The sequence below is a fragment of the Haemorhous mexicanus genome, chromosome 2 (genome assembly GCF_027477595.1).
Source record: "Haemorhous mexicanus isolate bHaeMex1 chromosome 2, bHaeMex1.pri, whole genome shotgun sequence".
In the NCBI taxonomy this organism is placed as follows: domain Eukaryota; kingdom Metazoa; phylum Chordata; class Aves; order Passeriformes; family Fringillidae; genus Haemorhous; species Haemorhous mexicanus.
Window position 1 is genome coordinate 19,123,035 of NC_082342.1, and position 288,358 is coordinate 19,411,392.

General features: G+C 39.0%; 4 protein-coding genes and 1 long non-coding RNA gene across 19 annotated transcripts; 2 read left to right on the forward strand and 3 right to left on the reverse strand.

Annotated features, from left to right (window-relative positions):
* Window positions 1-17,778: 17,778 nt before the first annotated feature.
* LOC132322792 (T-cell receptor-associated transmembrane adapter 1) lies at window positions 17,779-31,514 on the forward strand. 2 transcript variants are annotated; one of them, XM_059837514.1, is made up of 7 exons: window positions 17,779-18,020; window positions 22,012-22,127; window positions 23,270-23,380; window positions 24,931-24,967; window positions 26,319-26,380; window positions 27,657-27,715; window positions 28,855-31,514. In XM_059837514.1, the coding sequence occupies exons 2-7, from the start codon at window positions 22,103-22,105 to the stop codon at window positions 29,113-29,115; spliced, it is 555 nt and encodes a 184-aa protein (XP_059693497.1). In that variant the 5' UTR covers window positions 17,779-18,020; window positions 22,012-22,102; the 3' UTR covers window positions 29,116-31,514. The 2 variants fall into 2 exon arrangements, with proteins under 2 accessions (XP_059693497.1, XP_059693499.1); XM_059837516.1 differs by lacking the exon at window positions 22,012-22,127 and having other exon boundaries at window positions 17,787-18,020.
* A 706-nt stretch (window positions 31,515-32,220) lies between these two features.
* On the reverse strand, window positions 32,221-86,434 carry LOC132322721 (uncharacterized). Of its 14 annotated transcripts, none has more exons than XM_059837436.1 (34): window positions 86,262-86,433; window positions 85,356-85,422; window positions 83,221-83,282; window positions 82,219-82,243; window positions 78,428-78,474; window positions 77,808-77,847; window positions 75,185-75,243; window positions 73,928-74,026; window positions 73,102-73,162; window positions 71,558-71,619; window positions 70,556-70,583; window positions 66,765-66,811; window positions 66,145-66,184; window positions 63,522-63,580; window positions 62,265-62,363; window positions 61,439-61,499; window positions 59,895-59,956; window positions 58,893-58,920; window positions 55,102-55,148; window positions 54,482-54,521; window positions 51,859-51,917; window positions 50,602-50,700; window positions 49,776-49,836; window positions 48,232-48,293; window positions 47,246-47,273; window positions 43,468-43,514; window positions 42,848-42,887; window positions 40,226-40,284; window positions 38,969-39,067; window positions 38,143-38,203; window positions 35,908-37,259; window positions 35,350-35,413; window positions 35,094-35,181; window positions 32,221-33,010 (listed from the first exon to the last, which is right to left on the reverse strand). In XM_059837436.1, the coding sequence occupies exons 1-34, from the start codon at window positions 86,343-86,345 to the stop codon at window positions 32,965-32,967; spliced, it is 3,282 nt and encodes a 1,093-aa protein (XP_059693419.1). In that variant the 5' UTR covers window positions 86,346-86,433; the 3' UTR covers window positions 32,221-32,964. The 14 variants fall into 14 exon arrangements, with proteins under 14 accessions (XP_059693419.1, XP_059693424.1, XP_059693438.1 ...); XM_059837441.1 differs by having other exon boundaries at window positions 70,556-70,580; window positions 82,219-82,246; XM_059837455.1 differs by having other exon boundaries at window positions 58,893-58,917; window positions 82,219-82,246.
* Window positions 86,435-100,187: 13,753 nt separating this feature from the next.
* On the reverse strand, window positions 100,188-142,048 carry GUCA1C (guanylate cyclase activator 1C). Its single transcript, XM_059840341.1, has 4 exons — window positions 141,770-142,048; window positions 108,195-108,344; window positions 105,455-105,542; window positions 100,188-102,400 (listed from the first exon to the last, which is right to left on the reverse strand). The coding sequence occupies exons 1-4, from the start codon at window positions 141,971-141,973 to the stop codon at window positions 102,270-102,272; spliced, it is 573 nt and encodes a 190-aa protein (XP_059696324.1). The 5' UTR covers window positions 141,974-142,048; the 3' UTR covers window positions 100,188-102,269.
* A 1,917-nt stretch (window positions 142,049-143,965) lies between these two features.
* On the reverse strand, window positions 143,966-153,918 carry LOC132324248 (uncharacterized). The gene is made up of 3 exons (XR_009485552.1): window positions 153,776-153,918; window positions 152,606-152,716; window positions 143,966-144,424 (listed from the first exon to the last, which is right to left on the reverse strand). It is a non-coding gene; the product is annotated as an uncharacterized LOC132324248 (long non-coding RNA).
* Window positions 153,919-212,993: 59,075 nt separating this feature from the next.
* Window positions 212,994-224,991, forward strand: C2H3orf85 (chromosome 2 C3orf85 homolog). The gene is made up of 4 exons (XM_059840342.1): window positions 212,994-213,081; window positions 221,945-222,093; window positions 222,291-222,376; window positions 224,132-224,991. Exons 1-4 carry the CDS (start codon window positions 213,033-213,035, stop codon window positions 224,229-224,231), a joined length of 384 nt encoding a protein of 127 aa, XP_059696325.1. The 5' UTR covers window positions 212,994-213,032; the 3' UTR covers window positions 224,232-224,991.
* The last annotated feature ends 63,367 nt before the right edge of the window (window positions 224,992-288,358 follow it).

A 288,358-nucleotide genomic window follows, 5' to 3' on the forward strand; every position in this document is an offset into this window, starting at 1 on the left:
ACCTGTCTGGCTTGTAAGCTAATTTCTGTTTTAAGGTAGGTTTTTAAGCTACTTGTGTGATGAAGTAGCTTCCAAAAACTAGATGTTAAAAAAAATTAGGATTTTTGCATAGTGAGTAGTAATCCAGGTTTTCAATTGTTCTTTGGACAGCCTTGCATGAAGAGGAATAAAAGAAGACACAGGAGGAAATTGGTTGGGTTACCTACTTATATTCCCACTTACAAGATGGCTATTTCTTGCAAAGGAAAAAGGGAGCAGAGTAGATAAACCCACCATTTCCTTCTGCCAGAGAATTTCCAGACTTTGTCACTACTTGAGGAATGAATTTGTGCAGACCCTAGGATTTAGCTGGGTTTGTAGTATTCATGGGATTTTTATACATCCCCCATCCCATTTGTATGTATCCATGGGCTTCAGACAAACTCTAGCAGCAAGCCCAAGGGTTCTCCAAATGCAGCAGCGTTTCAGGTTCACTTAGCAACAAAAGCAAGTTTTTTCTTTGTGCTCCCTCTTACAGCAGCACAGTAATGAGGCAAGTGCTAGAGCCAAGAAGAGCAGGGCTGGAATGTAGCTACAAAGATCATACAGAACTATTTTAAGAATATTTGTCCTGTGTTACCAGTACTGACCACATGATGAGATATCATAATGGCTGAGTTCTTCTTAATATATACCACCTGCCCTGAATTCAATATTTAGTATTTCAGGAGATCACATCCCACCATCCTGAATTCAAAATAGCTCACTGCAGGGGCAAATTGTTTGCTCTGCTGTACCCTCCTCTAGCCATTTGGGGTATTCTGTCACCAGACCTCCTAGAGCTTGCTCTCTTTACCACAAGCCAGTTTATTCCCTCATTACAAACATTGAAAATAAAAGTGTGGGTGAACGATGAAGCAGGATTTGCTTGTTCTCAGAATCCCAGTAGTGAAGGACTTGTGAATTAGATCTATTTTTTAGCCTAGAATTGCCATTATAACCCTCCTCTGTATAGTTGTTGCTGGTATTTTCTCCAGCAGTTAGTTTATGAACCCACCAAGCAAAATCCAACATATTTTGTGTAGCTGCTGCTAAATGAGTTTGATCTGGATTTACTTAGAACTCTTTCTTCCTGACCTTCAGAAGGGAGCCGATTTCTCACTATCTTCCTTGACCTAAATTACTCAGGAATTAAAAGGAGAAGCACCAACGTCCAGGACACTGGCTGAGAGATATTTATATGGAGGAACCTTGCTGCAAAGACACTCCCAAGGAAATTAATTTTCCAGGATACCACATCTTCAGCCACACACTGCTTTCACTATCAAAAGGACAGCTCACCTACTACTACAAGAAGTCTGCACAGTATTGCCATCTAGCCTTTAATTTGTGCATGAAAATTAAATATAGGCTTTAGCTTCACTTATTTCTTATGTAACTGAAATAGGGGATAGGAGTTGGGGACAGAATTAACATTTAAAGAGGGTTTAGTGAATTGTATTGGATTGAATTGCAAAGGTTCAAATGGGCTTATCAGCCAGTCAGGCAAGTGACCTGAGAAATGATAATTCACTGTGCAGCAGTGCTGCTAACAAGGGCTGCATATCATGAAAGGTCAATAACCTTTTGTCATACCTTTGTCATTCATCTGCTAAACCACTCTGTAATTCCTCTAATTTGCCAGTTCTTGTTCACAGAGAGTCCCAGAGCTTTTCTCTAGGAGCTAAATGCTCTGCACGTTACTTTATGTCCCCATAAAGGCATTTTCCATTAGGGGACCCTCAGGCTTGTTGAGGTTTATTGGCATGCAGCGGTGGGCAGCATCTTGAGCAGTGGAGAGGCAGCAGACACCAGTTGACTGAAGTCCTCAGCAAGTCACTTCACATCTCATAGGTACTAATCACCTACCCTACATGCTTGCTGCAGTAAGGGATGGAAATGTTTCAGCCCCTGAGGATCAAGATTCAACCTTTCTAAAGCATCAACAGAAAATTTTCCCTTTCTTCCTCCACTGACCTTCCTTTCCTTATGAATTCACCACAGTTCTTTCTCCCTACATCTCTTCACATCTCATTTCAACAGTGATGAAAAAATCTTTCTTGCCTTTTGCTTTCTGTCTCTTCAGTCCTTGTTTCATTTAGTGTTCTCATTTTCCTCTGTAGACCCAGTCAAAGTTGTTTTGATAATAAACTCAGAAGAACATGTTACACTGTGGTGACACATTAGTCTGACTAGTCATAGCTATTTTGTCCTTTGAAGGAGTCCAAGGTTTCAAATAGTTTTGACCCCAAAGGGAACAAAAAGTCAACCATTTAAAATGAGTTTCTGAAAACTATGTACTAGATATCCACAATTTTTAAGGGAAGAAACATATGGTGACCTGGTTAGGAATCAGGAGATTCAAGAAGGTGTTCAAGAAATACTTGCTCACACAATTACAAAATGAAACATTATAACAATTTTAATGACAATTGTAGAGCTCATTTAAGGTGAGGTTTTGGAGGGAAACTCATACCGTGAATGTTACCACCTCCAGTTGTGAGCTTTCTAGATGAGCTACTCAAACAGAAGAAGGTGCATATTGCCATTTTTATTGTCATTGCATAAGTGTAAGTTGGCTAATGTGGAGTTTGATACCACCAGAGAATGGCTTTGTCGCGGGGACACACATCTGTGAAGGTCATTAGTGCTAGACATGAGATGCAAATGGCACCATGGACTCACCTCTGGCAGAGCCCTGCTGTGTCCCCTGCAGCACCCGTGCTTCCAGCGTGCCTTGGGCTGGGCTCACTGGGGCTGTGCCACTTCAGGCCCCCATGGGAAAGCCTAACTGTCCCCACAGAGCCCACATAAGGCAAAAGTCAGAGCTGTGTCCCCACAGTGGCTCAGGAAGTGGTGGCAGGTTTGAATGCTCAGTGGATTATATGGGCTAAGTAAGGTACCAGTGCTGATGCAACCCCTGGGCAGGCACTGGGGACCTGCCCCCCATGCTGCCAGTGATCAGCTATTAGATCAGTTATTAACTCCAGATGCTGACTTGCCTCCCTCGGCACCCACTGTTCTCCCTCCTACCTTTGTGCCTGAATAGACAGCACAGCGAGCCTTCCTCAAACTTAATGTGTTCATGTGCAGCTGGGAATTCCTTGAGCTAGGGCTCTTTTTATCTAGACATTTTTGGCTCTAGATACAAAGAAAAATATCCATCCAAGCATTAGAATTACTATTAAACAAACAAGCAACATCAAAACCAAGACAACATGTATGGTCTCACTATCCTACTTGTTCCCCAAACTTCCCAAGAGTAGATTACAACAAAAGAAAAGTAATTCCAAGAAAAAGTTTAAATTTTAAGACAAAATTTTAAGTTTTGCGAGCCATTGGAATGGAACAAATGACAAATACACAGCTAGAACTGTTTTGTATTTCTGTTTAGCCTTACTTTGTTGGAGTGTTAAATTTTACAGGTAAAAATCTTTCCTTGTAGTTTAAGACCAAACCCTTGAATTTTACAGAAGAGAAGTATCATGAAGTAAATTATTTCACACTGCTGTTCCTGAAACATAATCTTTGCTGCAAGATCTGCCTGAGCTTCAAACCTGAAGAAAGAGATACAAAGTAAAAAAGCCTGACAAAAATGTGCCTTTTTTTTTTACCTACACACATTTTTTAAGATAATGAAACAGTTCTAAAAATTGAACTCTATCATTAGTTTTTTCTAGTCAATATGCAAAGATACAATAGCTGCACTACTCATTGCAAAAAAAATATGGATCACAAAACCTTCTATCCAATCTGGAGATCAGTTTCTGGTCCTAATTATATTTTGTTGTGAAATATTAAATTCTTTTAGCTGTGGATATTGTCACCAATTGTCCATTTGATTTTCTTAACTAGAAAAATCAGTTACTAACAGCAAATTATTTAGCGCAGAAAAAAGAAGCAACAAAGTCTTCTTTCAGTTCACTTGCTGAGTGAACAAGAATCTACAATGAAGTCTTACAATAAAATAAGAAAATGTCCTTAATTAAGCATAGAGCAAATAAATTATTCTTTTTTCCTGACAGGTTTTGCCAGATAACTATGACAAACTTAGAAATTTTAGACTGGTGTATCTCCACACTTCCCCACTCTTGTATGAAAAACAGAGGGTATGTGATAGTCAAAACCAGATGTAAATAAATATATATTAGGATAAGGGCTGTTCCATTGTAAGTTATTCAGTATTTTTGAACATATTTCCCTTCACAATGAAATAAGAGCCAGTACTTTCCTCAGCTTGATGCATTTTCATGCCAGATGAAGGTACTTAGACTCTAGTCCCTCTCTGATGCATGAATGCTGGGCACATTACATGAAAGGAGTCTCCTTTTCCTCTGTGCCCTGATCCCAAAGATCTTGTTGTCCTTCTGCAGCTGTCACCTCTGTACTTTGTTGTTTTCTGCAACACATAGGTACCAGGCCAAGGAGGGTTTTGGGGAGGACAGTGGAGATTATTGGCACTCGCAAAACTGCCATCAAAACACCGGGATATTATTCTTGTCCAAACATTTAGAACCTGGTGTGCCACAACCAACAATTTCTGCTGCCTATTCTGTAGAGAAGCTCTGCTCGGGTGTTCTGTGCTCCCTCTCCCAGATTGCCTTAGGCACTACTGTTTGCAAACAAGCATTAGCTGGCATTTTCTTGTTCAGAAAGAGACCACCAAATGCTCTCTGTGGCAATGAAAGAAATAATTTGCTATGACACATCTCAAGCCTGTATTCAAAGTGTCACATTTAAATATGTGTAAGGTGCCAGAAGTGTCATTTGGTATAAGCCTATGATGCATAAAGTCTTACATATTTCTTTTTGCTCATTTTTGTTTATATCTCGGAGAGTAGCTTGATCCAAGTCTTACATTCCTCTGACATTAGGAAGAATGTGTTCAGAAGACTTGAATGGTTCAGTGGCTTACTTGTCCCTTTCCCTCCTAGGAAATGAGATGCTACTATGGTTCCAGACATGTTTTTTTATTCAGTTCAGAGGTAACGGACACAAGCAAGTAAAAAGATCCTTTCCCCTCTCTGTAATCATCTGCACTAAACTAAACACACCAAATTGTTCAGCTTCTGGAAAACAAGGTAAGAAGAAAATCCCTCTACTAAATCAGCTGATTAATGGATGTCAAAATAAAACAAACTCGAAGCTGGTAGCTTGGAAGATCTGAAGATCACTTTTGTGTTTTTTTCACCAAACAGAATAACTAGTTCTAAGATTCTGTCTCCCTTGTTAATATTCTGACTTTATTAAGTCTGTTCATATCTACTAGATTTCACAAAACGTAGAGATGCAGAATGCTCAGAATCTTCAAATTTCTAACTGCAACAGTTTATGGATCTATAATTTTAGAACTTACTGGCTGATGGCTGGGAAGGGGTGGCCCATAACATGAGCTATACCCTAGACTCCAGTATATAAGCTGTGTACTTGCAAATATACTGTTCCAGTAGGAAAAGATGCTATAATTTCTATGAAATGGAGGTAGACGGGTGAGAAAAAGCACAGACAGAGCAAAAATTAATTAAGTGCTAATACAAAGCCTCACAAATGAGGGCTTCACTTAGAAATTGAATATAATCCTATAGAAACATGTTTGCCATTAGTGACCTCTGGAACATCTCAGCACTAAGTGGTGCTGGTGTATAACAAAAGAGGGAGCCTTGTGCTTCTGTAAAAAAGGGAGCAAGGCTGTGCTCCCTCTTCATACATCATCAGGCAGTGACAGGATAGAAAGATTACAACATCTGACACAGATATCTGCAGGTTTAATCGTTCCTGTCAGAGCTCCCTTAAAGCAAACTTAAATTAACTAACTTGAGATTCTGAATGATGCAACTTTATGCCCAATCTAACACTGAAAAAGAGGCCCTGATGATGGAGCACTGGTCAGTGATGAGGAAACAAGATTAAATATAGAGTTAGTCCTCCCTAGCAGAGAGGGGCAGGTCAGGCTGACTGAGATGCAGAGGAACAAATAGTGCATTTTTATTTTAAGATGGTTTCTCAGGTGAACACACCATGGTCTGCCTAGGAGCTGACAGCAAGAGGACCTTCATGATCCACTCCCATGCACAACAAACCGTGATGGTGTCAAGTGCATACAGGTTGTGCAATGTTCCAAGCATGGAGCACATAAAACTGTCAGGTAAGGTTGTCACAAATCATTCAGCTCTTAGCTAGGAAGCTGAGGGGAGTTGGCACTGGAAAGAGACCACTTTGGCAGTTGGCACTGGAAGAGATGATCTATGGCAGCTCAGCATGCTTTTCTAAGCTGATACTGAAAGCAACTGCCATGACAATAAGGATTAGGCAGGCAGCTGATATATTTGGCGTATCTATACATATCAAGGGTGCTAACGAGGCCCCTTCTTTGCCGGGATTGCTGAGGGTCAGAACAGACCATGTACAAACAGCCTCTTTATCAGCACCATTAGGAAGGGGAGTCAATAGTTAAAATATCTTGCTAGTGACAATCAAAATCCACATTAAAGTCTGCATTCAGAAAACCACCAACAACTTGTCTAAGGAGAAGGAAAAGAAAAAAAAAGTCTTTGTATACAAATGGTTCATTTTCTTCTGCATCAGTAGATGGTGCTCTTCATGTTCTCTCAGAGGTTATTTCTAAGCACAGTGCTTTTATGCTCGGGGCTGAAATCTCTAAGTGCTTTTTCCACACACTCTTCTTCATCTCCTTAAACTGCCAGATCTTCCTCCCTCTAAGGTGGCTGGACAATAATCATATTAGTGCTCAATGGGTTCAGTCAGGAACTTTGGGATTATCTGTCATGGTAAATAACCAAAGGAGGCAGAGAACATGTGGGATTTCTGTGCCTTTCTGGAAGGCTACTACTTGGTAAATACTAATGTGATTCTTCTTTTGTAAGTGCTTCTGAAGGCATCTCACCATGCTTCTGTCCATGGCTGTCCTGAGCAGCAGAGTGACACCACCTCTCACAAGTGCTTGTGGGTGCACAGTGTTTACAGCCAGCATTTAAATTTAACACATTGGAGGCACATGAAAACCATCCTGCACACCTCTGTTACACCACTTATTCCTATTTGGCTTCTCAGAATCATAAACACTGCAATCAGTCACATTCAGATAAAATTTCCAAGTGCAGAATGAGGGAGGACACATCCTAAGAAAGCAGCACAAACACCATCCCATTTTCTGGTACCCAAAACAGAGACATGCATGATCTATCCAGCAGCAAATCCAGCTGTCCTCATCTCCACAGGCAGGCACAAATGCCCTTTCCATGCTCTGGAAATGGAGCATCTGGGCATTTGTTCCACTGTTTTCACTGTAACTCAGGCAGATGATGGAATATCATGTGGGCTGTAAATAGGCTCAGAGGCATGACGAAAGAGAATCAATTTCTGGGATAATAGGAAGAAAATAACTCCAAATATACATACACATAAATCAAGGAAGATGGCACACTTGCATGAAAGTGCTCTAAATGATGCACTCTGAAAAAGAACTCTGTCATTTCTCAGTTGCCTTTAAAGTCTATAGACTTCTATAAACAGCATTCTCTCTTCATGGCTTCCTTCTGAGTCTGGCTCTAGAAATTGCTCTAAAGACAATGCGTTGTATAAAATATGTAAATTTGTTAAGAGCTGTGGAAAATGCAGCTAGTCCACAACAACAGTAGTAAGACCACAAACCACAAAAAGTGGCACTGACACCACGGAGGTAGCAATACTCTGCAGTACTTGTCCATGAGTTTCCCCACCAGAAGGGAAACCAACTAATAAACAACTTGAGTCAAAATTTCACCCCCACCCAAAAAAATCTCCAAATATCTGTAATCTGTACTGCTGCCTTAATTCCATAGCACACCTGGCCAGGAGGTATTATTCCTCAGAGGCCTGAGATTGAGTCTTTAAATCTCTGGCACTGAACGACCCACAGCAATGAACTCCTCCTCAGCTGCTCCCTTTTTAAACCCAGAAAAGGCCCTGGGATTTTTTTTTTGGTTTTTTTGGTTGGGGTTTTTTTGGTTGTTGGGCTTTTGTGTGTTTGTTATTCTCTTTTGCCTTTGTTTAGAGCCTGCGCTGTGTCCTTGGCAGGAGGCACAGTATTTCCTTAGAGTAGGTGAGGGGAAGAAAGATGTAGTGGCAGGATTCAACACTCCCTCAGGCTTTTTTCACATAAATGGATAAGGTTGATATCTCCATTACCTGTTGCCCCTGACCTGGCACAGTCCTTATGTAAGGGTTCAGTTTTGCTCTTGCAGCAGGGCTTCCAAAGATTTCCAGAAGGATGCTGTCCAAGAGCTCCACCACAGAGCTTAGCATCATCATCTGAGGCTCAATGCCTCTGGCTACTTTAATGAAGTGTGGCACACATCATGGGGACTTTGTTATCTATCCTGTATTGAAATCAGTAGAGTCCTGCTCTGTGTTTTCCACCCACATATCTTTCTTTATTTTTTGCCTTTTTCTCATCTTGAATCTTGCCCTTCTTTTCCCTGCAGTATTGCCCAGCTGTTCTTTCCAGTAAGACTCATGATCCAATTCAACCTTTGATGTAACAGTCATTGTTAAACTCACGTATCCATAACCTGAGGAATTTCCTGAGAGCAAAGGAATTCAGCTTCAAAATGTGCTGCTGAAAAGCATGCACAGTGACTTTGGAACTTGCTGTCTCAGTCTGCATTTTCATTGATTCTTTCTGTGTTAGAATATTTGCCTTGAGAAAGCTTTAAATATGGGATGAAGATAAATACAGCTTTGGCACTCAGTGCAGTCTGCTTTTTCATTTGTTATTCTAATGAAGCAACACAAACCCCAGTATTATTTTTTTTCCCAACAGAAGCCATGTATCTGATAACCCAAAAAATCCCTTTCTGTACCTTAAACACCTCTCTCAGAAATGACACCCTGCTGTGGTAAACTGAATTATGTGTCTTAACCCGATGTCTACTGAACATATAAATTGGTTTGTTTTCGCTCCATGCTCTGGCCTCTCTAGATAAGACACACTTTGGACAGAGAAGGGAAGAGGAAATGGTAACAAAAGAGTATGAGAATTTACTGGCACTGGGAAGATTCTAGTTCCTGCTGAGGGCATGGGACGCATTCTAAAAGGCAGAAAGATGAGTACAGAGCTGAGAATAGAGCTGACCTGAAAGAAAGGAGCTTGACAAGCTCTCCAAATTAACACAGATGTCTGCTGGTAGGATCTGATGCTCTGGCTGCTCAGCTTATAATCATAAGAAAGTCTTTGCACAGAACAGATAGATGTATTTACCATTTTAAAATCCCCTAATTAAAACTTAGTTGGGGTTAAGCTAGCAGAAAAGTCATTATGCTTGCCAGAATTCACAGGCATTGGATATAAAAGCAACACAGGTATTGATTCCACTCCAGGATAACAAACATCTTCATCTGAACTGCAGCAAGGCAGCTGCCAATTAATTGGCATCCTCAGTTTGCTGGTGAGGGAAGGGAAGGGAAGGACATGGCCAATCTGTACAAAATAACCCTGAAGTGAGATAGGATCTCTTTGACCACTCACGAAACTAGTTGCCTCTAAGAAATGCCAGTTTCACAGGTGACACCTCACAGCCTGGTCAGCATTCTCTAAGTTTAAAAGATTTGCTTGCAGTCCCCTCTGCCTTGTATTAGGAGACATCAGTGACAGGCTGTGAAAGGCTCATGCATGCAGCCAAGCCTCTGTTCTTTTTCCTGTTAAGGTTGTCAGGTCTTTCATCTGAGGTAAGACAACCTCAGACAACCCAATTGTCTCCCATCACATGCTTCACTGTCATCAGAGCTTTCCTTTGGGAATCAGTGCAGGAGAGACACTCCAGCTCTGCTCTACAGCTAGGGAAGCAAGTCATGTCAAAAAAGACAGTGCTCAAAATGTACCCTTCCCATAGCAAACTGCCAGCTGTTCAGCCTAGGGGGAGTCCCTCACCCACCACAGGACCAGGATGCTCAAAGCAGCAGGTATCCCAGCAGAGAAGCAGAGACACAAAAGAATGGTACTCTAAGAACTGCCAGCCACACATTAGCGAGATGTCTGATAGTGCTCAGCTCCCTCCTTTGTCTCCAAAGCTGAAATTTAACCATTTAAATCATCTATATGACATTATTAAAAACACTAGCATCAAAGTGAAAAGTACAGATAGTATTTCATAATTACTTTGTCAGGCTCTCTACAGCCACTGGGAAACATTGCTGAGTTGATACAATAAGTCATGTTATAAACCACAAGTCTGTTAGGTAGCGTAGGAACTGCCTCACTCCAGGAATTGTAGAAGCACTAGCACAATGCCCTTCCTGAAAACCTGCGCACATTTATCTATAAATGCATTTAATCTTCAGATTTCTCTAGTGCTAAATTAGACATGAATTAATGCTCTCAGCAAATCATTGGAGACCTGATCTTCCAAATACAGGGATGCTCAAATGAAATGCAGAGCCAAGACTTTGCATATATACCATAGATCAATTTGCAAAGAGAAAAAAGTTACTCCAGTGTGTGAAGGAAACTGTAATTACCTGCACTCAGGAGAAGGCAATCTGCCTTTACTGGGTATTACCCTTCCATCATGGCTGTGAACAACCTCACAGAGCTGCTGCTCGGTGAGGGGTGCATTCTAATTCAAGGCTGGGTGAATGATCATGCTCTGTATGGTGCACAGTATTTATTGGTTTCCCTTTATGAAGAGTTTTGATACGTTTCCAAGACAGACAGTCCTGTAATAATACCTGGTTTTTAAAAGCACCTCAGTACAGATTCTTTTTGGTAAGGCTTGTCTCTGGATTGCCTAAAATAAGCAGGCACATTAAAATACAGAACTCCATTATATAGTAGCAGGGAAAATAATTAGCTTCAAGTCACAGCATTAGCCTAAGAATCATGCACCCAATTGCACATTTAACCAGTGACAGAGAAAACTTAGTGAGGTCTCAGAGCTTTTTCCTCCCAATTAAAAAAAAAGAGAAGCTATCAACATTTTCTTTAAAAGAATCCCCTTAGCCTTCAGTTATGGAGAAAGAAACTCTGGGTTTTGATGTCAAAATTGCATGTTTCTTCAACAGTTTTATGAGTGCAAATTTTTGATGTACTCTGGAAGTTTACAATGGTTAAAAGAAAACCAGTCATGTACATACAGAGAAGATTCCAGCTTTTCTTTTCATGCCACAGTTTTGCTATTGGTACTGAGCTGAGCACAACTCCAGGAAAACTAGTGCAAAGGACATCAGAACCTTACATCTCTGTGTGATCCAGTGACCCTCTGTGAACTGTCTGTCCCATGATGTAAAGTCATGATGTGCATGGTTTTAAACACAGAATAAAAGCATTCAGCAGGAGAAAGCTGCAAACCAGAATAGTCAGCCTTTACCACTTTTATTTTTTCCCAAGTAGCTGAAAAGCCCAGCCTGTGACTGTTCAGCTAAAATGGATAACTGTTTTCAAAACTGACAGAAAATTATTTACACTCTTCTCTCAATTTTAGTATGGTGCTCTAACTCCTAAAAATTTTTCACTTCAAGTAAATGGCAGAGCAAAATTTGAAACCAATGCTTTATCCAGGATGCTTGAGTCACAGCAACGATGAAGAGTTTTAAGCATGCATTTATTTATGTACTGAGAAGAAAATAAAGCTCAGTGCACAAAGATCAAATACTAACACTAACGCTAATCTCTTGCTTGTTTCCCTTTGCTTTCAAGCTTCAGGCATGCTGGTACTTTTTTTGTTCCCTCACTGAGGTGTGGGTACAGCAGTTTATCCAGCTCTCTTTTCCTCTCTATCCCCCTATAGTAATTAAAACCATGCTACCTCTTTATTAGGGAGGTGTAGGAAAGGTTGGAAAATGGCTTGATCTACCTGCCTCCTCTGCTTGAAGGGATTGCCATCCTGAGCTCCACAGAGAAGAACCTTTCTTTTCAGCAGCTGCAGAGCATGACCTAAGGAGTATTCTATGAACTACACAGCTACAGCACACTTTCTGATAAATGACAGCCTGTTTTCAAGATGGAAATGCCATCTATTTCTGTAGAGCTGACATAGAGGGACAGCACTGCTGGCTGCTTTGAAGTCATTCAACTCCCATCTCAGCCACAATGTCTTTGCTCTCCCTGGCCGTACCTGACATGAACAACTGAACCTACACACACGTGTACGTCAGTGGTGATGTAGAAGGATGTACATCTTATTTTATGCATCAGTTACCTCAGTATCTGAACAGAAATCTCTAAATAGCAAATCACACAATTGGCTATCACCTTTAAATATTAAGTAATTTTGTTCTTTAGATTATAAAAAGAGAAAATCCACTCATGCAAATATAGTGCTACAAATAAAACACTGACTAAGCAATCCAGCAATAATTTATTGGCACCAATAACAGCACACAGAGCAACTCTTTCCTAGTCATCAACTATGGAAGTGGGAGCTGCACACACACAAAAAAGAAGACAGAAAATACTCCTGAGGAGCACATTTCATAAAAGAGAAAAACACCTTTCTTAACCAAACTCAAAATAAGAGTTATGAAGGCCAGAACATGAATAAAAAACTTTAGTAGCCTAGATTATAAACAAAACAAAAATTGGAGTCACGTGATTATTTTGTTAGTTCAAGGAAGCCACAACAGAGCTTGTTTAGAGCCTATCAGTGTTTTGGCAATGCCAGAGTTTTGAAAGAATATGGTCTTGTTAACCCGTAAGTTTAGTGAAATGAGCCATGACATTTCTCTTGGGAAAATTCTCTTGGAAAAATTTGTCATAGAATCATGGAATGGTTTGGTTTGGAAGGAACATTAAAGATTATCTAGTTCCAAACCAAAGTCCTCCCTTTGCAGCTGTAGCATTTGTGCATGACAGAGTAAGGTCACCCACAATACCTAAAGGCGTCCATGACTGCATTTTTCATCTCTCACACAGAGACAGAAGTTCTGCCTATGCCCTGCCTCCTTCACACAGACACTTTAGTCCAAGACTCTCATGCTCAAAGAAAATTCCTGGAACAGCACCTACTTTGGCCTCTGAGAAACGCCAAAATGTACATGCCAATGTAGGACAGTCACTTCATAGGCTTTCCACATTGTGTAGGACAAGACAACCATTTTCCATGCACCTGTGTTCATTTTTTCTGTGAATGTTAACAGGCATCTGACAGTTTAAACTACAAGAGAAGCAGCACAAGCTTTGCTGTACCCAAACGTGCTGCTCAACAGGAAGTAGTAAGAAAACAATGTTTTAACAGCCTTGAATGTGGCAAGATGAGCACTTTGATCTGCTTACCAGAAACTTCTTTAAATAGAGATGCAGCTACAACACTGTTAAGCTGAAAGGTTCAGTAGTTAGGTGATTCACTTCAAAATCATTACTCCAATGCATTACTGACCACTTTTTAAGGCTTAGTTTAGCTTCACAGTTTTTATTTCAAATCTTTCTCTTAACCTACACACACATTAATTAGATCTAAGCAGTCATTAAGCTGCACTGCAGAGATGCCTTGGCTTACTGGTAAATATCTACGATCACAGATTAAGCTGAGGCAGGCTCATACATTTTTTCATTTCCTTGTCACTGTTTCCGACTTGTCAGACCTGCATGACCCGCACTTCCACTTCAGTGGTTCTCCTACTGCCCCCTAGCAACTGTGTCATGAGGGAAATAGTGCCCCTCTGGAAAAAATTCAGGAAGTATTACAGAGGAGATTTCAGAGAAATGTAGTTCAAATGCTTTCACCTGCAATGCCATGGTAAAAGTGAGGTGGGAGCATTCACATAAACACCAGAGTCTGACTTCTAACAAGAACCCTCAACAAAACAGCCTAGACTAGGTCTCCATCAGATTTTAAAGAGCTCAGAGTTTTATTTGTGCCCAGAAGAACAGGCTAACATGAACCATGCTGTGATATTACAGGCTCCAAAAAGTGGTGGAAGAGACAGTATTCAAATGCACAGATGGCATCCTGAGTTACAAGAACTCATTCCCTGCAATACCAGTCACTCAGTAGAGCACAGGAGTTGTTTCGCCCAAAGTAAGGGCTATTTTCATTCAGAATTGTGGCTGGGAACGCTTCATTCAAGGTAGAATAAGTTTAACCCATTGGAAACAGAGGACAAGCTTCTGACATTCTCTTAACCATGTTGAGAAAGTCCACTATGAAGGCTAAGCTGGTTAAGGACACACTGCAGAGCAGGAGTCAGCTTCATCACTTCAGCAATGAGGACCCATGAGGAGTCAGTTTCTCAGCTCAGGCCATAGCAAGGTACTTAGACTGTTCAGGGTGATTCTCCACGAGGTTTCAGGCCACATGGACAGTCTGAGTTTTCTACACTGGGTCCAGCAGAGCCACATGAACATGCCCGTGGTAGTCACAAGGAACTTTTAAAAGAACAAGCTCAGTGTTCTAGAGTTGCTGTCTTGCTCACAAATTCTTCTTGCACCTTGGTCAAAGTTGATAAAGTTGTAAGCTTGCTACCAAGCATAGAGTGGAGCCTGCTGGCTTCACAAGGATGTCTGACACGAGAAATAGTTGCAGCGCCAGGCCTTTGGCTGCCCAGGGGAAAGTATTTGCCCACGCTCTTGTATAAGTGTGTCAAGAGGGAACTAAAGAAAACCCTAAAACCAGGTGAATGGATGATAGCACTTTAATAGGAAATTCATTCTTCTTGAAGCTATTGAAAGAAAAATCACTAGAGATTACAGCTCTCTCAGGATACAGTGTCTCTCTGAACAGAAAATAAAATCTAGTGAAGTCAAGGGAAAAGCCACACTTTATCTCTGCAGGCTTTGAATGAAGTGGCATCTGTCTACTTTCTCTTTCCTAAGTACACAGGTACGGCTCTGCTATCTCAAAACGTGCAGCACAGAAAACCCCACCTAAAGCTGCACAAGTATGCAGTGTTAGATTTCAATGGAAATTTTTCAGTGCAGAGTTATCAAGATAAGAAATTTTCTCTTGATAGTCCTTGATAATAAGGTTTTGTAACATTCAGAAAAAAACATCCAGTGGTTTCCCCACAGGAAACCCATGCTACTGCTTTTAATAGGAGCCACAATTTCAGAGGCAGTTAATGAGATAGCATTCTGCTTTAACACTGGTTTTAAATAAAGCGGTGATTAAGGACAGGCTTGTCTACAATGCACAAAGGACCCTGATTAGTTTTTTTAATTTTGTCATTAAGTACAAAATTCACTGCGAGAGATAGAAGAGATCTCTGCAGCATTTGAAGTGCACTTGAAAGCCTGACTCTTTCTGCCAGCTATTTTAAACCAACCTCTCTCCTGTAGCACTGTTGCTCATTTGTGCTCACAGCACAAGGAGCACCAGGTCTGCACTCAACATCAAAGTAGAGTCACATGCTCAGCTTGAAAGAACAGTTCTATTTCTCCAGTATGTTTGTGAAACTAGAACCAGAGCAGACTGCACTTCAGCATAAACCCAATTAAAAACATTTCTGCTGTACTTTGCCCAGAAAATTCTGAAATTTTATTATTAAAAATAGATTTCCATTTCAAACAGAAATATAACTTACATCTTGGAGGAATACCTATTCTTTTCAAGACTGCTACTACAAAGAGTGTCTCTTACATTCTTTGCAAGGGGATTTCCACTACAGCACTTAGAATAGAAAATAATACGATTTTTCAAAGAAAGGTTGCAATTTGAGTAGTAATAGATAAAGTAGGCATTTGAGGCCTGATGGTGTTGTCAGTTGTGCAACTTATTTCACCTTCAGGAAGCCAGAATAAACATGCATTCTGCAGTTTTAGAAAAGCACAACTTGCTGGCAACTCGCAAACACCACAAGATGTACTTTTGTACTGTTTGTTTGACTCCATTTCAGCACAGACTCACTCCTTCATGTACATCTGTGCACATCAATATTTAATTGTGGTCCGTTTACCTTCTCCAAGAACTTCATTAGCAAGAGCTATTCCCAGCCAAGGCAGATGTCCACTTGAGACAGACTCTCTTCTCGAGATACCAGCATCATATGTTTACCAAAGATCACATAAGTAATTAAGCAGGCAGAGACATTTTGCTGGGATATGCACCGAGGAATTTATAGCTCGGGGACTTAAAACAGAGGAGGAAATGCCTTTGTATGCAATTGATGGGGATGAAGTAGCATTGCCTTATGTCCTCTCTTTCTAAATATAGTAATGATTTGTCCTTGTCTGTATTGTCCTGAATAACAGCACTTTACCCAGACTACTGGCTCTCTTAATTTTTTAAATGTAGCACTGATACACAGGAAAGGGGAAAAAAAAGAAACCTCATATTCCCAATGGATTTTACTGCCTGAAGCGAATATTTTCTTGCTATCTAACAGAGCCTTCTGTCTCTTGCATGTTGCCCAAAACAGCATACCAAGTTCACATTATTCCAATAGACTTTGCTTTTGCAGCCATTCGAAGCTGATACAGTACAGGAATGATTTGCTCTTGGAGAGCAGGTTTATTAACACACCAGTAGGACTACAGACTCAGAAATCCCCTGCTGCCTTCTCAATGTTCACCTTTCCATTATGCTCCTAATTATCTCCAAAGGAGTTTATTTCTTGTAAGCTTCTTGGTCAGGCTGATAAGCAGTTTATTTGGAATCTTCTGCCGATCTCAGATTTACTCCACGTGCTCCTAGCTGAGAAACGAAGCAACTGTCTTTGTTTTCACAATGTACATCTTCCACCCTCTCCAGTTCCTCTCTCAGTTCAGTTTCCTTTGATAAGAATTGCCACCATTCTAAGTATTTTCAGCTTAATTCCTCCTGCTCTATTCACTTCATTATGATAAAGCTCTGAGCAGTTAAGAGTCTATACCACCCTTAGACTTGAATGGGATATATTATATTAATCAAGACTAATCTGTTCCTTCATGTTCAAATAAGATGCTAATCCAGTAAATTATTTCTTAAGCATTGAATCCAAGGCAGTTAATACAGAAATAATAATCCAAAGTAAACAAAGATTGCAGAGGACATTTTCTCACATTAGAGAAAGAGCAGAGCTTTACATTGCTCATTAGACTACACTGAGGGCTATTTCAGTTTATGTATTCCAAAAAGACAAACACAATCATGTGATTCACATGCTTTTCATAAGAACCCCCTCCCACTTCTACATCATTCTTTGTAGGAAATAAAACTGTTTGCTCTGAAGAAAAACCCCAAAAGCCAAACTAAAACATCAGAAGCTAACAGAAGGTTTCTATGACAGTGCTCAGCATTCAAACTTCCTTTGGAAGAAGCTACTCTGATTCTGAGAATAAAATGGCTTCTCTACCTAAACACAGACACGTTTCATTAAATTCTAAAGACAAATATATATAGTAAGCCACATACTGGTTTATCCTTTCTTTCTACAATTGTACTGGACTGTGGCCCCAGATTCATAAACTCTAAAGAATGGAGGAATGACATTATATTATTCTAACCTGACTTTCAAGAGCTGGCAGTGTTATAATTCCTTCATCATGCCTCTGAATCCTATTGTTGCTAAACTGTAAGCTCTCAGCAATGATTTTCTGCCTTGGTTTAGAAACTACAAGAGAGGAAGGGTCACATAGCACTCCTAGGTAAAATAGTTCTGTAATTTACTTTAAGAAGTATCTAAATACTTTTGTTGAATTCAATATAACATTAAACCCAAGAAGACTTAGAACGTGAATATGAATATTTCAAAAGTAGGTTTGTATCACATAACTGAAACTAATTGTCCTGTACATGTCTTTCTGAGACAAGACAGGTGGACAGTAAATACAAGAGTACACATAAATACTTTAATTCTCTCTTGGAGGCAAACACTGAAGGAGAATGTGTGTTTGCGTGTAAAAGCTGAACCACATTTCCTGTTTGTAAGAAAGAAGGCGAAAAAAAAGACTGGAGGGATTTGAGATTAACAGCAACTCTAAAGACAGGTTCATGCTGCCAGGCTCAAAACAAGAGTATCCAACTTCTGCCAACGTAACTTGATTTCCTTTTGGATAAAGAAGAGGAGAGTATTCCTGGAAGCAGCAGAACCAGGTAAGCCTTATCTTTTAAATTAGTAAGCATAGGAGCAGTACAATGCTATGGTAGATTTGCAGGCTCCTAAAAAGGTGGCTCAGGGTGCTAAACCTTCATTAACTAAGGCATTAGTTTTATTCTGAAAATACTGTGCTGTGGGCTTTCTTATTTTACAATGTACTGTTTCCCTTCTGAAGTATGAAGCTGATATCTTACAAAGCAATTAGTTGTGCACTAATTAATTGCAGTTTAAGGAATCTTTTTCAGAGAATTAATCCTGTATTAAATGCTCACACAGGTGGAAGCATTTTTAATGCTAATTTAACATTCATCAGTCTCTTAATGAGTTTCTTTTTCTAAGGGCCATTAGAACAAAATATTATTTATATCAATGTTTAATTGGAAGGGGGGTGGAAAGACAGTTTTATGTAATCTTTAACAAATTTGTAGACAAAAATAAGAGGAAAGAAAAGAAAGAAACCATTCTGTGCTCCAGATCATCAGCATAAATCTGGTAGCAATTAATCTGCCTCTGTGGATAACACGTTGATACCACAGATGGCATGTCCAGCTAGATGGTATCTGTGTTCCTCACCTCACGTTTTTTTCAGTACAAAAACCTGGTAGAGGTAGCCTATCTCCCTTGTGATGGATTATCTAAACAAAATATATTAAAGCAAGGAGGAACAAAACATAGCACTTCTGCTACCTATTCTTATGTTGTTAATAGGACAAATATCCAACATGAATTGTTAAATCTGGCTCCACTCCCTACAGGTAAGTACAGGATTATATCCACTCCTTTGAGTTGCAATAAAAGGAATAGCAGAAATTCACCCAGGAAAGATTAGAATGTTTTGGAGGCTTTTGTTTTTTTGGTTGGGTTTTATTTTTGCTTCTTTTCCCTCACAGCATTCCAGTGACAATATAATGAACCCTGTAAAGAGAAAATCTAAGAACAAATAACCAAAACTCTATCTATTCCCATGTTTCTGTTGGTGGAGAAAGTTGTCAATAGACTTTTAAAGAGAAAAAGCTCAATTAACTACGTATTTAGAAGGTCTGTTGTTTGTCTGTATTTTGTGGCATGAATTTAGTACATTCAGTTTATAACACTGGAATGTATACTAAGAGGTGGTGAGTAACCCATTCCTGAAGTCAGAAAAATAAAAACATTATCCAAATGAAGCAACTTACCTAAGACAGACATTCTACTTGGAGGCTACTCCAAGTTTAACCTGGTTTTCAAAGATAAATATAAGAACAGCAACATAAGAATGTGTCAATAATACTAGAGAGAGTCTGATATTAGTTAATCAAAATACTGTCATCTTTATAATTATTAAATATAATATTTCTCCACTCACACATCCCAAAATCTTTTAACAATATAAAAAGAATTGTTGTCCCTCTCATGAAACCTTGGGTATGTAATGAACATCTTCCTTTTACAGAGGAGCACATTACTTTAAGAAGACTTCAGTATTATTTCTTGTAACAAACTACCACCACCCTGAAGTTTTCCTATCACAGATAGACTGTCACAGAAAACCCTGATGGAATTTGAGCTTATCCTTTTAGAATCATAGTGTCCTATTCCTAAGTGGCCTAATTATTCCATATGACTTTTTTCAAAAGATACAACATTCTTTTTTTTAAATATTCAATTTGATGGCTGAATGAGAATGCCCCTGAATACAGTGTCATGGTTCTTTGGACTAATTATATGTTACGTAAAAAAAGATTATTATCGTTTTGCTCCATTTGAGAATAGATGATCTGCATGAGAATTAAAATTAGACAATAGAATAAAAGACAACATTTCAGAATGTAATAGAATTAGTCTAATAGACTTGCTGTTTATTTCTCACTCACCATCTACAGTCTCCTTATCTTATTTTTGTCTTTAGCACAACCTGTTAAGTGTGAGAGGTTGCATCTGCTCTTGTACATTTAAGGAGGGCAGTGTAGTTACCCATGGAGACAAATTGTTCTTCACACAGTTGGTCAGCTTTCCTTCTAATGCTGCTGTTGTCAAAGTAGTTAATATTGAAATAATGCAGTTACAAATGTGAGCAGTGTATCAGAAACACCTGTAAGAACAAGAAGACATAGGAAGATCTGGGAGTTGCATATCTGTAAAGCTGGGATATAAAATCAGATTTTCTCATATTTTAAATCTGGGTATTATGATTAGCTTGAAACTAATGTTAGAATGGCGTGGAGCTCTCAGAAGAGCACCAGTACATCTCCGATCAAGGTGTTCACTATGGTTTTACAGGCTAAGTATTGTTTCTCCCATATAAGTAGTGTTGTCTGACAAACAAATAGCTAGTATTACAAAAACAAACAAAAAAAAAAGCTGAAGTCACACATATGTTTGTATACATTCTACTGAAACACAAGCAGATGTTTAAGTCAGTGTTATGGAAAATAAATTTTAAAATAAACGAAGTAGTGTTCATCCAGGAAGAAATTTAAATGTTCTTTTCCTAATCTACCCAAACCCATGAAACTTCCTAAATCATGCTTAAGAACTATAGATTGTGAGATTTAAAACATTGGTACATTTTATGAGAAATCCAAGTTGTATATCTTTTTATCCGTAAAACGTTTTTTAAATTCTTGAGAAGTAGGATGGCTCAAATACTATTGAATTTAAACTTGAAAACTAAAAAGAAAATAATTTTATGCAGCCTTTACTATTTTCCAGATAATAATTTCAATTTAAATCAAAAACTGAAACAGGAAAATAATACTTGTCAACAAAAAGTGGGCCAGTTAAGGACTGAAAATGGTCAAATTGAAGCTAAGAGTTTTCCTTCTACACTGGAAGCACCAAGCAACAATTGGATTCCTGAATCAGAGAGATAAATGACAACCTTCTATAAGAAGAAAAAGGACACTGTTAGATCATTATTGTACTTTTGGTACCTGCTTACTCTTTTTGTTCTAATGAGTCTCAGTGTTGTGGCTTGTGGAATGGGCTGCCCAGGGAGCTGGTAGAGTCCCTGTCACTGAGGTGATTCAGGAGAAATGATCATGGCACTGAGTGCCATGGTGCAGTTGGCAAGGTGTTGTTCAGTCACAGGCTGGACTCGATGATCTCAGAGGACTTTTCCAACGTGGTTGATTCTGTGATTCTATCACAGTTACACGTGCTTCCTTTCTCATAGGCCACAATGCTGCTTCTGCTCCCTGGGAAAAGTGTTTGTAGGAAAAGAAATATGAAATGAACATGAGAAGAATGGAAACCAATCACATCAGAAAAGATAAAAAAGACAGGAGAAGAATGAGAGGATTCTGATTATTTAGGCACAACAGTGAATCCTGAAATTTCTTGTTCTGGACAGACTTGTAGTTTTGGACAGGTTGCACGAGATGCAATAATATCACTAATTGCAAAGTAACCAGGTTCCAAAGACTGGTGATTCTTGATGCACCCTGATAACATCTTCTCAGTGTAGGATCTCCCATTCTTTTAATTCCTTCCCTGAAAAACTGGAATGATGTATAGCTGCTCCATGGGGATGTTGTCTCTCCTCATAAATGTCTGTATCTCATTGCATAAAAGTGCCTTTCAACATGAAAAGAAGTACTGCAGTAATAAAAAACTCTCAAACACCTTTGGGAGAACTCAAGTAGTAGAAAAGAAGGGCAATAAGATGTTTAGTTTAAAAAGAAAAATAAATGGTCACTGAAAGTACCATGTGCAAAAAAAGTGTTAAAAGTCTGTCAGAAAATTACAGCTTATTTGCTTTGTGTTGTTCCTTTTAAAAGAGCACTCTGATCAGGAAAGAAACCTGCATCCCAGAAGCCCAGGTGATTTGTGATTTTTTACTGCCAGGGCTTATCTCATCTTGTTTTGTCATTTTAAGAACACCTGGAGGTTGGAGTACAACAAAACAAAAAGAGCTTTGGCAACACCAGCACAATAAGGCGGCAAAACCTGTTAGAAGGTTTTGAGCTGGAGCCCAGTCAGTCAAGGAACAAAGCTCTGTTTTCTCAGCAGGAGCAAATGCATTGCCACCCTCCCTTGGCCAGCAACATGGAAAAGTGCATTCCTGTACTCCTTTAACTTGGCTTAGGAAGCAAACAAAATGTGGGCTTCCCGAGGGAATCCAGGTATGTCAAAAACCAACAAAGTGCTTTAAGGATCAGTATTGTCCTGATGACAGCCCCTTGACTGCTCTGCTTCAGCTACATGTTTCTTTTTATGCACTATTAGAGGGCATTAGTTTTAGGCACCAGGCTTTATTTCAAACACTCCAAATCTCAGAGAACATGAAATATGCCTCTGGGGAAAGTTAAGAATAAAGCTTCAAGCTCCTTTCACTCATTTATTTGGCTCAGTGTTTCCTCTGTCACAGAAGGCTTTCGCAGGCCATTCGTAGCAACGCTGATAATTTTGGCCACTAGACAGCCACAAATAGGCTATTTTCTTCTGCATGGTTTGTGATGGAAAATTTGTATAAACTAGGTTAATCAAAGAATTAATTAAATGAAAAAACACATTTTGTGCAGGGGGGTTCTTTCCTGTCTTTCTTATTGCAAGGAGTGGCAAGTTTAGAGAAAAAGATTTTGTTCAGATAAGTGGAGCCACCTTTTACCAAGTGATTTTCCAGGAGCTGTTTGAAATTTTTCTTGGGGCTTCACTGGTTCCCAGCTGATGCCATCACTTTCTCTGGTTTCTCAGGCAAGAAAATAAGAACAAGTAAGTGGTTTTAATAGCTGGAAAACAATGCAAGAAAACATAACCAAATTTTGACTTTTTTTCAGGAATTGTTAAAATGTTACAGTCTTAGCTATTATTCTGAGACACATCCAGCAAACTTGTTTTGGCTAAACTCGGAACTACTTTCATGAACTCTAGAATTTAGCTAAGAATTTACTTAATTTACTGCAAATACTAACTTAAAGACAGCTGCAAAAATAATTTCAAAGCTATCCAGTAAAATGACTTTTTTGTTTATGAATTTCTGATTTTTACTGCATCTTACAGGCAAACCAATAGCTTAATCTTTGGCTGAATTCCTATGAAACAGTATTTCTGCTAAAAGTTTATTAAAGTTGCTTTCTTAATATTTAGCAACTGGTCTTGATATTAATTATTTAGCTTGTATAGCAATACAAGCTAAATAATTAATATACTCTTAGTCAGAGAGTAAACAATGAAATAGCAGCTTTGATTACAGAAACCAAAAACCAGCCAAGCACAAAGAATACAGTAATATGTTTGACAACACAAATAGTATATTTTCTTTCAGTTACAGGAATGGACTGCCATTTTTCTGTCTGGGGAGTTTTGGCCTTACTGAGTTTGGCTCTGCTTGTTTCAATGACACTGAATATTGTACACTGTATGAAAAAGAAGCAAGGTAAGTAATGTCTCTTAGTAAGGAATCAAATTTCAATGTTTAAAGCCATCCTTGCTCAGAGCTATCAAGTCGACAAATTGATGCTTCTGAATCTTAAAGTTATATTTTGGCACGGATTTATCTTTTGAAAATTTTTAGGAGAGATGGTTCAGTTATGGTTACCGAGCGATTGCTAACTGACCAATCCACTGCTAAAAACAACTACCTAAATCCATTCTTTGAAGGTAAATCAGCAAAACAAGAAGAATTTAGCTCTGACTAAATTTTTATTTTTTAAGTCTATTTTTAATACCTGCAATTTCCTTTCCTAGGAAGTATACCTTTCCTAAAACTGATTATTATTTATATTTCCATTTAGAAATTATTTTAAGTAGATGCACTGATAGAAAATACATTTGAGAAAATTTTCTCCTCCCCAAATTCCAGAATGCTTGTTTGAATTTCAGATTTCATACAGATTTTATGCCTTATCAGTGTATTTTGGAAAAACATTGTAATTGCTTTTCATAACGGAATTCTAATGTATTTCTTAAACCAGTGTGTCTCTCATATGGCTGCAGTCATACTCTGGTTTTGGTTGAAATTAACTTTTACTTTTTGACAGATTGTGCCAGTGAAACCTCTCTTATGCATGTGATTCTATGGTTAGGAAGTTGAACAGTTCTCACCATTCCCTTTACACCGGGAAAACATCCCCTGTGCTGTACATGTAGGGGTGGGCAGGCAAACTCTGGTGACTTCAACAAGGCTAGATACACCTGTGTATGTAATCTACATAAAGAGAAGGCCTGTGCTTACAGACTGAGCTCACCAAGTATTAGAGTCAGATATTCACAGGATATTAAGAGAGTTGCTGGAGGTCTTTCCGGATGGGTGTCAGTTGAGCTTTTTGGTTTGTGTTTTAGGGCTACTAGGCAGATATCTCTATGAGGAAGAATCACAATCATTTACAAAACTAACCTGACTAAGATTGAGGTCAGAGTGGCTGATGCTGCATTAGTCATCGAGTTGGAGCTTACTGTGGTAAATTCTGGAGTCGTGGAGCAGAGTTTAGAAAGTCAGGCATCCCTGAATTATTCATCAAGCTCTAGCATGAAATCTCTTTGTAGCCATTGCCTCTCTGCTTCAGTTTCTTCATCTGTGTGGATCACAGGATCTCTTTTTCAGCCATACCAGAACTAGTGAAATAAATAAACCCATCACTTTGTACAATTGACACAATTCACCTCCCCAGAGAAAGTCTGAGAGAAAAAAATGAGGGAGAAGGAGAATGTGGAGGAAATAAATAATGAATCACATATGTTATAATATGGTTTTTGGGTATTGTAAACTAATGTAGACTTTGTAGACACAGCACAAGGCCATAACACAAATATTTTTTGTATTTGACAAAATATTTGAGAAAAGTAGAGGGACAAATGAAGATCCTGAGACCCAGAGCTTTCAACTGTATTCTCTAAAACAAAACCAAAACCATGCCTGTTGAGACTGAAGTGTTCTAAAATAACATTTCATTTTCTCTTAACTTCTTTTTTTTTTTAAATTTCTAGCTAAAATGCTTAAAGACTATGAAGAGAATGACCCACGGTAAGTTGCATAAAAAAGTTTTTTTCTGGCAAGGCTAAAATATGCAATGCAATAAATAATGACAGATTGCTTTGGAGGGATGGCATAGAGGAAAATTCAATATCTCATGCAGTCTGCCTGGAAATGTTGGTAGTGGAAAAAAAAATTTCAAAAAACCTAGGGAAAAAATATTCACATCTGAGATACACCCTCCAGTCATTTTATCAACAATGAAATAATTGCATGCTAATACTATTTTATCTGAAAGTGCAAGGTATTGAGTTAAACCACCTTTACCTATCACTTAAAGTCAATAATTCCATAATAATTTAAAAGAACTCTCAGCTCTCACAAAGCAGTGACAAATTATAGTCTGATAGTTAATACTTGTGGAGCAATAATTTACATGTATTTACATTTCATAACCATCTTTTACACACAGCATCTAAAAGCAATAAAAAAGTCTGTTTACAGCTGTAGGATATCTCATGATCTGTTACGCAAATCTGTTTCAAGTCTCTCTCTCTTATGCCACACAGAAGAATACCCCAAACCAAGCCCAAACTTTAGAAAACAGAGATGGATAGTCTCATCTCAATACAAATACAAAAGGCCCTTGAAACAAAAATACAAAAGCCTGCACCTGTTACCCAAAACCAATTCTCAATTACAAATTTTCTTGAAATTAGAAAGTCTATATTTGTCTATTACTTCCTGTTCAAGTGAAAAAGACCACTGAATGTGGTGTTAGAGCACGACTTCACCCCCTTGATGAGATGCAATATAGGAGTGCAGTAGGAAGGTTACAAAGTGCTTCCCACTAACAATTCCCATTTTACAAATCCACTTAAAAACATTTTCAACCACCAGGTAATGAAACACAACATGCAATTTAAAATGCAAAGCAGATAGTCTTCTCTGTTTGTGTTGACAGAAGTATTTTAGTTGAATCAAGAGGGGACCTTTTAAGAACATTGTCCCAAAAGACACATACGGTGCTTTAGTTTGTATTGCAGAGTGGTCTCAGAGGACATGAATTGGGTTCCTTTCAGTGATCATCAATATTTCTTACCCTACCTCAAACTGTAGCTTAATAAATAGCCTTGAGATTAGCTTTGTGCTTAATGAAGTTACAGGAAAGGAGAGTTCAGTTTTGGGCTAGGTAACAAATCTCTCTTTAGAATATCCATACTGCCATTTCTACCCCCTCTGATATTTTTGATTTTGTTTATAAGATAACAAACAATCTGCTATATATAGATATACACACACAATCTGCATATGTCCATAAAACATTTACTAAAATATAGTATTGGGGTGCTAAATAAAGCATATTCTGTGAATTAAAAGTATTTTTTCATTCCCCTTGTAGCTATGATGGCTATCACACAGAAGATTATCCTGTTTACGGCAATCTCAATCAAGATATTTTAGGTAAGCTTCATTTTAGGAACACGTGTCTATTCAGTAGCTATAAAAATGTATGATTAAAAAATGACTGACTGACATATTTTGCATTTCTCAAACAGCAAACTTGAGAATCTACATATTTTCAACTACTGATATAATTGAAATTGTTAAAAAGATACTTGGGATAGAAATGCAAACCTTCATACTACACTACTATTTATAAGAGCAGATCTCATACTGAATTTGATTTTTTACAGTCCATACGTTCCTGTTCAGCCAAGTATCTCAAAATAAAGAGCTTGTCTAAATGTAAAGCTACATTATCTCAAACAGCAGCTTGATCCACGCCTATTAAAGCAATCTAAACCACATATTACTTACAGTCCAAGGTCAGTGCTCCCACAGAAGCAGGCAGAAACAAACACATACCAGCTCTCTGCTGTGGCTATCCACATATCACCAGCAACACTGTCAAATGTGCTGAAGCCCAGCAGCTGAATGGTGGGCAGACAGCTTGGCAGGCACATTAAAGGCTGTAACATCATGTAACTGCAGTGAAAGCTGGATGTGCAGAGGGTTTCAAAGCCCTTACAGAGTTAAAGCAGTATTTAAGTAATGAGAACGACTTTTTCTGCAAGCCTTAATTGGAGCTAAGCAAAACTAAAGCACTTCAACTGCAGGGGAAAAAAAGCCCAAACAAACCCAACTTTTTCATACAGTTTGCATAAATTGAATCAAGTCAATGCTCAAATGCAGTGACATTGTAAAAGTCTGAAAACTGTCAGGAAGTAATCTCTTTTACTGGCCGCTAAAATGAGATATAACATGAGAAAATAACTAGAACCAAATTTACAGAAAACTGAAGTAGACTCAGGAACAGAATTTAATCACTAGCTTCTGCAACTCACAACCTCTTTCTCAGTCAAAGAAATGGCTGCCTGTGCTGAAAAATTAATCACTACATTGCTACCTCTTAATTGCAAGAAGTCCTCCTACCACTCTGAAATGACACTCATATAAGTAAATAATAAGAAACCTCTCCTTCATATGAACACAATTATTTCCATTTTCACAGTACGTGTCTGAATTTCTTAGTTATTTACCTCTCTATAATTAGAGGGAGAGAACTGTGTGTGATTTCAAAACAAACATCCTACCAAAGCAAACTGGGGGGGAGTTTAGAGCATCAATTTAATATAATGTTAGAGCATTCTCTAACAGAGAAAATCTGTTGGTCTGATTATTTAAGACTTAGTAGCTTGTCTTAATAAAAAGATTTTTCTACTTTGATAAATTACAGAAGAATGTTGTTACGAGCAGATGAAGTCCCAGCCTCAAAGACCAGTTAACCCGCTACAGGTATCTTTAATTTTAGTTATAGATTTCTGAATTAGAGTAACATGGTCTGTCTCAGAGTTCCTTTATTTATCCTATAAGAGTATATAACAAAAATCTTCACACTCTCACAAAAATTACCATGCATTAGTATCTCAGTTCATCAAAGTATTTCAGTACAAACTTGACCCTCCATTCAATCTGAGTCATTAATAAGGAAGCATAACTATAGATGGTTCAGATCCATGCAATACAGCATAATAAAGCTCAGCCACAGGCACACAGATCATGTGGAGTTAAATTTGCATCCATGGCTAATGTAAAGAATTAATTTTATTTGGTTTAGTTATCAACCAAGTGAAAACCGAGAATGAAAACCATGCATCACGTGATACTCATAGGTTTGACTGGCTCTCTCCTGTCCAGTGCAAAATCTATATGCCTTAAAGAGGGAAAGATTATTTTCTATTGGTTTGTACTTTGTTGAGATACCTGTATGCCTAAAAGCATGAAAGCTTCAAATGAAATTTGCCTGTAATTGAAGCATTCCTAGCATCAATTTCCTAAGTTGATTGCCGCATATTTCATAGGAATGGATTTTCAGGCTGTCTCACAGGGTATTTCCAGGAGGTAAAGAACAACTTCTTAAATCTAGACATTCCGATGTCAACAGTCATTGATGATCTGGCTTGAAAAGCACAAAAATCAGGGAAAAGACACAAAAAGCATACATTTTGCACTGAAAATGAGATCATATATATAGACAACAATCATCCATCTTTGGATTTCTGCACAAAGAAAGCCTGTTAATAACGGGATTCCAGCTAAAAAATAAAAAAGAATAAAACCAGATCAAATAATGTCTTGCATCCTAAAGAACCTAGACTTATTACATGAGCTTCCCTCTTTCCCACAGAGAATTTTTCCAGTGATACCTTGAGCAATTTTTCCACATTGCCACTGTCAGTCATTTACCATTAGCTTATATTGAACCATTTTCCATTCTCCCACAGTTTAATAATTTGTACTTTTAATGAGCTGTTTTACAGCTAGTTTAGGCAAATTGCAGGCAGGATTATGATTAAAGCATAGACATAGTTGAAGACTTAGATATTAATTTAAAGCAAGGATAACTACTGAGCATAAAGTGAATTTTCTTTCAGGTGGAGTCTGCCAGTCAAATGTGCTATGCATCACTTGATCACAGTGTCAAGGGAAAATGCAGAAAACCAAGGAGAAAGAATGATCCTTCATTAGAGGAAGATGAAGAAGAAAGATCATCTAACCCCATGGTGGCTTCCAAAGTTAGCATTTACCTCAACAGTGAGCAGCTGGCTGCCAAAAACACAGTGAAAGTAGAAGCCATTCACGATGATCCCATCAGATTAATGGGCTTGATTCATAATACAAAAGGGGAGGACTGAATATGCAATGAACCAAATATGTAACCATAAAGTGAGATTTGCTTTTTTATTCTGGAGGATCAATGATTGCCCAGAGAAAATATTCTGGAAAGCTGACATACTAAACAGTGGTATGAAATGGGTAAGTGTTCCAAACTGTCTGCCAAACATATTTATAGACTAAGCAAGACATAGGTCCAGACTGCTACTCAGATGGATCTGCCCTTCTGAAGACAATTTGAAAGAGTTTCAGAAGCTGATAGCTCAGCATTCACATGGTAGTGATTCCAGTATGAACTGATCCTCTATTAAACAATTATCACTTTCAAGCAGTCCTAAAAGACCCCGTTATTGTCTATATAGCTCTAGCAGAGTACAACTATTTATTCCATATTAACTCCAATACTTTTGAAATGAGATTGTGTTTCGTACTTGCACACTTGGTGATTAGTTGTTTTATCAAATAAGAACTAATCTGCTGTTCCACACTGTGAACGTCCTGACTGTGATTGGTCTATGGCAATGATTGGAGAATAATTTAACAGCTGATTTAAAGCAGTAATTGTACATTTCGCAAGACTTAGCAGAATCTTTGTGTATCTTTAGTTTCCTCTAACCACACTAGAATACATCTCAAATCTCAACTCCTCTACTAGTCTAATATTGTATACACCTGTATTCAATGGTCCATCTGTATTTGCATTCCTATTGGGTTTTCCATTGCCATCCTTAACTGTTTTACAAAAACAACAAGAGCTTTTTATTTCCCCAAACCCCTCACTTACTGTATGCACATTTATTTGAAGACTAAACTCTTTTAAGTTTTATAGAGTGGGTATCTGTTTTATATTATATTTTGTATTCTGGGAGTCATTAAGTAGTTGCAGCAGGAAGCAATAAAGCAAGTTGATGTAATGTGTTTGCCTCCAGGTGTCAGACACTTCTGCCTTCTCAAAAAACCAGGATATTGTGGCCTTTAAAATCCACAATCAGTGCCAAGGAAAACTCAGAAGCGCACAGAGCCCTAGAACTGTGTCAGGTCCTGAGAGATAAACCTGGAAACAAAAGGCCCATAGCACAGAGAGCCAACACCTTCTAACAGCAGAAATGCATGGACACATCAAGGGATGAGATAAATCTATGGAAAAAAAAAACCCAACCAAACAAACAAACAAAAAAAAACCAGAAAAAAAAACCCCAAAACCCCAAACAATGGTTAAATTCTACCTGTCATTTCAATCTGGTAACTAATTTAATGGAAATGAGGTACCCACTTCTCTCAATGAGTGTACATGTAACATAAGGTTCACTTCACGGGATTTAACTACATTTAGTTTCCTTTCTGTTCTCGGTCTTCGTTGTTTAGTCCAGCTATGTTTATGCTAATTTTCATCAGGTGCTTTCCCTTGTAACATAGTTTGTTCAAGGAGCATTTTTGTAAATATTGTCCATATATATCTATATGCATTTCCTTTTCACATTTAATCATTGCCACCAATAAATTATTGATTATGGCTCTCAGGATGATCTTTAATAGCCTATCAACTATTTCCAAGGCATTTGTAATGCTGCCACATTACAATTTCGCTTTATTCTTTTGGCTCTTTACCCTCCATCTGCTTAAATAAGCAATCAAACAACCTATTTTTTTTTAAACAAGTTTTGGGGTAGTTTTCAAATGACTACTGAATCCTTACATAAAAAAGCATGTTCAATATTGTTCCATCTTCAAGACATTAGAGAAAGACTACATAAACTATGATATACTAGTTAAATTCTTTACATATAGAGCAAGTTTGAACTAATTACAACGTAAGAAGAGGGGCTAGGTTCTAGGTTTACACTGTCTCAGTAACCTCATCTGTTTTTCCACAGTTCCTTAAAATTTTTTTTTATAGCAAAGAGAAGCAGTGTAAAGGTTTTTTTTATTAACAGCAAGCTTAGCATTCAAGTACCAGTTCAATGTAACAGTAAAGAATGAGTAAAAAAGAGGAAATATGGTGGAAAAAGCAATACCGTTTGGAAGGGAAGAATGGAACTCAAAACACAAGAGATCAGGTAGCACACTGACATCTTTATCAGTTGAGGCAGATGTATTCCAGCAGTAATTATAGCATTTGATAATCGCTGCAGATGTACCTGGCTAAACATACCTGGTCTAGCAGTTAGTATCATTAGGAGAAACAACAGATTTTTGCTTGTATTGTACTTCTAAGAGTCTGCTGGCTCACATGGTGTAGGAGGATCAACTCTAAAAATAGAAACTTTCTCCCTTTTTTGCTACTGCTAGCACCTAAACCATGGCATTGGTATGATCTTCCAACACTTAAAAGGTTTTCCAAGAATAACGTCGTTAAATTATTTCAAAGTAATCTTCACAAAGACAATTTTGCTATGTTGAATAAACCAACTTAACTTCCTTTCCTGTCTGAGCTGCATTGAAGTTGCTGTGTAGAAGTCATAACTACATTCAGAACGGGTCCAAACCACAATTCCAGTTGACTTCTAAATTACTTTAGAACAGAAAAAAATGAATTATGCAATCTCTCAATACTAGTGTATAAAGAAATACTGGGAAATAATTATCTCAACAAATCCAAGAGGAAGATAGTTCATAAAATATATTCCCTACAGTGCATCCATGTCTGGAAAAGGAAGAAAAAAGAGCCCCAAGAGCATTTCTAAAGACAGTATTTTGCTACTGTCATGGAAAGACACATAATATCCAAATTATGAAGGATGGGATGTGTGTGCAGAAGTTCGTATTGCAGAGAAAACTTCACTAGAGCTGGCTTCTTGTCCTATTCAAGAACAATACTTAAGATAACAAAATTTTGGTTTTAAGAGCTAAAATAAAACCCTCCTGTGTGTCTGGAAATAAAGTAAAGCCAAAGAAAACCAATTTCTTCCTTTTTTGAAGCTCAGAAAGCTAACAAGGGGCAGTGCTGATAAAACAGCAAGTACCTGATCTGACACCACTAAAACGATCCCCCCCCTCGCCAAGAAAGGACACAGCAGTGAAAAACTGTGGGACCCTCATAACTCATTCTCATGGACTTGCTTGTGCAGGTATACAAACTCCTCCTGAGAATTCACATAGGAGAAAAAAAATGTTGAAGGAAGGTATTTGTTCAGAACAGTTTTTTATTTAGAACATATACTGTGTCGGGTACAATTTTGTCAAAACACAGAGTGCATTTATCAAACCTATTAAACAGTATAAAATTTTATTGAACAATCAACTCTGGAAAATTTTAACATTACCATTGCATAGCAGACTCAAGTCATAGCATATAGCAGTGATTTTTGGGTCTGTACTGATGCATCCAAAAAGCATGAATAGGCAGCAATTTAGGTAAATAAGCTTGTTCCTTATTACTAACACAGTAAGAATCAAATCTTATTATATGAACTTTGGTGATATACTGAGAAAATGTTAACATTAACATAGCACATAGCAGTGAATTTGGATCTGTACTGAGACACTCAAAAACCTGAATAAGCAGCAATTCAGGTAAATGAGCTTGTTCCTTATTATTAATACAGTAAGAATCAAAGCTTATCAGCAAATAAAAAGAATACAGATCACACTCAGTTATTAGAAATACTGTAAAATACAAAAATCCAACTTAGCCATAAATGGAGTAAGAAGTGCCCTGTTAAAAGGGATGAACCTTTTCCCAAAGATTTGAACTACAAAAAAGTGTAAATCAGAACTATTTGTATATTGCTTACATGTAATTATACATCCTAGATTCTTGGAAGAAGGAACAACACTGAATAAAACCCAACCTATACAAAACTTTTTAAACTGCAACAGATGCATTAATGCTTCTTGGTGAGCTTTAACCAGAGTCATCCAAGGGATTCCTACAATTGGTCTTTCCCATCAGTGTAGCTTAGTTTTCTGGATATTCTAAGGAAAAAAAAAAACCCAAAAAACCTCTGGTTAGATAATAGAGTACATTACACAAAAATACTGTATTTGCTGAAACTCAAGTGAACAGGATGAAATTGAAACAAATTGTCAAAGCAAGGTATCTGAACACCTTGACTGTCAACAGCAGCAGGGCTCCTTGTCTGCTTTCCTATGTGCTTTCACATGGAAAGGAAGCTTTTCATGCTATGTCATTTTAAAGCCTCAGTAGTGCTACTAGATCTAAGTTATGTATATCTATTAAACTTTGAGATGCAATCTTGGAATGCATTCAGAACTAGATAAAAGTAAAGACACAAGTGAAAACATCTTGCATATTACTTAAGAAATTGCATATATTTTCTCTCCTATTTTGAATTTACATCTGACAATTAAGTATAGCAGTAAAGCTGTAGGACAGCGTTCACAAAGAGCTGTTATGAACATTAGTTATGGACATTTATGTTATGTTATTAGTTATGAACATTTCCTTTTCAGAAATCTCTTTTCACAACCATTCATTAGAAAATAGAGCATTTTTCCACATGGCTAGGCATTAAACGTCTGAGGGATCTGAAGCCATTAAAAAGCTTAATGGCTGGGAACCATAGAAAGCTAAAGATATCACACCACAGGCTTCAGGAAGCTTTCCAGCTGACAGTCCGTTTTGGCTACAAATCAGCAAATATGTCTTTGTGTAATTAAAGAAGAAAGAAATAGATTTTATTCCAGATGACTTGGAAGAAAACTCTGAAATCTTAATTTCTCCACTTAGAGGCATTAAATAAAGAAAACCCATTTCCTTTAAAACAATAACCAATCTAACAGGAATGGCTGTTTTGTATGGGGAGACAGGATAATGTATTGAGGAAAAACAAAAGGGAATCAAAGAACTGAGAAGAACTTTGCTCAGTTAAGTGGACATACTCAACATCACAGAAACATCCTTGCATACTCATCAGCTTGTCTCCAATCTTTCATTATATACGAAATAATCAAAATATAATCTTTATCAATATTGTATGCAACTGTAAGCCTCTAAATTTCAATTTCATTATATACGAAATAATCAAAATATAATCTTTATCAATATTGTATGCAACTGTAAGCCTCTAAATTTCAATTTCATCTTTGCTTAAACTGAAACTTTATTTCTTTACATCATTAAACTTCTTTTCTGGTTAAATTCTCCATACAAGTAGTTTAAAAAGTGCTTTCAGCCTTCCTTTGACCTTCCAATTCAAATATTGTCAGTTAATATTGATATCAGCCGTATGATAATCTCAAGCATAGTGAAAATATGTCTTGAATGAGCTTCGGAAGCCAGCATAATGTCTGGTGACAAATTACACTCATGGCAAAAAAGCATGTATAAAATGTTTTGGTAAATAAAATCAGGAATTTTTAGAGAGCATTTAATGATTTAAAAATCCTTAGAATATTAAATGTTTGTAATTAAAAATTGAAGAGATCTGAAGATTGATAATCCTTTAAAACTTACTTATTTTCTATGAAAACCAGACATTTTGGGCCAGTATTCAGGGAACTGAAAAGAGTGTCCTGCTTCCAGAGATCTAAATACACTGCCAGTGATAATAGCAGCAGGAGAGGATCTCTGATATGTTCCAAACAGCCACTGCTTGTTCACACAGAGCCAAAATGCAGCTAATGATGCCCATCTGCACAGAGGCCAACTTCTGCACGTCCTTTTAAATAAATTTATGCTGCACTCCTCTCTGAGAGGACTTGTCAGCTTAAACACAGAGCCACAATCAAAACAACTCCACAGCATATCTAAAACAATAAATGCCTCTAAAATGAACACCAGATAAGGATTACAGTAGGTATTCAGTCAGGTCATCTTACTGTCTTGTGCTCAGCAGCTCTCCTTGCTGGAGTCTGGCTAGTTTTGACCACAGACACTTGCCTCTCAGTGTTCAAGTCTGCAGCTATGATTAGCTTGGACTCTCCCACACTCATTTTCATTCCACAAAAGCATGCATGTCACCTCCATATCTTTAATGCAGGCATAGAGGAGTAAGAATTCATTCTGAAATATCTTTTAAAAAGAGGCTATTATTACCTTGGGTGACGCTTGCTTACATTTCTGAGAGAGCTGCAATTCTCCATTGTCCCAGGCCAACCAGAGTGTGCACCTGCAGTCCCAGATTCTGGTGATTAGAAACAGTGGATGAAAAGGGCAGGAACAATGTTGAGTAGCATGAACATTACAGAATGTTGTTTAAGTATTAGCCTATTTAAACATTGGAAGTACTTTGATGAGCAAATTTCCTTAAGAAAATACCTTTGCATGAATTAATAAAGTGTCTGAAACTAACCTTGCAGGGAAGTACCAGGAGTATCAAGAAAACTTTGATGTGAAGAATCATGAGATCCAGAGCCCTGAAAATAAAGCAGCAACATCTAACATTCATTAAAAGATGTACTATTTCACAGCTTGCCTCAGAAGAAATAACTGTGAACTTGGAAATAAGTGTCTGATTTAAATCAAAAAGTTCAGTGATTCCTGTGAAATCCTATAAAGATTAATTTGTTTCACCTTGTCCATCTATAAAATTAATGTCATTATTTCAGAAGGACAACACTATAACTGAGTCACTATCTGAGACCATTCTTTCCAGTGACATGGTCTATTAAAATGGAGTAAAAACTTTCATTTAGAACCATTTAAAATTTATTAGAGAGCTTCATCACATGGATTCAGGAGACCTGATATCCCCAAGCCCCCAGAGCTGTAAAATATCCCTACTGGCCAAAAAGCACCGTAAGTATGCTATCCCTAGTTAAAACCGCTTGCAGCTCTAATAAATTCTGAAGCCCTTCTTCAAATATCTAAAGATGCACAGGTTTTTTTTTCCCCCAAGGTCCTTAAATACCTGACAATGACAGATGTGATCAGCAAAAAAGCTGGGCTTGCTACAGTTGTACGTGCTCAAAAAATCCATGCCACCTGTCTGAAGATTACCCTCTTTACTGTGGGAAATCTGACATTTGCTTGAAGAAAAACAATGTCCTGGTATAAATTTCAGTCGCTTTACTGGTGAACAAAGAGGATGGTTTTGAAAATTTCCTGCTCTTTTAACACTGGAAATTGCAGAATAAGTTCTGACAGGAGAATTAACAAGAGCATTTACAGTTTCAGGAATCTGTATTTCTTCATATTTCCTGAAATTTGAAGCTGTCTGAAGCCCAGGAGATCTTGGAATAGACTTCCCAGACAGTTTCTCAAATTCTATATCACACTGTTTAAGGGACCTCTCAGAATCACTTTGATTACTCTTCACTAATGTTCCTTTCTCTTTAAGGTTCTGTGAGTTTATAAGAGGTCTTGTCAATGTCAAAGGCTTTAGGTATTCTCCAGAAATCACTCTGTAGTAGAGTTCGTCAAATGCAGCATCTATTTCTTTGTCTGTCTTTGAAGAATTCTGCTTCCGGGAGGAAAATGACTCTTTGTGCTGGAAAGAAGTTGTTTTTTGAGGATATATGAACATAGTATTTGATGATCTTGCAGGAGAACAATTTGTGGTAGGTATAGAATTGTTTCTATTGCCATGGGAACTGCAAGCAGATGAACACAACTCTGAGGTACCAACATGAAAGTCAGTTTTCTGAGTCTTCTTCTCTTTTACAAGATGAAATGCTCTTGAATCTGAACTGGCAGTAGATGTTTTAAAACTGGGTTCTGAAAAGTGTTTGTAAGTAAATTTTTCATCTTTTGTGTATTCTAAATTTTTTGGTGAGTCAGTAGTCTGTAATTTATCTTCAACTAGAAATGTCTCTCCTATTCTATCCATAACATCAGGAAAAGCACTGTGTTTGCAGACTCCTTGGCTTTTTCCAGATGCCTTTCCGAACCCTCTCATTTTGTCTACAGTGACATTGAGCTTTGGTCTTCTAGAATGCCGTCTCTTGGACCTTAAGTGTCCAAACATGTACTTCAACGCTTTTCTCTGAGAACGCTTTGTCATGAACTTTGTAAATAACGCTACCATTGCTGGATACAAGCCTAAAAGGGTTGTACTGCTCAAGGAGCATTCCTCATCTGCAGATTGGTATTCTCCAAGGATACTATCACATGAAGTCGTGCTCAGTTCTGGACGAGGTCGATGCCTGGGTGAGGCTACTGTATTTGATGAAATGGGAACAGCAGAATGTTGTAACTGTGGATATCTGGATGAAGAACATTCATTTGAAAACTCTAGCCTCTTTCTGCAAATAGATCGATTGCCTATTCAAAAAAAAAAAAAAAAGGCAAACCAAAAAACTACAATGAGTCAAAAAAACAAAAAAAGAAGACAGAAAAAAATCCCAACCTATTAAGGCACTTGCAATAATATATTGTATAACTTAAAACCAACTGCATCTGATTTAGATAATCTTACTGATTAGTAAAAAAAATAAATTAATACACTTCTAAGCATATGGACTTCACATATTATAGAAGAAAGAAATTACATGTTGGAAAAACCACACTATTGAAATAGCATAATATGCAGATATTAACTGCAGAGGAAGACATTGCAATTTTCTGACTCCTGGTGAGAAGTAATAGCTTTATCCAAAAAGTTTTGCCACTTCTTTACTGTCTACCTTAAAAGCTTTGTACTTGGCTAGAAAAAATGCAGCTTTTATTTTCATAAACCATGAAGAAAATAATGATTTCAGTAGTTGTTAAGCCTAAAATATTTATACTCAAAGTCTTAGGCTTGCACCAAGCCTGGAAAGCTTCTGAACAAAGTCTGCTACCAGTTACCAGCAGACCCCAAGCTACTATATTACATTTCTTGAGTTCAAAGTAAGTGGAACTAAAAACCACTGCTTACAGTGAACTGAATGCTGCTGAATTTTTTACCTATGCATATTGGTTCCTGAGGCTGCATAAGAAAAGCCGGATTTATATAGACAAGCTATTTGCTTTCAGTTTTCCAAATACATTTAGCCATAAGAAAAATCATGTCTGACTTCCCTTTGAAATTCAGCCTATCAAAATTATCAGTTGGATAAATAAAGCCTTTGTTTACAAGAAATGAAATATTTCTCCTGATGATTTTTATAAAATCCACATTTTTAAACAAGTACACTTGACCAACAGACAAAAGACTTAATTGTACCAAGCTGTTCTTGCCCTGGCGAAGTTGAATGACGACTTTTTGATGAACGTGGAGTTGTAATCTGAAAAACAAAGAAAGAAAAAAACAATCAAACCACCTGAGTTTTTTGCATGTTAAAAGACATCATCAAAACCTTAGTTGTGACCTCCTTGCCTCTTGCTGTTCGGGGTCATGTACAGTTATGGTCTTTAAGGGCTCAGCCAAGTTCAGACAACGTGGAAAACATCTAGTCTAAGGCTTCAGTACGAAGGTTTAGAAAGTAGGAAGATTTTAGTTTTTATTCTTGGAAAGCTATTCATAATTTTTTCAACTTATACATCGTATGTCATGTATTAATCCCTACTCCAAATATAAGAATTTATCCAGGGATATATATCTACACACACGCACTTCAGTAATCTACACATCTCTGGCAGCTCCAGCAGAAAAGAGAAGCTGTATCCCGACACTTCACCACTGAACTTCCTCGCCCCCGAAATAAAACCAGAGCTAATTCTTTTTCTTTGAGCCTCTACAAAACTCAGATTTAGACTGTTAGGAAAACTGGCAGCTCAAAAGATCAACCGGCACATCAGGGTTCCAAGAACTACATATAAAAGTAAAAGAAAAAAACGAAAAAATGAAATTTAAAAACATTTGCCCCTTTTCTTACATATCATAGCTGTAAAAACGCCAAGATCCTACAATATCTACACAGACATCAAGTAGAAGAACAATGGGAGAACCACAGAGAAGCTGTGTTAGAATTCATTTAACTGCTACCCAGTTAAAGAGCTTTCATTTTATTCTAACTAGCTAATAACTTAGAATAGGAGAAATATCTTACCGTTATCCATTTGGGATAATTTCTCTCATCACCTTGTAATATCACATCCACTGGAACTATTTTTTTCTCTAGGATTTGTCCATCATCTACATTCAGATTCTTAGAGGAAAACAAAATTATTAAAACACTTAGAAATTATTGGCACAGGCAACTCCAAACTGATTATTCTGATTTATAACTGATTTACTGCCAACTAGTGTTCTTCAGATCAGGATCTGCAACCTGCATACACTTATTTTTAATGTATACATTTTAGGCAAAAATCTGCCTCCCCACCTCCCCCGCCCCCATAAATCCCAAGAAGGAACTACATGTGAAGATAAATAATAAGGGATAATAAACAAGACTATTCAGGGAACAGCACACACTGCCTTAAAGATCCTCTGATAGAAACCAACAAACCAACATACACCCACACAAATAAAGAAAAGCGAAAAAATGAAAAATGGTTACAAAGCTCTGATAATTACAGCTGCAAATCTCTACTCGTACTCTTAACATCCCATGAGAAGTCATATACAAATTAAGGCCTACTCTGCAACGACCCTCAATGTCAAACCTAAGAGAGTTTTGTAAGTAAAGGCAATCCATTAGTCAAACTGTCACTTTCTGAAGCAGACTGTGTTAGCTGCTGTCAGAGAGAGGACACCAGCACAGTGCTAGACAAGTAAGGAAAGTAAATCCCATTTTTGGCAATGCTATTGGAGCAAGCAGAACACAGGATTAAAATGGCTGCACACACAAAGTGCGTGTCGTATTTTTCCTCAACCCTGGAAAGAGTCTGGCTAGTCCTGACCATAGTCTAGTCTGGGAAGTAACAGCAGAAGATTCCAGCCTGCTTTTGTGATAGCAGCCATTATTGCACATTTACCATTTGCTTCAAATCATGTTACCTATTTATGCTAGACTCTCAGGTGAATGACCATTCTTTTTTCTAGGTGCTTTCACCTTATGATCCATCTGGTTCCTCTTTTTCCTTACCTATAAAAAAGCCTTTCTCAGGGCTGCCTGTTGATGCAGCACATTGTAAGGCTTCCTCTGGCCCACTGGTATTCTAGCAAGACAATAACATCACTTGTCACTGGTCTCTGGGACGCTTTTTATTGAACCACTCACTTGCCAAAAATGTGCACTAAGAGGCAGACGATAGCAAGTCTTCCGCTGACTGCATCAGCTCATCAGGCATGCGTAAACCATTCAAAGAGTTAATAGTTTCTGTTGAATCGTTACCTTCTATTAGACACCCAAAATTCTTACCTTGAGACAAATTCCTCCAAATTTTCTTCCTACTGAGGCTACGGCACCACTTTCTCCACCTGCAATTTGAAGGCAAATATTAAGTAAAACACAGCTGAACTCAAACCAGAAATGCTTTTAAACACACACTGTGCAAGTTATCAACTACACTGTTTTCATTCTAGAAAAGAGTTTCCTACGCCATGACTTTAACTGTATTACGTTTGCATTTCAATTCCAATTGAAAAGCATGGTTTGTGGCTCCATCGATGACTTCAGTGGAGCAAAGAGGGGTAAAGAAAACCTGTTTGCCATCCGTTCTTCACGATTTATATTCAACATTTCAGAGAGTAAAACATTTTTAAAGCTCTTTCTTTTGTGGCTCTCTAAGATTCATTAATCATTAATGCACAATCCCCGCTATATTCCTAAATATCCCAACAAAGATAGCAAGGACTTTCTCTCATGCTTCCTCCTGGTAGCTTCCTGTTGTCAAGACCGCCTTAGGATTGACAAAGTGAGAAATAAGGCAGACTTGAGAATATGAAACAACAAGACAGAATCTTTTACCTCGGTTTTAGTTATTCTGTGGGTGGTTTTGTGAATGAAATGCAACAAAATATTTTTTCTCTTGATGTAGCCAGACCTTCCAATTCATCTTTAGCTAAAATCAGTCATCCATGAGCATAAAATATATGGTGCATTTTCAGCCCTGATTTCTAAACTTCCCTGCACTCACCAGAGGGGAAGGAAAAAGGAGAGGAGAAATCGCGAGTGAAAAAAAATCTTGGCTATGATGCTACCACATCACTGCCTCGTCATGCTACTCTTAATTTGTTATTACCCTTCCTGCCATACAATCTTCTTCCTCCAGCACAACTGGGCACAAACCGGTCAGACTGCTTCCCAAATGTTCACCAAGATGAACAGACTGGACTGCTACACAAATGGGCAGTTCTTGAGATAAAGGGAACAACTCCTGTGTCATGGAGGCGTTGACTCCATCACACCAACTATAAATTATTTAAAAACAGCTTGCATCAAAGCATGAGTTGATCTGTACACAAGTGGAAAATTCTTCTAATTGTCAGTCCTCAAAAATCGAATTTCAGTATACCTTCAACGTGTGCTGGCAATCATACTTTCAAATCACTGGAACTTCAGTAATTAGCAGTGGGCACCAGCACAGAAGGGAAAAAGAAAAGTATTTTCTCCAGGGAATCTAAAAGTTTGGTCCTAAAGGCCAAAAGGGAAATTCAGTAACACCTTTGCACCTCAAAGGCAGAACAGAGAGGAAAAAAGAAAACTTCCACCTTTCTCTCTTAAAAATATGACCTTTATTACAGAAAGCCACTTCACAGGAGGTGCATCCAAAACACTATCATTCCCTAAGCTATAACTTATTTATCCCTTTCTCCAAGTTAATTCAGTCTTCTGGGATAGGATCCTGCTAGATACAAGTAACTGTTAGATATACTCTGCCATGCCACTTTCTGAGAAAGCAAGAGGGCAACCCTAGTAACTTTCCCTATTAAGGACAGAATCACACTTGCAGGCCCAGGTGAGAGCCGCTCCACTTGACTTTTACCTGCTGTAGACAAGCTTTGCACACTTTCAACACAAAACCAGTGGCTAACACCAGGAAGAAACTCTGCCTTCCCTGAAAAGTGTGACGTATTCTGTACGGATACTAAAAATGGAAAACGCCTGCCAAAACTAAAGATGTAGCTAAAACAGCTAAAGACAGATTGCTTTCCTTAAGTTAGCGCGCCCTATCGGCAAGCTTTTATACCTCAAAAAAACCACCAAATGCCAACCAAGAAAAAAAGCCCTGGAAACACCCACCCAAATTACCACAAGCCAAAACACCCCACATCCCAAGCACCACAGTGCACTCAATTTTTATGTGAGGAATCCAATCCCATATCCCTAAGAATCTAATTTCTACATCTTACAGGATTTGGAGATAGCTGGAACTCACAGAGGTTTCTACAAATCCTCACCAGCCTCTTCGCAGACCATTCGTAAGAGGAGGCAGAGAAGCGCATGATCATTTTACTGCATGCTGCTATGAAAATACCAGAGTCTGAAGCACTTCACTCATTTATCCCACAAGTGCAAAAGGCAAAGGAACTTACAGAAGCCGAGCTACAGGTGCCTCTGAAATAGTGATCCTAGCTTTCATCGAGCAGTTTGAGAAAAATGGCGTGCTTTCTAAATTGGCAGAAATTACTTTATCATTCAAATGCTTATTTGAAGCTATCCTCTCCAATGACAGTAGGAAACATTCCCCTCAACAGGGAAGTAATTGCCAGCCTTAGAGGCAGCTATGTAGATGAACAAGCTAATTTCATACCAGAATGAAATACCTATATACTTTACTGCAACTGCTCTTTCAGCCATTACTGCTGGCTACTTCCAAGCCATAGCTGAATCTCTGAAAAACACTGGAAGTTTGCATTTGCTCAGGATCAAAAATGCTGAACAGTACTAGTTATAAATATGAAAAAAAGTCAAAGGCAGCTCCCACTAATTAAGACAATCAAATAATTACTCGGGAATACAAGGTCAAAACCTCGCTATCTTCCCTTTTCTCAACCAAGTTAAATAAAGGTTAGATAAGTAGGAAATAAAAAAACCCACCTGTATCAGATGTATCTGCCCCAGAGTTCTCAGAAGACTCCTTAAAAGCACATGAAAAGAATTTTAAAGCCTGGTAGCTTAAGCTATATTAATTAGCCCATAGAATTTTTTGCTTTCACTACTTGCTCAGTTCTTTGCAGAGTGGTGGGAGTGAAACAAATGCAGTTGTATTCCACAAATTCTGACCAAATCACACCATTTTTATTAACAAGTCTAGTCACAAACTTACTTTGAGTCAAAAGAAGCTGTTCTAGACTACACAGATTTTACAAACAGTAATTTAAAAAGTTAGGCCCACATATATGCCTAACTAGAAAGGCACTTGCCGGTGAAAGAGCCTATATCCAACTGCTCTCTCCCCCCCTTCAAAAAAACCCTAATAATACAGCCGCAATCCAGTACAGATATCGTGGTACAGCACCACCTGCTCATAAACGATTTCTTAGCTTTTGACTACATAAATACATTTCCCCAAAGAGGCCGAGGTAGGATGGTTGGGGTCGGAAGGGACCTCAAAAACCATCTAGTACCAACCCCTCTGTGATGGCCACGTTGCTCAAAGCCTCACCCAGCCTGGCCTGGAACCCTCCATGAAAACAGATGCAAGGTGGCACCCATACCTGGTGTGCTGCTGAGTGCTTATCTTCAAAATCACGGCTCTGCTTCTCTGATATTTCGTAGCATGATGGGAGGGGAAAAAAAGTTCTATTACTTTCATAATATTTAGCCTCTCTTGCTATTTTTGTTTTCAATTTCTTTTCTTTTCCCCCTCTATTTACATCCTATCACCAGTGGCTCTAGTAATTGGGTTTTTTTTCTGACTCACTCTGGCCAATCACACCATAATGAAACACAAACCGAAGTACTCCAGCACACTTTTTATCACTGTTGAACAGCGCAGAAAACCTGTTTTGTGTGCTTCACGTTCAAGGCACTTGTGCATACCTTCACGCATTGTGTGTGCTGTTTTTACAGCGGGGTGTGATACCCTTGGTTGGCTCAAGCAGCTTTCAAAAATTATCTCTTCAGCATTTGAGTATTCCAAAATAAGTCTATTACTTTCAACTTCTTGGCATGAAATTGAAGAAATTTTACTTTAACTTTTAGCCCAAATTTGTCAGACACCTTTCTCAGTGGCCAACCCTACCTGCTGTCATCTGAGTGTTAACAAAGGGTATTCCCTCTTCTGTTATTTACTTAAATCAAGTATATAACCATAAAAGTGCACAGGACAAGTCCTGTAAAAAACCTGCCATGATCCCCCCAGAGCACTGATAATTAGTTAAAGCACAATTTTCCAACCGGTGGCTATAGAACCATTCTCTCATAAAATTCAACAAGCATATAACTAGAAGGCTCTGGATTAAGGCTGTAACCGTCTCTGGAAATTAATCCTCATTATTTTGCAAAACACTACTGTAATGCTTCCTTAACAACAAATTCTTTTAGAAGCCGAAGAGTGCCTCTTCCAAACCTATCTGGATTGGGAACAGAGGGCCTTAGAAGAACAAAGTAGCGTCCAGTTGAAATCCCTTACTGAGCAAGGCCTATGAAACACCACACAAAGCACATTTTGTTCCCAAAAGACTCTCAAGGAAAAAAAAAGCCAATTTAAGCAGTCAATATATGACAAAAATTTCACTTCTGTGGGAGGCTGAAATTTAACATACCTGGTCCTCCCTCACTGAGACCTGCCATATATGGGAAAAAAAACCAACAAAAACAAAAACCAAAAACAAAAACCAAAAAAAAAAAAAAAAAAAAAGCCCAGCACTCAAAGGACTGTCACTTGAATCAGCAAAACTTGATGAGGGTGCTGGACATGCCACCCAAATAGGAAAACTCAAATCTAGCAAAATGCAGAATTGCGAGTTGGAATAAACAACACTAGTTATATTCTAAGGGGAGGGGTCCATTGATAGGTGTTTGTTTAATGTTTAATGTCTAGACTTAATAGCACAAACCTTTATGTATCCTAATTTAAAACACTTCAGCCTACTTAAGAGTGAGTGAGTAAGTAAAATCCGTCCACAAGCTTTAATAATCCACAGACAGATGGATCTTTTTTGGGTTGAGGGTTTAAGGTGTATGGCTTTTTTTAAGGCTAACAATAACCACAACCAGACAGTTCAAATGGCTTCGTGGGTCCTTGTGTTTCAATTGAACAAAGCCAGAGCAAAGCATGGTTTTCTTAAGCTGGAAAAAATCTGTGAGATTCTGTGAGATTTATATGTAAATATACATATAAAAACACAAATCTATGGAAGGCTTACGTTTTTTTCTAAGAAAGCTGTTCACCCAACTTTAATACTTAGTTAGAAATTTCTTCCCTAGGATGACTTGAAATAAAGTAATACTTTTTTTTTCTCAGGTAACATTAGAAGCTGCAAAAACACATATTATCCATTGTTCTGCCTTCCATGGTCATCTGAAATGGAGCACACTAAACTTAAAATTGATAAGATCAAGACTTTCTAGCATTTAAGACAACAACGTAAACTCTACTTCTTAAGAGCTTCTAGGATATTCAGACCATGAAGTAGATTTGCAAAGATTAGCAAAATATTTATTCTAAATAATTTTAAATACTGTTTCCTTGAAAGAAACCTTAACCTTCTTTCCCTGTTTTATCAGAGACTAATAGCCACAGCTTTGTACTACTTTGCCCCATTAGCCAAATGGAACAAGAGGTAAAGGTCAGGACCATCTGAAACCTTTTGTACCAGACCCTTATTTTCCAGCTCTACATTTAGATTTCTTAGGGTGATTCAAAGCCTGTATCTGACCACCGTAAAGCTTTTGGCAGTGCTGTGGAGGAAGACCGGTGCGAGGCAGTGCTTTGTCCTCTGGTGCTCCAAAAAAAAGTTTCTCAGACGAATGTCACTTGTAACACCAAAAAACCCCAACTACACAACGTTGAGAGAACAGAGCCCAACATACCTTCGTTTTGTGAAGGTGGCACGGTGGCATTTTGGCCACAATAACCCCCTGCAACGCTACAGGCTGGGGACAGAGTGGCTGGACAGTGCCCAGGCAGAAAGGCACCTGGGGGTACTGGAGAACATGAACACGAGCCAGCAGTGCGCCCTGGAGACCAAGAAGGCCAAAAGCATCCTGGCCTGTGTCAGAAACAGTGTGGCCAGCAGGAGCAGGGAGGTCATTCTTCCCCTGTACTTGGCACTGGTTGAGGCCACACCTCGAGTGCTGTGTCCAGTTCTGGGCCCCTCAGTTTGGGAAGGACCTGGAGACACTGGAGCGCATCCAGAGGAGGCAACGAGGCTGCTGAGGGGCTTGGAACACAAACCCTGTGAGGAGTGACTGAGGGAGCTGGGGGTGTTTAGCCTGGAGAAAAGGAGACTCAGGGGTGACCTTATCACTCTCTACAACTTCCTGAAAGGTGGCTGGAGCCAGGTGGGGGTTGGTCTCTCTCTCCAGGCAGCAAAGGACAGAACCAGAGGACCCGGTCTCAAGCTACATCAAGGGAAATACAGGTGGGATATCAGGAAAGAGATTTTTACGGGAAGAGTGGCAAAGTACTGGAATGGTCTGCTCAGGGAGGTGGTGGAGTCACCATCCCTGGATGTGTTTAAAAAAGACTGGACGTGGCACTCGGTGCCACAACTTAGCTGAGGTGTTGGACCCAATGAGCTTGAAGGTCTCTCCCAGTCTAGCGATTCTGTGTGATCCACTCTACTACACTGGAAAATTTTCTCCCCCATCATTTATCCCACTGGAGAGATATATTTTACTGGAACATATAGCTCCTTTTCAGAAAAATGTCCAGATGTCACACATCCCGTCCAAGTAGTATCATATCTACACTCTGACTTACAGACATGCTTTGATTTCTATTCTGCAAGCGATTCCCAATAAAGTAACTGTATGCTACTTTTTCCTGGAGACATGCTGATTCATTGACTACGCTGAATAATCTGCTAAATTATGGACAGCCCATTATGCAACTTCATGAGATTAATTTAGTACCTATTTTTTAACATGCCCACTTACCTAGTAATTTTCAAAAAGCTAACAACATTCATATTTCACCACTATGTCCACGCAAGTCAGGCTTGGAATCTTTAAGATTCAATGATTACCTGGCAAAACTGACAATGCAACAAAAAACTCTTTGATTAATTGATAAGGGGTGCCTATCAATTGATCAGCTGGTTTTGATAGCAGCATGAAATATAATGTATTTCATCTTGAACACTTTAGATGACATTTCTGAATCCTTATGAACGTAAGTGCTGATGACTTATTAGACGGTTTCTCACACAAAAACCAATGAGTATCCTAAAGGCTTTAGCATGAACCTGAACACCATCCTTAAAGTCAAGACTCTTGGCTTAAGATAATTTGCAATAGATATTTAATAAAAAAACAAAAAACCCCTACCTGTGCTCCTTGGCCTTGGACTAATCTGCTGCAATTAAAAAAAAAAAAAAAAAAAAGTCAGAATGATTAAAAGAACAGCAAAATAATTATAGCCATCGTCTTTAGTTACTTTGGCATAGCCCACATCTACAAGGCCATTCAATTTTCTCAGGTTTCCCCTGGCCTAACCAGAAAAGCCACAAGTACCTAGTAAAACTTACCTGATCATTCACTTTTTCCCTTACTCTTGCTGCTAAAGTCCCTGCAAGAACATACCTGGGCCCACAGAAGAGGCCAAGACAGAGAATTTCCCTCACAGTCTTTTATGGATTAGGCTGGGAAACTTGGGCAGCAGTAGACTGTGCACGAGGCATTACCAGGAGTGGAAAGGGAACCCTAAATACAGCCTCTTTTTGGTCTCAATTAAATCCACTCATGTTGCCTCAGAGTGAATTTCATTCCTCATGCTCCCACTCTGTGGGGTTCAGAACGGCTTCTGTGTTACTGCCAGGGCATGCCATACAGGCCATGGGTTTACCTGACACACTGACTGGTGAGACTGCAAAGATTCTTTAATTAATCTGGCATTATTTCACAGGGAAAGAAAAAGAAACTAAAGATGAAACCAGAAACCTCTGCAGAATCAAAGAGCTGACTGCCTGAACAAAGATAAATTGATTCAATGCATTAACTGCACGGAACACATTCTGACGAGTTCCAAAAATACACATTCCCAACAGACAGCAACTGAAAAAAAAAAAAAAAAAATCTCTCCAGGTTTACAAGTGGTGCTAGCCACTGATAAATGGTCATCTATTTTAGCCTAATGCATCGGAAACATATTAAACTATCCTAAAACTCTATTGTAAAGCAGATGTTGACCTCTTCAATACCTCTGAAAATATTCTGTAGCACGGCAAGATTAGAATATAATCTATCTATCTATACATCCATAAAGAAATATTGCTGCATTTGGCTGCACTATGTAGGACTGCACTATTAAATACCGTCAATTTTCTCCTCCATTTTTTAATGTCTTTCCTCGACATCGTGTCCCATTTTTTAGGTCCTAGAAAAAACCAAAAAGTAATAATATTACCACTTATCATAGTACCATCTATACTGAGTATCGCTCTAACAAACATTTAGGAACAACATATTACAGATTAAGAAAGCATTAGCAAATCTGAACTGTCTACCACCACATCTGCTGAAATAAAAATTTTGAGAAAGACAAACCAGGAGAATATGGCAATTCAAGTCGAGAAGTCAGGCAAGACAAAAAACATAATCACATGCTGAGTCGAACAAGACTGAGCTAAAATCCAAAGAGTAAAATCCAAAGAGCACTACAGCCCCATATTCTACCAAGAGGAGAAAAGAGGCAAAAGATTTTAGGTTCTGGATTTTAGTTGATGAATGCAGACTCCATGGTACCTGAGGTTAGTTAAAGCCACAATTAAGGCTCGTCGGGGCTGAGATCCATATTCCTTCCATAGTGAACACAGATCACTAACCCAAAAGCATCGCCAAACCCTTACAAATGCAAAGCTGTCTATTGCAGTACTCTGTGAATGCTTCCTTCCTCTCCCACTGGATAATGCACATGAAATGTAAGCCTGCCAGTCTGTAAAAATCCTTGGTGCACAGCTGGTACTTCCCCGATCTCTCCAGTAAGTTACAGAAACTGACACGGCAGTTCATGAATGTGGTAGTTTTCATAGGGCTTGATTTTTGGTGAAGAGGGAGAAGGCCAGTCACGGAAGTGATTTTCTGGGAAGAGCTGCTGAAAGCTTCTCCCGTGCCTGGCAAAACTAACCGCTGGCTGGCTCTGAGAAGAGGCATGCTGCTAAGCCAATTAGAGAAGCTGGTAATGCCTCTATGACAATGTATTTAAGGACCAGAAAAACTGCGAGAAGCTCTCTCTCTCTGTGGTCTCCGAGGAGTGGCGCTGCTCCATTTACTGGTGGAGCCTGCAGGGCCATGCTGCGGGCCCGTGCGGCGCGGCAAGGAACCACGGGGCCGAGAAATAACTTTCCTGGCTTTCACTGAGCAGGTCAAGAAAAATGGCGTGCTTTCTAAATTGGCAGAAATTACTTTATCATTCAAATGCTTATTTGAATTTATGCTCTCCAATGACAGTAGGAATCATTTCCCCCTCAACAGGGAAGTAATTGCCAGCCTTAGAGGCAGCTCTGTAGATGAACAAGCTAATTTCATACCAGAATACTTAAACCCCAAGCTAACTATATACATTCCTCCAAATTCTCTTTCAGCCATTAATGCTAGCTACTTCCAAGCCATAGCTGAATCTATGAAAAACACTGGAAGTTTTCATTTGCTCAGGAAGCAAAAATGCTGAATAGTACCAGATCAAAATACTACAAAACACCACTGAAAATCTGTGCCGGCTCATTAAAGCAGTCAAGTAATTATATGGGGATACAAAGCCAAAACCTCCCCAAAAATGAAATATTTTTTCTAAAAAATTTTAATAAATCCACATTTTAAACAAGTACACTTGACCAACAGACAAAAGACTTAATTGTACCAAGCTGTTCTTGCCCTGGCGAAGTTGAATGACGACTTTTTGATGAACGTGGAGTTGTAATCTGAAAAACAAAGAAAGAAAAAAACAATCAAACCACCTGAGTTTTTTGCATGTTAAAAGACATCATCAAAACCTTAGTTGTGACCTCCTTGCCTCTTGCTGTTCGGGGTCATGTACAGTTATGGTCTTTAAGGGCTCAGCCAAGTTCAGACAACGTGGAAAACATCTAGTCTAAGGCTTCAGTACGAAGGTTTAGAAAGTAGGAAGATTTTAGTTTTTATTCTTGGAAAGCTATTCATAATTTTTTCAACTTATACATCGTATGTCATGTATTAATCCCTACTCCAAATATAAGAATTTATCCAGGGATATATATCTACACACACGCACTTCAGTAATCTACACATCTCTGGCAGCTCCAGCAGAAAAGAGAAGCTGTATCCCGACACTTCACCACTGAACTTCCTCGCCCCCGAAATAAAACCAGAGCTAATTCTTTTTCTTTGAGCCTCTACAAAACTCAGATTTAGACTGTTAGGAAAACTGGCAGCTCAAAAGATCAACCGGCACATCAGGGTTCCAAGAACTACATATAAAAGTAAAAGAAAAAAACGAAAAAATGAAATTTAAAAACATTTGCCCCTTTTCTTACATATCATAGCTGTAAAAACGCCAAGATCCTACAATATCTACACAGACATCAAGTAGAAGAACAATGGGAGAACCACAGAGAAGCTGTGTTAGAATTCATTTAACTGCTACCCAGTTAAAGAGCTTTCATTTTATTCTAACTAGCTAATAACTTAGAATAGGAGAAATATCTTACCGTTATCCATTTGGGATAATTTCTCTCATCACCTTGTAATATCACATCCACTGGAACTATTTTTTTCTCTAGGATTTGTCCATCATCTACATTCAGATTCTTAGAGGAAAACAAAATTATTAAAACACTTAGAAATTATTGGCACAGGCAACTCCAAACTGATTATTCTGATTTATAACTGATTTACTGCCAACTAGTGTTCTTCAGATCAGGATCTGCAACCTGCATACACTTATTTTTAATGTATACATTTTAGGCAAAAATCTGCCTCCCCACCTCCCCCGCCCCCATAAATCCCAAGAAGGAACTACATGTGAAGATAAATAATAAGGGATAATAAACAAGACTATTCAGGGAACAGCACACACTGCCTTAAAGATCCTCTGATAGAAACCAACAAACCAACATACACCCACACAAATAAAGAAAAGCGAAAAAATGAAAAATGGTTACAAAGCTCTGATAATTACAGCTGCAAATCTCTACTCGTATTCTTAACATCCCATGAGAAGTCATATACAAATTAAGGCCTACTCTGCAACGACCCTCAATGTCAAACCTAAGAGAGTTTTGTAAGTAAAGGCAATCCATTAGTCAAACTGTCACTTTCTGAAGCAGACTGTGTTAGCTGCTGTCAGAGAGAGGACACCAGCACAGTGCTAGACAAGTAAGGAAAGTAAATCCCATTTTTGGCAATGCTATTGGAGCAAGCAGAACACAGGATTAAAATGGCTGCACACACAAAGTGCGTGTCGTATTTTTCCTCAACCCTGGAAAGAGTCTGGCTAGTCCTGACCATAGTCTAGTCTGGGAAGTAACAGCAGAAGATTCCAGCCTGCTTTTGTGATAGCAGCCATTATTGCACATTTACCATTTGCTTCAAATCATGTTACCTATTTATGCTAGACTCTCAGGTGAATGACCATTCTTTTTTCTAGGTGCTTTCACCTTATGATCCATCTGGTTCCTCTTTTTCCTTACCTATAAAAAAGCCTTTCTCAGGGCTGCCTGTTGATGCAGCACATTGTAAGGCTTCCTCTGGCCCACTGGTATTCTAGCAAGACAATAACATCACTTGTCACTGGTCTCTGGGACGCTTTTTATTGAACCACTCACTTGCCAAAAATGTGCACTAAGAGGCAGACGATAGCAAGTCTTCCGCTGACTGCATCAGCTCATCAGGCATGCGTAAACCATTCAAAGAGTTAATAGTTTCTGTTGAATCGTTACCTTCTATTAGACACCCAAAATTCTTACCTTGAGACAAATTCCTCCAAATTTTCTTCCTACTGAGGCTACGGCACCACTTTCTCCACCTGCAATTTGAAGGCAAATATTAAGTAAAACACAGCTGAACTCAAACCAGAAATGCTTTTAAACACACACTGTGCAAGTTATCAACTACACTGTTTTCATTCTAGAAAAGAGTTTCCTACGCCATGACTTTAACTGTATTACGTTTGCATTTCAATTCCAATTGAAAAGCATGGTTTGTGGCTCCATCGATGACTTCAGTGGAGCAAAGAGGGGTAAAGAAAACCTGTTTGCCATCCGTTCTTCACGATTTATATTCAACATTTCAGAGAGTAAAATATTTTTAAAGCTCTTTCTTTTGTGGCTCTCTAAGATTCATTAATCATTAATGCACAATCCCCGCTATATTCCTAAATATCCCAACAAAGATAGCAAGGACTTTCTCTCATGCTTCCTCCTGGTAGCTTCCTGTTGTCAAGACCGCCTTAGGATTGACAAAGTGAGAAATAAGGCAGACTTGAGAATATGAAACAACAAGACAGAATCTTTTACCTCGGTTTTAGTTATTCTGTGGGTGGTTTTGTGAATGAAATGCAACAAAATATTTTTTCTCTTGATGTAGCCAGACCTTCCAATTCATCTTTAGCTAAAATCAGTCATCCATGAGCATAAAATATATGGTGCATTTTCAGCCCTGATTTCTAAACTTCCCTGCACTCACCAGAGGGGAAGGAAAAAGGAGAGGAGAAATCGCGAGTGAAAAAAAATCTTGGCTATGATGCTACCACATCACTGCCTCGTCATGCTACTCTTAATTTGTTATTACCCTTCCTGCCATACAATCTTCTTCCTCCAGCACAACTGGGCACAAACCGGTCAGACTGCTTCCCAAATGTTCACCAAGATGAACAGACTGGACTGCTACACAAATGGGCAGTTCTTGAGATAAAGGGAACAACTCCTGTGTCATGGAGGCGTTGACTCCATCACACCAACTAATAAATTATTTAAAAACAGCTTGCATCAAAGCATGAGTTGATCTGTACACAAGTGGAAAATTCTTCTAATTGTCAGTCCTCAAAAATCGAATTTCAGTATACCTTCAACGTGTGCTGGCAATCATACTTTCAAATCACTGGAACTTCAGTAATTAGCAGTGGGCACCAGCACAGAAGGGAAAAAGAAAAGTATTTTCTCCAGGGAATCTAAAAGTTTGGTCCTAAAGGCCAAAAGGGAAATTCAGTAACACCTTTGCACCTCAAAGGCAGAACAGAGAGGAAAAAAGAAAACTTCCACCTTTCTCTCTTAAAAATATGACCTTTATTACAGAAAGCCACTTCACAGGAGGTGCATCCAAAACACTATCATTCCCTAAGCTATAACTTATTTATCCCTTTCTCCAAGTTAATTCAGTCTTCTGGGATAGGATCCTGCTAGATACAAGTAACTGTTAGATATACTCTGCCATGCCACTTTCTGAGAAAGCAAGAGGGCAACCCTAGTAACTTTCCCTATTAAGGACAGAATCACACTTGCAGGCCCAGGTGAGAGCCGCTCCACTTGACTTTTACCTGCTGTAGACAAGCTTTGCACACTTTCAACACAAAACCAGTGGCTAACACCAGGAAGAAACTCTGCCTTCCCTGAAAAGTGTGACGTATTCTGTATGGATACTAAAAATGGAAAACGCCTGCCAAAACTAAAGATGTAGCTAAAACAGCTAAAGACAGATTGCTTTCCTTAAGTTAGCGCGCCCTATCGGCAAGCTTTTATACCTCAAAAAAACCACCAAATGCCAACCAAGAAAAAAAGCCCTGGAAACACCCACCCAAATTACCACAAGCCAAAACACCCCACATCCCAAGCACCACAGTGCACTCAATTTTTATGTGAGGAATCCAATCCCATATCCCTAAGAATCTAATTTCTACATCTTACAGGATTTGGAGATAGCTGGAACTCACAGAGGTTTCTACAAATCCTCACCAGCCTCTTCGCAGACCATTCGTAAGAGGAGGCAGAGAAGCGCATGATCATTTTACTGCATGCTGCTATGAAAATACCAGAGTCTGAAGCACTTCACTCATTTATCCCACAAGTGCAAAAGGCAAAGGAACTTACAGAAGCCGAGCTACAGGTGCCTCTGAAATAGTGATCCTAGCTTTCATCGAGCAGTTTGAGAAAAATGGCGTGCTTTCTAAATTGGCAGAAATTACTTTATCATTCAAATGCTTATTTGAAGCTATCCTCTCCAATGACAGTAGGAAACATTCCCCTCAACAGGGAAGTAATTGCCAGCCTTAGAGGCAGCTATGTAGATGAACAAGCTAATTTCATACCAGAATGAAATACCTATATACTTTACTGCAACTGCTCTTTCAGCCATTACTGCTGGCTACTTCCAAGCCATAGCTGAATCTCTGAAAAACACTGGAAGTTTGCATTTGCTCAGGATCAAAAATGCTGAACAGTACTAGTTATAAATATGAAAAAAAGTCAAAGGCAGCTCCCACTAATTAAGACAATCAAATAATTACTCGGGAATACAAGGTCAAAACCTCGCTATCTTCCCTTTTCTCAACCAAGTTAAATAAAGGTTAGATAAGTAGGAAATAAAAAAACCCACCTGTATCAGATGTATCTGCCCCAGAGTTCTCAGAAGACTCCTTAAAAGCACATGAAAAGAATTTTAAAGCCTGGTAGCTTAAGCTATATTAATTAGCCCATAGAATTTTTTGCTTTCACTACTTGCTCAGTTCTTTGCAGAGTGGTGGGAGTGAAACAAACGCAGTTGTATTCCACAAATTCTGACCAAATCACACCATTTTTATTAACAAGTCTAGTCACAAACTTACTTTGAGTCAAAAGAAGCTGTTCTAGACTACACAGATTTTACAAACAGTAATTTAAAAAGTTAGGCCCACATATATGCCTAACTAGAAAGGCACTTGCCGGTGAAAGAGCCTATATCCAACTGCTCTCTCCCCCCCTTCAAAAAAACCCTAATAATACAGCCGCAATCCAGTACAGATATCGTGGTACAGCACCACCTGCTCATAAACGATTTCTTAGCTTTTGACTACATAAATACATTTCCCCAAAGAGGCCGAGGTAGGATGGTTGGGGTCGGAAGGGACCTCAAAAACCATCTAGTACCAACCCCTCTGTGATGGCCACGTTGCTCAAAGCCTCACCCAGCCTGGCCTGGAACCCTCCATGAAAACAGATGCAAGGTGGCACCCATACCTGGTGTGCTGCTGAGTGCTTATCTTCAAAATCACGGCTCTGCTTCTCTGATATTTCGTAGCATGATGGGAGGGGAAAAAAAGTTCTATTACTTTCATAATATTTAGCCTCTCTTGCTATTTTTGTTTTCAATTTCTTTTCTTTTCCCCCTCTATTTACATCCTATCACCAGTGGCTCTAGTAATTGGGTTTTTTTTCTGACTCACTCTGGCCAATCACACCATAATGAAACACAAACCGAAGTACTCCAGCACACTTTTTATCACTGTTGAACAGCGCAGAAAACCTGTTTTGTGTGCTTCACGTTCAAGGCACTTGTGCATACCTTCACGCATTGTGTGTGCTGTTTTTACAGCGGGGTGTGATACCCTTGGTTGGCTCAAGCAGCTTTCAAAAATTATCTCTTCAGCATTTGAGTATTCCAAAATAAGTCTATTACTTTCAACTTCTTGGCATGAAATTGAAGAAATTTTACTTTAACTTTTAGCCCAAATTTGTCAGACACCTTTCTCAGTGGCCAACCCTACCTGCTGTCATCTGAGTGTTAACAAAGGGTATTCCCTCTTCTGTTATTTACTTAAATCAAGTATATAACCATAAAAGTGCACAGGACAAGTCCTGTAAAAAACCTGCCATGATCCCCCCAAGTTTGGACACAGAGCACTGATAATTAGTTAAAGCACAATTTTCCAACCGGTGGCTATAGAACCATTCTCTCATAAAATTCAACAAGCATATAACTAGAAGGCTCTGGATTAAGGCTGTAACCGTCTCTGGAAATTAATCCTCATTATTTTGCAAAACACTACTGTAATGCTTCCTTAACAACAAATTCTTTTAGAAGCCGAAGAGTGCCTCTTCCAAACCTATCTGGATTGGGAACAGAGGGCCTTAGAAGAACAAAGTAGCGTCCAGTTGAAATCCCTTACTGAGCAAGGCCTATGAAACACCACACAAAGCACATTTTGTTCCCAAAAGACTCTCAAGGAAAAAAAAAGCCAATTTAAGCAGTCAATATATGACAAAAATTTCACTTCTGTGGGAGGCTGAAATTTAACATACCTGGTCCTCCCTCACTGAGACCTGCCATATATGGGAAAAAAAACCAACAAAAACAAAAACCAAAAACAAAAACCAAAAAAAAAAAAAAAAAAAAAGCCCAGCACTCAAAGGACTGTCACTTGAATCAGCAAAACTTGATGAGGGTGCTGGACATGCCACCCAAATAGGAAAACTCAAATCTAGCAAAATGCAGAATTGCGAGTTGGAATAAACAACACTAGTTATATTCTAAGGGGAGGGGTCCATTGATAGGTGTTTGTTTAATGTTTAATGTCTAGACTTAATAGCACAAACCTTTATGTATCCTAATTTAAAACACTTCAGCCTACTTAAGAGTGAGTGAGTAAGTAAAATCCGTCCACAAGCTTTAATAATCCACAGACAGATGGATCTTTTTTGGGTTGAGGGTTTAAGGTGTATGGCTTTTTTTAAGGCTAACAATAACCACAACCAGACAGTTCAAATGGCTTCGTGGGTCCTTGTGTTTCAATTGAACAAAGCCAGAGCAAAGCATGGTTTTCTTAAGCTGGAAAAAATCTGTGAGATTCTGTGAGATTTATATGTAAATATACATATAAAAACACAAATCTATGGAAGGCTTACGTTTTTTTCTAAGAAAGCTGTTCACCCAACTTTAATACTTAGTTAGAAATTTCTTCCCTAGGATGACTTGAAATAAAGTAATACTTTTTTTTTCTCAGGTAACATTAGAAGCTGCAAAAACACATATTATCCATTGTTCTGCCTTCCATGGTCATCTGAAATGGAGCACACTAAACTTAAAATTGATAAGATCAAGACTTTCTAGCATTTAAGACAACAACGTAAACTCTACTTCTTAAGAGCTTCTAGGATATTCAGACCATGAAGTAGATTTGCAAAGATTAGCAAAATATTTATTCTAAATAATTTTAAATACTGTTTCCTTGAAAGAAACCTTAACCTTCTTTCCCTGTTTTATCAGAGACTAATAGCCACAGCTTTGTACTACTTTGCCCCATTAGCCAAATGGAACAAGAGGTAAAGGTCAGGACCATCTGAAACCTTTTGTACCAGACCCTTATTTTCCAGCTCTACATTTAGATTTCTTAGGGTGATTCAAAGCCTGTATCTGACCACCGTAAAGCTTTTGGCAGTGCTGTGGAGGAAGACCGGTGCGAGGCAGTGCTTTGTCCTCTGGTGCTCCAAAAAAAAGTTTCTCAGACGAATGTCACTTGTAACACCAAAAAAACCCAACTACACAACGTTGAGAGAACAGAGCCCAACATACCTTCGTTTTGTGAAGGTGGCACGGTGGCATTTTGGCCACAATAACCCCCTGCAACGCTACAGGCTGGGGACAGAGTGGCTGGACAGTGCCCAGGCAGAAAGGCACCTGGGGGTACTGGAGAACATGAACACGAGCCAGCAGTGCGCCCTGGAGACCAAGAAGGCCAAAAGCATCCTGGCCTGTGTCAGAAACAGTGTGGCCAGCAGGAGCAGGGAGGTCATTCTTCCCCTGTACTTGGCACTGGTTGAGGCCACACCTCGAGTGCTGTGTCCAGTTCTGGGCCCCTCAGTTTGGGAAGGACCTGGAGACACTGGAGCGCATCCAGAGGAGGCAACGAGGCTGCTGAGGGGCTTGGAACACAAACCCTGTGAGGAGTGACTGAGGGAGCTGGGGGTGTTTAGCCTGGAGAAAAGGAGACTCAGGGGTGACCTTATCACTCTCTACAACTTCCTGAAAGGTGGCTGGAGCCAGGTGGGGGTTGGTCTCTCTCTCCAGGCAGCAAAGGACAGAACCAGAGGACCCGGTCTCAAGCTACATCAAGGGAAATACAGGTGGGATATCAGGAAAGAGATTTTTACGGGAAGAGTGGCAAAGTACTGGAATGGTCTGCTCAGGGAGGTGGTGGAGTCACCATCCCTGGATGTGTTTAAAAAAGACTGGACGTGGCACTCGGTGCCACAACTTAGCTGAGGTGTTGGACCCAATGAGCTTGAAGGTCTCTCCCAGTCTAGCGATTCTGTGTGATCCACTCTACTACACTGGAAAATTTTCTCCCCCATCATTTATCCCACTGGAGAGATATATTTTACTGGAACATATAGCTCCTTTTCAGAAAAATGTCCAGATGTCACACATCCCGTCCAAGTAGTATCATATCTACACTCTGACTTACAGACATGCTTTGATTTCTATTCTGCAAGCGATTCCCAATAAAGTAACTGTATGCTACTTTTTCCTGGAGACATGCTGATTCATTGACTACGCTGAATAATCTGCTAAATTATGGACAGCCCATTATGCAACTTCATGAGATTAATTTAGTACCTATTTTTTAACATGCCCACTTACCTAGTAATTTTCAAAAAGCTAACAACATTCATATTTCACCACTATGTCCACGCAAGTCAGGCTTGGAATCTTTAAGATTCAATGATTACCTGGCAAAACTGACAATGCAACAAAAAACTCTTTGATTAATTGATAAGGGGTGCCTATCAATTGATCAGCTGGTTTTGATAGCAGCATGAAATATAATGTATTTCATCTTGAACACTTTAGATGACATTTCTGAATCCTTATGAACGTAAGTGCTGATGACTTATTAGACGGTTTCTCACACAAAAACCAATGAGTATCCTAAAGGCTTTAGCATGAACCTGAACACCATCCTTAAAGTCAAGACTCTTGGCTTAAGATAATTTGCAATAGATATTTAAAAAAAAAAACAAAAAACCCCTACCTGTGCTCCTTGGCCTTGGACTAATCTGCTGCAATTAAAAAAAAAAAAAAAAAAAAAAAAAAAAAAAAAAAAGTCAGAATGATTAAAAGAACAGCAAAATAATTATAGCCATCGTCTTTAGTTACTTTGGCATAGCCCACATCTACAAGGCCATTCAATTTTCTCAGGTTTCCCCTGGCCTAACCAGAAAAGCCACAAGTACCTAGTAAAACTTACCTGATCATTCACTTTTTCCCTTACTCTTGCTGCTAAAGTCCCTGCAAGAACATACCTGGGCCCACAGAAGAGGCCAAGACAGAGAATTTCCCTCACAGTCTTTTATGGATTAGGCTGGGAAACTTGGGCAGCAGCAGACTGTGCACGAGGCATTACCAGGAGTGGAAAGGGAACCCTAAATACAGCCTCTTTTTGGTCTCCATTAAATCCACTCATGTTGCCTCAGAGTGAATTTCATTCCTCATGCTCCCACTCTGTGGGGTTCAGAACGGCTTCTGTGTTACTGCCAGGGCACGCCATACAGGCCATGGGTTTACCTGACACACTGACTGGTGAGACTGCAAAGATTCTTTAATTAATCTGGCATTATTTCACAGGGAAAGAAAAAGAAACTAAAGATGAAACCAGAAACCTCTGCAGAATCAAAGAGCTGACTGCCTGAACAAAGATAAATTGATTCAATGCATTAACTGCACGGAACACATTCTGACGAGTTCCAAAAATACACATTCCCAACAGACAGCAACTGAAAAAAAAAAAAAAAAAATCTCTCCAGGTTTACAAGTGGTGCTAGCCACTGATAAATGGTCATCTATTTTAGCCTAATGCATCGGAAACATATTAAACTATCCTAAAACTCTATTGTAAAGCAGATGTTGACCTCTTCAATACCTCTGAAAATATTCTGTAGCACGGCAAGATTAGAATATAATCTATCTATCTATACATCCATAAAGAAATATTGCTGCATTTGGCTGCACTATGTAGGACTGCACTATTAAATACCGTCAATTTTCTCCTCCATTTTTTAATGTCTTTCCTCGACATCGTGTCCCATTTTTTAGGTCCTAGAAAAAACCAAAAAGTAATAATATTACCACTTATCATAGTACCATCTATACTGAGTATCGCTCTAACAAACATTTAGGAACAACATATTACAGATTAAGAAAGCATTAGCAAATCTGAACTGTCTACCACCACATCTGCTGAAATAAAAATTTTGAGAAAGACAAACCAGGAGAATATGGCAATTCAAGTCGAGAAGTCAGGCAAGACAAAAAACATAATCACATGCTGAGTCGAACAAGACTGAGCTAAAATCCAAAGAGTAAAATCCAAAGAGCACTACAGCCCCATATTCTACCAAGAGGAGAAAAGAGGCAAAAGATTTTAGGTTCTGGATTTTAGTTGATGAATGCAGACTCCATGGTACCTGAGGTTAGTTAAAGCCACAATTAAGGCTCGTCGGGGCTGAGATCCATATTCCTTCCATAGTGAACACAGATCACTAACCCAAAAGCATCGCCAAACCCTTACAAATGCAAAGCTGTCTATTGCAGTACTCTGTGAATGCTTCCTTCCTCTCCCACTGGATAATGCACATGAAATGTAAGCCTGCCAGTCTGTAAAAATCCTTGGTGCACAGCTGGTACTTCCCCGATCTCTCCAGTAAGTTACAGAAACTGACACGGCAGTTCATGAATGTGGTAGTTTTCATAGGGCTTGATTTTTGGTGAAGAGGGAGAAGGCCAGTCACGGAAGTGATTTTCTGGGAAGAGCTGCTGAAAGCTTCTCCCGTGCCTGGCAAAACTAACCGCTGGCTGGCTCTGAGAAGAGGCATGCTGCTAAGCCAATTAGAGAAGCTGGTAATGCCTCTATGACAATGTATTTAAGGACCAGAAAAACTGCGAGAAGCTCTCTCTCTCTGTGGTCTCCGAGGAGTGGCGCTGCTCCATTTACTGGTGGAGCCTGCAGGGCCATGCTGCGGGCCCGTGCGGCGCGGCAAGGAACCACGGGGCCGAGAAATAACTTTCCTGGCTTTCACTGAGCAGGTCAAGAAAAATGGCGTGCTTTCTAAATTGGCAGAAATTACTTTATCATTCAAATGCTTATTTGAATTTATGCTCTCCAATGACAGTAGGAATCATTTCCCCCTCAACAGGGAAGTAATTGCCAGCCTTAGAGGCAGCTCTGTAGATGAACAAGCTAATTTCATACCAGAATACTTAAACCCCAAGCTAACTATATACATTCCTCCAAATTCTCTTTCAGCCATTAATGCTAGCTACTTCCAAGCCATAGCTGAATCTATGAAAAACACTGGAAGTTTTCATTTGCTCAGGAAGCAAAAATGCTGAATAGTACCAGATCAAAATACTACAAAACACCACTGAAAATCTGTGCCGGCTCATTAAAGCAGTCAAGTAATTATATGGGGATACAAAGCCAAAACCTCCCCAAAAATGAAATATTTTTTCTAAAAAATTTTAATAAATCCACATTTTAAACAAGTACACTTGACCAACAGACAAAAGACTTAATTGTACCAAGCTGTTCTTGCCCTGGCGAAGTTGAATGACGACTTTTTGATGAACGTGGAGTTGTAATCTGAAAAACAAAGAAAGAAAAAAACAATCAAACCACCTGAGTTTTTTGCATGTTAAAAGACATCATCAAAACCTTAGTTGTGACCTCCTTGCCTCTTGCTGTTCGGGGTCATGTACAGTTATGGTCTTTAAGGGCTCAGCCAAGTTCAGACAACGTGGAAAACATCTAGTCTAAGGCTTCAGTACGAAGGTTTAGAAAGTAGGAAGATTTTAGTTTTTATTCTTGGAAAGCTATTCATAATTTTTTCAACTTATACATCGTATGTCATGTATTAATCCCTACTCCAAATATAAGAATTTATCCAGGGATATATATCTACACACACGCACTTCAGTAATCTACACATCTCTGGCAGCTCCAGCAGAAAAGAGAAGCTGTATCCCGACACTTCACCACTGAACTTCCTCGCCCCCGAAATAAAACCAGAGCTAATTCTTTTTCTTTGAGCCTCTACAAAACTCAGATTTAGACTGTTAGGAAAACTGGCAGCTCAAAAGATCAACCGGCACATCAGGGTTCCAAGAACTACATATAAAAGTAAAAGAAAAAAACGAAAAAATGAAATTTAAAAACATTTGCCCCTTTTCTTACATATCATAGCTGTAAAAACGCCAAGATCCTACAATATCTACACAGACATCAAGTAGAAGAACAATGGGAGAACCACAGAGAAGCTGTGTTAGAATTCATTTAACTGCTACCCAGTTAAAGAGCTTTCATTTTATTCTAACTAGCTAATAACTTAGAATAGGAGAAATATCTTACCGTTATCCATTTGGGATAATTTCTCTCATCACCTTGTAATATCACATCCACTGGAACTATTTTTTTCTCTAGGATTTGTCCATCATCTACATTCAGATTCTTAGAGGAAAACAAAATTATTAAAACACTTAGAAATTATTGGCACAGGCAACTCCAAACTGATTATTCTGATTTATAACTGATTTACTGCCAACTAGTGTTCTTCAGATCAGGATCTGCAACCTGCATACACTTATTTTTAATGTATACATTTTAGGCAAAAATCTGCCTCCCCACCTCCCCCGCCCCCATAAATCCCAAGAAGGAACTACATGTGAAGATAAATAATAAGGGATAATAAACAAGACTATTCAGGGAACAGCACACACTGCCTTAAAGATCCTCTGATAGAAACCAACAAACCAACATACACCCACACAAATAAAGAAAAGCGAAAAAATGAAAAATGGTTACAAAGCTCTGATAATTACAGCTGCAAATCTCTACTCGTACTCTTAACATCCCATGAGAAGTCATATACAAATTAAGGCCTACTCTGCAACGACCCTCAATGTCAAACCTAAGAGAGTTTTGTAAGTAAAGGCAATCCATTAGTCAAACTGTCACTTTCTGAAGCAGACTGTGTTAGCTGCTGTCAGAGAGAGGACACCAGCACAGTGCTAGACAAGTAAGGAAAGTAAATCCCATTTTTGGCAATGCTATTGGAGCAAGCAGAACACAGGATTAAAATGGCTGCACACACAAAGTGCGTGTCGTATTTTTCCTCAACCCTGGAAAGAGTCTGGCTAGTCCTGACCATAGTCTAGTCTGGGAAGTAACAGCAGAAGATTCCAGCCTGCTTTTGTGATAGCAGCCATTATTGCACATTTACCATTTGCTTCAAATCATGTTACCTATTTATGCTAGACTCTCAGGTGAATGACCATTCTTTTTTCTAGGTGCTTTCACCTTATGATCCATCTGGTTCCTCTTTTTCCTTACCTATAAAAAAGCCTTTCTCAGGGCTGCCTGTTGATGCAGCACATTGTAAGGCTTCCTCTGGCCCACTGGTATTCTAGCAAGACAATAACATCACTTGTCACTGGTCTCTGGGACGCTTTTTATTGAACCACTCACTTGCCAAAAATGTGCACTAAGAGGCAGACGATAGCAAGTCTTCCGCTGACTGCATCAGCTCATCAGGCATGCGTAAACCATTCAAAGAGTTAATAGTTTCTGTTGAATCGTTACCTTCTATTAGACACCCAAAATTCTTACCTTGAGACAAATTCCTCCAAATTTTCTTCCTACTGAGGCTACGGCACCACTTTCTCCACCTGCAATTTGAAGGCAAATATTAAGTAAAACACAGCTGAACTCAAACCAGAAATGCTTTTAAACACACACTGTGCAAGTTATCAACTACACTGTTTTCATTCTAGAAAAGAGTTTCCTACGCCATGACTTTAACTGTATTACGTTTGCATTTCAATTCCAATTGAAAAGCATGGTTTGTGGCTCCATCGATGACTTCAGTGGAGCAAAGAGGGGTAAAGAAAACCTGTTTGCCATCCGTTCTTCACGATTTATATTCAACATTTCAGAGAGTAAAATATTTTTAAAGCTCTTTCTTTTGTGGCTCTCTAAGATTCATTAATCATTAATGCACAATCCCCGCTATATTCCTAAATATCCCAACAAAGATAGCAAGGACTTTCTCTCATGCTTCCTCCTGGTAGCTTCCTGTTGTCAAGACCGCCTTAGGATTGACAAAGTGAGAAATAAGGCAGACTTGAGAATATGAAACAACAAGACAGAATCTTTTACCTCGGTTTTAGTTATTCTGTGGGTGGTTTTGTGAATGAAATGCAACAAAATATTTTTTCTCTTGATGTAGCCAGACCTTCCAATTCATCTTTAGCTAAAATCAGTCATCCATGAGCATAAAATATATGGTGCATTTTCAGCCCTGATTTCTAAACTTCCCTGCACTCACCAGAGGGGAAGGAAAAAGGAGAGGAGAAATCGCGAGTGAAAAAAAATCTTGGCTATGATGCTACCACATCACTGCCTCGTCATGCTACTCTTAATTTGTTATTACCCTTCCTGCCATACAATCTTCTTCCTCCAGCACAACTGGGCACAAACCGGTCAGACTGCTTCCCAAATGTTCACCAAGATGAACAGACTGGACTGCTACACAAATGGGCAGTTCTTGAGATAAAGGGAACAACTCCTGTGTCATGGAGGCGTTGACTCCATCACACCAACTAATAAATTATTTAAAAACAGCTTGCATCAAAGCATGAGTTGATCTGTACACAAGTGGAAAATTCTTCTAATTGTCAGTCCTCAAAAATCGAATTTCAGTATACCTTCAACGTGTGCTGGCAATCATACTTTCAAATCACTGGAACTTCAGTAATTAGCAGTGGGCACCAGCACAGAAGGGAAAAAGAAAAGTATTTTCTCCAGGGAATCTAAAAGTTTGGTCCTAAAGGCCAAAAGGGAAATTCAGTAACACCTTTGCACCTCAAAGGCAGAACAGAGAGGAAAAAAGAAAACTTCCACCTTTCTCTCTTAAAAATATGACCTTTATTACAGAAAGCCACTTCACAGGAGGTGCATCCAAAACACTATCATTCCCTAAGCTATAACTTATTTATCCCTTTCTCCAAGTTAATTCAGTCTTCTGGGATAGGATCCTGCTAGATACAAGTAACTGTTAGATATACTCTGCCATGCCACTTTCTGAGAAAGCAAGAGGGCAACCCTAGTAACTTTCCCTATTAAGGACAGAATCACACTTGCAGGCCCAGGTGAGAGCCGCTCCACTTGACTTTTACCTGCTGTAGACAAGCTTTGCACACTTTCAACACAAAACCAGTGGCTAACACCAGGAAGAAACTCTGCCTTCCCTGAAAAGTGTGACGTATTCTGTATGGATACTAAAAATGGAAAACGCCTGCCAAAACTAAAGATGTAGCTAAAACAGCTAAAGACAGATTGCTTTCCTTAAGTTAGCGCGCCCTATCGGCAAGCTTTTATACCTCAAAAAAACCACCAAATGCCAACCAAGAAAAAAAGCCCTGGAAACACCCACCCAAATTACCACAAGCCAAAACACCCCACATCCCAAGCACCACAGTGCACTCAATTTTTATGTGAGGAATCCAATCCCATATCCCTAAGAATCTAATTTCTACATCTTACAGGATTTGGAGATAGCTGGAACTCACAGAGGTTTCTACAAATCCTCACCAGCCTCTTCGCAGACCATTCGTAAGAGGAGGCAGAGAAGCGCATGATCATTTTACTGCATGCTGCTATGAAAATACCAGAGTCTGAAGCACTTCACTCATTTATCCCACAAGTGCAAAAGGCAAAGGAACTTACAGAAGCCGAGCTACAGGTGCCTCTGAAATAGTGATCCTAGCTTTCATCGAGCAGTTTGAGAAAAATGGCGTGCTTTCTAAATTGGCAGAAATTACTTTATCATTCAAATGCTTATTTGAAGCTATCCTCTCCAATGACAGTAGGAAACATTCCCCTCAACAGGGAAGTAATTGCCAGCCTTAGAGGCAGCTATGTAGATGAACAAGCTAATTTCATACCAGAATGAAATACCTATATACTTTACTGCAACTGCTCTTTCAGCCATTACTGCTGGCTACTTCCAAGCCATAGCTGAATCTCTGAAAAACACTGGAAGTTTGCATTTGCTCAGGATCAAAAATGCTGAACAGTACTAGTTATAAATATGAAAAAAAGTCAAAGGCAGCTCCCACTAATTAAGACAATCAAATAATTACTCGGGAATACAAGGTCAAAACCTCGCTATCTTCCCTTTTCTCAACCAAGTTAAATAAAGGTTAGATAAGTAGGAAATAAAAAAACCCACCTGTATCAGATGTATCTGCCCCAGAGTTCTCAGAAGACTCCTTAAAAGCACATGAAAAGAATTTTAAAGCCTGGTAGCTTAAGCTATATTAATTAGCCCATAGAATTTTTTGCTTTCACTACTTGCTCAGTTCTTTGCAGAGTGGTGGGAGTGAAACAAACGCAGTTGTATTCCACAAATTCTGACCAAATCACACCATTTTTATTAACAAGTCTAGTCACAAACTTACTTTGAGTCAAAAGAAGCTGTTCTAGACTACACAGATTTTACAAACAGTAATTTAAAAAGTTAGGCCCACATATATGCCTAACTAGAAAGGCACTTGCCGGTGAAAGAGCCTATATCCAACTGCTCTCTCCCCCCCTTCAAAAAAACCCTAATAATACAGCCGCAATCCAGTACAGATATCGTGGTACAGCACCACCTGCTCATAAACGATTTCTTAGCTTTTGACTACATAAATACATTTCCCCAAAGAGGCCGAGGTAGGATGGTTGGGGTCGGAAGGGACCTCAAAAACCATCTAGTACCAACCCCTCTGTGATGGCCACGTTGCTCAAAGCCTCACCCAGCCTGGCCTGGAACCCTCCATGAAAACAGATGCAAGGTGGCACCCATACCTGGTGTGCTGCTGAGTGCTTATCTTCAAAATCACGGCTCTGCTTCTCTGATATTTCGTAGCATGATGGGAGGGGAAAAAAAGTTCTATTACTTTCATAATATTTAGCCTCTCTTGCTATTTTTGTTTTCAATTTCTTTTCTTTTCCCCCTCTATTTACATCCTATCACCAGTGGCTCTAGTAATTGGGTTTTTTTTCTGACTCACTCTGGCCAATCACACCATAATGAAACACAAACCGAAGTACTCCAGCACACTTTTTATCACTGTTGAACAGCGCAGAAAACCTGTTTTGTGTGCTTCACGTTCAAGGCACTTGTGCATACCTTCACGCATTGTGTGTGCTGTTTTTACAGCGGGGTGTGATACCCTTGGTTGGCTCAAGCAGCTTTCAAAAATTATCTCTTCAGCATTTGAGTATTCCAAAATAAGTCTATTACTTTCAACTTCTTGGCATGAAATTGAAGAAATTTTACTTTAACTTTTAGCCCAAATTTGTCAGACACCTTTCTCAGTGGCCAACCCTACCTGCTGTCATCTGAGTGTTAACAAAGGGTATTCCCTCTTCTGTTATTTACTTAAATCAAGTATATAACCATAAAAGTGCACAGGACAAGTCCTGTAAAAAACCTGCCATGATCCCCCCAAGTTTGGACACAGAGCACTGATAATTAGTTAAAGCACAATTTTCCAACCGGTGGCTATAGAACCATTCTCTCATAAAATTCAACAAGCATATAACTAGAAGGCTCTGGATTAAGGCTGTAACCGTCTCTGGAAATTAATCCTCATTATTTTGCAAAACACTACTGTAATGCTTCCTTAACAACAAATTCTTTTAGAAGCCGAAGAGTGCCTCTTCCAAACCTATCTGGATTGGGAACAGAGGGCCTTAGAAGAACAAAGTAGCGTCCAGTTGAAATCCCTTACTGAGCAAGGCCTATGAAACACCACACAAAGCACATTTTGTTCCCAAAAGACTCTCAAGGAAAAAAAAAGCCAATTTAAGCAGTCAATATATGACAAAAATTTCACTTCTGTGGGAGGCTGAAATTTAACATACCTGGTCCTCCCTCACTGAGACCTGCCATATATGGGAAAAAAAACCAACAAAAACAAAAACCAAAAACAAAAACCAAAAAAAAAAAAAAAAAAAAAGCCCAGCACTCAAAGGACTGTCACTTGAATCAGCAAAACTTGATGAGGGTGCTGGACATGCCACCCAAATAGGAAAACTCAAATCTAGCAAAATGCAGAATTGCGAGTTGGAATAAACAACACTAGTTATATTCTAAGGGGAGGGGTCCATTGATAGGTGTTTGTTTAATGTTTAATGTCTAGACTTAATAGCACAAACCTTTATGTATCCTAATTTAAAACACTTCAGCCTACTTAAGAGTGAGTGAGTAAGTAAAATCCGTCCACAAGCTTTAATAATCCACAGACAGATGGATCTTTTTTGGGTTGAGGGTTTAAGGTGTATGGCTTTTTTTAAGGCTAACAATAACCACAACCAGACAGTTCAAATGGCTTCGTGGGTCCTTGTGTTTCAATTGAACAAAGCCAGAGCAAAGCATGGTTTTCTTAAGCTGGAAAAAATCTGTGAGATTCTGTGAGATTTATATGTAAATATACATATAAAAACACAAATCTATGGAAGGCTTACGTTTTTTTCTAAGAAAGCTGTTCACCCAACTTTAATACTTAGTTAGAAATTTCTTCCCTAGGATGACTTGAAATAAAGTAATACTTTTTTTTTCTCAGGTAACATTAGAAGCTGCAAAAACACATATTATCCATTGTTCTGCCTTCCATGGTCATCTGAAATGGAGCACACTAAACTTAAAATTGATAAGATCAAGACTTTCTAGCATTTAAGACAACAACGTAAACTCTACTTCTTAAGAGCTTCTAGGATATTCAGACCATGAAGTAGATTTGCAAAGATTAGCAAAATATTTATTCTAAATAATTTTAAATACTGTTTCCTTGAAAGAAACCTTAACCTTCTTTCCCTGTTTTATCAGAGACTAATAGCCACAGCTTTGTACTACTTTGCCCCATTAGCCAAATGGAACAAGAGGTAAAGGTCAGGACCATCTGAAACCTTTTGTACCAGACCCTTATTTTCCAGCTCTACATTTAGATTTCTTAGGGTGATTCAAAGCCTGTATCTGACCACCGTAAAGCTTTTGGCAGTGCTGTGGAGGAAGACCGGTGCGAGGCAGTGCTTTGTCCTCTGGTGCTCCAAAAAAAAGTTTCTCAGACGAATGTCACTTGTAACACCAAAAAAACCCAACTACACAACGTTGAGAGAACAGAGCCCAACATACCTTCGTTTTGTGAAGGTGGCACGGTGGCATTTTGGCCACAATAACCCCCTGCAACGCTACAGGCTGGGGACAGAGTGGCTGGACAGTGCCCAGGCAGAAAGGCACCTGGGGGTACTGGAGAACATGAACACGAGCCAGCAGTGCGCCCTGGAGACCAAGAAGGCCAAAAGCATCCTGGCCTGTGTCAGAAACAGTGTGGCCAGCAGGAGCAGGGAGGTCATTCTTCCCCTGTACTTGGCACTGGTTGAGGCCACACCTCGAGTGCTGTGTCCAGTTCTGGGCCCCTCAGTTTGGGAAGGACCTGGAGACACTGGAGCGCATCCAGAGGAGGCAACGAGGCTGCTGAGGGGCTTGGAACACAAACCCTGTGAGGAGTGACTGAGGGAGCTGGGGGTGTTTAGCCTGGAGAAAAGGAGACTCAGGGGTGACCTTATCACTCTCTACAACTTCCTGAAAGGTGGCTGGAGCCAGGTGGGGGTTGGTCTCTCTCTCCAGGCAGCAAAGGACAGAACCAGAGGACCCGGTCTCAAGCTACATCAAGGGAAATACAGGTGGGATATCAGGAAAGAGATTTTTACGGGAAGAGTGGCAAAGTACTGGAATGGTCTGCTCAGGGAGGTGGTGGAGTCACCATCCCTGGATGTGTTTAAAAAAGACTGGACGTGGCACTCGGTGCCACAACTTAGCTGAGGTGTTGGACCCAATGAGCTTGAAGGTCTCTCCCAGTCTAGCGATTCTGTGTGATCCACTCTACTACACTGGAAAATTTTCTCCCCCATCATTTATCCCACTGGAGAGATATATTTTACTGGAACATATAGCTCCTTTTCAGAAAAATGTCCAGATGTCACACATCCCGTCCAAGTAGTATCATATCTACACTCTGACTTACAGACATGCTTTGATTTCTATTCTGCAAGCGATTCCCAATAAAGTAACTGTATGCTACTTTTTCCTGGAGACATGCTGATTCATTGACTACGCTGAATAATCTGCTAAATTATGGACAGCCCATTATGCAACTTCATGAGATTAATTTAGTACCTATTTTTTAACATGCCCACTTACCTAGTAATTTTCAAAAAGCTAACAACATTCATATTTCACCACTATGTCCACGCAAGTCAGGCTTGGAATCTTTAAGATTCAATGATTACCTGGCAAAACTGACAATGCAACAAAAAACTCTTTGATTAATTGATAAGGGGTGCCTATCAATTGATCAGCTGGTTTTGATAGCAGCATGAAATATAATGTATTTCATCTTGAACACTTTAGATGACATTTCTGAATCCTTATGAACGTAAGTGCTGATGACTTATTAGACGGTTTCTCACACAAAAACCAATGAGTATCCTAAAGGCTTTAGCATGAACCTGAACACCATCCTTAAAGTCAAGACTCTTGGCTTAAGATAATTTGCAATAGATATTTAAAAAAAAAAACAAAAAACCCCTACCTGTGCTCCTTGGCCTTGGACTAATCTGCTGCAATTAAAAAAAAAAAAAAAAAAAAAAAAAAAAAAAAAAAAGTCAGAATGATTAAAAGAACAGCAAAATAATTATAGCCATCGTCTTTAGTTACTTTGGCATAGCCCACATCTACAAGGCCATTCAATTTTCTCAGGTTTCCCCTGGCCTAACCAGAAAAGCCACAAGTACCTAGTAAAACTTACCTGATCATTCACTTTTTCCCTTACTCTTGCTGCTAAAGTCCCTGCAAGAACATACCTGGGCCCACAGAAGAGGCCAAGACAGAGAATTTCCCTCACAGTCTTTTATGGATTAGGCTGGGAAACTTGGGCAGCAGCAGACTGTGCACGAGGCATTACCAGGAGTGGAAAGGGAACCCTAAATACAGCCTCTTTTTGGTCTCCATTAAATCCACTCATGTTGCCTCAGAGTGAATTTCATTCCTCATGCTCCCACTCTGTGGGGTTCAGAACGGCTTCTGTGTTACTGCCAGGGCACGCCATACAGGCCATGGGTTTACCTGACACACTGACTGGTGAGACTGCAAAGATTCTTTAATTAATCTGGCATTATTTCACAGGGAAAGAAAAAGAAACTAAAGATGAAACCAGAAACCTCTGCAGAATCAAAGAGCTGACTGCCTGAACAAAGATAAATTGATTCAATGCATTAACTGCACGGAACACATTCTGACGAGTTCCAAAAATACACATTCCCAACAGACAGCAACTGAAAAAAAAAAAAAAAAAATCTCTCCAGGTTTACAAGTGGTGCTAGCCACTGATAAATGGTCATCTATTTTAGCCTAATGCATCGGAAACATATTAAACTATCCTAAAACTCTATTGTAAAGCAGATGTTGACCTCTTCAATACCTCTGAAAATATTCTGTAGCACGGCAAGATTAGAATATAATCTATCTATCTATACATCCATAAAGAAATATTGCTGCATTTGGCTGCACTATGTAGGACTGCACTATTAAATACCGTCAATTTTCTCCTCCATTTTTTAATGTCTTTCCTCGACATCGTGTCCCATTTTTTAGGTCCTAGAAAAAACCAAAAAGTAATAATATTACCACTTATCATAGTACCATCTATACTGAGTATCGCTCTAACAAACATTTAGGAACAACATATTACAGATTAAGAAAGCATTAGCAAATCTGAACTGTCTACCACCACATCTGCTGAAATAAAAATTTTGAGAAAGACAAACCAGGAGAATATGGCAATTCAAGTCGAGAAGTCAGGCAAGACAAAAAACATAATCACATGCTGAGTCGAACAAGACTGAGCTAAAATCCAAAGAGTAAAATCCAAAGAGCACTACAGCCCCATATTCTACCAAGAGGAGAAAAGAGGCAAAAGATTTTAGGTTCTGGATTTTAGTTGATGAATGCAGACTCCATGGTACCTGAGGTTAGTTAAAGCCACAATTAAGGCTCGTCGGGGCTGAGATCCATATTCCTTCCATAGTGAACACAGATCACTAACCCAAAAGCATCGCCAAACCCTTACAAATGCAAAGCTGTCTATTGCAGTACTCTGTGAATGCTTCCTTCCTCTCCCACTGGATAATGCACATGAAATGTAAGCCTGCCAGTCTGTAAAAATCCTTGGTGCACAGCTGGTACTTCCCCGATCTCTCCAGTAAGTTACAGAAACTGACACGGCAGTTCATGAATGTGGTAGTTTTCATAGGGCTTGATTTTTGGTGAAGAGGGAGAAGGCCAGTCACGGAAGTGATTTTCTGGGAAGAGCTGCTGAAAGCTTCTCCCGTGCCTGGCAAAACTAACCGCTGGCTGGCTCTGAGAAGAGGCATGCTGCTAAGCCAATTAGAGAAGCTGGTAATGCCTCTATGACAATGTATTTAAGGACCAGAAAAACTGCGAGAAGCTCTCTCTCTCTGTGGTCTCCGAGGAGTGGCGCTGCTCCATTTACTGGTGGAGCCTGCAGGGCCATGCTGCGGGCCCGTGCGGCGCGGCAAGGAACCACGGGGCCGAGAAATAACTTTCCTGGCTTTCACTGAGCAGGTCAAGAAAAATGGCGTGCTTTCTAAATTGGCAGAAATTACTTTATCATTCAAATGCTTATTTGAATTTATGCTCTCCAATGACAGTAGGAATCATTTCCCCCTCAACAGGGAAGTAATTGCCAGCCTTAGAGGCAGCTCTGTAGATGAACAAGCTAATTTCATACCAGAATACTTAAACCCCAAGCTAACTATATACATTCCTCCAAATTCTCTTTCAGCCATTAATGCTAGCTACTTCCAAGCCATAGCTGAATCTATGAAAAACACTGGAAGTTTTCATTTGCTCAGGAAGCAAAAATGCTGAATAGTACCAGATCAAAATACTACAAAACACCACTGAAAATCTGTGCCGGCTCATTAAAGCAGTCAAGTAATTATATGGGGATACAAAGCCAAAACCTCCCCAAAAATGAAATATTTTTTCTAAAAAATTTTAATAAATCCACATTTTAAACAAGTACACTTGACCAACAGACAAAAGACTTAATTGTACCAAGCTGTTCTTGCCCTGGCGAAGTTGAATGACGACTTTTTGATGAACGTGGAGTTGTAATCTGAAAAACAAAGAAAGAAAAAAACAATCAAACCACCTGAGTTTTTTGCATGTTAAAAGACATCATCAAAACCTTAGTTGTGACCTCCTTGCCTCTTGCTGTTCGGGGTCATGTACAGTTATGGTCTTTAAGGGCTCAGCCAAGTTCAGACAACGTGGAAAACATCTAGTCTAAGGCTTCAGTACGAAGGTTTAGAAAGTAGGAAGATTTTAGTTTTTATTCTTGGAAAGCTATTCATAATTTTTTCAACTTATACATCGTATGTCATGTATTAATCCCTACTCCAAATATAAGAATTTATCCAGGGATATATATCTACACACACGCACTTCAGTAATCTACACATCTCTGGCAGCTCCAGCAGAAAAGAGAAGCTGTATCCCGACACTTCACCACTGAACTTCCTCGCCCCCGAAATAAAACCAGAGCTAATTCTTTTTCTTTGAGCCTCTACAAAACTCAGATTTAGACTGTTAGGAAAACTGGCAGCTCAAAAGATCAACCGGCACATCAGGGTTCCAAGAACTACATATAAAAGTAAAAGAAAAAAACGAAAAAATGAAATTTAAAAACATTTGCCCCTTTTCTTACATATCATAGCTGTAAAAACGCCAAGATCCTACAATATCTACACAGACATCAAGTAGAAGAACAATGGGAGAACCACAGAGAAGCTGTGTTAGAATTCATTTAACTGCTACCCAGTTAAAGAGCTTTCATTTTATTCTAACTAGCTAATAACTTAGAATAGGAGAAATATCTTACCGTTATCCATTTGGGATAATTTCTCTCATCACCTTGTAATATCACATCCACTGGAACTATTTTTTTCTCTAGGATTTGTCCATCATCTACATTCAGATTCTTAGAGGAAAACAAAATTATTAAAACACTTAGAAATTATTGGCACAGGCAACTCCAAACTGATTATTCTGATTTATAACTGATTTACTGCCAACTAGTGTTCTTCAGATCAGGATCTGCAACCTGCATACACTTATTTTTAATGTATACATTTTAGGCAAAAATCTGCCTCCCCACCTCCCCCGCCCCCATAAATCCCAAGAAGGAACTACATGTGAAGATAAATAATAAGGGATAATAAACAAGACTATTCAGGGAACAGCACACACTGCCTTAAAGATCCTCTGATAGAAACCAACAAACCAACATACACCCACACAAATAAAGAAAAGCGAAAAAATGAAAAATGGTTACAAAGCTCTGATAATTACAGCTGCAAATCTCTACTCGTACTCTTAACATCCCATGAGAAGTCATATACAAATTAAGGCCTACTCTGCAACGACCCTCAATGTCAAACCTAAGAGAGTTTTGTAAGTAAAGGCAATCCATTAGTCAAACTGTCACTTTCTGAAGCAGACTGTGTTAGCTGCTGTCAGAGAGAGGACACCAGCACAGTGCTAGACAAGTAAGGAAAGTAAATCCCATTTTTGGCAATGCTATTGGAGCAAGCAGAACACAGGATTAAAATGGCTGCACACACAAAGTGCGTGTCGTATTTTTCCTCAACCCTGGAAAGAGTCTGGCTAGTCCTGACCATAGTCTAGTCTGGGAAGTAACAGCAGAAGATTCCAGCCTGCTTTTGTGATAGCAGCCATTATTGCACATTTACCATTTGCTTCAAATCATGTTACCTATTTATGCTAGACTCTCAGGTGAATGACCATTCTTTTTTCTAGGTGCTTTCACCTTATGATCCATCTGGTTCCTCTTTTTCCTTACCTATAAAAAAGCCTTTCTCAGGGCTGCCTGTTGATGCAGCACATTGTAAGGCTTCCTCTGGCCCACTGGTATTCTAGCAAGACAATAACATCACTTGTCACTGGTCTCTGGGACGCTTTTTATTGAACCACTCACTTGCCAAAAATGTGCACTAAGAGGCAGACGATAGCAAGTCTTCCGCTGACTGCATCAGCTCATCAGGCATGCGTAAACCATTCAAAGAGTTAATAGTTTCTGTTGAATCGTTACCTTCTATTAGACACCCAAAATTCTTACCTTGAGACAAATTCCTCCAAATTTTCTTCCTACTGAGGCTACGGCACCACTTTCTCCACCTGCAATTTGAAGGCAAATATTAAGTAAAACACAGCTGAACTCAAACCAGAAATGCTTTTAAACACACACTGTGCAAGTTATCAACTACACTGTTTTCATTCTAGAAAAGAGTTTCCTACGCCATGACTTTAACTGTATTACGTTTGCATTTCAATTCCAATTGAAAAGCATGGTTTGTGGCTCCATCGATGACTTCAGTGGAGCAAAGAGGGGTAAAGAAAACCTGTTTGCCATCCGTTCTTCACGATTTATATTCAACATTTCAGAGAGTAAAATATTTTTAAAGCTCTTTCTTTTGTGGCTCTCTAAGATTCATTAATCATTAATGCACAATCCCCGCTATATTCCTAAATATCCCAACAAAGATAGCAAGGACTTTCTCTCATGCTTCCTCCTGGTAGCTTCCTGTTGTCAAGACCGCCTTAGGATTGACAAAGTGAGAAATAAGGCAGACTTGAGAATATGAAACAACAAGACAGAATCTTTTACCTCGGTTTTAGTTATTCTGTGGGTGGTTTTGTGAATGAAATGCAACAAAATATTTTTTCTCTTGATGTAGCCAGACCTTCCAATTCATCTTTAGCTAAAATCAGTCATCCATGAGCATAAAATATATGGTGCATTTTCAGCCCTGATTTCTAAACTTCCCTGCACTCACCAGAGGGGAAGGAAAAAGGAGAGGAGAAATCGCGAGTGAAAAAAAATCTTGGCTATGATGCTACCACATCACTGCCTCGTCATGCTACTCTTAATTTGTTATTACCCTTCCTGCCATACAATCTTCTTCCTCCAGCACAACTGGGCCCAAACCGGTCAGACTGCTTCCCAAATGTTCACCAAGATGAACAGACTGGACTGCTACACAAATGGGCAGTTCTTGAGATAAAGGGAACAACTCCTGTGTCATGGAGGCGTTGACTCCATCACACCAACTAATAAATTATTTAAAAACAGCTTGCATCAAAGCATGAGTTGATCTGTACACAAGTGGAAAATTCTTCTAATTGTCAGTCCTCAAAAATCGAATTTCAGTATACCTTCAACGTGTGCTGGCAATCATACTTTCAAATCACTGGAACTTCAGTAATTAGCAGTGGGCACCAGCACAGAAGGGAAAAAGAAAAGTATTTTCTCCAGGGAATCTAAAAGTTTGGTCCTAAAGGCCAAAAGGGAAATTCAGTAACACCTTTGCACCTCAAAGGCAGAACAGAGAGGAAAAAAGAAAACTTCCACCTTTCTCTCTTAAAAATATGACCTTTATTACAGAAAGCCACTTCACAGGAGGTGCATCCAAAACACTATCATTCCCTAAGCTATAACTTATTTATCCCTTTCTCCAAGTTAATTCAGTCTTCTGGGATAGGATCCTGCTAGATACAAGTAACTGTTAGATATACTCTGCCATGCCACTTTCTGAGAAAGCAAGAGGGCAACCCTAGTAACTTTCCCTATTAAGGACAGAATCACACTTGCAGGCCCAGGTGAGAGCCGCTCCACTTGACTTTTACCTGCTGTAGACAAGCTTTGCACACTTTCAACACAAAACCAGTGGCTAACACCAGGAAGAAACTCTGCCTTCCCTGAAAAGTGTGACGTATTCTGTATGGATACTAAAAATGGAAAACGCCTGCCAAAACTAAAGATGTAGCTAAAACAGCTAAAGACAGATTGCTTTCCTTAAGTTAGCGCGCCCTATCGGCAAGCTTTTATACCTCAAAAAAACCACCAAATGCCAACCAAGAAAAAAAGCCCTGGAAACACCCACCCAAATTACCACAAGCCAAAACACCCCACATCCCAAGCACCACAGTGCACTCAATTTTTATGTGAGGAATCCAATCCCATATCCCTAAGAATCTAATTTCTACATCTTACAGGATTTGGAGATAGCTGGAACTCACAGAGGTTTCTACAAATCCTCACCAGCCTCTTCGCAGACCATTCGTAAGAGGAGGCAGAGAAGCGCATGATCATTTTACTGCATGCTGCTATGAAAATACCAGAGTCTGAAGCACTTCACTCATTTATCCCACAAGTGCAAAAGGCAAAGGAACTTACAGAAGCCGAGCTACAGGTGCCTCTGAAATAGTGATCCTAGCTTTCATCGAGCAGTTTGAGAAAAATGGCGTGCTTTCTAAATTGGCAGAAATTACTTTATCATTCAAATGCTTATTTGAAGCTATCCTCTCCAATGACAGTAGGAAACATTCCCCTCAACAGGGAAGTAATTGCCAGCCTTAGAGGCAGCTATGTAGATGAACAAGCTAATTTCATACCAGAATGAAATACCTATATACTTTACTGCAACTGCTCTTTCAGCCATTACTGCTGGCTACTTCCAAGCCATAGCTGAATCTCTGAAAAACACTGGAAGTTTGCATTTGCTCAGGATCAAAAATGCTGAACAGTACTAGTTATAAATATGAAAAAAAGTCAAAGGCAGCTCCCACTAATTAAGACAATCAAATAATTACTCGGGAATACAAGGTCAAAACCTCGCTATCTTCCCTTTTCTCAACCAAGTTAAATAAAGGTTAGATAAGTAGGAAATAAAAAAACCCACCTGTATCAGATGTATCTGCCCCAGAGTTCTCAGAAGACTCCTTAAAAGCACATGAAAAGAATTTTAAAGCCTGGTAGCTTAAGCTATATTAATTAGCCCATAGAATTTTTTGCTTTCACTACTTGCTCAGTTCTTTGCAGAGTGGTGGGAGTGAAACAAACGCAGTTGTATTCCACAAATTCTGACCAAATCACACCATTTTTATTAACAAGTCTAGTCACAAACTTACTTTGAGTCAAAAGAAGCTGTTCTAGACTACACAGATTTTACAAACAGTAATTTAAAAAGTTAGGCCCACATATATGCCTAACTAGAAAGGCACTTGCCGGTGAAAGAGCCTATATCCAACTGCTCTCTCCCCCCCTTCAAAAAAACCCTAATAATACAGCCGCAATCCAGTACAGATATCGTGGTACAGCACCACCTGCTCATAAACGATTTCTTAGCTTTTGACTACATAAATACATTTCCCCAAAGAGGCCGAGGTAGGATGGTTGGGGTCGGAAGGGACCTCAAAAACCATCTAGTACCAACCCCTCTGTGATGGCCACGTTGCTCAAAGCCTCACCCAGCCTGGCCTGGAACCCTCCATGAAAACAGATGCAAGGTGGCACCCATACCTGGTGTGCTGCTGAGTGCTTATCTTCAAAATCACGGCTCTGCTTCTCTGATATTTCGTAGCATGATGGGAGGGGAAAAAAAGTTCTATTACTTTCATAATATTTAGCCTCTCTTGCTATTTTTGTTTTCAATTTCTTTTCTTTTCCCCCTCTATTTACATCCTATCACCAGTGGCTCTAGTAATTGGGTTTTTTTTCTGACTCACTCTGGCCAATCACACCATAATGAAACACAAACCGAAGTACTCCAGCACACTTTTTATCACTGTTGAACAGCGCAGAAAACCTGTTTTGTGTGCTTCACGTTCAAGGCACTTGTGCATACCTTCACGCATTGTGTGTGCTGTTTTTACAGCGGGGTGTGATACCCTTGGTTGGCTCAAGCAGCTTTCAAAAATTATCTCTTCAGCATTTGAGTATTCCAAAATAAGTCTATTACTTTCAACTTCTTGGCATGAAATTGAAGAAATTTTACTTTAACTTTTAGCCCAAATTTGTCAGACACCTTTCTCAGTGGCCAACCCTACCTGCTGTCATCTGAGTGTTAACAAAGGGTATTCCCTCTTCTGTTATTTACTTAAATCAAGTATATAACCATAAAAGTGCACAGGACAAGTCCTGTAAAAAACCTGCCATGATCCCCCCAAGTTTGGACACAGAGCACTGATAATTAGTTAAAGCACAATTTTCCAACCGGTGGCTATAGAACCATTCTCTCATAAAATTCAACAAGCATATAACTAGAAGGCTCTGGATTAAGGCTGTAACCGTCTCTGGAAATTAATCCTCATTATTTTGCAAAACACTACTGTAATGCTTCCTTAACAACAAATTCTTTTAGAAGCCGAAGAGTGCCTCTTCCAAACCTATCTGGATTGGGAACAGAGGGCCTTAGAAGAACAAAGTAGCGTCCAGTTGAAATCCCTTACTGAGCAAGGCCTATGAAACACCACACAAAGCACATTTTGTTCCCAAAAGACTCTCAAGGAAAAAAAAAGCCAATTTAAGCAGTCAATATATGACAAAAATTTCACTTCTGTGGGAGGCTGAAATTTAACATACCTGGTCCTCCCTCACTGAGACCTGCCATATATGGGAAAAAAAACCAACAAAAACAAAAACCAAAAACAAAAACCAAAAAAAAAAAAAAAAAAAAAGCCCAGCACTCAAAGGACTGTCACTTGAATCAGCAAAACTTGATGAGGGTGCTGGACATGCCACCCAAATAGGAAAACTCAAATCTAGCAAAATGCAGAATTGCGAGTTGGAATAAACAACACTAGTTATATTCTAAGGGGAGGGGTCCATTGATAGGTGTTTGTTTAATGTTTAATGTCTAGACTTAATAGCACAAACCTTTATGTATCCTAATTTAAAACACTTCAGCCTACTTAAGAGTGAGTGAGTAAGTAAAATCCGTCCACAAGCTTTAATAATCCACAGACAGATGGATCTTTTTTGGGTTGAGGGTTTAAGGTGTATGGCTTTTTTTAAGGCTAACAATAACCACAACCAGACAGTTCAAATGGCTTCGTGGGTCCTTGTGTTTCAATTGAACAAAGCCAGAGCAAAGCATGGTTTTCTTAAGCTGGAAAAAATCTGTGAGATTCTGTGAGATTTATATGTAAATATACATATAAAAACACAAATCTATGGAAGGCTTACGTTTTTTTCTAAGAAAGCTGTTCACCCAACTTTAATACTTAGTTAGAAATTTCTTCCCTAGGATGACTTGAAATAAAGTAATACTTTTTTTTTCTCAGGTAACATTAGAAGCTGCAAAAACACATATTATCCATTGTTCTGCCTTCCATGGTCATCTGAAATGGAGCACACTAAACTTAAAATTGATAAGATCAAGACTTTCTAGCATTTAAGACAACAACGTAAACTCTACTTCTTAAGAGCTTCTAGGATATTCAGACCATGAAGTAGATTTGCAAAGATTAGCAAAATATTTATTCTAAATAATTTTAAATACTGTTTCCTTGAAAGAAACCTTAACCTTCTTTCCCTGTTTTATCAGAGACTAATAGCCACAGCTTTGTACTACTTTGCCCCATTAGCCAAATGGAACAAGAGGTAAAGGTCAGGACCATCTGAAACCTTTTGTACCAGACCCTTATTTTCCAGCTCTACATTTAGATTTCTTAGGGTGATTCAAAGCCTGTATCTGACCACCGTAAAGCTTTTGGCAGTGCTGTGGAGGAAGACCGGTGCGAGGCAGTGCTTTGTCCTCTGGTGCTCCAAAAAAAAGTTTCTCAGACGAATGTCACTTGTAACACCAAAAAAACCCAACTACACAACGTTGAGAGAACAGAGCCCAACATACCTTCGTTTTGTGAAGGTGGCACGGTGGCATTTTGGCCACAATAACCCCCTGCAACGCTACAGGCTGGGGACAGAGTGGCTGGACAGTGCCCAGGCAGAAAGGCACCTGGGGGTACTGGAGAACATGAACACGAGCCAGCAGTGCGCCCTGGAGACCAAGAAGGCCAAAAGCATCCTGGCCTGTGTCAGAAACAGTGTGGCCAGCAGGAGCAGGGAGGTCATTCTTCCCCTGTACTTGGCACTGGTTGAGGCCACACCTCGAGTGCTGTGTCCAGTTCTGGGCCCCTCAGTTTGGGAAGGACCTGGAGACACTGGAGCGCATCCAGAGGAGGCAACGAGGCTGCTGAGGGGCTTGGAACACAAACCCTGTGAGGAGTGACTGAGGGAGCTGGGGGTGTTTAGCCTGGAGAAAAGGAGACTCAGGGGTGACCTTATCACTCTCTACAACTTCCTGAAAGGTGGCTGGAGCCAGGTGGGGGTTGGTCTCTCTCTCCAGGCAGCAAAGGACAGAACCAGAGGACCCGGTCTCAAGCTACATCAAGGGAAATACAGGTGGGATATCAGGAAAGAGATTTTTACGGGAAGAGTGGCAAAGTACTGGAATGGTCTGCTCAGGGAGGTGGTGGAGTCACCATCCCTGGATGTGTTTAAAAAAGACTGGACGTGGCACTCGGTGCCACAACTTAGCTGAGGTGTTGGACCCAATGAGCTTGAAGGTCTCTCCCAGTCTAGCGATTCTGTGTGATCCACTCTACTACACTGGAAAATTTTCTCCCCCATCATTTATCCCACTGGAGAGATATATTTTACTGGAACATATAGCTCCTTTTCAGAAAAATGTCCAGATGTCACACATCCCGTCCAAGTAGTATCATATCTACACTCTGACTTACAGACATGCTTTGATTTCTATTCTGCAAGCGATTCCCAATAAAGTAACTGTATGCTACTTTTTCCTGGAGACATGCTGATTCATTGACTACGCTGAATAATCTGCTAAATTATGGACAGCCCATTATGCAACTTCATGAGATTAATTTAGTACCTATTTTTTAACATGCCCACTTACCTAGTAATTTTCAAAAAGCTAACAACATTCATATTTCACCACTATGTCCACGCAAGTCAGGCTTGGAATCTTTAAGATTCAATGATTACCTGGCAAAACTGACAATGCAACAAAAAACTCTTTGATTAATTGATAAGGGGTGCCTATCAATTGATCAGCTGGTTTTGATAGCAGCATGAAATATAATGTATTTCATCTTGAACACTTTAGATGACATTTCTGAATCCTTATGAACGTAAGTGCTGATGACTTATTAGACGGTTTCTCACACAAAAACCAATGAGTATCCTAAAGGCTTTAGCATGAACCTGAACACCATCCTTAAAGTCAAGACTCTTGGCTTAAGATAATTTGCAATAGATATTTAAAAAAAAAAACAAAAAACCCCTACCTGTGCTCCTTGGCCTTGGACTAATCTGCTGCAATTAAAAAAAAAAAAAAAAAAAAAAAAAAAAAAAAAAAAGTCAGAATGATTAAAAGAACAGCAAAATAATTATAGCCATCGTCTTTAGTTACTTTGGCATAGCCCACATCTACAAGGCCATTCAATTTTCTCAGGTTTCCCCTGGCCTAACCAGAAAAGCCACAAGTACCTAGTAAAACTTACCTGATCATTCACTTTTTCCCTTACTCTTGCTGCTAAAGTCCCTGCAAGAACATACCTGGGCCCACAGAAGAGGCCAAGACAGAGAATTTCCCTCACAGTCTTTTATGGATTAGGCTGGGAAACTTGGGCAGCAGCAGACTGTGCACGAGGCATTACCAGGAGTGGAAAGGGAACCCTAAATACAGCCTCTTTTTGGTCTCCATTAAATCCACTCATGTTGCCTCAGAGTGAATTTCATTCCTCATGCTCCCACTCTGTGGGGTTCAGAACGGCTTCTGTGTTACTGCCAGGGCACGCCATACAGGCCATGGGTTTACCTGACACACTGACTGGTGAGACTGCAAAGATTCTTTAATTAATCTGGCATTATTTCACAGGGAAAGAAAAAGAAACTAAAGATGAAACCAGAAACCTCTGCAGAATCAAAGAGCTGACTGCCTGAACAAAGATAAATTGATTCAATGCATTAACTGCACGGAACACATTCTGACGAGTTCCAAAAATACACATTCCCAACAGACAGCAACTGAAAAAAAAAAAAAAAAAATCTCTCCAGGTTTACAAGTGGTGCTAGCCACTGATAAATGGTCATCTATTTTAGCCTAATGCATCGGAAACATATTAAACTATCCTAAAACTCTATTGTAAAGCAGATGTTGACCTCTTCAATACCTCTGAAAATATTCTGTAGCACGGCAAGATTAGAATATAATCTATCTATCTATACATCCATAAAGAAATATTGCTGCATTTGGCTGCACTATGTAGGACTGCACTATTAAATACCGTCAATTTTCTCCTCCATTTTTTAATGTCTTTCCTCGACATCGTGTCCCATTTTTTAGGTCCTAGAAAAAACCAAAAAGTAATAATATTACCACTTATCATAGTACCATCTATACTGAGTATCGCTCTAACAAACATTTAGGAACAACATATTACAGATTAAGAAAGCATTAGCAAATCTGAACTGTCTACCACCACATCTGCTGAAATAAAAATTTTGAGAAAGACAAACCAGGAGAATATGGCAATTCAAGTCGAGAAGTCAGGCAAGACAAAAAACATAATCACATGCTGAGTCGAACAAGACTGAGCTAAAATCCAAAGAGTAAAATCCAAAGAGCACTACAGCCCCATATTCTACCAAGAGGAGAAAAGAGGCAAAAGATTTTAGGTTCTGGATTTTAGTTGATGAATGCAGACTCCATGGTACCTGAGGTTAGTTAAAGCCACAATTAAGGCTCGTCGGGGCTGAGATCCATATTCCTTCCATAGTGAACACAGATCACTAACCCAAAAGCATCGCCAAACCCTTACAAATGCAAAGCTGTCTATTGCAGTACTCTGTGAATGCTTCCTTCCTCTCCCACTGGATAATGCACATGAAATGTAAGCCTGCCAGTCTGTAAAAATCCTTGGTGCACAGCTGGTACTTCCCCGATCTCTCCAGTAAGTTACAGAAACTGACACGGCAGTTCATGAATGTGGTAGTTTTCATAGGGCTTGATTTTTGGTGAAGAGGGAGAAGGCCAGTCACGGAAGTGATTTTCTGGGAAGAGCTGCTGAAAGCTTCTCCCGTGCCTGGCAAAACTAACCGCTGGCTGGCTCTGAGAAGAGGCATGCTGCTAAGCCAATTAGAGAAGCTGGTAATGCCTCTATGACAATGTATTTAAGGACCAGAAAAACTGCGAGAAGCTCTCTCTCTCTGTGGTCTCCGAGGAGTGGCGCTGCTCCATTTACTGGTGGAGCCTGCAGGGCCATGCTGCGGGCCCGTGCGGCGCGGCAAGGAACCACGGGTCGAGAGCTGCGCTGGGAGCGGCCACGTGGCCAGGAACGCGCGGCTGGAACTTGCGAGGCCGCTGCTATCTTGGTAGGGCTGGCAAGGAACTCAGTTCCCTTGGCCGCTTCTAGGCAGCCCTGCTCCAGACAGAGGGGCAAGGGCGGTGGCTTTTTATTTTCAACATCCGGTATTCAAGCCAGCTCCATTTTGCGGCTTTTCTTTGGCATGAAGAAAAGTCGCCAATTGGAGCTGGTTTGAATACTGGCCTAGTGAATCTTCTCATTTATAACAGCTTTAGAAATAAACTTTAGGTTTGCTAATTAATGAAATTAGATATTTAAAGATGAAAGAAAGAATGGAGAAGAAAAACCTCAAATCAGAGAGTTTTGGGAAAGCTGCAAAAGGCAGGTCTCAGAGACAACAGAACTGTTATTAGAGCTGATCAGATAGGTCAACAGAAAAATTATTTAAAAAGTTGAAAAGCAAGGACAAATAGAGCAACTGTCTGTCAATTAACGCTTGTCTAGGATAACTTCCTAAGCTGCAGAAAAGTATGTCTAGGAAGATATTAGGAAGTTTGAAGCTTAATAATGGAGCTCTGTGCATTGTGTTTTAAGGCTTACAAGCAGGCATTGTATTCGAAATAAGCAAGCATTGTTTTAACCAAAGGTACGTGTTCTTATAGCAGTTGGATGGAACCACTGTGAATATGCCTCTGGCTTTGTGTGATTGGTCAAAACGTTTTTAAAGTAAGTTGTAACATTAAGTTCCTCGTCTGCTGCCTGGGATATGAGCTGATGCCATCTTCCCATTGTCATAACCATGTAATGGGACTGATACTGAAAAATAAAACAGCTCAAGGCACGTTCCACAGCAGTCGCGTCCTGTTCGTGATTTGTATATAGACCCCCGGCCGGGGATACCTCTTAATTCCATAAGAATTAAAAATTAAAAGAGAGGGTTATACATTACAGGGGAATCTCTGGTATATTCCAAAGTCTACATATTCTTTAAGATACCTTAGGGAACAAAATTCAGTATCTGTCACACTTAAATATTCTGCAGCTGCCAACACTTTCATGCTTTACTAAGTCTACACATACAGTATGTAAACACTGTAGTTTTAAGGAGTTCTTACCGTCAGGTGTTTCACATGTAAGAGAGGCCATAGAGATCAATATGTCATTCTCGAAAGGATGATTATACTAAAGAAAAAGAACCATTAAATATTAGAACAAACTATCAAAGTAATATCTGTAATGTCTGCTTTATGTATTGGTTTTAGGACAATTTTTTCTTTTACCCTAAACATGAAATTATCAGTAAGTTGTGTTATTGGCTAAAACTGTAAGTCAGCAATCTGGAAATATTAACTTCTAGAGGAAACCGGTGAATTTTAAGCATGTGTGCAAGTCACTCAACCTCAGGCATAAGCCAGCCAGTGCCAAAACAGTGCTCCAGAGAGTTTTAAAATGCAGTTAAATCGCTCTCTGACAGTTTCACCCAAATTTCTGTTGTTGAAACTAAAAGCAGCCTCCAGCTAAGACCAACAGCTCATGACATGTAAAAATATCCGATGCGGCACTAGCCGAGAAAATCCATCTAGAGCCAGATTTAGCCCGGCGGCGGCACAAAACATCTCCCGAACGGCAAAGGCCGCATGCCGGGATAAACTCGTAAGTCTGTGCACGGAGGAGGACCATGGCCCCACCTTAAACACAGAACGGCTCTCAAGCGAGGATTCACTGAGTCCCCCACTTTCTGTAGGTTCATTGAAAACCTCCCGTCTAACGCAAGCTAGTGGGGATTAAGGACACTTTGAAGTCAGTTCGCGCTTATGACTAAATCGCGTATGCAGCACGGGCAGTCTCAGGTGTCCTTTTTGTGGCTGTATCCCGGGACCTGGCTCTTGCCAGCCCTCTCCTGCCAAGGCACAGGAGTGCGTGGCCCAGCACAGACAGCACGGCTGCTCTGAGTCCCCGCTTCCCCGCCCGCCTCAGGACGGCGCCCGGAACCGGCGGCCACCTCGGTCCCCATAGCTCACCGTTTCGAAGATGCGGTTCATGGATGCCATGAAACGGGCGTTGCTGCGCCGCAGCCCCTCCTCTACCGTGGGATCGAAGTCCATGACGAAAAACCGTTACCGCCGCCGCCGCAGGCCACCTTCCACTCTGCACACGGCGGCCGGCCGCTGCCGCCCCAATTCAAACCGCCGCCGCTTCGCCGCGTCCGATTGGTTGTGCTAAAATCAGTTCTGGCGCTGTAGCCAATGAAAATCCGCGGTTAGCGGACTTTATATTCTGATTGGTTGGGAGCCCTGCTGTGTGCCCGATCACCCCGCCTCCAAGTCCTGGCTTTGGGCGCCAAGACTGGCGCGGCGCGGGGCGTTGTTTCAGCTGTCAACGAGGGCTGGCGGCGGGCTCCCATTGGCTGCGGCGCACGGCGCTGCCGGGGCGCGGGGCCGCCGCTGGCGGCGGGAGTCGCCGCCGCAGGGCAAGGAGGCGCCGTGGGCTGCTCCAGACAGAGACAGACAGAATGTTGTGTCTCTGTCGGATTCGGCACACACCGCCAGAGGAGTGGGGGCTGGGGAATTTGTTGTTCAGTGGCTGGCGGTCACGCCCTTCCCAGTCGCTGTCTAGCGGGTCCGCGAAGCCTGCAGGAGTTTGGGGAGAAGCAAAGCCAAAGCGTTACCTGTCTATTGGCATTGGTATTTTGGATACCATTCTGTTCCTTCCCAATATTCTTCAAGTAGGCATTGGTTTTCATAAATAAAGATTTTTTTAAAGTAAAATACCATCAAGCAAATCAATTTCCTTGGAACTTCCCATTAAAAAAAACATTTTCCATTTTGGTAATGTAAAGACAGATGCATTTTTCATAATCCCTTACTGTTTAAAGCTGACCTCTATTTACTTACTTATTATAAAGTTGTATTAAATTTTATTTTTTTAAGCGGTAGGGCTTCAGAAAAATACATATTTGATCCACATTTAAGCATTCTTATTAGTATGATTGTGAAGTTTTCACAGCTGACAAGATCTGCACTAAGGCTTTACCCTGTTTCTGGCAGGTCTTACCCTTTTCCTGGTTCTTCATTAAGGTCTTACCATATTTCAGGGTATGATTTTCTGCCAGCACTGCATTGAAATACTGCTCTCAGTGGTTAAATCACATGTGTATGCTGAGCAGGCCAGCCAGAAGAGTACTGAAGTGTTGATTTCAGCATGCAGGAAGAGATGAGCGTGGTAATTCCAAGGTAACACAACAGGTCCCACTCCTACATTTGTCACTGTATTTTGACCAGGATGACTGCATGACAAATCATCTTTAAAAACCCAGAATCTCACTGAGGAGCGCCTAATTCTATGTTCTTTATTTTCCTGATACATACCCAGGAATAGATTTGCAGAAGCTCTCAATACTTTGTCTTTACATTCACTTTGATGGAAGCTGTGCTTTGAATATATCAAAGCTTATATAAACTTCCTAAGATTTAAAAATAGGGGGGGGGGGAAGTGTAACTACCCTAAATAAATTAGAATCTCTGTATCGCAGATTGACAAAATTGATGAGCACTCAGTAGTTTGAAGCAAGTGCCTATAATCTTTCCCACTGGTAAAATATACTACTAATTTCACTCCCTTGAATAGATGAAATATAATTTCTCTGATACTTCCAACATGGTCAAATATCGGGTTAGTTTGGACTAGTAGTAGGAATTTTATTAGTAGACAAGTAAATCTATGCATACTGAGGGCCAGCTTTACATGATATGCAGAGAATGAGACCTGGAGCCCCACATTTAGAGAAGGATAAAAGGAAATAACAGGTAACTAACTATCCAATACTTCCAACTTTCAAAGTGCTAATCATATGAAAAAAAAATGCATCATTAAGTCACTTGGGGTTAAAAAAGAAGCATCAGACTATCTCTGTTTTTTCACTGGCAGGTTTAGGGTTGTCATGGCCTTCATCGTGGTGTTCTGTGGTCCCCTTGAGTGCTTTGATAACTTAAGGATGAAATACAGTGCACACACAGGCTGAGATTAAATACTTTCCTCTAACATTTTCTAGCTTAGGACTCACTGACTTCACAGCCTAAATAATAGAAGTAGCCCCTGACTTATTTAATATTTGAGGTAATCATCAACCTAGGAAAACATGGATGTGATCCAGTTATTTCAATTTTATCCAGAAGTTACTTTTGTCTATTTTGAATTCATGGTACACTTCAGTAGAGTGACAGGAGCACTCAAGTGCAAAAAATTTCTTCTATCACCCGTATGAGAAAATGAGATTGACATTCAGCAACTGTGCACGGAAACTATCCTAAGCCAGCAGTAACTGGTGTATTTGATAAGGTGTAACCAAAAAAATTTTAAACTGCATGACCTTAAGAACCACAAAGTCAACAAAGATTAGCTAATGCTTGGGTGAATTTATTTTGACTTCAAAGCAAGATTGTGGATCAAACTTTTGACAAACTAAAGAAAGTGGCACAATGTTCACTGTTTACATAGTAATAAGTAAACAGTGATCATTGTGCCATTTTTTGCTAGAAAAGAGGATGTATTAATATGATACAGAAAAAGACATTTCAAGAAGAAAAATTAGGTGCCTTTGTAACATCAGAACCTCATCCTCTGTTCTGTCCAAGCTCTAAATCTTCTGCCTTTCTGTTGAATAGATCTATTCAGAAATATATGGCAGAAGATTTAACTTCAACTTTGATTAGTTTGACTCCTAGAAGAATAATTTGTGGCTCTGAGTTGAGTGTGTCATTGTTTACCCTATGGTTTACTGCTGTGTGTTATTGTTTTATTCATGGTGTTTATTCATATTTGGAGAGGCCTGTATGTGTCCTCCGCAGCTCATCATTTACTCCAGCCTCAAGCTGTATTTTATCCCTTTAATCCACTTATCACTTAAAAAAAAAAAAAAAAGTCAAAACATCTTCACTGAGTGATCATTTTTACTATTCTGCTCTGAACTTTTTCCAGTCAGTCGCTATCCTTGACTACTTAGGCATCTGGAATAATAAATAATTTCCTGAAAGCAACCTCTGAAGAGCTATATAAAAGACAATTTACACATCTATTTTCTGTAAATGTTGATCTTCAGATACAGCCAAAACATCACATTGACTGTTGAAATTACAAACTCCTCTCTCTTCAGTGTATTTCTTTGGGATTGCATGCTACTCTCTCTCTTTGTACAAGGGAATAAAAAAGCATAAAAAACTGCTTTTTTCCAGAAAACCTTGCACAGCTCAGCTGGTGTCAAGCCAGTGAATATAGTTAGAAATTCAGAGACTGTAAAAAAAAAAAACCACTGAGGAGAGTGGAGGGCAGAGTAGTTGTAGGCGTGCAGGAGAGCTGTGGAGAAGGGAAGTGTGAGCATCCAAGGAAAACTCCACAGTAAAAGAGTCAGCACAGGCCAGGTGCTGCGGCAGGCACTTTTTATCATTCCCTCTGCAAAGGAGCTATGCCTTCCCGGCTCTCTGAGAGGTGGGAGAGAAAGAGCTATTTTACACCTCCTTACTTACAACTCCACCCAAAGTCATAAATTAGTTTCTTCACATAAGGCAGTCCCTGCATAAGTGTCTGTTACACAGAGAAATGTTTCCAAACCTTATAATAATTAAACACACCCAAGCACTCGTTAACTCTGCTTACATAAAGCATGAAAGAAAACAAAAAAAAAAAAACCACACTTGGCCATCAGGAAGGCATCAAAAGATCTTGCTTGTCAAGTCAAAAATGTTGCTGAGCTTCCAAACATAGCCCTGGGATTAATAACATTAGTTCTAAAATTTCCCTATTTCTGAAAATTGTGGGCAGTCCTGCTGGAAGCGCATTTGGAGCAGGCTCTAAGGCTGAGCTTACTGGATTCCTTGTTTTCTGAAGGCTTTGTACTGTCCCCTGTTGTCAAGAGCATGTGTAATTTTGTTTGGGAGTAATTTTATTAGTTCTAGTCTAATCATTCCTCTGCCAGAATGGGATTTCACTATTTTAATTTTTTGGTTCTGATCTACTGGATCTGGCCGTGATGAAGCTAGCTCTTCATAGCAGCCCTTTGGTTGCTAAATTTTGGGTTTGTGGTTAAAGAAGGTGGTGCTAGTAAGACAGTAATTGTGTAGCTATTGCTGAGCAGTGGTTGCAAACCCAAGGCTTTTGCTTTTTTCCCCACTGTGCTGCTCCTCCTCCACTCCAGTGAGGGTGAGTAGGTTGGACCTATGCAAGAAGTCAGGAGGAGACCAAATAAGACATCTAAACCTGAATTGAGCAAAGGGATGTTCCATGTTGTACAACGTTATGCTCAGCAATAAAACCTGGGGTAGAGGAAGAAGAAGATGAGAGGTTTTTTTCTTTCAGGTTGGCCATTACTTGGAGACTTCTCTTATGGGAAATAATGAGTCATTGCTTTTGCATCACTTAGTTCTCATAGGACTCTTTTGCATCACTAAGTTCTCAGTTCTCAAAGGGGGATGTTTTCCCCCTTCTGTCACCTACTTAAGTCTTTACCTTGACTTCTCTGTTTTCTTCTGTCCTGGGTTGCATGTGGATGCTTGGCTGCTGCAGGACTCAACCTACAGCAGGTTATTTCTGCTGTATAACCTGGTTATTTCTGAAGCCTTCTGATCACTGAAATATGTTTGACTGCCAGCTCATTTATAAAGACAGATCCCAAGTTCAACCACTCCATCTGTGGATAGAGGAATAAGCAATTACTAGGACAGCAATCACCAAGAAATGTCAATCCTTTTTCCATCACATGTGAGAATGCAGAAGAGAGAACAAAAGTAATTTTTAATCATTTAGGACTCAGGGTAAAAAGCTCAGAAATCTGATCTAATAGAATTGTATTACCATTGAAGCAAAGGATGAGAATTTCCTTGAAAAGGAATGAGTGATTCTTGTCCCTTTTACTACTCACCACTGTTCTCAGTTTTCAGCATCTGTTGAAGCTGTCTGGATTGACTTTTGCTCCAAACTCTTCACTCTCTCAGGCATTTTGTAGAAGTAGCTCTCTAGCTCCTGCTTGGGTTGGCAAAGAACTGTGTCACCAATGTGCTGAACAAATGCCACAACTTACCAGTCACATCGTGCCTCTCTTGCATAGGTATCAAACTGCTTCACAAAAGATGGCAAGAATTATTAACCTTGCCTTGCTAGACAGAAAACCCAAGGTGCAGAGTGAGGTGATTTGCCCAGGGTTGAGCACATGCTGTTGGCACATCAGTGAACAGGCTGTAAGCGCACCCTTAGTTCTGGTCTAGCTTCCCCCTTCTTGACAGTATTAACATTTAACTAATCATAGGCAATTCCCCTAGGTGCTCCCACACATGTCAGTATGGAAAGGTCAGGATCTCCCCCCTGGATGCTGGTCCTCTTGAGGCATGCGCGGCTACTTGTGGTGTCCCTTTCAATATGCCTTCGAAGGAAAGGAAGCAACCACGGCGTGTGACCCCATTCATTCCTGCCAGCTTGCACAAGTGGATGATTGCAGTTGGGTACATTGGAGGTGGTATAAAAGCACATTCATCTGTAACAGAGACCACTAAAAGATGTGCTGTAATCATCACTGCTACCTAACCTCTGTCCTGCATGAGCCGATTAAATTGTTTTAAAATATTTGAACACAGTACTCATTGTGATCAATGTATTCTGTTGCTCAGATCAGTGGGAATGAAGAGTAAAATCCCATTTACTGAACAACAAATATTGGCTGTGTTTCCAGAACAGGCTGAGGGCTTATTGAAAAGAATGTTGATTGTGCCAAGAAAACATTGAGCAGTTATAAAAGTTTAATCATATTCTCGTTCAAGCGTGCCTTCAGTGCCAGGAAGGAAAATTCTCCCATCTCCTGAGGACGGAAGATACATTTCCATAATGTTCTGTAAGCTTCCAATGCTTAGCATCTGTACTGAATGGTGGAATTGTTCATTGCAAGTGATTTAGCTGAGATTTATACACAGTGCTTTCTGAACCAAGTGTACAAATTACGCACAAACATGCTGTGAATGTTTCTCATTTGCAATTGTTTAACCATGGCTGGGCAAGCCAGTGTTAGCCCACAAGATACTTTTGAAGTGATCACAATAGTATTTGGTCTTCATGATTGAACAACATATGCCTGGTCCCTCAAATCAGAAGAAACTCCAATGATTCCTCAGCTAGAAAAGATTGTTTTCATTATAAGGATGTGTCTTTGTCTTAATTAGAAAACTGCTCATAAAAATTTACAGTTGGCTGAGCAAACTGTGTGCAGGGAGTGTGCAGGGAGTGAAAGGTCTTGTTCAGAATGGCACAAATGCTGTGGTAGTGTCTGGTTATAGAGGCTCTATGGGGTTAAAGAGCAGAAGTGTTTGCCAGGAGAAAACAGGAAATTGTCTTTCTGGGCTCTGGTTGTGAAGACTTACACTTATCTAAGCTAAGCTCACTGCTGTGGAGAACAAAACCAAAATAAGAGCTATGTCTGAGCTACTATTTCCCTTCCCCTTTCAAGAAGCAATCCTCAGCTTCTCTTTCATCTGTGGCACTCTTTGTGGAATTCAATTGTTGCTGGATCTGTCCTGCCAAGGGAGATGTGAATGTAGCCAGGGCAGAGGTATCTCAGTGGCTTCCAAATAACCGAGACTGCAGCATTAACAAGGATAGTAGTGTTACACAAGGCATGGGCACCTTTGCTACACACCAGGAAGTCCTCAAACATGGTGTGGTGTTCTTGGGTATTTTTGTATAGCAGGCTAAGTCAGAGTTACGTGGTATGTACACCTATGTGTTATAAATTGACTTATATCCTACCCAAAAAAGGGTGTGCTGTGAATCCTTCCCCCTTTGCAAAGCTCATAGGAATTTATGGCTAAAGGGTTGGTGGGTGGCATCACTTTTAAGACGTGTCCTGATTGTCTCCGTTCTCTGACTCCTGATGACTGTGAACTGCAAAATGAGCAGTTAAACGTGTCATAGACTTAAAGTTTCTTTGTCTGGCCTGTCACTTCTGAGATGCAAAGGACAGTTGCATTGATGCCTGGAGTTCTGAATTTCTCTCCTTCTCTTTCTGCCCCCACCCTTCAGTGGCCTTCTGTGAGATCTCTGCAAGGAAGTGGAAGGAAATGTGTTACAGGAAGAGTACTTTAAAATTAAGATTGTGTCTGTGTGAAGGTGGCTGAAAAATTGGAGTGTAAAAAAAAATCATAAGGGATAAAAGATCTGGAAACAAGTGCTAGGTAGCAAATAAAAACGTGTGATGTGTTGTTTGGGGTAGCTTGGGTGCAGGTAGATAGAATTAGGAGCAAGGTCAAGAGGAACAGGAAAAGCCTTGAAAGTCTTGAAGCACAGGGTTCTGCAGAGCTGTGGTGTCCTGAGGCACCTTGCCTACATTCACTAATCCAATCCTGCTTCTCACACTTATGGATTCATACAGCTCCCCTAGCTCCAGCCGTACACCCGCTACACAAGCCAGTACAGTGCTTCCTAATAGAACCTGTGCTTGGAAATGCCCCATTTGAGGACATGTTCCCAGTCTACCCTGTTACACCATGGTCCTTCCCATCATCCGGCACCCCTAGCGCCTGTTGTCTGACTCTGAGCTGCATGTCTGTTTATCGTGCTGCTTTAACAAGACGAATGTTGTGCTCCCTGTAACTTAACCCAATATGCTCAGTTAAAGATTCTGTTTGTTTTCTGGCACAATTAAATAATTCAGAAAGAAAACAAAATAATTGCTTTTTCTGCCTTACTCTTATGATGCCTGAGGTTAACATTTATTTGCTTAGACATTCCTCTGTGATTAGAGGATGTCTGGTAAGATCAAAACAGACTTACACTGTTAAGTGGGGGGTCTCAGCAAGGAGATGGGTGCTGGGAGGGAGCAAAGGAGCTGCCAGTGAAGGCCTTATACCTTTCGCTTGTGTGTTTTAAAGGATTACATGGATTACCAGCGTGTGGAGAAACAACAGCCGATCAGGAATCATTTACAGATATATAGTAGGATTATTTATAGAGGGAAGTTAGAACTGGATTTATACAGCTCACTGTATCTAGTCCCCAGATTACTATGGAGGTTGCAGTGATAGTGAGTCTCAACAAAATCTCCTTTAAGAAAAATTTTGCTTATTTGGGCTGCTCCATCTCTGCACTCTGTTCAGTATCACAGATATGATATGTGAAGACAGGCTTGTAGCCGAATACTAATCTCACAAACTTCACAGAAATTAACTAACACCATCTGCGGCAGTTTTTACTGCAAATTACCACAACATGTGAAATGTATTTCAGTGATTAGTAGAGCCTTGTGTCACAAGGCCTCCTTGCACCATGGCTCTCATTTCCAGATGTCTCTGGTTTAGATGTACAGGAAAGGATGCTTGATTATATCTCTTCAGTAAAAAGGAAGATTCTTCGTCTCAGTGTGCCTTGAATGTTAATGCAAAGCAGAAATGAAAGAAATTAAACCATGCAGCATGAGTAGCACATATGTAAGTAAAAAGTTTTCTCTATCACAAAGCTACTCCCCAGATGCCAAAAAGCTATTTTTATCTGTCCTCTCTTGCTTGTTCTCAGGGTTTGTTTCCCTCTCCCATGATCTTGCAGTAGTACTTTGGACAAGTAGAAGAAAGCAGAAAGGATTTGCAGGGGGAAAAACCCCACCTCAGCAACAAGCAGACCAAAACAGGAAAAAAGATGCAAACAATCAGTGAGTTCCATGGGAGAGTCACCAAGATCATTAAAGGGATGGAATCCCATCTTCCAGGGGAAAGGCTGAGGGAATTGAGATTGTTCAGCCTAGAGAAGAGAAGGCTTTGAGGTGACTTAATTGCAGCCTTCTGCTACCCGAAGGGTGCCTACAAGAAACATTGAGGGAGATTTTTTACAAGGGCAGGTAGTGACAGGACAAGGGGGAACAGCTTCACACTGAAAGAGGGCAGGTTTAGATTGGATATTAGGAAGAAATTTTTTTCTGTGAGGGTGGTGAGACTCTGGAACATGTCCAGAGAAGCTGTGAATGCCCTATCCCTGGAAGTGTTCAAGGCCAGGTTGGGTGGGATTATGTACAGCCTGGTCTGGTGGGAGGCATCCCTGCACATGGCGAAGGGCTGTAAGCAGATGATCTTTTTGGTCCCTTCCAATCTTGCCTATTGTGCACATTTAGCTTCTCTCCAAGTGTGTGGCAGCATTTGTCACTTGTCTATAGAGGAGGCTGTGAAGGGGACAGCAGAACACATCGTGAATCTGAGTGAGCACAAATGTACTTTCTACAACAATCAAAACCACCAGAAAATAGCAAATTAATATTTATAACTGTGTTCTCCAGAGGCATTTACTAACCCTGGCAGACAGAACACATTTCTGGGAGGTACCCTTTTCGGGGAGCAAGACTATGCATTTATTTTGCTTGTTTTTTTTTATAATTAAGCTTCTTACGATGATGGGTCTCATGTGCTGACCTACCACGACAAGAACTTCCTCTTTCCACTGATGATCTAAGAAAAAGCGATTCCTAATTTGTGTACTTGGGAATCTCACCATCTTAAATAACAAAAAAAAAAAAAAAAAAAAAAAAAATTGACTGATTGTTAAAAATCATGTTGGATTTTTTGTGTATTTTTGTGTATATTTTCATGACTTAGAAAATGACTAAATTATTATATTCTTCCGTAGAATCTGATTGCTAACTGACATGGCCATTAGAGGCTGAGGTGGTGAACAGCATATGAAAGGGAAGACTGACCTAATTAGAAAATAAATGAGGACAAGGGAAAAAATATTCTCTTTTGATATGAGCACCCTTAGTATAATAAGAACAATAAAAACATGTTTAATTGCAATGTTCAAATATTCCCTCTGTTAGCAGCTTTTTAATAGTGATCTGTATTTTAAATTGGAGGGGTTTGAAATCTTCCACATTAGAAGCAATTTGTCAAATATTTAAATAAAAATAGAAGAAAAGGTGCAAACTCTTCCAATATTGTCCAGAACCAGTAAAGCTAAGTGCTGGAGGTATGCTGCAAGTGTAAAAGAATAAAAGAAAACAACCCACATAGTTTTTATTGCTTTGGTAACAAAGATGGAAGGGCATGTGAATGGATGATAAGAATGAAAAGCTGTCCCTGAAGCCTGATGGGAGTTTAGTCTCTTTTGATGCCCTCAAAACTGTGTCAACCCTTTTCATTAATGTTTCATTGGCCTTTAAAAGGAAAATTATCATGATTCTAATACATCACCTGTTTTTAAAAAATGTTTCAAAATACTTCTTTCATTCCTTCCCTACAGCCTTCACCAGTAACCCACTGAAATACATAAAAGGTTAATAAAAGTTTAATGAGTGCAACACAAAAGGTTAATAAGAGTCTGAATAAATCAAGGATTTGATCTATTCTTTAAATGTTAGTGAAGAAATTCTGTTCTGGTTTGCAATCAATGGGATCATTGACTTACATGGGACCACAAATGGACAACAATTTCATATTCATTTATCATTCGGAGTGTACTTTGAGTTTTCCAGGAAAGGTGAAATTTAAGACATCTGTAATAGCTATGTATATGCAAGTGACTAGATGGCTCATGGGATAGGAGATCTAAAATACTACCATTTTCTCTTTATGTCAGTTGCTTACACTCAGCTACCAATTGCTATTCAGAAGGAACTTGTGAGGAAGAATTTACTGTGTTTCCTAAATAAATAGCAGTTTTCCACAGCATGGAAAACTCTCCATGCCAACACATCCGTTGCTACCTTACTAACTTGCACAGCTAATGAAAATAATCTAGAGAGGAGCAATGAAAGTACCTTTATTTTATTGAGCTGTTGAACATTCTCAGTGAATAAACAGAAAACGTCTTGAGTGATCAGTTCCCTTGGTACTGGAGAAATCAGGTGCAGTACCAGTGCAGAAGAAATGCTGGGCAGATTATCACTATTTCAGATTCTTTATTTGTGACAGTGCTAATCTGATTTTTTCTGAATGCTAGAAAATTTCAAAAGACTATTTATTTCTAGAAAATGTCAGAAGACTGTTACCTTTTGCACACGAGATGGTAAAGAGATACAGGCTAACGTGTTTGACCTCTTTTGAGCTTTACCTTCAGTGCATTGTTGGAAAAGATTTTGGTTCTGTTAGGGCAGCAAGGAAAGCCAAATTTCAGACAGACCTCAGATTAAGTACCATATATTTCTGGTTTTGTTGTGCACCTTTTGTCAGGTGTTGTCTGAGGTACAGAACATGAATGTGCCCTCCATTGACTCAGTCTCTTCTTCCTTTTCCTCTTTTCCCTACTTTGACATTTAGACTTACCTTTAGAATATGTCCTTAGGGACAGAGATTGTCACATCATGATATTCCTTTGCTGAGGCCTGATCTTTGCTACCTCCTTTCCCTTTTATAGTTTCTTGCCCTTTCTTTTCCTTTATGATTTTTGGGTGCTCTGTGACTCCATCCAGTCCTCCCAGCATCTCCACTATTCTGCACAGGACATGAGTTTCTGTAAACTGTGCAGCTTGAAATGTGACAAAAAATTCAGGCCTTAATTTCAAACTGGAGCTGGATGGTTCTTTGGAACTCAAAAGTTATTGTTTGAATACAGTGTTGTTTTTAAGCACAGTAAAAACTGCCTAGCTAGGTGTCTTGAATTGTCTTGCAGGTTGTGGACTCCTTGCCCTTGGAGGTGTCCAAGATCAGGCTGGATGAGGCTCTGAGTAAACTGGTTTAGTGGAAAGTTCCCTGCCCGTGGCAGGGGATTTGGAACTAGGTGATCTTTAATGTCCCTTTCAAGCCAAACACTTCTATGATTCTATTGCAGAGGAGGTGGAAATAAAAATTAAGCAGTGATACAGCAACACCTTTAGAATAACTAAGTTACCTTTAGTGGCTGACTCTTCTGTCACATGGCTGCTGTAAGGCAAAAATCAGTGCGGGCCCAAGCAGGAGATGTCACTTTTCAGGTCCATCCAACGATGAAGTCCAACTCCTGGCCCTGCACAGCACCATCCCTGGGACTCACACCCTGTGCCTGAGAGCATTGTCCAAACGCTTCTTGAGCTCTGGCAGCCTTGGGGCTGTGACCACTGCCCTGGGGAGCCTGATCCAGTGACCAACCAGTCTCTGGGTGAAGAACCTTTTCTCTCATGCAGGGCTTCTAAGCAAAAGCACCCTGTGGGCTCAAGCACCTTCAGGATCATCAGGTCAGCAATGCCCTGAACCACAGAAGTGTTTACTGAGGTGTGTATATAACATGCACTAACACTGGGCTTACTTTTTCCTTTTCTGCTGTCGATTCAACCAGCAACTCAATGAGGCATTCTGATGGTCAATTTACAGTATACCTTTGTGACTACAAATTGCCTCCAGAATGATGAGTTGCAGCATCATGTTGTTTCAGAACAAGATTTTGGGAGGAGGGGTCACACTTGACAAGTTTTCCATGTGTCACCTGATTTTACTGATACGCTTGATGGGCAGCTTACAAGTTTAGAGAGAAGTTATGGCCATAATGCATTTATCTCAAGCATCTGCTTGAGATCAAATTGTGTTTAACTAGTCAAAGGAAATGTATGTTAATGAACTTAGAAAAAAATTTGGGTAGAATCTTATGTATAGTTGCCAACATGTGGAGTTACTGTAGATAAATAATTTTTGTAATTATGTGCCACAGTCTTTACATTAAAATACATCTATGCTTGCATCTTAATTACACAGGTTTCTGCTAAATGATTTCAATATAGTGTAGGAAATGAGCATTTCAGCTACACCTTTGTAATTTAATCTAAAAACATATGACCAAGAATTTCCTTACATACATTGTTTTATAATGCAATACAGAACTCTCTCAGAATTGGTAATTCACATCATATAATTACAGTTATGCAGAAAAATTAGGCAAATTTAACTGGAAATACTCTTTAAAAAATCCACTTATGAAAAAAGAGTCAGTGTATATAGATAGTAGTGTGAAAACTGTGTATTTTATTATTGGCTTTTCGCAAATATTAAAATGAGTATTATACGTGTTGTGTTAGAAAGTAATGCTGTATTAATTCTCTTAAGTAGTGTGGTAAATATAGTTTTAGGTTATAACAAAATGTTAAAATAGAAGCTATGCTATGTAGAATACTTTTTTCCTAAACAAAGGCCGCACTGAGTTGGCAGCCACAGGAAAGCATCTTCCAGAGAAAGAGAATTTATTGTTCCATTATCAGGTAAAACGAACTTGCACAGCCAGGATGATGCTGTTAGGCTTATGAGGAAGAAGTTGACAATGACCAGAAAGAATCCTGTATTTGAATGGAATTTATGCATCATGTATGAGGTGTATGAATATGCAACAGGCTATTGTTTTTAAAGGTTAATCCTCTGTTAATGGGTGTCCTTTTCCGGGCTTGTGCTGCCCAGAAAAAGATGCCCGGACTTCTGTAACTCATTGTTTTTATTGTCTCGTAATGTCCTAATTCAAACTGTCCAAATTATTATTACTCTAATTGTATTACTATTTTTATAACCATTTTATTACTATTAAACTTTTAAAATTTTAAGAACAAGTGATTGGTGTTTTTTCCAGTATCTAATTTTGCAAGTCTATCACTTCATTAATTTAAAACAAAAAATCCCAAATACAGCTGTTTCCATACACCCAAGCTGCTTAGATTGGACCATTTTATTTTAAATATTGTAAAGCGAATTCTGAAAGACCCTCATAGGCTTTAAATACAAAAGCATCAGACTAAGAACAGTGATTTTCAGAAGTCTGGGTGTGAGAAAGCTGACAGTGACATATGTATGTGTCAAAGATGAATAAATACAAAAACATAAAATTCAAAACAGCAGCAATCTCATACACTTGTTTTTTTTTTTTATTAAGGATGTAAAAGATTCAAATGTCAGATCTATAATGTCGGAATTGTTTGTAATGTCAAGTGATGCATGTTGCATATTCTTTCTACATTTCATTGATCAACCAGAACCTGGGATAATAACTGTAGATGATGGAGTAGTACATTTCATGTGCAACTGAACATGGAGTTGAAGTGAATTTTGAAGAAAAACTTTTTTATATTGAAGTCTTAATAACTGCTTTGTTCAACTTGCACCAATCCTTCCACAAATTATTTTGCTTAATTCTGTTGTTTCTAACAGTATTTAATATTAGTGTAATTCCTGCAGGGCATTGTCACTCACGGAGAACTTAGTCCTATGATATAATATATTAATTTGATAAAACTTGTTACAGACTTGAGAGAATCAATACTGATAGAACCAGAAAGAGCTATAGTTTTCCCTTTGCGCACATTTAATGCCATTCCATTACAGTTCATAGAATTAGTCTTGTTATTTACAAAGTAAGGTTGTGCTTTGAGCCTGCTTTCCTAAAAACATGAAGAATATGTGATCATGCCACCTGCAGTTGCCTTCCCTGCAGTCCTGGCTACCACATTCAGAGACAATTGCAAGCCAGTTTGACAGGAGGTAGAAATCTCAGAAAGACTCCATTGCTAAAAGCTTTCACCGAGGTATTTGGACAGGGCAAAGATACCTATATTAGTCAGGGAAAGGCTGTCTGTTTTGCAGAAGTACAAGTGACCCTATATCTATTGCCTTTTGTTTCATACAGCCCTGGCAAAGAGCCCAGTAAAAACATTTTTTTTTGCAAAGAAGGACATAAAGTCAAAGGACACAAATCTCTGGGAGCGCTTCCAAAATGATTTGAGTTTTGCAATTCTTTGAACTTCTAATTTTGTTTTACAAAGACAAAAAAAAATTAATTCCAACACTTTTATAAAAGGTTAATTTAAAAGAACAGTGGCTGAGCCCTGGAAAAACCATCAAAATACCACAGTATTTTAATTAACAAATGTAATAAAATCAAGAGTAATAGAGAGCTTGTTAAGGAGGGTACACATCTTGGGAATATTAAGCTAGCTGAAGTGTTTCCCAGAGAACTTAATCCAATTTTGAGTACTGATTAGAGCAAATGTTAGGTTAATACAAAGCAGGCTTTGTTCTTAATTCATCTGGATATAACCCAGTCCTATCTAAAAGTTTGTGCCCACACTTTAGATAGTAGGTTAAAGAACACATTATTAAAAGAAAAAAAATATTAACTTTGTGTCTTCTAGAAAAGTTGCAGTTTACATAATTTTCATTATTGTATCCATTAGTCTGAGCAGAAGAGAATATGCTGTTTTCAGTATGGATAGTGGTAATTTTCTTCATAGTACCTGGTATGAGACTGTGCTTTTTATTTGTGACCAAAACTATATTGATAACACAAAGATGTTTTCATTACTGCTGAGAAGCACTTGCACAGTGACAAGTCCTTTTCTGCCTCTCACCCCACCCCACCACTGAGTGGACTGGGGGTGCACAAGGAGTTGCGAGGGGACAGAGCCAGGACAGCCAGCCCCAATCGACCACAGGGATGTCCCACACTATGTGGAGTCATGTTCTGCATATAAAGCTGGGTGAGAAGAAGGAGGGGAGAGGATGTTCAAAGTGGTGGCATTTGTCTTCTCAAGTCACCCTTATGCTGGATGGATCCATGCTTTCCATGGAGATGGCTGAACATCTTTCCTGCCTGTGGGAAATGCTGAATGAATTCCTTGCTTTGCTTTGCTTGTGCGCATTTTCTTTCCATAATAAACTGTTTTTTTCTCAGCCCACAAGTAATCTCACTTCTGCTCATCCAATTCTCTTTCCCATCCCACTAGAGTGGAGTGAGTGAGCAGCTAGCCAGCCAGGGTTTGACCACATGTTAATAGAGATCTAGATCATAGAGCCTTTTACTGCATCAAATATCTTTTCTATTATATGCAGGCAAAAGTTGTTGGGGTTTTTTTCAGTTCTTTTTTTTTTTTCCTGTGGCTGCCACAGTCATTAGCAAGGGAAAGAATAAAGAAAATAGAACGAGATATAGAAAGATTGAAAATTGTTACTCCTGGAGAAGGCTGCTCAGTATTGCCCAGGCAGGCTTTGACAACATCAGCCTCTCTGAATATAGCAAATATTATCTTCCTTGAAATTATGAGACAGACACCACCTCCATGACTGGATCCTTCAGACGCTGTTTCTCCTGCCGTTCTGTATGACTTTGAGTACGTTGGAAAGGTCAAAACTTTTAGTAATTAATTCCATTAGGTCCTCGTCTTTTTCCACACCATTGATAAACTCTTCTAAAGTCAGTTCCCCTAAAAGAAAGTCAGATAATCTTTAGAAGCTGAGAAACCCAGCAATCTCTCTAGTGAACAAATGACCATTCACGCCAGATTGAATCCCTAATGAAAGCTGCTGATAGGCAAATGCAGGTAGAGTATTTGCTAATGATTTCTCACTTTGCATCAATCAGATCCTCATTCACTTGTTTTTCTGTTAAAACAGGTCAAACATAGCTTTCAATGAAGTCTGAACAACTATAAGTGCTCATAAATGTGTGTTAAGGGGCTCTAATTAAGCCTGTATCAGGGCTGAATTTGGATGTACTGGCCAATTCTCACTGAGCTAACTGGAATTTATATTAGAGCTGATTTTAAAAGAGATTAGGGTGTGATTTGCTAAGGATTAGTGGTCATAGTCCCTGTGTTGACTACTAGGATTATTTAGAGCCATTATCAGATGTAGGGAAAACAAGATCAGCAAAGTGGTTTGATAGATAAATTCTTTCAAGGAACTGAAATGGCCATTTAGAGTGTGATTTTTTTGGGCTCATGTCAAAATCAGCTAATAACTTCGAAGTTTCAAGACAACAATAAAATCTCTTTTATTGAAGAGTAGGAATATTGTTTAATGTTCTTCCTCTTTTCCTGCTCTTTTCCCTGTCAACAAAGGCCAGTTCTAGGCATGTGTCTGTTTGCATAGTACACAGAAATGTCCACAGTTCTCTGTCTAGGGCTTATTCCAGTGATACTGTTTTACCTTAAGAGGAGAAATAAATCTTGGTTTAACAAGAAGAGCCAGATTGCTTCCTCTGACAATGGTTTAAAGTTTCTTGTTAAATTCACAACAATGAATGATTTCTCCGTAAAATTAGAAATGACAAGGGCCAGGCAAAGAGGAAAGTAGCTGGATGAGTTAAGGCCCCAGGGTGCAGGGGAGCAGCAGTTTCAGTCATGTGTATGTCTGGTGAATGCTTAGTGTGCTGACTTTTGGCTGTTTTCAGGTGTAAGTAGTCCCTGTAGGTTTGGGGTTTTTTTGGTTGGTTTTTTTGTTTGTTTGTTTACTTGTTTTGGTTTTTGATTTTTTGTTGTTGTTGTTTTGTTTTTGTTTTTGGTTTTTTGTGTCTTGTTTTTTTTGTCCATGGCAGCCTTGGAAACATCATTTGACATGAAAGAGGAAAACTATCAGCATTTGAAAAATGTGAAAACCCCTTTTTAGCAATAGTCAGTAAAGTTTGCTTTCTGTTTAGTCACATATGTCCTTGCTACACTGGTGAAAGGCTCATATAAAGAGGAAAGTCCTCATTGACAGAAGTCCTGGTTCTTAGGCTTCGATGAAAGTACTAAGACCCTCACCAAGAGCTGGCATGCAGAGCCCTGAGGAAGTTTGTTCTTCTTTTTTCGACAACAGCCTATATGATCATTCCACAAGCAGACTCAGAACAAGCCATCTCTGTACACTTGCATGCATCATCCTGCTTCATCACTAATCCACTCACTTTCTCTGAACTCTCCTCCTATCCCAGACACTCCTCTTGGCTCCCCTCTCCTTCAGTCTGTATTGCCTTGGACTCAGGTCTTTGGGTAGATGGGGTACCTGGACTCTTCACAGGGACATGCTGCCCCGTTTTCCTGCTTATTCAGGTCAATTGGTCTTGGATTCCCTCCTCTTGATCCCAAGCTGTGCATTTTGAGGTACCAATAGCAGGCATACAAACCACACTGCAGTTGCCAGATGAGGTTACACTGGCAGGCCCAGACTCACTCCTGCTGTGATGGGCCTCAGATTTCTGTGAGATAATGAAAACAAATTGCAAAACCAACAGGAGATGTGTTTTAAGAATTGTTCTTTACAATCCATGGGATTATTTATTGTATATTAATATAAGGAAGGACTTTGCAATTTTTTTGTCTATTTGCACTTTTCTTTAATAAGCTACAGGAGGTAGCATAATTGAAGCTAAATTTGGTAAAACCTGGCCTATTCCTCAGTGGAGCTAGTCCTGTTGCTTTCCAGCAATTTAAAAACTAAGAAACTATGGAAAACTGTTTGAAACGGAGCTGCTATGAAGATAATCCTCATGTTTTGGATTTTCCTTGCTAAAATGTATGACACTAAAGATGGTCTAGTTCAGATACAACTATTACTTGCCAGTAAACGTATGGTCAAAGCAGTGAATAATCCTAAAATAGAATTTGGGTTAGATTTTGACTGTGTTATTTGCACTCCTTTCATAATTTGTCTTCACCAAAGAATGGGCCAAGGAGGTGGGTCAAAAAAATCCTCCACTAAGGCATCCTCTACATGCATCACAGGACCACTGTTTATACTCTGAATTATGTATTGCAAACAACTCTTTAAAAGAGTAACTTCAATACACTAAATAAGACCATAAAAATGCCCCTCCCTTTGCCAAACTGCCCAAAATTACTGTCTGTGACCTGACTTTGCTTTTTTTAGCTTTCCTAATGTTCCTAATTTACTAATGATTGCAGCAATTGCTGTAAAACATAGTTGCCAGTGGAAGGATTATCTCCATGATTAGAAGTACAAGGAAGGACATTCATCCGTAATAAATTTTCAATTAGAAACAACTCTGAAGCAGTGATATGAAATTATAGTTTCCAACTGCAAGGCCAACTGGCTTAATTTAGTATCTTGAGGAAAAGCCATGAGCATATACCTTAGCATTCATTGACAGTCAGACTTCAAGGAACATCCAATCTGCTCACCAGTCTTTAGAATATGCTAGAGCATGTGCAACCATTCATCCTATTTGGTTTTTTTTAAAGGATTTAAAATAGATTATACCAACACAAATATATTACTCTCCCACTGCCAATCACACTTTCATTTTACTATGCAACCTGAGAACTGGCATTTTGGATGAACAGTGCAGGAGCTGTTCTTACTGCATGTAATTCCTTTGTCAGTTGACTTACACTCCACTGTGAAACTGAAGTAAAATAAGGGCAAAGAAGAGCAGATTTGGGCTTTCAGTTATCTAAACCAGTCATCCTTCAGCTGCATGTTCAAATCCCTTCTTGCAGAAGAGTCCCTGCCAATGCCAACAAAACCTAGATTCTTACCATCATTGTTCACATCTATCTTCTGAAATATCATGTTAGTGAACTCTTCAGCACTCATGTTGGTGTAACCATTAATAGCCTGGATTGCCTGAGGGCAGAAACACAGAAAGTTCTTTCAGAGTTTTTCCCATCAAGTTGTGAAAACAATACACTGTCAGAAGCAGTACTTGAAGTGCAACTCTTTAGTTCACAAACCCTTTCAAAAATCACTAAATAAATAGTTACTTCAAGTAAATCGTCAGTAATAAGGACTGGAAATTTAATTAACATAACACAGCCTAGAGATTACAGATGAATTTGCATATCTCTGAAGGTCTGAAGAACCCTGTGGTACCTCTGCTCTGTAATTCACTTTCGATTCCACATCAGCATTTTTATCTGGCCCTAGAGAGTTCCATGCCTTCAGAGAGTGCTCTTTGGTCTGTGTGATTTAAATGCAGTATTGTTTTTCCCATCTGAAAGGACATGCAGAGAAAGCCTAAGTCATTTTTCTACTAATATGTGTTTAATTTAGTAATCAGAAATAAAGTCAGAATTTAGTAATCAGAAATAAAGTCAGACTGGCTGTCCTGGAAGTTGGCAGTTTACTTGTCCTTCAGAGAAGATAAGAAAACCAGAAGAAACCCCTCTACTTTTTTCCTTTTTTTTTCTGGTTGGTTGGTTGGTTTGGTGTTGTTTGGTTTTGGGTTTTTTTTGTGGCAATAGGACTCAATATTTGGAGTAAAGGTATAAATGTATGTTTTTGCAAAATTGTGTCCCATTAACGGGGAAAATATGTGCATATATAAACATTCATATGCATTATATAATGGGCACAATCTAGAATTTGGTTTTCTGCACTTGAATTATCTTGAGGTGAACTGTGTTGTGTAAGATCAGTCACTATATGTGCCACTTGTTTCTTTTTGTGTCTCTTTCCAAATATTATTTTAGACCTCATATTTTAAAACAATTATTCATCTATTCACTGATAAAGAATTCTTGACGAAATAAAATCATAAAAATGCCACCTCCAAATGCCCCAACTTCCTGTCAGTTTCAAAAAGCAGCAATAATTTTACAAAAATAGTTTCATAAACTTGTTTCTATTACTAACTCATACTTTTGGTGTTTTATATGTCTGACCCTCCCGCAGTCTTAAGTAGAAAGTTGTATCCCTTTCACAGTTAAATTTATTGCAGTGCCAAGAGTGAAGCAGTGGTTCCTGAAGTGTTTGTGTCACTGACTACCACAGAAGCCCCTTAAATAGAAAATACTGGGCGTTGAAAGGGTGCATGGTTTTCTGGAAGGAATTTGGTAGTGGTATGTTGGTCCATAGTTTGCATAGCTGTAGAGACAGATTTAATTTTAATAGCACTTCTGTGTTTCTAAATTAATGTCTCAGATATTACACATCTTTTTGGACAAGCTGTTGTTTACTGATGCTTATTATAAGCTGGGCACACCATAATGGCTGTGAGCCTGTTTGTTCTTTTTTTCTTTTTGGGCCCACCATTTTAAATCTAGTCTAGGTCAATGATTTAGGCAGGTTTAAGTTAAAGTTCTTATACTACAAAAGAGATGGAAACACACAGAGGTATAAACTGGTATTAAAACCAGGTAAGTTAAAAAATAAACATTCTTTACATTGGAAGGATTTTGATTTTAATTCTCATTTTGGATAAAGCCCCAGATGAAACACCGTTGACTCATTGGCTCTGGGTGAAAATTAATGGAGAATATTTGTGAAAGAAAGATTTCATTAGTCTCAAAGGAGAAATCTGGAAGATTCAGCCTCCTTCTATCTTTAGAAAGCTGCTCTTTAGGTGATCAGCTTTATTTGTTTGACGTGGTAGCTCCATCTGGCTCCAGTTCCTTTCAGTTTTGGCAGAAGTCTCTAACAGCAACTGGCTTGGCACCAGCAGTAATGCAGAATCCAGGAAAAGTACATTCCTTGTTTGTTATGGCACTAAATCTCTATTTAGGTTTGATGCTCCCTGCAGCAAAACTTTGATCTGTAGTGAGTCCTGTACATTTAGGGAGCAGTACTGAGTCATATATATTTGTAAGGAGCCTTAACACAACTTTTGGATGACAGCAGCTAATGAAGAGGATAATGTTACTTCATTAGATCAAGTTGAAAACTGTGAAGATAATTTTAAAAAAATAATTGCACTTCTTTGGTTTTATGGGTTTGAAGTAGACCCATTTTCTGGAAAATTTTGGAAGTATTTTTATCCAAATATCACTGCACGATTTAAAATTATATTTCTGTGATTTAGTTTTAAAATGGTTTTTGTAGTAAACAAATCTAAAAGCCTTTCAAAAAATTAAAATATTGTAATATTTTATTGACATCTATATTTTTCTTGCTCTAAGATCAGTTTGAGAAGACAGTTTTCCACCATAGACTGGCGCATACACTTGTAACCATCTGTTTTGTTCATTATGCTGCTACTGTCTTACCCTGACTTGTAGTACAGTTTATCACAGTAATGTCTCTACTGTTTCTACAACATTTCACTTTCAGTAAAGTACTTTATCTGTAGAACTATGGTTTAAAGTAAAATGCTTCTGAGATGTGCTCAATAAGGAAGAAACTAATGTCAGGAGTGTCACTACTAGCCACTGTTAATTCTGATTTTACAAGCATAAAACATTGGATAAAGTACTGACAATCCATTTACAGCACATGATGAACCACTGTTTCAGGGCAATGCACTATATCAAATGCTCTTGCTATTGGTCATAACTTACTTACCCTGAATATGCTTAATAGTTCTTTTTTGTCAATGCATCCATTTCCATCAGCATCATATAGCTTGAAATACCACTTCAATTTTTGGTCAATTTTCCCTCGTATAACCAAATTTATCGCAGCTATGAACTCCAAGAAGTCTATAAATCCATCCTAAGAGAGAGAGAGGGAGAGAAAAAAAACCACACCTATTTAATAACACTGGTTTTCTGTTCTTTCTGGCAATTGCACAGAAACAGGTCATCAAAGTCCCTACAATACACATTGATTTATGAAGCATCTTAATATAGAAATTTTCTGTGGTATCAAAAAAGGATAAAAGGATGTGCTCAACTGGAAGAGCTACAGGAAAAGGTATTAGGAAGGACAGTTTTGTTCTCCCCTGAAATCCAGGTGTTGGGAGGTGAGGGGCAAATCTGTTCTGAGCAATTGTTATTGACAGTTTTTAAAAGGAAAAGAAACAGTTTTGTGACAGACTGACATGTGGAAAAGAGGAGTTTGGGATAGTCTGGTTTGGTACTAATGAGATATCTAGAGTGCAATTGTTTACATCTATACTACAGAACTATATATGATTTCCAGAGCTGTTCCAGGTGTTATTCATCTTAGGGATCCTGTAATAAGTGTTTTAAAATTGTAACCAATACTCTGGCATGAACCCTAAGTACTGTGGTTTATCCAAATAAAAATCAAGTCTCTCTAATAAACATTTTGCATGGGATACAAAGCCTTCAAGGCATAAACGCGACTCTAAATATTGAGGACTGGGGATATTTATAGGGAGACAGAATTTCAGATTGATTTCAGATTAATTTTCTTACTGCTTTGCTCAAGCTACTGATAGAAGCCTTTCAAGGACAGGCCTCCACAGTCAGGTTCTTCTGTTTCTGTAGACATGTTATTAGGATGGAAGAAACAGTTGCTGAATTTGGATCCTGCTTGGTCTAACTGTTTCTCATGTGCATACAAAAAGAATTAACAACTGGTAAATTTAGTCTTGTGATCAGAATCACAACCTTCTCATGAAAAGAGAAGGTTGGATGAGTATCCAGTAAGTTTAGCATGTTATTTAGTTTTATTGCCATATATCAACAGACATCTTGCCAGTTGAGGTTTACAGGCATTAATCAGGCAGGCATTAATCAGTCCTCAGTATTGTACTACAGGAAAAGAAGATCTGTAAGGATGCACGGCAACTCATTGCCAAAATCAGAATCCTAAAGTAATTTAGGTTGGAGAAGACCCTCAAGGTCACCAGGTCCAACAGTTAACCCACAGCTACCAAGTACATCACTAACCTGTGTCCCTAAGTGCCACACCTTACATGTCTTTTGAAGACCTCCTGTCAGTATATTTTTGTGACAAGGAACCAAACCTGTGAGCATGCAACGACTGACAACAAACAGGAATTTATAAGGGCTAGAATATACTAAAATTGAGAGCTCTTCTGACCAAACTTCCATTGAAAACAAACCAAAATGCCTAAACCATTGAGAGGAATAGTGGATTTGTCTTTACAAACAAGCTGTGGGTCTGCTGGTAGATAAAACTACCACTGGGAGATAAAAGAAAGAATGGGAAGGATTCCACTGACTGATGAATGGAAAAAGATACCTGTTTTACAAATAAACTTTAGGGTTGCTGATAAATTAAATTGGGCATTGAAAGATGAAAGAAACAATGGAGAAGAAAAATCCCTAAATTCCATAAGAATTAAAAACTAAAAAGGAGGGTTATACATTAGAGGGAAATCTCTGGTATCAGGCATTCTGGGAAGTCTGTGCCTCTCAAGTACCTCAGCCAATGGGGAAAGACAGAGGGAAATGCGGCTGGGAAATTTAGATAAAAAGGAGCCTGTGTCCCCCAAAAATCTGAGAGATCCCAGGGGAATGCCCCATGGCCTCTTCCTTTATTCAAATAAAGTAAAAGGACTCCTCTGTCTTCTTTTTGGACATAAACCTCTGATGTTTGTGGATTAATTTTCCTAGCAGCATCCCCACACATCTACCTGCCTAGATTCAATCACAATAGATTGTGGAAGTGAATGTAGGTTCTCAAATATTGGATATATTTTTTTAAATAGGAGTCCATCCTCTTTTTTCATTTCTTCATTCTCCTCTTGATTTGTGCCCTCATGATACCAATCAGGGTCAGACCTCCTGGGATACTCTTGTAGTGTTTGTTTTGATTTCTGTGCAAGGCTGATCAGCAAAGTGGCACCTAAGAGATAAATCCAGTGTATTCAAACACACTGGATTCAGCCTTCACGCAGAAATGGTGTGTGCATAAGCTGTGCAGACCGACCATTGCTTCACAGACCCTCTGGAGGCTCTAGTAGTTGCTTGTTTTACTGTAATTCCAATCACAAGCAAATGCAGCAAAGACACCATTCAACCACTGTTTAAGATTAAATAAAATTTGACAATAACTACATATAATTTTTAAACAAAATTGGGCCCAGTGTTAAAAACAGATGCTTAAGCAAGAATGTCATATCATGCACTACAAACTTAATCTTCTTTTTGGCACACTGGCTTTAATTTCTATTTTGCAAGTATTGTTTCAAGAAGGATCTCATAAAGTATTTTACTGGAGGTCAAAATGCATTTTGCTGATTCCATTTCCATAATCTGATTTGATATATCTATTAAGAATGTGGTTAACTGCATTTTACATTGGTGCTCTTTTACTGCATTTCATACAGCTTACTGCAACTACAGATTAATTTAAGGATTGCTGGATATCCATGAGCAGATTAATTTTCTTCTTACTCCCTTACATTTCACTTGGGATTTTGGAAAATATAATTTTGTTTGCTTTCTTTCTGCATCTTGGTGTCACTATTGTTGCTTTGACAAAACATCAGGAATCTGGACAGTGTAATAACCAGTCTAATGTGTTTGGGTATGTAATTCTGATCTGGTGGATTTTATGGCCTGTCCCAAATAGGAAGGGACTGAATGCCAGGATGAAAAAACTCCCACCTCTGAAAAACACCTGGGAGAAACTGTAGTTTCAGGAAAGCCCTTGCCACTTTCTGCAGTCATGGGAACACTACTGGTGACATGGAGTAGTATTGTCCACAAGGGTCCCAGGATGAGGGAAGAGACGAGAAAGTTGACTCCATGGATCAGAAGGCTTGATTTATTATTTTGTGATAGATAATATGTTAAAACTATGCTAAAAGAATAGAGGAAAGGATTTCATCAGAAGGCTAAGCTAAGAATAGAAAAGGAATGAATAACAAAGGTTTGTCTCTGACCAAGACAGTCTGCACAGGTGATCTGTGATTGGCCCTTAATTGGAAACAACCAGATGAGACCAATCACAGATTCGCCCTGTTACATTCCACAGCAGCAGATAAGAATTGTTTACAGTTTGTTCCTGAGGCCTCTCAGCTTCTCAGAAGGGAAAAATCCTAAGGAAAGGATTTTTCATAAAACATGTCGGTGACAACATGGTAGCTAGCAGACAGTTTCTATTTCTCAGGAACAGAAATACTGAGAAGACTTAGACATGTTTGTCTACTTGATGTGGAACCAGAAGCATTTCACAAAAGCATTGATGAGAAATGTAATGTTTTCCTTTCTACACCAAAAAACATACATTGTAGGTAAAAAAGAAAACATTTATGGGATAAAGAAGGCTACAGTGATCTTGTTGCACATATACAGAACTTTCTGAGATAAAGAGAAATATTACACTTTTTACAGTAGCATCTCAAAATACTACATTAAACAGTGAAAAACATCGTAACAATAACCTAAGATCATCCCGTGGTTCTGTGAGTACAACAAATAATGCAATAAATGTGTTATGATGTTATTAAAAGAATACTGCTGCACTGATTTACCCATCTGCTGTTCTACAATCATTCTCAATACAAGTATCTAGGTAGGTCCTTATGTGTCTCTGGGCTCTGTAAAATATCTCTCTGTAGCATGCACAGCAATGTATCTGTTGCCTGTTAGGAAGTCATTAATTCACAAACAAATGGCTACTGTAAGAATAATAAAATAAATTTTAAATAATACCCAACAACATAATAAGCAGAGATGATTAACAGTGGTGGAAGATACAAATTATTTACTTTTGGTGTTTAACTCTGTAATTGTCAAATACTTGTAATATTTCTATTAAATTAAATTAATGCTAGTGAAACCTGCTTATTCATCAGGTTAGTATAAAAGACAAATTTGGGTGTGTGAAGGTTTCTTTTCCATGTCTGCATGGTGCTGGCTCTGCCTTCCTTGCCTGCAGCACATTGCCGTGGGCACCTGTAGGGATGGTGAAGTCCTGCACCCTCCCTTGCCCAAATGAACAGAGAGGAGCAGGTGGAGTCAGTTCCCAGGGTACCCTTCTGGGTGTGGTGCAAAATAGAAGGACAGACTTCTCCTAATGTGGTTCTGTGGAGTGGGCTGGAGACATACTAAAAGAATGGGTTCAGAACTTCTTTTACATGCCTCAAAGTCTCCAGTATTTCTATACATAGTAGGCTTAATAAAAATGTAGACCTCTTTTTAGTCTTTTAACAGTTTGACTGGCTGAACGAGAAGTTTAAGGACACTTTAGGGTCATGCATGTGTTTGTGCCCTTTGATACTGTGCTTTTGTAACTTGTTTTGCTTTTGCTGATGAGTGATTTTTTTAAGCCTCTTGCAACAGATTGAGTCACACAACAAAGACAGAAAGAGGCTCCAAAAATGCAAGTAGAGCTTGCTGATGGTATGAAATTGGTCCTCAGGGCACTATCATTTGTGAGTGCCTAAGCCCCAGAGCCCGTTTCAGTTTTTCATTAGCTACTGGATCTCCTGAGGAAAAAGGAATTTAATTTTGTCCTTTTATGAGAGATTTTTGCTTCAGGCTGTCAGTTGAACCTTTACTGGAGGCTGCTCACCATTATTTGGTGAGGACACAGATGTGTGTCCCCAGGGGCAGAACTGGGCAGGGTGAGACTGCCACATTATACAAGGGCCATTAATACTCCAGCCCTGGAGCTGTAGGAGGGCATTATTGGCTTCCAGAACAGCCCTGGTAATCTTCACAGATCCTTAAAAAACTCTTAGGACTTCAAACTGTAGTAGAGATTAAAAATAATTGACTTGTCAGCTATGAATACACAGCTGACCTGAAACAGCATGGTTATCCAAGGCTGTGCCAGAGTGATCTGAACGTGGTGTTTTGGCTGCCTAGCTCTTCCCTGAGAGTGATTTTCTAGCAGTGACAAGGATCCCCTACAGGCATAGTCAGCCATCTCATACCACATGCTGTGGCCAGGCATGTCAAAAGGGACAATTTCTGTCCCTGAAAACCCTATGGTGAGTGAGCTTATCATTTTACTTGAACCACTGTGGGCTCCACCAAGAGTGGAGTGGCACAATAAGCAGTGCCTTATTTCCAAAATTTGTTCCTTAAAAATCTCTGAACTCAATCCAACAGCAGGAGAATAGCTCAAATTGTTTATCAGGATTAATAAGTGTGCAAACATAAATGGTGCAGGTATTTCAAACCTAGGGTTTAGGTCATTAAGCCACCTTCTTTGCCAACTGCCTGTCTTTCAGAATAGTCCTTAAACCTCTTGAGGGAGAGGGAGGAGGCATGGGTCAAACAGCTCAGAATGACTGTGAAATTTATAGCTAATCCTATGTGCTTCTTTCTTTCTGGATCCAATTCCAAATGTAGCACTGCTTTCTCTGCTCTCAGAAACCTAAAGGAGGATTCATTTCACTCCATTTCTTCTTCCCCGTTTCATGGCATCACAGAATTATAGAATCATGTTGGTTGGAAAAAACAAAGATCATTGAGTCCAACCATCCTTGGTTTGTTTTTGCTTCTGAGTACTTTCTTCTGTTCCTCAGAGGTTGCATGCAATTGTTGAAGAACTAAAGAGTTACTTGTAACTCTGTTACTTTGATACTTCCCTAAGATCTGATATCAGAATTTGGGCTTGGCTAGAATCACAAGTTTTGTAAGTAAACAGAGCTGGCATTTGTCATGGGGTGGGGGAGACCACAGCAAGCAAAGATTATGAAATAAGGATGAAGAACAAAGCCAGGAATTAGGAGCTGCAGATTGTTAAGCGGTTTTGTAATCATTGCACTCTCATGGTTATGTAAAGGGATGAGGCTGTATTGACCAGGCCGTTACACAAGGTTCTGCTTTGCCCAGATGAAGTGGACCTGCAAGGTTTGGGGACTTAAAAATTACCAGGACATTTGCATTGGAGAAGTTGGAAATGCAGAGCCAGCTATGTGTCCTGGCTCTCAGAATTGCAAGCTACCCTGGTAAAACCCAAAATGTTAAGATGACAAACAACTGTATTTCTTTAAAATGAACAACTACCCCCTAACTCCTTGCTGTCATAGACAATTTTCTTTTAATATTGCTGGAGAAGACGAAGTCACCAGGCTGGGGCCTCTCTCCAGGAAGGCTGTACTGTAAAGACCTAGCCCTCTGCCATCCTCTCCAGTATGCTGGGGTTTAGCTCTTTGCACTCCTAATTTTGAGCCTTTGCTTGTGCTTTCAGGAGCATCTTTCCCAAATTAAAGCAGTAGGCAAGAGAGGAAAAAACCAGAAAAACGCCACCGTGACATCTTAACACATTTCCCAGCAAATTCCTAGCAGATTTTTCTTGTTTGACAAATTCAAAAACGTAGCAGGACAAACCTCCAGGAAAAGTTGTCTTGGTTTGAAAGAATGATGTCTCCTAAGGAAAGTGGGAGGAAATATGACCACCTTCCCTCCTAATTACTATAACTTTGAAATTAAGGGGCTTTCAGGCAGAGATATGGGAAAAGGAGTAACAGTTCATTACTAGTATGTATAACGAGGCAAACAGCAACAAACAGAGCCAGAATCCCAACCACAGCCGCAGGCACTTTCCCCTTCAGTGCAGTTATACCCACAGCCGGCAGGGGTGCTGTTGGCTCCCCACGGGGCAGGGCAGGTGCAATGATTCCCCCACAGCTGCAGGGCGCGCTGTGGTGCAAGCACGGTCACATCTTCCTCACGTGGTCTAAAACGATTAGACCGTAACTCAAAACTCCTACAGTCAAGAATTCAACTATACTTGCATTAAGCAAGTGATGATTTTATGATAATGAAGGCTTTTAGTTGGTATTGACAAATTATTACAGCAGAAGTTTGTATTATCACAGAAGTGCTGGCTTCAGACCCTCTGTACCTTCGGCTCCAGAATCCCAGTGACCTGAATCTCCCCAGGCACCTTCTGCCAAAGGCTACAGGACAAGCCATTGTTCCCAGCTGCAGAGTAGAGCACCTTGGTTCTTCATCTCTGGTCCTGTGCTGACTGGGCCAAGAGTTACCACATGAGCGATCTCCTGCTTAATCTGGGCAAGGGCTTGTTGTTGCTCAGGGCCCCAGCGGAAATTGTTCTTCTTGCGGGTGACCGGGTAAAGAAGGCATCACAGTCTGGCCCTACTCGGGAATGTGGATTCTCCAAAAACCTAGGCGCCTAGGAAAACTTGTGTTTCCTTTTTGGTGGTCAGTGGAGACATTGGGGTGATCTTATTGATGACCTTGGTGGGAATCTGATGCCATCCATTTTGCCACTTTACTCCCAGGAACCAGAACTCTTGAGCAGGTCACTTAACTTTACTCTTTTTGGTGGCAAAGCTGGCTTCTAGCAGAATCTGGATATACTCTCTCCTTTCTCAAATACTTCCGTTGCGGTGTTCCCCCATACAATGATGCCATCAATGTACTGCAGTTGTTCTGGAACTTCACCCTTTTCCAGCGCAGCCTGGATCAGTCCATAGCAGATGGGACTTTGTTTCCACCCCTGGGGCAGTCGGTTCCAGGTGTACTGCACACCCCTCTAGGTGAAAGCAAACTGAGGCCTGCATTCTTCTGCCAGAGGAATGGAGAAAAACGTGTAGGCAATGTCAGTAGTGGCGTACCACTTTGCTGCCTTGGATTCCAGCTCATACTGGAGTTCCAGTGTGTCCAGCACAGCAGGGCTCAGCAGTGGAGTTGCTTCATTTAAGCCATGATAGTCCACAGTCAATCTCCATTCTCTGTCAGACTTGTGCACAGGCCAGATGGGGCTGTTGGAGGGTGAGTGGGTTTTCTGACCACCCCTTGGCTCTCCAGCTCACAGATCATTTTGTGGATAGGGAATCACAGGATCTCAATTCATCTGGTACTGACAGCACTGCACTGTCAAGGTGGCAATTGGTACTAGTTTTTCCTCCACTTTCAGAAGTCCAGCTGCAGAAGGATTCTCTGATAGTCCAAGCAAGGTGTTCAACTGCCTAATGTTCTCTGCCTCTACAGCAGTTATGCCAAAAGCCCCTTTGGGTCTTTGTAATAGTCATTCTGGAGGAAGTCTATGCCCAGAATACACAGGGCCTCTGGGCCAGTCACAATAGGATGTTTCTTCCACTCTTTCCCAGTCAGGCTCACCTTGGCTTCCAACAGGGTCAATTACTGTGTTCCCCCGTCAAAGGAAACAGGTTCCGCCCCCACATGTCCCAATGGTATTAGGGTACACTGCACACCAGTATCAACTAAGGCATCGTATTTTTGTGATTCCAGCGTGCCAGGCCATCAGATCCACACCATCCAGAAGATCCGGTTTTCCCATGCCTCTTCCTGGATAGATAACCCTCTAACCCTGGTTATTATTTTCTTCCTGGACATACATGGTAGAGGTACCTTCAAGGGGATCCAACAGATCATCCTTCCTTCTCTTATACCTGGTAGCTTGGTCATGGGAGACTGAGGCTGCCTTCACTTTAGTGGAACTCCCTCAGTAAGTGTTTTCCTCTTCAAATTCACACACCCATGCTGCCAGGACAGAAGTGGGTTTCCCATCCCACCTTCCCATGTCTTCCCCATGGTCACACAGGAAGAACCACAGCTCAGCTCAGGGGGAGTACTCCCTCTCCCTAGCTGGGGCACATCAGGCTCTGATACTGGGGACTATGACTCACACTGGTACCACACTGTTCTTCTTCACCTTCCTAATCTCTTTAAGGTCCTAAATCAAAACAGAGACATGAGCCTGCATTGGGCCATTGACTCTCTGATACCTGTGCCTGTTGGCAATGGAACCCACTGTCTCTTGGTTGTCCATGGCATTAATTGTTGCAATGAAGGTGCTGTATTGAGATGGCCTTAGCTCTTCCAGGGCCCACAACATTTGCACTGTGCACCTGACCTTGTCAGGATCATTACCATGCTGTCCATCCCTTCCATGAATTCCTCCACCTTGGCCGTTTCTCTTGTCTCTGTTAACAGCAGACCTTTCATTAGGGGTAGAAATGAGCCAAGATCCAGACTCTCATTTAACAATGGGAAAAGGGTCTCAGTTTATTCTTTATGTTTAGCCATCCTGACTCTGACTACAGCAAGTTCCTACTGTTGGCTTTTCTGACAGACTGACTGTTGGCTATATCCTACTGGAATATGACTGCAAGTATTTCCTTGCTGCCTCTGACTAGAGGCTTTTACTAGTTCAATTATGACTGCAGGCTCCAGCTCTATGAGACCCAGACTAACCTCAGAGCAAATCTTTTGCAGTAGGATCTCTCGTGCTTGTTTCATGCTTCTTCATGTCTCTCTGGCTCAATACTTCTTCCTCAGAGCTCCTCTATCTCCTCAAGGTCTTCTTCCTCTATGCTCCCCTTGACTGGGGACCGGCCCCCTTTATCACACTTATCTTTATTAGTCACAGCTGCAATCTATTAAGGGCAAGACTGTTCTTCTTCTGGTAATTAGTACAACTGTAACTTATCAGGGGCAAGAGCACTTGTAGTCCCTTCTTCTACACCTACAAGGTATCAGTCATTAGTCTGTCTCTTACCAACTAGAGGGACAAAATTCCATAAGAAAAAAAAACAAAAGGAAAAATCCTAATCCCCAACAAAGGTACATTGAAGACATACATATTTTCTAGTGGCAAAGATGTTCTATTGGGCAGATTTGGGTGATTCTATATAATGCTCTGTGAATCTCAAGGGATGTATGAAAGACAGCTCCTAGAAGTTACACGCATACACTATCATTGCCTAAGCTACTTGTATTATTATAGTAGACTGTTACTATAATAACTGGTTTACTCTTAATTAATGTATAAATAAATAGAAAAAAAAAGACAGTTATGCCTTAAAAGAAATCTTACCATTTCTTTGAATAATAGAAGCACCTTCCTAACTGTTTCCCATTAAAATTAATTTCCCCATTATCTTAAGAAAAATTTAAAAAGTAATGCTTAAAAATAATTATGATTAATAGTCCAAAGTCAATCTCCATTGCCTATTGACATAACATGACAAAATTACAGTGTTACCTGATAATGGCATGGTCCAAATGCTTCTTAAACTCAGTGACAGCTGCAGAATACATGCGAATTTATTTGCACTTAAATTAACATTTCAAAGAAACCCTGACCTAATCCAAACCAGTTACATATCAAGGCTGTATGATGCAAGGAAAATTCAATGGAGTATTAATCTGTAACACTTACCTACTTGAATATTTTAAAATTTGGATTTTAAAGAGAAACGTTTATTGGAAATTCAAATTACCCTTTTGAAAATGGAAAAAAAAAAAAAAACAAACAAAGAACAGAACAAAGAAGGCCACTGAATTCTGTAGTGTTATACCAGGCATTTCTTTAATGTCCCATGTAAAGAATTGGTCTCCCATGCTTGAGGGTGCTGTGTCACTACTGGGGAATTACCTCTAGTCTAAAACTTTTAGCTTATAACTCAAAACTCATAATGTTAAATCCTTTAGTCAAGAATTTAACTGTACTTGCATTAAGCAAGTGATGATTTTAATGATAATGTAGGCTTTTAGCTGGTAATGACACATTATTATAGGATAAGTTTGTACTATCACAGTAGTGTGCCCCATGACAAACCAACTGAAAACAAATTTAAGATTATGAAATTGCACCAATAACTGTGTGAAGTATTTATAATATTAGTGAATTTTTTTTTTTGAACCAATATATAAAATTGAATGTAAAAATTTTGGGAGACAGTTTAGAAGGAGAACACAGGCATTCTTTAGTATAGTCTGTAAATGAATAGAGTAGTATTTGGAAACCGGTGAAATATTCATAGAACATGGAGGTTTTTATCGAGGCTCTGCACTTTTCAAAGGCATTTAAGCATACTGAGAAAAATTAGGTAACTATAGTGTCTTTAACACAGCAAAGCGTAATTTAACCTCCTCATTTACAGTAATCAGGCTAGTTTACATTTGAGATAATTTTATGCAACATTACTCCAAATTAAGGAAAAGCAAATGATTTGGCTTTGTTGCTTTTGTTGGATTGTGTCTGAAACTAATGGGAACAGAATTTTTACATGTCACCTTCAAAAAGTCCAAATATATCAGGAAGGAAAAGCTGTAGATTTTTGTTACTTCTGAGAGAAGAATTCTTTCTAAGACCGACCTAGAGTCTTATTTTCTTCTAGCCCATGTTTTAGAAGCTGATTAATTTTTTCACATACAGGCTTTTATTGCTGACTACAGTGTGATAGCAATGACTGTCATAAAACAAAAATAAGCTTTCTAGTGTTTTCTTGTTGTGGAGACATTTATGAGAGTGACACAATCTTCAAAATCAGAAAAAGCAAGAGTTAGACTTCTCTGGGCAAAGTGGAAGTGCTGGGCCAATGCAAGAACCGTGGAAAAGGAATAACATAAAGCATCCTGCCTCAATGCAATATCAGTTTATATGGTTATTGACCCCATAGTGTCATGCAGATGTTGCTGCTGCAACCTTGTTGATTTACCTAAGCTGGCTGGTTAGAGTAGGCTAAGAAAAGGCATCAAGGAGTAATTTCAGGCTGAAGACATCCCTAAAGTTATGTGTGTTGCTGAACTTATGTTTGCTTAATTATTCAGAGATTCATGGCACAAAAGAGGAAAGTAGTTCAGGAAAGTTTGGGGAAATCTTCCTCTGATTATAATCCTTACTTTCTATTAACTATTGCACCCAATTTTATTGTGTCAGTTCTGGTAATGCCTGCAAACATGTAAGAATGTAGCAAAGGGGCTAAGTGGCTGCTTAGGCAGCCTGAAAATTCATATCACACCTGCTATTCCAGAACAGCTATTGCTGTTCTGAGGACACAGCAGAGCAAGACAGTCTGGGAAAGGAAGCCCAAGTGAAAATTATATTTTCCAGGAAAGGACAGTTAGCAAAGTTATCCTGAGCCATTATAGTTAATCCCACAGGAAGTGGAAATGCTTAATATTTAGGTTCATGGTAGTTTTTGAAGCATTGCTCTGTAGTACCCATTTTTTTAATCCTTTAAGAGCTCTTCATACCTTCTGCGATCATGTGGAAGGCAGCTAACACATAAACACTATGTTGCATTTTGATTTCAGGGTTTATCTCAGAACCTCGGTCCCTCCCCTGATAATTCCCTCCAGGTGTGTCAATCACCTCTCCTTTCCCTCTCTGACCCCTCCCAGCACTGTCTGGCATTCCAGAAGGGCGTGGAGTGATTGGCAGATTGAAAGGATGCCCTCTGCCCCCAGGGGGGCATTGGGCCTTCCAGGTGTCCTTTGTCCCTTAAGACCACCTCTCATGTACCTGGTTGGTGGGCTTCCTACCCCTTCCCTCTCCCTCTCCCTGGGGTTAAAAGGAACAGCAACCACGCGGTTCGGGCAGTTCTGTTGGAGCTGTTGCTGGATTCAGAGGCCTGTGGGCCAGAATAAAGCTTGGATCGAAACCCTCCATCAGAACCGACTCCTTTCCTTCACCATCACCTTAAAGCTTCTCTGCCAGAGGCACACCTGAGAAGCAGACCCTGTTACGGGGGGAAGATCCATCCTGCAGCCACTGGAGCTCCTGCATGCCTGGACTTGCCTCCACGTGCTCAGCTGCAGCACACAGCTTGCCAAAAGTCTCTGGGGTGAAAACACCACAGTGCTGCTATTTGGTTCAGCACCAAGGGCCAGACAAGCTGAGGCACATCCTGTCCAGCTATATTGGTAAATATTCCAATAATACTAGGTAACAACTGCTCAGTTTGGCCCTGCAGTCTTTAACAAAATAATATCTTCACCAGAATCTCTAGACTAGATGCTTCATAGAGATGAACATTCTTCTCTCTCATACAATTCTCAAGATGGAAAAAGTGGAAGGAAAAAACCAGCTGAAAGTCAAATGAAGAATAAATTACAATCAGCAGCAAAAGACCTCTGAAAATTATGAAATCTTTCTTGGACATTTTTATGCTTTTCATGGAATATGAGGTGCAACCACTGCTTTGATAGAGAATTTCATGGCCAAATTACTCTCATTTCCTTCTATTACAATACTGAAGATGTTGTGCTTGGCTAACCGCATTCACGTCCCTATAACCAGAAGAAGATAACATCTGTTTATATCCAGAACACAAAATCAGATGCTGAAAAGTCTACTTGATAATTCGAATTATAAAGACACAGCAGGACAGTGGGGAAGGAGCTAGGATGAGGAAAAAAGGAAAGGTGGTCTGCCTCCCAACACTTCTTAGCTTTGTTCAAAGTGTCAGGAGTGAAGGGAAACAGTTATTCTTCAGGAAAAACAAAGGAGAAAAGGAAAAAAAAGATTTAACTTGGGATTTAGTTTGCATTGCTATGTAGTCATCCCTACACACAACAAAGTTCTGTTGAAGTAACATATTTTTGCATTTTATATTATCTGTTCTACATCAAACATCCTTTTAAAACTTTCTTCTTTGTATTTTAAATGGATTAATTTTAATTTTTTTTTTAAATCACTCTAATCTGCATAATGATGTCAGATGAACTCTATCAGAGAACTACTTTACATTTTAAATGAAAAACACAAAGTAGAAAAAGATTAAGGATTGACATCAGCTGGTGGCTCCTTATCTAAATATTTCTAAAACTGCTGTGGAGTGTCCATTTTTGTGCCTCTACCAACTTTATCTCTGCATAAGAAGTAGCAGAAAATACTGTTCTCTGACGTGGTCTGTCCAATGCTTTATAAATTTTAACAGAAAATCCTTAAACTTGCATAATTTTCCCTCAGTGCCACATTCCTATTAATCTTCTTTACTCTTCACAGTAATCCTACCTTTTAAAATCCAATTTTCTTACAAAGCATCATACACTTATTTCTGTAGCTAGTTTCAATTTATGCCAAAAGAAGCAGTAAGAGAACTACAACAGCAGCATCCCATTTTCAGTCCATTGCTTCACTTGTTAAATGGCTATGCAAATTTTGTCCTTCAGAGGTCATAAGAACTCAATCAATCAATCAATCAATCAATTACAGTGTTCACTTTTTATTTTTAGTGGTGGCAAAACTTATCTGCAAGCTAATGGGAAATGAATGGCAGTGATCTGGGTTTCTGATTTAAAAAAGAAGATATTTCAGAATAAGTGTTGCATAGTAGTAGTGCTGACTGTAGATTTTGTCCTTATTTCTGCCTAAGAGCAAATAACACTTACAATCTATTATGGATACACCAGACATTATTTTTCTATATATGTTTTCTCCTTTAACATCAGTGAAACCTCATTTTGACAGATATTATAGCACTGAAATATATTCTCACTGAAAACCAAATATACATCAGTATACTTGGCAGCTACTGAGATATTTCCGGTGAACATAACTGTTTCCTCTCTAAAATTCATGATTAGGATGCATGAACTAGGATTTCCAGTTATGAGTGGACTGAGATGCAGGGGAAGGAAAAAAAGTAGGAAGAATTAAATGTGTTTGTATGTGCTTGAAGATTTATCCTTTCTTATTACAAACAGCTTAAGGGTGAAGAAGACTGAGATAATTTTTCCCTAAGAAGGGACTCTTCAAATCTAAGAAAGAAAATGCTTTAAAAATTAATTTGGTTGCGCTTGTATTCTAATAAACACATTATTTTTGAAAGTTTTCATTGGAAAGCTGTGGCAAAAGATAAACCTACCACTTATTATCCTGCCAATGTCATTATAATGCCAATGTCATTATAAATAATGCTTACAAATATTAAAGTATGAGTCATCAACAAAATATTTGCTGAAATGTTATCTTCTGCACTCCTTATGAGAATCTCAAGGAAAGTGAATTTTGCAATTACAGTTCTGAATGTTCAGCACCTTTATTTTTCAATGCTGTTAAGAATGATGAAGAATGGCTTTCAAACTTCACTAGCATATTTATTTGTTTGCTTGTTTGTATGTTTATTTATAAGTGAAGCATCCCACAAAGGGCGAGGAAGGCCTGAAAAAACCGTCACATGATAGTCGTCATCCCTCCCCCCCCCAAAAAATCTACAGATAGATTTTTAAAAAAATTAAAAAGATAGCTGTTTTCCTGGTGCATAGGGTCACTTAGTTCTGAAACCACTGGTGGTCTGCACAAGAGACACACTAGTGCTTATTTAATATGTTCTTCAGAAGAAAGGTTTTCAGACACAGCCTTTGTCACTAACCTCCTACAGAAACAGGCGCTGCCTGGAAATGGCCTTTATGCATTGAACAGGGGCACCCTGGTGAGCCAGAGTCACAAATACCTGTGCAGTGCTGATAGCTGTACCTGCACCTCACGCGTGTACCTGTACCTCACAGGTGTACCTGCATCTCACAGGTGTGCCTGTACTTTACAGGTATACCTGTACCTCATGCATGTGCCTGTACCTCACAGATGTGCCTGTACCTCACGGGTGTGCCTGTACCTCACAGATGTACCTGTACACACATTAGCATGGGAGATAACTGAGCCCAAGAGGCCAAACAGCCACAGCACCATTGCCTCTTCGGCATGGAATGATTTCCCTGCTGCTGAGTCCACAGGAGACCACAATCTCCGCATGGCATTAAATTACTCTGTCCTCTTCCCTGTCATTTGTCAACTGGCCATTAATTTCTGTGAGTGGGGAGCCGAACTACTTTTTTATCTCCAACCTAGAGAAAGGCAGGAAATTATAAGGTTTGGCTTGCAACTGTATTCCTGTTGGTATTTGTATGGATAACTTGAGTGTAATGATTTTTGAATGGGCTATCAATCTATCAAAAATTGTCAGAAAAATCTTACCATGCTACTATTATTCCTTTTAAACTATTTTGAGTTTACTGGAATTTAGGGCTTTTGCTGAAAATTCTAAGAGGGTGAAAAGTGTCTGTAACAGGCTTCAGCTGGAAGCAGCAAAGCTGATGAGAAGGTGAAATTCACTACTGTAGTTACATCCTACAGTTGCACTAGCAGCCTATGAAGTTAATATTCCACACTTTACATGCTAGAGGTTTTAAACTGAGCACACAGTTTAAACTGAGCACACATGAAACACAGAGGAGAAAATCTATGCACCTTTCAAGAGTGTTTTACATCTTGATCTATGTTAAATACCTCCAAACATGGATGTCCTCAGATTAACTCAAGGCATTAAGCTGCTAAAATTGGAATTGTAGATTAATAACAGGACTAACTCTTTAGCAGAGCTTTCTGAGCAGATTCCTATTTTAAGAAAATGGAAGCATACATGTGAATAATACATTTTATGCTGAGAACACCACATTAAGTGACTCAAGTTTTCCATATCGGGTTTCTCTAGATTTAGATAAACTGTAAACTAGTCCCTAAACGAAATAATTTGTATAAGCTTCAGCAATAGAAGTCATAACAATTTTAAACTGTAAAAGTCCACTATTAAACCATGGTTAGAGCAGGAAAAAAATCAGGTCATATATCTATAAAAAGTCAGCTGGAGGAAGCATGAGAGGAGGTTCAAGTTTGCCAACCATCTATTTATAACAGCACTTTAGTATGAAGGGTACTTTTAAGACAAAGGGAATAATTTCTATCAAGAAGTTTTGTATACTCCGCCAGTCACTGGGATAGTGACCCCTTGATTAGGAAACAAAAACCAGAAAAGAATGTTATTGGGATGTTAGGGGACACAAGACAGACTATGGATTTTGGACCTGGTTAACATAAGAGATTTGATAACAGGATGCCTTGGCAAAAGCAAAAAGAACTTTGAAAATTAGACCTAGATTACAACAAGATTAAATCAGACACTTTTTTTGGAAGTTTACTGGAAAAAGAAAATCTCATTAATCTCTGCAATCAAGAGGTGTTGTTGTATGCATAAGTTTGTGTACGTGATTCTAACCTAATCATTGTAGTACACATTACTAGTCTCCCTGAAATAGTACATAAGCGTTTGTATCCCACAATAAAGTCGGATTCTGATCACTGAGTCAGTCTCCCCATTTCTCTCCATCGCCGACAGAATGTGGCAGAAAAGAAAGCAAAATTTTGATCTTTACAACACAGAAGCTGTTAAAATATTGAAGGAACTGAGTGCAAGCAAAAATGACCAAATTATTGCTGAATTTGTGCATTATGCACTTACATCCAATAACTTCTGTGGCTTGAAGATGAATGATTCGCATCTATTTAATATAGCACAGTGCCTAAATGTTCTGACAAAATGTCATAGACCCCTTATTTGTACAATAATAGCTGCCATTTCAGAGCCCACAGTGTGATGCCCCCAGTCAGCCATCCATTGACTGCTCTTCACGCATCTGTACTTAATTAAAAACTTTTCAGGATGAAATCCTACATTTTTTCCAAAAATCCTGGGGCAGATAAAAATCTGTAGAAAGCTTATAGGACAAAAAGCAAGCATATGGAATAAAGAGATCCTCTTTTTTTACCTCATCAACAACATACAACATTCCTTTCTTCCTGCCCTAAGAAGCTGGCTGTTGCCACTTTATTCTCAGTTTAATCACATAAAAAACATCACAGCCGTGTATTTGAAAAGCATTTGATCAATGCTTCTTGTTTCTAAAAGTATTCCTTAAACACAGTGGCAATTCATCATGGTAATAAATAAAAAAAATTAAATTCATGAAAACAGAGTGCTTTTAACAATGCTAGAAAAAGAAAAGTAATACAATCATTATACTGAATAGAAATTAAAATACAGCAGATCTGTAAAACCGTAAAAAATTGCCATGGGCACAGGACATAAATCTTGCATCTTAAATTGCTCCTTTTCATTTTTTTCTGAATAAAAAAATCTGTTTGTCTCAAATATCCCAGTTTTAATTTAGTTTGCCTGACATCTTTCCCTAGCAAGGTTTATCCTCTCAATATCTAACACACCTTTACAAATGCTCACAGGCTATAGATCAGCATAGATTTCTGAGCTTTGCTGCACTTTAGCTTGATTCCCAGCTGCTCTACTGTTTAATACCTATTTCTCTGCTCTGTTTTCTGGGGTTTTATTTCCTCGTTTTAATTTGCGCTTGGAAACTGATCTACCGGTTGGGATGTCCTTGCTATTCAACTCCACATTACATGGAAAGCTGAAATTTTTAGAAAAACTAGTTATGAAACACCTGAAAAGAAAGGATATCTGTAGGGACTGGTAGAGGTGCTACACTAAGACACCATCTGGACACACATGACCTTCTCTGGTGAAGGGACTGCATTCCAACCTGTCCAGTCTGTGTAATCAAACAGGACACCCCTCACTGGTCTGGTATATGTGACCCCAAGAATTACAAAATATAGACAGGGAGAAGACAGCAGGGGGAAATGCTTTCTCCTGTGGTGACTATACAGCCATACCCCACAGTCCCCTGAGGATGTGCTCCTGAAAATTGTGATAGTCAGCAATTGGAGGGTGATGAACTTGCTTTTCTGCGAGACCGAATTCCTGGTCATTACTCTGGCCATTACCCCATTCTTTAGCCTGTATTGATCTTAGCACATCTGAGGAAGACAAGGATGAAGACAAAAGTTCAGAAAGATGTAGCAAGAAAGTTGGCAGTAAAAGAGGGAGTTCAGCGACACAGATGAGGCAGCTGAGATCTTTCAGAACAGCAATCCCGAAAGCTGTGCTCAAAAGGCAGTGTGTTCTCCAGCTGTCAGTCCTGGTGCAGTCTTCATGCCTCTCTGGTTTTGATGCCATACATACCTCCTGTCTACATTTAAAATGCATGTTAAGTCCCCCCAAGCATCTGTCCTCGCTCTGCTTCTCATAAAAGCAGATGTTTTAGTGTCTGGCAGTTTAACCACTTTGTCTACAAGTGATGAACAGCCTGCAGAGGAGTGACACAACTCTGTAGAGTTGTGTCAACCAAATAGAGTAGCAGCAATTAGCAGATGATTCCTATTTTAAGTGTCTTTGGCCACTGCCACAGCAAAGGATGAGTAAATGCTCTTTCTCTAACCTGCTTTGATTCCACTCTCCCCACTTTTACATTAATTCAGAATCTAAAAGTCTCAACAAATACGGAGGTTTCACAGTACTGCAGAGTGTGTGCCCCAGGCCACTCAGCATCACAATGACTGGAGGGCTCCAGGTGGCCAGCTCCAGGACCTTACAAACATGAGGCAATGCTCAAGACTGACCTAGAAAAGGATGCTACACAGAAGTACCAGATGACTGTGTCTTCAGCTTTGTCTGTACTACTAAGGAAAATATATCTTGTCTGTCTGGGAGCCAGCTACATTACAGAGAGCTGATTGCAATCATAAGCAGTTATTGCAGTAGAAAAAAGGGTAAATTAGAAGTATAGCCTGGAGAAACTTCTGAACGTCTTCATTCAGTAATATTTGGTCTTGTGACTTGTACACTGAGTGTGAACTCCTCATCTGAGTTTTTTCACCTGTGCCAAACATTCAATATAGTACTCTGAGAAAATCCATTTAAATCTATTTAGATACACTGCACTTCAGTTATGTGCAGACCACATTTCCCCTTTGTCTAACATTGTTGTGAGAACTTACTGACTTTGAGCACACCAGCCTTTCATATGCTTACATCCAAGCACAGGATAAGCAATGAATACAAAAATAACCAGTGATCTGGAAATTGCCTCTCTTTTTAAGAATTGTTTCCTGAAATTTTTTTAAGTGTCCCCAGAAAGTACTAACAGTAGTCCTACAGTAGTCCTAATCCAAATCCTCAAAGCACAGTCTCACTTTTTCACTTCTAGTGCGCCTTAATGCCAAACCTGTCCACAAGAGCAGTTTTGGGAGGATAGCACAAAAAAGAGCCTGCAGACTACAACTCACAAAGAAAACAATAATATGAGATTAAAAAAAAAAAAAAAAAAAAAAAAAAAAAAAAAAAAAAAAAGGTTTACCTGGTTCAGATCAAAGATATCGAACACTCGTTTAATATATAGGTCTCCCTGGGGATCCAGCCCTTGAAGATCCAAAAGTTTCTTGAATTCATGCAGACTAAGCAGCCCAGATGGACATTCTCTCATAAATTTGCTGTAATAATGGTGCATCTGTGCAGGGGGATCTGGTAAGGATTCTTGGGAGCCCATGTTGTTACACAGTAAGCGTCCCTTTTTTGTCTGTTCACATTTCTATCTCCTGGGTTCAATGTCTTGCTCATGACCACAGCTCAGGTTAATATGGCTTTTAAATGGCTACGTTAAACATCTTACAGCATAAGTTTCTATTTTTATGTAGTGCCTATCTCTACTCATGAGATTACCTTTAATGCCCAAGTCAAAATAGATGGGATTTCAAATTGTGGCAAAGAGCACCATGGTCAAATTATAGTTCATCACGCTTCCGTTGACTACAAACATGCCTGTTATTAAAAAAATAAAGAGGATATTGTAGAAGTGATTGATTTTGAATTATGTACAAACTCTTAATAACACACGAGTCTAATTCTGGAATAGTTGTAAGGAATATCTATAATTTTTGCTGCAAATAGGAATGGAAAAGTTGAGAGTGCAAGAAGCAGTGCCTGTAATTACGTCCTCTTTGCTAAGTGGATTAAGCATTTCTAAAAATTGAGCCCTTTGGATTCCTCCTCGATATACCTTTTATCATAAATATGCTGTGTGGGATCTTGTATTTGTGTGCAAATCATATCCTATTTCTTCCCTCTCAGCATGGGTTTCCAGATATAACACACGGTTTTGGTCAGCAGCCTTGTCACAGAATTTGAGTGGAAAAGGAATCTTTTACAGTAATTTCCTTAACAGGAATCAACTTATTCTGGTAAGTAAATTAAAAAAGGTTTGCTTTTGGTCAGTGCTGTAGTCCTGCTTTTTATTTTACAGCTTTCAGGAGCTGAATTCCTTCTTCCTCCATAGGCTCAGGGAAGGGGTTAGGTATCAGTAATACTTCTGTACTGATTAGCTTTTATACAAGGAGATGATCATCTCAGGGGTGTTACTATAGGACAAAGAAATGAGGAGCTATAAATACCGGTGTAAACATACAGGATGTTAGTGACACAGAAACAAGACACTGCCACTCATCCTTTTCATTTATAATCAGGGGAGTTTAAGAGCATAGTCCTGTGAGGAAGTGAGTGCCCATGAAAAATGGCAACCATCCTCCAGTCTGAATTCAGCCAGAGAACAATCAATATTATAGGATCAGGTCAGTTTTTGAGAAGGGCTCCCATACTCCTAATGGTTTGTGCTTCAGCTCTCTCCACAAGGACATCAACAAGTTTATTATCATATACTTAAAAATGTGGCATTTGAGTAAGAAACCTTGGACACTTCTCAGGTGCCCATGAACCTCTGAAGATCAAACAGAAAGATACAGACATTGCCATCAGTTTAGCCCAAACTGGTTCAATAGGCAAAGAACATAGAGCAAAGTGGATAGTCAGTGTGTTGCCTTTCCTGCAGAGACCACATCCCAGCCCTAGACCTGCTGTGTGATCCCAGTGAGTGAGAGAGAATGGGAACACACCCTGTGTAGGCATTTAATCTGCAGGTGTGCGCTGGCTAGAACACTGAGGGTGAATGAAGGGGATGCAAGGACAAGGGAGGTGAAAGGAAAGCAGACAAAACTCTTGGGGATGCACAGTCTGATGACAATTCTGAACTTTCTTCTTCAGCCATCCTGCCCTGCTCTTAAAGAAATGACCAGTCATCATGTCAAACAGCAAAGACAGCTATCGTGTTTTAACTCCAAATGGCAACTGAGTGCTGTAGAAAGCTGTGCTCTCCCTCTCACCCCACCCCACTCCTGGTAGGATGGAGAGGAGAACAGGAAAAAAACTGGTAGAACTAGTGAGTTTAGATAGGAAGAGTTTAATAATTGAAATAAAATAAATATAGTAACTAATAATAATAATGCAGGAGAGGAATAAAACCCAAGAAAAACCAGTGGTGTATAATACAATCACTCACCACCCTCTGAGAGATGCCCAGTCCATCCCTGAGCAGCATTTGGCCCCTCCCAGCTCCCCTTAGTTTGTATATTGAGCATGACATTCCATGGTACGGAGTATCCCTTGGGCCAGTTTGGGTCAGCTGTCTTGGCTGTGATCCCTTCCAGCTTCTTATGTACCTCCTCAATGGCAGAGCATGAGACAATGAAAAGTCCTTGACTTAGGATAAACACTACAGAGCAAGAACCAAAGCATCAGAGTACTATCAATATTACTCCTACTAAATCAAAAATACAGTATTGTACCAGATACTATGAAGAAAATGAACTCTATACCAGCTGAAACCAAGACAACTGGGTATCAGGAACAAGACTTAAGCAGGCTGAAAATTGGACATGATATGGTTAGGTTAAGAACTGTCTATCAAGAAGTCATCCAGTGCTAGTCATCCTTCCTCTTTTCTCTTTTTCTCCTGGGCAATAACAGTTCCCTTCCATCTCTTCACATTACCTTGTACAGACACTGGTCACTGGATTTCATTCTAGGCACAGGGAACTTGGGAGTTGCTCACACATACTGATCCCTCTACCCTCCTTCCTCTTTTCTCCCCCTGAAAAAACCATACATTACTTCTGCTTGTTGTTTCCAAATAGCAAGTCTTGGGGAAGTGTGGTCACAGTGATTGAAGCACATGAGAGAGACTGCTGTGCTGCCTTAAAAAAGGCCTTAGAAATCCAACTTTGTGTCAGATTTTGTACATTCTGGCAAAAGACTTATAAGAGAATGCTAAGCCAAGGTTGGAATGCTTTTAAAGTAATGCCTGCTTTCAGAATCCGTATCGCTTAATAGGAATAACTAAAACACCTGTAAAGACAGCAAAAATGCCTGGGTAAAAAATAATCTTATTTACAGTTCAGTTTCACAGCATCCCTCACCCCTAGCAGGGGACTAGAATGGTATAATTTGGCTGATATAACACCTGACATAAAAAGAAAGGTGAGTTTTATGAAGCACAAAAAGATTAAAATTTATAACCCTCTGTATAGTCTGACGGCACTTAATGAGCTGCAGACAAAGCACGTGCTGAGACAGTGGAAATTCTAAAGAAATCACCTGTTCCAGAAGCCAAAGGCATTGGAGCATTTCTATTTATAAATAAAAATAGAAAATTGATGACAATGTGGAGCTAAACTGAATAAATTAATATAACAAGGACATTTCAAAGAATGCTGAAACCATGGGTGTTGAGACTACTTTGTGTATAGATATAAACCACAAAGTTTATATATTTTATTTTGTATATATATTTTATGTTTTTGTATATATTGTTTATTTTGTATATATATATTATATTTTTGCATATATATTTTATGTTTTATATATTATATATATATATATATACAGTGAAACAATTCCTAATGAGTTATCTGTACCAAACAAAGATGATTCTAAAAGGTGAAGATAAAATTACAGTATCTATTGAGATGCCAAAAACCTTTCTGCAACCTGTACAATATCCTGGGAATCAAAAAAAACCATACAAACAGGTGAAAATGGGACTACACACTTACACTGAAAATTATAGTCCCGTAATAAAAAGTTGTGGTTCAAGGGCAATCAATGGAACAACATGGGCATACAGAAAATGCACATTGCAGGTAAAGCAAAACTGTCTCTCTAGGGAATCATGAGAAAAAAGATCAGATTCCTTAGTTCTGCTCTGAAAATGGTTTACAGGTTCTTAGTTTTAGAAGGGATCATGTAATTTAGATTTAGGAGATTAGGTTATACCATTAGAATGTTTCTCCTAATAATCTTACCCTTATATTGTCAGTTTGGGCCAAAACTGGGAAAATAATTTATTGAACCTTGGGAGAAGAAGTAGCAAAAATGTTTAACCTTAGCAATTGTTGGGTCTGCGGAGGGCCAGGGAGATCTGAAAGCTGGCCATGGGTGGCCAGCCCAGTCAAGCCTAAATGATAGGTTAGTATCCTGAGTGAGGTCCATAATGGAACAGGATTTTGAGATGAAGAAGGAAGTCCATGGCAGCTCATTCTTCTGAAAGAGGCATTTATTGTCTAAATAGATCAGGAAAAATATATGTGAGAAAAAGCGTTTGTGACTGGACTTTATCTTTGGGTTTAGATTGTTGGACCCCCAACTGCTCTCCTTATGATTGTTCCAGATGTCAATGCAGATGGAATCAAGCACATGTAAAGCTTACTAATGGTAGCTGGGTAAGGTGTAACTTCCTTAATTACCGAAAGGATTTTGAAGGCTGTAAAGCAGTGGGGAAGGAGAAGTTTTTTGACCCCTTATAAAGCTGCCCCCAAGATAATTCCACAAGTAGGACACGTAGTCCGTGACTATCAGTAGAAGTGGCAACACCAGAATAGAACTCGAACCCTTTTTAATAAATTCTGGTCCACATATAACAAAACAGGCCTGAGATGTAACTGCAGGTGGAAGCCTCAGGTGGGAGCTTGGAGATGCAAATACTGTGATTCTTATGGTGGGGCAACCATTGTTGGGGGACCACTAGGCCCAAGAAGCAAGCTGTATTTTGACTCACCCATTGATGATGAAAATTGGAAAGGTCCCTTTGCCAATGGAACCTGGGCTTTAAAAGGGCATTACTGGATTTGTGGCTGATATGCTTACCACAGGTTACCCCCAAACTGGTCAGGGATATGTTATGTAGGGTATATTAGACCATTGTTATTTCTGCTACCACAAGTTCAGGGAAATCAGTTAGGAATCAAAGTATGTAATGATCTAATTAGAGAAAAGCAGTCAATTGATCTGTCCCTAGTTGGGGTGAAGAGGAATAGCCACCTGAATGAATTATACAACACTATGGACCAGCAACATGGAATCCTAATGAATTAATATTGCGTTCCAGAAAACCCATATATAATTTAAATCAGATAATTAGGTTACAAGCTGTCTTTGAAGTAATAATGAACCAGACAGGTGCAGCTCTTGACCTCCTTGCTGACCAATCTACTCAGATGAGAAGTGCAATATTACAGCATTGGGTGGTATTAGACTATTTATTAGCAAAAGAAGGGGGAGTGCGTGGCAAATTAAATGACTCAAACTGCTGTTTGCAAATAGATAAAAATGGAAAGGTAGTGAAACAAATAACAAAAGAAATAAAGTTAGCTTATGTACCGCTCCAAACATGGAAAGGATGGGAATAGGAATGGGACATGTTTTCGTGGTTACCTGGTAGACTATGGGTTAAACAACTGCTTTTTTTCTCATATGTACTGTAGAAACTCTAATATTTTTTACCATGTATGATCCCTTGCTTAGTACAATTTATTCAACATATGATCAAAGGGATGCAGGTAATAGCCATGCCTACTGATCCAAAGATGGATACAAAAAGACAGAAATTGATGTCTCTTCAAACAATTGCAAAACAAACAAAAAAAAGACCTAGGAACAGAAAATTAAATCAATGATAACTAAAGTTTTTAAAAACAATTATTAAAAAAATAAAAGAGGAGGGATTGAGAGGAATAGTGGATTTGTCTTTACAAACAAGCTGTTGGTCTGCTGGTAGATAAAAATACCACTGGGAGGTAAAAGAAACAATGGGAAGGATTCCACTGATTGATTAATGGAAAAAGATATTTGCTTTTACAAATAAACTTTAGGTTTGCTGATTAATGAAATTAGACATTGAAAGATGAAAGAAACAATGGAGAAGAAAAACCCCCTAAATTCCATAAGAATTAAAAATTTAAAGGGACGGTTATACATTAGCGAGAAATCTCTGGTATCAGGCGTTCCGGGAAGTCTGTACCTCTCCAGTACCTCAGCCAATGGGGAAAGAGAGAAGGGAAATGTGGCCAGGAAATTTGGATAAAAAGGGAGGCTACGTCCTCCAAAAATTTGAGAGACCCCAGAGTAATGCCCCATGGCCTCTCCCTTTATTTGAATAAAGTAAAAGGACTCCTCTGTCTCCTTTTTGGACATAAACCTCTGATGTTTGTGGATTAATTTTCCTAACAATAGGAAGCACCATTGCAGGCATTCCCCTATCCCTGACTTCAGAGCATGGTTTTCTTCCCCCTATCCTGCCATCTCCCTCTAGTACCTCCAACTCCACATAGGCATGAGGCCACTCATCATCTGTAGCCAACTTCAGAGTCCATTTATGTCTCTTAAGGTAGATGCGACCTATCTCCCAGCTCAAGCAGATCTGGTTGAGGTGTTTTCAGAGAGACTACCTAGACAGCCCAAATGAAAGAGAGTCATGTGGACAAGACATAAAATTTTGGAAAGAGAAGGCTATCCTCCCAGAAAAGCTGGAATAGCCTATCCTAGTCAGAAAATTTACCTCTGAATGCTTTCACTGTTAAGGGTTTTTTCTTTTTCCATGGTTTGCTTTTTTTGGTTTTTAAGACCCAAACTATTAGGCCCCAACCATCACCATCTTCTCCCTATGGACTACTCTACAGTTCTCTAACAATTTGAATGAGTGTTCAGCTTCTAAATTCTGCATTTCTTCTATGCATGATACAAGGATGACCAAGCTGACCTTCCTTCTTCTATCTTCATCAGAATGCAGCTTGCTTTTAAGGGCTGTACTTCTCTCCTTTATAAACCAGAAAGATTTTGCCCCAATGAGATAAATTTCTAGTAGGACACAACCCAGTAGCATGAGGTAAGAGGATTCACAAATTCTTACTAAGTCAAGAGTGGGGATGGGGAAAAAAGAGGTCATTGCTGCTTTCTGTGCTGTTTAAACTCTGGCACCATTGTGGGACATACAATTGCTGAATTATTGTTTCATTGAAAACACTGGTCAAGCACTGGCCCAACTTTGCTAGTTCACAGCCATGTTCCTTGTGTGCCTCCTACCATTGTTGGACAAACAATTAACTCTTTGAGTTTTTGTATAGCTTTAAAACTGATAAAGAAGGCAGTGACATAATAGGCTCTTAAAACAACGAAGCTATAACAGCATAATATGTCTGATTGCTTTTTGTAGTACTACTTCATTATTCCTGACATGGGGCTTAGGAATATAGCTCAGTGAAACATATCTTGGTGATGAGAAAGTCAACTGTCTTAATTCTTAATTCTGCAGAACCCAGTCTAAGAGGGCTTTTTTGGTCATTAAACCAGTTACAGATGTAATTATGTGGATATTGTTAGCCACACATGCTACAGTGTGCCTGTACCTATAAAAAAACCAGCAAATCATGCATAATGAAATAAGAAGTCTTACCCTTTCCACAGAACCATTTGTAGTGCTGTTCCTTTAGTTTCAATGATTATGGGAAGTGCTCTGAGAAACCAATTTTACATTTTCCATTTTTTAGTTCATGATTTACAATGAAGACCCACTGCTGAAGCTGTTATTTTCATCAAAGTTTCTAGCTGCCGAAGAGGTGCATCCTCCTTTGTCAGGAGAATAAGTCAGGAATATTTTCTTTCAGTAGCTATTTTGAATTCATTGATTTTCCTAAACTTAGGGTGGGCAAGAGCTTGGGCTGCACCTTATCAGGTGGGCATCAGGGAACTGCAAGTGTGACTAACAGTCCCTGCTATTGCTAACCTGCTACTTTTCAGTGGTCTTATTAGAAATTAAGTGAAAGAGTCCTCTCATCCAGGCCAATGAAATGTCCTGGCTCCAACTGGGACAACTAAGAAGAAAAAAGTCATGGAACTTTTCCATGCTGATGAACTAGATGGGAGATCTCCAGAAATCTTCATGTTAATGGTAATAGATCCAAATACACTCTCACCCCCAACAATGTTTTGATGCCACAGACTGTTTTGTAAAGGCTTTCAACTTAGACAAATTGGATTCTGCCAATTAATAATGCTACATATAGATCCTTAAACAACTCTAAATCCCAGCTTCCTGTTTTTATCTGCCTACACAGCACGGCTATTGACAAGGAATTTGAAATATGTTTTTTGCAATTTTTTTTCTTTATAGCAATAGAATCCCCTGAGTTAAGCATTTTGGGAAAAGGAAAGCCAATCCAATAGAGTCATCAGCAAACATTTAATTCAAAGACGAGGCTGTGTTCCCTAATTAGGGGCCATTGTTTTGACTGGAGACATTTTCCTTCCTGGTGCCTGAAGTCTTTCCCGGGGTGAGCAGACAGTGAGCCACTGGCATCTCCTAGTGGCCTGGGCTCGCAAGACAAGGGCTTGTGCTCTTGCTAAAGAGCGCCTGGTATTTCTGGGTCCAGTAATCCCTGTTCCAGTGCTTTTCTGGGACACTGGAGAGGCTTTGCAGAGAGACACCCCCAGAGGTTGGATCTTGAAGCTGCCACTGCCAGCCCTCTCTCCTTCTCACTGCAGTGAGCAAACAACCATATTTATTCCTGTGTGTTGTTTCTGTCCAGCTATCAGCTCTCTTTCTGATGGAGAATGAATCTCAAGTTAAGATTCTAACTATCTTTTCAACACTTTTTCTCCATAGCTGGCTTTTCAGTTCCACAAGGATTTCAATTAAAGTACAAAGAAGGGGTGAGGCACTATTTCCTCCTTCCGCTCCTTGAATGTTTATTCCCATCTCTTTATACTTGTGCCTTGATTTTGTAAATTTTACTTTTTTTACATTTCACTTGTTTCTTCCCTCCCCTCAAAAGCTGTTATCTACTTATTCCTGTTTATTCGTGGGGTTTTAATGACTGCACTTATCAATTCTTTCCATTTATCTTCTTGAAGTAAAAAAAAAAAAAAAATCTTTCTGATCTATGCAAAAATTGGAGTCTGCCTTGCTTCCGCCACCTAGCTTTAAAAGTTGTTTTTTTATAAGAGGTGAATAGGGAAGTAAAACACCTGCATAAGTCTTTTACAAGCTTTATAAATAAGAATAAAAATGGCAATGATAAAATAAAGAAGAAAGCTAGTAAAGATTCATTGTAATTTTCTGAAAATGCAGCTCTGAGCGGAATTTACTTTAGAAGTGGTGGGAAAAGTAATTTTGAAAAAGGAGCGTGAAGACAAAAATATTCACACAACCTACCAGTAGTGAAAGGGGAAAACCTGAGGGTTTTAATGCTCTCATTCATCCCCACCTAAAAGGAAACAAACTTGTTTAGGAGATTTTTTAAGAGCTTGTCAATTGGTGGGTCCTTCTCTTTGTCTGGAGTGACCTTGAGATGTTCTCAGGAGCTTCTGCAGGGATTCTCTTGAAGAAAAAACATGACATTTATGCTCATATTGTATAAGAGCTTGTGTCAGGTTTGCAGCCTTGGTACTCTTGCTAGACTTGAAATAGACAATACACCATCATTAGCATGGCGGGGGGGGGGGGGGGGGGGGGGGGGGGAATGTTCAGATCTCACAGAAATGTCTCACAGAAAATATCAGGTTATTTAAATACAAACATGGGTGAAGTTCACATGACAGCAGCTGAAGAAAGGGTATAAATCAGAGCTAGTGAAATTTGGGAAGGAAACTTATTATGGAAATCAGATTCTTCATGGCTCTCCAATTAAAGGTACATACTTTGATTTAACATCCCATCTAAACCAAGCATGGTATAAGTACTTTTCCTAATACAATCCTAAGGTTAAAAACAACTAGCAACATGTCTTTATGTATATAATTCTGAAGCAGCAAGAGCATAGGGAGACACTGAAAAACAATCATATTGCTTCATTTGCATAATCCACTTAACACACATGTTCTGTTCACAGGCTCAGTGATGGGTTTTCAGATAATAAAGTGATAGAAATTTGAATATTTAAAGCATAGCACTTTTGTTATCATAGAAACTGGAAGCTGACAGAGTCATCTTCAGTAATTTCAGGTTCAGGGAGAAGCTTGCATTAATATAAGTTTGTTGTTTGCTTGGAATCTCACTTCCTGAATAAATGCATGCATGCTGCAAGAAATTTCATCTCAAATTCTTTTCCTCATCCACTAATGTCGTAGATCTGACAGTGATTTTTACCACCATGGCAGCAGAGAAAATTTAATCCTCGATGAGAGAAAATTAACATGAAGAATTCAGGGCAGAGTGTGTTTGGAGGGAACAGGGTGAAGAAAACAAAAAACTAATGGTGTAATTTTCAATGTCAAAATAAAATGGCATTATAGCTTTTTTACATCTGTATGTGTTATGCCACTTCAGAACCTTGATTTACGTGTAGGATTTTTTCATAAACTGATTAAAAATATCTTCTGTTAAGCAAGAGTTAGTTTCTACTGACTCAGGTAAGTTTCTTTTCCCTCGATGTATGAGGCAGGGCAGAGAGACTTGGTTCATCTAACTTGGAAAGAGCTGAGTCATCTCGAAGATCCTTTGTCTCTACTAAGCATGGAAAGGAGTCTTGAGCTGGTTTTCTGCATTAAGACCGAATCCTGAGCTGGTTTTCTGCATTAAGACCAGAATCCAGAAAACAAATTCTTTTCCATTGTGCTCTGCCTGAGCCATGCTCTCTTTAGAAGTGTTGATGCAGTCAGAATGGCCAAAAATACTGTGAGGATACTGTTACTGAGAAAGCCATGCCAAGCCATAGAACTCACAAATGCATTTCTCTTGGCAAGCTGGTATGAGCCGAGCTCATTCTGTTATGTAAAGCAGTCCCCTAAGCCAGCCTGAAGCCCCACAGAATGACTTCACAGAAAACATAAATTACAATAGGTAAATATACACATCATGTCTAAACAGATGCAGTGTAAATGTCAAAGAGGAAACTTATGAAATCCTGGCACATTGTTTGAGAGGTCCTGGTTCTCGTTTGCCGCATGGTTTTCAATGAGGCTTTCACAAGACTTTATTCAGGCAAGAGAAGCATAAAACTGAGCTACAGCTTATCTAGATGCTATGTGTTGTATCTGAATAATGTAGCTATACTGTTGCCATTTAATAAAAAATAGAGTTTTTAATTAGTATTTAAAGGAAAAATGTAAAACATTCTAATAAAACACTCTGGTTCACTTGATTCATTTTCCTAAGTGTTTAAGCCTTTCCAACTACTAAATTATATAAATAGATTGGGCAGGGATTAAAACTTGCCAGCCGTTTTTCTGGGAATGGAAGCCCCATTCTTCATCTTATTTCCATCTCCAAATCGATATAGACTATACAATCTCATGTAACTGACAATTCTAAATGTGCCATTCCTGTTTTGCCTTCTAAATAACTTTGCCTGGTCCCATTGCTGCAGCTGAGCAGCAGCTCAATTAAGAAAGCACACAATAAAATCTTTGCCTCAGATTAGTAGTAGCTAGTAGAGGATTGTTACAGCATCTTGCAGAATAGGAAATGAACATCAGATTTTTAGTGGGAGCACATTATTAAATAATGAGGTTTAAGCCTAGCAAAACCAGTTTTACAGTGGATTTTATGAAACTCTGAAGGCCAAATCATTGTTAAATTTCATTAAAATGGGGAGAAGACTTCCAAACTGATAAAAAACTGAAGGATCTTTCTCTGTCTAACATGGTATATTAATTAAAAAAGCCCTTATGGGAAGAGAAAAACAAAAGCCTAGACCCATACAAACTATGTCTTTTGTCTCCTAAAACCCCAAACACTGGTACCCCAGCTCCATCCAGTATTTTCTCTAGGCAAAAGAAAACAAGTTTCTGATCATTTTGTCAGCCAGCTGTTGCCTTAAACAATGGATAAAAACTTAATTCTGCGTGAATGGGGCATTCATTCTGGGTGTGTCCCTGCTATCCAGCTGCCAAAGTTTATGAAAGCATTAGGAAGTGATTAACTGAAATGCCTGCTCTTTGAAATTTGGTGGAAATATACCAATTGATTAAAAAGTTCTGGGGATACCAGAGAAGGGGATGAGAGATTGATTGGTAGCAAGAGCCTAACTGATGTGTATATAACCTGAGAAGTTTAAGGCATACATCTTAATATTCCTCAAGTGACTTGAGCAAACTGCTCCATGGGTAATAAGCTAGTTGTAATGGGAGAAAGGTAATTAGGGACTTCTAAAATACCAACAATACCAAAAAGATGTTCCCCCATAAAATAAAAAGCAAAAATAAAAAGCAAAATAAAAAGCAAACATCCAAAGCTCCCCACACTTTTCAAGATCACTGAAGGGCTTTTTGCAGTGCACATTAATGCTTAAACAACTTAAACTGGAAATGCTTAAACAACTTAAACTAGAAAAGCTCTTAGGTGAGCTCAGACACTGTCCATGTGCGCTGTCCAGGAAGGCTAGCATTCATAAAGCTTTCCTGGAGAATTTAATGTGTCAAATTTTTAATTCAAATGAGCACAGTAAATTAACAATTTCTGCCAGTCAGGCAGACTGGAAGTTTGCTCATCATCTGTAATTAGCACATTTATTGAGTTAGGTGGTACTACTTAATCAAATTTCAGGAAGTTTAACCATCTGGTAATTGGCAGTGGGAAGAAAAGAGCATGCAAGGAGCCTCGTTTTATAGGAAGAGTCCTTGAGGATTATGGAAGAAAGAATTACATAATTCCAAAAGAGCAAGTTGAATTGGGAGTGGAGATGTATATGGAAACAGAAGAAAACAGTGTAATAGAGGCACTGTTGCATGTAAAAACAAAAAAGGTACCTCATACTCAGCATTTTCTGAAACAAGTATAATTAATTACATAACTCCATATCTCTGAACTCATTGGGATAAACAATGTGGGTAGAGAACATTAATGCTTTATTGTTTTTTAAAAATATTTTTTCTACCAAGATGGGCCCATCTGTTCTGTTAGCTGAAAGCTGAGTTTGTATCATTGGCAATTCAGCCTAAGCCAAATTTCTGTGACTCTTTTAGGGATTACAGATGACTCTTCACTCCTTTTGTCACATTTGGTAGGAAGTGTTACTGTGGCTTAAGGGGAAAAAACCTCTGGGTGAGTCTCGTGGCTAGGAGGAACCTGTACGAAGGCTGCGTTGGAATAACATAAGACAGCAATGCATCTAACAGCTGCTGGACAGATCTTTAGCAGGAGCTAGGATGTTAAGCATTAAAACTGGGATGATGGATCAAAACCAAACACATGTGCCTTTGGGAAAGGGGCACTGACTGATACCGAATTAGGCCACAGAAGGTGTTCAGAATGAATCCCATGACAGAAGGAATCTTCTTGTGCCTTTGTTGCATAAACTGAAAACATTAATACCTATGGATCCAGCTGAACACCACTGCCTTAGAAAGATTTTTCAAGCAGCTATATAAATAAAAATTTTAATTATTAATGCACACTGAAAATAACTATAAAAATCTGGTTTTCAAAGATGAGAAACCATCAGCATATATTAGAATGACTGTGTAAAACTTTCAAATTGGCAAAATATACTGGGAACAGAGCATTCAACATGGTTTGCCAGCCATTCTTGGTTATCTGCTCAGAGTTTTCTATTCTAATGGAGTCGCTTCCATTACCTCTGAGCAGGGAGCTTGCAGCCCTCTGAGACATATTTCTGAGTGCATCAAATGATACAGCCATAAGAAAGCCCAGAAGTCAAGAATGAATTCTTACCTTATTCATGTCAAATGTGTGAAATACTTGTTCGACATAGTTGTTAGCTTCAGGAGTAAGTCCATGTAGATCCAGGACGTGTTTAAATTCATGCAGGCAAAGCTGTCCAGATGGACATTCCTTCATAAACTTTGTGTACCAGTGGTGAATTTCCATAGCATTAATGTCATCTGCTGATCCAGCAGCACCCATTGCATCAAACATACCAGGTAATCTTTTTCAGTATTAATTCATCCAAATGTTGATTCTTGCTTCCCAACAATGATCATTCAAACACCAACTCTGCCTTTGAGAGCTACTTTAAGCCTCTTACAGATCACTACCAAGATAGACTAAGTAAATATAGCACCCTAGAAAGATTACTGGCACCCAGTTTTAGTACCCTGTGGTTTTAGCAGCTAATTAGAGTCTTTGTGCACAGTCAGTCTGCAGAGCCTCAGATGAACTGATTATACCAGTTCTCATCTTGTGCTTGCATCTGTGTTGCTTAAGGTGTTTAAACTGGATGAATATTGAAAAAGCAACATGCATGAACTTTGAGGGTAGTTTCTAAACCTTTATTTTTACAATTTATAAAGTTTTAACAAAAATTTAGAACCATTTTAATACTTGTATACATTTTGTGCAGCTGCCTTGGAGCTTGTATACATTTTGTGCAGTTGACTTTTCCTTTTTATTATTTCTGTATATATGGTGATCCAAATTTTACTTTATAGGTCAAAACTGCAAAACAATTTGACTTGGATAACCTGAAAAAACTGAAAGTGGCTGTACACTAAGCACAAAAAGCTTGTCTTTAGACAGCAGTTCTACAAGCAACTGAGTCTCCTGTGAGTGAATGTTGTCTTGAAAATTGCTTCCCCACTGCCATTGCTCTTTCAATCCCATCTTTTCCCTTCCCTTAGGCCAGCAGAAGAGTTTGTGGTTGCACTTGGGGACCAGTGTTAGAACAGATCCATGCAAAAGCTTGCAATAAGATTGAATACCAATAAATATAGTTAGCTTTAGAAAACATTGCTTACATTTTTGCATTGCCTGGTGTCACAATTGTGGGTTTTACAAGAGAACAGAAAAAGTGAGGGTGGAAAAGGATGGGCAGCAGTATGGGGGGTGCAGGACTGCTGCTTCTGCTGCTTCAAAATTGTTTGTGGAAACTTGTAGTTTCATAATGGCTGTGCTGTATTACAGTACATAGTAATGTACAGGTTTACAGCATTTAAGCCCCACAGCAGGTACTATGGCATACAGTAGTTCAAAACTAAATGGGAGGAATGTAAAAACACAGCTGTTACACCTAAGGCTACTGCCAAGGTGGTGGTCTCACCAGTGGCCTGCAGTGATGTCTCACCAGAGGAAGGTGAGCACCACTTGAGCAGCTTTGCTCTGGAGAGCAAGGTACAGTCCTATTGCCCTCAAGTGCTGTGCAGCTGCATAAGATCAATCTTCCTCTGGGCCAAGGCTCCTGCACGCTCAGTTGCAAAAGCAGTATCACCAGTCAGGAAAGACAAATTTGGTCTCAAGACAGCGAAGGAACTGAATGCTGCTGTTGGACATATCATAAGTCCTGGTTTTCAGGTGCCAAGAGTGATGAGCATTGTGGTGGTGCATCCATGGGGTGTGCCCTGGCGGCAGAACCAGCTGGGCAAGCTGCCTCTGATACATAAGGTTTAGGGCCACGGCATGCAGGTTCATGTGGTCTTCCAGTATTTTTAGGCAAATAAAGATCTGTGATGTGCTACTCATTTAAGATCAGAATTGCAAGATATTTCTCAGAAATGGGTACCAGCCTTCAGTGTAAAAGGGCAACAAGCTGGGATGTTGCTGGAACAGACTTTCAGCACAAATTTGCTCCTATGTTGCATAAGCCAGAGTCTGCAGCTAGCCAGGGCAGTGCTGCTGAGGAGGGAGAGGAGGGGGAAAAAAGTGCACATGGATGCCTGGAGGACTTCAACAGAGACATATACTGTAGTTATTATTAAAATGTGATTTTTTCCTAATCTCTACTCATTCCTTGCATCACTTTTGACAGAGCAAAAATAGCTGCCCACGAACATCCTGTCAGTTACAAGATCAAGACCTTCAATACCGAGAAGCAGCAGGGATTTTCTATATGAAATACCGAATAAAACCAGAACCTGAAACATGTGAAGTGGTATTTGGAAATATGTCACTTCAAAATATCCCTAGCAGGCAAAGAATACCATATTCTAAATAACAAAGAACACCAAGCAAAAAAAAGGTAGCTTAAAATAGCAATCTTCAGTCTTTTATTGTTTTTCATAAAATTTAAATTTTCAATAGTTAGGAATTGGAAATGCCAAAACAGAATTTCCCAAGTGTATATCTACCAAATTTCTTGTTCAATGAAAAGAGGAAATTTCAAAAAACTCAAATGTTACTCAGTATTCTTTCCCCCCTCTCCCCTGCCTCCCGAAATAACAGCAGTGTTCAAAGGAAAAAAAATCAAAGCGTTGAACCACAGGTTTCAGAAGCCATAGACAATTCTTTTGTGCATAATTATTTTCAAACTTTCTTCTGAAAAAAGCAACAGCATAAATGGGAATATTAAGAAATTAGCCATCTCCGTCCTTGAAAGTGCACATAGATCCTTCAGACAGCATGGAAGACTCTCTGAACTCCATTGTTGTTGTCCTTCTAGAAGAGAAGGTAAAAATGTAAAAAAAAAATAAATCTACATTTTATTTAAATAAGTCTTCATGATAATCATCAAGCTTTTCTAAATTATCTATTTGATGAATCTGGAAAAAACCTATCAAATTTTAAGGTGGGACATTTGAAAAAATAGGCATACGAACAAATGTGACATGCTTATCAGCAATGTCATTATTTAAAAAGAATTATAAGAAAACATTAGAAGACTTCAAGAAGCAGTGCAATAAACCAGACTAAAATGGAAACATGGAAGCCAGAATTAGGTGCCAGTAGGAGAAGAAGCTGCTTTTCAAGGAGTTCTTGGCCATGTTCCTGCTAGAATAGCTTTACTAAGGGATTATAGTGATGAAGGGCACACAGATTAGAAGGGCTATGCTGGCAACAGCGTTCTTTTTAGCCATTTAATATCCTCACTTTCACTCTGAGGAAAAGTTACTTTTCTATTTAAAGCACAATTTTCTCAGACCTATTACATGTCCACATCCATGTTAGCTGTGGAGTACATTTTTTCATGTGTATTACCCTCCAACAAAGTCCAGATGTAGAATGAGGGAGAGAGTAGGAGCAGGGAACTCATATTGTAGATCTGCAAGCAATGTAATACAAAAGGGAGGAAAGGCAGATGGAAAAGAAAAGCAGCACCTATCAGAGGGACTGAATATAAGGTGCTTCAAGAAAGGATGAAAAAAAAAAATTAAATTCTGCCATAAATGTGAGGCCTGAAAAGAAAAAACTGAATTTATGCTTACAGTAAAAAACAAAATTTAGTTCCAATGACTTAAATCCAGTATCAATGGTTACACACACAGAAATCCATTGTCTATTGGTGTCTCTTTCAAATAGGCATGTGCTTATTTGCCTCTGAATATGATTGAAAAGAACCACCCATGTCACCTGGAACCTCCTAGCCCTGTTCCAGACGGCAGTTAGACATTCATATGTGATGGTGGGGACTCAAGGCTACTAACATAAGTTATGAAATAAAAAGCCTTAAGGGTGTGATAGACTGTATGTAGGAAATTTCAAGTTTGCTATGGATGATGCTATAAAATATAGGGGAAAGTTCAATGACACATTTGACACTTAAGAATTGCAGAGCACGAGGACAACAATATCAGTACACAGAAACCCACATCTATTATAGGGAGAAGCTTCAAGAGACTAAACTCTGACCCCAGCTTTTCCCCAAAGCAAAATTCACACTGAGTCTCTCTCATAGTTATATATTAGCACCATCAGCCTCTGCAAGCCACAGGAATAAAACATTTGGACTTAAAGATACATAGGAAAGATATATATGTAGGAAGACAGCAACATTTGAATGTTTTGTCTGATCCCCTTACTACAGTGACAGGCAATGATCTTATTTGTAGACATAAAACCCACAGGTCGCTGAAATGAAAATCTTATTTTCCTTTAACCTCAAGGCAGCCTTTCAGGAATTCTTTCAAACATTCCTGCAAACCAATTTGAGAAAGAATTAGATTTCTTAAAAAAAAAAAAGAAGAAGAAAGTGCAATTATAATGTGGAACTGATTAGCACAAGGTGGTATGGAGGCTAAAAGTAAATATGAGTTAAAAAAATCCAGATAATTTCAGGCAGGAAAAGCCCATTTAACTGATTTGTTGAATCTCTTCTTTGAATGTGTGGCCATAGGCTGCTGGAAGCAGAGAGGGTGACTGCGGGGTGCCTGTTCCCTAGGCATGTCTCCTGGCTTTTGCCAGAGACAGGAGAGTTGACCTGAGTATCTTAGACCTGTCTAGTGAAGTGTGGCTATTTTTATGCCAGACATGTCCCAGAGAGTGTTTAACTGGCTTACCTTTATCCAGCTGGTGGTCAGACTGACTGACTGAAGATCAATCATTTTGGAAAAATTATGGTGTTCTGAAACATGTTTTAGATGGATGTCTGGGTACAATGCAGGCAAACCTGCATTGTACCCAGGTTTATTTGTAAAAAACCAGATTTATTTGTAAATTGCATATTTACCATAAAAGCATTCATGTAAATTATATTTTCTCTACAGCTTGTATTTGCATCTTCCTATAATTTTTTTACACAGGTTTAATGCTTCTTTATTAGGACATTTTCTGATTTAATTTGCTTGTAAGCTTCACAGTGTGCTTGTATGTGAAAATACACAAGTCTGAATACACAATAATAAACCTGTAAATTAATACCTTGTTATTGTTTTAGGTCCTGTATATGTTTTCTCACATGACAAAAATACTTATGCAGAAATCTGTCTGCTATCAAAGTCATGAAGCATAAAGGGACAGCAAGGTTCTACTGATATCAACTAATAAGACAACAAATTTTTGTGATAGCCTACTTTGAGGAGATGACTAGGTGACAAACATTAATTCTTCCTCTTCTCTTTTTATAATTAATAATAATTTCTTGTGGTTCTCAAACTTCATTAGATGCCTTTTAAAACTGGTTTTGTAAGTTGGTTCTGAATTGTTGTTAAGGCTACTTAAGTAATATTCTAATGCTACTAAAGCCCTTTATAAAGTATTAAGGTGACACCATAATCTTTCCGTGACTCTTACACAACACACACAACTCAGTATTAAAAAAAAAAAAAAAAAAAAAAAAAAAAGGCAACCATCCCCTTTCCTCTACCTAAGTATAAAAAAAGAGATAGGATAACAAAACTTCTTTCTTCTTCAGAAGGATAGTAAATATCATAAAATTCACCAAAAGGAATTAATGAAACAATTTAACAAATAATATTTAGTAAGTGATTATTTAAACACAATTTGAAGAACATATGTAATATGCTTAAACAGAATTCATTTAAATGAATTCTGACATTTAATAAATTACAATTTGACTTGATAGCAATTTGCATGGAATCTGTCCGTCCCTCCCTGGGATAGAGTCTGGGCTTATCTAAGTGGCAAGATGAGTGCAAGGTAAAGAGGCAGAGGAATTCACGGCACACAAAACACCACATTCTCTCACAAACCACAGGGACTCAGTGGGAAACACGAGCATGTTCAAGTCCAGTGCAGCAGGAGATGCTTCCCTACGAAAAATCCAAAGATGAATATCTGTGCTCTCTGTGTGCATCTGTGCTTATAGCCAAACATGCTACTAACTCTGGAAGCCCAGAATCAGCCACATTTTGCTTCTTTTGTTAGATTACAAGAAATATTTGAAAATTAAATGTAATTTAATGTAATTTATCCTGTGAATGGACTTCAGCAATTCTGCCATCTTTCCCCTCAGACTATTAAGTTTTCCTTGAAATCTATGTTGGCAGTTCACAGCTTTGCTGCAGTTTGCAAGCATAGTCTGCTTTGTGGATTTGGTGATGGATAGAATTTTTCTCTTTCATTTTTAAACAGTATGAAATCTTTTAAATCTAAACAGACATTTCATTTTATATCCTGAATATAGGCAACCCAAAAGTCCCTTCAAAATATATTTCTAGTGAGAACTACTGAGAACTCCTATGAATATTCTTCAGCATGTAGAGAATTACCAGCTAGTAACTCAGCATGGTTAATAATTCCTAACAGAGGACATGCAAGGAGTGACCTGTTAGGTCCTTCCATGGTTCATGCCTGGTCAGCAGCAACTGATATAAAATGGACTTTTGTGATTCCAGTAACTTACATTGTACCATATCCAAAACCTTTGGCCAGCCATGATGCTAATTTTTTTATGTTAGTGAGTTCCGACTGAAAGAACCTGGTAACTTTGTTAGTCCTGTATTCTTCTGTCAGAAGGACCCTGAGGAGTTAGGAGCAGAGTATAATAACAGGATAGGACAAAGAAAACAGAAAGGAAAATAATATCTTTTTATCTTACTATTAGCATTTGATATTATATCCTCAGAGGCAATGCATAAAAATAAAACCAGCATGGAGATAATAAAAGAGATGCATGAAGGTCTTTCAATCTTTTATAGTTTATATTCCTCAAGAGGAATTTTATCACTACTGTGCTAGGCAGCTCTGACTGTGCTCTAAAGTTGTCTCATGCTGCCACAGCAATCTCAAGGGAGTTCCTGGCTGCTGCAATTCTTAACAAACTTTAAGATATGAAAAAATACCAGCAGGAACAACATTTATTTGAGTGCTCTTTTAACTGAATATTGACAAAGAGTATTGCTTTGTGTTTTAGTCTGAGAAGTTGATAAAAATTCACATTAGAGAACTTGCACTGAGAGGCTGGGCTCTATGAGTAAGAAGGCACAACTCCAGTGTATTCAGAGGAGGAATGCATGTACTTAATGTGCTTAATCAGCATATGCAATTAAAATAAAGGCAAGGAAATCTGTTCTGTTAGCATTTAGAATGCAAAGATCCTTGTTTCCAGACATTTTTGCTGATCTATTACAGACTTATTTTTTTCATTTTTAAAATGTTTTCATTATCATGGAACAGGTAATAATATCAGCATTCAATATTAAGGGTAAATCACTTGAACTCTAAGCTGTGAAAAATTTGGTTCAGATTTGCAATCACAATTTGAAAAGAAAAAAAGGGAGGGAAAAAACAGATTGGTGTTCTGAAGCTGTCTGAACGTTTAATTTCATGAAAAGAAATGCGCTCTTTAGCTTAAGAAGTGGGCATTTCATATTCTGTTTATGAAACCAGGTAGGTTCCCCTCAGCTGTTAAACTAAGACCCTTTAATAGATCCTTTAATAGTTTTTCTGCTATCACAGTTCTTAAAAATCACCATGTTGATATGATTTGTCTAAAACATAAGATACACCTCTTAGAGTAATTCCTCTCAGTGTGAAGAGTTACTCAAAATTAATCCTTGCTTTGCATTAATGAGTTTGAAACCAATTTTCCAGGCTGTTAGCAAAGAAATTAATGTATTCACGCTTCCCCCCAAAAAAAGAAAAATAATAAAAAAACCCAGTTAAGTGAAATGAATTCTGTCTTCATTACTCTTTTGCTAGTTTTGACTGTCAAAATATTTTGCAACAATAACTGAAAGCTAAAGCCATGCTCAAGTTTTCTGAATTAGGCTTGACCTGTTTGTCTACTTCACATAATTTAAAAAAGCTCCTTGAAGTTTTGAACATAGTTTTTTTAATAAATTCAAGAATAGAAATAAAATCATGCTCTTTTTCCTTGGAAAGAGCATCCACAAAGCAATGTAATACCTATTCAGTAGCATGTCTTTAAAGAAATTTTTTTTACGTGGACATAGCATGATTTTAATTGTTTAGGGAGAATCTTATTTAGAAAGAAAAATAATTAGCATTTACATTCACAAGGTATTGTGTGCGTATAAAAGGAGTAAAAAAATTTGTAAAGAAGAAACAACTAAATAAAAGCTAATAGAGAAAACAGTAATTAGATTCAGGAGGGTATAGAAGCCCTAGCTGAGCAAATTAACTCTTTATCATCAGCAGGTGAATACTGTTAGTTGATTTGTCCTCTTATACCTTAAAGATGACATTGGAGTATTTAAAAATAGTAAGTCTGCAGTACTGGAGTAAAGGTCTCTGAAAAAAAATTCCTGGGTCCTTGATGGGGAAGCAATTCAAACTTCATATGTAAATATCTGATCTTTACTTTTCACTGTAAAGGTATCTGAAAGCTTTTAATTTTAAATTGAACTAGCAGTTTCCAGAAGCTTCAGGAAAGCAACTTATTAATGGGAACAGAGTGAGCTGCAGCTCCTCTGAATGGTGTTGCAGTGCTGTCTTCTGAGTTCATTGTCCATCTGCACAGTGTAGAAACAATTTGGTGGCAATTTGTCCACAGAGGCAAAACATGACAACTAAGCACATGTAACTTGGAGTGGTAAAATTAATCAAGCTCAGTAGCTGTACTTTTCCAGAGTGACTCCTCAAGTGTAACAATTTCTGCTGTGATTGTGGTGGGTTGTCTGTGGCCAGCTGACAGATGCCACCCAACTGCTCTTCATTCCACCTCCTCAGCAGTACAGGGGAGAAAAGAAGATGAAAAAGCTCAAGGATCAAGTTAAAGAGAGGGAGTTTGCTTACCAATTACTCTCATGAGGAAAACAGACTTGACTTGGAGAAAATTAATTTAGTTTATACTCCATTAAAATAAAGTACCAACCAGAGAAAGAAAGACAAAACAAAACCTTCCCCAAAGCACCCCTTTTTGACATGCTCGACTTCACTCTCTCATTCCTGGTGCCTCTACTCCCTCCTTCCAAGCAGTGCAGGGAATGGGGGCTGTGGTAAGTCCATAACAGCTCCTCTTTGCCTCTCCTTCCTCTGCATTCTTTTCCTTTCCTCCAGGGTGGCTCCTTCCTGTGGGCTCCTTCCAGCATGGGTTTTCCATGGGCCATGGCTCCTTCAGGGCATGTCCACCTGCCACAGTGTGGTCCTTGCCACAGGCTGCCTGCTCCAGTGTGATCTCCTGCAGGGAGAATCTCTGCTTGGACACCTAGAAGATCTTCTCCTCCTCTGACTTTGGTGTCTGCAGGGCTATTTTTCACACCCTCCCCACACTCCTCACTCACTGTGCAGCATTTGATCTTTTCTCATGTGGACTTTCCCTGAGGCACTGCCATTGTGGCTGCAGGGTTCAGCTGTGCCTTGTGGTCAGTCTGGTGGAATGAGCTGGAACTGGCTGTGCTCAGCATTGGGCAGTCCTCACCCCTCCTCACCAAGGCCACTCTGCAGCCTCCCTAGCACCCTGCACATTGCTTCAACCATAATGTCAGCACAGCTGAGGATGGGGACAAAAGCAGACCCTGTCTGCATGGAAAGACAGGAGAAACCAATCACTTCCCATACAGAACTCACTGGAAAAATTGTGACAATGCCACAGTCAGGGTCACCATGGTTTCCCATGAAAGAGCAGCTCTGCATTCTGAGTGAATACAATCAGGCAGCTGTTGGTTCCCAGACTGTAAACATAGATATAAGATTTTCTCCAGGTGTTCAGGAAAACTGTTCTCTTAACAGTTCTCTCTCTCTATGTTTGGAAAAAAACCAACATCAGATCTCTGAAAAGTTCAATGACAATAAAAGCAAATGCACATCAATGATGAAGATTTCCAAAGCACCGGGGCCAGGAAAGCCATGTCTTGGTCACTCAGTCAGAGCATCTTACTAAGAACTTTGTAATGCAGCTATCTCCTCATACAGTGGAGGAAAACAAACTGTGCAACAAATGAAACCAATGCTTTTAAATTCCACAAAGTTTTAACTTCTTGTAACATGGTCAGGGCTTTTATGGAGAAAGATTAAAATCATACTTACAAAGTGCTTACAAGATTGCAGTGCACACCATTCTACCAGAAGACGAAGTAGAAAATGTCCTTAATGGGTAGTTTCTAATTTAGTACACTTTTAAGTAGCTAAAAACTTCTCAATTTTATGATAATTAATTCTGGCTTTTTTCAACCAGCTGTATAAAGTGAAACCAAACCATCTGGCCTCTATAGTGTATAATTTGCTGTGATTACAATTAAAGAACTGGACAGCAGGCCAACTCTTTTTGCTATGTCATGTGTCTTCACACTGGATCTGCACTATCTGACAACATCAATGTGCCTTCCACACAGTGCCAATAGTGCAGAAAGCTTTTTTATTTTAAATATACTTCAATGATGGAAAGAGTCCATGTTTTAAAAAATAATTCCTTTATTTCAGATAAGAAGCTGCAGCACAGAAAGAGATTTGAGCTGCAGTAAAACCATGCTGGTGTCAGAGTGTGTGTAGATCTGACACCTGACTTAGTCACTTGGCATCTTGGGGATGAGGTCCCCTCCCACAGCTCTGTCTCCATCTGTGGAAGGGGTGATGAAGAGCTGCCTTCTGCTTTAGGGCTGCAGCAGCTCCCACTGGACATTTTAAGGTGTATTTACTCAAGGCTCTTCTTGCATAGTGGTTCTGAGTTCAGCAAGGAGAGTAGGAGTAACAGCAGAGAAAAGGGGTGAAGGCAACATGAATACTCTGTCTTCTTTCAGACAGAGTATTCATGTTTCCTAATAACTGATTGAATTACTGAATGTCGTAAGAGGGATGCAAAGCAGTCAATGATGTCATATCATTTCAATAAATCAAGTGCAACCAAAATGACAAATAGAGGCTAAACACACGTAGAAACTGTACTGCAAGCTTGTGTGAGACCTTGCCTTAAACACTGAATTATTATGCCACTGCACTCAGAGAGCGAGGGAAATCAGCTTTGAGCAAGCTTAGTGTTACCTGAAACAGGTCTGACACTTGTAGCACTTCAGATGCTGTGCTTCTGGCCTTAAGGTTTCTTGTCTTTTCCCACAGAATTGTGTTGAAAGGCTGGGTTTAGTGCAGTTTTCCCTATTGGCAGAAAAGTCACTTTAGGGAACCACCGGTGATTCTGGCAATTTTATTGGGCATCTGCTCAGTTTCAGGCACATAATAATGATAAGGCTGCTGTATCATGCTTATAACACACATTTGAAGAGTCTGCTTAATGTATAACGTAAAATCGGACAGTTCAATTGCAGCATGCTCTCGCTTTTCTACAAACTGCATTTACTGAATAAAAGAATAACAAAACAAAACACATCAGTTTTTCCTCTGTCAAAATTACTAAAAAGTTTTTGAGTGACTTCAACATTTTTTTTAATTAAGAAACTGTTTTTCTCCCTCAGAAAATAACTTAGAGTCACCATTTTGCTGATAACTACATTTAAAACTTCTTCATATCTCCACTTTTTTATTTCACAAGTTGATAATCTTTAAATAAGAAGTTAGTATACTTCTCCTTTTTTTCAGAGGGCAAATGGGCTGAATATATCTAAAACTCTTACTGCTTCTGTATTCAGAACCTGAATTAACACTTTGCTTTTTACTACACACCAGACAGTCTCATGAGACAAATCTGCCAAGTGAGTAAATTTGGTATTTTATGCCTATGTAAAACATGTAGTGCATCACAAGCCAAATTAAAAATGCAGTAGAAAGTGAAAGAGAGTGACAAAGACAATTTAGATAGCACTGCTGCCACAATGCACCTGTTTTAAATTCTAAGTGCAGTGTTTCAAAGCTATACTCTCAAATCAACATTCCTCCTCCAAATCTGGTAGAAATGCAACATCTGCCAAAAATTTACATATTCAATTCACACAATTTCCCGAGTGCTGAGTTCAGCACTAAAGCAAAAATTTCCTCCCTCATCCAAGGGCAAACTACTTGCAGCTTTTTCAACTCACTGTCCAGAAAAAGGAACAGTCTTTTGGCCCTTCAACACCAGTCCTGAATACCCACAGGAGGGATGACTATTACTGGCTTCAGAGACATACATAAGAGGCAGTAAGAGATGAAAATCCTCACTTCACCCTGCTAAATCCACCATTACACTATAGAGATAGTGACAGGAAAAGTGCCAAGTACCTGCCGCTTTCATCCTGCTGAAGGGCTGAAACAGGGATTAGAATTATATAATGTTGTAAAATAGGAATTCAGCGTGCGACGGGTGGAATCTCTCAGTTCCCTTCCTTATTAAAATCACTGCTCTCATGGATGAACAGCACTGCCCCTATAGAAACAAACAACAGCCAAGCCCTCAAAACTAACTCTGACCCAAGCATAGTGTTACAAAATCACATTCCAGAGTGATCACTGAGTGCCTGAGAATTTCTGGTTAGAATAAAACTGTAGGGCACATGTCCTGGACTGGTGGAAACTTGGTCAGAGGTTTATTATGTTCTGAGTATTTTTCACAGTGCTCAAATTTTGTTTATATTTGCCCATAAGGCTCTGAAACAGACTGAAAAAATGATTGAAAACAATCTGTACACAAGGTGAGCACAGCAGGATTTCTAAAACATTTGCATAGGAAATCTTGTCTTGGATGAGAGATTGGCATTTCCAGTGTTCTTCTACACATGCACAAGGAGGACCCCAAGATCCCGTGAACGCTGTCACTACACCAGCTTCTGTGTGACGGTACAGACTTCTTCAGTACACTAAATAAGCAGAGAGCAGAAGAAGAAGAACTTAAAGAAAGTTAGAGGTTCTCTTCCTCAGCAGTTCTTATGGCTGTTAACATGCTACAGCTACCACAGTTAGTGTCAAAATAAAACCTGAAATCAGGGAGACACGCCGTCCTCATTTTTGAGTCAGGGCTCTGGAATCAGGTGAAACCTCTACTAGGCTGAGAATGCTGTTCCCAGGGCTCTGCGCTGGGGAACTCTGGTTTTCTCCAATCCTGCAGCACAATCCTAAAGCACACTTGGTCCAGAAAGCAGGGAGCAAGGGATAACTATCCTAGCCACTTCAGCCCAGCAGAACAAAATTAGGCATAACAGCTAAGTGAAAGCAAAGAGCTGACAGAAAACTTACTAAGTTCAAGTAGGTTTGAGCCCTTCCAAACAATGGTGGTACTAATACTTCTCTGGAAGATAAAGAGTTGGAAGAGTTTGGAAGAAGTGGAGTGAAAATAGCTCAAGTATTAAATGTCTGCTTGTGCTTTGGGAACAAGAGTATATGTTTCTTGGAAAAGCATGGAATCCTTGACAGCCTAGCTGTGCAGGGTAGAGTGTAAAACACATAGTGCAAGCCAGATAAATGTAGATGAAATAGTTTGTTTTGCCCAAAATAGTTCAATAGTATCAGTCAGGGATGAGCAGAAGTCATCCTTAAACATATTCTTTCATCTAGCAGGAGACAGGTGCTTTTCTAGCAGGGAGACAAGTGAATTAGAGTTGTAAATTTTATTAAAGGGCAAATAAGAAGTGGAGTGAAACCTTAGAAATGAATTAACTTAAACATGCAAAATCAAACAAAATTCATCAAAAAGTTAACAAAATTCATCATTGCGTATTCATCAATAGGCACTTGTGCACAAAAATAAAGTTAAACAGACTAAAACTTTTAAGAAACACCTAGTGTTCTGTATTTTGGATTTTAAAAAAGTGTTGGATATTTTACACTAAAATATCTAGTATTTCAGTACCGCACCAGCATTCTGACTGTTGCCATCTTCAGAAATGTTACATTATTTGAGAAATAAGCTGAACTAAAAACTTTGATGGGCTTCCATTCACTGACCTTTAAAAGAAGCACATGAAAAATTCAAAGCAACAATTCCCAGTTTTGATATGTACTGTGAAGTGCAGAAATTGATGTGGCACACAGCAGCAGTTCAAGATACCACATAAAGATAAATGATTGAGGTACTACAGGAAAATTATTTGTCCAGATACTACCTCATTGTGATATAATACTATTTTAGCACCGCATTAGTGTTACGGAAGTGCCTTTTCCATTTATCTTACCTCTGCATAGACACAGTCTACATGTCTCTACACTCATACATCCAAAAAAGAACAAGATAGTTGGCTGAATGCTACATTGCATTTAACCACCCTGACAAGAGTAGGGTCAGGCATCCAACACTCTGGACTAGGCAGTCTTATTACAGCAAATTTATGAGAGCAGATGTTGCTCCAAGCCTTGCAAGGCTACGTGTTGTGTTTGGCACACTGGAGTTAAGCAGCTACATATTCTTGCAGCTGCATAAAGTAGCAATTATATTGTTCTAAATAAGTGCTAAAAATGTACCATTGAAACTAAGCATGATTAAGGGATCTGAGGCCTTGGACAAGACTTTAATACACTGGGTGAATAGCAGGGTCTTAGAAATAACCTTATTTATTTTTCAGTTTAAAAAATAGGTGTTTATTAATTGCTTTTAAACTCTTCTTTCTGAAAAAAGTTGAGGCTACTTTCCATCAATAACGTCAGATTTATTGTCTTAACCCAATATTTATAAAATAAATTACCCGTAAATGAAGAAGAATAATAATAAACAGGAATTCTATAGGTATAATTTAGATCAAAAGGCATTTATTAACAAAAATGTGGCTTGTAGAATTATTATTAGTTTCTCAAAATTGACTGCACTTGTGATTTAAATTTTTAAAAGAATAAAATAATCATTTCAGTGGGTATAGAAGGCAAAATCCCATGCATAAGATTAAATTAAAATCACACTCAAATCTAGGAAAAGCCTAATTTCAAAATAAGTCTTCAGACTCTTTTTGAAGCAAAGCTCATAAAATTCCATGTACAATAAATTCAGGTTTTCTATGTGTTAATCTACCTTACTTTTGATTAAAAACAAGGTTGTAGCTAACAAGAGTCAGATGCTACTGATTCATCAGGTGCAGCTGCATCCTACTTTACCTTTGCTTCCATTTTCATCAGAAGCAGGGTCACTGATGTTAATGGGTTTTAAATGGTGGAGCTGAGCTATAAATATTTGTGTATTAGTTATTTCCCATTTCAATCAACACCGCTTCAAATACCAGCTCATTGTTATGATAAAACAGATTATGACACTGTCTTTATCTTGAACCACAAATTTTTCTCACTTTTTCAATTCCTATTCTCTCCTCGAGCTCCTGGGGAATGGAGATGGTGAGGGTGTGAGAGAGGGGCTGGTGGATACCCAGTTGCTGGCCACAATATTGAACAAAGATATATGTGTGTATATATATATATATATATATATATATATATATATATATATATATATATATATATATATGTAAGTACACATAAAGCATTTTAGTAAATCTGGTGAAAAAGATTAAACTTTTTGCAAATGCTAAGTGCTTTGACTGACTTAATTATCTTAAATATATCTGTCTGCTGATGGTTACTAAATAACATCATAAGCAGATATAGAGACGTCTAAGAGGCGTGGTTGAACTAATGAGGGTGTTAACAGCTGCTGTGAAAATCTGACAGAAGCAGCTTGAACCTCCCAGAGCAGTGCCAGGTCAGTCTCTTTGCTCATTCTGCCCTTGGACATGCAAAGTCGAAAAGGAAGAAGTAGAAACAAGACTGGTTTTGCAGGGAAAGCACTCAGTGGAGTGCAGGCTGTCTACTGGAGACAGAAACTGAAAACCCTGAGGTTTAATCTGAGGTACAGATTCCTACTGGTGTACAATTTCCCGTCATTCCTGTATAGCACACAACTGCTTTAACTGCCCCGTTTAATTGCCTACTGAAAAGTGAGTGGGTAGTTTCACACTTGCTCTTGGATATTAGGTTGATTATACAAAACTTTATCTTAGAGAACTGTTACATATTTCAGAAGAAAAGGGATTTGTAACTGGGCTAGTAGCAGGCCTTTATTATAGAGGTGATAGAAGTTACCATCTGAGAATAGCAGATTCTTTTTCACAGTGTAATTGGCATTGATTATCTTCTGTCCATGTGCACTGCTGCTTATCAGTAGAGATGCCCTAGAAAGATGGTTTTATGTAGTGTCTTTGTACAGTACTGAAACTTTTTTTGCCATAAGAGAAAGTTGATTATCATCCACGATGAAATCAGACCAGTTACAAAAGTTAATCATGGTGCTAGATGTCTGGTGTAGAAGTCAAGGAAAGTCAAGAATTATTCGTTCACAAAACAAGACAGGCAAACTTCTAACTTTTAAAGCAAAAAAAAAAAAAACAAACCCAAAAACTCAACCAAAAAAACACTCTCCCCCCCACCAAAAAACCTCAAACACAACAACAGAAAACCAAATCCAACAACAAAACTCACCTCAAATCCCCCAGAATTAAAGAAAAGAAAACTGAGAGCTCCTGAAGAGCAGGGTGCTGTCAGAGGATGAAAAGAGCCCAGCATGAGGAAGAGCAATTACAGCTCTTGTTTCTCTCTGGTGGCCACAGTGAGTTTTCAATCCAGTTTTGAGAAGGCTTATCTGTGCCATTGAGTGTGTTGACGCAGCTATTGTCAACCAGGCTCAACAGATGATTAAAGGGATGAGGAAAGGAAGCAATGTCATGCTTTCCAAGGAAGAAAAGGATCAGGACAGATGTAACTTACTCATGTTCTTAACAACACATTCCTACAAATAGAAAGCAATGCTGAAGCTATTACTGTCACCACTCAGGCATGATGAGAAGTGTTAAAAGTAATAAGCTACCTATCTGAACACATAAAAATGAGATAAAGCATGGTATAATGATTATCAGACATTTCAGCTAGTTCTGAAGCAGGAATAATACGTATTCTGCAAACTATCCATCAAAGGTATCCTACATTTTTCCATGTGACAGATTAAATGGCTGATCTCAGTGCATGTGAAATTGCCAGATATCCAGGAACTTAAGAAAACCCAGGCTAGTTTTCACAAAGAGTCTGGGCTTAGTAGTAGTAAAAATTACTACCTTATTTTATTCTGCCAAAATGCCAGAGTTTGCAAGGCTTAAAACATAAAAATGAGAGAAAGACTTTGTGCAGAGAACAAGGCAAGGAATGGCAAATCAGTGTAAGAAGTGTAACAAACTGAGGCAGTGATAAGGGGCTAAAAGAAACTCCCATGGAATCACAAAATCTAATCATTGTGGGGGTGGCATACCTGGGGAGAATTATATAGTAATTTTGAAACGTTAATGTTTAAAGCATAGCCATTTGAGATGAGTTTATAGCTATTCACCATTTATAGGACAACCAGAATAGTATTTAAGCAGGAATTAAAGACAGATTAGGATTGAATGATGCAGGATGGGTAAAACTTGTGTTATGGTGAATGCTTGCTCAATTAAAAAAATAAAAAATTGGTGTAAAACAAAAAAGTGTCCTCAAGATGTCTTGGTGCTGTCCACAGCACCAAGTACTGTGTATAGACTCAACTTTTGTTTCCACATCAGGAGAACAGGCCATCTATTATAGAAAGGATACAGCTGGTGGGAAATTTAATTTCCAACATTTGGTAATGATCTGCAAGAATTAGGCTGGATGATACTAATTTATGCTGCAATTCTATCATGCATGCTGCCTCTTGAAAATGAGTTTATTTTCATGCAGTCAAGTATTCAATTGAAGGAAAAACATGGAACAAAATGTAAACAAAAGTAACACAGCAGTGGTTCATCTTGACCAAAAAGACTGCAACCTAAATGGCTTCCTGTGATATCACCCCAAAATGGATGAATTCCAAGGTCCGATAATAGATGTAACACACCCTCGGAGCCTTGCTCAGTGCCAAACTTTGTATCCCTTATGGCAAACAGTTGTGTGCTATAAGCACTCAGAACTTTACTGACATTTAGCTTAATAGAATTATTTTGCTTTCAATCAACTCAGGAATATTCTGCTCTTAAATTAACTGCTAACTCCTAATGCAAACCTGCTATCCATACATACTGGTATTACTCCTTGATTTGAAAGTTCTTCTCCTTTTCCATCAAAATCGCCAAAAATTGGTGCAGATTTCTTTTGTTCAATTAAAAAATGACATTAGGATTTGTTTTAATACTCATTGCGCTCTAAAAATCCCAATGTGTACTGCAGTGAGATGTGTCCTAGGTTGACTATATGATGCTTTTATCCCCAGTTGTCTTGTTCCGTTTATGCTGAATAGTAAGTTTTGCACCTTTAAGACTTGCTCCAAGGATTGAGGGGGGGAGAGGAGGCGCGCAGTTTGTTTTCAGACACTGAACTCACTCCTACACATTCCTGCTCCTGGACTGCGTTGTCTGCGGATGAACAGATGGCGGGACAGGGCTCTCTTTTTTTTTGCTTTTAGTTAGTTTAGCTAGCTGAGGCGAAGAAATTCCCTGGACTGTGCTTTTTTTTTCCTTTTTTCCCCTTTCTTTGGACCTGTTCACACCTACTTTGGACTGAACAACCATAAGAGCACCAGCAGCTCGCATCGGTGGGCCGGGCTGGGCCTGGGCCACGGCATTTCTAGCGCCGGAGGGACTGATAAGAGACTGAGTGAGCTGAACTGGAATCTGGGGAGGGGACTTTCTGCGTTTGTCATCCCTTTTGGAGCAGCAAGGGGTTTTATTGTTTAATATTGTTTAGGTTTTCTTGTTTAATAAACAGTTTTTTTCCACTTTTCTCCAAGGAGGTATTTTCTCCTGGACCGGTTGGGGGAGGGGTGGTAGAATCCAATTTCCTAGGGGGGCCTTTTGGGGGTTCTCTCCCAAATTTGCCCTGAACCAGGACAAGATGCTGCAACAAATCAATTAATATAACCTGCTAATACCATCTAATCTTTACCTGATTTAACTTCTTCTTATGCTTTTCCCTTTTTATTCTGGAAAATTCAATTCTAAATATTTTCAAAAAATTATTTTTGCAGTATTTCTTCATGATTTTGGAAATTGGCCTTTGGCTATAAAATTTCCATTTCTGAAAGTTAATACGTATTAAATGTCTTTACCCTCCATATACTGTATCAATACCTTTTCTCTTTTCTTATTTTTTTCTATTTTTTTTCTTTTTTTTTTTTAATTTGGAAAGGGGGGTAAAGAGACAGAGAAAAAGATAAACCTGCTATTTAGAGGGGTTTATATTTTTTGAAGTTGTTTATATTTGTGTAACTACTTGTAAGAAAATATTAATTGAAGTTATAGATCAGATTTTTCAGTTGACTTTCACTGCATCACCAACCTTATGTTTTCAAGAACAACTTTAAGACAGATGATCCACAAGTAATTAAGGCAAATGATATCCCAAGCCAGAGATTTAGAGTGCTCAGTCACCATATTAAGAGTATTATGGCTTTAAGACATTGAAAGTCCATCCATGTTACTTTTCCTGCCACAGCACAACCTTTTGTCATGGTTTACAAGAACCATGGTAAATTCATATTTTTGCACAAATGCTTTCAACCTGCAGTGGTAGTACAGCATGATAAGACACCAGTTTAAAAGATGTTTCTTTGAGCAGCAGAAGGTTTAGCATCACCCCTGTGTTCAATTTTGATGCAATTTGTTACCATACAACAGCTCTGGCATTTTAAAGAAATTCCTCACACAGATAATTTCTGGACCACTGTTTTTCACATCAATTTCAGCTGCATCTGTGGTTCACAAAACGGGTGATTTCCTGGAGACTGAGAAGAGGTACCTGCAAAATTACATAGGAGCCAAGCTAGGCTGGAGGTTTTTTTACTTTAAAAACACGCATGTTGAATGCCTTCATAATCTGAAATCAGTCTCTGGGATGTCTCCTTCTCTGTCACATTGCAGAATATGTTTCCTTTTGAAAAAGCTTTGAAATTGACAGAGGATATTCCACATGTTTCTTGCACTTCTGTGCCTGGGGTGCATGGAGGAGATCTTAAATCACATTTCTGGAAAATGAATGAACGTACCTCCATGCTAAAAAATCCCAGTTCAGAGTTCTGGTTTAAGTGGACAGCTTTCAGGAGAGAGGCATCTCTTTAAAGCACCATTTTCAGGTGCAACATCCTGCTTGCAGTTTTTGTAGAAAAATATGAGTGCTTTTACATTTTGTAGAAAAATATGGATGCTTTTACATTTCACTGATTAACTACTCTAAGAAAAAAAAAAAAAATTTCTATTAACAGCTTATTGGCTGGCAAACCATTATCTTTTTCTTAGCACTTAGGTTAATGACAGGTTAATCTTGCTAAGACAGATCTGACACACCTCTTTTTCAGAAAATCAGAAAACCAATAAAAGCCTAATCAGTTCACATGTGGCCACATAATGCCTCTCTACTACTTGCTGCTAATATGACCAGGCATTATTTTATCAGGTTAAACCAATATTTCATGTAATCTTCAGCTGGAGTCAACAATAGGGAAAAGCACAAACCAGAATGCAAACAGTCATGCTTATACTCAATAAAGTGAAAGGAGGAAGAATAGGCTGGGAGGGGATAAATTTTTCCCCAACCTTTTTGTGTGATTGATGTGCATCCTAAAGCATGAAGACTGACCACACCAATACATTTTTATCCCAGCCAGTTTAACTAAAAGCATCACTCATGCTGTGCCTTATAATTTAGGCTTGTATTAACATACAGCTTTATTTACTACTCTCTGACATTCTGTTTGTTCTAGCACAACACAGAAATCTGGGGCAAGGTGAATTATAGGAGCCATAACACCACATTATTTTCTAATTGTATATACATTACCATTCTTATCAATTTCTTTCAGGAATGAAATCTGTAGTAAGAGCAGCCTGGTCTCTATCCAAGGCAAAGACATTTGCTTAGTTCACACATACACCCTTCCCCTGTCTTTAATCTTTCAAGATGTGTGTGGGTGGAGTTTTTAGCCATGTGAAATAAAAGTGGTTCTATCTTTTTGAAACTTGAGGGAATGTGAGAACAATCTAATTGAAGAAAAGTTAATTTTTTGTTCTGAATAAAAAAAGGTAGCAAAGTACAATGAGCTAACTGTCTCTAAAATGGAGCTATTCTAATGGAAAAACAAATAGAATCAAACCTTCACATAAGCAATGCAATTAGTACCCTTGTCAAAAGCATGACCTGCAGTAGTGTAAGAGGTTACTGCCAAATCTAAGAAGCTTTAATCCTGAGTTGATCCAATCACTGTAATAAAATTATCATTGCAGAAGATGATCTTCATCATCATTTGTGAGCTAAAAGATGAGTGGAAATATTTGTGGTTTAGTAAATGAATGCCCTTTTCCAAAGCATTTGCTAACTATACAGCACATACCAAACGTGTTTCTGAATTTGGTATTTCACACAGCCTCTGTCCATAGAAAAAAAAAATCCATATCTTGCTCAGAACTACCAGCTGGTTTCAAAATGAAGGCATTAAAACATATAGCCAGTATCTACAATTACAAGAAAACTTTCCACTGAGAAATGAGATACAGTAAAATTTAAACATCACCATGTTTACAATTTTAAGATCAGTGTGCAGGGTAAAGGTCCTAGGAGAGAAATTTTTAAATAGACACCCAATTCTGTATGCTTGAGGGATATTACCATATTAATGGTTCCCTGAATGACCACTATGATAAAAGCAGCTAGAGCTAACCTTATAGTTGTGTTTAGATGTGCAGCGAATGTGAGTGAAATAATAGAGAATTACATGAAAATAGGCATGTAACAACAGCAAAAGCAGCACACATCTATTTCTGGGAGACTTGGAGATTGCTCCAGGGAAGTTAGTGTCCACTGAAGTGCTAAGGAATGTCATAATTTATGCATTAAAACCTAACCAAACCAGCTCAACATTAAATGTATTAATTCTTCCTATAAAGTCAGATACCACTTACTGAGTACAGAAGTTCCTGCAACTGTACCATAGGCTGCCCTTTGTTTGATCTGATTGTTTGGTCTACCCTATGTGGTATTTAACAGAACAGATTTTTAAAAGTAATTTTTATTTTTAATTGACTGTGTTTCCTCTTCCATGTGCCTCTGTCTGTCAAATGTCAAAAGGAAAAACTTGTGTTTCAGTGACACTCTGGCCTGTGCACACAAATGATCCCCTGGGAAAAATCAGTGGTTCTTTAATTATTAAAACTACCTCAGAATTTGAAATTAGGTTTCTCATGTTCTTGGAAAAGAAAGCACAAAAGCAATCACTATACACACTCCAAAAGCTTTTTCAGCCCAGGGTTTGTTTTATTTGTTTTTATTTTATTTTTAAAAGACCCTTTTAAAAATACTGAGAAAAGTCCCTCCTTCAAGAAACTCACTCTTCAATGAGTCTAAAGCAAGCAAGATTCAGTACATGGGGCTGTCTTACATCAGCCCGCGCTTTGTGACAAATGCCTTTTGGAGGTTTGTCTTGCCGTAATCTCTTGGTGTTTAGCGCACAGAGCTTTAGTGCAGCAAGTGACTGCTACCATGGTGGCCCAGCAGCTCAAGAGCTGCACAAACCCAGCTCAGCAGCAGCCCAGGAGACAGCTGTGCTGGGGAGACCTGTGTGGCTCTCACCTGCACACCTCTCTCGCGAGGTGTAGGTTAGCCATCAAGCAGGGCTCACAAAGAAAGCACAAATATTTTACTTTGAAGTAGGTCTGGCAAATCACTTTTGACAGTATTTGCATAATCTTCAGTGTTTCTGAAAGCACATTTGAACCTGCTTGGTACAAAAGAAACACTTTGTAGAGGTAAAGGTAAGGTGGAGAATGAAAAAACTGCAATACTGCATCTCAGGAGCATGGGATGATCCTCATGGTTCCAAAGGAAAAAAACAATATGCTTATCATCCAGGTGATCTAGTTTTATTTGAAGATGGAAACTCTTTATCCTGAGTACAGCACCTTTTAGAACCCACTTTTTGCATGTGGCCCTTTCCCCCCTACAGTTCTCTGGGCAGAGAAATGACAAACAGATCCATCGAATAAAATTAGTTCTGGTGCTTGCTTTTGTGAGTGTCGTGGTTTGAGCGGAAATGAAGTTTTTTTGAGATGGTGTGGTCACGCCAATAGGTGTTCAGATTTTAATATTGGCACCTGGTTTGTCCACTGAGGGCATGGATATGCCTCTGAGAACTCAGGGGGTTAAAAGCTGTGAACTCCCAGGGGGAACTCTCTTTCAGTTCCAGTCTTGGAAGAGAGCAGACCTTCCCCTGCCCGGCTCCGAGCCAGGCGGGGGAGCGGAGCCATGCTGCTGGAGGGAGGTAAGCTAGGCCTGGGCCGAAGGGTGGAAGAGCACTGCGAGGCTTCGGGCAGCCATCCCCCATTCCCCCCCCCCCCGGAGGGAGAGAGAGAGTAAGCGGCCTGTGCCTGTGATAGCGTGGCTGGAGTAAAGGAGAAGGGGGGGGTGCCCAGCAGGGCAGCCAGCCGTGGGAGTTCATGGGAACCAAACCGGCAGAGCCTGGGACTTTTAACCCTTCTTGGGATGATGGAAACCTTGCAGATGCTGATTCTTCCTGAAGTTGAGGAGATAGAGCAAGATAGCAAGAAAATGGCCAAGTGAAAGACATTGAGAGAAGTTGAGAAGAATCCTAAGTGGGAGAAGATGATAGAGTGGCCTTTGGCTGGACTTTTTTTCTTGAATACCCATGAGAGAACCCTTGAGTTCCTGTGACACAGAGACTGCATTCTAGGGGGAGGCGATGGCTCAGAGCCAGGAGAGTGCGGTGATGTGAAGGTGTGTGAACAGAGACGACGGGTGAGGAGGGTAGTGGTGGTGCCCTCCGCCTTTGAAGAGGAAGAAGAAGAAGATATCTCTGTTCAAGAGACCCCTCAGCCCCAGGGGGTGAAATTTGGGGGGGACAAGTGTCCCAAAAAGAGAGAGACTGTGCTCTTTTTTAGAACTGGACAAAGTATCCTTAAAGAGAAAAACCCTAGAAGCAGCTCTTGTCCATGTGCAGTGGTGAGAGCACTGGACACGGAAGGAAGAGGTCACGATGGCAAAATGTTCTCCGGGCGGTGCCACACGTGACACGGAAACACGAGAAGTTTCGACTGTTTCCTGGGTGAAGTCCGTGGTGCAAGAGGGAATCTTCTCTTCTCGAAGAATTGAGAATTGATTATCTAAAGAGTGGTGATAGACTGAGAGCGAGAGATCTAAAGAGTGATAACAAAATTAAGAAATTTGGTGGGGGGAGGAGGAGGAAATTTAGAAAGTTTTCATCCTGTGTTCTGTGTGTTTTTTCCTTGTAGTTTTAGGTTAATAAAGTTTTTTTCCTTTCAATCTTAAGTTAGAGCCTGCTCTGCTCTGTCTCTGATCACATCTCACAATAAAAACCAAGAAAAGAAGTATTCTCATGAAAGCACTGGCATTGCGCCAGGCTCAAACTATGACAGTGAGCATTCATGTACCCCTCAGAGAAGGGAAGAGGCCAGCTATGCTGAGACCTCCACCGCTTCTGCTTGGTTATACTACTTAAGAATTATCCATGTTTGATTTTACAGACTAACTCATAAATAAGTGTAAAGTTTGACCTTTTCTACTTCCCTGCTAACACTAAATGGGTTTCCAATGAGGTACACTATCCCTGCGAGACATAGCAGGACTTTTCTGGGGACAAGTTTCTATTTTGCACTATGTTAAGCCAAAAGCTGACTGTGTGCATGGAGTATTTTCATTTTTATTCTAGCACTAGCATAAGTACTTGTTAGAAAGCATGAAACCAAACAAAGAAATACATTTGTTCCTGGAGCTCTGCTGCCTCCAGAATGAAGAGCTAGCTGTTTGTGGTCCTAATGAAAAGCCCTCTAGGAAAAAGGTGAGTGAAATTTTGGCACTTCATTATATATGCCTGTCATTAAATGGTAAAGACTTACTGAATGACTGATCAAAAGGTTAGCTACTGACATTTTAAGTTAATGCTCAGATTCAGGACGCCCCCTGATGCAGCAGCACAAAGAAACACCTACAGAAATAAGCTGCAAACCCCCTTTTCCAAATGCGTAACTACCCTTAAAAGCAGGTGGAAAAAAGGTCACTTCAGCTGTGAACACCTCCTTTCTCAGAGATAATTCAGCCTGTTCTGTAATATCAAACCACCTCTCCCTACTCCCATGCAGGACAAACACACAATCTGCAGACATACAATTTCCTGGGTGTTACCACCTGAACTCTGTATTTTCTGTTTTTAGGAAACTTAGAAAATGAAAATATGAACTGTCCCTTCATTTTTTCTTCTCAAAGGTCTCAAGGTCAGATGTTAAACAGGTTCTCCAGAAGACTGGAGGATGAACAGAATGCAAATTTATCAAGTGAAACTACTTATCAAAAACAGGAATAGAAATTTATTTTAATTTGAGCAGTTTGCATGGTAAATTTTCATAGATCACACTAGTTCAACACTAAATTATTCTCACTTTGGGATTTCTATTTTGCATACATTTTCAACACATAAAAAACATGTTTTATGCAGAAATTTTTTCCATAATATTCTTTGCACAAAGAATATTATGGAAATATTATTGGCTTTGTAAGAGTGGTCACTCAGCATAAAATTATATTTGGTGTTTCTTGATGGAATAAATGCATATATTAATTTCATAAGTGTGAGGCCAAAATCCTACAGGTAAATTTGTGATCTGGTTCAGCCCAAGGGCCCTTCTCACCACCTAGTCTACTCCCAGAAATGCTATAAAAAATTCTAAAGGGAGAAGAGGAACATGGCAAGACATATGTAATACTACTGCAACAGCTTTCAGCTACTTTCAGCTAATTTTTTTTTATGAGAAATTTCTGTTCATTTTTTAGAAAATAGCTAAACTTTGTTTATACATAAAACCCCCACAAATTCTCAAATATATGTAGGCATTTATACTTCATTTCTGGGAAAAAAATTACTACCACTTAAACCATGTGTAACAATGCCTATTTTCTCTTCTTTTTTCTTTTCTAAGAGTAAAGGTTAGCATTGCATTTTGAAAAGTATATATTATGCATTACTTTTCTGCATTGTGCTATCACTACATTTTTGGAATTAATTTACTATTCTTTGGTAAGTGACCTAATTTCAAGAAGCATTAAATAAAGAGCTTAACCCCTCTTCACTTGGAAATCCTCAAAAGATTTTGTAGTTTGAGAGAGAATTTGGAAAAAAGGGACTCTAGTGAAAGCAATGGTGTTTTACTTGAAAAGACTATGGTATAAAGAAGTAGTATAAAGCACCTTGATAAAATGCACACATTTGTCAAAATTCCTTTGAATCCATGCACAGCTGAAGTGTTATTCCTTATTCATTTGTACAGCGGAAAAAACATTTATTTTAACTGCAAGGTATTACCACTAAGATAAAGGCAAATTCACAGGATGGAGTTATATTTAGATTTTTCAAGAGAAATTGGCAAGGGATTTCAATCAAAGAAGGTACAATAGAATATGGACTAAAAAAGCTGTCCAACGGAAAAAAAGGAAACCTTCATAGCAGGAAGCTTTCAGTTCAGCAGAGGTGGCTCCAATGCCTGCACCCTTTCTACCCTCTGGAGAGGGAGTTCTGGGAGCTAGAGACTGCCCTCAGACTGAAAAGCCAATAGTTTATATAGTTTACATAAATGTGAGATGTTCTAAGGGAAAAAACGTCAGTATGGCAGTAACAAAAGTGAATCAAATTAAATTTTAAAGTAAAGTTTCAGCGTTTCTGTGGTAGCTGGTGCATGATGACTCAGGAAACCTTTATTTACCTCATTTATGGACCATCAGTGCATTTCTATATTCTACGTGCTCTAAACTCTCAACTTTACCAAATCCTTGTCTCATAATTCTTCTGGGAGAGTGAACAACTTGGCAGAAATGAACCAGGATTAAGTAAGAACTGAAAACACTGGGCTAAATAGAAAATAGAGATTATGCTACCAGGCAATTAAATTCCAAAATATAGAAGATATGCACAACAAAAACAAAGATAATCGATGCTGGAATAGAAAAAAAGGAAACTAGATGAAGTTAAGAGTAATCCGATTGGTTAACTTTGGGAGAAGCATAATTCGTAAAAGAAATTTTAAGGAAATATTGCTAAGAAGACGTACATTTGGCAAACTAAAGGAGAAATTATGAAATAAAAATAATTTTACTTGTAACTTAATTTATGCATAATTTCTGATCACTGTATCAACTATATAGGAAGATGTAATTTGTTCTAGAGAAGAAAGAAATATAAATAGGAACTGTGATGTTTGATAATGAGGAACTTGTTTGTAAATTCCTTAAGTAGAGCAGAAAAATGATCAAATATACAGATGAGCTGAAGGGATAAAAGAGAAGAGTATTACTATCCTTGCAAAGAACAACATGAGAGGTTCTGGCATTCCCATGGCCTCTGGACAGAGAGAAGCTGTGAGACAAGCAGAGAAGAAGGAAAACACAATTCTTATCTCGCTTACTGTGCCTGTGTTGTGCTACAGTAGAATGCAATATGGAGATTGTTTACCCCAAGTGAGGATGTTTTGTTCCCTTTGCCTATCAGGGCCAAGAAGTGTGTGTGTGTGTGTGTGTGTGTGTGCGTGACTGTCACGGGACAGTCTTGAGAGAATTGGAGATGAGTGCTGTTCTGTGCAGTTGTGAGCAAGAGCGAGTGCTTGGCAGATTTATTTTAGATACAATGTACATAGTACAGTATAATAAAGTAATTAATTGGCCTTTGGATGATGGAGTCAGATGCATCATTCTCTCTCCCCTTCGTCAACGTCGGAGTCATCTTTGATTTACAGTAAGAGGTGGAGTCAATGTGCTTTCTTGTAGCTGGAGTGATTTCAGCTTTTCTATTAAAAACAGATGCAAAGATAATCCACACAACCACTGACTATCCTTTTGTGAGCATGTTTCTGGCTGGCAACTTTTGCAAGACTTGACATGTGTTCAAGCATCTGATTCTTATATAAACTGGTCAGAAATCCTTAATCAACCAAACAGATTGCAGTTGCACTGCCCAGAGAGCAGTGGTGAAATCCTAAACAGAACTAACTTCCCTGAATGAAGGGACTTGAATGGAAAATCTGATGAAACAACAGGTAGATAGATGTCACTATGGAGATAAAAAGCACATGGGCTATGAGACGGTGGACAGGCAAAAAGGGGTAGTTTGAAAAATCAGGATAGCCAAAGATGCAGTTAACAGTGGGGAAGAGAGAAGGCTCCATGCCGTAGAAGGAAAGCCTGATCTTCTGAAGTGATACATAATAGAGTGAATGGAGATGGGAAAGAAAATGAGTGTGAGAAGACATCAAACCATACTCCGTAAAAAACTGTAAGGATTGAGGAATGGCAGAATGGTGCACTCTGTAATTCCTACTTTACCAAAGATCCGGAAAGAAAGCAAACATTTAAGAAACTATGTGCAAAATCCACCTTCAGCTTTGAACACCTCAGTGTTCAAAGAGACAAAGCACAAAGAAGTCCCAGCAATGGAATAGGGCTCCTGGAAAGAGAGCGCTTACCATTCTGGAAACCCCAGGGTGGAGAAGTCCCACTTCCTGAAGGAAGCTCCAATAACTGTCTCTCTGTCACAGAGCAGGCTGTGGTGTTGAGACCCAGGCTCTGCTCCCTGTGCAGCTGAAGAGCCCCTGGTGCCATGGCACAAACACTGCAGCTCCAGCTGCTGCACAGGGCAGAAGGGTTTGTGTGACACTTCCCAGGTTGAGAGCACACAGCACAATGGACACAGGAGAACTGATTTCATATCAATTAACAAAATCAGCCTAATATACACTTGTGGGGCTATAAAGACAAATAAAACATGAACCAATTTTCTGTGCTTTTATTGCTACCTAGCAAAGGGCAGAAATTACCTGAGGCACTGTGCCTTCTTCTCTAATTATTAGTAAAAACTCTGTCAGTCCTCTTCCTGGAAAATAATGGAATAATTTGGAAAAGAGCATATTGTGACAGAAAGATGGAATGATGTAGTCTAAAAATGAACATGCCAAGTAATTTTTAGAACTATGCAACCACTGCATATCTAGTCCATAAGGAAAATTTCAACTGTTAAGACAGCAATAAGACATCAAATATATTTAAATAAAGTCTTATGATCTTTTTTCTCTCAAGAAAAGACAGATTCAGAAATCAGAGTTAAAATAATGGTATTATGCATCACAAAATGATAATTTGACCAAGCTATAATTTTCTGTTCCCTAAATATGGCAGAAACAAGCAGATGTCCTAGCTCACACTATCAGAAGTTTGTTTCTGAGAACAAGAACTTTGTCATCTGAAGAAGCACTAAACTATATGGTTTTGTGGTGCAAATTCCTGTGAACAGCAAACATTTGCCCCTTGATCTAATGCAACCATTCTTAAGGCAAGATGTCTCCTTGGAAACCATATGCTGGGCTTAGGCTCAATATCCTGAATGACAGACTTGCATTTGAACTACTATTGACCACTCCTTCCAGGGACTGAGGAAAACAATTCCTTAACAGCATTTAGGAAAAAGCTTGGCTGTTACTAACAACTTGGCTAAACTACTAATATATCCTCTTCCTTAAACAACCTAAACTCCTTAAATGAAGTACTACTTTAAAGCAAGCACTGATTTCTTTATTTCAGGTTTAGGAAGAAGAAGGTCTATATCTTTCAAACTTGTCAACATCTGTTTCATTCCCAGCAAACTTGTTGTTTGGCAATAATGTATAATTATTTCAGATGTTATAAGCATCTGCACTGTGTTTGGATAAGAGGTTACAGCAGCTGATTGCAGATTCCTAATGCCCATATGAAAACCTCTGAGTTAAGGCAAACTTAAAAAACATTCATATATTAAATGTAGCATCATTGTTTTAATGTTTGTACAGTCAGAACTTTTTTTTTTTTGTGGAAAACAGATAGACTTAGATATTTTTGTAATTTTTTTTTACAAAAAGCGTGTTCAAACAAATAATCTTTAACTAGATGATGGTACCCCATAGCTGCCATGGGACAAATACCTGTGGCCCACAATCTCTTTAACCACTTGGCTTTTTTATCTTTTCTTCCCAGGAGATAGGGAGGGAAGGGAGCCCAGAAAACAAACAAAAAATATCCACTGCTCAGTTCTCAAATCCAGACTGAGTTCAGCAGAACTTTTCGAAGACAAACCACAAATTAGTCGAAAGCTGGATAATCTTCAAGTAACAGCTCACCTCTGACAGCAGATTTTCCAGTTGCTTTTGACTCAGTTGACTCTTTTAAGATGATTTTTTTTTTTTTGGTCATTTGTCAAATGTAGTAGTTTCTTCAAAGTGCTCAGAGGAATAAAGGGTAAGCATCCTGGTCTATCAACCTGCAGGATAGAGCCAATCAATACATGAGAAAGAAGCAGCAAGAGAAGAATATCATGCGCTGTCATTATCTTGCATTACCTGGCAAGAAGTTATCTTTAATGATTTAAAGCAGAGCACTGTGTTCTCACACAGTGTTGGTCTCGAGAGTGACTGGAAGAAAGGCTTTGTTTTATACAATAGATCCTTCTCTGAATGCACTCTGCATTGTTCCTTTTAATATCAAATGATAAAATAGGCATTTTTAATTTTAGCTGTCAGCTCTAGGAAGCACACACTTCTCAGATGCATGCACAGTACCCCTGCTTACTGTATCTGCAAGAAAGGCTAGTTGTTAATTGCAATGGAGGTAGGCAAAAGCCACTTTTTTGTAAAGATGGTGCTAAAATTATACAAGCAGAATAGAGCACTGATGTGAAGAGACTGGCTGAGCATCACAGGGACAACAGCATTTCCTTGTCACTTAGTTTCTTTTAGTAGAGCTACCAGAAGCAAGGTTTCATTTGAAATTTTGTTTGCAAAGTTAATTTTTCAGACTAGAACTACTCCATGAATGCAGGTCTCCAACATGACTTTGTATCCTCTGCTCAAAGAAAAGGGTCTCCAACTCTCTCCATGGGATGTGTGTCTCCTCCACTTCCCACACAGAACAGCTTTTTGATAAGATCCCATGAAGCTGCTTGATTTTCAGTCACATATCCATTTACCCTCACCAGGATGAGGCCCTGGTAACTGAAACTATGAACATGAGAGAAAAGGATGGGTGGCTCAAATGATTAAGTTCACTGTTAGGCTGGGTCCAACAGGAGCCATAAATATTTGATATATGTTTGCAGAGATGGAACAGAACCACTCCCTATTATTAAGTCATGAGAATGAACTTAACTGAGGGAATTTGCTGTCAGCTGTTCCTTGTCAAAAGATGATATGTATTTAATTCCCTGCAGCTGCATTTAGACATGTATTTGCAATAACAGAGCAGATCATAAACACAAAAGGCCATTCAACCTTTATTTCTACACATACTTTACTGGGTGTAATTTATTACTGTGGCAATATGGAAGGTAGCTAGTGGAGGAACAACAACATCAAAAGGACTCAAGTGATGAATTGAAAGATTAGTTTCCTCCAAAACCATGGGGATTTTTTGCACAAGTCCTTAGAGCCTCTACCTTCTACACTAGAGGAGTATGTTTGAACTCTCCTTGTAAGGCACAAATCAGGGGACAACCAGAGAGAGCAAATCAAAGCCGTTACCAAATTATTGTAAATGTGGAACCTAATGTCTAACCATGTGCCCCATTTTTTTCCCTTTCTTTTGAATAATACACTTAACTACATTCTTCATGACTAATTATTCATTGGACCATGTATAAATTTAATGTATCAAGATGAATGCAAGCAAACAGCTCTTGTTAAAAACAAAAGCAAACCTTCAGTGTAGCCCGTCACAGAGGAGCCTGCTTTTCATATTCCCTGACCTACTGCCACATCCCAGAAGGGGTAACACTCAGGACAGATGAAGTGCCGTGACTTGAAGTGTGAAAGATGATGGCCCATCCTGGAGTAGGAATGACTGAAACCTGCTGTCAGCTTCTCATTAAAAAGTCAGAAACTGGGACCATAAACCCTTCAAGGAGGGAAAATATGGCACCATAGACATGACATGACACGTAATAAATGAACTGAAGTAGTTCCAAAATGTTTCCGAGAGTGATGTCCTGAACAGGAATCACAATACGAATGAAGACAATATATATCATTTCGTAGCTGGTGCAGGGTAGCCCTGGTGCCCAGTACATAGTGTATTGCCATGCTAGCAGCAATATTGAGTTTGCAAGGTCTCAGGAGAGCAGCTTTCCAAGTTTACTTTTTCTAAGCTTTTCTTGAGCTGCCTGCAATTTCCCAGCTTAACTATAATAGAAATTTTTCAAACGACCATGTGGTTATGCTTAATTTGCTTTATTTTTGCTTATCTTTCTATGGTACAATAGTTTTATCCAGATATTGTCTGTAAAAGACAGGGCATGTTAGCACCTTGGAAAGTAGGACACAGGAGATGGTCTAGAGAAGTGCAGGCATGGGATGGTAAGAGATGGGTCAGTTTCACACAGGAGCCCCAGCACCATCCACAACTCACCAATGGTCAGCTGGAGAAATGCAGACTGAGAGCTGAGCAACACGTCCTGCAGAGGTACAAAGAGAATGGAGAACAAACATTCAGCTTGTGTGAAATAGACCGTGGATAGGAAATTCAGCTGTACCATGAACTACTCAATAAAAAGCAAGCAAGGTGCATGACACATTAAAAACCACAGAAATATTACTCAAGAGGCTCCCAAGATGAGGCAGAAGAAATCAAAAAGATCATATTTTTCATGGCTAAAGATTTGAGCTGCATGATCCCCTCTTATTTCTGAAAGCTTCAATGCCCAAGGGGCACAGGAAGTCTGAGCATAATATCAGAAGCAGCAGATACTAGGAAGCATGAATATGGCAGCTCTGTAGTATTATACTTTTTCTTTTAAAGTACTTATTTTTTTCCATGATGACTTCAATGGGATAATAAACACTATTTAATTAGACAGTTAATTTTCCCATTTGGATTTAAATTAAATTCTTGGCATTGCGCATAGCATGCTTCTTCTTTTGCCCTTAATAAAAATTTGAGCATAATGATCTGTAGGTCTGATTTTGCTTACAGAGGCCATTCTATGCCAGGATTTTGCAATATTAGTATGTGTTATTCAAAATAATAATAATTTCCTTCCATCACCCGTCCAAATTTAAAGCCAAAACTGCTCAACCATGTGATTTGTTTTTTCTGGTAGAATTTCTTTAAGTTCATTGATATCTAGCAGTAGTTTAAATGCTGACACTCTTTTTGTTCCTACTTGGTCAAAACTGAATTAATCTGTTTTTATATAGAGTGTTTTTGTGTGACTTAAACAGTAATAGAGGAAGGAAATTATTCTCTAAATGTTGCTTCCTATGTGAGAGAAATCAATATTTTTCTAACTATTAGTCCAACGTCTTAAAGCTGTTTGAGAAATTACTAACCATTAAATCTGCTGTCATATTGCAATTCACACTGCTGGCTTTCATTTCCACTCCACTGAATTCCAACACTCTCAGTGTCACAGGAGTCAAAGAAATGCACAAAGGATTGTGCTACTGTTGTGGAAGCAGTAGCTCGACAGCTTCAGCTCCAGCTAACTTCCTGTTCCACTGGTTTTGCTCCAGAAGGTGTTCAAATGCATTTGAATTCAAGTGCCCAGGGAAAATCAGACAGATATTAAATTTTAGGACTTGTAATTTATTATCGAAGTCATTGTGTCTTTCTGAATCTGAAAATGAGTACTTTTGCATGCTACTTTGAGATTGAGCAGTGTGAAGTTCTGATCTAAGGAATATTTTGGTGAGTCCTGTTCATTTAATGTTTATCAATAGTTTTTCTGTGTTGCAGCAGAGACTTTTCTGCCACTGACATAGGCTGGGCATTATGCGCAAGTACAAGTCAAAAAATCAGTTCTTCTGCAACAATTTTTCAATTTTTGGTGTATGAAAATACATGTATCTCATGGACAGAAGAAAATAATTTTATATTTTTGACTCTACACTGAGCAGAGGAACATATATAATATAAAGACTGTGGTAAATAGGTATGATTTGTGCTGACAAAATTGAAACAGTAATCAATATTGATACAGTAATTAATATTTGGAAATAATAAAACTGTTAAAAGGTGTAATGACAAGAAAGAAAGGGAGAGGAGGGGTTCCACCCCCCCCTTTTCCTGCAGATGTTCAAAGCAGGAAAAAGCAAGAGATAACAGTTACTAAAAATTACCAGAAAGAAAGGGAAATCTGGTTGGCTCCCAGGAAAATGCTAATTATATGAGATTTTTTGCTTTTATGTTTAAATGTTAGTTTTGGCTTACATTACACTAGCTTGGTGCGCATGTGTGACCCAAAGGTGAATTAAAGGACATCGAGGAAGAGGAGAGGCCTTCCTCAGTGACAACCCCCAAAGAGTGGTGCGACCACCTAAAAGAGTGGCGGAGCATGCGCGGTAAAGGTGGTGATGAGGGCGGAGGTAGAAGTGTGATGAATAGAAAATGGGAGGAGATGGCATTGACATATGGCATAAAAGGGGGAATTTTGTTTGGCAAGCTTGTACGTGAGGTGTCAGGGGTCCAAGGACCCTGCACTTCGTACCCCGCTGTTATTTTTTTTCCTTTTGCTTATGCTCTATTATTGGAACCAAATTATCCCTTATTTTAACCAAATTATATTGTCAATATTTTAAGCGTATCCAATTTTATATATTCTAAGCTATTTAATTAAAATTGCTGCTGCCTTTAGTATTTCGTTTTTTTTGATAAAGGGATAATTGGGCAAACATCACAAGACATTTAAAATTTCATACACCATCCGTGTCTTTTTCCTTTTTAACTGTAAAGGCCATTTAAATGTCACGTTCTTCACTCTTACTGGTATTACAGTAGTCTCCTTCATGAAAACAGACAAATAAAACAATAAAATACTGTATTTCAGAAATATTGAGGGGAAAGAATACCCACCCTGTTACAGGAGGTTCTCCTTGAAGACACCTCTTATTAAACTTTTGACTTGAAACATCTGTCTCCTCAGTTCTTCAGAGTGACTTGTGCAGCACTTGTTTAACCATGCTATGATAAACTGAGACATAGGAATAGTTTCCTATTACAAAGTCAGTAGGTCAAGCTGACCATCTGTAAAATAAACACTTCCATGGGATGGCTGGAAGCTGTGAGAAAAAAAGGTTGAAAATTAAACCTGAACTAAGCTGGCAAGGCCTCTGCTCACAGTGTGTTGCTGATATGAAGAGTCCTGCCTTGCATGCCTCTGGTACGCAAGGAAGAGTGAGACATCTTTAAAGGGAGCACAATTCTGTAAGACAATACTCATAAGAAGAGTTAAGAAGGAGGATTAATGTTAGATTTAGATGGTTAGACTTAGATTAAAAATTTTGCCTCCGTTCTTCTTTTCTGGAAGTAAGGGATCTTGGTATACAGTGATGCTCTGAACTGCTGCAGTCTCTTGTGTCTTCAGAAGTGACCAAACAAAAACTGACAAAAATGAAATCAACAAATCAGCCTTTACAAAATATTAACACACTTTTTTAGGCAGAGGTGAAAAATGAAGGAGGAGGGAATTAAGAAATAAAACATATGTGGAAAATATCAAATGAGAGAATGGCAGTATATTCTTGAGGTGCTGGAAAGAGCAGAAACAAGGTGTTTTATTTTTACGACTTTTTTGCGGTTCTACCTTGAGAAATTCTAACTGTTTCACTTTATGTAGTTCCAATTACATTGGCTCACCACTATGAGCAGCAATGGGGACTTCTGCTGTCTGGCCTTATTAATATTGTGTTGCCCCTGAGGCTTTCACAGACCATTTGTCACTTACAAATGAAACATGTTCCAGAATGAAGCTACCCTCTTTGTATTTAAAAAAAAACCCAAACAAACCAAAACCAGCCAGTTATCCTCTGCATGAGCAACATGTTTGAGTAGTTTTCAGAGTTTATGGTTGAAGAAGATACACATTTTATCCAAATTTTATCCATATCAAGAAACACACCTGGACAAGAGGCTAACTGAAGGAAGTAGCTGCCAGGGCACAGGCCTGTGTGACATTGTGCTGCCCTTCCAGGGCTTTCTTCCAGAGGCCACAGAAGCATCAGGGATGTTTTTTTTCAATTAACTACCTACCTCACATAATGGTTGCAGCAAGATTGATTATCTCATTTCTGCTAAGTCCTCTGAAAATCATTAAATGCACAGGAAGCATCTCTTCATCATTAAACTCCACTAGGTAAGTTGTGAACTCCTGCATATCTATAATTTGAAGACATGCTTTAAGTGCCTAGTGCAAAATAGAAGTGGAGAAGTATAGATAGTAGAGCACTCTCCAGAGATGTGTTATTTCTTTTCAGAATGAAAGACATTCCCACCTGTCTAAACCCCAAGACACAAATGTAAGCAAAAGAAGATAAGTAATGGAGTGATCCAATTTGTAAAATACATTTCCTAAAAAATCTCCAGTGCCATGGGAGCTTTCAAACTACATTTTAACTAAATAATTATTCTTGAAGCTAAATATATTCCTATCTCCTATGATGAAAAACAGAGGAAGATCAGGCAAGGTTTCTGAATGCAGATGCATTTAAATTCTGAGAAAACTTTATTGAGGCACTCAAAATAAAATTTTGAGGAGTTCTCATCAATTTAATGGGCATGTCTGTATCAAAGCAATTAATAATAATGGTGTCCTAAATTATGTAAATGCTTAGTATATTTAATTTTAAGGCTTAAAACCTACATATTTTAACTCCAAAATATTTATAAACCTACCCATGGGCATTTAGGTTTGGAAAATAAATTGTTTAAAATCTCAAGATCACAGGAAACAATGGAAGATTTACTGTAAAAAAATACAGAGCCGAGTAAACTTCCAGAAAATATTTCGCATCTTTCATTGTCTCTGACAGAATGTGTCTCAGAAGAATGAGACAATTTTGTTTTGGTGAAGTATGTGGAGCACACAGTACAGGAAGTGTTGATAAGTATACATGGCATACACAAGTATAATTTGTTTTCTTACTCTAGGTTTAAAGCTCATTGAGAACTGCTGAAAATTCTGTCCTGGTCCCAGGTGAATAGACTTGACTGCCAAGTTATCTGGGTGTCCAGACAGTTCTGTCAGTTTGTATTCTGCACAGAAAGTCCACAGCTTTGCTGCACAGCATGATGGGCAAAGACAGGCAGGAAATGTTAATGACAGCACGCCCTGTGTCACTGTTTCCCTTGCAATTACCACCCTTGTTCCTTGTGACAGCAGAACTGGTAGTTCATTGCCCCAGTCAAGCATCTCTTCTCTTAAAACATCCTTGGGTGCTACACATCTGACCAGGTTAGCTATGGGCCTCTGTGCATCTTTTGCAGCAGGGACTTCTGCTTGATTTTATGCTTTACCAAAGCCAAATTGCTTTTCATTTGATTCATACAACTCAGCAACTATCACTAGTATTCTAAATCTCATAAGCAGCAAACAAACAAGCCATAATGCTGCACCCAGAGGTACTGGCAGCCGCAAAAGATGAGTAGCACCTTCTCCTCCCCACATTACTGTCCCTGAGATCCCAGCATAAGCTCAGCACAGGTGTCTGGGCTGTCAGACACAGGTCAGAGCTGTGGGGAAGTCACCAGAAGTGGGTTCTGATGCACTGGGATGAAGTAAGCAGGTATTCCACTTTGGCTTTTGTGATTTATACACTGGAGTACTGGAAATATTTCATTCCTTCACCCCTTTTTTTCCCAGCTACTGTTGAGGCCATGGTGATGACTTTTTTTTTTTTTCTTCCTCCAGAGTCAAACAAACAGATGAAAATGGACAAGAGGAAAAAGGTAGTCAGCCAGAGAAACAGACTGGGGCTGTGTTTAGTGAGTAGAATCAGAAATAGGGAGACTTAAGCCTATCAATATATTTTTAGAGACTTGTGTAATGATAGTAATTGAGAGCTTTTATAGCTACACAAATCTGTGAAACAACCACATCAGTGATATTTCAGGAAGGAACTGGGTGAAAAGATTTTTACAGAGATTTTGGGGAGTTCTGTCACACCTGATCTATTAGATACTGCTTAATTAAGTATTGCAAAAACACCTCTGTGCCCAAGGTGGAAGAGGGAGGGGAAAGGGAAACCTAAGCTGAAATAGAAAGACAGCAACTCCTCTGAGGCAGCCAAAAGCTCCTCCCCAAAAGAACGCTCTTGATAGTAGTGAAGGATGAGGAAAATAGACTTAGCAAGAAACAGAGCTGGGTGCCCAAACTATGAGAAAAATATTACCTGAAATAGAACAAATTTCCTTTTTAAGAGTGACAAACTCATGCTTTTATTGAAAAAAAATCACAACCTTAAAACCAGAACATGATTATTCCAGTCACTAGCATAGAGCTGAGGACTTAAGACCCTAAACAAAACATAATAGCATGTTTTATTTATAAGAAAGTCGTATTAAGATTGTTCATTACTTTCACTCCTGAGTTGTCATGAGAAAGCTTAGGATTTATTCATACTGCATAAATTTGTAATACACACAGGAATTAAGAAATATTACAAAAACCAGATTACCACCTTTAAAATATGGCTTTTACTTGCACAAACCAAGGGTTTCAGCTAATTTGCAAGTATACATAGGCAGATTTTATTTAAAATTTACATATTTCTCTATTTGCCTTTCCTTTTTCTTTCTTTGCTATTGTAACAGAAATGGCTTGATTTCACTGATACCAAAGCATCATATGGGCAGAGAGGATATGCTTTCTCTCGTTCTTGTCTTTACCTTCTCCTCTCTTGATTGAGGGTACAAGTGGGCTGCCCTTTAGGGTGACTCAGCTTCAACATCACCCGGCAGCCAGCTGCCCATTTAGGTTTGTACTTGCTTATCCCAGTCCTTCTGTTTCTTGAATTAAAGACAGCTTAGGTCAAAAATAAACTGGCTGACCAGACAATGACCTTTCTTAGATCCCAGTTTAGCTTTTGAATTGCTAATATCCTTCTACACCAAATATGCCTCTTAAGAGGTGTCAGGGCATTTACTGGTCTTTGACCCTACATATATTCCCAGACAAGGTGACAGCAAGTACATCAGTTATCTGTTTACTATTCATGCTCAGCATGAAAAAATTATCCAGAAATTGCCATGGGTAGCATTTTTTACTTACGTCCTCTCCCTGTGTTTCCCTTCTGCTTTACTGAGTATATTTAATGGACTGGCAATGACATCCAGAGAGAAAAAACCAACATGAAAAACAAGAACCTAAGAAACCCTGCTCATCTGGGCCAAGTGGTCAGGCTTGTTTGTGGCTGTGCCCTCCCAGTGTTCCACCTGAGGCATTGTGAGGATGACTCCGAGGGGCTTCATTCCCAGTAAGAGTCTGTGTATCACGAGTTGCTCACAGTACATCCAAAGGCACACCCACCATATCTATTACAGGGGCTCCAAACCCAAAGAAAACCAGCTGGAACTCAAAGCACGTGGAGCAGTGAATAAAACAAAAACATGAAAATGTATAGCAGATGAAAGAAAGGAAGAGCTTTTGGAGCCTGAGGAAGTAACAAAGACATTTCCTGTGGTTTTATCCAGCAAAACCCCCAACTTGAAACAGCATAATCAGGAGTAACAACTTCGTAGGCAGGATGGCCTGGAAGAAAGCAAGAACCGGTTATTTTTTAGTTCTCCTACAAATGATTTTATCCTGGCATAATTTTAGATATCCCAAATTTCAGATATTACAAATGTTGGTAAATGTCTTGTCAACAACTAAAAATTGGTGTTTCCTGAGAAAACATGTAAGTTTTTAAGCAAGGTCTAATGATTAAAAAACTCCCAAATATAAGCCTTGCTAAGGTTGTGGTTTATTTTTGGGTTGTAATTTTTCATGCATTCTGATCCCACAGATGTTGTTACAATTTAAATATCTGCCCTAAATTCTGTTTTCTACATTTATTCCAAATATTTGATAGCACTTCTTTGACTTACATAATTTTCTAGATTGTGAAAAATGAACAGGCTGTTGCTTCTAATTTTTTTTTAATGCTTTACATATTTCCTGTTTAATGGCAATTGCCAAGCTGTGTTTGGAAAGAATTTGTTAATTGACATTGAATAGCTGTCAATGTGTGAGAGAAAATAATACCAAAAGCAAGAAAAAAAATTACTAATCTACCCTTTCTGATAGCAAGAAAACTCAGAGGCTTCTGAATACTGGTAACTGATACAGAGAATATGAGCCACCATAGAATTCCTACTGCAATCTTGATGAAAAATCAAAGCACTTGGCTGAAAGGGAAGATAAGTAGAGTTTTTAACAGATAACGGAGATAGCTTTAGATTTCAGTTGTTCTTGCAGAGAACACAAAGTCACAGCTCTGCTGAGGAGGAGGTAAAAGGGCTCAGCGTATTTACAGAATACTGGTGTCCTCATGTGGTATTCCCAAGGATATCCGAGATCTACTCTGAAGATGACCTGGCCAAGAAAGATAATCCAGGCTCTCTATTTCCTTCATGCTTTCCAAAAGAATACACTAAATGAATAAAAATATTCTGAACATTAGGAATTATGACCCAAGCTCATAATCATAAAAATCATTTTTTTAACAGGATGTTGTGGAGAAGCAAGTACAGGCTCCACCCAGAAACCAGTACAGGAATATACCAGCTGGAATCTGACAGCAGAATATTCCTCTGAAAACCCCCAGCTTTATAAACTACCAGCAGCCTTGCCTGTTACACACTTGCTGTCCTGAGTGGCTTAGCTGCACTTCCGGGCTCCAGAATCCACTTTTACATAGTTTTAAATTAATCTCCCAGGCACAGGGGAAAATTTTCCCCACACTTCTAACAAATGGAACCAGAATGTGAGACATTGCTTTCTTTATGCATTGCAATTATCCCAGAACATTTTTCTCTGTCCCTTAGATGGAAGAACCAATCTTTTAATATTTTGCATTCTGTCCTTGTTTCTCTTCAAGCTCCTGACACATTCTTTCTATGTTTTCCTGTACAGAGACTAGTACAGCTAAGCAGGCTATTTTTTCAGGAGAAGAAGGAGGAAAAATAAATCTAATTTTGCATCAAGTAAAACAGAGCAAGTTACATTCTCCTGTAAAAGAGAATACAGTCTGGGTCTTACGTTGGTTACAAAGCTACCCCTTATTCAGAAAGCTGACTTGGTTCTTCTTCTTAATGTTTGTAGGCTGGAAACTGAATCAAAATAAATTTAAAAGGCTGCCAAGCCTTTGCTCCCACCTTTTCATAGAGGAGATGGAGCTGAAAGCAACAGCAGGATACATTGACATTGGCCTCTTGAAGGAATTTCCTCTCCACAAAGAAAAAAAGAAAAAGCAAAACCAGATGTGAGATGAGAAGATGAGAAAAAAATTAAAAAAATAAAAACCAATGGCTTTGACAAGTAAATATAAAATAAATTGTAAAACACAGGTAGAAATGGCAGACTCCTTCCAAATACTGAAAAGTGCGAATGCTGTGAATAAATAATTTAGTTCCATGGTTAGCAATTGTTTACCTACCTGCATCTACGGCTGGTCCTCCTTTTCCATGTTTCTATTAATTCACCAAAGTTGTATATGTTTGCAGAGGAAAAAAGCCTTGCTGTTATCATCTCTAGAGAAGCTACAGAGAGAGTTCTAGTCTGTGTACATGTAGAGACAGGAGACTGTGGAAAGAAGTAAATGGAAAAAACCATTTATTTGTTGTCACCCACAATACAATTATTTAAACATAAGGAAGTATAAGAAATTCAGTACACATAAACTTAGGGAATTATAATCAGCCCAATTGCTTAAGATTTTGCCTTGGAGGATTGAAGGAATTTGATCCCAAAGCTACTAAACACTTCCAGCTTGGTAACAGTAAATATGTAATTAACAGCAAACTGCTCTGTTGATCTTCTCTATCATTTAAGTCCACCAGAGGGATAATGTCAAGAACCTTTCCTTCAGCTTGTTCTTGATATGGTTTGGAACAATTAAATTAAAAATAAACAGATTGTTTTTCCAAAAGCCTGCCATTGTTGATTTTCCACAGGAATGCCCAGGGTCCTATAAGCCAGGTGCCTCTGCAGTGTATTAGAAATGAAAGGCAGAAATTCAGGATGTGTATAACCAATATTATCTACGCTTCAGTGCCTTGCTGGGTTTGTACAAAAGAGCTGCTTCCCAAAGCTTTAATTGGCACTTAGCTTCTTTTACAGCCTGATTGCCCAGACAGCCTCCACCAGATAGTCAGTTAAAGTGTAGCTGGGAGTATTATAAAGCGCATCTTTACAGGAAATAGGAACATTCATTTGATAATTGGTATGAAAACTTGGCCATATTAGATTTAAAAGTCATTAGTTTCGCATCTGTGAGATGCTGAGTGCTTGTTCACCTCCAGGCATGCACAGCCACCAGGAGCGTGGCTGAACTGCCTGGAGGCACCTGTTCCTTGCAAGCTGCCTGGTGCTGTGTGGCTACAGCCACTGCAGATGGCAGAGTGGCACTGCCACCCCTGCCAGCCCCAGCCATATGCACAAACCCAACAACAATTAGCCAGACGTTTCTGAGAAGTGAGTTTCCCCACTCACGTTTCAGGATATCTCACAATAACCCCAGTCTGAGTGAGAAAGTGCAGTTTGCTTGCAGACCTAGAGCAGGAGAAGTAGCAAATAATGCAACCTGCAACAATCAGAAAACACTTTTTCAGTAAACCCAAAATATTCCTTAGGAGCATGCTGACTGATGAATGTTTTTTACAAAAGCAAGAGGGGAATGGGATGGCAGACTTGGGTACATACCGATGAAAAGATGGCTGCCTCCCAGAAAAGGGATTTCACTTTGTATTGGTTCCTTGAGAATTTTTGTTTTCCAGTTCTTTCTTCTAGGAAACCTGGAATTCAATTCTTTACTATAATTATGAAGTAATAACAAGTTTTTTATTTGTAATTCATACACATGTGTATATGTATATAGATATGTATTGATAGATAGATATACACATTTCAGAGAAAGGTACATTTGGTTTTTTTTATGGTTTTGGTTTGTTGGGGTTTTTTGTTTGTGTGATTTTTTTTTTAAGGATGAAAAAAGTGGTGGGGAAAGAGAAAAGAAAATAAATTTCCACAGAAAAAGCAATTGTTCATTGCAGCTATTAAAATTCAGGTCCATTGCCATGGGGAAATCAGTTGATCAAAGTGAAAAGTTTGCTTTTATTTTTTTAACTGAAAATACACAGAAGAACTCTATGCATTAACAAACTGATATATTTTGTAAATTTTCATTTTCCTGTTTATGCTTTACACTGGACTTTTCTTCCATCCTTTTGCACTTACCAGTTCCAAGAACAATCACTACAGTCTCACTCGATAAGCAAGATTCTTCTCTAAAAGACAGTATCCCTAAACAGTGATCACGTACCACTGTTGCTGCTGTTTTTAAACAGTCTGGAAGTATAGAGATCTATGAACAAAGTGTGAAGATTCCCAAGAAAATGTTACTGAGTTTTAATGTTATTTAAGCTTAGCTCACCTTTGTAAACCACAAGCATGTACTAAACAGCAATGTGAGAGGGCACACAATGCAACAAAGCAGTGCCAGCAGGTTGATACTGCACATCAATCTTCAGCTACATTTCTGCCTTTTAACTTCATTTACTGCAGCCTTTTTATTGATGATTGAGGTGAAGGGATACATGTTATGAAGGAGTACAGCAAATCTTTATAATCTTTTCTTCAAAGGGTGGATTTTTAAGACCCCTCAAGACAGTTGCAAGCACATACAATGTTTCTTAATACATTAAGGCCTGTGTAATGGATTACCACAATTTTGACCAATTTACCTTCTGACAAAGCAGTAACACATGGCTCTACAATGCACAGCACCTGCTAGCTATAATGTTAAGCGAGTTCCTCAAAATGTGGTCTGCCGCCCAACTCCAATGTAAAATCCACAAAATTTTTTTCATGTTTGTTGTACTATTTTCACAGGGATTTTCAAAAGTATTAGTGTATGATGAATTGCATAGGACTGTGGCAAAGGAATTGTAATTTTCCAGGCTATCCAGCACATGTACCAATAAATAAACTGATACACCAGGGCTGCAAGCTTCTCTGTGATTCATACAAATGGATTTGCTAACGCGACCTGACAACTCAGCTGATTAAACAAATAAAGTGTCTTGGATAACACCAGTGTCAATAATTACATTTTCCAAATAAGACAGCTATATTTAAATCTGAAAATGAATGTAGAATTGCTGTTAGAGATCATGAAAAATCTTCTACAAGAACTAACAAGAAAAAGTAGGTATTTTATGAAAGATTGGTTCTTTTCTAGTCCTTGTTTATACTAGAGGTTTGTTGGGCATGCACACCTTAATCAAGAGATATGTCAATGTACAAACTGCTGAGCTCTGCTGGGCATATAAACCCTGGAGCTGGCAACACAGGCTAGCCAAGAGAGACACTAAATCTGCAAATGAATCCTCCTTTCTCCATCCCTCTGACCCCCTTAAATTCCTCCTGCCCCTGGGAAATACAGTGTGCCCAAGAGACAGGACAAGGATGAAGGGCCAAGGCTAGAGACACTGACTGCAGCAGCCCCGCCGTACATTGAGGGATGGGGAGTCCATGGGCAAGGCAGTGAAGTGACAGAAAAACTCATGGACCTTAGAAACTCCTAGAAAAATAAAATGTAGAGAAAAATGGTAGGAACTGCTGGGTTATACGGTGCACTGAGAAAAGATGTGAACAGTCAGCCCCCATCAGAGAAGCTCTTAGAACTCAAAGGAGAGGAGCCAAAATCTGTAATGTTTCTGATGCCTGCTTGAAATACTGGGCTGCAACCAAAGAGAACTAGAAAGCACTCAGAGTGCTCAAGGGAGAATACTAAGATGAAAGAAGATACCATTAAGATAATTTTGCATACAGGAGATCTGTAGAAGACAGCTCTTCTTCTAAAAGGAAATAGCAATTTTGTGATCTTTAAAATTAATTTGGATACTCTCATTGCTTTTGCAGAAAGCTTTCCACAGAAAATTGAAATGGAAAAGGGTTTTTAGAATTAAGAATGATTTGAGATGATGTGACAATGTTCAAATGATGCTGTAACATTTGAAGAGTGAATTAGTCTCATTACCAGGCTCTTCTTTTTTTTCACTTGCACGGAATTTTTAAGAGCAATTTTGCAAAAATTATCAGAAATGTCCATTTATACAATAGTGTTCTATTATTTAAAGAGCTGTCATTGGCAATATAAAGAGTAAACTGCTTGAGAACATGAAAACTAACAATTGTCAGTGGATTTGATATGTTTCTAAAATTGAAAAAAAATTAAAGAGATGATTTCATGAATTCTCAACTGCTCCAAAGAGACTGTTTCAAACCAGCAACTGGAAAAATAAGAAAAATGTACTGTGCTAGAGATTATTTTTCCCCAAAACCCAAAATATCAAAATTGAGCCTAGAAATGTTTTGTGTTCTTTCGAACAGTAGAAAACAGCCATCAAAGACCTGATGACTGCATATTAGAAACAGAGACTGATTGCTTTTCCCAACTAGCAGAATGAGCGCAGAATTTGAATTTCCTTTTTATGTGCAATTTAAATATGATGCAATATGTCAATCTGTTTAAAAGGGATAAATATGTGCAGTGCTGGGAGGCAGATGCTGTGCTTCTCAGTGCACCAGCAATGGCACATGTTGGCCAAGGGAAAATCTGAACGTGTTACAGCTCCACCTACTGAAGCAATAAGAAATGATTGGAAGGGGTATAATTAGTCAGTGAAATGAACTGGAGCAACTGATGGTCTGTGTAGACCCTGGAACAGATTTGCCACAGGCGTCCGATCAGCACTTGTACTCCTGCTCAAGATCAGGTAGTATCAGATACATACCAAAGTCATGGAAGTCAATCAGCTTGCCCTGTTTGAAGCAGCAGCTTAGGAATTTTGAAGAGTTCATTTCTGCCTTTTCTTATGTGACTGACTAGCACAAAAGTCAAGGTTTGTTACTTCAGAAGGATGCTGCTACTCTAGTGTTTTTATGAAGCAACAGATATTCTGTTTATTCAAGGACCATGAAGTGAACAAGCATTTGATGACCCTTTTGGTGTACTTTTGTGGATGACAAAAACTAAAGAAAAGATTGGCCAATGTGAAGTTCACTTTGAGCTAGACGAATAGCATGGAGGTTAAAAAACTTTGAAAAAAATATAATCATATAGTTGTGCTTTTAGCAAAAGATTAATCTCTTTAATCTAAGAACAGTAAGTCAAATATGCAATTTCAATGAATGCTGTTTTTTTTATCTATTTTCTATATCTATCTGTCTGTCTATCTATCTATCTATCTATCTATCTATCTATCTATCTATCTATCTATCTATCTATCTATCTATGCCTTATGGGATCACAGAGTAGCTCAGAGCCATAAATTTTAGTTATTGCAGAAACCTTTAAGACAACAGGAGTTCAGAGAAGTATTTCCTACACCTTCAGACCATGTTGACAGGGGAAAAATAAGTGAAATATGTTGCAGCAAAAGTTCTTAATCAATAACTAGTGTTTAGCACTTACTAAGAAAAGCACAAAGGAATGTGGCAGCACAGCACGACAGGAGTATGAATAGCTCAAATTTTTCATACTACCTGAAAGATTCTTATAGTTAGTCAAAATGACTCTCTCTGAGTCTGAAAATAGGCAGAACAAAATATTGGACCTGAAGCAATGAAGTGTTCAAGAATATGTCAGATATAAAATGTGAATGATAAGGCATTTATTTAGTCCAGAGGGTTCCCAGAGACCAAACACCCACAGAGCACTGGCAACAGCACGGCTCAAAATATGCAGAACCTGGAATGTCAAAACAAAATGATATTTTTTAAAAAAGAATCTTTGTGGCACATAAACCAAACAAGAAATGACACTGATAATAACTGGAAATTGAACATACACCGAATGTTTTCATGCTGCAATTAAACAACTTAAGTTATGCTAAAAAGAAAACATTTACATCAGTGGGTAGGGAATGTGGAGTCAGACTCCTTGAAAGGTAGACACAATTGTGAGCATCTTGGTCCTGCATATAGAGTGTTTTGCTTGCCACTTGTCTGTGTGAAGGAATTTTCTTAACAACCACAGTCTGAAGTGCAGACTTGGATCCCAAACCAGCAGGAACGTCAGGTGTGGGAGGAACATAGCTCAAAGGATGCCAGTCCTGAAAGAGCCAAGAATAGATGAAGATGGCAATTTCTATGGATGCAAAGAAACAAGACTTAAAAATTGGATATTTATAGCATGAGCCATCCCTTTTTCATTTTTGATTCTTATGGAATTAGTGAATGAAGAAAAAGAGATATAAAAGCCAGGAACTCAAACCTGAGCATTTGAGTTGTTGAACAGTAATGACAGCATTCAGCACAGACTCTTCTGAATTGACATGTTTTGTGTAGGAGCTGAGGAATGTGGAAAGCACATAGAATTTAGCTGACATGAACAACTAACGTGACTCTGTGACATTTCCACTACTGAGCAAGTTACAAAAACAATTTAGGAATTAAAGGCAATCAAGAATCAGTTGGATTGATATTTTTTGCCTTACACCTGCCTCTCCACACTAAATAAAAGGATTTTGAAATAGCACACATTGGTGGAGGGAAAAAAAGAGCAGGTAAAGACCAACTGAACAAAGCTCTAAACTCTAGAGTGAGGGAGGTAATATATAGAATTGATTAGACCTAATTTCACTCTAATATCTCTTTCTCAATCTGTAACAAATGTAAGAATGTAGCAGCACATTATAAGATCTGAAGAGATTCTGATTTCATCGTAAAATGAAGTAAAAAAGGGGAAAATCAAATATGATACATAAAAAAGAGAACTGGCAATAGGTACTTAAAATAGAAGAAATCACAGAAAAGTCCATTAAATATGACTGAGAACCAAGACAATGGGCTTAATATTTAAAAAGTGATCGAACAAAGAAGGACATGCAAATAAAATTAATACTACGCTAAAAACTGATACAACTCCAAAAATGATGGGAAAAGTGAATATTGTCACTATTCCACATATTTAGAACAGAAGAACTGTAGTTTATTTTCAGCAGGAATGATTTTTTTGGTCACTCAAAAAGTATTTTAATATTTACCTAGCATCTGCAGCAAGGGTGGCTCTGGATGGTTATTGTTCCAGGAGTCTCAAATCACAATGTGGCGCGAGCTGCGGTGGCATTGCAGCAGGGGCTCCAGCCTGCTGAAGAATTACAAGTGACTTTCAGAGGTCATCTAGAAGACATCAGCTAACTTGCTTTATGCTGAAGAAACTGAAAGGCTTAGGCTCCTGAAATCCTTTCTGATCCAAAGTGCTTTCCAATTCAAAGCAGGAAACCTACAGCGACTCATTTTTTGACACTACTTAGCAGGCAGCCACCTGCTTGAGACTTCAAGCAATGAAAAGCAACTCCTCAGGGCAGGAGCTAAAGATTTCACTATGTTAATACCACAACTCTTGAACATTCACTTTCTTCAAGCCAGTAGTCTTTGTTGTACCTCTTTATCCCAAGAAGTTTGTGCTCAGCATTTTCCAAAATGTCACCCACACTTTGATATCGCTCCCCAGACCAAGTGTACCTTTCAAGTTTTACGTGTGCTGCTTTCTACTGGGCTCAGCAGTTGACTTTAGATATCTGTTTTCAGCTTAAATGTTTACAAAATTCACACAAATACTTGGATAAGTTCTGAATTTACCCAAAAAATGGTAGCAACTCTACAAGTTTTTTACAACTCTGACTGGAAAACTGCCTAGCAGGAACAATTACTTTATTATTCTTAAGCAGTTATTATAATTAAGCACTTATCACAATTAGAAAAAGAAGTAGGAGAAATGCTAACGCTGCTAGATAGAACCCAAATATTTAAATTTATATACCCCAAACAAAAGAATTCCTTAAAAGAGCCCTTAGTCAAGCTCAGTGGGATACAAAAATAAAGGCACAGAGCAAGAATTACTTGTGACAGTAAATCCACTGGGAAAACATGAGACAAGAAAGAGGAAAGCCACGAGTTTGTGATCCAGTTTCAGAAGTTTGAGCTGGAAAGGCAGGTTTTGTGATTGAAATCTAGGTTTAAGGACAGGCAAGGTCATAATAAAAAAACCCCTCAGAGCCTTGGTCTTTTCTGATTTATATTGTCAGACTCATTGGGCTTGCTGAGTTTATAAAACACCTACTACAAGGAGTTTTATGAAAAGCGCACTTGTTTGAAAATAGGTGTGAATCATTTATGAAATCCAGCTGTGTATATGACAGGTACAATCTGCACCTCACCCTGCAGCCAGCAAGCAGATTACAAGCAGCAGGCAGGGAAAGAGCACTGGCCAAACACCATTAACTTGAAAAGACAGAAATAAGGTCAAGGTTAAACACTGAAAAATTTACTCCTGGACTCTGCAGCTACAAAGGATGCAAGAAAATGTGCATCTAAACAGCAGTAAACTTAATCCTGATAAAAACCTGACAACCAGATCAGGATAAAAATCAAGTCTGTTCATGCATCACACAAGGAACAGCATGCCAACACTTGTAATTTATCACAAACAAAGAGGACTGGAAGCAAGTCTTCCTAAAGACTTACTCAAAGCTCTTACAGAACCTATGCCACCAGCATTTATATGTGTTAGACCTGAATATATCTGACATAGGCTGAACACCCAGAAAACCCAGGACCACACAGTGCCATTTGTACGGGGTTTGAAATTCCAATATCTTCTTTTGGCTGAGCTGCATTTCACACAAAGCAGAAGCTTTAGCAGAGCCCTTTTACTCAGACCTCCGTGACAAGACTCAGCAACATTTTACATATGTACCTGTGGTACAGACTGATAGGGCCAATGATCAGTCTTTCCATTAAGGACCTCTATTAACAAATTAGCTGCTAAATAATGGATTGCTTCAGCTTGTACACTTAGTCAGAGTCTCTGTGCTGACATCTGAGAGAGCTGGATCAGGTCCCAGCAGGAGTGGGAATCTGTCCATTAATTAGGTATAGAAAGATTTACTTTAGGAGCAATTCTGTGTAAAAGATGTGTTTTAAGGATTAGGGGCCCTTTTAAAAGACCTGCATAAGTGACCTATATTCTTATGTGGCAACTTTTATACATTTTGGAGAGATGGGAAAAAAAGAGAGGGCCATATTAAGGTGATATTTTGGACCATGTTCACTGCCCTAGGTGGCAGTGACTGCCAAGCTTTTTTTTTGTCACAGATGGTTACGCTTAAACAGACTTGCCTGCCAGTGTGATTTGAACTTTACTTAAATTATAAGTAACCACACAATCTAAGTCAATTCCCACCATGACAAAAAAGGTTACTTGAACTTTCAAATGCATTGGTTTGAAAAGTAAAATATCCAAGAGTGCAACAATAATGCAAATCTGCTCACCAGAGTCTAGAGAAAAAAAAGAAGGCAAGTGATTTGCAACTGCCTTCTCAGCTTGAAGAAATGTTCTCATCTGTGGATCAAAACACAGTAATAGCTACCTAGTCTTTCAGTGATTGCCATCCTGGAGGGATGAAATGTTTAACATGAAAATAAGTTTATTTGCAGATCTCAAAGTGAAAACACTATGATATAGTGAATATGAAGTGCATAATAAGCAAAGAAGACACAATCATCACAGAGTTATTAGACTGGAGTGTCCTAGGTGACCTCCACAAGTTTTGTGTAAATTTAGAGGATTTTGTAAATTTTCTTCACAGTAAGTTTCTCAGATCCTTGCAAGGAAGATTCAGTTGAGCATTTTCTCTGGAGCTGAATCTAACAGAAATAGATACTCACTATGCTTGGCTAGAAACAAGACCTATAATGGAATACTGGGGCTATGTTGCATGAAAATTTACTAGTTGGCGGGATTTAATGATAGATGGACAGGTCCAAGGCATGGCTGTCCAGGAGAGTTACTAAATCAGCAGGAACTGCTGTCAGTGTGGAAAGAGTCGTAGTGAAAAACAAGTTGGAAACAAGCATGGGCTGCTGGGAGAGACAGAGTCAGACTTGCTCCTCTGCCCTGGTTATGTTGATTTGTTAGCCATTTCCTGGTTGCAGTTCTTGGCCAACTATGAAGGACAAGGTTGTGTTTCCTGCCCATTGAGTGTGGCTTCAGGGAACTCTTCACCCATTTTCAGCGTGCTCTGCTCCAGGACCAAAGATTCAGCCCCCCCATTTCTCCCTGTTTTTGTGCTCACTGTTGCTCCCTGCTGAAACCTGCAACAAAGCATGGGAGATTAGCATGGAGACTGTGCACAGGGAACACCAGCAGCTTTTCCACAGATTTGTCCTTCACAGCCTCAAGTCTTTATTTTTTTCACAGCTTCTTTTGGTCACCAGGTATGGCCTTTCTGTTTAGTCTATTTCTTCCTCTCAGCTCAAGATTTCTAAGAAATTCCTTCTAAGAACTGAGAGTCAGGTTTTTTGACATATCTGACATGCTCTCTAAAGAAAAAAAATCCCAGCAATTTGGAACTTTCCTCTAAAAGCATCACTGGAAGATGGGGCTTTAAAAATCTATTTGAAGCTACCCTTATGGACTGGAAGACACAAAAGTACCACCGAAATAAATACAAAGATTGATCACTAATTAAAGCACTCCCTATTTCCAGCATGGCTTCCTCCTTTTTAAGAGTTGAACTTGCCTTTTCTTATATTCTAGGTAGTTATTGTCAAAAAATCCTGGCTAACATAGACAGTAGATTTATTTATTTATTTTAAATGTTTTCTCTACTGTTCTTCCAACCTTGCTGAAAAATGCCTGAGTATTGCCATAATGCTGTCCCATTTATTTTCTACAACCAAACCTTGTTACTGCCTCCATACTTGATTTCATTTTTACAACCAGTCCTCCATATTCCTTTTTATTAAAAAAGTAGCACCATTTCCATGTTATTTTTCACCTCCAGAGGCGTTATTTGCTTGCTGTAATAACAGACCATGCTCCTGCTGAGTCTGCTGAAGAAATGATCCCAGTAGCCCAATGAAGCCATGCCAACTGCCCAGCAGCTCAGCATTCAAATTTTTTCTGTATATAGCTGGGCTCTCCATTGCCCCAAAGTTTAAGACATTGAAAAAATTAAAGGTCTTAGAGAAAAATATTAATTTTTCAAACATACACAAAGAAGGATATTATTTTCTAAGGTCTGCTTCAGTTCAGACAAAACCATGGAAGCAAAGCTCATAGTTTCAGGTCATAGTCCTGCTAGGAAAGCCACTAGTGATGTAAATACATGTTTTCTGCTGCAGAAGTAGAGTTGAGGAGGAGGAAGTACACCAATCTCTCTTCCCAAATCTTGCCTCATTTAGATGCCTGGAACACCATAACTAGGATAACACCCTGTGCTGATTCAGGCAAAGGCAATGAGAGAAGAAATTGAGAGAAATCATGGAGAACTTCAAAGTATTTGTAAAATCAGAACTGTAAAGGTGAAGGGAAAAACCCCAAGAATTTCTGTCACTTGTGTAAGGCACAAGCTAAAACAAATATTCTTGCATCCTATGTAAAGACATTAAAAAAACACTGCACCAAAGGCAAGTGAAGGGCAAAAAAACCCCTCAATGTCTACATAGTATTTACATGAATTCTTCTCAAAATGTAGTAGATCTGGCTGACTTCTGTTGTATTAGCCTGCGTCACTTAGCATGGCATTTGCTGGATGTATTTTAACAATGGTAAACCTGACCAAAGAGAAAATTAAGGAACTGAACACTATAAAAAGTGGTGACTACATGGCATCATAAATGATACTGCATTGTTACTGCACATTAAAATGTCTGCACATTAGTGATATTTTTAGATAATTGTAAAGCTATCACCACTAAAATGGGAGCTTGTGTACTTTTTGCACCACAGAAGGCACCAAATCATTCCATCAATTCAGCCTCAGTATTTAAAAAGTTATTTAAAAGTGAGGGGCATCTCCTCAACATGAAGAAACATAATCTGTGATTGGTTCTTTGGCACTGAGTCACTCTAAAAGCATTAGGACAACTATCTAAAATAATTAAAAGTATACTCCATGCACTAGTTTTCCATGAATAGAAAATAAACATTCTTACTCTTGAATGTTTAATTTCTTTGAGAAATCACAACTGAAAGAATTGGTCTCAAGATATTTAGCCTCACAAAAGAAAGGATGAGAAGAGTGGCATTTGTAATTAGTTTTTGCTCAAGAAAATAAAAACAGAGAGAAGTCTGCTAATAGTTTTCATTTCAAGACATGTGATTAATAGTTCTGAAATGTATGCTGCTGACTACTATTTCTGTGGAGATCTTTTCAAGGACTACCCCTGAAAAAGGTAGCAAAATTGGCTGATCACCCAGACACCAACCAATTGATATCCACTACCAACCTACAGAATGCCTGAACTACTTTGTTGTTGTAACCTTTCAGCCTAAAGAACTGGGTTCAGATCTGTTCTCTACCATACTCATTGAATGACTGCAAATAAGAAATCCAGTGCATGAATATAGATCAGTTCAAAGAACTGTCCTTCTCACAGGGTTATTGTCATAGCAGGTTCTTCTAAAATTTTTGATATGTTCTAACTGCTATTTGGCCTTCGCTGCCAAATTCTCAAAATCTGTAAAACATTAACTAAGATAAGGATATTTGGAATGCTTGAAGCTGCTGCACTACTTCATTACCTCAAGGAGAAATGACTAAACAGCTGAGAAAGACAATTTACTTTTTCAACAAAGGAAACATTTTTCTCTTATAAAAAAAAAATATTCCAAACCAAACCAAAATTGAAACAACAAAACTAAAAATGAACGAAAACCAAGGAGGACGACTATGGCATGCTTCCAGGAATAGATTAACCCCAAATGGAACTCATACAATATTCCTTATCTTTTTGGCTCTCAGTGCTGTCATCATGAACTGTTATTATAACAAAATTTTTTGGAACACCCCAGATCACACTTGCTGCTATCCACAGTCCTTTCTTGTAAGAGTTTATCAACATCCTTGTTACTGAGTTATATATTTGGAGTGGGAAAGTTACCAAAGGCAACACAAAACACATATAAAGCATATCTGAAATTTAGATCCATGCATTGTGTATTGTAACATGTGACATGAAGGACAGAAAAAAACAGCTAATAGGAAACTGTTCTTCTGCAGTCACAGTTTCCTACCCTTGGTAACTCTTTTCCAGAAATATGATATTTATTTTAGGGTTTTTGGCTTATAATTTTCCCCCTAACACACATGAAACGTTTTTGAGGGTTTTATTTTTTTTATAGCATGAAGATGTTTGCCGTTCTTTTTTATTGTTGTGCTGGTATCACATCTCTCCTCAGCAGATGCGAATCTGCATTTACAGATGGAGAGCACTTGCTGAAAATTTCTTGGGTGTCATGGTTTGAGCTTAGTGCAATGCCAGTGCTTCTATGAGAATACTTCTTTTCTTGGTATCTACTGTGAGATGTGATCAGAGACAGAGCAGAGCAGGCTCTAACTTAAGATTGAAAGAATAAAAAAACTTTATTAACTTAAAACTAAAAGGAAAAACACACAGAACACAGGATGAAAATTTTCCAAATTTCCTCCTCCTCCCCCCACCAAATTTCTTAATTCTGTTACTACTCTTTAGATTACTCGCTCTCAGACTATCACCACTCTTTAGATAATCAATTATCAATTCCTCGAGAAGAGAGGAGTCCCTCTTGCACCATGGACTTCACCCAGGAAACAGTCGAAACTTCTCGTGTTTCTGTGTCACGTGTGGCACTGCCCGGAGAACATTTTGCCATTGTGACTTCTTTTTTCTATGTCCAGTGCTCTCACTACTGCACATGGACAAGAGCTGCTTCTAGGGTTTTTCCCTTTAAGGATGCTTTGCCTAGTTCTAAAAAAGAGCACAGTCTCTCTCTTTTTGGGACACCTGTCTCCTCTTAAATTTTACTCCTTGGGGCTGAGGGGTTTCTTGAACAGAGATCATCTTCCTCTTCTTCTTCTCTGAAGACGGAGGGCACCACTACTACTCTCCTCACCTGTAATCTCTATTCACACACTTTCACATCACTGCACTCTCCTGGCTCTGAGCCATTGCCTCCCCCTAGAATGCAGTCTCTGTGTCACAGGAACTCAAGGGTTCTCTCATGGCTATTCCAGAAAAGTCTAGCTAAAGGCCACTCTATCATCTCTTCTCACTTAGGATTCTTCTCAACTTCTCTCAGTCTCATCAACGCTAGGAGGAATCAGCATTTGCAAGGTTTCCATCATCCCAAGAAGGGTTAAAAGTCCCAGGCTCTGCTGGTTTGGTTCATGAACTCCCATGGCTGGCTGCCCTGCTGGGCACCCCCCCCACCTTCTTTTTCTCGCCAGCTGCGCTATCACAGGCACAGGCCGCTTACTCTCTCTCCCTCCGAGGGGGGAAAATGGGGGATGGCTGCCCGAAGCCTCGCAGTGCTCTTCTACTCTTTGGCCCAGGCCTGGCTTACCTCCCTCCAGCAGCATGGCTCCGCTCCCCCCCCCCTGCCTGGCCTGGAGCCGGGCAGGGGAAGGTCTGCTCTCTTCCAAGACTGGAACTGAAAGAGAGTTTCTCCTGGGAGTTCACAGCTTTTAACCCCCTGTGTTCTCAGAGGCCTATCTATGTCTTCAGTGGACAAGCCAGGTGCTAATATTAAATAAAATCTGAACACCGATTGGCATGACTACACTATCTCAAAAAAACTTCATTTCCTCTCAAACCACAACATTGGGTTTCTTACTTGAGGCTTTGACTGTATGAGAAAATATCCAATAGCTGTTGTTGGTGGCCACTACTTACTCACAGGCATTTAAAGACGCCAGCATATGAACTGCGAGGATGCTGAGTCTCATCTACGGAGAGGTTGAAATATTTTTCAGACTTCTGCTCCCCAGGAGTTTTCACAGGGACACAGACCCACTCTCTCTTGTCTTTGCCAGAAACATAAATAAATTCTTGTGAAAGTATAAGATTTTATACTACTCTATCTCTACTACGTTTCTTTCTTTTTTCTGGTGCACAAAGGTCAGACACAGCCCATTTTATCTATCTGATTTTCCCTCCTCGAACAGCAGACAGTGAGCCAGCCTTTGAGCAAGAAGGGTCATTAGTGATAGCTCTTTGCAAAACAGTATAAATGTTGATGTTGATTTAGAAACATCACTCACTTAAATACCCTTGAGTTTGATCAGACTGAAGAGACAGTTAACTGAAAGCTTTACCCAAACTGCTTATGTGGCAAATCAGGAAAAGCAATTTGCCTAGTTAAGATCTGCTTTCTGAGAAAACAGTTAAGGGTAGTATTTATGTCGTTATCTCTTCTTTTTCAGAGAATAATATTCACATGCAATAAAATTAAGAAAGAACTGATTACTCTCAAAAGCTTGTTATCAACATGCTACTCTATTTTAAAGAATGTGGAAATACATCTGATGCACTTTGATGTGTCGAGGTTAAATTTGCAGTATTAGTGCAGTTGCGCTCCTTATAACTCCAGCATAACCAATGTTTCTGGAGAAGGGAACAACCATTTCAATCTCAGGCTGCCCTGCAGAATTTGTGTACCAAGGAAGTTGTCTGTTTTTCTTACCTAGATCAGTTAGAAAGTCCATCCATACAAAGCAAGAATATGAATAACAGTTGATATCATTCTTCTGAACACCTAAAAGACAATGGGAAGCAGGATGATTAGAAAAAAATAAATTTCTGAAGATTCCTTAGAGATAACTAAAATAAGTACTCCAGAGTACTCATCTGCATTATTAGCCACAACTGTAATCTAAGCACTGAGTTAGCTAACTCATTAGTTTTTGACTACTCACAGCCATATACTTAATTCTGTCTGATTTTTGGAATTTGTCACTAAATGAACAACTTTTTAAGATTGGAGACAATTATAGCTAATAATCTTGGAGTCTCAAGTCCATTTAGGAAGCTTTCCAGAATAAATGAAATAATTTGCTTTGTCTGAAATACAAACAGGCTTTTCATTTACTGAGTTGTTCCTATGAGGCATTCATCAGATAATACCTCAAATTTTATTTGCAATACAGAATTTCAAAAATGTAATTTTCTCATGATGCTTCAAAACAAAGCAGTTATCGGAACTCAAGGGTATATTTTTATCTGTTGAGCTTGGTGGGAATCGAACACATTTTCCTCCTGCTCAGCAAACACAGTGCAGCCAACATGTGCACCCTTCCAGCCGTGTCAAGTCACCAATAGAAGCCAGAGAAGAATTTCAGAGACAAGAAAACAAATTGCAATGGCTGGATCCACCCTCTAATCATATATAAAACCATAAATATTCTATAAACCTATATAAAACCATAAATATATATTCTATTCTATTCTATTCTATTCATAACATAATATATATAATACTTAATTAAAGTTAGCCAATATTTGCATTATATTTGGCATAATTCTCTGGATACTTCAGGATCATGAGTATATTGATTTTCCATCTTCAGTAAAGGTAAGGGCAGCATTCCCATTTCTAGCATAAGGAGAAAACTGTTAACAGCAAGTGTCTTATACTTGAGATCAGAGAGCCGAATGGCCTCACAGAGACCAGCCTGATTTTCTGTTCTGTGGCAAGGGGAACACATCCAGATTTGGGAGCTCTGGGAGGTACTGGTACCTACTGAAACTAGAAAAGAGCTCTGTTTCTTAGGAAAATCCACATACTTTATGTTTTTTAAAGGCTTAAATACAAAGCTCTGGCTTGCAAAAATACCTGGCAATACCATATTAAGAACAGCTTATTTTCAGCCTGTGTCAAATTTAAAGATACCAGGAGATAGATTTTGCATTATTTACCTGACAGTTGTAGAGATATCAAATAACAAAGACACTTTTTTTATTACAACACAATTTGGCTACTAGAAAAAGGGCAAATGTCTTAAAAAGAGACATACAAATAAAGACACAGAAAGAGAAATCCAGAAAACACTTTTAAGACAGCTAAGAAGTCCTTACAACAGTGCGTGGCTTTTTACCCAGAGAGGAGCAACCCATGAATGAGAGCACTGTCATACCAGAACACTTTAATGGTGTTCACATGTGAGATTACAAAACACAATGGCAAAATTAAGCACAAAATTTTACCACAGAGGATCCAAACCAATTAAAGTTACTACCATTGCAGCCATTTTTTATAAAGAACTTCAGGAAACTGTGTGGGACCATGTAGAAAACTATAATATGCGGTGATGCAAATATGTCTTGACTCTTTTCTTGCAGAGAGATGGTGTTGATGGCAGTTTCCTTTAAAATATTGGATTTAAATAATATATAACCTTGTCCAGATAACTGATCTTCTGTGGTTACACTTTACCTGGTTTAACCAAAATACAAGGACTGGAATTCAGGTGCCAGCCACACCTCAGTAACATGAATTAAGCAATTAAGCACATGAATTAATGCTCAAATCATGTTTCAATTAAAGTTCTACATATTTTTCAGAAAGTAAATGAGAATCCCTTGCAAGCTTTTTCCCTCACTAACTTCAAAGCAAAAGGTCACATGCATTCATTTACGCCACAATTTATTTTAATGCTCGAATTGCACTGCTGCAGGTCAGCTTTCCATGGCAATAGCTGTACAGCATAAGAGAGTTGGCGAATTCAGAGCAAAGAGTGTTCTCAAGTGCTCTTTTGATTTTTCACTATGGCTACATCTCTAAAAGAGCAGGACAGTCCCAAACTTAATTCTTAATTCTTAGGGGTTTTGGCTAGATTTTCACTTTACCTCTTCTTCCAGAGGACCACAACATGCAGAGACAAACCAAAAGGACAACACAACAAGGGCTGCAGCAAACAAGTGGGTTCTGGAGAAAGGGCAATGCAGCAGTCAGGGGAGACTCTCTAACCCCTTATACAATTTAGCTGCTGTATAAGAAATTACTTAAAACTGAACAATGAAGGAAGAAGAATCATAGGAAAGATATTTAGCCAGAAAATTATTCTGGCTTGCAAATAGAACTAATATCCTGGTTTTATCTAATTAATAAAAGCTACTGAAAATTTTCCTTATAGCGTACTTTTATGGTTTTTTATCTTCTAATCAGAGGATTAAGAGTTAATATGGTATTTTGCACCTCTGACCACTTCCTGACATGTGGTGGTGCTACTGTTTAAAGCAAGTCAGAGAGGCTTCTCTAAAGATCAATCAGACATTCCTTTAAAAAATGCAGAGTCATCTTAGAAACAAAAAAAAAGCAATCCCCCCAGTCTCATATTGATTTTTTTCTTCTAATAAAAATAATGTACACATATTCATTGATCTAGAAATATTTTTCCTTTTATAATAAATTAGTATATGTGTATGGTATTCCAAAAATTTAAATAAATTTACCTCTCAGCAGCAGAGAGAAGTTTACCGATGCAGCTCAGGACTCATGTAGCTACGTTACTTAAGGTCACATGATAGCTATTGCTTTTAGCTCACCTCTACACATTGGGGAAAAAAAAAATCAGGAAAGTAACACTCTTTTGGTTGAAAATTTTCCCTTACACCCACAGAAGAGAGCTGATAAAATGTTCTGATGTGCTATTCGAGTCAATTTTTTGCCATTTACTAATGTCGTGTTTTACATATGTGTGTATTTCATTTTGTCACAAGCTGTGCAGAAAGGAAACTTTTCATGGCATCCTGTAAAAACCTGATGAGAGCTACACAAATGCTGACCTCCATTCAAGGCCACATCTGATACTCCTGGCAGCATGCAGAGGAAATAACACACATGGTGGAAGAAGGGAGGAGCACAAGTGAAGGCTAGCTTCTGAGACGTCATAAAACTATAAAAAAAGTTGTTATAGGTCTCCTGGGTAGTAATAATAACAACAACAACAACAATAATAATAATAATAATAATAATAGTATATAGTAATAATAACAATAATAAAAAATTATTGTTGGATCCTTATTGTCAGAAACAGGTGCTGTTAGGGGAATCAAACAGATCAGCTCAGCTCAAGTTTCTAGTAAGATAACTGGCAGAACATGTTTGATAATGCTCAGCTATGTGGAGCAGACATTCCTTTCTACCAATGACAAAGATTAGAAAGGTCAGTGGAAAACAGTTCACCTAGAAATAGTACTTTCCCAGGCTCATTGATGTCCATAATAACAAGAAATAGCCTTGCACATAAATGCAAAACATATAGTTTTGCATGTCTTCTATTTGAAGCACAAAACAGTTTAGAGGAAAAAAAAAGGGGGAAAAAAGGCTCCTAACAGGCAAGATCCATATGACTGTGGGATAGTTTTCAAAGGGAAATGAAAATGTCATTACCTGACATTTCTGAAGCTGAGCTTTCAACTCCTGAGACAGAGTGCCTGCAGGAGTGTTAAACAGAATATCTGGTTACAGACCAGTACATTCTCCATATGTTTCCCGGGGGCAATTAGTGTCACTTCCCCTATGAAGGGGCTCACTGTGCTTACCAGTGAATATGTCAAGTTTGGTCACTCTGAAAATAAACGCTACAAAGTCACTGACAGGACCTCTATGTTGAAAAATGAATCCTTCTAACATATATGTTCTCAAAAATATTTTTAGTTGAGTATTGCTCTCAAAGAAAGTTCTCTGAATTCCCCTGTGAGATCCCCAGAGGAGAGAACCAGAACATATTTAACCAAAAGCCTGTGTCAGGGAAAATTTTGGGCTGCCTAATTTATCCACTCCTTTCTTGTTGCACAGCTGGATTCTCGATGCAGGGGCAGAAGGTTTCCTGCAAACACACAGGCACCATGCCTTAAAGACTTCCCATGAGGAATCTGAAGGCATCAGCTCAACACCGAGGTGCCCCAACCAGCAGGATGTCAGGAGTTGCCCCTTTCTCACTGCAGCCCCCAGAGTGCCTGAGGACCACACCAGGCTGCCTGGGGGAGCTGTTAGCCAGTGCTGGTACATGGCTTCAAAGGTCTTAAAATTCTCAGTAATCCACAGAATTATTTAAAGTTATTTTTGTTTCAAAATCCCTCTACGACTTATGAAAAACATCACCTCTGAGGAGCTGTGTAGATGTCAACACTAACAGAGTGTTAGCAAGGGGAGCTGGAGCCAAAGCCCTCTCCCACACAGGAGCAATCAGAACAAACTTTTTCCCCTTTCACTCCCTCCTCCTGAGATGCAAACATTGGGGGAAAGAGAGCTATTTCCTCATTTCAATCCTGATACTGATGATTGGGTCTCTCCTCTTTGAGAAGGAGGGAAGCAGCAGTGAAGACAGGCTGGGCTTCCTTCCAAGTGCACCATCCTGGGCCTGTCCTCAGTAAATGGATGGCATTGCTTATACAAGCAGGGACCGGCCCAGCTTTAGCAGGAGGGAGCAGCTGGGATGCACATGGATGTCTAACACATCAAACCACCCTGCATCCTGACACTGTCAGCACCTAGTGGCCACTGACCAAGGCCAGAAGTGCCAGAAAGCTCTGTTGCTCGCTCTTCCAGGTGGGGAGGGATTCCCTAATTAAAGTCCTTGTCAAAAGAAAAAAAGCATAAAAAAAGCAGAACAAAAATGCGAAAAAGCTTTAGCTTTCTTTTTACAAGTCATCTGCAGGAATGCCATTACTACCCATCTGTGGGAAGCTCAGGGATGCTGAAGCTCAGGAAGCAAGTGGGATTGACCAAGAGCTGTGAGTACTGTGTGTCCTTTACATGATTTGTAGAAGTAAGTTGTTGTTCAGGCAGTAGTTTGCTAGGATTTTTTTTTTTTAACTCTGAGTAGCAAGGTCTTAATGCAATACCTGTTTACTACAATTCTCCAAGAGGCAAGATGTTTCTTGGCTCTTATCCAAACCATTTAGTTCACATATATGCATTAGAAAAAGCTGTCACATCAGCAGCTAAGGTTGATATCAAGAGAGACAATGAGAGGATTAAGAGGTGGAAAGATTTAAAAGGCAAGCTACTGAATATTTCAAGAGAAATGAAGGAGAGAACACCACTGATGCAAGGGGAAGGTCAGAAAGCTTAAACATCTTAGGGACACTTACAATAAAATAGCCCTTAGACCTTCCAGATGTTGCTATGCAACTTTTAGAATCCTGATATTTCAATCTGATTTTTATGCCAAGGGAAGTGCTTCACTAAATGTGCATCAGAGACATCCAACACTTGCCGAGGGAATTTGCAGGGATGCGTCTACAGTATCTCAGGAATGACATGACATTTGAGGGTGCCTTTGAGGGCTAATACTTCGTCATTTTATTGATCATTTTCATTAACACCTGAATGTTGCTGGTGTGGGTGGAGTTTCACATTTCCAGCTGCGAGAGTCTGGTCAGATCCAAAGGGAAGAGATTTCTCAAAGATGGATTCATCACAGTTACCTTTTCCTATCCCATCCTCTAATGACATATTTTAACAGATCTTCTCCCTTATGTCTCACCACCATCAAGAGCATGTAGTCTGGGGGAAAAAGTGGACAGGAGAACAATTTTACAAGGGATTACATTTATTTCTTAGGAATGGGACAAGGCAGAGGTAAGCCCAGGTGTTTTCTGTAGACTTGTCAGTGACAAGAGGCAAGGCACAGCAGGAAATACTCTCCAATTGCTTCATTTCATAGTCTCACTTATGAACTTCAAGACACAGCCTGACAATAGGCAACTTGAAGAACACCACCTTTTTACAAAGTAGAGAGATATTTAGGTATAGCATTATCTATATTATCCTTTATTTCACAAGTAAATCTCAAATGAACTTTGTATTCCTCCCTTGCCTCCAGAATACCAGGAAGGCATTAAGAAGCTTGGACAATTTTTTTCAATCTTTGGGCTCATCGAGCACACTGATGAATTAACACCTTGTCAAAATACTATTTCTGTTTATCATGTTTTCATGGCACGTTTACTTAATGACTTTCTGGAAATACTCAGTTATAAGAAATTTCTCTCCCACCTCCTGTTTAAATACAGATCCTCTACTGTGAAAGTTAAATAATACTCGCTACTTTCTTTTATCTTGACATATTTCAATCTTGCATCCAGGCACTTTGCACTTTGCAAGTGCTTGAAATATAAAGAGTAAATTTCTAGATCTTGTGACTTAAAAAAAATAGTTTTACTTCTTGTAGAAGTTGACTTATTTTTGATTAAAAAGAAAAAGGATATAATTAATCTGGGAACTATTTTTGTTGGTTTTTAAATTACATTAAAAATTATTTTAAACTTGCTATTTCCCCCTGTACTGCTAGCGAGCTATTGTGCTCTCATGCTATGAAGTAACTTCAGCAAGTAACTTGTACATTGCACAATTTCTCATGCATTCTTGGCAGTTATGTTAAAGAATTCATCTATCATAATAAAAAAATGGAAAACAATAAATTGGCACACATGATAAAGAGTTTTAGAGGTATATGCTGTTTGGTCATTGGAGACAAGAAACACAACGTTAGACAGAGCTGCTCCTTTGAGGAACTTGTGCTAAAAGGGCAAGTCAACATGAACCAGCAACTAAAAATGGTGTCTACTGTATGTGAGTTGAAATGACTAGTGGCCACTTCTAACTGAAACAATTGCAAAAGTTTATAGATAAACCTTGATTTCTGTGTTCCTGTTTGTTGTGTATGTGTAGGAAATTAAGATATGAGGCTCAGAGACTGTGTCTCCATGCCAAAGTAGATTATACCTTCCCAGATTTAGTGCTAATAATTATTGTAATTTTGACCAATCAGACAAATCATAATGAAGTTGCAACAGTTACTTTTCCTATAAAATGCAGAGAATGTCTTTGGTATTTTCTTGAGTTTGATAAGCCACAGACATAATTCCTGAAATAGCAAAGGAAACACAACCATGGAGCATGTGACCCAATGAAATCCTTTTTCTCATTAGGAAACAATGAAAAAAACCACCAAACCTGAAACCCAAAACATTTGAATTATATTACTTCATTGACATCATTATCAATTCCTGTATGACTTTTGTAAGGCATGGTTGATTTTGAAAAAGCTTTTACCAACCAGCTGACAGTTGATATTTTCCTCACTGCAATGGTCACTTCATATCCCACAAATATGAAAAATATATCCTTAAAAACATAATAATGGCTAATTATTTAACATATCTGCAGTCACTATGGATGTAATGAGTAGAGCTAAAATAAATAAATTTGAATGTTTTTAAGAACTAGAATTAATTAGCAGTACTAAATAACTGTGCCATGTTAATGAACAGGAGTAATATCCTCAGTTTTAGATATACTGAGTCAGGTAAGAGCTGCTTTTTGTGGTGATTCCAACACATAATTCAAAGGGTTCTGTCAGGAATTTCTAAGCAGCAAAATGCAGACCAAGGCATCTAATCCTCTATCTCAAACTACATTTTAACCTGTTTTTTTTATATTGCACTCTGTATATCCATTAATAACCCTTTAAAATGGTGCTGCAATTACCAGGGCTGTTCTCTACTGAGTTGTAATACTAATATATATTTTTTTTGATCTATTATAGCACCCCCTTCCTTTTGTGATAGTGTCACAGAATGATCTATGAAGAGCTGGAGCTATGCAGACTTGTGTTACTGTAATTAGCGAGATCTAACCACATTTCATACCTGTGTAGCTCCATTCTTAGGGCATCTATCCATGTTTTACCAGCATATGAGATTTAAACCCAAGTCTTATCTTCCAAGTGTGCATAAGGATCAGCTCATCCACCTTCAGCAACAGTAGGTGACAGGAGGATCAAAGCCAGATTAACAGATGGACTTCACAAAAGAAGGATTCAGATTGACTGTGTTAAATAAACCCGTGGCATAAGTCACACCAATGACAGTTAATTCCTACTGTAGTTTGTGACAGAGCTAAAATGCTCCTTATATTGCTCTAGCTATAGAATTTTTCTTATTTCTCATTGGGACACTAATTTTCCCAGCTGTATAACAGGACTGTGAGAATGCAGGCTACAGTTTGATGCTCAGTCCTATACATCAAAGTCAATTCTTCTGGCTGCATGTTATTCAGCTTTTAAGAAGTAATAAAAATTGACTCTATGACAAACTAAAACATTTGTTTGTTTATAGCTGTTAGAAATTGTGGCACTACGTAAGTAAAAAGGGGTGACAGCACAAGACACTCCCAACCGTTTTATTGTTTTAACTGAGAAATGGTATTCACATGCTCTGCCTCCAAGGCATCATGTTAGAGAGAGCAGATTCATCAGGTCCTGCCCTGCCAAGATCATCTTGACTTCATAAACACCATCCCAAATCTGTTTAGGGGAAGCAATATATATTAATTTCTAGAAAAGGGGAGGATCTCATAAAATTATGTATTTAAAATTGTTTCAAGTTGCAGCTACTACAATTCCTACATCACTGCTGCAGAAAGACAAGAAAAACATACAGAAGATTCTGGATGTAGCTTTAAGCTACATCAAGAGGATCATGGAGTGTGTGCTTTGTTTTTGCAAGCCAGAATTTTTCCATTGTGGATCAGAAGTGATAGATTAGAATGGGTCCAAGAGCTGTCAGCTAATATCTACACTGCAGCAAGATAAGACAGTAGCAACCTCTCTGGAATGCTGTGACAATTTCTGGCTGCTGCCATGAGAACTGCAGGTCATGCTTCCATGAGAGGTTTTAAAGTAGAAACCTAAAGTTTAAATAGGAAAAGGCACCCAGACTGCATAATCTTCTGCAGAACAGGAAGAAACCATTCAGATGGTAAACACTGACAGCCTCTTGGAGATTTCGCACACTGCTCTACTTTCTTGGGCACTCTGATGCCACTGTATTTTCTTTTTACATTGGAACAGATGCATTCTGAACTGAGAACAAGGCCAGTGTCTCAGTTATCAGTGAGGGTGACTAAGCAGGTCACTCGGTTACACCTTGGGACATGTACTTGAGTTCAATGGTTAAAAAAATCTATGCAATCCACATACTTGTTGCTCCTCTAATTTCACTCTGCATTGAAGACACATATTATCCCATGAAAATAAGGCACTCAACAGGTACCAAATCAGTCATATTGTAAAGCATAATGAAGTTGCTGAAATTCTAGTAAAACACTGTTTGTACCATAGGAAATGTTCTGCAAAGAATGTTAGAAGTTCAGTCATCACAATCTCAGCAACAAGAAATGTACTTCTCAGGCATTACAGTCAGATATGAAAGTCATGACTTTGGGAAGCAGATGACCATTTAAAGCAGTGATTAGCTTTCTAGTCCACTTATCTGGCTGTTGGCATCCTTTCTTAAACTTTGCACCAATTAGAGGAAGGAAACCACCATCAGTAGTTGTGCGTGCTGGTGACTCAACACATGTTAAGAAAAGGACTATGAGATTTGAGCCAGTGGGTGATATTTGCAGGGGGCTTGAAATGCCAGTGGTCATGGAAAGAACAAGGCTGTAAACTATTATGTACACCCAGAAAGCCAGAGGGACTGCAGACAAGTGTGGGAACTCTGCCTCAGACATGGCCATGCTGTGCAGATACTGTGGACAATCTGCTCCTGGAACTGGTAAACTGTACATGAAGAGTACATGCCATTGGAAGGTAAGAGTTTTACAGAGTGCAATTCTGGGAAGACAAGTTGAGATAAAGCATTCATGCCTTCTCCCACCATGAAAAGAGAGTTACTTGAGCCTTGGGAGTCATAAATGTAAGAGGAACAAAGTGCTTAAGCACAAGAGCAGCAGGATGGGACTTGTGGAGCTGTAGTTGTTTGGAAGAAAAAACTAAACTAAAGCATATGTCCAAGTCAGAAGGTGTAAAGTGCATAGTCCTGCTGTGCTAAATACCTCACCTTGTACTAGTAGGCTTACTTCAAAATATGACATATATTTGAAGTAGGGGTTAATAAAAGATCTATTAACTTGCTCACAATTAGACCTCTCTTTGGGTCTTAGTTAAATTCCACTGCACACAGATTTATACAAACTGCCTTTACATTGTCACCTTGGAAAAATAGGGAATAATGAATTTCTGCAAGGGGAGAATATTTTCTAAAGGTAAGTCAGTCAGCAGTGATGACTCCAGAGAGGTATCTTCTCCTGCACTACTTGCCATGGCTGGAACCAGTGTGCTGCCCCAAGTTCCTGTGTGGGTACGTGCCTTCAGAGCCAGGCCGATTGCAGGTGTCTTTCCAGACTTGCACTGCTCAGAGGCTCTGGGACAGAATATAGAAAACATTCACTGGAATCAGTGACTGACACAAAATACTGAAAGTCATAGGGTACGTTTTCAAAACTCCTGCCAAATATCATTTTTTCTACCGAACTGCAGCAGCACGCACACTGAAAACAGGTCAAACTGTAGCCTTCCTGCCTTTCCACCGAGCAAGAAATAGGATGTAGAGTTATGCCAGGCTTTCCCACAAGACAAAAGTAACAGAGAAAATGTTGCCCAAATAATGATCAGGAGCAGGGTTCAGTGGTGAAACTTGTTCATCTATGGATATTAAAAGTGGTTACAAAACTAAGGTGTTGAGAATTAGTCAGGAAACACTAAAGACTAAGCTACTGCCTCTAATTTTAAGTCCTGAGTTTCAACATGTTGGTTGTACAGGTCATGGGGTACTGGTCACAACAACAATGGTCATTATTTTCTTTTCCCTCTCCCTAGTCCTTTTTCTTGAGAGAGGTTTTTCTATATGTTTCATGTTCCTTTAAATATTACCTAGCACTTTTTTCCTCTGTACTCTGAAAAGATACCACATCAATACAACAGGCATTTTCAGATGCACAAACACTGAAGTTAAACACTGGTGTTGGCGTATTTACTTAAAGATGTCTTAGAGATGAACAAAGAGAACTGGTAAGTGTTTGACAAGCTACAATAAATGAGGAACTTCATATTGAATACATCAGAAGATTACATTTTTCAACAGTTACCTAGAGGTTTACAAAATTGTATAGATTAGCATTATACTTAGCTGGTGAAAGTGAACCAAAAGAATCAAGTTTCCAAGGCAGATGAGAAGCTGGTGCCAAAGAAGAGAAAGAATATGGATTTTCCAGCTCAAGTTGTTCAGCTTTTTGTTCCCAACCCAACTGAGATTTCCTACCGGCTTTCTCCTTCCCAGTAACTTTCTATGTTATCTGCTTTCAGTCAAATTGAAGCAACAAAAAATCTTAAGGATATTCAGCTACCCTCTCAAATATTTTACTACCACTCCAGCTGTGAAAAATAAATAAAATAATCATTCAAGGAGCTGGAAACCTCATTGTATAGCTAGTCACCATCAACTTCCTCAGGATGTTTTTTAAGATGAATCCAACCTCTTTAAATCCTTTTCTTGTTAAAATGCTTTCACTTACAATCAGCTAAGGTTTGGGGTTTTACTCTTTTTCCTTAAAGAAAAATAATTAATAGTATTATGGGAAGAACACAGATATTTCCTCTGAAATATGATGGTGATTTTCTGTCTAAGGCTATGAAATGTAAAAGGAAAAATGGTCTGATCTTTCCCGAATGGAGTTCTGCTGTTTGAACTCTACCTTACACCTTCTTGGTAAGTGTGGTAGCATTGTATACTGCCTAAAATGTCCCTTCAGATAATCCTACTTTCACTCACCTAAAACTCATTTGAACTTTTACAATTTGGTCTGTTTTTGAATTTTGTTTTTTTACTATGTAAGGTATCTGCATCAAGCTGAAATTTTTGGAACCACTTTAGTCAATATCTTGATAATTTCTGCAAATGAGATGAGGATGTGTGTGGGATAGTTAATTTGCACTGAATATTCTGATGACAACTCCTTTAACTAAGCTTTCTGTGTTTTAAAGTAGGGAATAGAAGTCTGACAGGAGAGGGAGGACATCATAAGAGAATGATACAATGATTGATTCCTCCATATGAAAATTTGAGCCTTTGGGCCAAGTTACAAATCTTCCAAAAAATTACAGCCTTAATCTGCTAGTGATTAACAGCTGAAATTTTACATTCAATGAAAAAATTCATGCTTTTCATGGGTTTTTAGTGATATCCAGATTGCCTATATAATGCCCTCAAAGAACTGCTAAGAAGTCATCTGTCTTCTGAAAATTTTTGTATGTGAGCCAGTAGGGTGTTTGCAAACCCCAAACTACGTATACATTAGAGGGCTTCAGGAAAAATACTGGCTATTGTGAGCAGAAGTGAGACTTAGCAACAGCATGACTGGGGTAGGATGTAGGGAGAGAGTGAATGTCAGAGCTGAACACCCCTTGTGGATATGGGAAACAGGACACCAAAGGAAGGAGGAAAGGAAAATCACACTGGAAAGCCACTCTCCTCATAAGAGATCTAAAAATTCTTCAGTCTAAAGATGCTGGGTTTTATAAGCATAACGTCTTTTTATGTGAAATTGCAAAACACACAGCAAGACGGAAGATGTGTCTTAGGGGAAGAACGCAGAGCTGGGCAGCCTACACAAGACAGAGTGTGGGCCAAGAGCAAGGCCTGAAACAAACGAGAAGTAAACCTGGCAGGATAGAGGATGAAACAAAGAAAAACTGGAGGAATGTTCAGGTGTCAGGAATCTCTATGTCCTAGGGGACATGCTACCTGTAATTTAGCTGCTTCCTAGATCTTGTATCAAAGCCTAATCTAGCTGACCACTGTTCTACTTTACAGCAGAGAAAGCCTTATGCTCTGAACTCAGAGCCAAATCCAGGCATTGCAACATCCCCATCATGTTTTGTTACCCGGGGAGGACTTTTCCCATAATAGACTCAAGGCCTCCTTGGTAAAGGATATAGACAAGTCATATTCTCCAGGTTTTATTTGGAAATCATGGGAGAGAGAATGTTTTTAGGTTCTGGGAGCCTGGACTTCGGTTACTCAGAATCAGTTGGGATTTATGGCCTCTAACTGTTTTACTACTTTTTCGACTCCTGTTCCTAAAAAAACTTCCTCATCTTTTCCTCTTGCTTCCTAAGATGAAAGAGGAGGAGTAGGTGACTTGGGCCTTTGTTGCCAGTCCAGCATGTCTCCCTGTGATCTGTTGCCGGCTGATCTTTTCACCTGTGCCATATCCCTAGCAGAGACCACCTCTGTGAGCAGGTTGCACACTAAAGAAGATATAACTGCAATAAATATAAAATGACACACCAACATGTTCTTCCAATCATTATACCAGGAACTGTGAGGAAAAACCTGTGGGAGGAAAGCTGCAATAGAAATGCAGGCTGATTTAAGAGAAAAGTGTGGAAGGGTAGAGGCAATGACCCACAAAGTTTGTGAGATGAAAGGATAACTTGTATGCTTTCCTGGAACTTATTTCTGGGGGATCTACAGTTTTTGAGAGTTCTGTGTCACCTATTAGCAAATATCCCAGTCATTACATCTTTTTTTCTAGTCCACCAAAAGGCTGGCATCTAAAATTTAATATAGTAGCTCAAAGGTGGGGAAACTGATCATAAGTTTGGATAATTAATATTTGTTGTTAATATGGCACCAGAATGCAGAACACCTGCCTCCATATTTAATTTGCTACCAGGGGTGGATGGATTGATTTTCTTTTTTTTTTTTTGGAACAATACTAAAATAATATTAGATTTGTGACATGACGTACAGCAAAGTTAAGGATTACACTGTTAGACCTGCTGTTCAATAGTGTGCCCTCCTACCCAGCTGTGTGCAATAAAAAACTATTAGGCTTTGTAACTACATAACTCAATGTTCTTTTGCTTCCCAGCAAACCTTTACTCCATGCACTCTCTAGACTGGATGGCGTATATGAGGATGAAGTACTACTGCCCATTAGCAGGGAGCCTGGTCCCTGACCTGTAACGTCAGCAGGGTCTGATTGCCTGACATGAAGACCTCGGAGTACACGCCAGCCTGTGCTGATGGACTGCAGACCTAAGCGTGCCAACGCATGACAGAGCTCAGCTTTGCTCTGCTCTCTTATCATTGGTGTAGGTGAGCTTACAAAGATAAACTGCTCTGCAGTACAACTGCCAACAGGTGAGTTGAATATGAAAAGGCAACAGCTAACTGGATGGGTGGGAAAGATAAGACAGCATGAACTCATAGTGTCCCACATTACAGAGTCCTTACAGCAGGAGGCAACAAGACACCCTGGGATTTCTGCCTGGCTCAGGTCAGAAACCAAGTTTCTTCCCTCCTTCCCTGATTAGTGCTTTTTCAGTCAATTTTATTATAGCTTTATCTTCTTAACCTGAGCAGTATACAGCTGAAATATATGGCATACTCTCACTGCTCTCAGAGCAGGTGAACTCAAACACCATTTGTATTCACATCAAACTATAAACTGCTTGTGCCTATCACCAGCATAAGGGGAAAATAGTCATGTGAAAGACTGATTGACTGGGGCTTACCTGTTAAATGCTCATAGAACAAGCCCAATTTGCTATTTTGCACCATAAAACTTATAGAGAAGTAAATCTATCCACACAATAATGAGCCATTATGGCTCATTAGAGGCTCAGCTTGCAAAGTCCAAAGTGTACAAACAGAGGCATATAGGACAAATCTGAACTAAGCACTGTACCCTGCCCTCTGCCTGAACCAACCCCTTACACGTATCTGGTAAATGATTCATAAACCTAAAGATAACAAAGTATAAAACTGTATCACTCTCTTCACTTGACAAATGAAACCATTTCTGAATAATTTTCCATGTCTCTGAAAATGTTTCAAATTTTGGTGTCTGCTCTGCTGTTTACAGGTAAGTGCTTGGCACCCTATCTCATGTCATTCACTTCATGCTTGTTAAATAGCTGGCAAAAACCCCTGTGTTACCACCAGAACAGCACCAAAGGAAGACAATTAACTGGAAATCACTGCAGCAGGGACATACAGGAGAGTGGGTGAGCGCAATTGCATGCCAAATTCTGTGAAATATAGTTTGATTCTGCTCCTTGTGAATACTTTTGAGCCTTTTACTGCTCATAAGGATATATGTAAGGAACAAGGATGCATTTCTGACTGAAAGGCATTCTTACAGGATGATTTCCTGAACTGCTAAAATTGTAAAAAGAGCTCGATGCCGTTTCTACAAAATCTTCTTTAAATATTATTCTTATCTCAACATTTATTGTTTGTAGGAAACAATTTCACATGCATTTATAAGGACCCAAAATAATATATTTCACAAGTGATTTCTGGAATACCTGGCTTGAATTTCTTAAGGAGACTTTGTTTTATAGCACTCAGGCTGTCTGGATGCTGATCCTTCACAGCACTGTGTAACAGAGCATCTACAAACAAGACTCAACCTGTAAAACTTGGACCAGAGGGAAAATGGATGGGGCAGATCTACCACATGCTCTTCCCAAAGCAGCACACACTGGCACAGTCAATGATCAGTGATGCACGTGCTGCAGGATTAATTTGTTTCTCAGAAAATTAGAACAAACCAGGCAGGCAGTAAGTGACAGCTGACTTCCCAAGTGATTGCCTGCATCTTGACACGATGGTTTATCCACGTGCATGCATTAAAAGCATTTCTTAGATTTGAGTGCTCCAATACACATGCAGTAAATACATGATGTGAGTAGCTAAGGCAGAATGAGGGAGACAATAATTAATTGTGCATTATTGAAAAACGTTTTGTAAATTGGGACCACAGTCAGGTACAATCTCTCTTGTGGTGTGAATTCACTTCCATGCTGTATGAAACTGAGTTTTGGCTGCAGTGAGGCTCTTTAGAGACATAAGGAGATGGAAAGGGACTTTGTCTCTTCTGCAAGTTTGAGCCCACCTATAAATCTTTTCCCCTTATTTGTCCTTCCTGATCTTCAGTTGAACTGGTACAATTCCTGAGTACTTGCCTATCTTCTTGAACTTCACCTCCCTTCCACTGGAGGTCATTTACAGCACAAACAGTGTTACCTGAGGCCAAGCTGGGAGCACAGCAGCTTGTGGCCCCTCCTTTTGGAAGACTTTACTTTCATCTCTTTTATGTCTCTTGTCTTGATTTTCCCTCTTTTTCAGGTTTCTATTCTCCAAAATACATGCAGAACTACTTATAACTAGTTTTTAATGAGCTGTTAAAAATTTAATTTATCACAATCAGTTCAGTTTTTCATTAATTGTAAATCCTTTTCAGCAACAGTGAAAGTGGTGGTGAAGTAAAATAGAGACTACAAGACTCTCATGAGAATCTTATTTTTCTTCATGCCCTCAATTCAGCTGCTATAAATCACTCCTCATAGTAAACCACGGTCACAGCACTGGGAATAGGGGCTCTGGACCTTTTGCTTTAGCTTCTGGAGAGTGCAACAGCAAGGGATGAGGTAGGAGTGTGATGTCTTGGCACTGAGATAATTGCTGAAGTCTTTCAGGTGTCTGATGGGGGTGTTTTGCCTCAAATGGATGTAGAAAGGAAATCTCAACAGGACACACTGAGAGGACCAATAGACTGGTGCTTTTTCTAATACTTTTCTACGGTGGAAGTAGCTCTTTCCCTAGGATTATCTAGGATTTTTGCCAAATTGCCTTGCTATTTACCCATGCTTGAAAACTGTCCTAACCCCTGGCATCATCACACATATTGAATATGTTCAATAGCTAATTGTGCATTAAGTGTCTGTAACCTCTCTGCCTTTGCTGATGAAGGAATAAGGCTGATGCTGTAGCTCTAAGGATTGTTAATGACATCTCTTGAACCAGAGAGCTCTTTGTGTCCTGTGATATAAAATTAAGAATTATCAAAGAATAAAATCTATTTTACTTCAAGCTTGAAAAATAAACAGATAAGGCCAAAATTTCAAAGACTGGGTGATATAGAAAGAGTTTAAGCACCTAATCAATGGCTTTAAATCTTGCTGTCAACAGGTATTAGCAAATCTTACTGATTTAATTCTGTTTTATGGCTTGTTATCATCCAAACATTCCAGGATACAAAGCCTATGTACATGTGGGAGGATGGATTGTAGGAGAATAGAGATAGTGCTGAAGGCAATCTCATCTCTGAGGAGTTGCAGCTGTACTAATTACCAAAGAGTAGGAACAGGCCTGCCCTTAATAGGTCACAGCTATGTCCAATAAGGATGGGTGTTATAAAAAAAGTGGGTTAGCTGATAAAGAGGAGAGCTGGAGTTTGTTGGCGGTGTGGAGCAGTAAGGGCAAGGCAGTCATGCAAGGGACTGGAAGGTGTCAACTGGCTGTGCAGAAGGAAGAGTGAAGGAGTCAGTGTTAAGAGGAGCTGCCCATGGGAACTCACAGAGAGAGGGTATAAAAGTTTTGTAGTATGATGGTAACAGTCAGATTGGTGCCAAGAACTGATGCCAACAATTGTTGGCCCATATGGGGATGAGTCCTGACATGTACATACAAGCATTTAAGAAAAAAAAATTTTAAAAAACAATGTGCAGGTGTTAGACATTAATACAATTATACTTTTCAACTGAAAAAAGGTGACATCTGGGCCAGAGTTGGCCTGCAGAATCCACAAGTATGTCTTTGCTGCAGTCTAGCTGGTTTATGCATTGTACTGACAGCCATATCTTGATTTCCATGGAATGCTACATAATCTAGAGAAATGCTTGAGTGAGGAGAGAAGTAGCTGCTGCCATGTTCTTTTCAGCTCTTGCACTGTGATATTCTGAGTCCTCAGACTGAGTTCTGTGGTCTGACTTTGGGAACTTAAATTTAGAAAGTCAGATAGCTGAAATGTGGTGGGGAGGTGGTCCATTCTGGCTCATAGTCTTAGGAAACACACCTGAACTGCAGACTTGATTTACTTTTCAAAGTTCCTACCACGTCAGCACCTGCCACCTCAGCAAGGTTGAAGTTTAGCTCTGTCCAAGTTTAGCCTCTGTCCGAGCTCTGTCCTAAAGAGCTGATAAGACTGGCAGCCTTACCTCCATGAGCTGAGATTTTGACCAGAGTCACCATAGACAATAATAAGAAGAGGTATTAGACCTAAAGGAAAGGACCCAGAGCAATTTCCAATATTTGACATTTAACTTACATTGGTATTAACTTAAGTAATGTGTTTTCAAGTGGTCAGAAACTAGGAAGAAACAATAGTGTGCGCAGAGAGTGCTTGAAGTACTGCTAATTAATTGTCAGGTTTTTTGTAAATATCACAACAAATCAGAGATAAAGCACTTTTCCCTGTGGTAGATGCACACCAGGGATAAATTTTGGTCCTAAGACCAAATTTTGCTCCTTACCACTTATACAATAGAGCTGATCTGGATAAAAACAGGCTTTGGGGTAGAGAGTGGAAGAAGCATATCCTGTACAAAGGCAAGTTTGAAGATTTGTCTTCTTATCAATAAACTCTGCCATTAGATGTGCAAATTGTGGCCTGCCTGCTCTCCCCAGACTATGAAGCACACAATGGCTTATTTCTACTTAACTTTTACAGAAGAAAACGCGTATCAATTAAATAGGTCCATTAGCAGGCAAAGTTGTCAAAACTTAATCACACAATCACCTTTTTGATTGTGTGATGAAGTGGATCACTGCACATTCAGCTGATAGAAATAGAAATAGATGTCTTCCTGGGAAGATTTTGTGGCTGCACCAAGCTGAGTATGTTGCTTTCTGGAAATCTATCCTTGTAAAGAGAAATATGCTTCCATTCAAATGTAGGATGAAAAGATTTTAAAGCACAGTAATTTAAGATGTATCCAGGTTGATTTTGTATTTTGAGTGCAGTTTGCTTGCTATACTGTGATATTTTTTATTATTACTTTGACATTACAAGATATTTTATATGCCTTTTCATAATCAGACTTTTGTCATTGGTTTGGTTTTTTTTAATATACTCAATGCTGGATTAAGTGCACATTTGCTTTTTTGACAAAGATGGCAAGGTTGTGTCATCATCTCTTCTCAATTTTAGTCTTAGATCATAGTAATCCAAAATTAGATGCTCAGAAGGCATGGTAGTAATAATGACTACTAACAATTTTCCCTCTGGACAATGTCTTTAGGTGCACAGGATAGACAAAACTATCTGCTGAAGGCAATAATTACATGAGCTAAGCATCTGCTTGCTAAAACCAGCCAATTTTTTTGTATAATTTGCTTTTCATGTGAGAACACTGAGTGAATCTTCAGGAGATGATGAAAGGAAACACTCTAACTGGTAGCAGCTGATAGAACCTCAGCAATAGTTCACCCTCCACACACGTTCCTCCTATTTTCCCACTGGGACATTTATATCTAAAAGTACTTTTCAAATCACATATTTATCTAAGAGAGGAAAACACTACTGAATAATAAAAAACCCAAAACCCAAAACCTCAAACCAAAAAAAAATTACAACTTGTCTGGTTGCTCTTCAGCTGAGTTAACTGTTTCAGTACAATTTGAAGTTCTTAATTTTATGCAGCTCAGCTTTACGCACTATGAGACATTTTATTAACATCACCCACCTGCTTCTAACTCCCTCTAGTCTCACATCAGATGCTCTGAAATTCCAATCTCCTGGTTAGTATGCTAATCTTCTACAAGACGCACTCCTTCGGGAATACTGTGTGTTTATAAAGCAAATCCTTCCACAATATTTTGTTAAGCTATTCAAAAGGAGGGGGAAAATTACACCCAGTCCAAGAAACTTAAATTGAAGGAAGACATAGTTCATTTGATGAAAACTACACTGCATTCAGAGGGGCTACTCAGATGGAGACAGCTGGTCTGATGGCCCCTGGTCCACATTAGAGCTAAATGAAGACTTTGCCTTCTCTGAGCACAAGCAAATGTGCAGCCATACTGAAAGACCAACAGGGCTAATTCTGGTTATGCTAGAAATTATCTCACTGGAGTTTTTCCAGAGGTGAATGAAGTTTGCCATGTTCAGAGACTTATTGTGATCTTTACAGCAAGACAAAGAGAGAATGAGATAAGCCTGAAGGATTAGGTGATATATAAAGGCACTTATCTGATTTTCTCTTGGTACTTCTGCATTTTTGGAGTGCCCCAGCAGCTGGGGACAAGTTCTGCAGAGACAGCTCCCAGGAAATGAAATAGCAGCTAGAAAAGAATAAGAACTGGGTGTCAGCATTGACAAGAAGAGCCAAGAGCAGTGCTGGCATACCTGCCTCTCCTCAGAGCAGGCAAATGCACTTCAATCAAAGTGAGTACTTAGCCTAGTTAGGGGTGACATTTCTCATTGGATACAGATGCAGCCAGAGCACACTATATATTAAAAATTGATATATAATACCCTGAAGATGCAGGTCTCTGCACCACAGTAGCCAAGATAACACCTCACTGTCTCACCTGTGGAATGAAAAGATCATTTTTGAAGATGCTGGCCACAAAAAAAAAAAAAAAAGTGAAGCTGCTTAATGATCTTCTTTTTTTTTTTTCAGCTTATTTCAAATTTGGAGGGCCAGAGCACATATTGGTGATAAAATGTAATGTTTAACGGCCCTTACTAACTATATGTACATTTAAAGAAAACGGAAGCCTTTTAATGAGTCATTTTCTGATCCCAGTTCAGTTATTTCAGTCCAGAAATGTAATCATGAGCTTACAAAATATTTAATACCAAAAAAAAAAAAAAATCCCCCTATTCACTAAAGAGAAATTAACAGCTCATAGATTTTTCTATTGGAAAATAGTAAATTGCCAGAGGAATGTTGAAATTTGGCAGAAGCTTAGTTTTCTCTTGCGCAGCTCTAGAATACAAGTATAGCAGTTTAATAGACATATGCATGAAACATGTTTTCTTCTTTCCCAGCCTCCCACCAAATGTCTGAACTTTTTTTCATGGAGTTGGTAATATTTTTGAAGATCGTATTCCTTGAAAACTCCCTATCCTAAAACTTCTACCTCCAGTTAATGATTATAGTAACTTGGAATATGAAGAAACTGAAGTAGCAAGGAACTACTGGGACTGTGATTGCTTGCTAAGTAACTTTAGAAAAGTACTATTTGATGTGTATATTAAGAGCAAAGATTACAACCATCCTCACTTTTTTTTTGTTCATTACTGTATAAACTCTTTCTTGTCTTCTTTTTAAAGCATTTTTGGCACTGAAAATAAACAAAGTGAAAAGGAGCAGCAAACACTCTAGCTCACATTTTTTTCTACCTATATGAATTCAGAAAACATTTTCTTCTATTAAAAAAATTAAAAAGCAACGATATTGTAATTATTGCTGGCTTTCCTGATCATCCACAAGTGAACTGGATTCAACTGAAATTGCATATGAAAGCAATATTTGATACTCCCAGATAGATTTTCCTCCGAGAAATTCAGGAATCAGGAGAGCTGTGAGTGAGGTTATAGCTTGCCCTGCTGAGCTCCTACTTGAAGACATATTAGAAAAGGGTTCAAGTTCTTGGCCCCATGTGTTCCAAGTATGTGCAGGTCACTCTCAAGTATCCATTTAAACCCACTTGACTAAATTGGAGCACAGCTGTTTACAGACACTGGCCTCAGCTCAGCTGATGGATCTGAGTTCCATCTTAATCAGTGGTTCATTAAAAATTGTGTGATTTGGACTGACATACGATTTTGGACTCTTTTAGCCCTAAATTAATGTCTCAAAATTAATTTGTCTCAAACACTTGGGACTAAAAGGAAAAGGCTTTTTTTCTGTACCAGGACCTTTTATATGAAGCTAAAGAGGAATTCTGACCTTGTGAAGAATGTTTTTTCAAGATCTGCAAGGACTCCTTCTGCATCTATGGTGACCTCAGAAGCTATATGAAGCAGTGCAATAACAAGATTAGAAGTGCAATATCTTCTGTTCAGAAAGTAATTTCCAAGCATGCAATTTCTATGTTGATATCAATGAGAGTAAATATCATATATAAACCAGGAGGTTCAGAAACCATCGATACATTCATGGGTAGGGTTTTTGTTATTTAAAAAAAAATGTTAGGCTCTCAGCACTCCTGAGACTAATGCAATTACAGTCTTAGAGGATTTTTGTAACAAAATTTTGCATTTGTCATAGTTTGAAAGGAAGTCAGGTTTTTGGGATGTTGTGGTCAAACCAACAGGTGCTCAGATTTGAATATTGGCATCTGGTGTGGCCACTGAGGACATAGTTACGCCTCTGAGAACACAGGGGGTTCAAGGCAGAGAACTCCCAGGGGGAAGTGAAAGAGGTGGGTGAAAGAGGTCAGACCTCCCCTGCCCAGCTGCGGGCTGGGCGGGGGAGGGGAAGCTATGCAGCTGGGTGAGGTAGGCCAAGGCCTTAGACAGAGAAGGGAGGTGAAGGCCCCTGTGAGATGGAAGGGTGGAGGAACCCTGAGAGGCTTTGGGCAGCCCACCCCACCCCCCGAGGGAGAGAGAGAGAGAGAGAGCTCGTGTCTGTGCCTCTGCCACCTTGAAATTTGATAGCACGGCCGGGCAGGGCTGAGCCGAGAAGGGGGGGGGATGTGCTGTGAGCTGTCCTGGGAGTTCTGGACAGGCAGAGCCTGGGACTCTTAACCCTTTTCTTGGATGCTGGAAACCTTACAAATGCTGATTCCTCCTGGAGTTGAATGAGAAGAGAGACAGAGGTGAGATAAGAGGAAATGGGCCACAAGAGAAGCTGAAAAGAATCTTAGGTGGGAGGAGGTGATGGAGAGGCTTTTGGTGGACTTTTCTTGTATAGCCATGGACAGAACCATTTTTTCTTCCTGTGACACAGAGACTGCATTTCGGGGGGGAGGCAATAGCTTAGAGCCGAGAGTGCAGTGATGTGATGTGAAGGAGCGGTGTGAACAGAGATGATGGGTGAGGAGGGTGGTGGTTGGTGCCCCTCCATCTCCAGGGAAGAAGAGGAAGATGATCTCTGTTCTCGAGACCCCTCAGCCCCAGGGGGTGAAATTTCAGGTGGGGGACGGACAGGTGTCCCAAAAGTGAAAGACAGTGCTCTTTTTAGAACTGGGCAAAGCACCCTTTAAAAAGGAAACCCTAGAAGCAGCTCTAGTCCATGCGCAGTGGTGAGAGCACTGGGCATGGAAGGAAGATGTCACGATGGCAAAATGTTCTCCGGGCGGTGCCATGTGTGACATGGAAACACGAGAAGTTTCAACTGTGTTTCCAGGGGAAGCCTATGGTAAAAGAGGGACTCCTCTCTCCTTGATGAACTGAGAATTGATTATCTGAAGAGCAGTGATAGAATGAGAGTATGGTGATCTGAGGGTGAATGTATTGGAAATTTAGTGGGGGGAAGAGGAATGTTTTTGGAAAGTTTTCATCCCAAGTTCTGTGTGTTTTCTTTTATAGTTGTCAGTTAATGAAGTTTTTTTTCCCCTGTTATTCCTAAGCTGGAGCCTGCTTTACTCTATTTCTGATCACATCTCACAGCAGACACCATGGAGGAAGCATTTTCATGAGGGCACTAGCATTGCGCCAAGCTCAAACCCTTACAGCATTAAAAATAAATTAGTTCCTTAATTAAGTTGTAAATTTATTTACTTCAGATTCAACAGCAAAATAATGATTTAGAACATTTGTTTTACTAACTTCAGGCGTAAAAAGAAATATTCTTCTGTGAATCTAAGGTAGGACCACCTTTGATTTTTATTAAATAAACTACAGATTCAAAACCGTGTTCTGTGGATATAAGCGTATTTTTGAAGTGCACATTCTAACATATTTTTATGATATTATAAATATTCACCAGCTTCTGTTTCGAGTGTCCTTGGAGCACCCTTTCTGACAGAAGAATCGGCGAATCAATTCATGCGGCTCAAACGACACGTACCATATTCTCCAAGCTACTGGGACTCAGACAGCAGCCAGAACACGTGGGCATACACTGTGGCTGAACAGGTATCTTCCTTCCTCATGCAGCACCTACTGAGAAAAAGAAAGCGTGGGTCTGGAATTAATATGTAACATAAATCCTTAGGGTCAAGGGAGGAAATTTTTCTGATTTATCAACATGGGCAAGGCTGCTCAGTAGTCACAGAGAATATTTATTTAGTATTAAAGCTCAGAATATTCCTTTCTGTATTGATCTCCCTCAGATTAGTGAATCATGGGCAGCTTTGAGGGAAACAGCACAATACTACATGGACTTGGACCCTTTTGCGTTTGATCCTTCAAGAGCTGTGTTCGATGGGGTTTCTCAACAGAGAATTTCATAGACTTGGAGCCTGTGTGTACATAAGTAAGTAAAACTGACCCCTACAAAACTGCTGACAATTGGTTTATAGTGTCATAACCTGATACAGTGAAAAACCCAATTGTATATTGAAAAATTAAAGAAGATTTGTTTCTGCTGTCCAAGTTTAATGGTTATTTAAATGTGGTCATTTTATTGTGATAGAGTCTTTTTAAAGTATGTTTTGGAAAAGCTCATTAAGGGCTTAAAGAATATATATTCTAACTAAACTGCTTCCTATAGAGTTGATTTAAAAAGCAGACAGAAAGCAATTCCTGAGGAGAAAAAGAAAAGATAAAAAATGCCATCTATTTCAGTGACAAAACTATATTCAGTGTGGACTAAAACCTCAGCAGAACAAAACAGAGAATGAGACATAGCAGTTGGTAAAACCAATATTTATAGATTGGCACAGGAGTACATGAAATGAAATGTTGCAAACTATCTCAGAGAAATTGTTAAGGATTGTACTAAAATTGGACACATTTTTGGAACAAAATTTTTTCAAGTTTAGGGAACAATTACTAAATTATTCCATTGGACAAGCACAGTACCCACATTATTCCTGTGGAACACTTTTCCTGTGAAGTTACTGCAGTCCTTAAAAAAAAACAGGAGCAGGTAGAACTAAACTCTACAGTTTCAGTGCTTAAAATAATTACTAAGACAACAATCTGTCAGTCTAACTGAAACCACTAATAGGAAAATGGGTAAACTTCTAATATACTTTGAATTGCATATGCTTTAAATTTTATTGATGAAAGTGCCTTTCTTTTTGAAAACATGTTTCATTTTGAAATGCAGCTTTTGAAATGACCTTTTATTTTTTATGAGATAGGAATTTGACTTGGCGACTCTCTGAGCTTTTCAGGACTGTTCCACCTGAAAGGTGACACCAGTTTCACTTACTCTGAGCAGAAGCAAAGGAGGAGAGAATCGCTAAAAGCAATAATTTACTTTCCCTTCTGCTGAGGCTTCAGCTGGTGCCCTTGGGCAACAGGAAGGAAGCACCAGGTTATTCATTCACAGTTTCTGGTACTGATATGGGTGGATAGCAGTCACTTCTGCCTTATGACAAATTTACCTGAAGACCCTTTATTCAGTTTTCTGAAAAAAACCCGCTGTCTTTCCCATCAGAAAAATTTCTCCCAGAGAAAAGCCCTTTGTCTAATTACTGGTTGTGCATCCATGTGCTTGATGGCTGTGATTGCAGCAGCTGCCAGGCAGACTTCAGGATGAGTTATGCCTCCAGAAAGATAATCCTAATGATTGTCGTATGACAGGATTAAAGCCACTTACATAAACACATTTGCAGGCACTCCCACTGAAATATGGTTACGATTTCAAAGCAAGGCTAGTTAACTCACAGACTGAAATAAACTTCCCAATTCTAATGTGACAGGAATTGACATCTAGAGTTTTTGAGAAGCCATATAGTAGCAAAGAAGCACCAAGCTAGAAGTTACAAAGACCGTTATAGAAAAGTAGAACAATTCTTTTCAACCTTTTTTTTTTTGACTAGTGATAATTCTGAAATGGAAAGCCTATACAACCTATGCAGGAATCTGGTTCAGGGGCTGTACTTCCAGAAGAAAACATTTGCAAAAGCTCGCAAATCTGAAGACTACAGGTGTTGACAGGATCTTTAAATTAATTCTGTGATTTTTTTTTTTTTCTAAAAGCGATTTATTCTATCTTTTCTAGCAGCAACATCAGATCCTACATGGAGCAACTACAGCAGTCCAGGACTCATCTCCAGCAACAAGCTATTAAATCCTACACATCTTGTATCTGGCGATGTTAGGATATGGCATGTTATGTATTTGCCATTATGTATTTGATAAGATGACTTTATCTCATCCCACTTGGGTCTAAACCCAAAATTAACACACTAATTCTATGCATAAATACTGCATATTTTATATTCAAAAGTAGAAGTGAGATGTAGGTTGTGGTAAATTGAATAAGAAGTTGAAGAAAACCAACCATGAACTTTTAGCAGGTTTGGTTTAAAAATGCCAAGTGTTTTCATGTAAAACATTATTTTGACTAAACAATTGTTTGAAGACATGCATTCCTGCTGTGACTGAAAACCACATTTTTATTTCTCAGTATTTTCCTTAAACATTTTTGAGAGGTGAATAAGAAATGAAAACCCATCACTTTGTATGGATGAGAGAAGTAGAGCACATTTGCTTCAGGTATACCTCTGTAGTTCAAGTGCATTTCCATTTTTTCAAGTACTAGTAGTAGGTGTGGTAGTACACTTTCATTTGTGTCAACGCTTTTCTTTCCTCATTTAATCTCCTGTACTTGGTCTCAAATGCCAAAGTGAACTGAACTCATAGCTATTACTGTGAGTTGTTTTTTCTTACTCCACAGAAATAGGAAATGGTAGAAACATTCACGACTCCTTTTCTATAAAGAAAATGGTGGTGACAAATGTTCTTTATGTTCTTGTGCTTGGAAGTTTCCTGTTTCCTATTAATTAATGTACCTTATTTCAGAACATCTTTGAAGAGAGGATGAGGCTTCTATGTTTCTTTTATATGTTATTAATATAATGCTAGCAATTAAAAGCTTTTTCAAACTTGGTCAAAATTTCTGTATGAATAAAGATGACCTGTTGAGGAAAACAAAATGTATGGTAACCTAATGGCAGGGTAGGCGAAGGAAGGAAACTTTTACTTGCTTTTTGTCCACAAAGAGCAGTTTCTTCATGCTGTGCTTTCAGGATTCTTTGTGAATATGGACTGTACACTAACTGGGACAAATTTGAAGATAATATTGGATCTTCTAGAAAGAAATCTGGCTTTTTGGCAATCTACCATGCTTGTAGGTATGATACTATCCTTAGGCCGTTATTAATTTCCCTGCACAGGACAATGGGCCTGAAATTGCCATTATTCATTAGCTGAAGCTGAAAATTCATTAAACACTTGAAAGAGATAAATGAGGTACAAGTTCAGTGTTTGCCATGTAGGATTTTAGATCTTTAGTCACACTACTTAATTATGAACAGTTCATTCAAAGATAAGGGGTGACAAGTGATGTATAGACTAAAGACCTCACTGGTTAAACACAGTCGTGGCCTGTCCCTGCTGCCTGCCTTCTTGCATTGGTCAATTTTGGATAAGCTAGGGCTCCAGACCCAAAAGATTTCAGTATTTTCCTCAGCAGCAGCACAGACATGATGGAATTACTGAAACTCTTCAATTTATAGCAAAATGCAGGACTGTAAGGATAAATATTGCCTTTTATTTTAAGTGGATATGCATTAAAACTCCAAGGATGCACCTGCTCCAGCTGAGCATCTTGCTGGTCCCAGAGAAGGTGCAACTCTGCAGGCATTGATGCTCACACCACTTGTGAACCTGTTCCTGGAGTACTGCTCTTTTCTGCCCATCTCTCTAATTGATGTAGTTTCTGTCAAGGCAGAGGTTTGTGATCTCTCTGTGCATTAACTGCAGTTTTCATGCCTCCATGTCAAGTTAAACCAAAATGGGGGTAGCTCAGGAGCTGGTTTGCAGATGGACAGTAGACATCCCTGGAGTGGTGATGACGAAGTCCATTAGTGAGGTGGAAGGCAATGTGAAGTGCTATAAGCTACTATCTGCTATCAGCTAGTGAGCTAACTGCCTAACCCTTATGAGCCATTTTAGGGTTGTCAGAGCCATGAAATTAGGATAACCACTGTCTATTGCCAAGAGGACAGTCTTGACAAAGCTGGCTTTGCAACCAAAAAGTCAGACAATGCCATGGGATGCAATTTGACAGATCTGTTGTACTTAAACATGACTAATTCCTTTAAAGGAGTTGTTCTGAAAGCCAGAGACTCAATACTCAATCTGCAAATCCATAGCTTCAAGCTAATGTCAGTAATTCAGATAATTATCCCTGCTGAATTAAATGGGAAGAATTGTGCACGCATGAGTGGAGGATGAGGTGCTTATTTTGTGTTGTCAAATACATGCCACTCATGACAATGCGCAAATGGCTTTCATAGCATTTGAATATTGAACTCCTTCATCTGCATTTATTAATAACTGGGTAAAATATTTACTCTGTGAATTTGCTCCCTGTTTATCTTCACATATTATTTCAGCACTTTAACACAAGTAAAGCTGGACCCTTTTCTGCTGACTTTTCCAACACATCTTTATGTTTCCACCTACAAGTTTTATCTCCTTGCTTTTTCTATGCAGCACAGCTTTTTCTACACATGCAATACCTTAGCAATGAGAAAACGAAGGAATAGTGTTAAACTAAAGAGAACTTCAAGTACATCTGGGCTTTTTGTGGGAGTGGAATTACAGGTCTCAGGGCATTTTGCTTCTGGTGCAATGGAGAGTAGTATTTATTATTATTTTCTGAATACTGCAAGTTTTCTTGAGGAAAAAACCCCTAAGCCACACAAATACCAGAGCTCCCTGAGGCTAGAGAGAACAGAGTTCCTTTGAGAGAGAGGGAACATGCAGAGAGGAAGAGGAGTCACAGGAAGCTAGATTCAGGTTTGTCTCTGTATAGATGTTAACTGGATGGATGAAGAACATCCACCAGGCAGCCTGGTTTTCCAACTCTTTCTGACTCATGTGAACATAGTGACTAAAATAACAGAATGACAGAAATCAGGATTTCCAGATATCTCATTGCTGATATCTATCTCCAGCAGCAGCTTTTTGCCAGGCAAGGCCCTTACAGGGTATCCCTCCCATGGGAGTGGCAAGTCAGTCATGCTGCAAATCCTTCCTCAGAGCACTTGCCTATTTCCCCAGCTTCTTGTATCCCTCATTTTCCCAATCTTAGAAGAATCAAACTGCCTTTGCAATCTTTTCTACTCTGTCAAGTTGAATTGAAAACAGCCCACAAGTTAAAAAATTACTGTGGCTAGGCATAAGGGATAAATGTGTACCTATGGAGATAACATGGTTGTAGGAGCCTTGCTTTGTTAGGGAAACAGAGAAGGAATTCACTGTAGTCAGACATGACAGGAGAAGAAGACTGGTCATTTCAATAATAATTGAAGAAAAAGATTAGTACTCCATAGCTTTCTTTTAATGAGAAAAGCAAGTCATTCTGAACACAGTGAATAGAAAAAGCTGTAGAATCCAAGTAATGTAGATATATAATCTACATTACAAATGTTGAGTGTGGGATAAGTACTAAGATACAGTTGTCTATAAACTCAGCAGGTGAGTATATAGAGGTAATGAGAAAAAACCACTTTTTTATGACCTGAAATGGTTTCTTCAAACAGAACAGTGGCAACTGGTATTCAATTAAAGTTCTATGCACTGCTTCATCACTGCTGTAGTTCATGTGATTGAACCTGGTCCCAGATAATTTTAATGCATAAACCTTTTGAGCTTGAATCACACTAATATTGTGCCTTGCTTTACATTTGATCTTCTGTTGCCTTAATTTAAACCAGAACAGCTAAGACAAAATGCTTATCTAATCTACACCTGCTGCTGGCTGCCAGCAAGAGTGAGCTGTGTTCAAAGCAATTTATGTTGGCTGATTAAGTATATAAACCACCCACCTGAGGCAGGTGCATTGCCACAACCACTTCATGTAGATTGTGAAATAAATTGTTAGTGTTTTGCACTAGAGAACATGAGCTCAGTAGTTAAAATATAAACATAGAAAGTTATCCAAAAAGCAAAAAGTTCAGCCAGGAAATAAGCAGTCTTTGTATGTGATTATTAAGTAAACAAACATCAATAATTACTATTCTGCCTCAAAGACTGTTGAAGAGATATGAATTTCAAACAGTATTACATCAAACCTGCACAGCCTATTTTCTACCAGCTGCTAAAAAGTGAAGCAATTCCTTCTATGAGAGATGAGTGGTATCAAGCTGGATATCTGTAAAGGTGATCAATGTAAGACAACATAGGAAATATCTGTTCCGTTTGAGCCCAAGCCCAAGCCACTTCCCACTGCAGCACTAAGCAGGCTGAGAGCTGCAGCTGACTGCCTTAGAGATAGAACAAGTTCTCACTGAGACTCGTAATGCAAATTTAATCACCACCTCCCAAGGGGAGCAAGGTTTCCCTATGCCAATGTCAATCCAGACAGGGACAGGGAGACAAGAAGGGACAGACAGATGAATTTCAGCCCTCTAGGGTCAACTCCTAAAGCTCCTTTCTCTATGAGGCGTCACAGGATAGTCAGCTTGGAGTGACACTTTCTATTCACCTCCTTATTCCTGGTCATAGCAGCCACTGCTAAGGTGATTTCATGCCAGTCACTGCCTCCGTGGCAGAACTGAATAAGTATGTGAAATCCTATCTGAATAATTCAGCTATGTTCTGCTTGTGATTGAAAGCAGCTGTGCAACAGGGAGCTCACTCGAGGAAGGCTTATAAAACATCCTTACAACTGCTGTCAATCCTATTATCATAAATGCAAGGCTGGACTGTGCAATGTGCAATGAGAAGGCAGTTATTGTGACATCTTCAAAATGAAGGTAGGACTATCTGAGGGCAAGTAAACAAGCACAGAAAGAAAGTGACTAAAAAGAAAACCATGGATGGTGGCGGTAGCTGCTTAGCGCTGAAAAACAATTGATTTGGTAGTTATTTAGAAGAAATACTTAAAAAAGATATTATTTGTAACTTCAAACTGGCTTTAGTTGAACACAGCACTGAGAACTAGAAAGCGCTGCTTCCTCTTGGTGTCTCTGTTGAAATATATACGGTGCTACCCTTGCTGTGGAGTTCAGGCAGGAGGCTCACTGCCAAAAGATCTACCACAAGCTTCCTGATGGCCTGGGACCTATACAGCCCCACATTAAAATGTGGGCAGGATGCAGTCCGAATTTTCCAATGGTATCTCATAAAGCAACTACATTATAGCAAAGCCACATGTGCTGACTTTTGGTTTTTAATTTAGAGGACTTGCAGTAATGAGGAAGAGCCTATTTAAAACATTTAAATAGTGAACTTAAGAGGAATAAAAATTTAAAAACCCCCATGCTTTTACTCATAAATCATTTGAAACAATTACCTTTTGCTAAGTGTACAAACAATTCAATATCATACTTTGTGGATAACAGAAATAATTTTTCTACAAATAAGAAAATAATCTCCCTTTTCATTATTCAGGATTACACAGTTTCATACTCCTTTCTCATCCTCTCTGCCCCAAGCTAAAATCTATTTTCATTCTCTTAATAATTGCCAGAGGATTACATCTAGCTCAAGTACAACTACAGGTACTGTTTATAGGAACCAAAGATTACTCTGTGCCTCACTAAAATGTCCAGGTTACCTTGTGTCCTGGTTCAGGGCAAATTTGGGAGAGAACCCCCAAAGGGCCCCCCTAGGAAATCGGATTCTACCACCCCTCCCCCCAACCGGTCCAGGAGAAAATACTTTCTTGGAGAAAAGTGGAAAAAAACTGTTTATTAAACAATAAAACCTAATATTAAACAATAAAAGCCCTTGCTGCTCCAAAGGAGATGACAAACCCAGAAAGTCCCCTCCCCAGATTCCAGTTCAGCTCACTCAGTCCCTTATCAGTCCCTCCGGCGCTAGAAATGCCATGGCCCAGGCCCAGCCCGGCCCACCGATGCGAGCTGCTGGTGCTCTTATGGTTGTTCAGTCCAAAGCAGGTGTGAACAGGTCCAGAGAAAGGGGAAAAAGGAAAAAAAAAAAAAGCACAGTCCAGGGAACTTCTTTGCCTCAGCTAGCTAAACTAACTAAAAAGCAAGAAAAAAAAAGAGAGCCCTGTCCTGCCGTCTGTTCATCCGCAGAACCATGCAGTCCAGGAGCAGGAATGTGTAGGAGTGAGTTCAGTGTCTGAAAACAAACTGCGCGCCTCCTCTCCCCCCCTCAATCTTTGAAGCAAGTCTTAAAGGTGCAAAACTTACGATTCAGCATAAACGGAACGAGACAATTGGGGATAAAAGCATCATATAGTCAATCTAGGACACTTTGATCTGTCAAGTCAACTGTATCAGGAACAGCATATGCAGCAGCAATTACAAAATAAGAGAATTACAAAAAAGTCCCTTCTCTTGAAATTATAATTTTTGTACTTTAGGCATGCTAGTCTGATACCAGAAAAGAAGGCTGAAGGATTTTGAGAGAATTGCTCATCAGATGGACCCCTCTTTCCCACAGTGAAAGTTTTGAAGCTATGTTATTAATGGGAGCAGTGACAATTGTGGACAGGATCCTATTTGACAGAATCTTTCTTTTCAGTCCTTAACTAACATGTAAAATTGCATGCTGGAAATCGAGGGGCAGTTACCAACGCATGCTGAAAATTTACTCACAGCCTCCTAAAATCAGCTTCTGAAAGAACTATTAATGAGTAATAGAGATTTACACAGAAGAAGACTGCATCACCTTGTACATTGTAGCCGGTTGATTAGAATAAATGGGTCAGGAGAACCAGGAACCGATAACTGTATCTGTTTCAGAAGCTCACTAGACAGCCTTGGCAAGCCAAGTTTTCTCAGAATCTTTTTCCGAGAAAATTGAACAAATGTGCCCTGAAATCTGCTAGCTTGAGACTGCTGTTAATATCCAGATGTCCAGAATGGGAACTCTCAGAGAAATCTTTTGAATATGTCAGTTCTGGTTCTGAGCAAGGATTGAAAGTAGCTCATCTGTGTCAATAAACTGGCTGGCAAAGACTGGACCTGTCCTTTGCATTTGACCCTGGTACAAGTGATATGTCTTCTCATACAAGTGTTGCAGCATCAGGACTCAATCAATTTAGAGTTGATCTTACTATACCCTAAAATTGGACATGCTGAAACGTGTGTTTCAGGCTCACAGAATATAGCTCACAGCACCGAAGAGGACAGAAGTGAATGCATTACCTTTCTAGTACAAGATCACTTGATGTGCAGCACCCCTACCAATCATTATGTCCAATGCAAAAAATGTGTTTCTGTCTCATTATCTTGTGACAGGATTGTTATTAGCTTGTGACTAAACAACAGTTTTGTAGAAACTCTCCTCAAGGACAGGCTATATACATGTATCCCTCTCTCTCTCTCTCTCTATATCTATATCTATATCTATATCATCTATATCTATATCTATATCTATATCATCTATATCTGATTAGTTTTCTTCTTCTCCCCACTGCCTAGATTGGAAGCTAAATGGAATAGACCAATAAGAGATTGCTAAACCATGGGCTTTAGAGATCTGCAAGCTTGCATTAATGCAAGTGAATATTTACCACAGATTTTTTTTCAAACTCAGAAGAGTTGTCTGTTAAGATGGCATAACAGTTCACAGTGGGAACATGGATTTCCAAAAAAGGCTGGAAAGTGTCAGTGAATTACAAGGTGATAATGAGGCCTGAGGCTTTTCAGCATGTATGGATGTCCTGCTAATATGGTATGGCAGTGCCTCCAAAAATAATTAACGATAGCAGTTATACAGGTACTTCATCAGTAGAAATATTGGAGAGTGATGAATCCATGTGAAGATTGCACAGGTAGAATAGAACAATCCCTACAAAAGACAGATATAATAATGTGCTAGCAGTGTCTCCTTTGAGAGTGAAACTCAGTTTTTAATTTTAATCTCTTCCTTGGGCTCAATGTCACTGAAGAAGGCTTGAGCAATTTGAAGAAAATAAGAGTTGAGATTTTTTTCAGTTGGGTTTATGTATTTATTTTAATTTTACAGCTTTTATACATTTTTTAAATTACATTTCTTAGAAACTATAAAATCATATTTAATCTTGAATACCAAGCTGGCAATTTTGCTGCAGATCCTGTTATGTTGTCTTTGCTTTTAGGAGGAATGAGCACAGGTCCTGCTGGGCACTCACCTTATTGACCAGCAGAAGAGCAATTAAAATTTTCAGCCCACAAATATACATGCATGGATATACATGTCACTTCAACTCCAGTTGAAAGTTGCATGAAGAGAGGTTATTTGTATTTTTACTAACTTATGCATAGATAACCATCTGAATTACCTGAATTCCTTTCCATGTTCTAGTGGAGATGCTTTTTAGCACTAACCCTCAACCTTGTGGCCTTGGCACACTTACAGAGGAAATACTTTCTTTAAGCACATTCAGAGGAGATCAGGTCAGTCAAAAGGATATGAAATTAATTTAAATCTGCAAAATGGCTTATTGACACAGCCTTTTTGAAACTACAGCTACTACTAGTGATTCTAGCTTCTGGACCAAGTTTCATTTTGTCCCACAAAGCTCCAGACTGTTTGAATTAAATTCACTGACTTTTTCTTCCTCTGCATAGTACTATCATAATGGTGAGAGAAAGAGATTCTTCCAAAAAGAGCCTCAGATTTTTAAAACTACATAGGATGACTCAAAAATTTCTTCTTGCAAGATGACATCAGTCCTGGTAGTCATTCAACATATCATTGAATAAATCCTGGGTCTCAATATTAACACCTTCTGTAAAGCCCAACACACCTCTCAAATCAGCCAATAATCAGCCTAAATCAATTGATTACCATCATGCCTAGTAACAAGAGTTAGTAATGAGCTGCATGTATTTTCCTGATTTAGTGGTTTGGACAGGTGTTTTAGTCAATTTTTGAGCTGGTATCCACTAAAAACTTTGGCAGATAAACACATTTCACATTCAGAGGTTAATATTGATATGTCTGGGAAAAGAACAGAGAAAAATGAAGGTGTAACTCCTTGGTAAGTGTAGAAACAGTTAAATAACATAGTTAAACCCCAAATATGGGCCCTATTTTGCAACAGAAATACTCCTGAGCTTCTTCTCACATAAGGAGAGCAAGTCTTTATTTAGTGGAAACACAACATGCTGAATACATTGGAAAGAAATTTGGCTTGGGAGAGTAAAAACTGAATCAAAAAATAAATTTGCCTCCTTCCAGGAGAGCAAAGCATCCATGGGAGTGAGTGAGTTTGGCTGGGAAGAGCTCATGTCTGGCAGATGCAGCCTGAAGCTGGGACACAAAGAAGCACAGAACAGGTGAGGAGGGGAAGTGTCTGCATGAGGCAGCTGAAAATAGTGAAGTGGAAGCACAATGTGATCTTTTAGATTTAGTTTCAATAGAATTTGAATAGAATTTTAATTTCAAATTTACTTGCATTTCTGTGCAAGGACTTTTATGAATATTTGTGCCAGTGTTTCCATTTTTGGATGCTGCAGATGAACCCTTTCATTCAGTGGTTTTTGGGGCAAATGGTTGTGAGATAACAGCCAAGTGTCCAGGCAGCTCATGCAAAAAGGTGCAGTGAGCAGAAGGGCAGCAAGGAGAAAAGATGAAATGTGCCATGTGCAGGTGGAGGGGAATGGGGGTCACACAAAACACTGTGATTCTGATCACATTGTCTGGGAATTGGAAACTCATGTGGCCTCAAGACATAGAAAGTAGGAAAAAGTAGGAAAAAATTAATGAACTAAAAGGAGTGGAAAATATTTCTCTTTCAAAAAATAAAATGTCTGGATTTTTGAGCTACTACCTTTTTCATCCCCATGCCTTTAAAACCTTCACACTTTAAAGATCTTGCACAGAGAGCATTCTTTCCCAGAAAATAACTTATAAGTTTTGTATGCTGTTCCTCTAAAAGACGTCTTTTCTTCTCCCTCTTGAGACTTGTTTTTTTTGGCTTAAGGTTATCATGGGGAAGACCAAGCGATTTAGTCAGCCAGCAGACTATTTATCATTACACAAGCCATGATGACAGTGTGTCGCTGTGCTGCTTCCTTTCTTAGGCAGGATTACTGTAAGGAGGCAAGCCTGCTGAAAAGACACCACACAGGAGACTCCAGTCTGTATGCAAAAAAGGGCTCAGGTCATGCTCTGGGATCACACACATGGCTGTGGCTGTTACTGTAAAGATCTCCCTTCCTGGCAGGAGGAAGCAAGAAGAAATCATAGAATCACAGGATATCCTGAGCTGGAAGGTATCCACAAAGATAATGAAGTCCAGCTTCTGGCCCTGCGCAGAATAACTCCAAAAATGGGAGGTGGCATCATACCAAGCCATACTCAAAGGTGGAACCATCATGTACATGGGGAAGGGCTGTGAGGTTTTGTTTATATTTGCAGACCTGACATGAAGCAGAAAAGGGCAACACAACAGTTTGGACAAAGAAGACTGAGGAAGGGTCAAATTGGGGGTTATGTTTTTTAAACAAGGATCAGGGTGTTTGTCACCTGGTGTATGTCACCACTGGCCGGGACAGAAGATGGAGCCAGACGGGGCTCTGGAGAGGCAGTTCAGACACAGCTAGGAGACCCCATGAGGTCAGAGGAAATAGGGACCCTCCACTCATCATTTGACCTTGCAGAATTTGTGCAGAGTCCAAAGAAACCTGTCTTACCAAGGCTTGTAGATGCCATCAAGGAGGAGACAGCTGTGATTGGGGCATCACTCCTTTTTGCTCCTGGCTTCCCTGCTGTCCCCCAGGGTTCCCAGCACAAGTCAGTCAACCCAAAGGGCTCCAAGTGCAAGTCAGGAAAGCTGCCCTGAAAGCATCTGAAGCACAGAATTTGGATTTTAGAGTTGAAGAAGTTGGCTGGAGTTGGGTGTAAGATGGATCATGTATACCACATAAGTCTGTTTACAACAGGCTATTGCTCATGTAGTAAAAGTTTTAAACAAATATTATGTTTCAAGGCCATTCTATAACTCTTGCTATTCTCCCCTTTGGAAATCTTTGACAACCCCCATTGCTTAGTTCTTAGGAAGCAACTCCACCTCAAAAATCTCACTTCTTGAAAGAATGGTTGCAGCAAGGAGCGAACTCCCTATTTCTTCTTACACCTCCCACACAGAAGTGTCAGGAAGGTACTGCCAAAACGTTTTCTACGATGACTGGCAACTTGCTTGCATGCCAAGAGAAAGGAACTTTTGAGAACATGTAAAAGTGTAATCCTGCAGTTCCCTGCCTTGAAAAAGTTTTCAAAAAATGGTAATTACTTTTAATTGAGTTTGAAGATGAGAGCACTATAGTTTTTATTTTAATCAAAAGCAACTCACCCATGTCTGAATCTTCTAACTAAAACAGGAAAAAGAGACAGAAAGTAGCGTGTACAGGTAAAATTTAATTAGCTAATCCCCATTATTATTCTGGATTGCCATTTGTAATCCCCATGTCCTATTTAGGAAATTATAGTTTCTTCTGTAGTTCAAGTGTTATTATGTACAGTCCCATCATAATTTTGTCAAAAAACCTGTCTCAGATGAAGAACGAATCCTGCACAGTGCTATTTGCTCATCAACAGACTAGTCAGACTTACAGCCTTTTTTAAAAGCACTTTTAAAAGACACCAGAGATCAGTATCAGCATTCTGCAAGAGCCATTTTAACTATTTCCTCCAGGTGACAAGCAGATTTCTCACAGACAGAAGAGCAGCTGACATTCCAATCTTCAGATTATTTTTTTATAAAAGCAAAATATTTTCTATTTCAGACCATGACTGTGGTCTTAAATTGTGTGCAGAGATAGGAAAGGTCTGTGCTTCACAAGTGATGGCAAAGTCAATGAATCTTATGTCAACATCTTTTGTCCAAATCTAATTTGATAATGATGAAAAGGTGTCACTTAGTGATCTCTCTGCTTGAAATGAATTTATGGTAAGACACTTGATGGACAGGTGCTTAAAATACAAATACATTTTTTATGCCTGTGCCAGCTGCAGCTGCACTTTTTCTGTAGATAAATAGAACCTCACTGATAGCAATTCAGACAAATAAATCAGCCCATACTGTTTTGAAGGGATCAAAGGAAAACAAAAGCCCCACCAAACTCAAAGAACTTCTTCACTCCACCCCTTATTGGTTCTGTTACAATGGAAACTCTGACGCATAATTCCCTCAATAAACCACATTTCCATCCCAGAGAAACAGCAATCGTTCTTCACACCTCCTCACACTAAGATGGTTTCAAGCACCATCAGAAGATTATACAGAGAACTAACCTAAAATTATTCACTTTCCAGACTGTAATCATAGTGTTCTCTTTCTTCTGAAAAGTCACTTCACTTTTGAACTCCCATCCAGCCCTTACATTTTTTTTCTCAGCACAGAGGATTTTTGCATCAATAGACACAAGACCACCACAGGCTGGAGGAGGCATTTCCCTGTACCATAACATACCAGGGATATGACTTTGACAATATGTGTTTAGACAAACCTGTATAATACAGTTACAGGTGAAGAAAGTAAAGCAATACTGTTCTGTATGCAGACTTACCTTTGGCTTTGGAGAAGTTAAGGAGATGCTGAGACACAGCTGAATACCAGTAGAGCATGAGAAAAAAGCAGAAAAGGGGCAACAGAGATCAATCAGCACTTGGCTTTGGTTTGCAGTCCCTCCAGCCTGACCTGATTCCTTTGCAGTGGACACACTGAAGCATATAAGAAGAGAATTAACCATTCATTCTTCATCCTACCCTGTACAAACACCACCTCAACAGTTAGAGAAAGCCATGGAATTGAGAGAAGCTTGAAATTGAGGTATAATGAAGCTACTGGTGCTGTATTGATGACTTTAAAAATCAAAAAACAAGGAAAAAAAGCTCATTGTAAGTCAGTGGAACAAACATGGTTTTCAGAACTCTGTACTCTGTTCTGTTCAAGGATTTTCTTTTATTAAAATGTCTAGTAATTAATTGAAGGAAGAGCTCCAGGATACTAGCTAGTGCTTGCTCTCTCTCAAAAAATGGGGAAGAAAAAATACAGAGCACCCTTATACACACAGCCAGCAGCACTCATATTAAGTAGCCCCTGTTTCTGGTCCCTTACATTGAAGTCTACTGGAGAGAAACCCCACATGGAAGGCAGGCCTGATGGTAACCAGGAAACTCACAGGATATAGCAGGTGTTCAGGTATATGAACAATAGGCAAATTATTGGCTCTCACAGTGGTCACTCTCCTTTTTCTTTTGGTCTTCTGCGCAGGATTAATTTTTTAAATGGTTTATTTTCAAGTCTGACTTACATGTGTAATTGCAGCCAGCAAATTCCCATTCACAAGCTCACATGTGTTTAGTATTTTTATGCTTCTTTATATACATCATCCTGTGTAGACAGAGGAAAAAATATTCCAAGTAGATTGCCTCTCTCAAGAGCCCCTTTAAGATCTTTCTTTTTTTTGTACAGATCCATGTACTGTTAACCATCATAGTAGCAGACTGCCATGACTAGAAATTTCTCCCTATTTTTTTCCTAGCTTGCCAATTAACTGAGACCACATTACAGAGGGAAAGATGCTATTGCTGTTTGCTCATTCATGACCTAAGTAAACATCAGGAGGAAATCAGTCCCACCCAAACCCCACTGTCAAGTGTGTTTGTACACATGTCACCTATTAGGGCAGAATTTGTCCTGCAGAAAATGCCCAACCCTACATGCTGCAGAAAACCGACAAGTTGGTTTGGGATCTCACAGGGACGTTTGTAGAGCTGGCTGCAGATGGCCTCAAGGGCTGGGGAATGAGGTATTTTTTCCTTTGTGAACTGAGCATTCCTGGTGTGTGTACTCTCTCTGACTGGGACAGAGTTGATTTCCTTCATAGCACAGTGCTGAGGTTTGAATTTGTAACAATATCTCTCTTTCGAGTTCTCATTTCACCCTTAGCCCCTACTCCAACTCCTTTCCCAGAAGCTGCTCATCATGGAGCTGTATCACCTGCCCATCCTGCCTTAGTGAGGGTTTCTCTTCTTCTCAGAATTTCAGAGGAGGTGGATGAGCACATCAACTCATTTGTGGCACCCTTTATAACCAGTGAGGAGGAATATGTGGCCATATGGAATGTTGCTCTGCGCTAACAGACTGGTGTGAATCCTGTTCTCAGGAGCCAATCCCTCTGTCAAGAAAAAAGGCAAAACAAAGGAACTCAGCAAACGTTCATCAAGGATTCTCCAGATGACAGAAACTCAAAATAAATGACACTACTTCACATATGCTGTGTGTAAGCACAAGGACAGTTACCTCAGCCTGAGGAACCCACTGTCTGTAACTGCTTCAGTTGCAGAGGGATTTCAGCTGTGGAGAGCATTCCTTGGGGTTTTGTGGAGAGACTGGAACTCTCAACCATGAGCAGCCCTGTTCATTTCCAGAAGCCATAACTGATGACTTTAAATAGCATTTTAGGTGTTTTTCCTGTTCCTAGTGTTTATCAAAGAACTAAAAGGTGACCATGAAAATCTACAGGGGCACTTGATTTACAGAGAAGAGGAAGACATAGGATGTATAAATCTAGGAGAAAAAGTTTTTAAAGACAGGATGAGACTGTAAAATAAAAGGGTCACATGAAAGATGCCAATAGTTAACATTTCAGTGAAGGAGCTGTGGATTTAAAAGTCGGAGGGCAGCATGGAGAGTATTACTAATATTTCAAAACTAGCTCATAAAATTAAAATTATGATGATGATAATAATAAAAAAACATACTGAAAGAAGGGAATTTTATGTAAAGGCAGTCTTACCAGCAACTGTCCAATCTGTTTGAGTCATATATCATATATGGTACCATATACCATACATGGTAAGCCATCTAATGTCACTTACATAAATGCTTATATTTGTTACCTCTTTATTTTTAACAGCTGTGCCTTTTCCAAATAGAACTGCAACTTATAAATAAGACCACAGACTGCAGCCAGAAAAAGCTGTAGAAAAGCTTTTAAAAACAGATGTTTGAGCAGAACACTTATCATATTAGTTGTTTCTGGTAAATTATAAATTATCTTAATTTTTAATATTTTGTTCATAATTGCACTAGAATTAGAAAGTAAAGGTATCTTAAGTTGCATAAATCCTGTTTTCCACCATTCTACTGCTTGCTATGCAATTCCTAACTTTTCCCTCAGATAAAGCGCTTCCCTTTAGTCAGCAGACAAAAATTAAATCTTACAAGTTTCCATATAAAACCCAAAATCTGTTTTAATTTTAAAATTAGGACGATATGTTGCAATTTTTCTCAACTGTATGAATAGTATCTAAGACTCAGAGTTCAAGAGAAAATACCTGAACAGATGCGTATAAGAGTTCAATCTAGTATTCTCTCACTTTTGTGTCAGCATCCTAAAAGGTTGTTCATTCCTCACAGTGCACAACTGCAGAACCTTAAGGTCATAAACCTGATTTTCATAAAGTACTTGTGTTTTCATGACCTGAAGCCACAAGTGGACATCCTTACTTGCAATTCTACACTTATCAGCAGGAGTCATCCCCAATGCACTTTTCAAGACACTCCTGCCACATTTTGGCATAAATACCACAATCCAATTTTATCAGCTCCCAAAATTGGAAGCCTTCTCATCTTCATTCTGTATGGTCATTTCCTGTAGCTGCTCTTTTTTAAAATCAGCCTAACAAAGCTTTACCAAGGCCAGGCAAATGCCATAAAAATGCAATTTAAGGAACGATACTGCCTTGACCTGCAAAGAAGAGGGAGTGCAATGATCTTAATGGCCCTTTTCTATGTAAAATTCTGAGAGCTGTGGAGGTATAATACAAACACTGAACTGTCCTGAATTAAACGAAATCAAGATAACTCAAGGACAAAACTTGTTTGCAGCCAGTATAGATATTTGAAATCTTCTCAGCAGTACTTTAAAAATCTCATTACTAACTGAAATGGGTATTTCTTGTGGTGCTACAGCAAACCCTGAATTTCTTCATTGTTTCATTATGTGTGTTCTGAATACAGAGATGGGCTCTCCCACAGATAAAACTCAGAACAGTGCAGCATAAATGATATCCATAAATAATTATTTTCCTAACTTATCCACTAAAAGTATCACTCCTGCTTGAAACATATAAATCTGGATATCACTCCAAACCAGGAACATTACATGTAAGGCTTTGCTGAGTATTGCAAGAAAGCTATCGCTCCTTCAAATTCAGTGTTAGAACTTGATACTTAATTTTTTTTGAAGAGGATGTGTAAACTAGAATATATCTTCTTCTTTCATCCTTTATCATAGCTGCAAATATCCCACTTAGAAGCAAATTTATGCTTTGAAATAAATTGCTGGGCTTCAGGTTATGGATCTTAAAAAAAAAAAAAAATTAGAAAACCCACAGAAGTACCTGTAAATAATTCAAAGTACAGTTTTGCATTAGAAAATGACCTTGTGTCACATTTTATAAACAGCAGGATTATCTTAAAACAAAAAAGGTGACTATTGTTCTGTCTACCATGCATGCATTCAGAACTTGCTATTATGGATGTGCTCCAGGAGGGATTTTTTTCTGTTTTCTTTGGCGGTATTGCTTAAGGGAGGGCTGTCAGCCAGCTGAGCAAAACAGCTGCGACTTGGGAGCCCAGTGGAAGAGAAGGGGCCCTGTAGAAGATTGGCTTTTGCGTATAAGCTTAAACAAAGCTCTTAAAAGGGACAGAATATTCTGTGGCAATCACTGGAAATTGAGTGACATTATTAATACAAATGTTCTGCAAAGATAATGGACGCACCTGCTTATCTGTCCATAGTAATTAAAATGCTCCAATAAAATAATATTGAAATAAATTTCAATGCTTTGTATGATGGAGTTCCTCACAGGAAAATCTTTTATACAGCTTCAACTTCAAGTTACTACTCGTTTTTGAAAGTTAATGCCATGATAACTTTCAATAATATAGCTAGTGCACATTTCTATGCTGCATTAATTGTACATTTACAACTCCAAAGAAGACATGCACAAAGAGGAAAGGTGCAGGACATATCATCTGCAGTTGGAGACAAATAAAAACAGTGGCTATCACCCCGCAGCATTTTCATTAGATATAACTATTCTTATGCAGCATTTGTATGCATTAAATAATCATCATGCTTCCCTAGCTCTCCTCCTTCCCTGGAGAGGTCCATGGATCTAACTGACACTCTTGTAGGACTTACCACTTCTACAGAATACTAAACAGAGATCTAAATAATTTCTTTCCCCTGGCATCTTAATTAGGACTGTATGAAGATCTATGCTCTCGAGTCCTAAAGTCACTAAAGAAACTGAACAAAGTCTGCTACATTCACATCAACAATTGCTTACTCTTTTTTGTCCCCACATAACTTTTTCACTCCATGTCAGTTAGTGCAAAATCCTGCCATTACCAAATTTTTGCCAAGATCTCCATAATCAGAGTGGAATATTTTTTGTTGCTAACACATAGCTTTTTAGATACCCATTCTCCTGAAAAAGACTCCTGCTGCAAGAAAGCCTTGAATCTTTAATTTTGTGTGGCTGTTTCATGAGTGGAGCCATGGCAGGGAACAGGAAAAGACATTAGGATACTTAGGCAGGGGGAAGAAAATATAATCTAAATGCCAGCATGAACAAGCTGCTGATACAACTGATTTTAAATCTTCTTCCTAGGTGGAAGACTAACAGAAAACAGCTGAGATTTTCACTTTGAAGAATGCTATTGAATTGGAAAGAATATTATGACACTAGAAAAATAATGCAGATTGTACTTCGCTGATATGGAAATATGCAATAGCAGCAATTAAATTAATGTGTGTCCCTACTGAAACAGCTGATTTTTTTCCTTGCTTGCAAAATATTATCTATCCAAAGATATCAGTTATGGAGAAAAAGGGACATTTTAAAGAAAATGATACTTAACTAGGGACCATTTACAGGATAGTCTATTGCCTCAGTTCCTACTGTGAGTCTATGCACACACACAGAATTTGCCATCCTCAGGTTTTATTTAGAAATTAATGCCAAAACCAATCTCTTCTCTGTGAATCAAATCTGTTCTTTGGATTAAGCTGAAAAGAGAAAATAATAAATGAAGAACTCAAATGTTTCTATGAAATTTATTTATGACCTTCTGGGGAGCTCCCCTCACAGAAGACACCAGAATAGTTCAAAAAGTTGAGAACAGAACTATGAAATTTTATCCATGCATTTTTGACACAGTCCTTTAATATACCCCAATTTTGGAACTGTGACACCAGAAAAACTCCTCAATTCCTAAACAAGTTTTTCAAATCAGAATAACATTGCACTGACATGTAAGCTGTGGTAGGGTTAGAGATCAGGAAAGAGTAGCTGAAGTTTGCTAACAAACAAGAATTTTTACATCCTCAGATGTTTGTAAGCTGGGGAGAGTTTTTAATTCATATGATCTTAAGACTGCACAGCTTTTCAGTTTGATAAGGGGCATTAGGAAGAATAGGGATTTTATGTACACACAGCTCAAAATAGTCTGCATGCAGGTACCTGGGCCAATCACTAGCAATACATAGCATACAGCTATGTATTGCTAGTGATTGGCCCAGGTGTGGTCTCCATCACACTTCAATTCTGCGGATTTTCCAGGCTACATCTAATATTTTGCCTGTCTCTCTTTCAAGCAAAAATTCCATTATGGGCTGATAATTATCAATAGCACTACTGCTGGAGTATTTCACACACACACATACACAAAAAAAAAAAAAAAAAAAAAAAGGAGGTTTTAAAAACAACTCTAATCAGCAATTTATAACAATTTAAAAATTGAGACAATTCTGACCAGCCCTAATTGTGACAAGCTTAAAATACAAGAAATATTATCTGGGAAACAGAAGATGGTAAGATCCATCTGCATATGCAAATAGTAGATTATGGTTTGGGGTTTTTTGCTTTTATAGATCTCAGATGAACCATCTGGATCATAAAATCCAGAAGTTCCCAGGCATGCCTGTGAAAGCACTATCCATTTATTGAGGTTCAGTGCATAGATTGGAGGCCCATTCACAAAAGCAAACAAAAAAGCTCTTTGTCCCATCATCAAACCCTTCATAGAAAAATGGAAAAGAACTCAGAAATCAGATAAAATGCTAGACCCCACTTCAACACTGGGTAGAAGATACAACTCAGTTCTTAACTGAGGTCACTTTTTTTGTGGCTACATTCTTTTGCCTGGTTAAGCAGCTGTGTAGTGCTTCATTTCCAGCTGGATTTGAACCATGACAATTGTGCGGAGAGGTCTACAGTGCATTATAACATAAATAGATTCTTAAATTTCTACTGCCATTCACCTCCCATATTTCCAATTGCTGCCTGAAGTGCACCTTTGCAAAATCTAATTGGGGTAAGGATTTAATCATAACCTGCCATACCAAATTTATGTTGCTTCTCCCAACACTCCATCTCCATGCAGTCTCACTGCAGTTCCCCCTTAAGGTAATTAAGTACTACATATACATAGGACCAGAATCTACAGTGAAAAAATTGCTATTTTGTATGTTTTTTTGTATTTCAGAGTAGCCTTGCACTCTTTAAATATTTACTATGGTGTCCATTTTACTTGCTGACAGTGTTCTTCCTTACATCCTCTGCATTAGAAGACTAATCACATTAGATGCAATGTATGCACTGCCTTGTATTTTGTCATTATTCTGTTTGGCAGATGACAGTGAACAAGAGCTGAGACATCCTCAAAAGCTTCCTTCCATTAAGGAAAATGAAAAATCTCATTTATTCACACAGTGTGTATTTTGGGTAAATAAGAAACAAAAGTAACATAAATTGAATAATGATAAGCTGGAAACATTCCCTGATATGATCAAAACCAGTATATTTAAAAGGCAGTAATGAAAGCATTATCAAATTTGATTTTGAGATGGAGGAGCAACTTCCATCTGCGTACCTCAGGAAGTTCTTTAGTTGTACCACAGGGTTATGCACACAAGTCCCCGTTCTCATACTTGAAAGGGCATGGAAATACATACACTAATGTGTATGTACTGAGACCTGAACACATCTGCTGCTGTGCTGGATGCACAGTTCTTACCCTCTTTGAAAGCCATCATGGTGCACTTCCTAGTTGCTGCCTGACTTCAGCACCCTGGTTTGTGCTTGGTTTTTCATGTGGATTCCTACTCAAGCACTTTGGGAGCCTTGGAGGGTAAGATTTGAACAGAATCATCCAGCAGTGGCTTCAAGGGCAAGCAGAACCTCTAGGCACCAATGGAACAAGGTTTACTCCTAGTCTGATAAGTGACTGACAAATGGCACACAAGGATTAAAAAGGCAAAACCAAGAGGAAAATAAAAGTGAGTCTAGCAGAAATACATGGATTATTTTCAGACTATTAAACTTTACAAAATAAAGTATTTGTGTCCTGTTGTTATAGGACGCGAAAGAACACAGGCACACACTGCTGTTCTCAAGGGGAAGAGAAAAAGGGAAGTTTATTTTTTGACTCCAACATTTATGGTTTTTAAAAGCAACAGTGGATTGGAGGGTGACAGTGCCACCTCTCCAACGATACTGGACAATCCAACAGTCCATGAAATTTCTCTTCCTCCATAAAAGAATACAAAACAATGAGTTATTTACAGAAAGTGTGTGAGAAAGTTCTCTACAAGAATGTCAACATCAGAAGGCTTAGAAAATCTTAAAAAATCAAAGCGACAGTGTCTTGAGTGCTCTGCATTTGGAACCCAGGAAAACTATACTTTAAATGTATGGGACAATGACATTGAGCAAAATTGCTTTTTTTTGGGTTCACATTGTACAAAATAGTCCTACTGCTCCAATTGCATTTGAAAGATTCAGGACTTCCCTTTCCTCCAGAATCTCTGGGACAGGCATTTTGGTTAAGGAAACATGTCATGATTAACAATTTTAGTTGAAATGCATTTTGCTTGCAAACCCTATTGGCAAGAGTTAAGTTCTCAGAGAATGGGTTTGTTTCAGAAAACTAAAAGAAAGGAATTTGGTAAGGACAGGAAAGATGAAGACAATTCATGAAGAGTACTCCAAGCAAAGCTGCACATGAGATACCTTCTTGAAATTAATGAATTTGTTGTACATGCCCATAATTATTTCCATTCACATGGAACAGGTCCAGCTGCTTTCAGCATCCACAAATGAGAAGCAGAAGGAAGCAGAAGAAAAAACAACCATATTTTGCTATATCCAATAGTTAAAAACACTGGATAGCAAATAAATTATGCTAAGCACAATTAAACATAGAATTAACAGTAATCATTTGTAACATAACAGAACAAGACAGCTGAGATGAATGAGAAATGGCTTTTATTGCATCATTTTGAGAAAATGAATGATATTTTGCCAAGATACATGTTTACAGAGATATGAACCTGAGGTCAAATATCTGGTTGGTTTCTAGCGGAACATATATTCATCTATGCCTTGTTTGTGGATGTTTCTAATCCCTTCTCCTACATTTGTGTGTGAGGAAACTCCTACTCTTGTGGTAGGTACTATTTTAGCATTACAAGGGGCAGGAATGCTAGTTCAAATCCAGGCTCGTGCAGCTGACATTTAGTTATTAGTGAGTGGATTAGACATGCCCCGTGCCAGGTGAGAGATGGCACAGCAGCTGCCATCTCTCATTTAAAGCACTCTGCTTTAAATCTCTGGGATCTCCAGAATGCTGCTGCTGACAGAAAAACAAGGCAAACTCAGCTAGGCTGTGCCTGCACAGTACCTCATGGGCAGATGGAAGCCTGGTCCACATGGGCTTCAGTACAAATGACTGTGTTCCAAAAACCTCGTCCTGATTACAGCAGCTGATGGGCTGGGCTGATATATCCGAGGCTTGGATCCTCAACGAGTCTTGAAAGCTAGGGCTTACGATGGCAGCAATACAGGCACTCAGCTTTGGTCAGTCTGGAGTGCAAGTACAGCAGACACACACAAGACTAAGAGGTACCATTTAGACTTTCTTATTTACAGCTATGTTAGGGTTCTAAGATCCAAGTACATGAATTTGTTAAAAAAAATCTCCTTCATCTGTTGCTATAACAACTCTTGGTTTTCTATTCAGTCCTGTTATTTCTTTTATTGCATTCTATGCTGTCTTTCAAAGATATTTCCAATGACCATGGTAAAACAGCAAACTTTCGTTAAACAATTATAACTCAGCCATGAAAGAGAACCATAGCATGCCCCAGCACCCTTGGAAAAATTTGGCCCAAGTTTACATTGTGGAGATCATTGCCCAAAAAACTACAGAGCTGGGTTAGTGCTGTAGTGTGCCTCCAATTCTAGGAGTTGAGGAGTGCTCCTGGGAGCTACAACAAGTAGATATTGAGTTGGTGCCCCTAACATGCCAGAAAGATATGGATAACCTCTAAAATCAATGCGTTTAAAATCTAGGGGTGTAATACTTCTGCTTTGTCTTCTTAAGCTGCAGCCATTCCTGCTCAATGCAAGAAAAAACAATCAACTTTCAGCACAAAGTTCTTGGATATTATCCTCTGAGTAAGGAGGAGATAGAGAATCTGGAACCATTTACAGCCATTCCAGGATCACTGCTGGCAGTCTGTGGGATGTTCCTTTGAGACATGCAGAGGAACCACCTTCCGACTTTCTTGCTTCACTGAATTTCCACCAAGGGGCTGCTGTTCCCACTGCAGATAGAAGGACTCTTCAGGCTCTGTCTACCAGCAGAGCCTCCTGTTTCTGAGACACAGAACTCTATCAAAACACAGCTATGCCACAGGCTTTCCATCATCTTTGAATGATAGGCCAAGTATAACAATTGATTTATAACTCCTGATATGAAACGACAGGCAGAAAATTCCCATGGTAGACAAGTGAATGAAACAGCAGCTTTGAAGGAGAGGTGACAGACAGGGCCACAATGAAATAGTTTCCTTAAGACTGTGAGTATAACACTGCCTATAGATTTCACTGGAAAATCTGGTTCAAAATAAGGAAGCCTAAATCTATTTGGTTTCTCCCTGATCTCTTTTCTCCTAAAGAGTACCTGACAGCTGGAGACTAAGCCAAGAGAACAGAGTCCCTGCATTAATCGCTAATGGAGACAAATGCCAGGTGTAGATGTCATCTGCAATTTTTCATTCCTTGCTGATAGCACAAAGTTCCACAAAGTAATGCCAAAATGTTAGGGTAGAAAATTCACTCATGGCTCCCCCAGTCCTTTTGTGGCTTTTTAAACAGCTTTTTGTTTTCAAAAAGCAATTTCACTCTGGTACTTCCATTACGCCGTGTAGCTTTGTCACAGTTGATCTTCATTAAAACTGAAGACACTATAATAGAAGGCACAATTTTAGAGTAAAGGTAATTGTTCTGTAGCCTGATCCATTGCTCGTGCCAGCATGCAAAGTAATGTTATGCACTCACACATGCTGTGTACTGTTAGATATTGGCACAAACAGCAGTGGATTTCCCAGTTTGTTTTGATTTAGGAATTACAGTGAAATCATCTCTTAGGAGCATTTATCTACAAATGAAGAGTCACAGACAGAAGCCAGACTTCAATTCACAGACAGGACAACCTGGAAATCTTTCAGGTTTTAGCATGAAGATGAGACTAATTTCATTTTGTTGACCTTTTCAAGAGTATGACTTGATGGAATGATCCTTTTGTTTTTGTTTCTGTGAATTAATATGATTTCACTTTTGTGGAGTGAAGGGGAACATTTTTGCCTCAACCATCAAATGGGGTGTTACACTTAGAGCCTCTGCCACTGCATAAATATTAAATGTTTGCTGCAATGCTCCAATTCTGTATGTTGACCAATCTCCAAATTAAGGGAAGACACAGCAATTTAAGTGCACCAAAGTTCTCTCCATAGCTGTCTTTTGGCACTATGACTCTTCCTGCTCCAAAACTTTAGCTATGGCTTCTCTCAGCTGTAAGACTGTCTGTCTGAAACCCACAGTAATTACATATCCTCTGAACAGTGAGAGACATACCTCTCTCCCAGGATTTCCTGAGAATCTGTGAGAAAGCTCAGAGAATAGAATGAGAAACAATTTTTATCTTCATTTGCTGCACCTGTTGTTGTGCACATGTGGAATGTGTTATGGAGATTTGTTTACCGAAGTATGATTTTTTAATTGGACACTGGTGATGATGTTTTGGATTCATTGACCAATTGGATCCATGCGTATGTTGTGACTGTCTGGCAAGGGTGATGGGTTTTTCTTAATGGTATAGCATAGTGTAGTAACAAAAAGTGATTGATCAGCCTTCTGCAATCATAGAGGCAATGCTTGTTATTCCCTGGCGGGGACCGCTGCTACAATAGAAACCCACAGAGTATCATTCTAGAGTAGCTGATTTACAGAGTATCTGTTCTAAATCAACAACCAGTAATGGAAGGCATGTGCTCATTTAATGGGTATTATTTGCCTGGAGTGTATCTGTCCATTTAGTATTTGATAATAGAATGACAGAGGCATTTCACAGTGAAATGTGCTTGCTGAGAGTCTGTGCAAGCTGGGGAGTCAGGGAAAGTTATTTTGCCCTTAATAAGTTTAATAGAGGCAGTTATGTTCAGAAGATAGTGCCTGATCCGTCAGAAGTTGCTTTAGTCTTTCTGAAGGGGGTAAATGTTCAGTAATCGTTTCCTGAAAAAAGAGCTAGATTCTTTCTTTATTGCATTAGCGTAGATTTAATGGGGAAGGAAAGGAGAGGCAGATCTGAATAGACATGGAAACCAACATTTGAATATATGTAGAGACTCCAAGGAAATCAGTTCAAAGTCTAATGCAATTGATTTGGAAGGTCCTGCATCTAGTGATACTCATGAGCACACAGGACAATAATGCCTTCCTGAGAATTTGAGCCAAAAATCACCCAGTGTGAACAGGTTGGCTAACAGAAAGGAGGATGTTTTCTTTCTGGCTAACAGATTAACAGAACAGCTTCCTTTTTACTACATATGCATCTCTTGTCAGTATTTTAAATTTCTGAACATTGTAAAAAAACTCATCCATCTGGACTTGATCTGTCTTAAGGACTTCCGGGGGTTTTGTTTAACAGCAAGATATTCCTTATAGCATTGTGAGGATCCTATAAATGGGAATATCTGAACACCAGCAAGAACACCCTTTCTTGAAAGCCTCCAAGGGAGACCTAACTGTGCCTACCATAACCTTCTACAGGCTGTTCTTTGCACAGATATTACCATATTCTTTTTGAGGGAGAAAGAAGGACAAATAATGAGAATTCTGGTAGAGATCAATCTAGTAAAGGTTGTTATTAACAGATCATGTGCAGTGAAGAAGGAGAAGGAATGTCAGAGAAATGTTGATTCTTCATCCAGTTCTGCTTTTAGTAATATAACTGGCCTGTAGCCTAGCATATTAACTCTTTCAGCACTGTTTACTCTTGAAAACTTCAGTCAGGCAAGGAATACTAAAATTATGGATGCTATAGGCAACATTAAGATACAAAGTTTGACAGAAGACTTATCACAGTTTTGTACCAATCAGAAATGACTCATGTCAAGAACACACACAGTAAAAAAGCAAACTAAAACACACCTGTTTTGGAAAATCATCTCAGCTTCTGAGGAGCAATTACTCCCACCTACATATCTAGTTTTAAAGTCCAGTTGCTTAGAATGATCTGCTTATAAAACTTCTGCATGAGAAAAAGGAAGGAAAAGAGAGATAAGCTTGGATTACAACTTCATAGGGCAAAAAAGAACTAAGATCTTCAAAACCATTGTCTCAATTTTGTAAAAACACATATTTATGAAACTAATTAAGCAATGAGGCAAGCCAGGATTTTATACTAGTATTTTGCCTTTGACTAACATAGTTGCACTTTATCTCAAATTGCAGTTGTCTATGTCAAAAGATTAATTTAACTGTAGCATTGATGTAATAGATTGAGCTGACCAAATCAAACTCACACTCAAAATACGTAGTTATGTGTGCATGTTTGATGAGCAAGGATGGTTTAGTAACCAGTCTGAATAATCCTTCCTGCAGACAGCTCATCGTCTCCAAAGTATTGCAGATTTTAAATTTTCTGCTTTGTTCATCAGAATTCAGAATGGTTACCAAGTATCACCCAAGAATTACAGATACAGTCCAAAAATGACAGGTCAATTAAGAAGGCAACATGAATTCCTAAAAATGCTGGAGAACAAGGGTTGCACAGAATACATTACAAAGAAATTGCAAAAGTGACTTGATTTTTGAATTAGAAAATCAGAAGAGAGGATGAGAAGTAGGAAAGTGCAGAAAAATGAAGATAGAGCTATAATGCCCTCAGTGAATACTTACCTCCTACTGGAGCTGAAAACCTGTCAAATTCAGAAAAGCAAAAAAAGTTGAAAGCCATAAAGAAATATGTAAGTCTGTAGCAACATCTAAAACTTAACCATCCTCTGATTTTGTGCAGGCAAAGAGGATTTGTTAGGTTACTGTTACAGTACCACAAAAAAGCCAGCACAGGACTGTGAAGAATCCACTGAACAGCTTGAAACAAATAGCACAGATGGATCTAGAAATCACTTGCCTGCAGATGACAGCTTCAGCAGAAGGTGGTACACTGGCTGTAGAAATCAGCCATTGCTCTCCAACCACAGAGATATCCATTATTTCTGACACTTTTTACATCACTGGTACCAACAGGCAAAATAATTCACTTACCAGGTTCAGACTGGGCCAAAGAAAAAGATCTCTCAACTCAAATAATTTCAACTGAGTGAAGTTTTTCTGGTAAATAAAGTCTTCTGAAATATGCACATTTGAGCAAACCAAAACATTGCTTGAGATTAACTAAAATCCAAGGAATATTTTTGAAACAAGATAAATGGGTGTCAAAAAACCCCAACTTAAATAAAAATGTTTATTTAAAAATATTGTTTTGAATTAAATGTTAAGATTGGCAATTTTGTGTTTAGAAATCAGATTTTTCAGTTTAGTTGCTGAGGTCAAATACTATTATTAAAAAATAGGATAAATAACATTAACCATAGAATTTTACTACGGATAGAATACTTGGTTTCTAGTAAAACAATATATTTGGACTTGATTTATTAATTTAGCCTTACTTTTTTTTTTTTTTTTCACTTACAACCCACATTTAGTTGTGAAATACAGTGATTTAAAATAATTCTAACAAATCTGGAATGAACTTCAGAGTCATAGCTCTTGTGTTGCTCTGACGGAGCAAAGGCAGACTACAGAGTTCCAGCAGCCCCTGGGAAAACTCTACAAGCAGGATTAAGGAAACCGCTTCTCTACCTGCCCAAAACCGAGGTACAGGGTTATTCCTTGGTGTTCAGCTTTCCTCCCTGTACCTTCATTAGCATGTTAAAGGAACCAGTGTCTTCAGAGATGACTAAGTTCCACCCCTGGCTCCAAGGGCAAATGAGTAACTTACCTGATACACAGGGAGGACTCTTGTGCAACAGGTAAGTAGGATTAAACAAAACAAAAAGCTGTTTCAACTTCTCTATCCTTTAGCATCAAGAGTGGTCCAAAGTAACAGATCAAGATTGGTAAAAACCCGTGGATAGAGGTTGGGCCACCTCAGAATTACAGGTTTGACATTTTTTACTTTTCTTTCTATAGAATGGAAGTAAAACCAATTGAGTTTTATCGAAGTAAATATGCATTATTGATTTCAAGGCACTCAAAGGCACTATAATAACCTCTTCAGGCACTATAACATCAACAGGCTCTATAAAAACCATATGAATAAATATAAAACTACCTCGTGTGCTAGAGTAGCCTTTTCTGCTAAATAAAAGGAATTATTTTAACATGGGCATAACTAATGCACTGTTGAATTACTAATCTGCATGAGTGTGCCAAAGTGATTCATTCATTATATAGGTTTCCATCTTTGCAAAACTGTAATAAAATATTTCAATAAAATAATTTTGTACTTTCAATCTAACTTATTAAAGAATAGGTAACAACAGTAGTTATGCAGTAATGAAAGAATAGTCAGTTATGCTCAAAAAATCTGGAAAAAAGGAACAAGAAATGCTTCAGGTGTGACATTTTAATCACAATCATAGTTTCCCAAGGAACAAAACAGTAAGAGGCTTATTGAAAATATTTGCCAACCTATGTTGGAAGTATCTGTACCAGCCTCTGTTATACCATCTATGCTCAATAATACTATTCAGTTAGTGTATCCCAGACTCTTACTTAGGAATATAAAGTTTAACTAAATCACTGTATTTCTAGCAAAAGGCAGATTAAGAATGGTATATTGTCGCAATAAATAAAAATAATAACAAGATCAGAACATCCAAAGGAATGTAACACCTTTGAGATGGTTTAATTAAACTGAATAAAACTGGAATTAATTTGTTCTCTGTCATCATCTCAGGTAGGAACTCTGAAGACAGTATGTCAGATCTAACTGTCCTTTATTTAATGTGAAAATGGTAATAGATTCTATAGGGATCACCAGAGTGGTAAAACAACTTCTTAATTACTTCAGTAGTCTCATTTCACCACTTCTTGGAGAAACAACCTGCCACAGCCCCTTGACTCTTGTCTCAGTAAAACACCTGTCCCACATGGCAGAGACAGAACTGCACTGAGATATCAATCCTTGGAGTTCCATGCATCCCTCAGAAATACCCCACAGTGGCTGCTGTCAAAGAGAAGGTGTTGAAGATGAGCACCCCTTCTTGAATAATAGCACAGACAAGGAAGATTCTTAAGGAGATGACAATAAGAAATAAATGAATTGAATGAATAATCCCACCTTCCCGACACCTAACTCCTAAATGAATGTTGGTGAATAAATGGTATCCAGGTCTTCCACTAACTGTTGCCCAACTGTAATGACAAACTAAAATCATTTATTTGGTGTCACAGATGCTATGCTGTTTCCCTCAGTATTCATTGTATGTATGGAGCCAGGAAAGGCGTGGTGACAACAGACCTGCCACTGGAGCAAGGGGGCTTCTGGAAGGGAGAAGAGCCCAGGACTCAGCTGAGCAACAAGAAGGTCCCATCAAGCTCGGATATAGGCTTGGAGGAGAATGGGTTGAGAGCAGCTCTGCTGAGAAGAATTTGGAGGTGCTGGTTGACAGGAAGCCCAATGTGACCCAGCAAAGCCAATGTATCCTGGTATGCATCCAAAGCAGTGTGGCCAGCCGGGCAAGGGAAGGGATTCTTCCCCTCTACTCTTGTGAGAACTCACCTGGACTGCTGCATCCAGGTCCAGGATTCCCCGCAAAAGAAAGAAGTGTACCTCTTGGAGTGACTTCAGAAAAGGGTCATGAATATGATCAGAGGGTGCAGCACCTCTCTTACAAGGATTGACAGAGAGAGACAGGGTATTTCAGCCTGGAGAAAGGAAGGATCTGGAGAAACCTTATAGCATCTTCCAGTTCCTAAGGGGGGGCTGCAAGAAAGCTGGAGGGTGAAATTTTGCTAAGACAGGTTGTGACAGGACAAGTGGGGAAGCAATTCTTTACTGTGAGGGTGGTGAGGCTCTGGCATAGGGTGAGTGAGTCTCTGGCACAGGTGGTGAGGCTCTTGGCCCAGAGAGGATGTGGAAACCCCATCCCTGGAAATGTTCAAGGCCAAGTTGGATGGGGCTCTGAGCAACCTAAACTAATGAGCAACCTGAGCAACTCTGAACAATCAGAGCATCTCCCTGACCATGGCATTTCTCCAGGCCTAAAGAATCAAGATTAGTGAAAGAGATGCAGAATAAGCAAGGAATCTCACAGAATAAGAAAATGCCAGGTTGCATAAGATCAGTCCAGGGGGGTCAAGAAGTCCTTAACTAATCAAAATATTATTTCCAGAGTGGGGACAGCACACCAGGGCAGATCTCATGTCTGGGGCCGCAGTTTGTGCTCTAGGACTCCCCTACCCACTTGTGATGTACTGTCACAGTGAATGAGATTGACTTCAGTTTTAAGAACAACATGGAATTTCAGAAATGAGTCAATAAAAACTTAGGATAGACTTGAGGATTTGAGCACAGCAGCAGTAGCAATTAGGCACAGCTATCTTACAGATGGAAAGGGAGATGTCAATAGACTTAGCCAGTGTAAATCCCATTTAACAAGATACATTACACTATCTGCTAGAGTGAAGACAAAACCAATCATACATCTGACCTAAAAGATCTTTTCCAATCTCAGAAGTTCATCCTGTGGGACTCAGCATGACACACTCAGAGGACTAGAAGTGCTAAACGAAATATGTTTGAGATTCAGCTGTGTGAAAACTCTTGACGCAGATTTAATATCCCCATTTTATATAAAGAGCACTTTTCACAAGCATACCACCTTTGATCTCATAGTCCTGATTTTTAAAGATCTCCGAAACGCCTTCCAAAGGAGAGCCTAGAACTAACAGTCTGAACTTCTAGTCACCAGAAAACAAGGATTAAACAGAGATAGTGATTTCATGGCATAGTATAATATCCTTTCTCTTCCACTAATCTTTCCATGTTCCACAGAGTAGAAATTATATTTTCTTTCTTTCCCTTAGCAAGATAACTGCCTTATCAACTGTCTCTACTCTGCCCATACTTATGACATTTTCTTTCAGAGGTGGTTTCCTTGGTAGGTACCTGAGCAATTGTTTTCATTTTGTGCTTAGCTTTGAAGTCTGCTAACTTAGCTGAGGAAGGATATTGTGCCTGAAAAGAAATCTTTAAATCAAAGATGCATGTGCACATTGTTCTACCGGCTGTCTTTAGGAAACTGTTGCTAAAAAAACCACAGCTACAGCTACATCTCCTTTATAAATATTTCTGAAGTTGGCAGGCTAAGACAATACAGTAAATAAAGCACACCAAATTAAGTAAAATATGAGACATGATGAGACCCTATTCATCGTCATATGGTGGTGGAATCATATATAATCAAAATGGAAAACACTAATGGCCCTATGTCTAAACCTGTGGCCCTTCCATCCACTGATTCAGGAAAAGTAAGGGTCATCTCTAGGTTCTGCGTCACATCACACAACATTTTTTAGTTGTCTTGGAAGCCTGGGAGCAGCCTAAAAGGCACTTGATGTTAAGAAAATTCAATCTAACCTAGGAAAGCTGTATGTAAGGTAAGGGCTCTGTCAGACTGCTCCTTGCTTGGATGCAGAAAAAAAGCCAAAAAATATTCTAAACAAATGCTACCTGAGGTCAAAATGCCTAAGACAGGAGCATGTAATCTCAAATTGAGAGTACCACCGCACTTTTCAATTCCAAAGACAGTCATGGTGTAAAGGATTGATGCTTCCAGTAGGACCTCGATGTTATCCTACACATAATTTATTCTTACTGTCTCACTGCTGACCTAACAGGATCAAAAAAATTATGGAACCAAGTGAGACAGTAAGAATAAATTCAGAAAATTACATTATCTGCTAGAATGTGGACAAAAGGCAAACATTCATCTGACCTAAAAATCCTTTCCAATATCAAAAGTCCCTGTGGGACTCAGAGTTTGTTAGATCTTTGCATTTATTTTTTTAAGACCACTGATACTTATTTTTCCTATTACTAATTGTGTCAGTTAATCAGTAATAAAAAAATATTCCCCATAACTTCATTAACACGACTAATGGCTTTCACTACAATCAAGAGGAAATTCTGCTATATTTTTGATCTTTCAAAACAAGTGAACATTTGCAAAAATAACACAAATGAAAATAAAAGAATAATGTACAACAATCCCATAAAATTTGTTTTGATGGACAGTATCCTTTCATCCATGCTACAATTTACTAATGAAAAATAACACATATCTAATAATACATTATGACATGGTTATGATAAAATAAAGCTTTGAGCCAACCTTGACAATATTTCCAGAATTCAAAACATTAGTTACCAGTGGAAGACACTTCCTGTTTTAAATTTGTTAGATGTTTTAAGTCCATCCTTTGCTGCAAGTATTATTTTTACTGTGCCATTTTTTTTAATCCTTCAGGAGTTATTCACAGAAAGTGAACACCAGAAGCTATGTATGTGATAAATTACAATTTATGAATTTAGGAAGACTGCTTTTAGATTACCTGGCCAGCACAGTCAAATGGGAAACTTGAAAGTGTTTAGCACCGTTTGATATCAGAAAAATATTTATTTTTAAAGAGAGCAGTTACTTGTACACATTATTTACATTTTTAAAGAATTATTTGAAATCCATAGACTTAAAAAAATTATATCCCATGACTATAAGCTATTATTTTTTGGATTAGCAAAAAAAAAAAAGAAAAGATACTGCATATAAAGTGATTTTTTAAAAATTATGTTACTTTTTATACCCCTAAAGAGAGTCAGTGGAGGGACTAATTAGCAGAGTTGCTGACCATCATATCAGAGAACAATTTAAGAGAATAAGAAAATGGAAGAAAAGATATTGTACTGGTCAATCTACCAATGTTTTGAGAAGGGGCCATTTACAAACAAAGAACTAAACAGAGTTTTGATAATCCATTGGCTCACGGATTCCAGGAAAAAAAAAGATTAAAATTATTACCTTTCCTCCTCACCATTCATTATGCCAGGTGATTTATTAATATGAGTGCAATACTGATTTGCAATGAAGCAAAGCCTTGCCTCTGCTGTTGCCTTGCTGTTACAGCCAGTGATCAGGAGGATGGCTTGCATGACACCTGCCTGTCCTCTGTGTCACCTGACAGCAGTTCCCCACAAGCCAAAGCAGTCCTTGGGAGTTAGGAGAAAACTACAAATATCACAGTTTGTAATAGAATGTTATTCCTTGGAAGCAAAACCAAAACAAGAACCCACTAAATTCAGTTCTAAGGCTCATTTAGAGGATTTATCAAGGGTTTTCTGTGCCCTGAAAAGATCCTAAAATTTTAAGAGCATCTATGAAATCAGTTGGAAGCACAACTTATTGAAACATCAAGGCACAATCAGAAGTGACTGCAAGTCTGCACATCAGCACATGCCTACTTCCATGTGTCAGAGCATCACGCAAAATTACACTGCGTAATTTATTTGTTATCTGTCACACCTTTTACCCCACTGATTAATCTACTTATCATTCGTTACATGAAGGAATCAAACTGAGGGGAATAATCTCTTTACTTAGCACACTAGGCATCAGCTGAAAAAGCCCCTTGTCTGTCCATCCACTAGTAGTGTGGGAGTGAGATGTATAATTGATCTGACTTAACTTTCACATTGTTGAAAAATAGAAAATAACCCTGCTGCCATCAACACACTACTCAACTTCGCAGATTTTAATGACAGACACTGATGCAGCTGCCACCTTTCTTGCTCATCGTGGCCTAAAGCAAGCTCAAATTTCAAAGCAAAATGATTCCAAAGCTCAGGGCGGCACAGACTGGAAGGCTGGTCAAGCCCATGCAAACCAAGAGGCATAATCTTGGCACGCCACCACCAAAAACATTGGATAATTGATACAACAGGCTCACTGCTCATAAACTGAATGTAACACTCTTGCTTTCTGCTGACAGCTCTGTGAAAAAAATACTTCCTCAGTGGGGAGTTATCAAATTCAGCTTAATGTATTCTTTAATTTCTTACAAGGAAATCAAACGCCTCCTTCATCTCCTGGCTTAGTGGGTGCCCATGTAGGGCATGTGTAGATGAGAGAAGAGGAACAGCTCTGGAAAGTGGTTCACCATCTGTATACCAGCAGCTTCCCTATGCAGGGCCAGGCAAATATGCTGGTTGAGAAGATTAAAATGCCCAGAGTTCTGCTTTCTGCCATGCTGGTATTCACTGCCTCCCCAGCACAGAGAGAGAGAGCAGGACCCTGTGCCAAATCATGCTTGGACACTAAAGTGATTGCACAGGCACACAACTGTGTTTCAATGTCAAGCTACCACCACTAACACACCCCCAACCTCACTGTCCAAAAGGGAAGAGATTCAGTTTAATAACAGCAGGTGCTGTCAGCCCTTTCAGAAAACCCTTTGTTAGTGTCTCTCATCTTCAATAAAAGAACCCTGTGCTTCCAGAGCAGGATGCAATATGAACACTAAAACAAACATCAAGGTCTTGTCTGCCACTGAGGGTGCAAGGACAGGATCTTGGCTACCATCTGTAAAACCGCTAAACGCTTAAAGTTTTTTTTTTTTTCCAGAAGCATAAACCAGTAGATCATTTTTGGTTTCAGAAACAGTCATCTTAGCACTCTCTTTTAAACCTATTTTCCCTCCCCAAGAGCTTTTCTAGGACTGGGAGAGCAACAAAGGAATATCCATACTGTGCTTTATTTCAACCTTGTCTCTGAGCCTGCAAACTGGAAAAATCTTGGACCGGCACTGTCACCCTTGCCTAAAGCATAAATGAAAATTGCTTCACTTCCTTGGCATTACACAGGAAAAAATGACCTCACATATACCTTGATCCCTCAGAAGGTTGTTGGGATCTGATTGCAATGAGAAGGAAAGCAATATTTGTGCCCACTTTTGCCATAGTGTATAAGTATTCATCTAGCCTGTGAGAACAACTGACACAAATCTAGGGAGGTGGTAAGGTGGCACAGCTGTTAGGAGGACTGTAAGGGACATATGGCTGCCTAGACCCAGAAGCAATTGTTTAATTTCGTTAGAATAAAAGGAAAATATGTAGTTGTAGCAGCATTTTTCCAGCCACACACAAAACGTCAGACTCACAACATTACATATGTAGTAACTTTAAGCACAAAGGAACATGTTTTTCTAATATGTATACACATATGTATGCTTGCCTGTCTGTATGTATATATATATATATATATATATATATATATATATATATATATATATATATATAAACACAAAAATGTACACATAGGCTTGAGGCCAGACCGTAAACAAAAGGGGCTAGCAGTGTTAATATTCATATATGAATGGAGGGAAAAAAACCTGATCAGATTTAAGAAAACTTTGCTGGAATGATGGGAAGATTAAAATGAATGGTTCATTCATACTATGCAATGAGAAGGAAGAGTCTTAGTGTTTAGAGCATTCTATGCTGTTAGAGCATCCTGATTACTTTGGACTGCTTGCCACCCTGGAGATTGTTTTTGCAGTTGCCATGCTCTGTTGTGTGCCAGTGAATGAGCTCTGCAACCTCACCCCCACAGACCTTTGACTTGTCATGCTATGAGCCTTCCCCTGGCTCTTGAAACATGTCAAGGAAACATTCCAGATTCTGGGATGCCCAGATTCATCTGCTGACTCCCTGATGGGTTTGTTTGGAACTCTAATTTATTTAAATCTATTGTTTTCAAGAAAATAGGGAGCCCTAGTGCCTATTAGGCTTCCTTTTGAGATGCTTAAAAATGCAAATCAAGTTAATCTCAGCAAAACAAAGGGGTTATGCTGAAATAGTTACACACTAAAAAAAAAAAAAGGCAGGAAAGCACAAATTACTAGACTATCCTTAACTCCTGTCTGCTACCAAGGCTTAGAGAGCTGTGGCATGCTGAAGGTAGCTGGGACTGGTGCCACAGAGGCAGCTGTGAGAGACACACCTCCATACCAGACTGGAGTCAGGCTAAAGGGACTTTTTCTCCAGTATCATCTGAGTATGACCATAATATCAACACATATAAAATAATTTTCAAGCACATTCCCTTTACTATTTAATTTTAAGGGAATATAACACCAATTGTGATAAGCCTGTGAATATGTAAACAGAAATGTTTCTCAGGCCTGTCTGAGGATTACACAAAAATTTGACATACTGATTTCTCACGCTACAATGGAGAGAGAACTGAGCTGGAATTTGCCTGTTTTTCCTTGTCTCTGGCACCATGACTTTCGTTGTTGCATTTTTCATAGCCTGATTACAATTTATAAATATGTCAAGGAAACTACTATCATTAAGATGCTGTGTTTCCACAAAGACCACACACTTTAAAATAAACCAACAATTCGTATTACTAAGTTGGCACATGGTATCTCTATTTTCCAATGCAACATTGCAAGCTGGGGCCCACCATACTTATTTGTTTAATTTGAATCAGATTAATAAATTTAAAATACTTGAGGTTTAAATTTGCAACTGATTAAAGTAAAATTAAGAGATGGATGAGCTTTATCCCAGATCAGAAAAATCCCACTGGAAAACAAGAAAAACTATTCCTTAAACTTGCAATTACAATGTGCAGAATGAACAAGTCATAGCTGATTTTAAGCTGAAAGATTGTATCACACATCTCAAAAAGCTGGAATTCAATATTTGAGTTTGAAAAAAAGGAAAAGAAAAAAGGAATAGACAAATTTCATACTCAAGGGACCTGTTTTGTTCAATGTAAGTTGACTCAAACCTGAATTTCTCCTTAAGGGGCAAAAAGGAAATAAGCATTAACCAAAATTGGTCTTCATCCATGGAAGAAAATCATAGTCAACGTATATCTACACCGTGCATCCAGAATATACAGACAGTCATACTATATATATATATATATATATATATATATATATATATATATATATACACCCTGGGAAAAACTTTAAAAGCCATTTCTTCCTTGCTTAGAATCCATTAAATAACTTCAAGATCTATAAACTTGGACTTACTGATATGCTACTAGAAACCTCCATGTCCCACCACTTTATATATAAAGAAAAAAGAAAAAATACTCAAAAAAATACCAGCAAAAAAAAAAAAATCCTACTGATAAGAGACCTAGTTGCAAGAATATAGAGAAAATGAATATTTAAAGAAAGGAAAAACTGGAGAAGCAGCTAAGTCATGGGAGCAATGCATGGTAATTTAAAAACTCAGTGAAATCTCAATAGGCAAAATAATTAAGAACAATAAAATGGAATTTTTAATAAGAAGCACCTGACTAAGGATTAAATACATTTCAAGATAGAGAGATATGATGAATGACACCAGACAAAATTTAAAATGTTCACTAGATATTTACATTCTATAAAAAGAATTATCAAATGAGAATTCATCTATTTTATGTTATACAAAACATTGTAAAATAGTTTAAAAAGGCCACATCTGCCATGATTAAACATGGGCATAAGTAATCAACAAGTCTAGGCAACTTACTTACACCCCACAATGCCTAAAATTGCTTAGCTGAAGGGTTCTCCAATTCATTAACATTTATAAATTATTTATATTATAATCAATCATGGAAAACTGGAACAATTCCAATAGATGGGAGTAGAGCCAAGAAGAAGAAAATTCTGGGGCTGGAAAACCCTGCAACACTCAGTGTCAAAAATTCATCTCAATTTGTTGAAGATCAACACAGGAATGTTGATCAGTGTGCAAAAATGATCTGACAGTCTGCAGCTTTTTATTCTGTAACCATTTCTAGCAGGAATAAAAAAACAATGGAATAGCTAACAACATGGGCTAAAGGATGCTCTCAGCATGAAGGTGTTTAGATGTTGGTTTGGTTTTCTTTTGAGCCATGTTCCTTACTGCATCTCTTTAGGCTGGCAGTCTTTGCAGTCAAATCCTGCTGCTAGGTGGCAAGTACCTCTGATCTCTGATTTTGTGGAAAAGGCTCCTAGAGTTTTCAAAGGCCCTTGAAACTGGCTGTTGTGCCAGTGGGTTCAAGAATGCAGTCATCTATGCAAACAAACCACCACCAGAAGGATGGAAGAAGGGTTCAACCCATGGAGATTAAATGAGTGTTTGCTGATTCTTGTGATATCTCTGAGAACGAATGAAAAATCTGAAAATTAATTAAAAGCACAGCTTCACAGCTGAGACCTTGAATGTGACATTTCATCTGGAACTAATGTTTATGAGCAGTTACACTCTCCCTACCTTGGCAAAAGGCTATAAATTCACAATTAATAATTGTGCTGCTATTAATCTTTGGATGAAGTGGAACATAGTCATTAAAGAGAGACAGCCTTTTACAAGGAGTTGGATGCAGATGAGTACAGAATCCTTTCACTGGATGAAAAGGGAAAATTGGTAAGAAATGTTTTTAAAGGCTTGTTACTAAAATGGTCCTATTCTGGTCGCAAATAAACACTTGACTCTCCCTCAAAAGTCTATCTGAGTCAGCTGCAGCATAGTCAGGACTGTTCCTTACCCCACCCTTCTGAAGCCGTGCCTGCTTTTCAGTTATATCAGATCAGAGCTCACTGTCACGATATCAGCTGTCCCATCAGCTGCTCAAGCTCTGTCCTCTGACATTTGTATGAGCACCTCGTGAGCTGCAGCATTTTCCTGTTGCTGCTTTTTGAGGCTGTGGCACAGAGACAGGGGCAGTACTACATGTAGTCTGGAGCTAATCCAGCAGAATAGTCCACCTGGGATTTTAGGTCTTCCCTTACACTGCTCTTGGCCCAGAGCCAAGGCAGCCTCAAGAAACTGTCTCAGTTCCCACTACCAAGGTGCTCAGTGAAGACCAATTTCCCAGAGACCCTCTACCTAGATTATATGCTTTTGCTATAATTTCCCATTTTCTGCCACTACCAAAACCAGATGCATCACCCTCACCCACAATTTGCTCTGGAAGTCCATGGAACAGCTAAGGGCTGACACTACTGCCAGCACAAAAATCCAGGTTTCATACCAAAGGTCCTCCTGACAGCTCTTAAACCAAATCCTTCCTGGTATGTTCTTTTTCTCACTTCTAAAGTAATATTCCTGAGTATCACCTTCATGGAGCCTTCAGAGACATAATGGGCTAGAAAGAGCAAATTTTCTACTTCAACTTTGACCTAAGTAGAACTCCCAGATTCTCAAGTCTCTCTAAGGTTTTCTGAGTCAATTTTACAGGTCCTATTAGATTCACATGTCTTGTGCAGTGTGAAGACATAGCAATTTTATCTACTTGTTATACTATTGCATGATGTGGGAAAAATACAGTGGCTTCTTTAAATGACCTATGAGTGAGAAAATAAAACTAGCAAGTGGCTAAATTTAACCAATCCATAAAATTGTAATTTGGCTACATCTTTGGAACCCTCTAAGTAAAACAAGAACCTAATCACACACGCACACCTACCAAACTTAATGGGGAGCAACCAAGCACAAGCAAGTCCATTAAATAGTGCAATGGGAAATGAATTGAAAAATATTTATCAATCACTTTCTGGAAGATCACAGAGTAATGGAAAATTTTCATGCGTTTGACAGGCATTGCTTTTCCAAAGGCAATTTATTACCTAGGAACGTGTGCTTTCACTGAAGAAATCATTCTTGCTTTTTAATGACTTCAGCATTAGGCACAGAATTTTGATATCGGTACATTTACTACACTGCCAAAGATAGGATCTTCAGATTCCTGACGCTTTAATAGCTTCTATGCTTCAGAGGCTAAAAATCCTAATGTTCCCTGATAGTACCAGGAGAAAATCTTTTATCATCATGTGTAAAATATTTTAGTCATTCCCCAGTGAGCATCACAAGTTATCCAAGAAATATTTAATGAGAAAATGATTGAGGAACCTACATCAAGGCCACTAGAAAATGAAATTTTTGTTTTGATTGATTTTGTTGGGTAATACAAATGAGCCTCTAGTCTATGATAGGAATGTTTTATTGACTCCCCCACTCTTGAAGCAGCTTGACAGGAATTAGAGAACAACGTAATTGTGGCTATAGCATTATCATCTCTTCAGAGGAAGCCTGTCTCTTTGTGTTCATGCCTTATCTGTGTTGGTTGGGCTGTAACCACTTCTCACTGCAATGGTTGTTATCATAACAGTTGGTAAGGATTACAATATGCCTCTGCAGAGGATTCAAGTAAATTATCCTTCCCAATCCTTCCGAGGATAGATTATAGCACTTCAACAAGCTGGCTTTCCACACTTCAACAGAAGGGCTTTTTCCTCTCCTATTTCAAAAAGCTTGTGAGATAAAACAAGTGCTTCTGCTTTTACATACTTATTCCTTAGCATGCACTTGTAGGCAGTTAGTAGTTTTTAGGCTGCATTGTGCAATTTAGAACTTTAAAAATACATCTGCACAGAACTAATACAAGAGTAAGGGTGTATAATTTCTGATCTCATTTGTTAATATATAATAGAAAATTATTACAAAATTGATAGAGATTATCCCCAGCTTAATTGTTAGAAGCAAATGGACATTGCATACTGGGGCATGAAATACAAGGTGTATTGTCAAGTGTGCACACATTTTGCAAGGCCAGAGAAAATCACATTATCTGTGAAGAAGAAATTGATTATTTTTACTGACTGACCACCTAATAAGATTCAACTTTCACTTCCATATAGTCAAACAATGACCCAAATTTTTTAATTCCTCTCCTGACTGGACTCTGTCAGTTATAGTAGTAAGTGGAAGACAATGAGAAGGAAAAAGGCAATCTGGAAACAACAGAAAGCTGGTCAGTAAATCATAAATCAGTTCTCTGAGGAAAACTGGGTAAACACAGTTAATTTCTTGTATATGTTCCTGACACCTGCACCTAAATCATACTAATAGGAGAGAACAAAAGGGAAAATATCTGTTGTTAAGGACCCGAAATTCACATACTGCATATCTTGTGAGAGTTTAGTTTGCTTTAGTTTGCTTCTGTGGAGAAAGCACACACTAACTGCTGGAGAGCATCTTCCAGCTAGGTTTCAGCTGACAGGAGTTCAGCTCATGTGCTGTCACAGCACTTGGCAAGGGGAAGCAAAGCTTGGTAGGGAGGGATGATAAAGTCATTCACCTCCAAGAGGTGATCAGGAACACCTGATTCAAACTAAATGTGGATGTTGAGTATGTTGCTGTACAGGGACACAACGTAAAATGTAGCAGCACATAATGGTGCATTTAGTCATCTACGTGCTTCATGGCCATGATTTCTGCAATGATGGTGACAGTAGTGTCTGTCCTGCATGCTTTATCTTAGCTTCCAGTCTCCTGGCACATGGGCATGAACACGGCACAGCCTTTCTCTTCCAAGAAAGTGGAGCAGGGGATGCACCAATTTCTCACTTTTTCTTTTGGCTTTTCTATCAAATGCCCACGTTGGATTTGTGTAGACACACCACAGCTGCTGGCTGGGAGAGCCAGCCGAGATCTTGAAGGGAGCTGCCATCTGCAAGGAAGTCCTGTACTTGAAGGGTACAAGAAAAAAATTTAACCACATTCTACTTTCTGCAGAAGTGAGCAGAGATTCCTCCTCTCGTTAAAAGCCTTTCTCTTCCTGGGCCCCACAGATCCCAGCTAGCCCAGCAAAACACTCACCAGAGCAGCATCATGATGCTCTGTAGTGTTGGAGCCTGGGAAAGAGACAGGAGTGCCACTGTCACAGCAGATTGCTCTGACACTCTCCATCACTAGGAACACTCAGTCTTTGAGCAAGACTGAGACACCTCCTGAGAAAAAAAAAAAAACACAACGATTTGGCTTCTATTGAGCAGGGTGACTTTCTTTCCTAGAGGAGGAACATTTTTTAACCTGGGCTAATCTGAAGCAAGTATGATATTTATCTAAGCTAAATTAAAACCCCCCTGAGTTAATCAGTATAGGTGGGGTCTGCAGAGCACTTTCTCTAAAGCATTTAAGTAACAAGGAGGTAGCCACAAATCACAGGGAAGTAAAATTTAATGCAGAATAATTTAAAATCCATTATCAGTTTTCCTTGCTATGCATCCCTTCATCTGAGGAGGAGGTGAGAGAAGGGCTTAAAAGCCATTTTATTAGCAGCAAGTGCCTTCTTATGCACACCTTTCTCTCTGAGCTTTTAACATGTTTATAATATGCCACAGACACACAAGTCTTACCCAGACTTCTTACAGAGTAGCCCAGATTTCTTACAGAGTTCATCCTGGAATAACATTCCCTGAATTTTCACTCTGATGAACCTGCTTTCTCCACCTTTTAAAGACCGAGTCTGGAGTAACTGAAATGTCTACCCTTGTTTTAGTTATAATATCCTTCTTTTGAGATAGAGGCCAAAGAAGTCAAGGAACAGCAAATTTTCAGGGTGGGCAGTGAACTCTAGGTTTTTGAATGACAGCCAATGTAGTGAAAAATGTAGAGAGAAAAAAAGGTACAGTAAAAAGAAAATAACTATCAAAAAAATATATTTCCTAAGTATCACTGTTATACTTCCCAATTTTGCTCACCCAGGTTATAATGGTTTCCATCAGCAATAGATACTATAAATAGCTAAACCCATGGGCAAATTTCCATGGGAACAAAATGCAATCATCTGTTCAGCATAGCCACCTGGTTGAAAATGGCAGCTGTGTTTGAAAGTAGCCGTTCTATTGTATTCAGTTCTATGCCTACAACAAGCAGACATACTGAACACTGCAGCTAATGTTGTTTTTTTCATGGTTTAAAAGGTACCTCACCAATTTACCACATAAGTTTACAGTTCACCAATCTTGATGCAGATATAAAAGCTGTAACTGATCATCGACTTAATAAAATTAATGAAATTACTTTCACACCAGTCTTGACACTGCTTCAGCTTTAAAATCCAATGTGAAACCCCATATATGAACTCTTTGTATATTCATTTTATTTTTCTATATGATGAAAAAAAATTATATCTGAAGGCTTCTGGAAAGAAGAATCTTCAAGATTAGAGTTTTCATGAAAGGCTCTATAGAAACCAATCTGGAAGCTAAAAGTCCTTTCCCTATCTTCCAAAAATTAGGTGCCATGTGGGGGCATGAGACCACCAGCTCCCTATGCACAGCCTTCACAATATTCTTTCCCAGTATCTTTGTCTGTTAACTGGAGTACTACATCTAGGCATGGGAAAGTAGCTGGCTTAACCTCCCTGCACATTCCTGCCCTCTTTGCTTGTAAAAGCAAAAAGGTTATAAATAATGATGGGGAATGTCACACGGACACCTGTGGGGCTAAGACCTCAGATTATTTCACAGATTGCCAAACAGCTGCCTAAAATATTCCCTCTGTCTTCCTTTTCTTTTCCTTACTCATTCCCCTAGAAATTTACACAGAAGAAACAGTCTAGAAGAGTTTTGAATCTTAAGAAACAAGAAGCAGCACCACATTTCCTTAAGTAGATCAATCTATAAACAAAAGATTTTCCTTTCTGGTTGGAAAAGCATATGGAGAAAGCCTCATTATTGGGTAAGGACTGAAGGAAAAATAGCACTGAATATGCCATTCACAAATAGCACACTTGTTGTATCACAATGGTGATGTTGCTAAGGGCAAAGAATGTTCAGTGAAATCAGTATCCAAGACAGTTGATACTGTCCATACACTTTAAACCTAAAGGTTCTCCCTTGCCAGACGGTGCTTTGCAGCTGTATTTCAGCCATCTTCTCTGGGACCCTGAAGAGATCTCTGTAGCAACCTATTCTCAGGGGCCACGCCAAGGTGCTCCAGTATCAATGTCCAGCATGTCCTGGGTTGAGGCTGGGAGCAGAGCACAAAACAGCAATTAATCTCTGCAAACTGTACAAAAGGGGATGTTGAATCAGTTCTTCAGAGCCGTGAAAGAAATTTGATCTGTCTGAGGAAATCTGCTGCAGAAAGCAGATTTCATAGGAGAGAGTCACACTCAGAGGGGCATATTTCTCTGAACTGGAGAGCATCTGGCATACCATCAAGTTACACTTACATTACTAATGAGCTAAATGAAAGTTTTAAGTGGCCCATATGTGCCTTTTGGAAGGACCAGGAATGTGACAACTGAAAACAAGTCACAGGATGTTTAACTACTGCAGAACCAAAGCTGTCCAGACAGATGCTGAGATTGTAGCTAGAACCAGAGGAAAACAGAAATACTTCAAGCACAGAGACTCTTCAAATCAAAATTATGAGCATGATGGAGAACTTGGCCTGTTAATGTAAAGACAGAAAAATAATTTATGCATTGCAGACTACAGCACTTAAAGGAGAGGAAGAAGGCTGAGTAACAGATTTTTGTAATTATATTATGACCATGCTTTAAATTTTGCCCATCTCTAAGACCAAATGTAACTCTGCTCATTCACTACCACATAATTTTGCCTATGGTACAAATATTGGACAATTTCATTTCAATAACTAAGTCTGTATTGTGGTTTAACCCCAGCCAACAACTAGGCCTCACACAGCCACTTGCTCACTTGCCCTCAGTGGGATGGGGCAGAGAATGGGAAGAATAAAAGTTAAAAAAGTAAAGGATTGAGAGAAAGAGTTTAGGAAGTAAAGCAATAGCTCTACACACAAACAAAAGCAAGCCAAGGAATTTGCTCACCACTTTCCATAGGCAGGCAGTTGTTCAGGCATCTCCAGGAAAGCTGGGCTCCATCAGGAGAATGGATCAGATGACTTAGGAAAACAAGCAGCAGCGTTCCACCTTCCTCTTTCTTCTCTGTCGTGGTTTGAGGGGAAATGAGTTTTTTTGGGATGGTGTGGTCACGCCAATCGGTGTCCAGATTTTAATATTGGCACCTGGTTTGTCCACTGAGGGCATGGATACGCCTCTGAGAACACAGGGGGTTGCGGCTGGAGTGAAGGAGAAGGGGGGGGTGCCTAGCAGGGCAGCCAGCCGTGGGAGTTCATGAACCAAATGCTGATTCCTCCTGAAGTTGGTGAGATTGAGAGAAGTTGAGAAGAATTCTAGGTGGGAGGAGATGATGGAGTGGCTTTTGGCTGGACTTTTCTTGGATAGCTATGGACAGAACCCTTGAGTTCCTGTGACACAGAGACTGCATCCTAGGGGAAGGCAATGGCTCAGAGCCAGGAGAGTGCGGTGATGTGAAGGTGTGTGAACAGAGACGACGGGTGAGGAGGGTGGTGGTGGTGCCCTCCATCTTGGAAGAAGAAGAAGAGGAAGATGATCTCTGTTCAAGAGACCCCTCAGCCCCAGGGGGTGAAACATGGGGGGGACAGGTGTCCCAAAAGGAGAGGGACTGTGCTCTTTTTTTGGAACTGGACAAAGCATCCTTAAAGGGAAAAAACCTTAGAAGCAGCTCTTGTCCATGTGCAGTGGTGAGAGCACTGGACATGGAAGGAAGAGGTCACGATGGCAAAATGTTCTCCGGGCGGTGCCACACGTGACACGGAAACACGAGAAGTTTCGACTGTTTCCTGGGTGAAGTCTGTGGTGCAAGAGGGAATCCTCTCTTCTCGAGGAACTGAGAATTGATTATCTAAAGGGTGGTAACGGAATTAAGAAATTTGGTGGGGGGAGGAGGAGGAAATTTGGAAGGTTTTCATCTTGTGTTCTGTGTGTTTTTCCCTGTAGCTTTAGGTTAATAAAGTTTTTTTCCTTTCAATCGTAAGTTGGAGCCTGCTCTGCTCTGTCTCTGATCACATCTCACAGTAGATACCAGGAAAAGAAGTATTCTCATGGAAGCACTGGCATTTCGCCAGGCTCAGACCATGACATTCCCCCAGCTTTTTATGCAGAGCATGATGCCATATGGTGTGTGACATCCCGGGATCAGCTATCCTGGCTCTGTCCCCTCATAGCTCCTTGTGCTCCCCAGCCCAGCTGCTGATGGGGAGGTGAGAGAAACAGAAAAGGCCTTGATGCTGTACAAGTTCTTCTCAGCAATCATGCAAACTTCTCACTGTTATCAGCACAGATCCGAAACACAGAACCACAGTAGCTATGAGGAAGAAAATGAACTCTTCCCCCAGCCAAAATCTATACAGACTGCAGTCCTCTGAGTCTTTTACATAGCAGAGCTGGTGCTTATGCTACTTTTTAGAAATGGAGAGACGGCACAGCATTTGGGCAGCTCTAGAGTTCTTAGCAATTCTGCATCTCTCTCAGATCCTGTACCTCTGGATTTCTTTTCTCATTTGTTACAAAAACCTTAACACTTTTCTTTTTTTTCTGGTGTCATTCACATTTACTTCCATTGCCTTGTAAAAAATAGCCACAAAACCAGGTAGACTGTGAATTAGGAAGAGTCTGGCTCAAGGAAGGTCAGTGTACCACACGAGGTAATAAGAAAGCCTGATTAGGTTCAATTAATATCAATAATGATATTCCATGCTAAACACATGGAAAACAATTGAAAAACAGTACAAGTAATGTGTTCCAGGATATTACCAAAGGAGTGAAAGAATATTTCCTCACTGCTTACATTATTTTAAATACAACACAATTCGTAAAACAAGGTTTTGGAGGGAAAGAATCTCTGTCTGTAGCCTGTATTTGTATTTAAATTGTATTTAGGAGAATAGCTCAAAGCTGGTTCATAATTTGAAGATATCCCACCCTTGTTTTTGTTGATTTGTGTTCATTTTGCCACTGGTTAATAACAGCTAAATAAATATAATAATAAAAACTTCCTGCCTAATACTTAATTTTGAGCTTGTCTCATTGAGTTTCCAGCTATTAGTTCTTGTTGTGTATTTCTCTGATAATTTAGGAGCACTTTCGTATTCATTTGTTCTTCCCATGAAACATTTATATACAAATCAAGTAATTTCTCCATCTGTTCTAGTATAAAGAACAACTTGATCTGCAAGTATCTCATTATACAGCTTTTTCTCTTCCTCTTTAGCAATTATTATTGCTTTCTTCACTCTGCAATTTTAAATATACTTTTAAAAAGTATGAAATGAAACAATTTCCAGGTTCTAACTTGTACTCACACATTGAGTGAGCAATGTATGTTATTGCTTCCATACATTCTTCCCCGACTTCAAAGCACATGCCACCTTTCCTGTCATTGTAGGGACATCACACTGATTCAATGCCCCCTCTAATCTCTTTTTCAGAGTCACTACTTTTCTTTCCCCCTATTTTTTAATGTTGATCTATGTTTCTAGACACATTATTTGATTTCTTCTCATATTAAAATGCATTTCATTTAAATGAATTCTGTTGTTTAGTATTCTTGATCTCTCTGAAGAACTGCTTCTACAGTCTGGCAGAGCACATCTCCGATACACTTGCAAATGTTAGGAGCAGGAATTTAACATTGACTGCTGAATATGTTAAATAGTGAATTCAGAAGAGTATCTTCCTTCACTAACTTCTCACAAAATTGTATTTTTCAAAACCTTTCAATTTTTTTTTATGTAATATTTCCTCCATTGCAAATAGGAAGGACATTTGCTGCTCCCATGGCAAGACTGGAGGAGACCCTTTTAGCCGTCTCTCTTTACCTACTTTTATGGTGTTATGTACACTGTTCTTACTGGGGACTCTCCTGTGGCGGTGTTGGCAGGGGTCCCAGGACGAGGGAAGAGATGAGAATCTTGACTCCATGTTTCAGAAGGCTGATTTATTATTTTATTATATATATTATATTAAAAGAAAATTATATACTAAAACTATACTAAAGAAAAGAGAAAGGAGTTCATCAGAAGGCTCAACAGGAAAGGAATGGAATGATAATAAAATCTTGTGACTGACCAGCATCCCAACACAGCTGGACCTGTGTTTGGTCATCAAGTAGAAACAACTCACATGGACCAAAGAAAGATTCACCAGTTGCATTCCACACCAGCAGATAATTTTTGTTTTTCTTTTCCTCTGAGGTTTCTCAGCTTCTCAGGAGAAAAAATTCTAGCGAAGGATTTTTCAGAAAATATGTTTGTGACACTATCCAGATATTTTCCTCTAAGGAAATCTCTACTCCTGTGCCGAAGTGGGATAAGGGTGAAGCTCAGTGTCAGTCCTTCTCTTCTCCCATGCAGCAGCATGGGCTTGTGACATCTCATTGGGTGTCCAAGGTCCACCTGCCTCTAAGTGTAATGACAGGGCTTCACAGTCCCACTTAATCCTATCTTTATGGTGTAAGCCAGATTCCTAGAAACTGTCCTTATGTCTTTACCTAGTTTGTGTAGCTGAAGAGGAAAGAACTGGAGATGTATGAGAAGATCATATGGCCGTCCTGGTCATCAAAGGCAGAATCATGCCCTGACTTTCTGAGAGTGTATACATACTCCCAGGGCAGACCCACACCAGCACTAGCATGCTGCCATGAAACCACCATCCGCAGAGCTCTATTACAAAAGAAAACATCTACACACACTGTGCCCAAGGCCTGCTGTATCCAACAGCCAAAAAGTACTGCCTAATCACAGCTGAACAGCTGTGAAAATAAACCCGATCAATTGCAACTTAATCTGTGAAGAAAGTCATCTTAAACCAGGCACAGGTCTGTCTTCCACTGGGATCTTCCAATAACATCAAGCACAAACATGTTGAAAGGTTCTCCCTAATTTTCAGAGCAAATCTTAGTGATCCTATCCAGCCTGTCACCAGCATATGACAAACACCAGGAATGGGACAGATGCCTTTCCTGCCAGCAGTCTCCTGCTCCCAGATTAGTCTCAGAGGACTGCCAGTGCCAGTGAAAATTAATGGAGTTACAGCCATACCTAATCCATCAATCTTGGATATCATAAGCTGTACCTAGGAATCCTCCATCTAAGCTACAAGAACAAACCAAACCCATGTAAATGTACATAGCTGCTTTTTAATAGATGGCTATACCCGTGAGAGGGAGATTCTAGCAAGCTCCCAGAATAGCCCTATCTCTGGATTTGGGAAACATGCCCAGTCCACCATCTTTTAAGCCCTTGCTTTATTACCTGTCAGCTATCCAATTAGTCTTGCACTAAACATGGGGTTTAATATCATGTTAATAGTATAGCTACACAAACACACTTCTGGCATCAAAGCTGGATCAAGAAGATCCTCTGCTGCTTGGTCCAGCTTTTGCTTCAGTATTTTTTCACTGTACCTGTGCAACTCTCTGAGGTGCTGAGCTCTTGGTGAGACTGCTGAAGTTACCAGAGTAAAAACCAAACCAGAAAAACTTCCTGCATTGCAGTCTCTTCATCTCCAGGAAGGAAATATGTGTCTGGAAGTCAGACAGAATGCAATAACTATGAATTTGTAAAAGCTTTTCTGAGTATTAAAAAAGAAGAGGGCAGAAAGTACTTGAACTGAATTTGCCATCCTTACCAAGAGCTCACACTTGTGACTGCTCATAGAGAAACGTGTGTCAACAGAAGAAACACTTCACCCACCTTTGTTAAAGTACTCAGAAGCCCTGCCAGAAACAGCCTAAAAGACATCATGCATTCAAACTACAACAAAGCTGCAACTTAACATTCAAGGCAATTCAGGCTGAGATTTAGCTTAAAGTTTTCTCAGCAAAAAGGGAGACAATTGTAGTTACAGGATGGCAGCATAACTGAATTATTAGGGCAACAGTCTGGACAAGAGGATAGCTCCCAAGCTGTTCCTGCAGACACCATTGGCTCTGCTGACACAAGGCAACCAGGAACAACAGACACTGAAACCATCGAGCATGGTGTGGCTTGGCTTCACCGCACTGGAACTCCCATTTGAAAAGTCTCTTTCAGAAGTCAAACAGCCGTAACCTAAGAGAAAGTAGGGAAAGTGAACAGAATTAACAATCCTTGAATTCAGAATAAATCTGCAGGTAGTTTACATTGTGTTTACAGCAAGACAAGGGTAAAGTTGTTGCCAACTCTTTTTATTTCACGCAGTCTCATCATAATTCCCTGTTTCATTCATCAAGTAAGGTCAAATATTTGTGACCCCACTGCTCTGCAACTTGCTGGAAATTTGTGTAATGTTCATTCCAAATTAATTCATAACTGATTTATCCTCAAATCAACACTGCCCTTTTTTCCCCGGTGTCTCTTTTCCCACATTGTACCATGTATTCTAGAAAATATCCTGTTGCAGTCATGATTTTGCTAGATAAACAAGTCAACCTGTTTAATTTTTCATTTGAAAAGAAAATGCATTTCTACATAACTTTTCCAATAGTCTGTCCTCTCCTGCTGTAATTAGAGTTCAGCTTTTTTGGGCCTGGATGACTAGCACTACACACAGTGCTTCAGACTTTACACTGTTGTCCTAGAGAAGAAAGAAAATCCAAGTATTAATTTAGATGTATGCATTTATTTATCACTTTTATTATGTACAACAACAAACTTAAAACTTATCAAGGTCATTCTTACAGCTCATACCTCAGTATTTTAGCACAAATCTGGTAAATTATGACTTGATAATATTTTCTCTCATGCTATTTCTGTGGCATCATGATCTGAATTGAAGATAAATTAAAATATTTCTCTCTATATATTGTAATGTCAGGATTAAATAATTCATATAACATATCTTAAATAATATAATCAACAAAGAAATAATATGCTTTTTAATTGCAATAATATTTTCTAAACATCCTATTCAATTTTATCTGTAGGCTATAAAGATTGTATCTGTTTTCCAGAAACTGATATCTATGCTAAAAACCATAGAGGTTGTGGAATGTACCCTTTAGCAGTCTTTAAAGCGTACTTAATTTTATCTCTAAACTTAACCATTACTTTTCAAAATTTTTACTAAGCTCTCCAATTTCTGATGCATTTTTTCCCCTTCATTAAAGTGATAAAATGAGTCAACTGTTTCTATTCTAAATTTTGTTAAGTAGCCCCAGCATGGTACTAACTGTTATGCAAAGCTTAGGTGCCAGAGTGTGTTTATTTATCTGTTTTGTTTCTTAACTGTTATGAATGTAACCTGCACCTGTCATCTGAGCAAAAATCTTGTAGACTCTGCAATGGAACAATGCTTTGGGCTTTGATACGAGGGGTAATTGTGGAGGTGTGTGTTATGTTCTGTTGTGGGCTCTTAAACAGTAAGACCTCATATGGCACAGTAAGGCTTTATATGGCACATGGATGTGTATCTTCAGCTCAGGTAGTAACTTGTGAAAAAGCAGGTCCCAGCTGAAGAAAGAAGCAAAGTGCTATTCTGATTTTTATCACTGTGAACCTAGAATGACTACTGAAGAAGTACATGGATATAAAGGTTTGTACATGGTTTAGAGGGACATTCATTCCATTCCTGTGTGACTCAATGGTCATCTTTTGAAATTTAAGATGCTGAATCTCAGGGCTGTTATTTTAAAATTTTCAGAGCAACTTTTGTTCACAACCTCAATATATTACAAGTATTGTCAAAATGCATGTGTAAAGATTGCTACCCCATCACCATGTACAAGTTTTTCGCCCCCAAACAGAGGAAATGGAAGCAGCCTACACACAAGCAATGTAGGAAGAGTCTTGGAGTCTTGTCTACCATAGAACCACCTCCTCAGAATGAAAGCCATCATATTGCATATACGAAAACAAAATTATAGCATAAGCTACTTTCTTAACTTCAATGTCTCAGCAATTGTCTGAAGGACAGTTGGGCCTCTTAAACTGCTTCTAGGAACAGATATCTTTAGTCACCTAAATCAGGGAAAGAGAAATAAAAAGGTATGTTCTTACAAGCTGTTCTGTGAGGATATATTTGCATTCATTTGTCTTGCCTACAGCTCGGAATGCATTCACTTATGCAATATAGTTGAGTACGACTTGGCAGTTAAAAAAACCTCATAAAAATTAATATCACAACTTAAAAATTTTATTGTTGTTGTTGCTTCTCCCATCTTCTTGAACCAGTTCTAGCCTGCTGGAAAGGCAACAAAGATGCTCTTTCATGATGATGTACCTAAACAAGACATGAACATTCAGCTCTGTGACCACTCTGAAAAGGAAAAAAATACAGCTTTTGTTGTTTGCTGGTTTGGGTTTTGTTTTTTAGATAGTTTGGGGGTTTTTTTAACCACAGAATCAAAATGAACCATGTAGAACAGCAGGGGCTTGTTTCTTCATGCCTAATGTTATTTACTAGCTTTGTCTCATTTCAATATGTACATACTTTGTATGAAACAGAGGTGCAGGCAACAGGAGCTCTATATTCACAGGCTTTCTTTTCTATGTATTAGATAGCTCTGTTTAGAGTACCTAAACTACAAAAGTCAATTTACACCCCTGTCTTGGTTTGCAGATGGCTTGATGCTTTAGGGCCCAATTTTGGTGGCCTTCCAGACATGCAACTCTCTCACAAGTTAAAGCAAAGTATGATATTAGAATTGAGATAAAATGTTGGACTTATGCCTAGCTTATTACTCTTCAAAGAGTGGCACTTCAGCTAAGGGAGCAGAGGAAATATTCCTACTTCAAACAAAGATGACAGTAGTCATCTTCTGTTTAGTGGACCAGAACTTTCACATCATTACAAGAAAATTTGAGCTACTGTTAGTAAAAAGGAAATGGCACCATTGTATACCCAAATATCTTAAGTTTCTAACATGCTTAGAGAATATAATCAACAGTAGGCAAACATAAATACTATATTTCTTCCAAAAAATAAGTGTAGTTGCCATAAAGATATGTGTACATATACATATTTGAAAGAAAGATTTATAAAAGCCACATAAAAAAGTTACACCCCTCCCCTACTTGTAAGCAGGACAAAGATTGTGTAAACTGCTCCCTGTGCCATCAATTTTGGATGAGGAGCAGGAATGCTGCAGACAGCAGTTGCTATTCTTTTGATTCGCCAGATACATGCCTTGCATTCCTGTGGCAGGTGACACCACAATTAGTCCTTGTATGGCTAAAAGGGGGTGGGGAAGGAGGGAGTTCTTCTGGAGAATCCTTGGTTTCCATGGATAAGCCTAGTTTCTTCAACGGAAGTACTGTCAGCAGCTGGAATCATGAAGCCTTTATACTCTAATGCCATTCATACATATCTTGTGCCTTTTAGTAAAGATTTCTGAGAGGGAAAAACTTAATGAACTTCATCCTTATTTTCTGAAACTTCCTGCCAGTAAAAATGGGGGGAGGGGCGGGGGAACAAGTTTTCTTATACATGAATGAAATGTCTACTGAAAATTGGGAAAGTTTTGCCTAATAAGATTTTTGGCTTTCTTTTTACTCTTTCATTCTCTGTGAATTATTTTTGTCTAAGGATAGTGAAGAAAACTTGAGAGTTTATTAAATGCTAGATTTTTGTGCAAAGGTCTATGTGGCAGAAGAATTTAGTAAATAAACTACTGGTGTAAGAAAACTAAAAGAGCTTGACATGTATTTTACGCATAAAAAAATCCAGTCCAATAGTCACAACAGTTTCATAATCTTCAATATACATAAACAATTAAGGGTTCTGCCTAGTCTCCAGTGCAAAGTTTTGAAAATATGCCCATAACCAAAGTGTTTTATAGACTTTAAATAAGGATTTAAACATTTAGACAAATCACACTCTAGTGACTATTAACCTAACTTCAGATATTTCTATTGCATCATGATGAATGGGCAGTTTGTGCTTAGGGGTCAACATCTTTTCCATTCATTAGAGTTTGAACAAAAATAGGTGGTGCAGAGCTGCCAAGACTGATGTTTCCTCTGCAGGCTACAAAGTTTTTGCCGTTTTCAGAAGCCAAAAGGGAAGGCAGTGAAATCTCTTGGTTTCCCTCCAGGTCAAAACTCAAAATGCATTGGGAGTTTAATGATTTGCATTATGGAACAGCTTTGTCACAGACATGTTTTTAAATAAAAGTCATGTTCTACTTCCCTGACTTAAATAATAACTTGATTATCCAAACCCAGATTTTGCAGGGGCTTTCATAGGACATTCCAAACAATATTTCACTCATTTTCCTCTTACCCCTATATTTTTCCTATCTTATTCAAGACTGATGTTTGCTATGAGAACAGTCAGAGGGTACCTTTCTGATCAAGAAAAGAAAGAAACCATTTCAGTAGAATCCTTATCTTTCTTCAGAAACCCAGACCCTGATATCTATAACCTTGTGAACAATCACATACAGCTATTAAATAATTTGATCCTCTGTTTTTTATGTTTCATGTTTTAAAGGATGGAGGATAAACTAGGACAAAACCAACACATATTTCCCTTCCTTCTCATTTATACCCTTCCTACTGACCCTGAAATGAAAGAGAACCATGTCTGAAATATAAGAGACAGTTTTATTACTTCTCATGTGAATTCTTATTTGATATGTGATATTTATATCCCAGGCTCTCCTTAAGAGAGTATGCTTATCTCTACACCACTCAAATACAGAAATACCCAGTAAAAACTAGATTTTGCACACTTTCCCCTCCCTCTTCAATATTTATATTCTAAGCGAGTGCTACTATAGAATCAGTATGACCAAATGGCAGAGCTGCAGGTTACATATGAGCAATTTACCATCAGGTTGGAGTTGCTCTGCACTGGCAGTGTGCTCCACCACTGACAGTTTTCTTTCAGGGACTATCTTCCACTAAGATTTCCTTCTACATGAGCATCTCAAAGTGTTGCACAGGAATGAAGTCAGTCAATGCTCTCTTCCTCCTTAATTTAAACTTGCTGTTCATTGAAAGAAGGTTCAAAGAGCTGTCTAAGTATGATGAAAAGGATTTTCAGAAACACTGTACACAGGTGTAGAAAATTTCAGAGCACAATGACCTTCTCAGCAAACCTGTGGCCGACCTGGATTCCTCCACATTCCCCTGCTCCAGCAGTGACTCAGCCTGTATAAGCAGTTTCCACAGACAGAACAGCAGAATTGGTATGAATGTTACCTGAGGAAAAAACCACTTCATGGCTGAAGCCCTGGAAGCTGCCCGGAGGCCCCGGGCAGGCTGATCCCAGATGTTCGGGATCAGAGCTCACTAGAGGGAGCACACACTCCGCTGCCTCCCGGCACCAGCGCCGCGACCTGCTCAAGGAGCCCGGCTCAGATTTTCAAGCTTCCTCAACTGCTGAAAGCAAAATGAAAATAATATTACTAATGAATAGAGATAAAAGTCACCATTTCAATTTCCTCTGGAGGGTTTTCCTTCATGGAAATTTGGGTTTAGAACTAAGCCTGATTGTTAGGATGGGAAAAATACAATGCTAATAAAAAGATGAACTTGTTAATAAAGAAATCCCATCTCACTTTCCAGAAACACAAAGGTAGTTTTTCCAACCCTTTCTATTTTCAACATTTGCACTGGGATAACAAAATAATCTCATTACCATATGATCTGAGGAAAAAAAGAGAAACAAGGGAATCTTGACAGAGTGTAAAATGAATTCTTGATTCTCCCCTATCTTTCATCAGTGTGTTTTCCTAATCCTGTGTTGCTCAGCATTTCTGGTGTAAACAAGTGCATAGCCAAATGATTCAATACCATTGCCAGTTTCTGCTGAGCAGCAGCAGCTCTTCTGGAAACAACAGCTGCAAGTTCAGGATAAAGTCATGAAAGAGGAGATTGTGCTATGGAACAGCCATTTTCTGCTGTTTCTTGTACCCACCTTTCCAAAACAAACCAGTGATGGGTTTTCAGGTTTTTTTTTTTCACAGATGTGTGCAAATTTGTTGTTGATTTGTTTAAAACCCAAAGAGCTAGTGCATTCAACTCAATATTTTTTCAGCTATGAACTTTGCATAATTACCACACAAGTCACCTCAGCCTTATGGTGATGGCCATTTTCTGTGGTCTAAACCAGCTCTTTGAAGGGTGAGAGGCACATCATTTCCTTCAGAATGCATATTTGCACATCCACTCCCTCCATTTTCTCCATCAGGCTCCAGATGCTCTGGATATATCCCTTTGCTTTCCCTGCTGGTGTCTGCACCTGAAACAACAGCTGCATATTCCAGTCTCTGCTTCTGGTTTCTTCCTACCCTCTTCTCTTCACCACTTCACACTGTCCCTCTGTTTTTTTCCTTTATAAATTTTTGTTTCCTTTATAAAGTTTTGCAAGAAAACTGCAAATGTCCTTATAGGCCATTTTGCAATTGCAATCAATTGCAATCCCCCCTGATGAAATGACTCTTGATTCTCCCCTCACTCTGCATTCTTCACAGGCTGATGCTTTTGTTACCTGTTTCACTGGTGCTGGTCTTCAGGCACTCCTGCATGAAGGAACTTCTCTCCTAATCCTTATGTCACATGTATCCCACTCTTAATTCAAAGCAGTTTGAAGAGAGGTCTCCTCAGGAGAAAGGCCAAAGTCACACTTAGTCAATCTTGCAAGCAGAAACACAGAAAGAATTACTGACCATTTCAGAAATGTCAGGAGGTTAATAGCAATCAGCTCTATTTATAGAGGCATGTAAGAAAACAACACATATTTTGGGTCTGTGTTGCTGGGAAAGAAGGGAGAGAAGAAGAAAAGACTGCATAGGACTAAAACTTATCCCTTTGTCCTACAGGGCCATAGAGAAATACCAAGGCAGCCACTGCAGCCTGCCAGTCCCAGTAACTTGGCAGTGTAAAATGAATGTTGCCAAAGAGACAACCTTTATAAGAAACTACTGTAGCCCTCTCTAGTGGAGTGTACCATTCCAGCTCTGTCAGATTGCTGTAGGTCATAAGCTGAACATATTGAGGGTTTATTTCTCTAATAAAGGCAGTAAGTCCCTTTTCCTGCATCTGGATTAAAGTGATCTTTCAGCAGCTGCCAGAAAATCCTCACTTGATGGTGGTAACTGGGAATCTTTCCCCTCTGCTGCTCATGAGATGTTTTTCCAAACAAATGTGGATAACCAATTTTTAAAAATACCAAATGAAGCCTAGTCAGTACAAAAAAGAAAGGAAATGTTTTTCAATATTGATGACAGTTTTCTCTATGTGCATTTTCTCACTCTTTTTTTACACTGGGTCTTTGACATTTTAAAATTGCCTTTAGTGCCAAATCTTCATTCTAAACAGATCAATCCAAACTGAGCATGAGGTAAGAATCAATATGGCTTGGGAAGAATTAAACTCATGTCTCTCTTGAATCTTTGAAGGCTTTTAAAATGCTAAATATTTTTTCCATCAACTGTATCATAGTCAACCTATTAAGTAGCTGGAAGATCCTTCTTAATTTTTTAAAGCATTGCTCTGAATTAGGGAAAGATTAAGATTTAAAAGCATCCTGACAAGCTACCCACACATAGATGACACAGGTATTTGGGAGACATCTTTATTCAAGGAATTTTCATTCTTCCCCTTCTAGTGTTGCACACTCTGAGACCTGACATATGAGAGACCTTTTTGTGACAAAGATCTCAGTTCAGCTATTACTGCATGGAAAAAAAAAAAAAATGTTGATCATGACAGGAGCAAATCTTTATAGAGTGAAGCAGACTTGTTCAACTTGCTGTGAAATTCTTTGCCTGCTGCTTTAGCACTCATGCAATTCCTGCCAGTTTTGGCAGAAATATTTGTTTCAAGCACATCAGCTACTGAGTTGGCTATATTGTTTGCTGAGACACTTTCCTGGTGATTCCCTTTCAAAATAGGACAGTTTGTTACAAGCCAAGAAGACATCATTGGAAATCAGCATGATTTTGGGACAGAATTGGGTAGGAAAGCCTAAGATGACATCACAAAATTTAGTTTTCATGAAAAGGTGATCTAAATAGCTATATGGTAGTATTTAAGACCACATTTGAGGAAAGATAATATAGTAGGAAACCAATTTGTCTGTTAGAACCAAATTTTGAATCAAAGCAATTTTGAATCTGTAATTGAATGGGAGAAGTCAAAAGAATAAGTGAAGGTTTTTATTTTAAAAATATAACCAGTAATAAGCCCCAGTTAGGCCACCACATTCCAATTCATGCAGAATTCCTTTCCCAGCAATGGAATAATTTAATACTCCTACCCTCTGTAAGGAGTTCCAGGCACATCAGGACTATCCAGCCTCATCTCTGCATGTTGTTCCAGGGTTCTCCCTTTATCCAAGAGGTGCCTTTGCAAGCAACTTTCACTGCATCAAACCTTTGAAGCAGCTCTAGTTCAGTCGAAGTGAAAATGCACAAGGCATTTAAAAGGCAAGACCCACACAGTCTTGTGTTGACCCTCCTCCTCACCTGAAGATGGATATTGACCTTCCCATTCCAGCATGAGAATAAACCTTTGATAAGCACCACGAGCACCATCTTGGTTGCATGTAAAGATGGCTCACGTTGGGAGGGAGAGGAGAAACACCTTAGGAAGTTATTTTATTCTCAGTCTGTTAGTAAAAGGTCTAGATAATCTACCAGATGAGCACTCTTTGGGCCACTGACATGCCCTTAATTACAGCTCTCAAAATTGGAGTTACTGCTTTAATAAAAGGGCAAATGCTTGATCTGGTTTGCTTGAAAAAATGAGAGTCCCATTAAAATTTAATCTCTAATAGCAAGCTTTATTTTGATAAGGATATTTTTTTTCAGACTGATTTTATGCAGTGCTGATATGTTTTAGTAAGGGAATGGCTCTTTCCATAGTTAATGTAGATGTGATGGGTGTAAAAAAGGTATCACTTCTGGTACCTTCTAAATCTGGATATGGGCAGCTGTTCAATGCTGTCTGGCTCAGCCTCTTTTGCATTCAAGATGGTGATTCTGGTAGTGTTTGGACTGTTTTTGCACAATGTGCATTCTTGGCTAGGGGCTTTGTAAAATTCATAACAAACTAGCACATTCAAGTCCCTTCCACAAAATTTTTCTGAGTCAGAGAGAGACACTGCTTTCACATCCGACCAACTCAAGAAATTTCCACTCTCATTCTACAGTTTCTGTCTCTCTGCTCGAGTTTCTTTTGCCAAAGACATCAACATTATATTAAAAGAAGCAGCAAGGAAAAGACCTTGTCTCAGAGAAGCATTCTGGGCTAGCTAAATACATATAGGAAGAAGGGAGATGTAGAGTTGGTCAAGAAGTTTGTCATAAATAGGCTTCTTCAAAGCAAAGCTTTCCTAGCCAAGGGACCATATGCCCATGCATATTTTTTCACTGAAAGTATATATACCAGATTTTCCACTCCTAAAGTAAAAACTGATTAAGACAGTAACAATGTAAAAGTGAAAAGGAACTGTAAATTGTTGAAAAATAACTGAAAGTATTAAAGATTATTGTAATATAACTTTTTGTTGATCTAGCCACATCCCTTTCTCTCTTCAGAATACATCTTTCACACAGTCTGTTTAGGAATAATGTCAAAGATTTGAAGTCTGTCCTTCCTTCTGGTCAAATAGCCACTCTGTGTCTCTATAGCCCACCTGTTTCTTCAGCAAAGGAGATTAGCCCCAGTTCTGAAGTAAAGCACCATAAGGCTAAGGATCATTCAGCTTCAGTGATCCACCTGGGGACTTTCCTCCTGCCTCAGCCATGGGCAAAGGATAACTCCTGGTTACAGATTGACCTGAACTATCCCACCAGCCACAATCATTACTGATCACTGCAATAGAGACAGTTTAGAACTACAGGGAAGACAGAAAAACTCTTCTCAAAGTGCAAGTATATCTCATTGAATCCAATTACACATTTAATAGAATGCCTGTTCACAAAATGAAGCTCTTGAGAGACTTTTATGGCAAACAGGAATCTAAAAAAAGACAAAACCCCTGAAAGACCAACTGAGCAGAAGGTTAAAAAAAAAATAGTTGAAACAATGTTAGTCAAAAACTGTGAATTTTTACCTCCTTGAAAATTCAGTTTAACATACTTTTGTTCCAATTAAAAATTTCTATGTGCTAGACCAGAAAATGTAAGACATTTAAATAATTTTTCATTTATCTGTCAGATTTTAATAGGACACTGGAGACTTTCATGACAAATTGTGACCCAAAGTCAACATTTTTAGGCAAATAAATGTATAAAGGACTCTTCTGTGTAATGCATAAAAATACATGAAAAGTCTCTTTTCTCATACGTATCAGTATAGTGTTATGTACTGAAAACCCAAGAACAGCCTAAACTAATCCATGCCTAAGCTAATCTGAATGTGTTCTGGCCTACCCAATTCCAAAAATTCTGCTTTACAAGCACCTGTGCTGAGTCCAGTAGCAATTAACAGAGCAGCCTGGTCACTGCACTTACACTGATCTGTTGTCAGTGCAATATTTGGTCATAGATTTCCTCTGTGAATCAGGGCAAAATGCTGAGGGTTTTCTGTATGTTCATTTCCCATTTGTGTAATGGGTGCAAGATTTTTTTTGCTTAGCGGATGTGTCCTGGGACCATACAAATTAAAGGATGAAGCACTCATGTAACTCCAGCAGAAAACATTAAGCTACTAAAACAAAGAGAAAGCAAATCTGAAATTAATCACAGATCCATAAGTGACAAGCTTAATATTCAAGCAAGGGCTGGAAGCCATGAGCCATGCATCACATTTTCTAATTTGTGTTTTTCTGAGACTAGGGAAATGAATTTTGTGGTTGACAGGAGCTTACCCAGTGTAGGCTCCTCAGCCATGGCCCATTGTGATCCTTAGTAAAAGTGATAATGACACAGTGGTGAGGGCAGTCACACACCATCAGGCCACATCAATACTTAGATACTAGAAAAGGAATTTTAGGAATGTTTTTCAGCAGCAAATACCCCACTTACATGCAGAGCTTCCCCACAAACATTTTCTGTATTTGTCTGGTTACTTTAACAGTCACTTTGGAGAATCATAAAAACAGATGACAAATACTGCCCCAGAAATATCCACGGTGAAGGTATATAAAGCAGATAATTTGGTCCCAACCAGGCTGGCCATTTCCAGTGTGCCAGGTTTTACAGTACTGGTCTCTTCACCCTGGATCTCTATGACTGATCATTTTCTCACTTCTCTGCACTGTCTCCTGGTTTTCTTCACCTCTGCTGATGCTGCTTAACTTACCTGTCCTGCAAATACTCATGCATTTACCCTTCCTCATGCCTCCCTCCTCAGTTGTCCCTTGCTGCAGTGACATTTTCTTTATTAAGCACCAGAAAATCAGTCCATGAAGGACATCAATCATGTGTGCAGCTATAGGGTTTTTCCTTAAAATATAAAGACTAATTTGACAGGCACACATTGTCACCAATTGTCTTAGTAAATCACAGGCATCCCACTTCCCTCCTTTGTCACTTAGCTTTGGCATTTTACTTTGTCAGCTCCACTTGCAGCCATGTCTGTTTAGGCTGTGAGCTCTTCAGAAATAAGAGCCTTGTTTTTCTGGGCAGCCAGACACTTACTAACTGTAAGGCTCTCTAAAACAATGAAGATTTTTCTCAAGTCTCCCTTGATACATTGGTGAATTCAAAGTAGTTCCAAAAAAACAGGTGGACGTTGGTTCTCAGCAAGAAGGTCAAAGAATGAAAAGGCCTTAAATAGTACATATTTTGATGCATTTGAGAACAGTCAGCATGAAATTGGTTCCATTTTCTTTTAAAGGATTAAAAAAAAAAGCACCTAACAGCAGCTAAACTCAGCTCCCACAAAAGTCAAAAGCTTTACCATTGATATTAAACTGCACAAATGTCAAGTCCTTTCCAAAATTTTCTCCCACACCTGGTTCATGCTCAATCCATCTATATGTATCTTAATGACTGCACTTCACCCAGCATTACTAATAAAAATAAAGTAAAGCTATAGAAGAAACAAATATTTTTCACCTAATTTTTATGATATTTATTAGCATGCAGTCCAGTAAGCATTGCAGTGTTTCCCAAAGCAGAATAAAAATAAAGAATGTAAACATAAATGAAACATTAAAACATAAAATAAATTTAAAAAGCAAAAAATGCATATTTTAACTTCTGAAATCAGAATACCAACTCTACATGTACAGGCATTGGCATTGCAGTAGTGATGCATTAGCTAATTAAAGTCACCTTGCTCTTTGTTGTGCAGCCCCTCTCTCTGACATTTCAAGGACCATGGAGGTGTGTACCAGAAGGTGATCACATGTCCAAACCTACTCAGTGCAAGCAAACAAATGGATGTAGACTCAGTGCCTGCACGTGTTGTGGGGCCAGCCGGAAAACAAGGTCACACATTCTCTGTGTTTGATGAAACCACAGTTGTATTTGCAGAGCAGGCAGGTATTGCATTAATGATGTGCAGAAAGCACCCAAGGGAAGGGGAGGCAACAGCAGCATGGACTGCTGACTCCGGGTGCTACCTCCCCGCTCTTTTATTTCCAATGTCACTTTTGTGCTCAGGTTGCTCTAACTTTTGAAGTGAAGCATCATTTGAGGTGCAGAGTGCTTCAGATTCATTACTTTGTTTTGGGCAACATGTAAGTAAGTGGGCCCTCCTGGGAGAAGCTGCTATACCTCCCAACACAGGGCTGAAATTTTTACCAGGCCAATACACTGCTTACGCAGCACTACTTCATATTTAAGTATGGAGACTCAAGGGAAAAGGGTAAGAGACCTTTGCCTGGCAAAGTTTAAAACAAAGTGGTGGAGGTGGGAGGAGAAAATTAAATCCAGGTGGTACTAGCATCCTGTAGTTAAATGGATCTTGCCAAATTGAAAAGGTCTGCCTTTCCAGGAGCATCAGAAATTGCAGGCCACATTAAAAGATCCCTCAAGCCAGGTACCAAAATGTTTTTGAAAACGTGAAGTCTCAGCAAAAGAAGGCTCAAAAGAAGGCAGGCAGGGTGCAGGTAACCTGGCAATTGACAGGTTGGTAGAAAATACAGGGCAGAGGAAGACATTTTTCCTACCATAAAAAACACTGAAAACCAATAGCACAACATTTCTTCAAATGTCAGCTCTGCAGGACAGGGTTGTTTTTGATTTCCAGCGAGTGTCAATGCAGCATTTAAAAAGGTAGGTGATGATTATTTTTCCTTTCCTTAGCATAAGCTTCCAGGCAGCTGTGATCTAACACTGTTTTGTGCCTCCTGCGAAGAGGCAGACATCAGCCTTTGACAGTACCTGCTGGGAGAACACGACATACTCTCCAGTAATCTTTTCTAATGGGGAGAAAATGACCTTTTGTGTAAAATGCTTTCCCAGACTTATGCCTCAGTTTACCCAGTAGGACAAATCTGATATTCAGAAGAAATCTAAAAACAGTTCAAACTAAGAAAGGACACCAGCTTAGATCCTTACTCACTCAGCAAGAGTCACAGCAGGAAGGCTGCAGAAGCTTTTGGTGAAGGCTCAGTGAGATATTTCAACTGTAACCTGTTAAATTCCTTGGTGCAAGTAAGTGTGATAGTACAAAGCCACAGGGTCCAGCACTCTTGTCAGCTTGCAACATAAACTTAAATTTCCAACTATTTTTAAGACATGAGTGAAGATATTCTGTCAAGAATTAACTGCAGTTTCAAGGACTGGGTTTGATAAGAAAAAGTTCACCATAAAACACCTGCCCCAGCCTCACCCAGAAGCAGATGAAAATTAGACTGACCTATCTGCTGCTTCACCAGCTCATTTTTATTGTACGGAGGCATCTATCAAGACCTGGGATTTTATGAAAAGCAGAAATACTCAAGCAAGGCATATGATCAAGTTGCAATACATAATGATCAAAATTTTCCAAGAGTTTTGTTTTTCTGGGGAAGCAAGTGCTGAGGCAGGAGGAGGTTTCCCATCAACTCCCCCGGTGACTGAATGGCACAGTAATGCCCTGCTCCCTGATAGAGCTGGCAGGATTTGCTAAGCAGCAGGATTTGCTAACGCAGGTCCAGGTGCTGCTAGCCCTGCAGGTAAGCTGCTCCCTGCCTCTTCCACTCACTCTCTATCCCTTGCTGCCACTCTTTCCCTTACCCCCTTCTGGCTGCCCTTCATGCTCTTCTCCTCCTTCCTCTGCTAGCCAATATGGCCAGTTATTTCTCTCATCCATTCATCCTCTTGCTTTTTTCCTTCAGAAATATCCATTAAAACTAACTATTGCATTTCAGGTCTGCTCAATGCTTAATTTAAAATATCTCTCTCTTCCTCTAAATTAGATGTCCAAAATCCTTCTCAGTCTCTGGAATCCCTTGTCCTCAGCACAGCCCACAGTCTCCAGGCTTACAGAAGGCATTGCTTTTAAATATGTTTTTTTACATGATTTCTAACTAGCCAAAAGTGATCCATCCTGCCTTAACCCATAGCTCTAGTGGGTCAATAGGCCCCCAGGGCACAGTAATAGATTCATCATTAGATCTTATCTTTTCACTCCTTTCATCCTGGCCTTCCTAATATTTAATTTCAACTCAAACAGGTCAGACATATCCTTTTTTAGAATATCATTATTTTTCACTGCAACAGAGTATTTTTAACTTTCAAAAGCATCTCTGGGTAGTCAGAAGAACCACAGACCATAACATTGTGTGAAAATGATACTGGCTGTGGAGTAAAGCACTTGGCAGCCTACAGCCACACGTGGCTGTGCATGGGAAGAAAAATGGGAACAAAGGGACAATGGCCTTGAACATGCAATTGGCAGAAGTTTAATGGAGCATAGAATTAAAATACAGTTCAGTTTTTGCTTTTCTTTATCTCTTTATTATTCCTGAAAGTCTCAAGACAGACTGGTGTCCCAGGGAAACATGGAAGTGAAGGGAGACAAAGGCTTTGCTAGCCAAAACCAGAATGCATTCTTTCAGATCCCCAAGAGGTGTTCCTGCTTTGCTGGGGAAGAATTAGCCAAGGAAAATTTTGTAGCTCTCCTTACTAGTGAAGCAGAAATCAAAGCAAATTAAAAAGAAATAAAAAGATATTTAATTTTAGGAATTGTTAACTTCTAATTTATGTAGAGGTGATAAGACATTTTATGGGAGGCTGAGAATTATTAAGCTGTATATGTAGTCACCATTGATTAAAAACTACCAACCTCTTCTCTGTTTTCCTGTTTCTCCCAAATTAGGAA

Coding starts and splice junctions, on each gene's coding strand:
- LOC132322792 (XM_059837514.1), top strand. CDS start 22,103: ATGTGGGCTTCCCGAGGGAATCCAG. Junction 22,128..23,269: donor GGCTTCCCGAGGGAATCCAG/GTATGTCAAAAA, acceptor ATTTTCTTTCAG/TTACAGGAATGGACTGCCAT. Junction 24,968..26,318: donor TATGAAGAGAATGACCCACG/GTAAGTTGCATA, acceptor TTCCCCTTGTAG/CTATGATGGCTATCACACAG.
- LOC132322721 (XM_059837428.1), bottom strand. CDS start 86,345: ATGGACTTCGATCCCACGGTAGAGGAGGGGCTGCGGCGCAGCAACGCC. Junction 54,522..55,101: donor AGCACTCAGCAGCACACCAG/GTATGGGTGCCA, acceptor TGTGCTTTTAAG/GAGTCTTCTGAGAACTCTGG. Junction 47,274..48,231: donor AATGGAGGAGAAAATTGACG/GTATTTAATAGT, acceptor TTTTAATTGCAG/CAGATTAGTCCAAGGCCAAG.
- GUCA1C (XM_059840341.1), bottom strand. CDS start 141,973: ATGTTTGATGCAATGGGTGCTGCTGGATCAGCAGATGACATTAATGCT. Junction 108,345..141,769: donor ACACATTTGACATGAATAAG/GTAAGAATTCAT, acceptor TCTCTCTCTTAG/GATGGATTTATAGACTTCTT. Junction 102,401..105,454: donor GATAGATGTGAACAATGATG/GTAAGAATCTAG, acceptor ACTTTCTTTTAG/GGGAACTGACTTTAGAAGAG.
- C2H3orf85 (XM_059840342.1), top strand. CDS start 213,033: ATGTCTCTGAAAATGTTTCAAATTTTGGTGTCTGCTCTGCTGTTTACA. Junction 222,094..222,290: donor CATACACTGTGGCTGAACAG/GTATCTTCCTTC, acceptor GATCTCCCTCAG/ATTAGTGAATCATGGGCAGC. Junction 222,377..224,131: donor TTTGATCCTTCAAGAGCTGT/GTTCGATGGGGT, acceptor TATCTTTTCTAG/CAGCAACATCAGATCCTACA.